Here is a 286594-nt window from a genome sequence, read left to right as displayed (position 1 = left end):
AATGCATCACGTACGACGAGTTTTCATTTTTACCTAATATATACCAACTAATATATACATATACGAATATCACGTGATACAGTATTTTTTGAAAAATCTTTAATTCAATCTTATCCCTTTTCTCACATTCATTGACATGATCTGACCTTTCGATTCTCGTTCGATTTTTCGACTGCTTGCGTTTCTCAAGTGAAAGAAAGAGGAAACGAATTGATCACTTTCTGAAACTAAATGGAATAATTTTCACCTTTGCTTTCGTTATATTAACGATCCTGATTCGTCGAATAAAATCAGTCGCGTGTGTGAAAGTTAACATCGTCTACGATCGTTTGTGTATAATCTTGCGGTTACAATTATATTTCTTGCCTGTGTAAAATATCGAAAGTGAAAATTTGAATGGCATAGATTTTCCCATGACCTAGATTATAATTTTTCTACAGTATAAAATAATGCAATTTCAAATTTTTTTTCTTTTTTTTCTCGTATTAAATCGTACGAAATGTTATTTCAACTTACCGTGTGCTTGATAAAAGTGTACGAGGGGGGAAAAAAAAAAATTCGCAACAATTTTAATCGCGTTTTCGTACGAATAACTTGTCACAGTGACACTTGCAATAAATAATTACTCTGTAACGAGATCATCGGAATACCGCGAACATTGATAGAAAAAACAGAGTTACAAATGCGGTTTAATCGGTAAATTATTATCATCGAACGATCGGTCGTATCAATATTTAGTAATACGTTGAAATTTTCGAATGATACACAACAAATCACAACTTTATGTGTAATTTATTTAATACAAAACTTGATGTATTTATTTTTACGCAAAATATCGTCGGATCGCATTATATGTATATATATATATATGTGTATATATGTATTTATTGTTATATACTCGAGTTATCGCTACGCGTTGTTACGACACGTGTCTATAAGAGTAATTCCCGCGTTTTTCAAGACAAGTTTTAATACGCCGTTCAAGATCACGATTGAAACTTGTAGAAAATAAAAAATAAAAAATAAAAACGAATTTTTGAGAAGTTTGATTTGCAAATACAGTAACCGAACTTCACGGAATCCTGTAATATTTTGAAACAACTGTTTCGCGCGGTGAATTTTATTTTTCTTAACAGCTCGTCATTGAATTCCTTTGCGAATTTGAACGGTGAAAAAAATTACAGCACGTTATTCAGTTTAGTGCGATTAAATAGAAGCTTGCTTTTCGTAGGCAGTTTATCGATAGCCATATGACCGAAATTATCGTATTTTCGTGGGATAAGGTTCCTCGAACAGGATGGCGTTGATAACAGGTGTTTTTCATACGCTGGATTTGTTTGGCAATTTTTCAGCTGGAGGAGCAGTTGGGCACGGACAGGATCAGGAAGAGAGGTCGTCCCTGCTTGAGGGTGGCTGCAGTGACAGGGGTGGTGGCGAGAGTCAGGGCGGGGGTGGGCCCAGGGGTGGCGTCATGGACTCTAATCAACAACAATTTTGTCTGAAGTGGAACAGCTTTGGCAGCAATTTGGCCACGGCATTTTCGAACCTCTTCAAAAGCGAGAGTCTCACCGATGTCACCCTCTTCTGCGAGGGTGAGTGAAACCCCGTAATATTACACACGTCCTAAACTGAGAGAAATTCTTAATTCCGGTTACCGCTCGGTACTTGACTATTTTCATTTTTACCACGATCGACGAAATATAGTTATAGGTAGAAAATTAAAATTAGTTTTCCGGCTGTTACCGGAAAGTCTAGTATCCGTTGCTATTCTCTCTGATTACGATCACTGTTGCTAGACTTTCTTGCAACTGTTGCGAAAATTTAATGCTCGTGCAAGAATAAATTGACGTTAAAGCCTTGTTTAACTAAAAAAGTAGAGTAAACCTCGGAAACTGATTTTGCGTGTCAATTACCAAAAAATGATCGACGATAGTGAAAAATGTTTAGGCGTACCTCTCTTTTCGTAATTCCAACAATATTCAAACAGTTTTTTTTAACGATACCTGTTTTACTCAATTTTTCTAGTTACTGTAACGAATGAAATTTTTCTCGATGTATAAAAACTCGATACAATCTTAAAACGTGATTCATTAATTAACAAATAAATTTTCCGCGTAAAGTCGATGAACTTAAATTTGTATTCAATGATATCTTTTTAACAAGGTGAAAGAATCAATATCGAACAATTTCTCCTTGATTGGTCAGTGAATTGCTGGTTTTATTGCGGGTGATAATTTTTTTTTTTCTTGTTATTTTCGAACAGCAAAACCATCACATCGTAATAACAAATCGTTTGAGATAAAATTATTGTTTTTTTTTTTTAATAAGTTTCGAACGAAACGAAATGATTTATTGTTGTTTAGAACTAAGGATGTTACGCAAAATATGTTTACAAAGTTTATAATCATTTGTTAGTAACAAATTCGTGAGTATAACCGAAAGTTCTGAATCGCAAACATTATACAAACAAGACGAATTTAGATATTGATGAAGAAAAAACGAATAAAATTTGTTTAAATTCGTGAAAAATCGAAATCTCGATTAGCACGTGAACTCAAAATTCTACATTTCTGTTTTTACCGTCTAGACAAAATCGCTTATACAATATTCAGTCCGATCGATTTGAGTATCGATATTCGAACCCTGTTTCTATGATCTCAATTTGTTTCTTCCGCAAAAATTATTGGAAGCCAAAAAATAAACGATGAAAATCGCAAAAACGGATATCAGAGGAGAGGATCCTTCCGATTCGCAAAAATTGGACAAGCATCGCGACTTTCAACATCAATACGGTGAAAAGAAGAAAACTTGTGGAAATTTTTTTGTTCTCATCCTCGAGAAAAGAAATCCTCAATTCAGTCCAATCTATTTGATTGTCGTTCCTCGAACGTTGTCCGTGATCTCAATTCGTTTGGTTCCGCGGATTCGCTCGCCTGATATGTCTCGAAAAAATATCCAAACCCCCCCCCCCCCCCCCCCTCGCCAAAAAGAAAAAAAAAAAATGCAGTCAACGCAGCAATACATCAAGGTAAAAAATGATTGTAAAAAAGTTTAAAAAATTTGGTCAGTCGCTTGACAAAATTTCAAATTACGGCGAAACTCGCAAACGTGTGAATTGGCAATTTTTTTCCAAAAACACGCTTCGATACGGCGACTTTATTCAACGCGATTCGCTGCCGATGTCCGACTTAAACGCGACTCGTTCTACTCGATCCTCCTCCGTTTCCACACACGCGAATCGTTTCCACTTTGCGAAACTACGAGGACGACGACGACGCATGCACCGATTCGCAGTTGCAGTCTGGCGAATCGTTGGCTTGACTTCCCCACTCCGAGAGCCGGGAGTGCAGTTGCAAATTGCATTTTGCACGGTTCGGTCTTCCGACGAACGAACGCGCTGCACAAACTCATCGCTGCCTTCGCAATACCGTTTTTGCTCTCGACGCGTGCGGGTCGCGATTTATAAAAATTTCACCCGAAACAGCGAGTCGTATTTCGAAAAATCACTCTTCGATATCGCCGTAATCCTTTTTTCAAAACAATTCTATTCGCGGTTATCGTGATAACGTATATCGAATAATTGTACGTTAATCGTTATCGGTAAAATTTGACGATTTGATCTTTTACACTGTATGATATTGACGCAATTGTATTTCAGATTGTTTCGTTTTTTATTAAGAAAATTTTTTGGAACCATTTATCGTTAGTTTCGCGGTTTATTCGGGATTTAAAAATTTTCGATAAACTAACAAACGAGTCGTGAATTATACGGAGATCGGTTTTTTTTCTATTATCGACGTTGGGTGAACGATCGAACAAAGCTTTTTCAACTTGCAAGGATATTCAAACGCTTCGATAACGAGGATTACTCAAGAAATATACCGTCAAGTGGTGCTGTTCAAGTTTTTTTGTTTTTTTTTATGGTGCTTTCCACTACGGGAATTCAGTGATTGGATTATAAATGCGATGTTTCGTGTATAAAACTGAAGAAGAATAGTTTTGCCGAAATCTGTGGTGCTAAATTATAACGTATATGTGATCCGGTACCCATAATTCCAAATCTTTGGGCCTTCAAATTTTTTCATTGAACTTTATCGCTCGGCCTTGTATTAAAACAAAAGTGAAATCAAAACCAAAAAATTATGTAAATCGAAAACAATCGAAATAGTGAAAATTCAAAATCTTATCAACGACAAAGTTAGCATTTCTAACTTTAGCGAATATCGGTAAACAAATGGAAATTAATGAAATAAAAATGAATATAAGATAGTCGGAATTTAAAGTCCAAAATTAAATCCGCGCGAACAGTTTTCTTTTCGTTGCACTTTCGTCTCACTTTCAATTTTGCGTGACCTAAATAATGCAACCGCGTATTCAAAGACACAATTATATGGAATACCCAAATTTTACTTATTCACAACGGAATAATAAATCACCATGTCATTCTTTATTTCACTTTCCTTTGCATTTACATTTTCGAATATAGACACGATATTATACTTGATAATTAACCGACAGTGATTTGTAAAATAGTTAAACACAATATCGTTTTGAATTATGTTGAAACTTTTTAAAAAAGTTCAAGATTCTCATCACAAAAATAAACAACCTCAAAGATAAATGACAAAACTGCGCCCGAGCGGATTGATTTTTTAAATAATTTTACCGTCAGTGAAAGTCTCGCAGTTTTTTGCGAGGACTTAGAATTGCCAAACGATACCAAAGTCGGAGCAAAATTTTTCCCACCGCATGTGAGAATTTTATTCTCGTTCTTTCCGTTCTCTTCACGTTTAAAAATTCTAACAAACCGTGAGATTTTTAACAATAAATCTATCTTACAATACGTCCGTCGACGAATATGAATAGAAAGAAAAAAAGAAACTCAAAACGTTCTTTTTCCTGACATATTCTTAAATCAAATTACGAGACTTTTGTAGTCGGTGAAATTTGAAATAAATTGTGATACTTGAGAACAATAAATATGATTTAGAATACGTCGATACGAATATCGATGAAAACCAAAAAAAAAAAAAATAAGTAACAAAACTTGAAAGCTTCCCTTTTTTTCCTGAAAATTCCCTGACAAACGACGACGATCGATAGAAAATAAAGCAAAACAATCGGTGCAACTATTTTTCAATCCATCGTAAAAATCCGTTCGAGGCTCTCTCTCTCTCTCTCTCGTTGATCTAGGAGCGTTATAGAAAGAAACTCGACTCGCCGCTGCGCAGCCTATGAATAATAATCGTTGGTGAAATAGCTGCGCTTAAGAGTCGGCGATTCCTAGCTGTGGGCTGGGTGGCCTGACTATCGGATTAAAGTAGGTCTGGGTTACAGTTAGATATCCAACGAGAAGCCGGAGAATGGTGAAGGCGACTATTTGCCACGGTATTGCGCTGCGTTGCGTTGCGTTGCGTTGCGTTGCGTCGCGCTGCGCTGCGCGATAGTTTGCGTCCTCCGTGATATCGGCTAAACACGCGTGCGCGTGTCTGTGTCTACGCAGCGTGAATGCACGCCCTCGAAAACTCGCGCGTATATGCGTGTATACATGTATATACATATATATACACACATATCCGCATAGGTTTGCGGTGTTAGAAAATTCGAAGGCTTCTCCGAGCCGAATCTCCTCGTCTCGCCTTGCCGCTTTCAATGTTGCGCCGAACTCGTCGATTCTATACACTGAGAAAAATTTCATTTGTTACGGTGCCTAGAAAAATTCGGTAAAACAGGTATCGTAAAAAAAAAAAAAGTGTTCGAATATCGTTGGAATTACGAAAAACGAGGCGCGCGTAAAAAACAAACAAACAGAGGGTCAAAACCGTTCTATTCGAAATCTGTAAAAATTTATGAAAAAATATGTCTATGAAAAACAAGGCAAAATTCTTTGAAAATAAGGGTGAAAAGAACGAAAAACCGTTTAAATAGGGGTGGAGGGTTTCTTTCAACTCGTTTGTATGTCGGGCTTATTTTTTCTTACATATTGATTTAGTGATAGTCGATTCAACTTTGTTTGAAAATAAATTTTCCATTCGCCTTTTTCTCTCTTACTTTCGAAGATACGAAGATGAACGTGGGATACTTTTTTTGACTTCATTTACTTATCAATTTTTTTCTATCTTGTACCCAACAACTTTTGACATTTTGACAATCATATCTTTCGACCAAGTTGTGGAGTTTCAAATGAAACGGTTCGACTCCATTTTTTTTTTTTTACACCGATTTCGGGGATTCGATTGGAAAATTATTCATCAGCATTCGATTCGGCGTAATTCAGCGAATTTATAACCCGAGAATCAAGGTTTCCGGATTAACACCTAAAAAGTACTTACGCGTATAGATTTTTTTTCTCGTTCTACCAACTTCTAGCATCTAGCTTCTAGCTTCTAGCGCCGCTGCGGTAAACTTCAGCGAATATACACACAGCGGTACGTTAGTACGAACAAGATATCGCGAACAGGCTTTCACACCGCGATATGGCAATGCTGCATTGGTCTCTGTGCGACCAGTTGCGAATAGGTCACGTGATATCTCAGGGCCAAAGTTTTCGCGTCGAACATTCGTTAGAACCTTACAGGCCGCCGCTTTTTAGAAGCTCCTCTTCTAATCGTTAATCGCAGTTTTTCCCCCACTCATTTCCGCTCTTTGTCTCTGCTTCAGCATCAATTTTCATACCCGAGTTTTATTTTATACGAACAAATTCACCGCGTGGCTAAGAAAAACAAAAGTACAAAAAAGTAATAACAATAACTCTGAGTTACCTACGTTTCATACGTTTAAACAATTTCATTTTCTTTGTCTTCTTATCTCTGCGTACGATAGTTTTCCTTTTTTTTTTTTCTTCTTGCGCACCGATTTGATATGTAAATAATAAATAATAGAAACTTTGTAGATTTTCTTCTATCTTATATCCGTAAGAATTTTTTACAGATCGGGGGAAGAGAAGAAAAAAAGATTGCTTCAACTTTCGTACATTTAAATATGCGAATTATAACGGAAATGACAAAGAGCAAATTATTAGATACATAAATCAATGCTTTGTTTCAACTTGTTTTATTTTTAATTGAAAATATCACGAATATTTTTTTAAACGATCTCGATGACTGAATTTCGAGAAACCTTATTTTTACAATCGTCCAGCTCGCTTGTCCAATCGTTAATTAAACAAGTCTTATCGAACGAACGAACTCAACTTATAATTTTCCAAACAACAAAAAAATGGTACACAAGATGCAAAATCCGAGTTGAGAAGCGTACGTGGACTGAGAAAAATTTTTATTTCTGGTTACCGCTCGGTACTTGACTATTTTTATTCTTTACCACAATCGAAAAATATAGTTCTAGGTAGAAAATGAAAATTAGTTTTCTATCTGTTAACGGAAAGTCTAGTATCCGTTACTATTCTTTGTCGTTACGATCACTGTTAACTATATTTTCTTGCAACTGTTGCGAAAATTCATTACTCGTGCAACGATAAATTGACGTTAAAGCCTTGTTTAACTAAAAAAAAGTAGAGTAAGCCTCACAAACTAATTTTGCGTTGCAATAACCAAAAAAGTATCGACGACAGCGCAAAATGTTTAGGCGTACCTCGTTTTTCGTAATTCCAACAATATTCAAACAGTTTTGTTAACGATACGTGTTTCACTCAATTTTTCTACTTACTACAACAAACGAAATATTTCTCAGTGTGCCAATTGAATACTGAGTTATTCAATCCAATGAGAGTAGGTAGTAACTGCACTGCGCGATTACGCAAGTACCTACCTACATATATAACCAACGATTCTACGCATCTATGCACGTTTAATATCCGGTACAACAAGCGTTGAAAAATATTATATACACACACATATCGTTCAACGCTGAGAGAATTTAATTTAAAGCCCTGCATGAATGTGCTTGGAAATTTTTTTTTTAATTCAAACGGTTCAATAGTTGCAACATTTTTAATGAGAAAAAAAAAAATTCACAATCCGCGTGTTATATTTAAATGGGAAATTTCAAATGGCCAGCGACACCATTTAAAATTGAGCTAAAAATTTTTCCACACGTCAGAATCTTTTTCTCAGTAAATAGGTCCTTTGAAGACCATAGATTCGATAGGTTAGTTCCTTTTGTTCAACCCAACATATATATATATATATATATATATACATATATATTAGGGTGTTTCAAAAAAAAAAGACGAATTTTTTTTTTTCTCATGGTGTCCAAAAATTGATAGTATACTTAAGAACAAAAATTTTGGCGCCAATATGAGCTCTTAATGTCAATAGTAAGGTTTGCCTCTATCCATTTCTTTATTTTATATTCAAATAACAAGGGAAAATTTTTTTTTTTTATTTTTGAATTTTTATTACTTTGGAACGGTTCATCGTAACGACAATCTGAAAAAAGAGATTTGTAGGAAATTTCACGCTCTACAAAAAACGTCTGAAGATCAAACTCAGATCAACCGTTTCAAAGACATCGGCGATCAAAAATAACACTGATCAAAAACTTGAAATATTTTCCAACAAAACTACAAAAAAATATCATACGCCATATTTATATTATTTTTTTTATGTAAAATTACTTTAATTCTGTTAACCTTAGACTGTAAACTTTTTTTGCCAATTAATTAAATTAAATACTCGACTCACAAAAAGCACAAACACATAAATCCAAAGGTTAAAAATATCACATAAATGATTTTTGGGTCTCTTTTATAACAAATTTGTTTTGTTTTTTTCTTCAACCAAATGCTAAGAAATTTTCTTGAACAATTAATTCTTCATAATAAAAAACAATATTAACAACTTGTTATAAAAATTTTTTAACTTTCAAAAATAAAAAAAAACTTACTCCCTTGTTACTTAAATGGAAAATAAAGAAATGGATAGAGGCAAACCTTGCTATCGACATTAAGAGCTCATATCGGCGCCAAAATTTTCATTTTTAGATATACTATCAATTTTTTGACACCGTAAGAAAAAAAAAAATCGTCTTTTTTATCGAAACACCCTAACATATACATATATTTCCGAGCGAAACGCAGTACGCTGCACACATTACACGTGCATCGCGTGCATGATCGGTGCAACGAGCAGCGGCAGAGGCAACAGACTCGGAAAGAGAGAGAGACAACCGACATGCTAGTTTTAAGAATATGGGTCACGTGCATAGACGTGGCTTCTGCCAGTGCGCGGTTTGCGCATGCGATGCGTATGTAAACTGGTAGGGCATCTAGGTCGTTGGATTTGTGTGCGGCACGGCATGGTGCGCTGTGTGACTGAAGAAAAAAAAAAAAAGTTAAAAAAGGGCCGATGCTCATCCCAGCTGCTGCTGCTGCTGCTGCTGCTTCTGCTGCTTCTGGTGCAACGAGCAGAGGAGCACCGATATAGCATTATCTAACTAGGTCAGAGCCACTCGCCTTGCCGTTTTTATTTCCAACGAACCAACGACGCGGCTTGTACAGCTTCATGGTGTGACGTTTAGACGCCATCGTGACTGAGAACCAACCTTTCGCACACACGCTTGACGCACCTGATTCTAAATTGAGTTCATCGTGTTTCCGACGAGGCTGCAACTGATTACATCGACTACGGAAGCTCGTTGGTTTATCGTTGGAATCATGCTTGTCCGGATTTTCTTCCCATCATATTCGTTTTTGCGACCTTTCGAATCAGGGCCGGCGACTTGTCATTTTTTTCAATCATGGAGTTCGTTATAAAATTGATAACGGAAGGGGTTTTCTTTATTTACTCTTATCACAGTCACATGGTATTTTCGTCAACGTTACATACATTTACACTTTCGAAACACTTTAACCTACTTAATTGCACAATATTTTTCAATAAAATCAAAATTAGCTTCAAGCTTCGACATTCCACTCATATTCGTGATATAGACTCGATTGATTTCTGGTCCATTGTTTCTATGTAAATCAATCTAGATACCATTATTGATCCAAGATACGAGTTTTCCACCTCTGTATTTCATCGGAACCTACATATATTCTTCGATAGTGCAGTTTGGCCGATAGTCGAAAATCGATCAGATCCCATTTTACGTGGTTCGTTGACTGTCTCGGGAAAGAACTTTTCAGTCCACGTTGATGAAATGGTCTCACACTCGAATCTGGGTCATCGGTTGAAGTGATCCTGCATTGTGGCTTTTCAACTTCCACATGGAAGATCCGATACGTGGCGGTAGAATTGCGTTGTTTTTTTTTTTTTTTTGGTTTTTTGATGCAAGTTCAATTCGGAATCGACGGATAAAACCGCAGAGCTTTTTGCTAGTCACGAGTCCCCCCCCCCCCCCCCCCGATGATGTTGAGGAACGCTAACGATGATGAAACCGAAAGTATACATGGTGCAGGACAAATAAAAATAAAAAAAAAAAATCCCCTTTTGTAGCAATTCCTGAATAGATCCGATCGAAATAATTCTCTTGCCATTCACGCTCTCGGTTGCAAAAGTTAAAGAGTCGTAGATTCCAGAGATTGGCCATATATAGCTACCAATGACGACGAACGAGCAGAGAGGCGTTTCTACATGGATCTGATTCACACATCTCCGTTTCTGTAAAACGACGTTGCAGTTTTAGATTCGAGTCACTTCTCTTTCCGGCTAACTCGATTCCAGTTATAATTTTGAATTGGCAATTTCTCAAGCACCGCCGTCCATTGGAATATTCGAAAAATCGTTCGTTCGACAAAGTTTCGTTTATAGTTCGTTGGTTTATAAAACGAGAGAATCGTACGACGCTTGTTGTTTCTACACACGTGTGACAAAGTGTCTGCATCGCGGTGTTGTAACGTAACGAGAATCGCGGGAAGGAATGAGAGAGGGACCGGGGAAAAAAAAAAACTGGCTATTTTGCAATCGACCATAATCGCTGTTTTGCATGTAATAAGCTGATTCATAACCGCGTGCATAAATATAGGCATGACGGACGCGGGAGAGAGAAAAATAGAGAGAGAGAGAGAGAGAGAGAGAGAGAGAGAGAGAGAGACGGCGAACTGTGAGCGACCGCAACGTTGCCAACACGCGTTGCGATATCGTGCAGCGGTTAAAACGCGTTTCAATGACCCCTGGCAATGGGTGGCCAACGGCCAATGTCTGCACGAGAAGTCTGGCGAAAAACAGCGAACCGAGAAACGATGTCGGGCAAATTTTTCCTCTCGGTTCTGTCTACCTCTCTCTCTCTCTATCTCTCCTTCTCTTTCTTTTTCCCAGGTTTCGGCTTAGTTCGATCTCGCTTCCTCGTCCTTTCTTTTTCTCGACGTCACAACGCCGCGTGCACATACTGCAGAACCATGATTTCGACGAACACTCGTCGAGAAGCATCGCCGCATATCGGCGTCATCGTGCATTGGATAATAATAGCTCGTGGAAAAAATAAACGAAAGAGGAAAAATCCCGCATAATTTATTTCAGGTTCGTATACCCTTATACACGTACAAAAGCGTTTGCCACAATGTATTTAGTCACGTTCGCCAATCTGACCGAACCGATCTCTTTGGGCTCGTTGGCTCGCCTTCGTCGTTACAACCATATCGCATCGTGCGGTTTTAGCTGCAGCTATTACCGAACGGACAGCTTTAATTCCCGTATGTTTAATCCCAATGTCCTTGATCCTCTTATTGCCATTTCAGGAATGCTGTACACATCTTTGATCGATAAGGTGATAGGTGTGCTTCTCGGTACTTTGCGAAAACTCGAAGTGGACAAGTGTCGTATGAACGGTCCGTTCTTGGTCCGGTGCAATTTTCACACGGGTCTTTTGACTCGACCTTGAAAACAACACGAGCCTTTGTCGACGGTATAAACCGTGAACGACACTGGTTCCATAGATATAAACCTCCTACACTCGAGTGGACGTCAAATCTTTGTTGATGTATGTATGAATTCGACCATGAACTCTTGGACACATGATGTGTGAAACAAGAGCGTCGGAGAGTCATCTCTGTGCAGCACATCGAACAAGGACAATCAGAGGAATAATCCACTGAATGTGCATCGTCGCGTTTTTTCGTGTCGTGGGTTAACCGCGGATAATGGTACAAGGTGCAGAAGAGAGAGAAAGAGAGAGAGAGAGAAAGAGGTAGGAAGGAACTACGGGCGCGAAGCGGAGATGATCGATGGAGAGTGCAGCGCACTCTGTGTGCCCCGTGCTTCTCTCTCTCTCTCTCTCTCTCTCTCTCTCTCTTTCTCTTTCTCCTTCTCGCACTCCCTCCTTCTCTCTCTCTCTCTCTCTCTCTCGGTCAGAGAGACCTTGGGCTTGGTTATGTGCCACGCAATAGTCGATCCGTTGAGCGAAGTGAACGCACTCGGCGGTTGGAGCAGGCAAAGTACACTTCCTGGAGTCAAGGCTTCCACTCCATCCACCGTGGGGCACGCGGTTCGTGCATTGCCAGTGCGGTTCGCCCCCCCCCCCCCCCCCCCCCCCCACCCCCCTTCGCCCCCTTCGCCATCACCCGACTTTGACCGTAAGTACGATTTCGATCGCCGCCATGGCCGACTCGCTTCGCTCTGCTCTCCGTGATGCAACAGGATGCCGGCCATTACCCCTTGCTCCAGAATCGCTGTGTGTGTCGAATCCATCCGCGCATCCATCCTCCAAACGTATACGACGAGTGGTGGTGGTGGGTCGTTCAACCTGCATCTTCCAGGCCCATTATGCGGACCCCCTATATATATATACGATAGGACACACCGCCATTTCTCATGGCTGCAACCTTGAATTCAACGCGGGCCGACTGTTCCTATGCCCGATTTTAAAATCCGTTCCCGTCATCGACCCTCTCGTTTAACCGGTTCTTGGATTCCGACGTAGGAAATCACCCTGAATTATATAACCGAGTTTTCGGTCTTGATTCCAGGAACGCGGAACGCGGTCAATCGTTCCAACATCGCTAAACTTTAATAAACTTTTTGGAACTATAAGATTCTTCGTTGAACACTGTTCGACTAATCGAGAACCGTACTCGTTGTCAACGTTGTCTGTTACGCATTCGTGAGATTCAGGGAAGAAAAGATGATTGTTCCGAAATTTCAGGTGGCGGTACAAATATGGCCGCGATTCGTTCACCTGGAGTTTTATTTCAGCCATAAGTTCACTTCCGTCGATCGAAAATCACCGGAAGTTTTTTCGTCTCGAAGTTGGCGATGGCAAGATACGGTAAAGTCGCGATTTTGCAAAAATCGAGATATCACTCGCCGAATGTCAACATCCGAACGATTTATCGAAGTACCGCAATTCCGTACAGCTGATCAGCACCATCGGTTTTCCTCAAAAAATCATGTAAAAATTAACATTCATGTAACACCTCGAAACTGATACTGCGAATTTCTCGCTAAAATATTAACAGTAAAAATAATATCAGCAACGTTTGAGGTTACAACCGCAAACATGTGCAATGAGTGACGAGTTGGAATTCCTGCCCAGTGATGTATAATTCGATTGTAACAGGGTTATATACGCTTTATCTGCGACGATAAGACTCAGCGGAGTGGCGAAGCGAGTAGCTCGGATATTGACACGAGCTGTAGTCAGCTCGCGAATATCTCTCGCGCGTTATATGTTTTCTTGCACAGTGTGCGAGTGAGACGGAATCGTACGATGCGGACTTTTTAGGCTCGTACAATTAAGGAATCAAAGGTCGATCGTCGACAACCATCGCATACAATGTATCGAGGCACACGTGCGGTGCTTGTCTGATATTCTCTTACCCCTCCTTTTCCCCCCTCATACATACGTGCTTACCTACCGCTTCAAGACTTTTTCCACACATCGAGCAAAAAGCTTCGGGGCCACGGAATTATGATGTATCATTCGCCACCGCGAGGACTTGTTTTGCTTTCCTAATCTCACAGAGCCTAATCATTCACTAATATTCGTCTATGAAATGGTCTTGTGGTTACATATAGCTATACTTGTTTGCCACATGCGGATATCTTCCTATTGTATACTAATGGCAGATGCACACGTCGATAAGATGCCGATTCGATGTAATACATTGTTGCCAGGGATATGCACGTCTATCGCAATTCCATGTGGCATTGACAATGTATAATTGGAACGCTACGTAACGTCTTGATTCTTTGTTATTTATTTTTTTCTTCCTCATTTGTTTCAGTCTTTTTATCGCTTAGCATCTCGAAGTCGACCAATTTTTAGAACAGTTTTTTTTTTTTTTTTTTTTATTTTTTTTATTTTTGATTTTTTAATTTGCATTGAAATTGTTTTTTCGTCCCGTACGTATCACATTGATCCTGTCGTATAATTCTGTTCCTGATAAATTATTCTACTTTCGTTTTTTTTTTTTTTTTTTTTTTTTATTGTTCCTAGAACATTATCCGTTATTTATTTTCAAATATTTGAAAAAATTATTTGGCCAACTTTCTCAAAGAAATCGAAAAAATGACGAATCATTTCTTCAATATTTCGTCCATACTTTTTCTTTCGTTCCTTCTTATTTCTTGCCTTCCTTTATGCCGTTTACGTTTCTTTCTGACAGGTACATTTATATAGACGTATATTACAGTTCGCGTATAACATATTATTATATCGGTCGTTCGTATCTGAAAATTGTAAATTAGCGGGAACAACATGTGTGTGTGTATGTGTGTGTGTGTGACACACTGGCCTTTTGTTAATCAAGTCTTCAACGAATAATTTAACGCGGTCGTTTATACGTAACGGATAAAGGATAGAAATTTTTTTTTTTTTTTTAATCGCGTCTGATCGAGAGAAAACAGAATACAAATATCAGCCTTTTGCATCGGAATCGCGTCGAGTCTGTGATAAAATGTATGTCATGTACAGGAAAACATTTAATGGGAACAGAAATAAAGACACGTTGTAAAAGAAGAGAAAAAAAAAAAAAAAAATAGTGAATGATCAGGGAACGGTATTGAAAATGTAAACATGAATCATTAGTCTGTCTGATAAGACGGAGTCGAGATCGTTGATAACGAGAGCTTGGGTATTAAATACCGTCGGTGAAAAATGTGATCGAAATCGACATACATACAATGTAGGCAGGTATGTAGATTAGGCTTGCACATTTTTAAACCACACGCGCCACCGAGGTGATAAAAGTCGTCCAAGACGCTTTACGAGTATTCCGTGTGTCGTTGCATTCACACATTTAGATATACATTTGAAGACACGTGTCACATACGCCGCATATATATAGAATAATTGTGCAAAAAGATAACGACTCTTTTATTATGCTGTAATGGCGTTGAGATTCTGGTTTTTTTCTTTTTCTTTTTTTTTTTAAATTTATTTTACCCAATTATTCATTTGGATTTTTTTTTCCTCCCCACTTTCTAATACATACCTCTGTATTACGTGTAACACGTTTATTTAAATACTTGGCAAGTTGAGATTATTTTTTATACAAGATATTTATGTATAAATAATAATGTTAAATTTTTTATTATCAACTAGGAATTTGAATATTAATTTTGGAATTTTGCACCGTTTTTGCCATCCTTACAACCGTCACAGAAATATAGAACCGGTTAATGCTCCGATGGCAAGGCCGCAGCAGCAGCTGCTGCTGTTTCTGTTGCGGAGAACTGATTGTGAGCGTAATTATTTGGTACGTCGTCCGGCGTTTCCGGTCTGCGGCTATCGCGAAAGGGAACGCTTTTATTCACTTGGAGGAAAATAGTAGAAAGTCGATGAAATACCGCGTGAAAATCTGCAACGAAATTGGGAATCGTAATTACATGATTAATAAATCAACGAAGGAATCAAGATGAAGGAGAAAAGAAAAGTCGCTATTCGACGCAAAAAAAATTACCTTTCATCGATCGAATCAATATTTTGACTTAAAATAAATAAATTAAATTTATCACAGCTGATCGAATACGGGAGCGTAATTAAATAACGAGTCGATGAAAAACATTCGATAGTGTAATTTTCTTTTTATCAAAGAATTAATAACTTTAGAATATTTGTATGTAGAACGTGACGGAAAAAAGTTAATCAAAGATTGTTCGAATTGAACTTCAATAAAAAATTGCGCGCAAAAATGTTAAACCTTTCCTCAATCTTAACCTGTCTAATTACTTTTTCCGTTATGTATTACAGTTGTATAATAAGTTTACAAAGTTTTTTCGATTCTCGTTCAAGAATTCAATCGAACAACCGCAGCGTGCGTCTGCAATCACGAATTTAACGTTCGCCGCGAATAATTGAAAAATAAACAAACAAATAAAAAGTTCAAGTATAGCAAGATAGCGATGAGCAAAGCGTGTAACGAATTATGCTTACAAAATGCGAAAAAAAAATAAATAAGAAAAATTTAAAACAATAAGAAACGGCTGCAGAAAGAAACGAATACGGGAAGATACGCAGCGGGATTCGCAAACATACCGTATATAGGCATAATATATAATAAATGTAAGCCATTCATAAACATTATTGTGTAACAGTTATATTTTTATGCATACCTACTCATATCACCTACACAGGTATAAGCATGTACAATATATGCGTACTATACACACATTCGACAAATTATGTATATGGATGTGCTTTACTCGTTGCGATTTTATTTTATCTCGCTATTTTTCTGCTCCACATATATATATATTTCTCTCTCTCTCTCTCTCTTCCTGTCTTCTCTTTGATGTTCTACTTCGGTTATTTCAATCGTTCACCTGATATAGTCGTGATTTTCCAACATTTGTACATTTCTTTTTTCTTTTTTTTTTTTTGAATACAGGGGAAAAGTATTCGTGTAAAAATAAAAATTGCAGTAGGAAAATAAGAATGAATTAGAAACTGTACAAGGCGAAGAGTATGAAAAAAAAAAAAAAAAAATTGCGAATTACACATTTATGCGCAATAATGACAAGAATAGAAATACGATGCCTGATAAAAATATCGAGATTAAAATTAAAGACAAACTGGCTTAAAAGTGTAGTATTTAATATTAAGTATGATAAATGTTTACAAATTTTCTATCACAATGTCGATGCACGACGCGTTTGAAAGAAAATAATCAGAGCTGTCGTTTAGTCTTCGGATTCTACCTTATGAATTATTTCTTCATTAACGATTCGGTGCATAAAGTTAGTAGGTACAATACATATGTAAGGTATACATGTAACCAGCTGCTGATCATTTTTGCAATGTACGTATTATACGTACAAAGTACGCAAAGTCTTCATTGTTTGCGAATAACGAACAATCGAGAAAGATGGATAGACGTACAGATAGATAGATATATAGATAGACAATAGATACAGCGAGACGTGGGAGGAGAAAAACCACGAATTACGGATACACTCGGATGGCAGAGGGGGCGGGTGCTGCTGCTGCTGCTGCTGTTTCTGCTGCTGCTGCTGCTGCCGCTCCACGTGCAGGAGCCGGCAAAGCGTCGTCGGTCGTTTACTGCTCTTTGCCTTGAAATTATGTAACGAGGCAACTGTAAGGATTCCAGCCTTCCCGCACACTCGCTTCGCGAAGTGTATAGGTGCGCATTACACGCATGCACGCACACCGTGCCTTTTCTACACGTCGCGCCGATCGCTAGTAGACGGTAGAACCGCCTGTACACACGCGCAGCGCACACAACGCACGTCGCGTTTGGCGGAGCGCGTTAGTAGCGCGCGAAACGCGCGGACCCCTCGCTCGCTCTATCGCTCTATCTCTCTCCTTATCTTGCGCGCACGCGCCTCCGCGCAGCCGCTCTACCTATCTCACTCTCGAACCCGAGGCGAATCCCCCGCGACACCGACCTACGTTAGCCTTGAAGATATGAATAGACGGTGGGGAGAGTGCACTGCACTCTTGCGTAAGCTGTTTTCTTTGAAATTTTTCGCACACATAAATTTATAAACCCTGCACGTGTGCCATTTTCATTGTGTGTGTATGTGTGTGTGTTACACTCGCAGAACGTCCCGCGGATATATTTTAACGCGAGTGCGACGAGTGAGAAACGCACGTTCACACAACTACGTGCAGATTGTACACGTGTATCTTTATACCTATGTCATGTACGTATCTATCTACACCATTTACCCAAAGGCGCTAGCTCCTGATCCATCGGTTCGATTATACATATATATATGTATGTAATGTATGTATGAATGTGGATGCGATATTATGGAGTTCCCGCGCTCTCGAAATGGCTCGATTTATAATGTATTAATGCTGACTGGAAAAAGAAACCAAATAAAAAAAAAAACACGAGGGAAATAAATTTGACGTAAAAATAAAATAAAACGTTACGATGGAAAAGCCTTGGCGGCATCTGTCAATCGGTTGCGGTGCCTCCGGTTAACCTCGAAATCCTATCGTTATATCGTGGCGTTGCGAAGATTGGCGGGAAGATTGAAACTCTCGTGGAATTTCTTGAAGAAATTTGGTAGTCGGTTTTGTAAATTCAAGGCAATCTTGAAATTACACGATACATTCGTATTGGAACGTGGTTATCTTTTCAATGTTGCTGTATGATTAAAGATATTTTATTCTCGGTGCGCAAGCGTGAATAATTTCAAATATACCGATATAAGAAGTATCGAAAATTTATCTGTAAGAACAAAAGCTTCAAGCTTGTGAAAAATGTGCGAAAACTCCTTGACAATCTTGCAAATTCGAAGAGTGCTAAGCTGCGTGATATTCGAAAAGCGTGTTGAGCTCCGAAAAAAACTAAGAATAGTTCAAAATGGCTGAAACGGGATATCAAAAATTTAGGCAATTGACCGGAAATCTAAGAAATCTCTAAAATATAACCATAAAAATCCTGACTGCATCGAATATATGAACATCGTCCGGAAGTGTGACGCATTTGGCGGGCAATTGTAGTTGAAAAAAATGAGTATCGCGAAATGGGCGGGTGAAGACTGTTGCAATATCAGATATTTTTCCGTACTGCTGCGATGCCGTTCGGTTTGAAGAGACAGTAGTCGAAATATACGTGCAAAAAAAAAAAAAAGAAAAAAACAAAAAAAAAAGAAAGAAAAAATCCCGAATTCGAAACAGATCCGGGCCGAGGAATTTGGCCGAGTTGCGAGCGGTTTCCTTGTTCTTAAATCTGTGCTATTGGCGCGCGGCGGGTTTAGATATCGAGGCGTGTGTGACGCAGGCAGGCAGGCTGCGTCGAGGCGGTAGAATAAGCAAAGTTTTGTCTTCAAGGGGCCGCGGAGTTTGGCGGGGCAAGGAGAGTTGCTTCTGAACACAAAGAAGGAGGAACGCAGAACTGGTATCGTATCTGCAGTGTGCGTAGCAGAAGCGGCACGCATGTAGAGGTGCACGACTGTGCGCCGCACGCGTGGAGCGGAAAACGCACACGGCGAACTAGGGCGTGCGCAAAAAGCGGCGGGGCGAGGGGCGGGGAGGGGTGCAGAAGAGCCAAGACGCCAGGAGCGCGCTGCGCTGCGCCTCCCGGTTCAGGCCAATGACCCAATGTGGGCGATTGGCGGTTTCGAGCTTCTAAGTTCGCATTGCAGGATTCGCTCGCTCGCTCGCTCGCTAATCTGCGCGCGCAACTTCGGCGCAGCGATCGCCAAATACCGCGCGCTCATGTCCGTGTGTTCGCTGGCATCGCGGTTTCGTATTTACAAACACACACACACACACGCGCGCACGCACGAATCACACCGTGTCAGGAATATTTAAAAATATATACCAATGCTAAATTACATTTAGGTACAGACTCGATGCACGCGCCGTATTGTCGCGATCGTTTTTTTTTTTTCTTTGCACATTTTCAAAAAAAAAACACGCCGTTCCGCCTTCTGTGGAATAATTTTTTGATATACATCTAACACGTATCCGACGTTCATGTTCTGAATTGACTACAAAAATTGTTCCATAGTAATCGAGACTGGCCACTTTTGGTCAATTTTTCGTTACAGTGTATAACGAAGTGTATTCAACTCGGTAACGATTTTTTTTTTTTTTTTTTTCTTTATTTCAAGTAGATAATACAATCTCCGACGAACTAAGAACAAGCGAACGTTTTAGAATAATAATTCTGTATGTATCGATATTGATTGAGAAAACTGAGAAAAAATAAAAAATAAAAATTGCGAATTCAAAACTGTTCGTTCCAGCACTACCGTTATTCGTTAAGAAAATTAATGAAAAATAAAAATGTCGTTGGAAAAATGCGTACGTGCGTTAGGTGTAACAAATTGATATTTCAGAAGACCGAGTGCGTTCGTTTCGTGAGTTTAATCGCGTCGTGCATTTACGAAAATAGCGAGCATTCGAGGTTTTGCGCGGGCGATGCGCGCGCGGTTTTATTCCCGCGTTGCGTCACGTCTTTTCGTCTCTTTTCATACCCCTCCCGGTGTTCGTATTCTCGGCTTCTTCTCCTTCTTCCACTTGTTACATGTTCTTTTTATCTTTCTCTTTCGTATTTTGTTTTTTTTTTTTTTTTCTCTCTCTTCTTCTTTCCCTGTTCTCTTCTTTTACAGAAATAACTCGCTTTGCAAAAATACACATGCGATCGGGGCCAAGATACTTCGCGTGCGCCGGGAGTGACGATATATGCATATACATATACATATATATATACATGTATATATACATACATTTATGTGTACATATGTACACAAGATAACTTCTATGTATAGCGTTACATATATATTCATATTTATAAGTGAACGATCGCTGAACTCGGAGCGGTTGTTACAAGCGTTTCAGAGGATTTCTTCCGCGATGCAATTTGAAATATTGTTTGAGGCCATTTTTTTTTTTTTTTTTATCCTTTGTTTTTCTTGAAATATTCAAATTGATCGTCATCGCATTCTCGTCACTTGAACCACTGAATACTATCCTCACTGGTTGACGTGTGAAATTTTTATTACGTCAAGTGTCGCTGAAACGTTGCGGCGAGAATGCGACGCTAGTCATTTCCGGTTTCTGTTGCCACGCGGATTGCACCGCGAATTATACAATAATATATATACGATGCGTTCTCCTATCTGCAACCAAGCTCATGCTTAAACATATGTAAAACACACACATATACATGCATATATACGTGCAGGATTTCGCACGAACAAGGTTCTCGACTCGACCAGCGCAGCGGTAAATTACCGGAATGATCGAGCTATATAGCGGAGCGGGTATATAACGACCAGCTAGGTTTTATTTTTAAACTACGGTTGAAAATTTTCTAGAATTTTAATATCGCGCTATATGTGTATGAACTGCTGCAGTTCTTTTCGATGTTACGGTTGTCTTTGTATGTTTGATAAGAATTTTGGAATTTCCACGATGTTTCGTCGGGTATACAATCACGACGATTTTATACCCCTTGCATCCTTATATTTTCTGAATAATATTTTTTTTTCTTCCCAGAAGAAATAATACGCTTTCAAAAGCAATTAATTCATTGATCGAAATTTGTAGGAAGAGAAAAATTATCGTCATTCGAAACTTTAGTTATCACTGTTTCAAAGTTTAATGCAATTCTTTTCTTCGATCGACGTTTCGAGAGTTATTCTCGAGTATAGCCGATTAATCGAAATTGTTGTATATAAACAATTGGATCGATAAATCGATCGATTGACGAATACATATTTTATCGGCAATGGATCAATCGTTACAGATTTAAAAGCTCGTTTAAAGCTCCGTGAGCTTTTAATAAATCCGTCGAACAACAGTACTTGGAGTAAATAAGTACACGTATTTCGATTAATTATCCCGTTACGAAACGAAGAAATAAAATAAGCGCCTTCGGTTCTTGCTTGTGAAGAAGAATTAATCTCGTTCCCTCGTTTCGACGTCGCAGCTCCGCGGAGTGAATTCAACCGGAAGCCGCAAGAATCCGACCGCGGTTCTTAGCCGCAAGCTCGTCGGGCGTTAGAAAAATGTAGGAAGTAAAGTCGAGCGGCGTGCGATGCGACGGCTTCAATTCTCGCTCTCGTTGCACACAACAGCCTGTCGCAACAACTTCCGCGCACATCTTTTCAACGGGCAGCTGCGTCCTGCATCGAGTTTTACAAGCCGACCAACCGAGATTAATTCTCACTCTTCGATGGATATCTGGGACACGATTCGGTGACTTACGCTCTCGACGCAACGCGAAGTAACGCGGCGCGACTTTCGATCTAGGTGGAGGGAGGATGAAAGGAAAAATCAACGTGAAAAATCACGCGGGACGATGTCGTGAGAAAGAGCTTTGTACGCACTGAGAGAAATTTTTAGTTCTATTTAAACAATTTTTTTTACCAACGATACATGTTTTCACTGAATTTTTTCTAGTTAACGTAACAAATGAAATAACGTTCGGTCGACTATGTTGTATAAAAAAGCTGTGAAACTATAACGAAAACCGTGAGAAAAAGTTATACATGACTCATGGTCAAAGCCCTCTTTATGCAACGTGTATACGTACACCTATCATTGTACAGACTTACAAGTTTGTCGGTTCGATGCGGCTCGTTGATATTATAAACTTTCGACCCGAGTTCTCTGAGGAAGACCCTAAAGAAAGTAGGTACGCGGTATTACGGATAAGTATGATGTATATTTACGCATCAGTCTATAGATGTGTGCGCGTGTGTGTGCAACATCTATACTCGTATATACGCGTGTAATGCCAGGTGCATGAATCGACAGGAAGTGAGCCTCGTTGCAGCAGGTGGAATTTCGGAGGGGGGCAAATTGTGTATTCCTTACCCGCATGGTAATTACGCGATGTGTGTGTAATTTACGGTATATACATAAATTCACACACACGCGCACACGTGTACATTTATATAGCCAACGCGGAAGTTTTGCGGATTGATTTCGGGCTCTGAGACTCCCATTTGCACCTCGTTTTCAACACTGAGAGAAGTTTTTATTTCCGGTTACCGATCCGTCCTTGACTATTTTCATTTTTTACGACGATCGAAAAATATAGTTCTAGGTAGAAAATGAAAATTAGTTTTCTAGCCGTTACCGGAAAGTCTGGTATCCGTTGCTGTTCTTTCTCATCGCGATCGCTGTTGCTAAATTTTCTTGTAACTATTGCCTTATTTAATTAAAAAAGTAGAGTAAACCTCAGAAACTGATTTTTCGTTGCAATTAGCAAAAAAGGATCGACGATAGGGCAAAATTGTTACGCGTTCGTCGTTTTTCGTAATGAACAACAATATTCAAACAGTATTTTTAACGACTCCTGTTTTACTGAATTTTTCTAGTTACTGTAACGAATGAAATTTTTTCTTCTCAGTGTTTCTGAATAGAAATGAAAATAAAAAGGTTAATAATAGTGGAGATAAAGCAACGAAAGATTATGTATCATCTCTGCGTAATGTTGATTCAAATTTATCATCGGTATGTTATTAATGACGATTAATTAACGATGTATTACCGAAACAGTTTTGTTGAAAGAAAAGAAAAGAAAACGGAATTGCCAATTATTATTTGCTAAACCTGTGCAGAAATATTGATGTGTAAAAGAACATGAAGCTTTGAAAATAATAAAAAAATAAGAAAAAAAGAAACAAACGACAGCGAAAGTGAATCGATAATTCGTTCGATACTCAGTTTCGACGCTGGCGTAAAAAGTCAAATCTTACTCGTGTAATTACTCTAATTCGTACTTGCGTGAATGCGTTGTATGAACAGCTTATTAGTGAAGCAACGGGTTTCCTACCGGCTTATGTAAGACATCGGCGGCATCATGCACGTGGCCTCCTGTAATCGAGTATCTATTACACCAACCGCAACGGATGTAATTTATAAAACTAGAATATACGGGTGGAGGACTGGAGTTGAAAAAAAAAAAATAAAATAAACAAATAAAAAATAAAACAAGGAAATGAGAAGGAAAAAGAAGAGAAGCAAAAATTCGAACCAACGATACCTGTGTATTAATAACAACAACAACAACAGCAACAACAATAATACATAAATTTACTTGCGTCGTGTTGCGCGTTGCGAGAAAACTAAAAACTGGCGGCGTAGCGATGAGAGAAAAAAAAGTAAAATAACGAAAGGGGAAAAGACAGGAGTGGACGTGAAAAAAAAAAAAAAAATAAAAAAAGGAGAGAAAAGGAAAAGAAAGAAACGATGGGATGGGGATTACCTAAAAATGTGGTAAATATGTTAATCGGATGACTGTACACTTCTAATTAGTCGTTGGGCAGCCAACCCTTTTGGTACTTTGAACTCGAGTGGCGCATTCTGTTATTTGTTGATGGTTAAAGGCTGGATACGTAAGGTTGGATACAATGTACGTTACACGGGAACGAGTCGAGTTTAGAGATTTTTATCGAAAGCAAAGTAATATTATACGTACATACACGGAACTCTTACGCGTCACGTATACGTGAATTACACGCGTGTGTGCGACTTACGCGTATTCAAAATTTCATGCACATCTGCTTCGCATATTGTTGTTATTATTGTACGATGTTATACGCGTAGGAACGAAGCCGTCCGTCCCGTTCACGTCGGAGAGGATATTTGTCTTGCCGTATCCATTCACCGGATCGCACGATCCTCGCGTGCAACGTCGTCATATTGCGGGGTATTTTGAGAAAACCGGTACGAAACGGAGGCGATGCGGTCTTGTTAAATTAATTGTCACTCTGCGTTGAGTTTTATCGCTCGTTTTCTTGTTCTTGGCTTCGAATATCGTTGCGCTCGTAGAAAGGTAATGTATACATGCCGGAAAAACAGTTTGAACAGGCGATAATTTTTCACTGAAATGTCGGAACTTGATAGTCGAATGAAAAGATATTGAATGAAAATTTGGGAAAAAAAAACAAACAAAAAAAAAAAATCTGAACATTGTGAAATTTGTAAAAGAAAATTTTCCTCACATCGATATGGGAAAACTGGAAAAAACCTAAGCGTTTGTTTAGAAAAATTAATAAGACGATCGGTCCAGATCGATTTATTACTGGGAGAACCGGAAGTTCAAAGGAATGTTATCATTGTAAAATATTGTAAGTTTCAATTTTTCTTTTTATCGCAAGAGTTTGTCGGACGGACCGATCGACCGAGATTTTTCAAAAAATCTATTTATCGGATTCCAGAGTTACGGAAACGCGAAGATTCGTTGAAATTAGAGAAAAGTGATTTTCCACCGAAACTAATACCTTTCTTACACAAACCAAACACGATGCCAAGTAAAAACGGAAACATCTCTTGTACAAGTATCTTGAAAAATCGATCTGTAACGATCCTACGATCATTTCGTTCGTTGGTAATTCTTTGAACAGTGACGAAGAAAGTTCCCGCAAAACTATTGAATACAAAATTTACCATCATTTCGCTACCGTATATTGTAAAAATTCGTATTCGGAGATGAAAAAAAAAAAAAACAAAATGAAATCATTCGGTGGTTCGATTAATTCTATAAAAATTAAAAATCCCAATGAATTTTCAAAGTTTATCTTCAGACCCAAGCACAGATCGATCGTAGATCGAATTTTCAGAATCGGGAAGTAAATCAACCCTCTCATTTTCCTTCCTCCTCTGTTTCCAGGTGTGACGTTCAAGGCGCACAGATTGATCCTGGCAGCATGTAGCAAGCATTTTCAAGAGTTGTTCGAGGGGATGCCACCCTCGCCTGCGGGCTTGATCGTCATCCTCGACGGTACCAGCGCCCACAACATGACTGCACTGCTCGAGTTCATGTACAGGGGCGAGGTACACGTCTCTCAGGAATCCCTCAGCTCCTTTCTCAAGGCTGCCGAGTGTCTCCAAGTACGTTACTTCCTAATTTCACATCGCCTTGCGCTCAACGTTTGCATCAAAATTTTCTCCCAAAGAAATCGAGCTTTCCAAAAAATGAAAAAAATTTAAATTAAAAAAAAAAAAAAAAACATTCATCGCAAGGAACGTATTATCATTTGCAAAATGTATTCTCTCTCACCCGCGCCATGCTTCAAAATCGAGGGAATAATTTCAACGATATCCGAAGACAGAGACAATATTTCACAAGGTTTTCTCTTTCGGTTGTGAAAATTTTACCGAAAAATGGCGGTGGGTATTAATTTGTAAACTCGTTCGTTAAGGTCGTGAAAACTTGAAACGACGTCGAGCTTCCAAAACATGAGTAATTTCTAATTTGTTGCGATTCATTGATTTTCAAACGTAATCCGATATTTCGTCGACGATGGCATTAAGCATTAAGGTAAAGAATTCGAATCTTTCGTGTCGAATTTCAAACTTTGTAACGAAAGCGGTAAATAATTTTCTTTCTCCGAGTGAGATTTATTTTTGACCACACCACCACACACATATATGTACACGAGGATGTTTATTTTAAAATTTTTCCCTTCTCTTTCTTCTTTCGTCATTCTCTCTCTCTCTCTCTCTCTCTCGTTTTTCGATTTCCCTCAAGCCCCATCCCGGCAGGTTTTCAAAGCGGTAAACACGTGTTACCCTCCGGTGGTTTGTCATCCCTCAGGTAAAGGGTCTCTCGATAGAGCACGAGAAATTGGCGGTGGCTCAAAGGCACGCGGCGGAAGGCAACGGCTCGTCGGACGGCAACGGCGGGATCGGGGGCGGCGGAAGTGGGGCGGGGGCCGGAAATACGGGAATCGGCGCTGCAGGCAGCGTCAGAAAGAAGTCCCCGACCCCCGTGCCTGCCCCCTCAAATGCAACAAACTACTCCGTGCCCACTTCACACGCCACGACCCAGCACTACTACGACAGTCCGAGGAAGAGGCTCATGAGGTTCGAATAAAAAATAAGTAAATAAATAAATAAATAAAAATCCAAGATTCAAAATCAGTGCTGTGCGATCGATCGATACGCGATTTCGATCGAGAGTTTTTCTCATTTGTCGATTCATCGATGGTCACGATTCGTGTACCGATTGAAATGAAGAATTGTTATTAGGTCAACTTCGATTGATCGATGAATCGTTGAAACGATGAAACGATCGATTGAAACCGTCGATTGGTGGATTTGTCGGAAAAACGATTACCCGAAATCGTCGATCGATCGATTAGTCGGAAAAACCAAATAATCGATTAATCGCAATGCGCTGTTCGAAACCTAAATTCAAACCTCAGGATTCGCTGTGATTTTTGTTCGAAAAATTTGTTCAGATTTTTGTGCCGATGAACAAATCTCTTTCAAATTCATTATAATCCACAAATTTGTATTCACGAGGGTTTCAGATGGTTTATATATATATATGTATATGTATATATATTTTTTTTTTTTTCTCATTTTTTGGTACAGCGAAATTTCCGAATTTAACGGTGTATCGTCTTTATTTTTCCCGTCGAAAATTTCAAGTTATCGATCGTTCGAAAATCATTCAATTATTTGAATTTAGATTTTGAAATATTGTAGAAGAAGCATTTTTTACCGAACAAAACAAGAGAAATACTTCAATAACGTCACTTCTTATTCTTCTTCTCTTGAAGTTCTCACGAAATGAATTCGAAAAAATATATCTCAGTGGCTTGCGATTAGCCGTGACTAAGGGTGTTAAAACTACACGGTCAAACGTATATACAACCCTGCGACGAAAATTCAAATTCAATTCGAAAACGCGTCGTGGGACCAAAAAATTGGAAGTAAAAAAAAAAAAAGATGTCAAAGCAACGGTAAAATTTGCAGCGAATACGAATCTCTCCTAAATCTATCGCCTTCGTAAAATTCACCACCCTCGGCCCCCTTTTTTAAAAAAAAAACCGACCCCCGTCAAGGTCTCCGAGCGACGCCGACGCTTTGGGAAGAGCGAGCGTGCTTCGTGACGGAGCGGCGTTTCGTCCGGCGTCGGCGCCTCACCCTCTACTCCTGGACAGCAACCTGCATTCGCATTTTCCCCACCCGACGGACCAGCCGTCGCATCCCCACACAGCGCCCCACACGCCGACGGAACTTGAACGAGAATTGGAACGCGACAGATCGGAGGAGAGAGGGAACGGTGAGCACAGAGACAACGGTGCCGAAGGTGCGTCTTCACACCCTCCAAACCCGCCACCGCCACCCCCTGAAACCCCGTAAATTCTCTTCAATTTCCGGCTAATTGAAAAAGAAATTCGAAATTTTTAACGGGCTGGTTTTTTTTTTTTTTTATTTTTTTTTTTTAATATTTTGTCCTGTTTCATTGTTTTTTTTTTTTTTTACCGATCTTTCGAATCTAGGAACGCGAGATGTTTACGAAGGGGTCGAAGTTCCGGATTATTTGGCGACGGTGAAACTTGGAAGTAACAAGTAAATCAAACTTTGATGAAACGACAGAGTTTCGACCGGTCGAAAAATCGAATTATTCGAAAGTTCAAGTTTCGATAGAGTGAAATTTTTCTCAAAATTTTGATTTCCTTGCCTCAAGTTTCGCCGCGAAACGAGAAAACAAACAAAAAAATTGTAAATTCGGCGTTTTCGGAACGTTTTAAATTTGAAATTTCAACCCCGCCCCTTATCAAGTTGTTCGAGAGGCTTGATCCTAGATTTAAACAGTCTACGTTGTATTAGCGCAATTTTCACGCAAATCGGTTAACTCGATCTTGATTTTATCGATAGCAAAAAATTCGAATATACATATTTCTACTTTGTTTCCTCGTTTCTCCGTCATTCGAAAATACGCCAAAAACTAACGCGATAAAAATACGCCCCAACAATTATCAAGTTTAATTTCTGCAGCCGCCTCGCCCCCAGAGTGTTTATTATTATTGTTATTCTTGTCGTTGTCGTTGTTGTTTCTTTTTTTTTTTTCTCTCTTCGTTTTGTTTTATTTAATTTTTTTTTTTTTACCTCAACTCACCACCCCCGCAACCCGCTAAAAAACATATTCTCGCGCAGACCTTCGGATAAAACAGGAACCAGGTCTATTAACGGACAGAGAAAGGGCCGAAAGGTTAGCCGAGCGTTCATCCGGCGAGTCTTACGGCGGCAGAGGCGGAGGCGGCGAATCAGCCGCGTATGGCACTCAGGGTGATCATCTAGGGCAGCATCAGGGCTGCGGAAATCTGGCACCCATACCTCCGCCACACCCTCCAACCCCCGACCTCAGCCCAGCGCCCGCAACGCCCGCCACGTGGAATTCAAAAATCAACAAGGCAGGAACCGTGACGACGCCGGATGGTGAGTCAATTTTACATTTGTTGTGAAAAAAACATTTTATTCCCAATTTTTCAACGACGGAAATATCGACTTCATTTATTTCCACCTATACGATTCGTATTGTTACCAATCGTTCATCTACAGCTCGAAAGTATGTTTCAGTGAAATTCGAGGTTCAAAAATCTGGCCTCGTTATCCGAATTTGGAAAAAAAAAACATTAAAAAAAAAAAAAAAATAGTTTTGCAGGTTTTTAACTGACGTCAAATTTTTTTTTTTCTTCACCTTGGTCGACGAATATGACCGTTTTGGGTAGAAAAAAAGAAAAAAAGCGAACGTTAGTTTCGCAACTGTAATCGAAAAATCAAGCGTATCGTCTGTTTCTTTTTCCTTTTTTTTTTTTTCTGTACGAACGTATACGATTAATATTCCGATTCGGATAAAAATTATGGCTATTCTTGAACAGCGGAAATTTCGACTACATTTATTTGCAGCTCCCCGATTCGTTTTATCACCAATTGTTCGTCTGAAGCTCGAAAGTATGTTTTAGTCAAATTCGAGGTTGAAGTCTAGCCTCATTATCCGAATTTAAAATAGAAATTGATCTTGCAGGTTTTTAACCGATTTCAATTTTTTTTTTTTTCTACCTTGATCAAAAAATATGATTGTTTTGGGTAAAAAAAAAAAATTAACGCTAGCTTAGCAACTGTCAGAAAATCAGAAAATCAAGTGTATCGTTTCGTCTTCCTTCTCTTCCGTATGAACGTCGGATTAATATTCCGATTTAGATAAAAATGCTTGAACACAATAATAATAATAATAATAAAAACTGTTGTGAAAATTAATTTTGAACAGATTTTAAAGAAAAAACAAAACGGTAAAAAGAAATTATCGTAAGTTTCGTACGTTATGATATAATAAATATATAACGCTGCTTGGATAATGAAATAATAAAAATGGTTCGATACCGAAATTGTGTATCACGTAGACCCGTATGACAAATTTTAGTGTGCGTACGACGAAGCGTACGTGCAGCGATAAGGAAAAATTCATCGCTTATCGTGTTTTGTTCGGATATTACACAAACCGCGGTAACGTAAACATTCTGCACACGTGCAAATACGCATCTTGTACATGTATATGTATATATACATATGTATGTGTATAATATTGTACATATAAGACGCTTGAATGTGCGAATATACGTGTAATAGATGCGTGCGACGTGTTTGCGGACGGATTAATTGTCACAGTCGTGCGTAAAAAATTGTATCGTAATTTAATAGATGTAATAATGAAAGTTTGTGACAAAAAGAAAAAGAAAAAAAAACGCATTTGTGAATATCAAGGTATCGATCTCGTTTTAAAATAACGATGCGCGATGGGGGGGGAAACGATTTTATTTATTCGAGAATGAAAAACACGTGTCGTATACTGAGAAAAATTTCATTTGTTACAGTAACTAGAAAAATTGAGTAAAACAGGTATCGTTAAAAAAGACTGTTTGAATATCGTTGGAAATACGAAAAACGAGGCACGCCTAAACATTTTGCGCTATCGTCGATCATTTTTTGGTTATTGCAACGCAAAATCAGATTCCGAAGTTTACTCTACGTTTTTAGTTCAACAAAGCTTTAACGTAAATTTATTCTTGCACAGGCATTAAATTTCCGTGACAATTGCGAGAAAATCTAGTAACAGCGATCGTAATGAGAAAGAATAAAAATTTCACTCAGGTATATACTATAACGTGCCGAATGCACTATTGGGTTTATAATCATATGTCACACGTCGCTGTCGTATCTGTATCATTCAATCATAGATAAATTGATGATGTATTCGTACATGAATATACAATACATGTATATACATACAGTTGTGTGAAATTTTCACTTATGACTTGCGCGCTCTAAAAATGTAAACACATACGTGTAATGATTACATGGAATGCGGCGAATTCCGTTATCGCCATTTTATAATCCTCGCGGAGAGCGGATAGTATTTATTTATACATACATATATACATATAAATATATATCACTCGTAGGAGTGAAAATATTAATAATTTAACGGAAAATGCATGTTGGTATTGTTCACGTGGTAGGTTTATTATTGAAAATATGAATACGGGACATTCCACGTGAAATTTGTAACCCGTGTACCGCGTCCCCTTAAATTTGGATAATTTTTTTTTCAGTACGATGCTTGCAACCGACCCCAAAAGGGTGTCGGAATTTTTTTCAAATATATCATATTATTGTGAAGTACATGGGTTATAAATTTGACGTGAATGCCCCATATGTTACAATATATGGTATCTTATTTCTTTGAAATTGTTGTATTATCGCCTCGTCGTTGAGTCTGTGGGGAAAAGAAAAAAAGAAAAAAAAATAAAAAATATGAAAAACCAGGATTTTTGGGAATTAGGAATAGAGTCGAAGGTAATTCTATAGATCGAGTGACGTATTTTCATGGCTATGACGTTGGTGTAATAAAACTAACTTTTACCCACGGCTTCGCTCCCGTGGTTCTAAGGAAAAACAAGAGGTTTTAAACTGGCCATTAGCCAGCCCTCGAACTTCCCGTTCTCACACCGCAGCGGTTTCCAAGTTTATAGTGAATAAAAAAAGAACGATACCGAATTCGAATTTTATTTCGAACCACTGTAACGGATCCACCATTGAAAATTTTGGACTCGTTATCGTTCGGTGACCCAAAAAACCTCCGCCTACCAATTTCTAGGAAAATCGGAATGTTTTTACATTTTTTGAATGCGCCAAATTTAAATTTTCCAAATCTGACCTTGGATTCGTGGTTGGTGATTTAAAAAACCTCCCGGTACTAATTTTCGTTATAATCCATTCATCCATTCTCGAGATATCATCGTTTATATTTGATGTTTTTTTTTTTTTTTTTTTGGGTGATTTCTTATTGCAATAATTGAAAAATTGTCGAATCGATCAAAGCAAAAATCTGATCAGTTTTAGGTTTGAAGAAGCCGCGTCGATTGAGACCAAAATCATTGAAATCCGATAAATCGTATTCTCGATATTCACACACACGCACGTGATTTTCAAAATTTCAAAATGCGGAGTTGTAGTAAAAACTGATCGTATCATTTTCGGTGCGATTACGATAACTTTCATTTTTCTCTTTGAAAAGCAGAAAAATGAGAAGTTAATACCGTATTCTTTGTCAATAAAACACCAATCCTGGTCACGGTACGGTGCAATAATAAATCAGTATGCTTTTACGTGCGACAAAAAGTATCCCACTTTTTTTCTTTTTTTTTCTCACACCAAGGCTCGAGATACTTTCTTATAAAATCTCATGAAAATCCGTCGCGCCGTTTTAGACACAGAATTACGCTCCAGATTCATCCCGCGGGGACCGCGAATTTTTTTTTCTACTGTAAAAAGTAGTTGGTAGATAAAAAAATTACGTCGATCGGTCGCTCCGTTGCTGCGTGAAGAAATGTACAGTGGAACAAACGCATTTTCGCATTTATAATATTACTTAGGAACGTCGAAATGTTGTTAATATCATGTATATATATATATGCATAATACAATATAAATATGTACAATATACATACATAGATTGTATAAAATTCTTGAATTCGTCACATGCCAACCACCGTCATCGCGCGTGCATAAACGTCCACCTAGACTTTGTAAAATACGGCGGGTACGTGTGTGGGAATCGGTTGAAAAAAAAACCAAAAAAAGAAAAAACCAAAAAAAAAAAATCTAATACAATCCAGAAGCGGTTAGAAGTAAGTAAAAAAGTTGACTTCAGGGACGCGAGTATTAGGAGTTCGTTGAACCTGATAAACGCACGTGCGATTGGGTTCAATGTCAAAAATGTGCATATGGTAGTGTTATATATAGTATAGTATAAACCCCACCCTCCACCACCACCACCACCACCACACACATCTTGACGTCTTCTCTTTGCTGTTCCGCGAGTTCAATAATCAAACGCACAACGAGAAAACCAGTCCCACACCCAACGCGCACACACACACACACACGTGGGAATAAAGTTTAATACAAACGAGGATCAAATCGCCTATCGCGTATCGTATTTGCACGCATGTGTAATAACTAAATATTCGCACAAACACGCGAATACAGTTAGGCAAAAATTAATACACGTGTGTATATATATATAAATATATATATATATGTATATATATTATATGTATTCGTCCGCGAGGTCGTGTGAACCGTAGTTTACAATATGCATGTGCCTTGTCTCTGTCTATGCTGTGTTCGCGCGCGTGCATATCTACACACACACACATGTAAGACACGATATTACATACTACCAACGCAAACGTCAAAGACTCACGTCGCAGCAAATTCTTGAACTCGTTCAGCGGTTCGCGACGACGTTGTACGATTTTTTAACATGTATATATATATATGTACACACAGACATTGTATTATGTACGTAAATTGATAAGGAGACACCTGTCGTTCGATATGTTTAATACATTTAATTATATATGTATATTTAGCGCGTCAAGCCTCATTTTCGACTTTTTTATCAAAGGGGGGAGGGATTTTTACAAGTACAGGGATGTATATGTATAAAAGGGTCAAGTGTTGAATACCTGACACCTGGATGGATGTATTATATACAGAAGGTGAAGGGTCAATTCTTCATAGGTTTAATGCGCTACATTATATGCAGGGTAAAGGGTTAAATCATCAATCCGGATAGATTCGGACAAGTTCGGATAACTTCGGCTAAGTTCGGTTATATTCGGGTATTTCCGAATAGATTCGGGCAAGTTCGGTTAACTTCGGCCAAATTCGGGTCAGGTTAGGTTAGGTTAGGTTAGGTTAGGTTCGGATATTTCCGGATAGATTCGATCAAGTTCCGCTAAATTCGGTTTAGGTTAGGTTAGGTTAGGTTAGGTTCGGGTATCTTCGGATAGATTCGGGTAAGTTCGGTAAGGTTCGGGATTCTTGACACGGCAGTGGCGGCGATATCCTTGTATAATATATGTATAACGATTATATTAGATCGTACAAACACATGTGTATCTGTATCATATTACGGTTGCGTGCGGAAAAAATTTTTTTTCCGACATATCTACCATATCTGCAGTAGTGTAGACGTGTGGTGAACGTATGTTTACGTGTATACGGTGTTGTTATACGTGTAGCTTATCATTCCGATGTGTCATTGCCGCCTCACGTTATATTTTACACGTGTATCTATCCGGGTGCATATATGTATGTATGTGTGTATGTATGTATGTATGCACGTATGTATGTATTCGTGCACGGACGTGTATAACGTTTATCGAAATTCTGATTTTCGCGCGCGTTTTATGAGCGGCAAAGAACGAAACGATTCTCATTACGATTTTAAGAATATTTCCTTGTTCCTTTTTCTTTTTTTCTTATTATTTTTTTTTTTTATCTCGTTTTTCTCCTCGTCGTCATCTCGCACGTTCGAATCAATTAGCTGTAATTCTTACCGGCGGGGGGAGGAAACCCGAATCGTCGAAGAAGGTTTAACCGAGTTCAAGCAACGTTATTTTTTTCATCGCTGTTATCATTACAGATCACGTAATATTTCATACCGAATTCCGGGTAATCGTGCGAATGTTTGCAATTACAGATGTTGATAGTGAGTCGGATTTCACGGGGGGAAAAAAAAAAAAAAAAAAAAAATTACGAAATCAACCGGCTACTTATTACAGATAATTAAACGATGTTTACGAGTTTCCCTGTCGAGAGAAAAAAGAACAGACGAAAATAAAAGAAAAGTAATAAAAATTCTACATCACCCATACGCGAACAATCGCGATACGCATACGTTTATATCTACCTATCTATTTACACGAAATACACGATGAGCGACGTAATCGCGGATACGCGTAAAATGTTTTATTCTTTTTCTTATTCATTCTCTTGTTTCCTTTTTTTACTCTCGCGCATTCTGTATCGCAACGTAGTATCGCTTACACGTTGTGTAAAACTCGTATGTGTGCGTAATATGTGTTTACATTAAACGCGCGCGTGTGTGCGTGCGTATATAAGGCGCGTTTGCAATACACGCGATTATGTAGCACGCTGTCAAAAGTCTGTTGATAAAATATTTCGCAGCGTACTCTTGACTTGCGTATATGCCGTGTTAAAGTTGCTCGATCGAATTTTTGCGACACACATATTTTAAAACATTGCACACACGTGTCAAACTGCGTTTCGTACTTTATACCTCTCTCTCTCTCTCTCACTCTCTCACTCTCGCTTTCCGTCTCATTATCACACGCGGGCGAATTTTCACTCGCCTATTATATATATATATTGAAATTACTTTTGAATACAATTTCAATGTCGAGTAACTCTTAAAGGAGTGAATTTCATGAAAAATGTTAAGAGACCTTTTTTGTAGAGCATCAAATTTCCCACAAAAATAATGGTTTGATCTATGAAAATGAAAATATTGATTTTTCCGGTAATTACAAAAATCAAAAATTCAAACAATAATTTGAAAGAACAAATCAACGTTTAAGGCACGATTACAAGGAAACGGCTCGATCTACGTCAATTTAGTAAGAGAGCTTTTTTGTAGGAAATTTAATTTCCTTCAAAAATATGGATTGATAAAATTTTTCAGATTCATAATTGACGGATTTTGGGTAAAAAAATGCGGTAACTGTTAAAAAATCAATAGCTGTAACGATACACCCCTTACTATTAATATTAAGGGCTCAAACTGTCAGGATAATTTTTATTTGTCGTCATGAACAAAGTTTTTACAGTACCATTAAAAGAAAAAAAATCTTGGTTTTTTTTTGCCCCAGTCTAATATATACGTTTGGAAATAAGAAATTTTTCTTTTTATCTGTTTTTCTTTTCCTTGGAAACGTGCTGAAAAGTTTCATTTAGGTAAGAGAATACGTCTTTTGAAAATTTGAGATATTAATATTGATATCAAGAGGCTGCAAATCGCACCTTTCTATTTTCCTCAAGTGAAAACACGTGAAAAATTCGATTTATTCAAAATTTGACGACCTGTGCCTGCTAAGGTGTCGTTGGTTCGGCATTTCGGACGGAAGATGTTATTTTGATGCGCAAAAATTAGTACGGAAAGTAATAATTTGCAAATTTTTTCACCACGGCAAGTTTGTCGATGGTGAAAGAAAAATATTCTGTGAAAAGATGAGCGTTTTACGTTATGTGGAAAATCGCGCCAAGTTGATTTTGATTTATATACATATAAGTAATATTTGCGCTGATAAGAACATTTGTGAATATATATATATATATATATATATATACATATCGTAGTCTTGAGTGTAATCTTTTACGTTGATAGTGGCATACATTGTATGTATCTTGAATTTAACTTGCAGCCTGCACGATACTCCGAATCGAGGCATCTTATCGGTTACCGTAATAATTATCATTGATAATTCTGGCGCCCTCAGTTAGTCGATTAAAACTTACCGGATTATGACTATTATATTCTAAAGCTTAGACGACCTTGCTTTGACGAAATTTTTTGTCGTTATAACGGGTGGATAAAATGTTCAGTTACTATTTTTCACTATTTTTAAGACAATTTTATAAAGTTTTTCGATTTTCGTGTTCTGAATATTCATCGTTGGTTGAAAATCTAGAAAACGAGGAGTTTTTCTTTTTGTTTTTTTTTTTTTTTAAACAGGTTGTGAGAGATCAAGATGAGGTGAGAATTAACGGAGATTTAGAATAATCTTCTTGTTTCTTTTTCTTCAATCCAGTTGAAATTTTCCGCTTTATTTGAAGTCTCGAAAATTGAGCGTTCTACAAACATGTTCATTTGAAATATTGAAAAAGCTCGTATTTGTGACGAATTTCACTTTTCAACGAGCTTTAATGTCAAAGCAGAAGGTCTTGAGGACTTTAACAAAAGAAAAAAAAAAAAAAAAAAAACTCCAGACGTGGCTCGATACTGAAGTTTGAAATTCCGAGCTTTCGTCGAAATCTTTAGTAAATTTCGTTTGTGAGTTCTGCGGCAAGTAAAAAAAAAAAAAAACGTTTTTGCCATCAATCCGTCATTATAACTCTTGAATATTCGGTGTTTGTAGGTCTGAAGAAAAGCTCGATATTTTCGTCTCAATTTCTGAGATCCGTTACGAATTTTTTTTTTTTTTTCTTCTTTTCCCACCAAGTCTCCGGACCATTTCGTACTCTAGTTATATAATATATAACCGATCGAAAAAAACGTTCGTAACGAATTTTTAGTAAAATTCATAATTTTTCAACGTCTTTCAATCGAAGAACCAAACTTGATGGAGTCTTTGAAAAAAAAAAAAAAAAACCTTGTTCAACCAGATAAAAGCTCAAGCAAGTCCTGACGCTTTGTTTGGAAACTTGGAAAAGTTTCATTTCGGTGTCACAGGTTTCGAAGAAAAAAAAAACAGTCCGAAAATGATTATCGCGATAACTTAATAATTCTCTCAGGAAAATTTTTTCCTCTCAATCCGTGATAACAGTCCAGGAAACCTACGTTCTGCGAGTGTAAATTTCCAAGCGTATCTGTTATTGTTTCACCAAACCGAACTTCCGGGAAACTATCGTATGATTTTGCGCATAAAGTACAAGTAAACAAAAAAAAAAAAAAAAACGGTGTGGCTGCGCTTAGTTATAAGTGTGGTAAACCAGTTTATCCCAGTTTTTCCTACCAAAGTGATAGTATTATCGTACCTGCAATACTTATACATTATACAGGGTGGGTCAAAAAACGGGACCGATTTGAAAACGTGAATAAAATCCGAACGCCTTGACCGATTTTCCAAAACGTAGACGAAACGAAATTTCAATCTCCCATCGACTTGTTAAAAACCTGCGCTTGTTCGAGAGCTTTTATCTCAACAACGATTAATAATTTTCTAGATTTTCAAACGTGAAATAAAAGATTCGTTCTTCCATTTTTGTGAAAAAAAAAAAAAAAATAATAGTAATAATAACAAATCGGCTGAAGCGTTTGGATTTTATTCGCGTTTCAAATCGGTCCCGGTTTTTTTTTTTTTTTTTTTCTTCTTCCCCCTCCCCCCGCGTATTTACGCCATCTTCGAAAATCCGAACATTACAGATATTATACGGAACACAGAATTTTGATTCTAATATCGTGTCGATAAAACAAAAAAAAAATAAACAAGCAAACGAAAAACGAAAGTCCGACTCGAAGAAAGAGGAAGAAGAAAAAAAAAAAGAAAATTCGCAAAATTCGTCAAGTGGAATTCGAAAGCGATAAATGTTCTACGCTCGGAAAATAAATATAAAAATATAATTCTTCTTGCGAGCTGTGAAGAAGAAAAAAAAAAAAAAAAAAGGAAACAACGTTTCATCGAACCAACCGGTAGGGGAATAAAAAAAAAAAAAAATCCGACGCATTTTCGGCACCGAAACGCGCCCGACTTGATACACACGAAACAGAGTCGAGGGCATCGGATCGCGGCGTTAGATTCCACATGTTCGTTGTTATGCCGACGTCTATAACTATATATAACTATATATATATATATATATATATGTATATATATGCCTCTGCGCGTGTGCGCGCGCGTAACTTTTTACAACTATACATGTACAGTTTTTTTTTTTTTTTCTTTTTTTCCCATCCGTTCGGTTACAAAATGCAACGCGAGTTGCATCACCGTCGGCAGTTGCACGTGGAGTCTGTCCGGTGTTGCAACTCCTGATCTGCTGCCACTTCTTCTTCTTCTTCTTCTTCTTCTTCTTCTTCTTCTCGTGCTTATTCTTATTATTCTTTCTTTATCTATCCACCCCCCCCCCCCCCCCCCCACCTCCCTCTGTCTCCGTCTTTATTTCTCTTCGGTTCTTTATATACCGGGATACGCGTACACTTGCACAAAAAACCATTCACGGAGAAGGAGTAGTTTCTCATGGAGACTGTTGGGAACGAGAAGAAGAGAAGGTGAAACAAAAAAAAAAAAAAACAAAAAACGATAAATAAAAAAAGACTCGTCGGGAATAAGCGTTGATCTTACGTCGCGAAAGTTTCGATTCGGCACGTAATTGATAAATAATAATTAAAGAGTAGAAGGAAAAAACGGCTCTACGTTACCTTGTTTTCCTTTTTTTTTTTTTTTGTTTTTTTTTCCATTCTTCAAAAAAAAGCAAAGAATCCAAAAATCTCCTCGCGAAACAATATTAGCCTTGGTACGCGAATACATCGCAAACCGTGAAAAATACTCGGTTGAGAGAAAACTTGTTCCCGTTACGAAAGTATTGTCCTGAATTTGATGAAAAATCTTTTCGCGCGAAGAGCAAAAATTCATGACGAACGAATCGATTAGCGGTAACTTGATTGTCGGTTGATTGTAGAAAACAAAATTTGACCATTCGTTTCGATCACGTGAAAACGTTTGAAGTAAAAGAAGGAGAAGAGGAAAAAAAAAAAAAAAACATCGACGCAAGAGCTACTCGATTATACAATTCCTGAATTTAAACTCTTTCTGCATCGGTGAAAATTTTTTATTTTTACTTCCTTGCAGAATTTCAACTCCTAATGAGATTAACCGTAACTGGGATAAAAGAAAACAAGAAAAAAAAAAAAAAAAATGAGAAAATTTCTGTGACCAAAGAAAATGAAACGAGAATATCGACGTTTTTCAAACAATCAATTTTCGCAAGCGTCGAAAATTAATCTTTGGCTAATTATCAAGGTCGTTCGTAAAATGCTTCTCGGTTTCGTCGTTAAATTTGTTAATTAATCTTGCTTTTCTACCGAGTATCGTAATTATATTTTCACAGGCAAGTACGTTGTTTTTTATTTATTTTTATTTTTTTTTTTTCTTTTCTTTGCGTTCGTGTTGTCAGCCATAGAATATATCGATGGTAATTTAGGCCAAGTTCGCGTTCAATCTGCTGCTGCTGCTGCTGCTTTCTAACGACGTCCCTGCATCACGGCACGAATTGACGCGGTTATTTCGTTACGTTTCCTTGCGTCTTGCGTTCTAACTATATAAAATAAAAGTGGGGGCGGCCATCGGGGCCGAACGCTGTTGCAACACGTAATATTGCCCTCGAGAGCCCGGCGTGTAACAAAAGGAAGAAAGAATGCGACGAAGACGAACAAAGAAGAATTTATTGTCGCTTTTTCCTTTTTTTTTTTCTCTCTTTTTTTCTTCCAGATATTTTACAAATCGGAGTAAAAATGTTTCATCTTCGAATCGGCACCGAGAGAAATTTTTAGTTCCGGTCACCGCTCGGTTCTTAAATATTTTCCTTTTTTACCATAATCGTATTTTCAAAAAAAAAAAAAAAAAAAAAAAAAAAAAAAAAAAAAAAAAAAAAAAAAAACAGAAAAACACTCGATTTCTGAAACACGTCCAAAACGTTTCAAAATCGCACAAAAAGTGTCTCTTTACTCGAATAAAGATACTTTGAATCCATACTATCATTTCGTGAAAACGCACGTGACAAAATCTATCCAATTTTCCTATCATCTCTGAAAACCACCACAGAAACGGGTAAGTTTGAAATAGTGAAAGAGTAAAATTGTGATTTCACGCACCTTCTGCATACCTCGCTGTAAATCGATACGCTATAATATACACGTAAATACACCGTTGCGCGTTAATAAGCGGAGTATATATATGTATATATATATATAAGGTATGTGCATATAATGCCAGGCACATAGCGTGCGTGCCTGCAGACTTTCTCTGAACTTTCGGGCCCCAGGTTCACACGATCTTGAATCTAAGAATCTCGCTCCCCCCGGGCCCTGTCTCTCCTCTCCTCTCCTCTCCTCTCGAGTCTTTCCTCCCACCTGCAGCACCCCCGCTCTGTACGAGATGTGTAACCCCGTTCCTTATACCGAGCTCTTCGTACCCGTGAAAAGGATCTCGCGCGTCATATGCAGCGTAGGTACGCGTATTATAATACACACACACATACATATATACATATATACCGTTCTCTGACAAGACAATCGCACGATGCTTTATATATCAATGCCTCATGCCTCCACATGCATATGAAATCAGATACGACTTGGATGCATTATATATATATATATGTATATATATATAATAATAATATATATAAAATAATGAAATGACATGTATATATATATAATTATATATATATACAGGCTTCTTTCCTAGCGAATTTTTACACTTTTCTGCCTTTTCCTTGTTCTTTCGGTAGTTTTTTACGGTAGATTTTTTTTTTTTTTTTTTCATCCGTCTTCCGACAGAAATGTGTTCCTTCCGCCCCCCCCCCCCCCGCCCCCCTTTTTTTTTTATCGTTTTTGTTTTCTTTTTTTCCGGGCAATTTCGCCACGATTTTCAAACGTCGGTGAAAATTTTGTTCTACGATTTTTCAAACCGAAGAATAATCATATGTATGTTTTTTTTTATTCTTCTTTCCCTATCTTTCTCTCTCTCTCTCTCTCTCTTCGACAAAGATATTTATTGTTTTTTATTTTTGTTTTTTTGTTTTTTTTTTCTACGCAATTCCTGTTTGCTCGTTTGTTTTTTGGAAAAAAAATTTGTCAAACCTTTCTTATACGAATTTAAACGTACAGCGAACGTTTGTTTTCACGTTTTTTCAAAACGGAGAAATTTTTTGTTCTCCTCTTTCTCTCTCTCTCTCTCTCTCTCTCTCTCTCTCTCTCTCTCTCTCTCTCTCTCTTTTATGGAAACGTTTGACGAAAGAGAAATAAAAGCAACGACAAACAAAAAGAGTGAAAAATAAGAAGATTCGCGATACGGCCGGTGAAATTCCTGGCTACAAAATGGTTGAGGAGAATCGAGAGAAATAAATTCGCGAACGGGGGATCAAACGATATTGCAAAATCTTTCTTCTCGGGGACCGCTGACTCGGTCATTCTCTTTCAGGCTACCATAACCGTGAAATTAGCCTCTCCGATTTCCTTATGCGTACTGTATACACCCGAGGAAGATGATCGATTCTCTTCGGCGATTATTCCGCCTCCGTTAACCCGCTGCATTTATATTACTAGGTATATTCGCACAGGGTGAGCGATATTAAACAAGACCGAATTCCCGAACGTGTGTTACATTCGTTTGCAAAACGATAAAATTAATTATCCGCTGTTACAGATTTTATTTATTTATTTTTTTTTTTTTTTGTATATATTTTATGTTCTTATTTATTTATTTATTTATTTTGCAAACGCTCGCCTCGTTTATCGTCATTGAATTTTTCGCGATCGAAATTCTTCGCGTTTCTGAAAAGAAAAAAACGGAGGAAAAAAAAAAAAATAAAATAAAAGAAAACCTCCCTACGGTTCTCCCTGCCTGCGTAGGTACAAGATAATTTAGAACTTTGCGACGTATGTTACAATAAACGGCGATCAGTCACATCAGCCAAATCCTCGTCTAACGCTCTAATATCGCGGTATGACCAACCGATATAACACACATTTTACTTACCCACAGTCGCTGCTAGGCAGAGATCCATTTGTCTTTTTGAGAAGTTTATAAAAAAATAAAGAAAGAATGAAAAAACAAAAAAAAAACAAAAACAAATTCGTTTGGAGAGACAGTGATTGACGCGGAACGAGTCGTCTAACGGTACGACGATACATGTGTATTACATATACGTACATGTATGTATACACGTATTGCAGGAGAGAATAGATATACGGATAATACACTGGGAAAAATTTCATTTTTTATAAGAATTGGAAAAATTCAGTAAAACAAGTATCGTTAAAAAAATTCTTCGAATATTGTTGGAATTCCGAAAAACGAGGCACGCCTAACAATTTTGCGCTATCGTCGATCCTTTTTTTGTTTATCGCAACGGAAAATCAGTTTCCGAGGTTTACTCTACGTTTTTAGCTAAACAAGGCTTTAACGTCAATTTATTCTTGCACAGGCGTTAAGTTTCCGCGACAATTGCAAGAAAATCTAGTAACAGCGATCGTGATGAGTAAGAATAGCAACGGATACCAGACTTTCCGGTAACGGATAGAAAACTAATTTTCATTTTCATACCTAGAATAATATTTTTCGATTGTGATGAAAAATGAAAATATTTAAAGGACCGAATGGTAACCGGAAATAAAAATTTCGCTCAGTGTAGGATAATTCTGTGAGGGAGGAATAAGGAAAGGAGGAGAGGTAGGGGGAAAAAACGAATTGAAATTGAGAAGAGAAGTGTAGAAAAAAAATTACCAATAAGAAATCAACTCCAGCTTTTGTATATACAATACATATATATACGATGACATTAAACTTATGCCTACACATAATAATAATAATTTATACTAATGCGCGACGTTTCTTCGTCAAAGGATTCGAAATGATCTCTCTTACGCTTCTCTCTGTCTCTCTCTCTCTCTCTCTCTCGATCTTTCTCTTTTCATTTCTTCATCCACCTTTATCCATCTCCGTTTTAAACGATGACAGCATTGCACGTTTTAATTTTTTGCCATCATGCTCGCGACGTTTACAAATCGACTAATTGTAATAACGACGACTAGGTTCGGTTTATACACGTCTGTAGATCGGGTAATTAGGGGCAATAGGTGAAGAGAAATTAGAGTCTGATAGAAATTCTTTAGCGCATGTATATCGTGTAATGTAAAGATCTAACCTGACGACGAATGGATTATATAATTAGTGAATAATTGAATAATTTATGTGAGAAGAGATAAAATGTACCTTGGTTTTTCACAATTTAAAAAAAAAAAAAATAAGACGCGTTGTGGCAGTTTCTTTTTTTTTTTTTTTCTACCGGAAATTCATCCGTCATCAATCTTTCATTGTTGTCCGAATTAGATTTTCGCGTCTTTTAAGATCTGAAATTTTGTTCCTTCCGTCAAACAGCCGTTCTAATTTTTTACCCCCCCCCACTCCCACACTAAACTTCTTATCAAATAGTCCGAGACTCGAACCGCACCTGGATCGTCGTATTAAAGGAGGGTACACGAGAACGAGGGGGGAGGACACCTGGTGCACAGCCTAGATCTCCGACTTTTTTCGGACTGCACCTGCAATAGCCGTCAACCCTTTATTCTCGGCCAAGTGCCCCAAAGAGGGACGCGGACGTAGTTTTGTCCGGATCTCTCGGCCGTCTCGTCGAGTACGAACGAGAAAATCCAGTTCTCACACCGAGAGAAATTTTTATTTCCGCCTACCGCTCGGTCCTTAAACTATTTTCATTTTTTTACCACGATCGACAAAATATACTTCTAGGTGGAAAATGAAAATTAGTTTCAGAGACTCAGACTCCGCTGAGTTTCTTGATATCGTTACTTTAATATTTTTTATTTTTTCTTGCCTCAACACGAATTCCAGAACGCGTGTAAGTTATTCAGTTTGTAGGAAAATTTTGTGGGGACTTGCGATTGGGCGTTTTTTTTCTTGTTTTTTCTTTTTTGTTTTTTTTTTTTTTTTTTTTTGGAAAAACGAAGTTACGCCTCGCTATCCAATCATTGAACGAATCTCGAAGCTGAAAAATGAACACGAACTTAAATTACACATAAAATAATTTTTTTTTCTCACAAAATGAATAAATTTTGATTCTATACATCGAATAATAACAAAAATCTTCGGTCGCTACTTATAACGAAAGAAAAAAATTTCTTTTCTCATCAGTTACGTGGAAGAAACGAAAATTTGACGTCTAGAATCCGTGTTCGAAATTCGTGTTGACCGGTGTTATTAGGATGAAAATCAGGCAATTTAGAAGAAGCAGATTTTTTTTTATTCAAAAATACATTCATGATAGAAAAAAAATCCATATAATCGGTTGATCCGTATAGAGAATATGATCTTCGCGAATGCAACGAGCTTTATTATTAGCGATTGAAATTGAACAAACCAAAGGATTTTAGCACGAAAAAAAGGTGCTTGAGCCGAATGTATAACTCGATAAAAAGTCGTCAAGCTAAGAAAAGAAATTATTTTCGATTTACTTGAGTGTGGAAAAGAAAAAATAAAAAATTTCCAACACGAACCATATTAAATAATCAACCTTGCGTGTAAAGTGTCAAAATTTCGATCTAAATTCGTTTCTGTACTTGGAAGAAAATAAAAAAAAAATAAATAAATAAATAAAAAAATAAAAAAAATTTCTCTCAAGGGAGTAAATCTTCCAACAAGTTAGTACCGAAATAAATTTTTTTTTCATCACCAAACGCAGAACTTATAATATCAATTTTCCGACTTCTCGACTCAAAAATTTCTTTCGATTTTTTTTTTTTTTTCTTTTTTTTCCACCCAAACTCCGCGCAACTATTTTTTTTTTTACATGCACGCAACGCACGTGTTTCCTAGCGGCTGATGGAAATGACGATAATCGTTTTTGCCGGGTAATATTTATACGTATACTTATAATATCGAAAGTCAGTCGTCTCACGCACAAGTTTGCCAAAGAATTTTGCGTCTTACGTTCGTGTTTCTCTCTCTCTCTCTCTCTCTCTCTCTCTCTCTCTCTCTCTCTCTCTCTGCGTGCGTTTGCGTATACACTGCATGTATACCTATTTATATCGTCAGGGTTTTATTTATTCGAATGATCCGATCGAAGGTTGCTGCTGCTGCTTGCCTATTTTACACCCCCTCCCCTCCTCTCCTCCTCCTCCTCCTCCTCCTCTCACCCCCCCTCGGCGAATTAGAGAGATACCTGAAAAATTTACGGCGATACAGGCAATATTAACTCAACTTTGGACGGTTTAAATTTGATTTTTTATTTTTTTTTCCATTCGTTTTATACATACGTGCATCTATATATATATATATATATATATATATATACATATATTATATATTGTTACAAAGGGTGAAATCACCCGTCTCACCCCCCTTTTACTGATCTAATAGTCATCATAGATAATAAGGTTGCTGCGTCAACCAACTTGTTTCAGACTTTAAACTAGAAACACGTTCTCTGCTATTAAAGCTTTTCGATAACATTTTATCTGCGCCTTTAATTTGACTCACTAAATAAGCCCACGAATCGATATTTATTTTGCAACGTCTCGAAACGTTACAATATATTAATGCGTGTATTTCTATCCGCCTAACAGGTAGGTCGATATTTACCCTTGACTTCTTTTCCAACTCGGTGATATGTGTTTTTTTCTTGTTTTTCTTTATTTATATATTATGCACATGCATATTGTAAATTAATGTCCCGACGTTACATTAAAATTCTATTTCTATAAATCGCGTGTTGTAAATAATTTGTCATTGATCTCATTTCGCGCGATGATTCGACTCTTGATTCTCAAATTTCAATCCTTACTTTTGATGTTTCCAGTATCATATAACGATTACTGTAATCAACTCAAACTATTTTGTCAGCACGAATTTGTCTCTACGCATCTTTACTCTATCCCATATTTTTTCTTTCATCTTATTCTCTCTCTCTCTCTCTCTCTCTCTCTCTCTTTCCTTCTCGCGTTTCTTCTCACACTTTTTTTTGTACGAAATATTTGATCGACGATAGAATTTGTCAAAGATGGAGGTTGAAAAAATAAAAAATTGACGCATTCGCCCAAATGAATTGTTACGTCGACAATCCTTTCTCCTTACAACTAAATTACCGATTTTCTCAATCTCTTCTCCAATTTCGTCTATATGAAATATCGAGGCTGCTGCGTAGGTGACGATCGACCGATCAAACTATCACCGTAATCGTGTATCCTTCGACGTTTCCTTTCTTCTCTGCTACTTTATCTCCGCTCATTCTCGTTCCAATATCCATCATACGCATGCCTCGACGAGTTTCGTACGCGTCATACATTTTATGCACGTACACATGTATACGAATATATCTTCATAAGCACGGGCGTTAGTTAAACGCAAGCTGACGACGACAGTGCGAGTTTTTGTAAAACTAGGTCATGGCTCTGGCGAGCCTTCTCTAGGCCTAACGGCCAAAACCATATGACGCGATGTGTGTATAAGTGTTATTTGTAGTTTAACAGCCTCGCATTTTTACACAGACACTAACAAATACCTTGAGCACGCTTATCCTCCCTGTCTATTCCTAAGATGCGCTCCGTTCCAAATTCCTCTTTTTTTTAGGGGGGGGGATAGGGACGCGGCAAACGTGCATAGAAACTTACACGCCTGTGCCTTAACTAGTTGAGATGAAAACCCGCGAATCAGCCTTCGACCGTTTAAAAAGATGAAATAGAAGATGTGAGAAAAAATATAAATAATATATGAACAAAAATCTAAGCCAATCGATATAGTTCAAGGCGATTAGATTCGTTCTCGTGATACTTTGTCATATTTTGTCTAATTTTATGACTATATTCGTTACCTGTGTTTTGTTTTCTCTCTCTCTCTCTTTGAATAATCAGCGATCTACGATTATTTCAAATTCGTTCGGTGACGTGGTTTGAATAAAAAAAAAAAAAAAAAAGATTTCCGTGCCAACAAATTGTTAAGCTCAATTATCTGAGGAACGAAGACAGCGAAATAATCGATTCGATTCAAACGTAAGCTTCGATATAATCCTCCTGGGAAATTTTCACAATCGAAGAGAGTATTTTTTTTTTTTTTTTTAATCAACAAAATTAGTCCGACTATTAATGAACAATATGGATATATATATATATATATATATATATATATATATATAAATAAGGGTGTGTTAGTTTGACTTTTTTTTTCATTTTTCTGCTCCTACTTTCCGAGTCACTAGGTGATGTCAAGAAAAAAGACATCCAGCGTAGTAAAAAAAATGTTCCCTCAAGTTTAAGTGGATACGGAACTTCTTTTTTCTTTGTTTTCAATTTATATAAGTCGCAAAAAGAAAAAATAAACTATTTTTCGGTCTCTAGTATATAATAGTATATAATATACCGGGACAATATCTTGAAACTTGAAAATGATCCGCGCATGCGCGAGTTTCTTTATCGGCTGTTCTCGCAGGCTGGCCAACCCGAGTTTTCAGCCGTCGAACTGTTTCTGCCGGCGATGTGTTCTATACGAATTTTCGAGGTTAGAATCTCGAATAATTTAGGCAGCGACTCGGAAAGGTTTGGAAAGCATTCGTCGTCGGGTCGGAAGGTTGATTCTTCGAAGAACGGTCGGAATTCTCAACGCTTGTGCTCTTTGAAAATTCAAACGTAGACATTTTGCGTAGGTTGGCCCGCCTGCGTCGCGGACAAGAATATCGCCGCGTGAAGATTTCGCCGACCAATGAGATTTAATTATTTGGCGCATGCGCGGTTCATTTTCAAGTTCCAAGATAGTGTCCCGGTATATATATACAGTATATATAATTTTATGTATGTATATATTATATTACATAAATATACGCGAGGTTGGTTTTAAGGAGGAGGAAAGCGGCGGTCGGTGTGAGACGTTTGCGATCACTTGTTGCGCGATTAGGAAGCGAGATGGCGAAGTTATCTCACATCTCGAATGTCTCAACTTTCCGCTTTGCCCAGGAAAACCGCTGCCGTTGCCGTTGCTGATGCCTGAGCCAAACAATCGTGGGATACATTTGCAACGTTTAAAAATATACCCAACCAGTAGTCTCTTCGGTTTATACGAAAATAACCTGCGCGTATACATATATTTTTAACAATTATATATACGCAACAAACTTTTGTACATGCAAATCTTCCGATCCATGTAAAACTAATAACTTATCTATACGCGAAGATTTTATACGTGCTTACTAAAATGTACGTGCGTAAGTAATTTCATAATTTAAAAAAAAATTTTTTTTTTTGCACATCATTATTCTAATTTTTATCAACATTTTCTCGCCAATCCGGTTTGTAATTTAGTAACATAAGAAAACTGATTTTTCGGTTTTATAATTTGAATATTTACTTTCTTGTCGAATTGTTGATGATTGCGAATTTAATGACTCACTGAAATTTTTTAATAATTAATTTTTTCGAATTCCACGTGTGATTTTTTCGTTCGATGTAAAGTTTATTCGTACAATCTTAGATTTTTAGAGCGAGTTGGAGAATAACATTTTTCCTGTTACGCGTGTATCTTGCAACTTATGGTGCAACTTTTGAAAACGCTTGTTATAATTGCGCTAATTTGTTTCGAAGATAAGTTTTCTGAAATTCTGAAAATGCTTTTCCCTAACTTGTCATTGCTTTTTCTTTTAATCCTCGAATAAGTCAGTATGAAAAGAGAAACAAAGTACAAACGATAAAACAACGCGAAACGAGAATTCGCACATCCGATCATTTCTTACGACTTTTTCGGACATCGCAGCTGCAATTTTACCACCAAATGTGCTACAGAAGCTTAAAACCTTTAAATCTCTATACTTCGATTTTACCCATTTTCCGATCAATCAATAGCTTCTTTAAAATTCACACCGAATTAATCAAATCCAGAAGCAACTGATTTTCTCCGCATGCTGATATCGTTAAATTTTCCGCCATCGTGCGTAATTTTCCGGGTAGGTAGTTTCAAAAATTTTCCAAAAATCGTCAAATCTTGCGAATATCTAACTATCCAACTCGTCGATATATCACACCTGCAATATTACATAAACAATCCGCAAATGGGTATTCATCGATTCTTTCGTCCTCGTGCAAAAACCATTTCAAAATTGTTCGAAAAAAAAAAAAAAAAAGAAAAAAACATTGAACAAAAATTCGCCACATCGAGTCATCCCTTCTAAAATTCAGGCAAAACGATCGAATTCCTTATTTCTAAAAAAACAAAACTACACGTTAAATTGTTCAAAAATTTCAAAAAAAACAAAAAGAAACAAAAAACTTCACCGCATCGCGTGATTTTCCTTCCAAAAGTTTTGAAAAAAAAAAAAAAAAAAAACCAAAATCAAGTCTCGCGTCCCTCAAAAATTAAAACCGCACCGCGCGACGCCGCTGTAAATTTTGAGAAAAACAAAAAAATAAATAAATTAACAAAATAAAAAATAAACAAGTTTCTCCGTCCTCTCCCTTCTCTGTAAAAAAAAAAAAAAAAAAGCGTGATGCGCTTTCAATCGGGGGTTGGCTGCAGGCTGGAAGGGGGAACTCTCTCCTCTCTCTCCTCTCTCTCCTCTCTTCCCTCTCTCGTTTCTCTCTCTCTCTCTCTCTCGTTCGCGATTTCTCCTCACGGCTAGGCGACTCGACTCGGGGGGCCGGGGGCGGATTGCCGCGGCACGAGGCACGAGGCACGAGGCAGGTATGAGGCGGCAGAAACGGTTGGCTGTGGCTGCCTGCCTGCCTGCCTGCCTGCCTGGCTGGGTCTAATTCTGGTGACTGCGTTCGCCCCGCGATCAATACGCGCCGCCCGCGTTCGCCTATGCACGTCACTGCCACTGCGCCACCCACCCCCAACCCCCCAACCCCCTCGCTCTAGGCCAGAGGCGATAATATTCGAAAGAAGCGAAGAAGGAGAGACAAAGAAAAAAACCATAAAAAGAAAAACAAAAAAAAAATTAGGAAATCTCCTCCTCCCTTCGACGGTTCGGAAGTGAAAGAAGAATTGCGAAACATGAGTACGATATGTTCGCGAACAATTTGCGAATAGAATGGAAATTGTTGTGCACTTTGATATTTTTATGTGCCAACTTCGGAAAATTATCGATGTCGCGAAATTTTCTTTTATCGGTGTTAATATTGATCATCGAATAATCGCGATCGTGACGGTTTGAAACAATATTTTTATCGCAGATCGCGGTAAATGTTTTGCAAAAGTTTTGGAAGTTGATTTCCGAATTTTAAAATGTTTCGTTTTTACGGTTCAGAGAATTAAAAGAAACAATTTCGAAACAGGAAACGACGTTTTGATCGCGAAGTTTTTTTAACGCGTCGTACGGTAATTATCGAATAATCGTGATGTCTTGTTATTGAAAGATATTTTTTACTGCAATCGATTTTTTAAAGTAACCTGCGTGTGAACATTTCTAAAATTTCAGTGAAAAATCTTTTTTAATTTACTTATATACACAACCCTTTCGAATATTTATATAAATCGAGGTTTGATCTTATAATTTGGAAGCTTCTGAAGAGAGCTTGTATTTTTTAAAAGCTTGTAGTTTATACTTGTTATATTTGAAAATAACGACGAAACATTTTCACTGGATTTTAACACCAAGCTTTTCGAACAAGGAAAACTTGCTGAATTACGTTGAATTCGCTGTTTCTTTGAATCGTGGATATGTCGATAGATCTTGATTATCGAACGGATTTGAAAGACTTGAAATTGAGAAGTGTGCGAACTGTACTTAGATTTCGCTGTAACAATTTTTAATTCGTGCGTTAAATTTCGTTGCCCCGAACCACGTTTATTCAAATAATCAGTTGTTTTTCAAATATTATGCGAGTTACGGAAAAATGGATGAAAATGTTTCAGTGCTATTTTTATATTTATTCTCGTTTTTGATTTTTTTTTTTTTTACCACGCGAATATTTATTCAAAATTAATTGAAATACAAATTCCGAAAATCATCAGTGAAATTTGCCCGTGTATAAGAAGAATACATTTTTTGTATCTCGATTTATTTTCTTGCCTTGATCAAGAAAAATACAATCCACGATTTTTGTACAAAATCATCGCCATTATCTGTACTTTGGCACACGTACCGTCAAATTTCCCGCGCATTAGCTTATCGAAACGAGTTCGAAAGAACGTACGTAATTATATAAAAAAAAAAACAAAAAAAAATGAAAATTTGACAGGTGGTGAGAAAGAAGTAATTAAAAAATAATTCACACGCCAACGGAGCAAGATTTTGGTAACAGTGAATTTTATTTTCCATTAGTATACATTGATCAACTCGACTCTCCGACTATTCGTCGTGAACGAAAAACGAATAGAGAAATAGAGTAAGGAGAGTTTCTCTGTTCGGTTTTGCGCGTTCGTTGAGCGATTAATTAACCATTCGCAAATGGTATAACAACGTGCACGTATACAAAACATCGAATCTAGACGCGTGCATAGGAAACGATAGCGACGGCCTGTCGATACAAGGTGAATTATTTAGTGACCCGAATTCGTGAGTATCGTTCGTTGGTCGATCGGCCGGGGAGTGAAAAACCGGGGGAATATCATCGGTTGCAACGATCCTCTTCGCAATCGGGTGAAGAGGCGAAGCACAAAGCTCGTTACACCGAATAACGCGCATGTGTCATGGCGACTTCCTCGCAAACCGGGCTATGCATAAATTTTGTATAACGGCACTTGTACGGTAATTTATTTTAATTCCAAATGAAAAAAATCGTTCCATTTTCAACAATGGGATAATGATATTCAATAGATTTTTGCCCGACTGTTAGGTACCGGAATTGGAAGAGAAAATTGTCCAATTTCTCACAATTCGTTTTTACACACTGAGAGACATTTTTAGTTCCGGTTACCGCTCGGTCCCTAACTATTTTCATTTTTTATCACAATCGGAAAATATACTTCTAGGTAGAAAATGAAAATTAGTTTTCTAGCCGTTACCGGAAAATCTGGTATCCGTTGCTATTCTCTCTCATTACGATCACTCTTGCTATATTTTCTTGCAACTGTTGCGAAAATTTAACGCTTGTGCAGCGATGAATTGACGTTAAAGCTTTGTTTAACTAATAAAGTAGAGTAATCCCCAGAAACTGATTTTGCGTTGCAATAACCAAAAAAGGATCGACGAATTCCAACAATATTCAAACAGTTTTTTTAACAATACCTGTTTTATTCAATTTTTCTAGCTACTGTAACAAATGAAATTTTCCCCACAAATGCAACTTTCTCATCCCCGAATTATTATTTTTTTTTTTATTTACATTCTTGTCAAAATGATGAAGAAAATTGCCAGTGTAGACAGATTAATTTTTCTTTCTTATGATCGGGAATCCAGTTTATTTGAAGTAAACATTATTTTTCTCCAATTTCAAACACACTTTACGTTCGTATAAATTTACAGAATTAATATAAAATCAACTACGAACGATTTTTTCCGCCCAGTTCGATAACGAGGTTGGAATTTGATGGAAATTTTCGAATATTCGGCGGAGATTACAAACCGCGTTTTGCTCTACTAGGGTGCAGGTTACGCAATGGAAGGAGAAGCGGATCGATTTCTGCGTGCGGTGCATCGTTGAAAGAGGAATGATTAACTCGCTGACAAGTATTCCGTACACTGAGAAAAATTTCATTTGTTAGGGTAACTATAAAAAGTTTAGTAAGACGGGTATCGTTAAAAAACAAACTGTTTGAATATCGTTGGAATTACGAAAAACGAGATACTCGTAACCATTTTGCGCTATCGTCGATCCTTTTTTAGTTATCGCAACGCAAAATCAGTTTCCGAGGTTAACTCTACTTTTTTTTAGTCAAACAAGGCTTTAACGTAAATTTATTCTTGCACGAGCGTTAAATTTTCGCAACAATTGCAAGAAAATACGGCAACAGTGATCGTAATGCGAAAGAATAGTAACGGATACTAGACTTTCCGGCTCACCAGCTCTCAAGATAGAAAACTAATTTTCACTTTCCACCTAGAACTATATTTTTCGCTTATTTTAAAAAATGAAAATATTTAAAGACCCGAGCGGTAACCGGCACTAAAAATTTCCCTCAGTCCAACCGAGATATTCGGCAGAAGGGACGAAAAAAAGAATAAACATGCGTAATTCGATAAAGCACGATTTTCTTTTTTTTTTTTTTTTTTGTTCTCGTAACGATAATTACCCGCAAATAAATGACATCTGTTTTTCCTTTCGTTCCCTCTTCTCTCTTCATCCGTTACCTGGATTTTTTTCAACGCCGTGTAATACGGCGATATATTCGCCCTTGTATGCTGCACCGTTCCATGCGTATAATACACGTATCGTATATTGCCATGCGCGTAATGCCTCCAGACACGCACGTCCGATGCGAATGTACGCACGTGCATGAATTTACGTACATGCATGCGTGTGTGTGTATTAAATACATGAGGGATACGCGTGTTTGTGAATTTGCGGGTGTCTGCGTGTCTATAAAGGGAGACAAAGGGTAAAGTGAACTTTCCGAACACGCGCTTTATCGATTTCTATATAGGTATATATATATATACATTATACATACATTATATATACATACATACATATATATATATATATAATGCATGTACACGGTTACGTCGCATTTCGAGTGTACGTTTTGTTGTTGTCATTATTATTATATACGTGCTTCGTTTCCGATCATTAGACTGCGGGTTAATAATCAAAACTTGTTGGTAACGAAATTGTACGAATCGATTTTCGTGAATTTTTAATCACCGGATATGAATCTGGCTCCAACATTTCTCCGAGCTTTTCGTTCTGGTTCCTTTGTGTTGAACGGGTTTCGAAATTGTTGCGGAAAAACGAAACTAGGCAGTATATTGAATGTCTGCAACTTTGGAATGCGAGGTGATGGGGATTTCTGAAAAAAGCTTGCAAGTACAGCTTGAAAATTTGGATGGAATGTGACATTTTTTTACGAATCTCGTAGCAATTTTTATTCTTGAATTTTTAGTCTCTAGTCCGATAGAGATGCAAAAAGAGTGTTTAATAATGAAAATAAAATATATGTACTAAAACCGTTTTTCTCACGTTTATCGAGAAGCTGTAACTTTGGGAAAAAATGTGCTCAAGACTTTAAAACCAATTGAACACGGTTTGTGAAAAAAAAAAATTCTCAGAACTGTTTTTATTTTTTATTTTACCAAGAAACTAGACGCGTCAGAGACTTTTTTCAGTCAGACTCGAATTCCGCCACAAAAGTTTTTTGAGTTTCATTTCTGGTGATTGAAAAACATAATATGAAAATCACGGTGTTTGTAAATATTTTCTGACAAAAAATAATTCGCATCTGATTTTACAGATCGTTTGCATTCACTGCGGGATACAATATTCTCAATTATAAAATCAATGAAACTTTGGCATTAAAATTCGAACATTTCTGTAAAAATCATCCAACTACCGATCCTTCAAATATCTTCATGACACACTCTGCGAGTATACAAGTTTTCGAGACAAATGTGCGTTTATTTGAAGTATTCGTCGAATTCGCCAAGTAAAAAATAACGATATAAACTATATTTTTTACTATAAATGTATCGGGTTCTCACTGATTCTACAGCGAATTCTGCATTTTTGCCAGGTATATTTTACCAAAAAAAACGAAAAAAAAAAAACCAGACGCGTGCTTCTTTTCTCTCCGGTGTTGAAAAGAAAAATTTTTAGTTCCGGTTACCGCTCGGTCCTTGACTATTTTCATTTTTTACCACGATCGAAAAATGTAATTCCAGGTAGAAAATGAAAATTAGTTTTTTGGGCTGTTACCGGAAAGTCTGGTATCCGTTACTGTTCTTTCTCATTGCGATCGCTGTTGCTATATTTTCTCGCGACTGTTGCGAAAATTGAACGCTAGTGCAAGAATAAATTAACGTTAAATCCTTGTTTGACTAAAAAAAGTATAGTAAACCTCGGAAACTGATTTTGCGTCGCAATAATCAAAAAAGGATCGACGATATCGCAAAATGGTTAGGCGTGCCTCGTTTATCGTAATTCCAGCGATATTCAGACAGTTTTTTTTTTTTCAACGATACCTGTTTTACTAAATTTTTCTAGCTGCTGTAGCGAATGGAAATTTTTTTCTCATCGAACAAGCGAGAGAGCAGCGAAATAGGTAAAGATTTTAGCGACCTTGTTGAAACCTGCGGCCCTGAGCAGAGCGTTAATTGTCGAGCCGAGGATGTACTTTTACCTCGAGAGAATGTGCGTGCGGGGTTCTCGACGCACAATGCGTAACTCTATATCGCCGAGTTGTCCCCCGATCTCTCGAGCCTCGCCTCTTCCTTACGCACATGCATCCATCCATCCACCATCCGCCATCCTCCATTCGCTGGAGAACAAAGCCGTTGGTTCCTTGGTTCGCAGCCAGCGATCCATCCATCCATCCATCCATCCATCCATCCATTCGTTCCTGCCTACCTGCCCATGCCGCAGGTTTGAAACACGCACGGTGCATTGTGGGTCTGAGTGTGCGTGCGTGCGTGCATCACGCACATACGAAAATTGTTTCCCTCTTCCTCCGCTAGAGGCACCACTTTCCGGAAGAAGAGGAACCCGCAATCGATATCCCCGGATATGCGTTTGCGGATTTTCCACGAGGTCTGCGTAATTCCTCCTCTTCCTCCTCCTCCTCCTCCTCCTCCTCCTCCTCTGCCTCCTCCTCATCCTCCCCTTCGCTCTCTTGGCTGCACCCCGACGCAAACCCTCCAAAAATCCCGAGGGCTCGTTTCATCGCAGAGCGCGATGTTACAGCAGCTGTCAGGGAAATATTCAGCTAAAGGATAACCCGGATACGTAGGAGAGGATTTAATGAGGATGGGACGGGAAATTTTCATCGAGGGTTTAATTCGAGGGACTTGCGTATCGTTCGAATTTTACATTCGCGATTAGTTTCAACAACGCGTTTCTAAACTCGAAGAAATTTCCAAATAGTCCGGAAGTACAGTTGAACGCGTTAATTCCTCGACGATTTTAATCGCGGTCGAACGCTCGGCGTCCATGCGCCTGAATCATTTTCATCTCTTAGTCCTATCACAGTTTATTTACAACTTAAAATCATCTTTCTCACTTCGTATAACCCCAAATACCCCCGAGTAACAAGTTTCGCCCAGAATCATGGAATTTTTATAGTTTTTTTTTTTTTTTTTGATCTTACAGCCGCCATCTTGGATTTAGAAATTATCAAATTCCTACTTCAGATTCGTGTTCAGCTGTGCAAAAAAAAAAAAAAAAAAAATTCCCGAGTAACAAAATTCACGCCAATATATTGAGCTTGAAAGGGTTGACTTGTTTTCGGTCTAAAAGAAAATTCGATTTCAATTCTACACGAATTATGCGACGATGCGATGCATTTTCTCACGTCAGCTGCGTCGCCATTAATTGTCACATAATTCGTATAGAATTGAATTCGAATATTCTTTCGGACCGAAAACAAGTTAGCCGGAAACTTGAGGTGTTTACATATTTTATTGTACATATGATTTCTTTTACGTAAATTTAATAGATTTTTTCTTTTTTTTTTTTTTACCAGCGACCACCTAATTTACGTAAAATTGATCGAAGGTTTGGAAAATTTCGCCAAGACAGAATTTGAACAACGACGCGTGTCGACAACAGCCGATAAATTATGGTTTTTGTTTGTTGTTTATTTTTTTTTTTATTTCTGACTTCCACTCGCAGGTTGTTTGACTTGACCTAGCTAGTATTTCAGGGTTATTACATCACGCATCGTCATATATTGTAGAAATAGACCCACTTGCTATAATGCAAGGCGGTATATGCGAATGCACGCTATCTGCGGACCTGACGGATTTCCGGTTTCCTCGAACGTTTAAGCAAGCGAGTAAAAAGATAAGAACAAATATTATGCGCGTGTGTTTGATCGCGTGCATGCGCGTAATATAAACACACGGCCGTGTATTTATTACATGGACGAAGTGAGATATGTGGGAAACACGGAATATATGATAAAATCAGAAGATACTTATTACGCTTATTGCCACGGAAAGATAGAAACGAAATAAAAACTATAAGTGGAACTTGAAACTCGGAGGTTGTACACAACTGAGACGCGGAGTTTTTTTTTTCTTTTTTTTTTTTTTCAATACCTCTGACGATGCAGTCGCCTGAGAAATATCCTTCTATACACTTGGACGTATGATTATGGAAGAGATGAAAATCAAGCACAGGCAAGTAATACTCGAAAAGCATTCGTTTCACGGTTTGTGTCGTAAAATTTTAGAATATCCTAAAGAAGAAGGAGAATAAAGAAAAAAAAAAAAAAGATGAAAGAACCCCGCGAAATCGGTTTAGAATGAAAATAAATCCACGTTATAATTGAACATGGGTCGAAAAATTTTCCGACACAACCGAAGGTGCTGAGAATTTTTAATCATCTTTCACCAAAAATCGAAACCTAGTTTCAAAAACGTGTCGTATATAAACAGAGTATCGTTAATTTCCACCGGTTGTAGTTTATTATTTATTTTTTTTTTTGTTTTCCTCTCTTCTTCATCGGGTCAAAAACATCTCGCGAACAAAATTTGCTTGGGGTAGGATGTGGTTCGAGGTGTTAAGGTCGTCTCGTGTGTACTTTCGTAAGAAAGAAAGACAGAAGGGAGAAGGGTGCAAACAGAGCGAGTGAGAAACATCCCGCAGGATCATTACTCTTGATCACTCCCGTCACTCTTTCTCTCTCTCTCTCTCTCTCTCTCTCTCTCTCTCTCTCTCTCTCTCTCTCTCTCTCTCTCTCACTCTTTCTCTGTTTCTTTCCCTCTCTGGAGCGGCGGTAGGACGGGGGCGGAGGTGGAGGATTTGTTTGGGAGTTTGACGTCTGCAGAATTCTGGGTTACTTGGACCAGCCGAAGGGACCCCGTTGCGCAGGTTATGGTCACCCCGGTCGTCGGGGTGCCGAGAAACCAGGTGGGGGTGGCTGGGCGATCCACCCCGTCTTCAGATCGGAGCAGCGCCCTTGATTTCCTTTTTTTTTTTTTTTTTCTTTACTTTTCTCCGTCAAATTTGCCCCTTTTCGTTACCTCAATGTTTTCATTATTTTCCTACCGCGAAGTTGTGCCAGTTTTTTTTTTTTTTTTTTTTGAAAATTTCGTCAAGGTTACTCGAGCCGTTCAACCCCCTGGAATTTTTTCCCAAACTTTCGGTGTGCCTGAGATTTTTCGTCGAGCTTTTCCCTCTCGGGAGGCTTAGAATTTTTATTCCGTCATTTAAGTCTCGGAGATACGAGGGTAATTCGTCGTGGTTCTTAGGCTTTTTGAACAGTTATTCTCGAAAGTTTGACTTTCGTCAATGTCATCCGTGAGCCTTACGACTTCCAATTTCTTCACTTTCATAAGTCGTATATATCACTTTCTCTTATCTCTTTCAGCCTTTGCGATTAGTTTCTTAATTCTCCTTTCAAACTTGTCAATTTTATTTCCTTCAAACTTTCGTGTTTTTTTCTTTTCCATCCTTTCACTTCCTCCCAAGTTTTGGATATCTTTAATACTTTCCCTGCAATTTTTCATACTTATTCATCCGTTTTATTCGTCCCTGTTTCGAATATTTCAACACTTTTTTTTCCATTCCCTTCTTACAATTATTATTTTGTTTTAATTATTCTCGTACTTGTTTCACCAACTCGGCCGGATTATCATCTCGTTGTTTGTCATCCCGTGTCGTACGACGCGACGAGAAAAATCCCTGAAAAAATCAGCGAGCTCCTTTTTGTCTCATCCTGTATTTTCTACGGTGTTACGCCGGTGCAGACGTTGTACATATACATATATATATATATATACACCGCGATGACTAGGCGCCATTGGATTAAATGGGTCAAGGGCCCCCTGCGACCGTTACACGCATCGCTTCCCTATTTCCTCCGGATATATTTTTCTCTTCCCCTTATACACTTTCTATTTCACCCGTTCTCGTTTCACCAGCGAAAAACAAAAAAAAAAAAAAAAAAAGTACAGAAAAAATAGCAAATCGTCGCGCCAAATTTTGACGCCTTTTCTTTTCATGTATAATATTATAACAACGTATGCATACGTTCGTCTCGAAACGTTGTTGTCAGTGTTACGTTTTTATTCCTTTTTTCCACGGAACTCCCCCTTCGCCAAACTGATTGAACAAAATTAAAACGAGATCCTTGTAATTTCGAAATATTCCAGAATTACGAAAAGTAATCGCAAGTTTCGTAAAATCTGTTGGAAGAAAAAAAAAGAAAAAAAAAAAAAACTCGAAGTCAAGTCGTAAAGTGTCACCAAATGAACACAACGTAATCACTTGACGAATATACCCATATTATATAGTGACATTACTCTGCGTGGAATTTGAAAATCGTGATGAAATAACGTAATCGCGTGCGAAAAGGAGCTAATGACCTGACGAGACAAGAAAAAGAAAAATTCACACACACGCATAGCCAAGATAAAAATAAGCAAAAAGAAGAGAGAAAACAAAAAAAAAAAGAAAGAAACAAATAAAAAAAACATATCCAAAGATAAATCTCGCAACGTAAAAAGGAACGATTTTCCGTTGTAACGTTTTCAACTTCCCTGCGATTTGCATCGTTCATTCGAAGGGCGAAAGGTTGGGATAGGGCGGGGAAAAGCGAGTGATAACGGTTCTTCCTCCTCTTTCTATTCTCAACAAACCCTGCACCTTCAATCCAACGAAACTCTAACTCTGTAACCTAACCTAACCTAACACCACCAATCTTATCCATTTGTTTGTTTGGCGCCGAGCGTTAAGTCGCGCCCGCGGGTATAATTTATATATCTACGGACGAGCCAGCGGCAAAGGGTCGCGGGGGCGTAGATGAGGGCCTCGGAGGGGGTGGTCAGGCGTCAGGCGGGGAGAAGAGAGAGAGGTAGAGAAAAAAAAAACAGAAAAAGAAAAAAGGAACAGAGCCGCGGAGGCGGAGGCGTCGCGGCGGCGAAGGGTGGAAGGGGCGTCAGGGGAAAGGGGCAGGGCGGGAGGCCGCAGACCTTGGTGGGCTCTTTCGTAAGTTGACCTTCTTCCGCGACGTCGGGGCTTTTCCCCTTCCATGTTACACACACACACGCACATATATATATACGTACATTAACCTACACCGCACGCTTGCGTCGTCGTTGCGCGCTATGTTCGCATTTTTACGTGTAACGTGGGTATGCGTATGCATGCGCTTGCGCGCGTGTGCGTGTATAGGTGACGGTGATATACTTCGAGGTTGAACTTCTATGCCGGTGCTGTTTGCGGCGGCCCTCAAAACGCCGACGCGACGCGACGCCACGCAGCGCGATGCGGCATCCGAACTTACACACGACGCTTGTCGTCTTTAAGGGACATGGACCACTGACGTAAGCTCGTAACTTCTCCGCTTCCACTCGATGACCTTCGCGCGAAACATCGTCCTACTACGCGGTGATATTGCATATGTCGGGTTGTTCTTTAGCGGAAATGTTACCGCCTCGGCTATCTAACGTTTGGTGAATTCGCCTGCATTTATGCAATTCGGATCACATTTGAACGGAATTCGTCTGAATTCGTGCAATTCAAAACTCATGCTGCAGATATCCGCCTATAGTTATGCTATTTAAGACAAATTTTATCGTATTACGCCTGCGGTTATGCAATTCAATACATATTTTATTGAAATACGCCTGCAGCTATGCAATTCAGACTGTATCTCGACTACAATCCGCCTGCAGCTATGCAATTTAAGATGCATATTACAGAAATGCACTCCCGGTTGTCAGCGTTGCGGCGGATTATTGTCATAAATCTAGGCAGACTTACCGATTTAATCTTGTTGAATAAAGTTAAATCGTCTATTTGATATTTCTACGAAATAATTCGCAATGCGTTGAGCTGTTAACAAAAAACTAAAATAGGACATGTTGGGGATTCTGGTAGGTCTGTTTGTTTTATGCATTTTCTTCCTTTTTCTCGATGGAATTTCGCGGAAATCGCTATTATACCTGCAGGGCTTCGTCTTTGGTTAGCGGACATGGTCATAGTCATGGTCATGGTCGGGATCGTAGTCACGTTCATGGTCAGAGATGGAAAACGAAACGCGAACAGCAAAGAAATTAGTTTATTATGGAAAAATATTGTAATAACGACGATGCTGCAGGTTCGTAAACCATGGAGCAGTTTCATATTTATTGCCTCAAGGATACCTTCATGGTTTTCTTATGCATATTACAGGTGTATTACACATGAAATATTTTCAACCGATGAAAGCCCTTGACTTTTCGAACGGTGTCCTCGATTCCATTTGGTATTAGGCCACGCATCGCGATTGATGAAACTGATTAACGCGTAGATTATTTCATCCATCCCTGTGTAAATTAAAACCGTTTGCCGCAGTTTTGTAATCAATGCCACAAACGTCTCTATAACCGCATATATTTATGGTCCCGTGAAAGATTTGCAACTTAAAAATTTGGCAAATATTTTTACCACGAAATTTCGCTACCGATTAAAAATCTTGCAATCACCTTACACGTATAATCAACGAATTTATTCAACGATTCGTTAAATCGCTGTGTCGATTTCCGAAAGCTTGACATCGGCGTTCAAGCATAACAAGAATCTTCCTTACTCGCTGCAGCGTTTTTCAACACGACGAGAACGTAGACTTTTTTAAATCGGCGAACATGACGCGGGTAAACCTGATCGTAGATAAATACTAATGTCCATTTTTTTTTTTTTTTTTTTTTTCCTTTTTTGCAAATAAAACGCAGCGTGTCGAGTAGCTGAAAACAGGTGCGTGAATAGGCATAAATTTCTGTCATATACTACAAGTCGTATAGAACTCTGCCCGCTCTTGGGCGTTTGAATCGTAACGTGACTCGGTATAAAATAAAACGATTCTGGATGGGGGGAATAAACGGGAGGAGAACGACGAGGGAGGGCGGGAAACGAGGGGGAGGAAGAAATCTGTCGTTTCTCTCTCTCTCTCTCTCTCTCTCTCTCTCTCTCTCTCTCTCTCTCTCTCTCTCTCTCTCTCTCTCTCTCTCTCTCTCTCTCTCTGTGCGTACGTGTGTGCGTCTGCACGGTTGTGCACGGGCCTTTATCGGCGGTGACCTAATCGAGTTAGAAGGAAGTGAATTAGTTAGCGTTGTATACGAGCCTGATGGCCTTGCACGCGCCGAGAAGCCATTGGCCTGCGCAACCGAGGCTGCAGCGGTAGAAGGAGGCCCCAGGCTAACCCAATGAAATTTTATTTATACGTACGTCTATACATTCACACGCACACACACGCACGCACACGCACTCGAATGCAATCGGCTCGATAACAACCGCGCAAACACTCGTCGACGTTTCATTAAACGTCCCCGCACGTGGATTATTAAATCATGCTGCAACTCTCGTTACAAATTTATTGCAAACTCCCGGACAGACGATATATTTCATTGATATTTGAACTCGAATGGGAAATCTGCCGCTGATTTGCGATATATTTTTTTTTTTTTTTTTTTTTTTTTTTACGCGATTGCATCGTTTTTCTGAAAAATTTAGCGACAGTCGTTTGGCAATTTGCGAATTGAACCGTGCCGCGTGTCGCTGCGAGGTAAAACTTTGGTAAAACTGTAAAGTAAAAAAGGCGATTTTCATTGAAAACAAAATTGCCAAATTTTTTAACGCAAGGTGAAAAATAACGAACAACAGCGTTACCTGGGTAAACTCATAAACCAATAAAATCAGTTTGATTTTTTCGATCTCCGATGACCCAGCGAAATTAATTACAAACGTCACAGCAAAGATAAACCGCGAACGGCATGGTTTTTAATATGTTTCATTGAAATTTTTAGAAAATGTTCTTGAAACGCTACTCCACAATACCGTAATCGGCTAATTTAAAATACATTGCCTGTATCTTGTGAATAAAATGTTTAAAAAAGCGTCTTTTTTTTTTTTCACCGAATCAACGATACTCCCCCCCCCCCCCCCCCCTTAAGTACGAACAAACGTCTGAACATTTTTCACGCGTTACACCATGGATTTTCGATAACGTAGAAAAACCACGGATCGAGGAATATCCCCGTAGGGGTGGGGGCGGGGAGGGGTAATTTTATCGTTCAAAAAATTGATCCATTTCGTACGGCGTTTTTCAGGAAAGAAGCTCAAGTGTCCATTCTGCGAGCGGCTCTACGGTTACGAGACGAATCTTAGGGCACACATACGGCAGCGTCATCAGGGTATAAGAGTGCCATGTCCATTCTGTTCGAGGACATTTACAAGGAACAACACGGTCCGACGTCACATCGCGAGGGAACACAAAACCGAGCTGAGTCTAAAGGCTTACCAACAATCGAACGCGGCTACGCAGTAGCCGATGCTCGCCGAGAAGAAGGCGGCTTTCTAAGGAGCCGAATTACGGGGAGGAGGACGGGGGATGGGGATGGGGTTGAGGATGAGGTACCGCAGACCGTTGTTGGAAATTAATTATATCACATTATGTTACGCCCGATTATTCACCCATACGTGCATCCATCCATCCATCCATCCATCCATCCACCGGCCGACGCACCCCCACCCTCCCAATCCAAAAAACCTGTGTAAACAACCCCAAACTGTTGGACCTGCCCAAAAAATTCACCCAACGAACGCAACGCGAAACTATGCGTCGAGAGGATTCGTTAATTCGCTTAGCGTTTTTACCCTGACAATTGATTGTATTCGACACGTGCGTGCACGTACGACGTGAGCGATTGTTCGAACGCATGCTGCTGACACGTCGCGTTACGTCGTCGAACTGTCCGAGCGAAAGAGGAGAACGGGGATGATACGCGAAGACGGAAGAAGACGGTGACGAGAGAAAATTGTTGATGAGAAAAAAAAAAAAAAAAAAAACAGCAAACAAACAAACGCAAAACAAAAAAAAAATAAATCAATAAAAAACACCAACACAGACAAAACGGAGACATCTGTGTATAAATATGTGTGTGTGTATAAATATATATACATATATATATACGCATTAATGTGTTGCATGTAGAATATAGATACATGTATACATACACATACTATTGCACATGTCACGCAGTATGCTAAACTGCCAACTTCGTACATCTACAATAACTACTACTACTATTATTATTATTATTATTATTATTATTATTATCGTTGTTGTTATTGTTTATTATTATTATTATTATTGCTATTATTATTATTATTGTTGTTGTTATTGTTTATTATTATTGTCATCTTTAAGTATAGCTGGTATATAAATATATATATATATATATATATATATATATTTAGATATATATATATAGATATATGTATACGTACATACTTATATACAGATATATCGTGTAGAACGGCAAAAGAAAATATCGAGAAAGTAAGGATAGCAAAGAAACAAAAACAAAAACAGAACAAAAAACAAACAAACAAACAAAGAAACAAGGGGCTGGTTTTCGCGGTTACCAAAGATAATAAAAACATGCATATTATATATATATATACATACATACATATATATATATATATATATATATACGTTTATATGTAAAGTATTCAGTCGTTACTGAATTTATAATTTTTCTAAATGGAAGACAAAGTAAAAAAAAATAAATAAAAAAAAAACGGGTATATAAATACGTGTGTGACTGTGTGTGTGTGTGTGTGTGTGTGTGCGTGTGTAAACTGAAACTCAAAACCTTGGGTGAGTTTACTACTGCATATTATTGTTATTATTCCTCCCGACAGGGAAAAACAAAAAATCACCGGACTAGACGCGTTGAGGGAAAAAAAAGGATGAGATGAGAAAAAAAATTTCGAAACCGTCGAAAATTAACGACGAACCAAAAATACCAAAAAAGAAAAAATGAAAAAATAAATACGTCAAATAAACAAAAATAAAATTTAACGAAATCAGCGAAAGAATTTTAAAAGCTGTATTGTTTTAGATCGAACGTAGGTTAAATTTAGTAATTGTTGAACGGCAGGCTTTGAGATATCGTACATAATGTATGAATAATGATAATTGTAATCATCCGAACGTTTTATTTTATTTTTTTAATATCCACATTATCCTTACTTTGATGTAGTTTTCTTCGTTTACTTTTCGAGATGATTTCGAAAGAGAAAAAAAAAAAATCCCGAGAGATTGGGTGGGATGCGAAAAGTATCAGCGAAATATGTTAGTAATAAGAAACGAAACTGTTCGAACCAGTTTCAAAATCGTGTTTACAAATAATCGTAACAACCATGAGACGATGCAGCGTCGATTTAAAAAAAATTTACTGGAACCAGAAAACGAGGGTGAAAATTGAGAAAACAAATGAATATATATATATATATATTATACACACATATGTATCCATATTATACATACGTACCACAAAACTAGTCAATGAAAGTGCAACGGCAAAAGCAAAAGATTATTACTATTATATTTCTCTTGGGTTAAAAAAAAAAAAAAAAAAAAAAAAAAACGTAATTACGGAAATTTAAACCGAAATAGAAAGTATACAATATACAAACGTACGTACGTACGTACACACAGACACACACAAACACACACAATATACATAGATATGTATTATAGCAGTAACATATACATATATATATATATATAAGAGAAGTAGAAATATTTAATAGAACAATATGCAAAGAAAATGCGCGCAGGAATATCATATAATATTTGATAACTTTGCAAGAAAACAAACTCAGGTAAACCGGCAGCCCCCCCCGATACCGGATCGCAAATTCCAAACGGAATGGGGAACCGCCAACAAATCCATTTTAATAATAGTAACATTAATAATACACAACAACAACAACAACAACAACCACAATAATAACAATAATAATATTGAATAACGATCGATGAAAATTAATACCATCAACAATGACGTTGATCATCAATAATAATAATAATAATGATAATAATAATAATAATATTGAATAACGATCGATGAAAATTAATACCATCAACAATGACGTTGATCATCAATAATAATAATAATAATAATAATGATAATAATAATAATAGTAATAGTAATAGTATAGTAATAGTAACAGTAGTAGTAACGGTAATAGTAATAGTAATAGTAATAATAACAACAATAATAATAGTAATAGTAATAATAGTAACAATAATAGTTATAGTAATAATAGTAATAATAGTAATAATAATAATAATACTAATAATAATAATAATATTTATTGATAAAAATTGATAACAATAATAATAGTAATAGTTATAGTAACGATAATACCAATGTGAATAATATGATAAATAATAGTGATAATGATAATGATAACAATAATAATAACAGTATACGTAACTGCGATACAATGCTGCAAACGTCATATTATGTTAATAACTGTAATAACTTGTCTTTGTCGTCGATCAGTAATATTACCGCTTACTGGGGAAACGAGATGGAGGAAGAGAGAATAACAAAAAATCAAAAAAACAAAAAAAAAAAAAAAAAAAAAACAAAAAGAAAGAAAAAGAACAAAAAAATTGGCGAAAATTAGCAGATTAATTATCAATGAGAGAGGAAAAAGAAATTCATCGCAGTTGTAAATACTGCGTTTTATATATACATATATATATATCTATATATATATAATAATGCGAGATGAATATATAATAGGTTTTCTAAGTTTAATTTACAATATAAAATACACACGTCACGTACAGTGCCAAAATGCTATTAAGGTGCAGTGAAAGCAATTACCTCCAATTAATCTGTAATCTATATATATATATATATATACGTATATATATATACACATATACATGTGTGTGTGAATTCAAATCGTGTACGACGATTTTATCCCGAACATCGATCTTACCTTGATTTTATTTTACTTTGGCTCTTTTCGAAGAAAGTGAGCAGTGGTGGTACAACATAGTTTTCGATCTTGTAAAAAAGTACGCGACGTTGCGTTTTACCGTTATTTTCCTACCATTTCCGAATTACTGCTGTTATTATCATTATTATTATTATTATAATTATTATCATTATTATCATTGACATTGTTATCATTATTATTGTTGTCATTAATTTTTTTTTTTTTTTAAATTTTTTTTTCTCACTCACCACGTTTCGTTAACTCCGTTACGCGCTGGCTTAACGTCGTTTCCGTATTTTCTACCGTACAACGTATGATATGCAATAGAATTTGATAAATTGTATACACACACACATAAATGGAAACTGACAGTAAGATAGAAATATATTACAATAGAAGTATATATAATATAATATTATTTATACGTTTATAATGCATACTAGGATGAAACCGAGTACCTTGATAAAAGTTCACAATAATATGATCCGTACGGTAAACACGGCAACGGTACAGAAATAGATGGTACGTGTTAAACTCTTTGTTTCTACGAATGTTTATTATTCTTTTCGATATTTCGATTATTATATATATATATATAAAATTTTTCTTTTTTTTTTTTTCTTTGACACGTTACTCTTCCGTGATGTTGTTATTATTACACGGATAATTGATAAACAATGATAACGATAACAACAACAATAACAAACGCAGGTAAAACAGTGCAAATGTATTAATAAAAATAGCGACAGGCATTCGTGTGAAAAGTTTATAAATTACGATAATCGTAAACAGGGTATAAATAGTTGTTGCTTTTGTTTTGGTTTTTTTATTTCTTTTCTACGATTTTTCTTTTCTTTTCTTTCGTTTTTTTTTTTTTTTTTTTTTTTCTGTCTCTACAGATCGATTAAAATTTCGCTGCCGCGATAGTTTTTAATTACCGCGAAATACGACGATTGTTATTGAAGTATATGGTTTATTTGTCAAATCGTTGATCCCTAGTCATTGCGGCACCCACGATATTAATGTAATAATAGTTTGTTTTCGTTTTCTGGGTTGGTTTTTTTTTTTTTTTTTCTCTACCGTCTCTCACAGTATTTTAAAATCATACGAATTACAAATAACCAATGATTATTCTTACTCCGTTTTTTTTTTCTTTTTTTCCTTTTTACTTCTTTCCCCATCCCGCAAACAACGGAGTTGCAGCGATGTTACAAGATATCGATACACGTGTTATATAATTAACATAACGCGCGTTGAACTCTCGAAGCTTATATATGATAAAACGCATCCATGCAATTCGTTTGATTAGTTGCTGTATCATAGGAGTTACCTCACAACGATATGCCTATTATATTATTATTATTATTATTATTATTATTATTCTTATTATTATTATTATATCATATACAAAAATACGATCTTTGAGTTATACATTATATACAAAGACAATAGTTTGATATAGCGAGTTATTTTATAGATACGTGAAGAAAATAATAGTCCTTTATCCGACGACTGTGTGTGTGTGTGTGTGTATGTATATATATGTATATATACACACAGTAATATGGACCTGAATGCCTGATGTGAAACAGTGGAACAGAGATAACCGAAAACTGCATATTCTTGATGCGAAATAGAATTTAAAGAGATGGAAAAAGAAAAAACCAACGTTTCAAAGAAAAAAAGGAAACGAGAAGGGAATGGAATGAAATTTCACAGACTACCTCATTAACTTGTAATAAATAACTACCGATAAGACGATAATACGCTATGTGAAAACACGTTACCATATATATATATATAAAAATACATATTCATACAGAGTCAGTACATCTACAAATAATATATTTATATCGTACAATACACAGAAAAGTAACGCAATGCAATAGAAATTGAAGTATACAAATTGTTTTCTACCATTTTAATACTACTCATTACCTCTATAATGTACCTATAATTAACCACGCGTAGGGTAATTCTCCATATAAAACAGTTGATAACGCGTATTAACGAAAGAACTAAGAACAGCTGTTCTTTGTTACTATTACTATTATTATTATTATTACTATTATTATTACTATTATCATTATCAGGTATTAACTATTATCAACTATTACTATCGATAATCCAATTATCACTATTATAACATATTATTGTCATTATTATTATTATTATATACTGTTACGTGTATACAGATGTCAAATGTACGTACCTACATATATATATATATATATATGCTGCGTATTGGAGAAAAACCAATTGGACCGAGGGACAAACAAACAAACAAACAAACAAAAACAAAACAGAATTAATAACCGTAACGAGGAAAACTTTTTAGGGGATGGGGATATATATATATATATATATATTTATATATACGTGTGTGTGTGTGGATGTATATAACGCACTCGCAAGATTGTTTATTTAACTTGGCTGAACGCGTAACATATATATATATATATATAATATATATGCAATGTATGCATGTATGCACACGTGTGTAGATATGGATATATAACATATGTAGAAACGTCGCGCCGAGTATATCTCTCTCTCTTAAGTGTGCGTATGTAATAAGTGACATTTTTTTTGTTTTCCTTCATCATCGTCTTTTTTGATCGTCTTTATCGTCTATAATTTTAATGTAAAAGGAAGAGAAGGGAGGAAAGAACAAATATTAAAATCGAGGACGAAAAAACAAGGAGGGTAAAAAAAAAAAAAAAAAAAAAAAAAAAACCACCCAAAACGTTACCGTGCTAGTTTTAACACCACCGTACACTGGTGATTGAATTATATAATAATAGTAATAATAATAATGTATGCGTATAAAGAAGATTTAGAAAAAAAAAAAAGAAGAAAAGATTATCGTTATTATTATTGTAATAAAAAAACAAAGAAGAAAAAATACTAATACCGTTATTGTTATGATTGCTATTATTTTTATTATTATTAATATTTTTTCCAGTTGTTCTTCTTCTTGTTTTTTTGTTGTTTTTTTTTTCTTTCTTTTTTTTTTTTTTTTTTTTTCACTTTCGTTACGGGGAAAAAAATGGCCGGGGAGGGGGGTTTGTGATTAAATTTATTTTTTTCTAACCTCTGCTGAGCGGAGAGGGAACGAGAATTCGAAGAAAAAAAAAAAAAAAAAAATTAATACCAATTTAACGAAATTTAAGATTTTGTCGTAAAGTGGAAATGGTTATACGTATGTAAATATATAGTGAATAAGATTCGTAATGATTATGTAAAAGGTTACGGTGCCGGCCTGTCAGCCATTCGATGGTTATTGGGGTAAAACAAGATTTCAGGAGTAAAAAAAAAAAAAAAAAAAAAAAAATAAAAAACGTACGCGAAAAACGAGGAAAAAACAAAAAAAAAAAAAGTTTTTGAAAATACCAAATTCATGCCGAAAAGCCGATTCGCTGTGTCGTGCGGTTGGGATTGAAAGAAAAAAAAAAAATAAAAAAAAAGAAAACCACGCGACAGTTTGGTGAAAAATTAAATTTTAACGATAATAATAGTGAAATAATTAAACTGAATAATGAAAAATGATTCAAATTATAGTTTCATTCGACGAAAAATTAAAAAAAAAAAAACAATGATTTTGTTTTCATACTCTTAAGCGTGAACATATACATATATATATATATGTATATGTATATATATATATATACATATATTTACTGTATATATTATATTCATATTATGTATTGTATAAGTGAAACAGGTACCTAGATAATAATTAATCAATGTAATATTATCGTTACTATTATTATTCTTATTATTATTATGATTATTACGATTATTATTCTCAGTGTAATTATTATCATTACTAACGTAATTATTGAAGTAAGGTGTAGTTACCATCGTCATCATTATTATTAATATTACGTCGCGATTAATGGGAAACAAAAAACAGCGAACGGAAAGAAAACGCGGCGGAAATCAAGAAAAAAAAAAAAAAAAAAAAACGGACGAATATGCTTTATAATTTCACAAATGTATCAACGCATACCACACATGCAATGTTAAATTTATAACAAGGGCCGCGCTGTCACGTGAATCGGAGTTACGAAGCAATTCTTTTCTTTTAAAATCGTTTCGAAAGTCAATTTTTTTTTTATTCTCATTTTCGAGTCACATCGGTAAAAAAAGTTCTTTTTCTTTTCGTCTCAGCTCCGTTTTTTCAAGAAAGGAAAATACAAATTGCAGGACTCGCAAGTTTTACTCGCTTCCCGGTTGATCGGTAACAATAATCCATCGGTTTCAAGTTTTTCTGTTGAAATTTTTTTCCTTTCTTACAGCCCAACGCAATCCTCGATAAATCTGTTCGTTTGAAGAGGAGGAATCGAATTCCGACTGCGGGCTTGAAAAAAAAAAAAAAAAAAAAAACAAACAAACATTTTTATTTTTTATTTCACCGTGGTTTTTCAAATTTATTTTTATTTTTTTTTTTTTTTTATCATCTTTCACGAGGAAACACGATTTTCTCTTCCGTTTCGCTGGCGCGTATCGCGTGTGAAAAGTTTTTCAAACAACTACCTCAAGTCACCGTCGACTCGTCGTATTTTCTTGTATTCATGCAACTAACGATACTGTAGGAGAAAAAAGAAAAAAAAAAAAAAAAAAACCATGCTTTATCACGGTTCATACCGTAATCATTATTATTATCATTATCATTATTACTTGCTACCATTGATTATCGTTACATGCGTGTATTGCATACAATGTATTTTACTTCTCGGCAAGCGTTACGAGCGGAATCATTGCGTGTAACGTTGTTGTTAATACGATTATCACTATTGTTGGTACGCTCCAGTATATAGGATAACAATTGTTTCGACGTTGTTTGACGTTATAAAAAGTAATAACAATTATTACCATTATTATTATCCAATATTTTAGTTGTTTAATTAATTTTTATTATAACTCTTGTTGTTATTACTAATATTATTGTTGTTGTCGTTGTTGTTGTTGTTGTTGTTGTTGTTGTTAATAATATTATTGTCATTGCGGCATGTCATCGATACAAATTGTTGGAATAACGGTAACGGTTGTAACCAATATCAACGTTTTCCGTATGCGAAAAAAAAATTCCCAGGTTGATGATGATAATAGCGATATGACAATTAGCATAATAATAATAATAATAATAATAATGACGTTATTAGCAATTGAACAATACGGATAATAATCGTAATCAATTACAGCAACACGCGACTCTGTAAGTTTCGTGACTCAAAAGCGGCTTCTGTCTAACAAATGCCGTGGTTAATAGTACAAAATAAAATAAATTTAATTATAACAATTGAGAAATTAATTATATTCAATAATAGGGGATAGTTGACGACGTTGACGATGATATTAATAATAACAATATCGATATATAACAATAAAAATAACAATAATAATGATAATAGTAATAACGATGATGATAATGATAATAATAGTAACGATACCGTCAAACGATCCGATTACTCTCGCACTCAGGTTTATAACACATCGATTGACATAATATTATCAAATATATATATATATGTATATGTATATATGTATGCATGTGTATGCGAAACTTTGAATGACATACACGTTCAGAATAGCGAAAAAAATACGAAATACGTTTAACAGGACGAAGAATTTCTCTACGCGAAAACAAACGCAAGAACGATAGCAACAACAATAATAACAACAGTAATAAAAATAACGATAGAAAATAATAGTAACAGCAAGAACGAGAATTGACGATGATGAGAAAAAAAAAAAATATCAATCTCGCAATCCCCGTGAATCAGATTGCTATTCCGCGTGCGACCGAACTTCGGATGTTAATTGTCGAGATATCGTTCGACGAAAATAGATGAGTTAGTGAGAGGAGGAGAGAAGATGAAGAGAGAAAAAAAAAAAAAATTAAAAAAAAAAAAAACAAAAAAAAACACACGAAAAATAAAAAAAAAAACAAATACATAGGTGTACGTTGTTATGTTTTATCGACGCGTTATGCAAAATGCCACAGTACAAATATGCTATACCTCATATGAATAAATAAATAAATAAATGAATGAACGAATGAACGAATGAATGAACGAACGAACGAACGAATGGATAAATAAATAAATAAATAAATAAATAAATAAATGTATATATACACACGTGTAATAACGGGTATGCATATGCAACGCGTATATATATACATACATGTATAACTGCGCATTTATACAGGGTGAACAGAAGTTTAAAAAAAAATTCTATGCGATGTCTTAATCTCCTACAACGTTTTACGTTACCATATATATATATGTATATATATTTACGTGTTACGTGGAATGTAAAAAATTATAACAACAACAACAAAAACAACAACAACAACAACAACAACAACAACAATAACAATAATGATAATAATAATAATAATAATAAAAAGTTATGTTCAACGCCGTGTTTATTGTATGAATACACGTTGTGTAACGACAATGATCGTCCATATATGCGTATATACATGTGTATATATATATATATATATATATGTAGAAGCACGTAAGCATACACGAATACTTATGCATACGTTATACGTGCCAATGTAATAAATTATTAGACACTATAATGGATTATTATTATTATTATTATTGTTATTATTGTTATTATTATTATTATTACTATTATTATTATGATCATCATCGTCATCATTATTGTCATTATTATCAATATTATTTACACATCACAATATTATACAGACAACGGAAAGTTGATACGTGAAAAAAAAAAAAAGTTCCGTCAGCGCAACCAAATAAAGAAATTGATCGACGAACGAATTACCTACTGATTAGACGTTTCATTTTTATTCTTCATGAAACCGGGTATGTTTTGTACACGGTTTTCAGGGTTGGGTTTTTACGTGGATCTTCTGTTGTCGCGCGAACACGAACGCGAACACACATGCACGCATACGCGTACAAATATTACACACACACACACACACACATATATATATATATATATATCTATATTCTTTTCTCAGGAAACCGGAAATGCAAGTACAAACTAAATAAAATAAACTAAAAGAATAAAAAAAAATAAAAAAAAAAAAGAAAGAATAACGACGTACATATACATGTATATGTATATATACGCATAATATAATATAATATAATATAATATAATATAATATATATTATAATATACGTAATGTAACATTAGATAATTAGATAAGCTACGGATAAGTACATTATTATACTGTAGTACATGTATACATTATACGTGCATAACATACATATATGTGTATACGTATATATATATATACACATGCACGACCTCATACGCAGATAAAATAACGATAACGACGACAAGTAAAGTATCAATAACAATAAATCCAGTAATATAATAACGGTAATAGTAATATTTGAAAAAAAAAATGCAGCTGTGCTGGTATATGTGAAATTGTTGTTATTATTATAACCCGCATCCACCCTCGTTACGAAAAGTTAACACCTAACCCGTCCGCAACAATTGTAATGGAAAATATTTTGCGCCAAACGGAGAATTGACAGTGTAATTAAAGAATCGGAGGGAAAATTAAATTCAATTGATAATATAAAGTGGGAATATCGACGGTAGTGTGTGATATGTTTTCATAAGATACATGAATAAATAATAGGTTCTGGATAAATTAATTTCTCGTAACTGCTATGGCTATTGTTGTTATTATCGTTGGGATTGAAAAAAAAAAAATTTTAAACCGTCAAATACTTACGCTTATACATATCGCAAGTGTCGGACTTACCGATTTTTTTCTTTACCCGTTCTTGTTCTTTTTATACGCGAAGTTGAACATAATTTTACGAAAATAGAACACCACTGCCAAATCAAACGAGAGTTCTCGACGAGCTTTGCAATTATTATTCTCACTGCCAATTATATTAAATCACACAACACCGTAAAATAACTATCTTTTTATTTATTTGCTTATTTCATTTTTTTTTTTTTTTTCTTTGTTTTTTATGTCATCTCTTGGATCGAAGATTCGTCGCGGTAAATTTTTTAATTTCAAACTTTGAATTTATTACTTACTAATCGTTGGATTAAATTTTTAAACCGTTCGTTGATACAAATTTCTCATCGAAGACAGTATTTGCGATTCACAGAAGAGACGACGACAAATTTCGTACAACCGTAATTGAAATTCGAAATGAATATTGAACCGCAAAAGGTGGCGCAACTTTTCTCGATAAATTTCATTACGCGTTACTATCGTCGATAAATGTATGTGTACGTATATGTATGAGTATGTATAATGTATTCGTGGATATTTACTGACCGAATCTATCTCATGGAAAGAAAAACGAAATGAAGAGAAAAGCAAAGAAAAACCAACGTTCGCAACTAACGCGTGAAACATTATTTTTGTTTGCAAATTTCGTGGCTAAACGCTGTAAAAAAATAAATAAATAAACAAATAAATACACTCTGCGAGAATCGCGAATTTGAATTTTCTTTACTTTTACGAGATGAAAGAGAGAGAGAGAAAGAGAGAGAGAGAGAGAGAGAGAGAAAAACAACAACAAAATAGAAATAACCGAGTAATCGAACAAATTGCGTTGAATTCGGGCGGTTTTGCGAAAGAATCGTTAGTTTCAAATCGAAAAATTCTCATTAACAAAGTTAAGTGGACGTAAAATTGAAATTTGATAAATCAACCCCGGCGAAGTAATCAAAGAACTGAGATAAGGAACCAATGAAAGAAAAAAAAAAAAACAAAAGAACCAAACCGAATTCAGGCAAGAAACAAACGGAAATAAAACAAACGATAATATTTGATCGCAAATACCGTTTACGATAACAATAACAATACAAATAACACTGATAATAAAAATACAAGTGCAGGATCAAAATGAGAGGAAGTAAAAAAATCAAAACCCGAGTATTTCACGGATGATCGTTCGAAAATCGATATGATAGAATAAATACTGGTAATAAAGAAGGTACAAAGAAACGAAAAACAAAGAAAAGAAATATTAAATAAAATAGAAAAACACATCATTCGTCTCTCGATTCGTCAGATAACGTTTAGCTCGGTGTTACGTACATATATATACACATGCATATATATATATATATATATATATATATATATATAGTCAATATACGTATAAACGTGTAATGTAATTATAAAAAACATAATGTACGAGTAACGTAATTAAATGATGAAATACCTACCTCAACGAAAATACACAAAATACCTCAGTAGGAGTAAAATAAAAATACACCCGAGTGTGTACGTAATACTTATATATACATACATATATATAATATATGATAACGTGTAACAAAAGTACTACTACTACTACTATTATTATTGTTGTTGTTATTATTATTACTATTATTATTATTATTATTATAATCATCATTACCGTCATCATCGTCATCCAATGTCTATCTAACAAACACTGACTTATATTACCTAAATAATATAATATTGCATGAAAAATCGCACACAACTGTCTACCTCACTATATACATATGTATGTACAATATATATATACATACATGCGCGTGTGTGTGTGTATGTATATATACATATGTATGTACGATACGTGTACATTGATATTGAATACGTAACACACATCATTGAACTCCACCTGCATAAAACGCAAGAATTATAAACAATATATAGATATATATATATATATATATATATATATATATATATATATATATATATATATATATATATATATATATATATATATATATATAATATATGTATACACATACATGTATTTGAAAACACGAGCGTATTTTAAATTATATTTTACGGTTGACCATAGCCAGTATTTTTTTTTTTTTTTTACATCTATCCTTCGCGCCTCAAGTTTCACAATACTTTCTTGCTTCGTTTAATCTTTCGTTTGTTCGCTAAAACGTGTGACGTACTTATTATATGTTAAAGGTGTTGAAAACATTATTAACAATAAGAAAAAAAAAAATAAAAAAATATACAAAAAAAAAAGAAATATGCTACAGCAACTGTAAATAGTATAAATAATACGATGAATTATGGTAATTGCGTAAAATATATATATATATATACACATATATATACATATATGTATATATACATTATAATCTAGATAATCGCCGATCACCGCAGCATCGCAGTGATGAAAATTACGATAACTTTTACCCTAAGTAATCGTGTTTTTGTCGTTTACCTGATATATACACGATCATTGATTGAACGGTATGAAAAAAAAAAAATAAATAACGATAAAAACAAATAACGAAGAGAAAATCTCAATACGTTCAACGTACTCGGTACAATTGTAACGTGATTCGAAGAAGCAAAACGAGACACGTACACGACAAGGGAGGATGAAAAAAAAAAAAAAAAACAACACAAAAACAAACAATGTGAAAATAAATAATTTAAAAAGAATTGTAATTTATTTTATTACATATAATACGGACTTTATATTTAACGATGTAGTATGAAATACTTACGACACCTACATTTGTAACACATATACACGTACGATTCGTCCGACGAATCGTCATTATACGTCGATTATTATTCGTGTCTGGTTTTTATTTGTGTTCTTTATTTTTTGTTTTTTTTTTTTTTGTTTTTTTTTTTTTCTATCGGATTTTCGTCGAACAACAAGAAACGAAAGTTTAACATTTCATTTGTTTGTCAACAAATTTAATATACGTTGTACGTATGTCAAAATTATGCGGAACGTTGATATATATGGGGTGATAAAACAAAATCGTAATACCGCTATTTCCATTTTACCATTTTTTTTTTTTTTTTTCACTCGTCTTACAGTCACTTCCGCAATCGATACGGCGATACGTTAATTATGCATTTGATTTCCGTTTTCCTTTTGTTTCATTTTATTGTTTTTTTTTTTCCCTTCTATTTTTCTCTCTTCGGCTGTATAGGGTGAATGTATAAAAAAGAAAGAAAGAAAAAAAAAAAAAAAAGAAATGGACAATTGCGATAGTTCGTTTTTGTTTTAGTTAAAATTAAGTTGTAGATTTAGAGTTGTCGAAGAACGCGTTGCAGGTTCAAAACGCACTTCTGTTTGTATAAATTAATTGAAGTTTGATTATTATTATCATCATCAAATTATTATTATCATAATTATTATTATTATTATTATTATTAATGTCATTATTACTAAAATAGTAATTGTTCAATTATTGATGTATGACGAAGAAAAACGCAAATCCTTACCATTATTATATATACATATATAATTATAAATTACTGAAAAAATTTCATCATACACGTTTTATTTATTTCATCCCAATATTTTCACACCGCGTCCGCGCGTTCAATTTTCACAAATTACCGTATCATATGAATTAAAAGCTGCACAGACCGAGAGCAGGGAAAAAGAAAACGAAAGACACGCACCCGAGTCGTTAAACGAATCTGGATTATACCGTAGGTATAAAGTTTTATTAATTTTTATTTTATCTTATTTTTTTTTTCACCCGTTAACATAGTTGTTATAAAAAACATATTATCACCATTATCGTCGTCATGCTTATCCCACATGATATTAATTAACCAACCACGGTACCACAATAGTACAACATCCGTGTACAAATTTACCCTAAATATTGTATTTAATTGTTAACTGTATAAACTAATCGGTATAATACTTATATATATATATATACATACATATATATACATATACATATATATGTATAAATAAACAATACATAATATATAATAATGTATTATGTACACGTGACGAGGTGACGAAAATTTGTACTCAGAGTACAAAAGTCACGCGTTTATATTTGTGTGTATGCGTGTCTCGAGGTGCGGAATAAGCGAAGCGATTTGTGAAAGGCGAGGAATAAGAATGAGAGGTGACAAAAATTCGGGAGAATCTTATTTTCACTCAAAAGTGAAATAGAAATCAGGTCGTGCAAGTCGAGTTGGTAAAGCGATTGCGTTTACATTTACCGGCGTTAAAATTTTCACCTAAAAGTATGCACGAATATCGCTGCAAAAGAGGACGGAGAGATGAGAGGGGTGAATGAGGAAAAGCAAAAAAAAAAAACAAAAAAAAAAAAAAAAATACAACGAAAGTAAAAAGTTGTTACAAAAATAATTAATGTACGTCAGTGGTAATTAGAAAAATTCTCTAGTAATAATGATAAACGTTGTCGTAAGAATGTGAACAAATAAAAGAAGAAAAAAAAGAAATTATAGTATTAATATATAATAATCGATCAATCATTAACGATCAGAGAGAGAGAGAGAGAGACGCGCATACACACGCAGATTTTAGGGAATCAAATTTACGCGTGCAGAGAGGAGTATTTATATTAATATTATGACCGTCCGTCTTGAAAGATTATTTATAAACAACGGGACATGCGTGTAACAATAATGAATTGTACGCAATGTCACTATGCGAAATATTATTATTCCAAAGTTGAATAATATGTTTATTAAATGATAATAGCGTATTAATGGTCGGTAAAATTTTTTATCATCATTGTGCGAAGGAAGGATGAGAGAAAAACAAAAAAATTCAAGCCAATGAATAAAAATGTGTACCTATAATTATATTAGGTATAATATGCAAATGGATGAAATAACGATATACATCCACGTACAAAGTATAATATAGATTACAAATTATCTCCGGATACGCGATATGAAAAGAGAGAGAGAGAAAAAAAAAACAAACAAAAAACAAAAATTACCACACTAAGTAAATATATGTATATTATTAACGTACAATCTAAACAATACGTACGAAGTGTCCATAATTTTAGTCATCCTCTGTGTATAAAAATTGCGCATAATAACATCTAACAATGTTAGCATTGGTATTGTTAAACAATCTTGTCCACATTGACTCGATCGATTCAATTGTCACTCGTATTCTTGAAACACGAATTTACCATCCGTAGATTTTTATAGACGTGACAATATTCTTTTCTTTTCGTTTTTTTTCCTTTTTTTTTTTTTTTTCATTCAAACTCTCCGTTTCAATTAGATCGATTTTGAAAATTTGTTCGTTTCGATAGTACAAATCAAAGAAGTGTAAAAAAAAAAAAAAAAAAAAAAAAAAAAAAACAGAACGCAAATCAAATAATCAATCCCTTTCACAATTTATGATCGATTGTCAGTGACGATTGAATTTCATTGCCGTGAAACGTTTTTCACTCGTGTCTAAAAAACGGCACGAAACATTGAAATTGGATAAAAAGTAAATTTAAAAAAAAAAAAAAAAAAATGAATAAATAAATTTTAAAAAAATACACGCAGCTGCGACTGCGAATCTTCTCAAAAATGGTACAACGAGACGTGCATTCGATTCGCACATTAAGTATATATATACGTACATGTATATAACGACGAGGATATAAGATTTGCATATTAAAAGTAATAATATTAATATTAATAATAATAATAATAATAACAACCGTATTGAATAATATGTGTGATAAAAACTCGACGTGTGCGTGTGCAGTAATTTCAAACGGTGTATTAAAAATGCGCGTGTGTGTATCTACAGGGTAAACAATTTTCAATTAAAACGTGCAGGATTGCCTGTCCTTCAGATTCTAAGGTTTCAAATTATGAAACTGTAATCAACAATTATTTCAGAACTCTCTTGCGTTCCGAGTTTTCATTCCGAATGTGGGGGGAAAAAACAAAGAATAATAATAATAATAATAATAATTGCATAGGAAAACAGTCGAGGAAAAATTTTAAGAAAAAAAAAAAAAGATGTTATTAATTCCATTCGATAATTGTGCGATGTGATGCTTGTTCAATGTGAAAACAAAATTTAAAAAAATTAAATACATATGGTAAAGTGTTTCGGGATAAAAATAAAATCACAGTCAACTATTTGCATGGCTTGTTAAATCAGATGAATTTTAATTTTCGATCAATTGTTGCTTCGACGTTTCCGCAGATCGCGAAACGTTCGGGAAATGAGAGTGAAACTTTTTTTTTTTTTTTTTTAATTTTTACCTCGTTTCTCTCAACTGAAACGTTTGAACAAATGAAACTACCGAAACTTTCTTACACGTTCCGCATTGCGTTTTAATTGATTTATTTCTTAACGGCGTTCGGTATAATTCGTACGAGTTCGTTGAAGAAAACGACGGAAGAAATAAAAAAAAAAAAAAAAAAAAAACAAACGTAACAACATTTGTACGACAAAATTCGATTTTATCTCTCCTCCACGAATGTACAAGCGCAAAAACAAAAGTCGGCAAGAATAATTAATCGTCTGATACTCGTCGTCCTTCGCGGGACTTTTCGGTGTAATAACTATACGTAACGATTAATCAATCAATCTCCTGACAATTTTGTTTCTAGAAATATATATAATAGGAATTTTAGATCGAATAAGAAAGAAACTCTACCTTCAATTATACTGTTAATGCTCAGTCATAAAATTTGTGTGCATGCATAAAAATTGGCATTTAGGTGTGTAATTGGTGAAAAACGGAATAAAAACCAAAAAAAAAAAAAAAAAAAAGAAAGAAAGAAAAGAAAACAAATAAACAAATAATAATGATAATAATAACAATGAATGGTAAAAAAAAAAAATCAATTCCATAGTGGCGATATAATGCGATATAATAATAATAATAATGATAATAATAATGATGATGATGATGATAGTAATAATAATAAATAATAAACAAAGACGTATATTTCACTGTAAAACATCTTATTGTGCACGTCATAAGTCACAATTATAGTGCAAACTGGTTTGTGTGCCGTGTTATTGTAAATGTAAAATACATAAAATGTACCTACCTTATATATATATATATTATATATATATATAATATGTGATCATCATCGATAATTCTATTGCGTGATCGCTTTAATTTCGATTTGGCAATGAAAAGTTGGGGTTTCGAAGAAGCGAACAACAAAAAAGAAGAACCAAGAAACGTAATTGAAAACTATGAGGATAACGAGAAGAAGAAGAAGAAGAAGAAGAAGAAGAAGAAGAAGGAGAAAGGAAACAAAGAGACGAACCCGCTTCAAGTGACGGGAGGGTTATAAAAAAGGGTTGCAACAGAAAAAAAAAAATAAATAAAAAATTGGAAATTTCAACGATACCGAGTCCAAGAAGAATAACAGAATTCCAAAAGCGTTGGTAACCGTGTTACGTTGGCACGCACAGATATTGGCAGGATTTGCAAACGTTTGGGGTGACGTGATATAGTGGTAAAATAAAATGGCCGAGCTGGTTAGCGGTGTGTAAAAAATAAAAATAGTGTAATGATCGAGTGAAATTGGTGAAGAGAATTGAGTTGAATGAATGAGAAAACGAATAAATAAAGAAATATTGAAGTAAGAAAATAAGAAAACAGAGAAGGAAAGGAGGGGCAGAATTTAGCTACTACTTGATTAGATGGCGTGATCCATGTAAAAAATATTCACTCATCGTGTTAATATTGATAATAATAATAATAAAAATATTCGTTTAAAACGTTGAACGGCGTTTCGACGCAGCGTAATTGAAAAGTTGTACGATGAAGGAGTAAAAATAATACAAAAAATGGCAAGGAACTGTTTGAAGAGAGACACAGAGAGAGAGAGAGAGAGAGAGAGAGAGAAGTAAAAAATATAATTAAAATTAAATTAAAAAAAAAAGAAAAAAAAAAACTTAAGAAATACCGTTTTCCAATTAGTGTGGTTTGTTTTTAACTGTAGAAATCGCGGTCACACGTGTACCACTAAAATTGTATCATAAGTGAAGCCTGGTGGATGAGGAGTGAGGAAAGAGAGGGGGGAAAAAAAAACAAAAAAAAAAAAAAAAAAAAAACTAAAGAATACGAAAGAAAACATTTGAAAAGAGAAAAAATAAAAATAAAAATATATTCATCCGTCACATTAGTTTATTTCTTGTTTTATTTCATTTCGTACGTTTATATAATTATCGTAGTACAATTTTTGCCAGAGAAAACTTACTGCGTGTAGCGGGTAATGATGAAATGAAATGGGGGGGTGAACGACGGGATCGGGAGATTTCGGAAGAAGTAAGGATAGAAAAAAAACAAAAAAAAAAAAAAAAATACCAAAAAAAAAAAATTTGTACAGTCGACGAGAATGTATCTTTAATACGGAATGAACAGACGTGCGTGTTTTACACCCGCTCCTTTATAATTATATATTATTATACGATGCGATTTGTACGAGCTGCGAAGGTTGTCGAGTGCGTGCGTGTTGCGGCTAGAATGGATTGCGGGGAAATTTGTGCGGAAGAGAATAGATATAAAGAAAAAAAAAAAAAAATAATACATATATATATAATAATAATAATAATAATGATAATAATATTACGTACGACTCGAAAAACGGTAAGATTTGTAAGAGATTGAGCGGAGAGAAACGTTTGCGAAGAGAAGAGAAGTTTGACTTGCGCTGCGTATGATGCAATATGAAACGGGTAGAATTATATTTAATATATATCTATCATGGATAACATGTGTATATACATGTGTGTATATGCATATGTGTCATGTGCGTACAAATTGTTTCCTTAAGAGCTGCACGATGCCGAACAATTAATTATTATTATATATATATATATATATATACATAAGACTATACATACATACATATATACATGTATATATATATGTGTGTGTGCATATATGTAATATAAAGTAATCTAACAAGGCGTAAAAACGATGTGTCTGTGATTTTTGCAAATTCATTCATGAATTAACAATTTAATTAAATATACATATATACATGTATAATGTATATGCATATATTGTAATTGATTCGTGATCAAGCATAGCTAATGTATTATAATAACGAACACATAATTATCGATAACGTTAGTAATAATAAGAACAAAAACAACAAAAACAACAACAACAAAGATATAATACGCTCTGAATAAATACTGTGTGAAGTTTCGTAAAAAGACAGAAATTAATTACCTATATATTGAGAACGCAAGAAAAAAAAAAATAAATAAATAAAATAAATAAATAAAATAAATAAATATTGTATACACATTCATATTGCATACGTATTATATGTATAATATGATTCTAATATTAGTTAACGACCGAATTGGCTTTGATATATATTTGGGGTAGTGTTTGTAACGAGGAAGTATAAGGACGGGTGTGTATTTAAGATTGTAAAACGGTTTTAAGAGGATCGATTAGGTAACGAGGAAATTTTTTCAGGCAAAACGTATAATCGGTAAATCTTTTGGTATAGATGATCGTAATTTTTAACGTTATGGTATTAAATTAGGCGATGGACGATAAGAAGTTTGTACATGGAAAAAAGCAGAGTCGAAGAACGAGTATTGTATATTCGAAATGCAGTTTTAAATATTTTAAGGAAACGGATGGATTGTTTTTACGGGGTGTGGATTGCGGGGGATGACGGGAGAGAGAATATTCATAAATACAATGAAGAGTAATACTGCTATATATACATATATACGTATAACGAGATAAAAACAATACAACCGTAGCAAAAAATGAAGAAGAAAGTACGAGTCAATTTTTCATACGGAATTCAGATTTGACGCAAACTTTTTGTACATTTCATCAATAATTGTGTAATTAAATGATCGCAACGATATTAATTTAATTAGAATGATTATAGAGATTGAACCGAAACATTGGTGGTGAGAAATAAATGGTGAATAATTTTTCCGAACGAAAACAATACGCCGAGTCACAAAATACTTTATTTTACAGAGTGAATTCCTAACAGCCGCACGTTTGGTCTTCTGTTAATATTGAATATCGACCGTTGTAAATGTGACATGAAAAATTTCAACAATTCTCGCTGGGAATTTTTTCATTCTTTTCACTCTGTATGTATCGTATATAATTCGTGATTATTATCAGTTGATCTTAAAAATGTCAAGCTTCGATTCACGACGAAAAAAACGACGGATCAAAAATTCCCTCCTGCAATCATACGCGATTCTGAAAACAATTTTCGATTCTGTAAAATTATTACAACAGTTATGAAAATTTCAGGTTTGAACGATTCGTCGTTTTTCCCGCATTATCAATAGGCTCGAGTACACAAGAATCGCGTAAGGAGTTCAGAAATATAGTAACAATTGTATAATAAACTGCCAACAAGTTCGACGCAATGTAACGATGATTTGGTTTTGGAAAAATGCTGTGCTAGCAACGTAGATTGTCGAAATGGACATAGGAAAGAAAGTTGAAGAATCAAACGACACGAATTACTTTCAAAAAATATGAAAAAAAAAAAAAAAAAATCGACAAACTCCCCCCCCCCCCCCCCCAAAGAACCCTACAAAAAATTAAATAATGAAATTATAATAAAATAAAAGAAATATTATTGTCGTGTTTAAATATTTGGGCAACGGTATGGTTATCGATTTAAAATAAAAGTGAAAAAAAAAAAAAAAAAAAAAATAAGCACAAACAATGTGAATGGTGTATAACTGCATTAACGTGTACGAAAAAAAAAAAAAAAAAAAAAAAAAAACAATCTATACAACTCTAATAAAATTGTTGCAAAATAAACGATGTGAAAAAGAATCCCTGACCCGAACGAATAATTTTCGTTTCTTTTTTTTTTCTTTTCTATATACATATAGATATATATATATATATATATATATATATATATATACATATATATTGATCGTCAAATCAAATAATTATTGGTTTTTCTGTTTTGTCATTCTTCAACGTTCCAGTAATATCTGTACTAATAAATGGAAAAAAAAGGCTAGATTCAAACGCATCAATTGCTCTTGTTTAGAATTACGAGTAAGAGAAGAAACGACGAAAGAAAATTTTTTTTTTTTTTTTAAATTCGCTTCTCGAACCAATATTACATTTCTTTCACGTGCGTGATGAATCGCGTCCTGAGAAACGGGAACGCTATTATTCTCTCCACGAGGAACAACAACTGCGCTTCAAATTTTTCATAAATGCAAATGATCAAGTAACGTAAAGAACAATTATTTTATTTTATCGAATACGGAAAATTGACGAAACTTGTATATTTTGTTCGGCGAAAAGAAATTACTGTTTTCTTTGATTAAACGATTTCCATTTTATTAGAAGACAGTTTCGACTCAAATTTTGAATACATTTTGTAAGTTTTTTTTTTTTTGCCTACGCCGTAATGTTTCATTGGTTTAGATGAACCGATCTATTGCTACGCGTACGAAAAGAATCGAAATTTCTGGTATGTTTATATTTATGCGTATACTGTGTCGTATCTTTTTTCTACTCAGCACTATGGCGACGATCCTAGAGATCCTACGGTGAGTATGCAATTAATATCTCAATTGAAAACAGCTTCAAGATACGAAAAATTTCATTCTTTACGGTAACTAGAAAAATTTAGTAAAACAGGTATCGCTAAAAAAAACTGCTTGAATATTGTTGGAGTTACGAAAAACGAGGTACGCCTAAACATTTTACGCTATCGTCGATCCTTTTTTGGTTATTGCAACGGAAAATCAGTTTCTGAGGTTTACTCTACTTTTTTTAGTTAAACGAAGCTTTAACGTCAATTTATTCTTGCACAAGCGTTGAATTTTCGCAACAGTTGCAAGAAAATCTAGCAACAGCGATCGTAATGAGAAAAAACAATAACGGACACCAGACTTTCCGGTAACGGCTAGAAAACTAATTTTCATTTTCTACCTAGAACTCTATTTTTCGATCGTGGTAAAAAGTGAAAATAGTTGAGGACTGAGCGGTAACCGAAACTAAAAATTTTTCTCAGTGTGACGAAACATCTTCAATTTCCCGATAAATTTCGCCAAGTATAATTTAAGATTCTTCTCGTTTCGTCAATAAATTCGCGAAGCAAAACCTCCGATATTTTCACAGTGAACAGAAGAAAGTACTCGATCGACGAAGAAAATCCCTTGTCTGATAAATTAATTAGAAAGCTTCGTTCCGTTTTGTCATATAAATGTATTCATACAACCTCTGACAGTCAAGGCATACTCACACACACACACATATATATGGGGAATTCCATGTCAATTCGCCGGGCCATCGGCCTGACCCCTTCCGATTTTGATGTCCAATTTATTTTGGGTTCTCTTTGGCCCAAAATAAGACCTCAAATTTTTGGGAAATTTTTATTTCATTTTCAAGGGGTTGCACGAGCTCAAAAATCATAAAATTGTGAGAAAACATGAAGAGGGATCGTTTTTAAATTGACGATTTTTTTTTTCACAGAAACTATGACCCAAAACATAATTTTTCGTCCTAGTCCGAAAGTGGGCCGAGAGCCAGCATTGTTGATTTTTTTTTTTCAAGAATAAATATTTTATTTTGCGGATATATATATATATATATATATACACATATATATACCCTTTATTGTCAAAGCACAGCACGGCTTGTTATAGCTGTTATACTCTAGTTTGTGCCTGGGTAATTAATTTTTATTGGAAATCAATACTCGCTTTACGCACCCGCCAATTAGAAGTATTAGTACTTACAGTACCGTAAAATGTACGAGCATACCTCTTCAGCCGACCGACTAACCGTGAATAATTCCTGCTCCGAACCCTGTATTTGTCCAAACTATTCGTATATAGGTCATTCCCTGCCAATTCCATTAGCTTATTGCGTCTCTTACACTTTTGGATTTAGATCCAAATTCTCCGTCATATTGCTAGGGATAAAATGGAAATATGGTACTTTTTGCAGACCTGTATAACATGTATCTCAGAATATTATCAACCGTTGAAACAGTGTTGAATGGTGAAAATTTGACAGCCTAAATTATATGAATTCAGATTTAGTCTTTGCGAGAAATTCCACTCAAAGGTTTAATTGTACCTTCGGAACAACGGAATCGAGCTTTTACTAAGTGGCAAAATATTTTCATAATGTTTTCACAGAATGTCCCGAATAACTTTTGTAAAACGAATAAGCAGCTTTGATAGATACCCAGAGTAGCCATCTCGTCGTTAATAATTTTCGACGTTTTCTCAACGTTTTGAATATCATGAATTCGTTAGATATAATTGCTCTACATTGAAGAAAAAATTTCAACAGCGCGTTTCGAGTGTAAATAAAATAGCCAATACGTTGGAAAAGATATGAAAAATATCGCTCTTTCCAGAAAACTCAATTTCTCTTCGGTGAAGTTGGTATTATCTATCGGTGATCGGAATTTGTAACCGATTTAAAATACCCCGAATAACATGAGTTTGTTTGCATTGAGAAAAACTCTTGAGTTAGAAAATGTTCGGAATAAAAATCGGAAGTGGTATCAAAAGTTCGTATCGTCGTATTTGAATTTATGAAAAATCCACGATGAAATCAAACGACGCCGGTAAGCTTGCACGGAACACCTCGTACAAAATGTATTAAAATTAAGCTCCCGCGGTAGGTGCGGATATAAAATTCCTGAAGGATCATCGCACGCAGGTAAGACGAAGGTCGGGCCGCAAAGTCGGGTTAATTTCTCTCATTTCTTCGATCTCGTTTTTTCATTCCCGCCGTACGAATTCTGCCCCTTTTTTTACTTTTCACCGTTTTTCCGCCGCTTCTACTCGTCGTAAATGAGCTAGGTACAGCGGGGCTTAACAGCCAACCCTTATACCGAGACGAGGAGCGACAAGACGTGCACAAGTAACCTCGTTTTATAAAACAGGCGCGCAGCACCGCTGCAGCCTTATTCACGGGTAATTAACATTGTCAGGTCAAGCACTGCTGCGACGCCGCGAGGGATGAAAAAGGAGAGAGAGAGAGAGAGAGAGAGAGAGAGAGGGAGAGAGCAGGAACTGATAAAAATAGGGCGTAAGCTCGGGGCCGTTGGTCCTTGCACTCTAGAAGGCGTTAAAATTTCACTCCGTTTTTGACAACGAGTGGTGAAAAAAAAAAAAACAAGAGAGAGGGACACCGCAAAACTGATCGTAATGTCAATTACGGGAACTTGGAGCCTCGAGAAAGTCGAAAATGCAATTTTCTTCAGGAATTAAGTTAAAAGAAAAGGATGACGGTAAAGAAATTTCTGTTTGCACAATGTTTATTAATGGTTTGAATAGTAGAAACCTAATGTTTTCGTTCGCGGAAAGTTAATGATATTGACCGGATGTTGGGTCAATGGTAGGGCCTATTTTTTTTTTTTTCTTTTTTACATATGCTGCGTTTTGGAAGGATATTTTGAATTCTACTTGACCGATTTTAGTCAAGTTTTACTGGAATGACTTGTAGTTTTCGGGTCGCGCTCGGGGAAAGAAAAGAAAGAACACAGAAAAAGGATTGATCGTGAATTCTAATATGTTTCGAAAATTCTTTTCGATAGAAATTGAGGAGAAAATCATTTTTGTTTACTGTTCAATACATGTATATCGGGTATTTCACGTCAAATCGAACTGTCGGTTTCCCTGATCCATTTCACTGTCCTCTCACACAATCAAAGTACGTATTGAAAGGATGAACCTTGAATTTTTTCAGATTTTTCCGACACATGATTTCTTCACGATCACTTATCCAATAAATTAATTTCAACAATGTTTTCATTTTTCGCGCCTACGTAGCTTAAAACCTGGCCGACATATGAAAAAATACCATTACAAAAATTTTAGGTTCTCTTGTGAAATTTTCTAGAGTATTTTTTTTCGGATTTTTCATACCCCGTTTCAGTGTAGTTTTGGTACAAAATGCGCGCAAATTGTTCGTAACCAAAAAACGCCCGGATCGAATGGGCTACAATTTATACACAGAATGCCTGCTTCAATGCTAAAGGTTGTTTAAAAACGTCGAAGTGGGCGGCGCGGTGGTTCGGAAGATGTATCAACAAATATTCACGCAGTGGCGAGAATTCGGTTCAAACTTCGCGGCGCGGCAAGCAATTTTCTCACCCTGCGCGTTGCGCTGCTGCGCACTCGAGCGCGATCGTCAATTGTTACGCGCCTTGTTTATAATCTCGATCGTCGACTTTTTCCATCATTCGTCACGATTCCTGACATGTTACGCGAGTTCCGTACCGCCGGGCAATATTTCTCAAGCAATATGCATCCGAGGTAAGAATTCAACGATGTTTCGCGTATCGTAATACCGACTGTATAACTTTTACCATTCGTAGTGTGGCGTTACGCTACGTATGGACGACTAATTTCAGACATCCATGTAAACTGTTACTTGTAACTTTTGAACTAGTTTCACACCAACTACGAAACTTACAGACGATCTTTGGTATTGACGTGCTGTGTAAAAAATTCAGCCAATTCGATGAGGATAGTATTTTGTTACGGCAGATTTTCGAAGATTTTTCGTCAAAATTATACTTTAACGGGGCACGAAAAATGCTACAAAATTATGTTTAGAAATTTCGTACAAAGATGCGAAACTTTTGCATGGGAACTTTTTCCATACGTCATCTGAATGTCAAGCTACGTCATCTTGAAAAAATGAGAAATCATCAAGAGCTGATTTTTCGATTAGCGGTGGTAAGAAAATGCTCGGTCAGGAAGATCAGATACAAACTTCAAGTGAGTAAAAAGGCAAAAACATCAAATGTGTTTCGTTCGATTTATCGTGAAATCCTCCATATACGTACACTTTTATAAGCTTGGGCAAAATCGACGGTTAATCGAACAAATGAGAGAAGGAAAACAGATCAGGAGATGAATAAAAAAATCGAGTAAATTTCACCACGTTGATCGTTGCGTGACGTACACACGTCGTATACCTGATCCTTTTCGATAATATAACAGGGATAAGGGCGCTGAGGAATGCCAGGATCGGTCGCTGGAAATATCGGTAGGGATTACTGAGAATAGAGGACGACGTCACGCCATAAGAATTATTCATTATTCAGCTCGATATTGAAGATTCCTTCTACATGTCGATTCCTCGAATTCCAAACGAATCGCGCTCCACCCTTCGCGATATAGTAAACTCCCACGGGGTAATAATAATAATAACAACGGTAACATAGATAATAATAATAATATGTGAACAACGGTGTCGAGAAATTGAACTTCTTCGGTACCTTCGTAATTTAGTATTTAATTACTCATTCGCTAATTTTCTCCATCTGTGTGTGATGTTTTTTTTCTCACCGTAAAATTTTTTCATTTATTTAGGGTGAAGTACATCAGTAAGGGCGATAAATCATAATAGAAATTTCACGATTGGTTAGTGCAACGGGGATGAAAGTATGGGGGAAAAATACGTTCCTGGATTCTGTTGATGAAAGAGTTTAATGAAATAAATGTGAAACGTGAGCATATCGATTGTGCGGATGTGAATTTTATTCTTTTCCCATTTACGTTGGTAATTGAAAAAAAAAAAAATGGGTGCGTGTACTTATGTACGCGCGTGAGAAGTTATACTTCTTTGGCGTCATTAAAAAATACACAACATGTCAAAATCTTCTGTCACACAATGATAAAGAAAAGAAGTATGTAATAAAAAGCAATAAAACAAATAACGGATGTCTTACATCATATTTAAATAATCTATTAAATTTTTGTCACGAACTTTTTATTAAATGTTCTGTTAAATTTATTTCTTTATTTTGTAAATATTAAAAAACCAATAATAAATATTTAACATTGATAATTTAAATAATATTTAGTATTAATCATATTAAATAATGATATTTTAATTTATATCAATAAATAATACATACGGATAACTAACCTCAATTATATTGGAGCACTTGAAAAAGTATTTTAGCACAATTTTTTCACTAATATTCACAAATAGTAAATAATATTAATCCAAATATTCAATTTAAATCACTACTGAATATATTTTATTGCCACATATATAATTCGCACTTGTATGAAAATAAAACACGTGTTGTGACTCGAGACTTAATGAATTCAGTTGAGTGGGCAACTTCATCCTGTTAATTTTGTGTTACAGTGATGCGCGCGCATCCTGAAATTTCACTCTCATCAGTTTTTCATGACGCGCTTAAAGAAGTATAACTTCAAAAAAAAAAAGAAATTTTCCGTAATTGTTTCTACGCTCATATTAAATTTCAAACTCATCACTAAATCAAATTTTCGACTATTTTTTGTAGATATCCTCTGAAATCTCGTAAAACGAAACCTGTCAAATTTGACGAGACAATGTATTTAACGCTTTTTTTCATGTCCGGATACCAGCTGAAACATCCTCGATAAAAGTAAATAATATATAAAGTATTCGTGTGTTTGAGAAAATTGTACGTAATATCGACAATAGCAACGATATTCGGATAAACCGTGGAGAAAATCTAAAGACAAAGCTTCGTAAAGCTTGTCCGTCAGTTTCGCGTGGAACGTAATTAAGACTCGACGATATCGCGATTGGCGTTACAGCTCGTCGAAGGGATCGTCGGGTAAGCCGGTCGTTTTTCCGATACCCGAATGTCCGCCAGGCTGCAGCCATAACCTGGGGTATAAAAAGTGTGTCACCGAATTAAGTATCGCAACTCGTTTTGCGGCTTCCCATCAGCTGGTTTCGCCTTCCAATTCGGTGGGCAAAAGCTCTCGCTCCGGTCGTTTTCGATGCGACGCAACCTCCGACGCGTAACGTATACAACGTATCACGCGTTGTTAAACCCGTCTGCGACGTACAGATAAAACCGAAACGCTTCCATCTATCGCCTACCTCTCGTCTACTTCTGCCGGATTTAAGCGAAAAATATAATCAATCCCCCGTACGAGGAAGAAAGGGAAATAAAAAAAAAAGAAATTCCTCCACTCGGAGAAATATTTCATTCGTTACAGTAACTAGAAGAATTCAGTGAAACAGGTGTCGTTAAAAAAACTGTTTGAACATTGTCGGAATTACGAGAAACGAGGGACGCGTAACGATTTCGCGGTATCGTCGATCCTTTTTTGGTTATTGCAACGCAAAATCAGTTTCCGAGGTTTACTCGACTTTTTTAGTCAAACAAGGATTTAACGTCAATTTATTTTTGCACGAGCGTTAAATTTTCGCAACAGTTGCAAGAAAATATAGCAACAGCGATGGTAATGAGAAAAAATAGTAACGGATACCAGACTTTCCGGTAACGGTTAGAAAACTAATTTTCATTTTCATACCTGGAATAATATTTTTCGATTGTGGTAAAAAAATAAAAATAGCTGAGGACTGAGCGGTAACCGCAACTAAAAATTTCTCTCAGTGTACAGTCGTATCGATTCGTTTTCCCATTTATTCCTTTGCAGCAGGCATTTATCATCGAGGATCGTTAATAAAATTTACGAGAACATCTCGTTTTGGGTTAAACCCGCGACGTCGATTCGAAACATTAAAATAAAGAAATGAGAAAAAATAAAAATTTAGCTTCAGAAGCGTGAAATATAGCGAGCACGTACAGTGATTGACGAGTTATCGTGTTGCGCGAATAGCTTGTCATAACCGTAGCCTGGCAATATAACGGGTTCAAACTAGCGGGATGAACGAAAAAAGCTTCTCGCTTCGTGTCTGATCGAGATCGCTGTGATTTTCACCGAAATAATCTACGATAGGTGCGGCGATTTCTTTTTTTTTTTTATCGAAAATCGTCAATAATCTTCAGATTCACTCGACATTAACCCCTGAAGGTGTGAGAAAAAATTCACCACGCCCCAAATTTAGAAAAACAAAGTATGCCTTTGGTTTTTTTAGTCGTTCATTTCGGATTTGAGATCAAAATTCAAAAACTCAAAATGGCGAATCAAAATTCGAAATTGATTCAATTCGAATGGGAATCGGCGTTCGGGGATTTTTGAGGTCACTGATCACGAATTTTCAACTTCACGAACGCACAAAGACGTTAAATACGAAATACTATAAAATGCGATACGTTATGAGAAGCAAAGTATTTATAAGCTACCATATTTCACTCACTATTTCGAGTTTCTTCATTTTGACCATGAGCTTGCAATCTGGGACGCATAAAACCTCTGAGAACCAGATCTCGTCTCAATTCACGTTTTGAATCTGCCTCCGCCATATTGGATCCGCCATTTTGAATTGCTGACTTTTTAACGCAGATTCGTGATCAGCGATCTTGAAAACTCTCAAGTATGAAATTTCGCGAAAATCGTGAGAGTGAAATGCCGTTCAAGGGGTGTTAATTTTAAGTCTGTGCTGTCAATTGTTTTACCAATTTTGATTTCATTCGCAAAACAGTAAAGAAGCGGAAACCCGTGTCCCCGAATCATATCGAAGTCCTATAATTTTCGCGTCTTGATTAGAGGAATAAGGTTCAGGACAAGTGAACCAAGCTTTTTCCTTGGTCTGTATACGCGAACACAAACTACCAGGGAGAATTTAATTAAAACGATAATTGAAACTGTTGTATGGCACGGAGGGAGTTTGAACCGAGCCAATTGAATGGATCGAAAATAGAGGATTAAGTTAGTTACTGCGCTCTGAAAGAAACTTGGCTGCATCTTCGGGAACTTTTGTATACAACATTTACCTGGATATTCAATTGGCTCCTTTAGTTGAAATAAGTCTTTACACAGTGAGAAAAATTTCATTTCTTACAGTAACTAGAATAATTGAGTGAAACAGGTATCGTTAAAAAAACTGTTCGAATATTGTTGGAATTACGAAAAACGAGGTACGCCTAAACATTTTGCGCTATCGTCGATCCTTTTTTGGTATGCGCAACGCAAAATCAGTTTCCGAGGCTTACTATACTCTTTTAGTTTAACAAGGCTTTAACGTCAATTTATTCTTGCACGAGCATTAAATTTTCGCAACAGTTGCAAGAAAATATAGCAACAGCGATCGTGATGAGAAAGAATAGTAACGGATTCTAGACTTTCCGGTAACGGCTAGAAAACTAATTTTCATTTTCTACCTAGAACTGTATTTCTCGAATGTGGCAAAAAATGAAAATAGTTGAGGACTGAGCGGTAACCGTAACTACAAATTTCTCTCAGTGCAGTACTCGAGTGTATTTCGAAACCTCGAAACTAATTTTATTTGATATTATCCATAATAGAATGAGTATAGAAGAAAAGCATAATGGAAAAACAAACAAGTCAAGTGAACTTGACTCAAATTTGAAATTACATAAGCGAGCTAAAGTCAGGCTTGAGAATTCCATGGCAAGCTGTCAGTTTCGTTTTCGGTTTTCTTCAAAGTAAATTTCAAGTGGATCAAATTTTCCGTTTTGTTACATTATTTCCAATTCGTTCTTGCATTTCTTATCTTTGTGTTATTACTGTATCGCCGTAGAATTTTTGTATCCCTGAATGTCCGGTGTTAATTTTCACGTGACAGGAATACATAGTGACGCGTTCTTTGGACCTTTGTTTAAATAATTAATCACGAAATATCAGAGAAGAGACAGGTGAGCGTGAAAAACGATGGAAACGTATGAAAAGAAACGAAAAGGAGAAAAAAATAATTTACGTACCAAATGAATAAATAATACAATTCGGGATGTATTAAGAAAGAAGACAAAGGAAAAAAGGGTGACGCAGGAACGAAGAGAGACACTCGAATTGAATTAGTTTGTGAAAAATTTCAATCAGTCGACGGGCTTCCTTCGAGCCTCGACGTTGCATCATTTCATTCCCACGAACTGCGGACGGACGGATGGCGAAAGCCTCGACGAAAGCAACTTTTAATCAAACTCCCCTGTGCGGAATGACTCTCGTTCGCTCTCTCCTTCCACCGTTTTTTTTTTGTTTTTTTTTTTCTTTTTCTTTCTTTATTTTTTTATGCCCTTCCTTTTTTAACTTCTATCTGCAGGGAAGGATTTGAGATAGCGAATCGAGAGAGAGAGAGAGAGAGAGAGAGAGATAGATAGATAGAGAGATTTCCACCATTCAACACGTCATTCGTATCGCGGCTAAACTCGCAGAAAAATCTTTTCCAAGATGTTCCAAAAGGAATCGCCTCGATTGAATACGAAACCTGAGGATCCGCTCGAATCTATTCACACCGAAATGTCTATTTCCTCGGGTTCAATCCATTAAAAATTCACCCAAAAGTTCCCGCAGCTCCGCCTCGTCGTATCGATTTAGACATTTCGTTTCCGGTCTTCCTGTCATTGACGGTATCCTTCGTTTCACTTCAAGGACTTGGGAATACTTGATCCGATAAATCGCTCGTCGATTTAGGCGTTCACCGGTTCTCATGATTTTTAATGTCACGATAGTTTCAAACTTTCTTTTTATTTTCACCTCGACAATATTTTACACGATTTAGAAGTACGTAGCCGAAATTACAAAAAAGAAAAAAAAAAAAATAACAAAATAAAATAATTTCTCAGATTCGGCACGATGTGTTAAAAAATATTAAAGAATTTTGAAACATTTTGCAAGGCCTGAAATGATTTCGTTGACGTTAAGGGCTCAACATTTCAATAAAAATCAGCGAGACATTGCGTTCCGGATGTTTTTACACTCCTAATGTTTAATATCGTCTACGAGTCTATCCGCTTTAGTCAGTCGTCACTTTTACCCTGCACCCTTGTATATTCCACCTGCACCGGTCTTACGCGTCGTTAACTGACAAAGCATCGAACCGCTCACCGCCGGTTAATATATTATAATTTATTGCACGCACATGTAGGTGAAAAACACGTCGACAATACGAAGAAGGATTGAAAAAGATCTCAAACCGACGCGACGTGTTTGAAACGAGAAAAAAAAAAAAAAAATTACGTCGGCAGAGACGATAAACTTTCGATAGAAATTTGATATAGAAACAAATTGCAGCAATATTAGCAATATTATTTTTTCTCATTGTGGTTTGAAGTAATTTAAACGATCGACAACGATCGTACTGGCTTTCCTATATCATTTGAAAGCAAATAAGTGTAATTGAAATGTGATTGAAACTCTACGATCATTTTCCTTTCAAAATTACAGCAAAATTCGGAAGAATATTTTCGAAAGTAATATTCTAGCTGGTATAATCCGTACAATCCCTGCAAATGTTTCGAAGAAATTACTCTCGCGGTCAGAGAGTGTAGAGAGAAAAAAAAAATCAAAACAAAAATAGTCACGTGACGGTGATGCGAGCCGCGTGTTTACGCAGAGTTTCAACGTCTGAGTAGGTACGCGATGTTTATACTAGCGCTGCGCTCTGCCGAAGAGGCGCCGCAGTGATCGAGACTCGTGGTAGGTCGGACAGTCTTGAAGCAACCACCAAACCGATCGGTCGGTTCGTTTCTCGAACTTGAAAGACAGTTCGCGAGCTTCGTGGGAAAATTGGCGAGTTCCGAAGTTGGTGTTTGAGAATTTTGTGCTTTTGTGAAACGGCAATCGAAGTGTTGGCCGAATGACAAACGATTTTATTACGTAATACAAATCGCGAACTGATTTTCGTTAAATATATTAGTAATACCCTGTGTTTCGTCAACGTTCTCCTTTTCTTTAAACTTTATTATCGTTCGAGTGTTATTCGCAAAATCGTGAGTATTGTTGTTGTACGATGTGCAATTATTCAAGGTTGAAAATTATATTTACACTCGTTAAAAGACGAAAGGATTCGGTTGATTACTCGAGTTAACCGAGGGCGAGACTTTGTCTTTGATGAATTAGTTTGCTTGAATCTTATTAAATTATTTCAATCAACTAAAGTGCAATGAAATTCGGTTTCGTATTATTTTACGAACGAATCGTTTACCGCTGAGCAAATTACGCTCTTGTCCCTCTACTCAAATATTTCTCTACTACTCGTTTTATGCGATGATTGTTTATCAATCGAGGAATTTAACTCTATTCAAAAAGAAAAAGAAACAAGATTATTTGATTACACCGTTTGGCGGTGATTTTGACTGGCTGTATAAAACATGAAATCGGATCAGTTTATTCAAGTGCATAGATTCGATTCATCACTTTCAATTTTAACTAAACGATATTAGAATCAAACGCGACGTGATTGAATTGGTTGAATTAGGCGAATAACGTTGTTATTTATTTGAAATATTTTTTGTTGATATGAACAATTCCAAAATAATCTCTGAATGATTTGCGTGCTTTTCCCGATCCTTTCTTTTATCTCTAAGTCCTCGATTGATTTAACACGAATGTCATCTTCTGTTGTAAAATTTCTACGAGAGTTACGTGATTTGCCAATCTTACGATAAAAAAAGGTGAATGTGATACTTTCCGTCACAATGAAGAGGGAAGAGTCGGAAACAGAAAAAGAAACTTCAGCGATGATTTAGAAAATTGCCGAGTGAAAAATTTGCAAATTATAGGACTTGGCAATCGAATGACAAAAAAAGTTTAAAAAAAAAAAAAAATCCGATACGCCGAAAATTCGAAACTTTCTCTAAGAATACATAAATAAACAGGAGAAAGACACAATCGTTTATTTATAAAAAGTACACACGTTTGTCGGTAAAACATTGAAAACAGATTCATTTCCGTTAAAATCAGAAATTCAAATTAAACGGTACATGATAATATTCATTCACCATCATTTGGCTGTTAAATCCTACAAAGGTGTTGAATATTTTCATCCAACCGAAAGTTTGTCGGACAGCGTACAAAAATTTTTCTAAAAACATACAATTCGAAATCTAGAGTTTCGAAAACTTCAAGATTCGTTAAAATTAGAAAAAGTGATTTTCAATCAAAACCAATCATCATCTTACATTACCAATGGTATTTTTAAAAGTCTTGAGCTTGAAAGAAACGAACTTGTAGTACGGAGAAAATTTTCTAAAATATCAACGACAATCGAAATTTGAGCGGTGCATCGGTCGGAATAAAATTAATATCGTATCTCTGGGAGTTCAGCGAAGGGTGGGGGTGGGGGTGGGGAGGATCGGAACGGCGCGCATGTCGGTTTCTGGAAATCGTGAGGCTCGTATGCCGCGTTCCCGCCGTTGTCAGTTCTTCGACGGATTTCCGAAGCGACGCTACGTCTCGTCTTTTAAAGGAAAAGAGAAAAAGAAGTCTGATAAATAATTTGAAAAAGGAAAACAACAAGAAAAAGAAAAAAAAAAAAGAAACCTAATCAGCAACCTTGTTCTTAATGTACATATTTAATATACGTATATTTAATTGCAGCTGATTTGTTAAGTTTGGCCGTTGTTATTTTAATTTATTAACTCCATTTCCGCGTTGCGAGAATTATGTAAGCGTATATATAATTTTCACGTTGTTTTCTCGTATGTACAAAATTTTGAGGAAATTTGTAAAAAGAAGAGAGAGAGAGAGAGAGAGAGAGAGAGGGAAAAAGAAACAACAACTTCGGTGTCGAATTGTACTTGTCACGTGGTGTTTTTGGTCAATTTTTTTTTTTTTTCTTACCATCGATTTTGTTACTTGTGCAGTTTTTTCCGGAGTAGGTATATAATCGATGATTTTGTCGTACGTTGCATGCGACGAAGCTTTTTGCATAGACGGTGCTGCAGGGTATTTTTTTTTTTTTTTTTCAATTTTTAATATTTGTTACGTCAACTTTCTCGTAGCGTTAAACACCAAGAAATAACACGCCTCGTCGGATACACGGTTTAAAACACATTAGCAACGATTATTGACCAGGGGTTGCCAAATTGGATGATCAATACAATCGGCGAAGATGAAATTTTACGACGCGTTACGCGTGAAAATAAAGAAAACACACACGCAGACAGGCAGAAACTAAAAAAAAATTACAGAAGGAGGATGATATACGTGTAAATAGGATTAATTTGTGCATCGAAGCGAATCATATTCTGGGTTCGGTTTATCTTAATTTGTTTCGGCGAAAAAAGGGAAAACAACGGGTATACGGGGGCGATAAGAAAAAAAAAAAAAAAAAAATTACGGGAAACTGAAGGGTGAAAAAAGAATGATAAAAAATGAAACAACCGTTCTAATTGCCACCGCCGCCGGCGTTCAACCCAACTTTATAACGAGCTTTGGCTTGCACTGTCAGCTTGCTGCGAACGAGTCCATTAACTAGCAGAAATAGCGTTTCTAACAAAAGAAACAAAAAAACAAAAAAAAAAGATCAAGAACGGAACAAAAAGGAATTTGATTATTTCGTACAAGGAAAAAATTCGCTTTTATTCCCGCTGTAAAATCGGATTTAAATTAACATTTTTACTATCGTCAGGTCAGCCTATTTCTTTTTCTTCTATTTTTTTTTTTGTTTTTTCTCTCTGTTCTCCCGCCTCTTGCAGGAAGTTTACAGTATCGATAGAATTGTCGATATTTTTCTATTATCCGTACAATACGTCAGTAAACATTTTATTGACACTATAAAACCGTGAACCTTCGCTTTTCTTTTTCTGTTCCTTTTCTTCTTCCGTTCAACCTTTTTCCTCCGCAGTTGTTATTTTATATATATATATATTTTATGTACATATATAAATGAATTTTTTTTTTTGAAATTTATTCTTCTAACGAGATCGTATATCGTTCGAAACTCGTTCGCGATTCTCTTCGCATCGAGGATTCGAAACGAAAAGGAAAAACAAGAAGAAAGGAAGAAGGGAGAAAAGAAAAGTTTTGTTTGGGGTTTTCATGGGGCAAGTAACGTGGACGAAAGAATATTTCCCGAATCGTCGAAGCCTTTGAGAATCGAGACTTTCTTGAATCGAAACTTTTTTTTTTCTACTCGTCACTTTGCCGTTTTCCTTTTTTGTTTTTTTCTCTTTTCACTTTTATTCAATCGAAATATGATCTGTACCGATTTTCAGAATCTGTGGTTGTTCGTGTTGTGAAAATTAATGGAGAATCGAGACAAAAAGTTTGTACGATGAATTTTTAAATTTGACTCGGAAGAAAATCACCGGCAAAGACATTTTTGAGTATTTTAATTCGTACCCTGAATTTTCTTATTCTCGCTGGAGGATAATTCAATGAATCTTGCAAATTTATCCCGAAAGTGACGAAAATCGTGGGTGTGAGAAATAAAAATTGTTAAATGTACAGTGATTGTGACGAAAGTGTTTGGTGAGGAAATGCAGCTTGAAAAGTGACCGACAAAAAGTATTCACGAGTCGGAAGGACAGAGAGAGAAAGAGAGAAACAAAACGGAAGAGGAAGGAACCGCAAATCAGGCCGCGAGAAAATTGCTGAGAATCTGCGATCGCGAGACGAAATCATGGAGGAACATCGGCGTGCCGAAGGTAAGAACTTGCATAAAAATATTTTACCAATTTCTGTGCCATCGCATCGAGAATGCATTCGCTGGAGAAAAGAATCTGACGTTAAGAAAAAACCAAGAGAAAAACAAAAAAAAAAAAAAAAAAACAACTAGAAAGCTGCGACTGAAAGTTTATTGAATCAAAATTGATTACGAACACGAAAGAAACTTCGAACCCTTGAATTTTAAGTAAGAAAGCCCGATCGTTATTAATCTGAGAGGATATAATATACATGCCCAATATTTTTAAATGCCAAAAACGTACAGTTTATCAGCTTTTATTGAATTATAGCTGATTTGGCTTGGATGTTTGATTTTTTTTTTTTTTTTTCTTTATTCGCAGATTTTTAATCACCTATAATTTAAATTATTAGTTCATAATTGATGAAATTACGTGTATTCAAAAACGTATCGAAGTTGTCGATAAATCCATTTCGCACTATTTGAAAAACAATGTATTCACGAATGAAATCCGATTTTGTTATTCGAAAAATTCAACGAAAATCTTATCTTTTTTTTTTTTTTTTTTATAGAAATATTAAAAATTCCAAGAATGCTTTTCTTTTTACCCGAGAGATTCTTCAAACAAAAATCCAACTAACTCAATCGACTTCGGTTTCACCATTGAAACTTTGATAATACAACTTTTTTATTCATTCTTTTGAGTTAACCCACGACTTTTATGCCTGTTACATTTTAATGAATTTCGTTAGGCTGCGAAAGAAGTTATTCGCGGTGTTTCCCCCTTCCATCGCAAATTGTACAATTTTTCACAACGTGATGAAAATAATAATAAAAAAAAAAAAAGAAACATTCGCACCCCGCAATCGCTGTTTTAATCTGTCGAAGGGGTGGGGGGTTGATTTGAAAATTGAAAAAAAAAAAAATCAGAGACGGAAGAATACGAATGTGGAATAAACACAACGCGTCGTTGACACGCCGATAATGGTGGAGAAGTGAAAAGGAGGGGGGAGGCGAGGTTTGCGCAGAGGGGGTGTAATTGGTCCCCCAAAGCGATTTGTCGGGGCGAAAAGGGTGTTTGAGCGAGCTCGCTAGGGTCTCTATAACCTGTGTATAACCGAAATTGCAGGCAAATTACCAACTTATCAAATTATCTCCGCCATTTCTGCGACGGGAAGTTGTTATATATGACGTTAAAGCTTCCTGGGCGTGAGGAGACGCGACGTAAACCGACGATTTCACCTCCTCGAGTCCTCTAGATCTATATACATATGTGGCATTCCACTCCAATTCGACCACGGTTTTACCCTTAATTTTTTCTATGATTGTTCTCACTCTGAACGGTACTCTGTTTTTTTTTTTTTTCTTTATGCCGAATCGATTTGAATTTTCTACAATTTTTAGAAACGATTTTATCGACCGACCAAATTTAGAAATTTTAACCAATTTTGAAAAATCCTCGGTCAAATATCAAAATTTTAAAGCTTGGACCCGGATTGGGCCGATTTTGCCTTCTTACTGTTTTCAAGCTTTTTCCGAAAAAAAAACGTTAAAAAACTTAGAAGCGAAAGTCATTTTACTACATGGGATTTTTGAAAAGTTATTCAGATTTTTCGGAATCATTTTACCGTTTGCAATTTTTTTTATCAGCAAAATAAAGAAGAGAAAACATCTCTTGCGAAAGATGTGAGTTCTTTTTTTTTTTTTTTAAGTCCGGTGTGATGTACGAAAAATGTTTCAGCAACCATTCATAGTAAAATAACTCTCGCTTCTAATTTTTTTCCGTCGGTAAAAATTTTTAAACAATAAGAAGGGAAAATCGGCTCACTCCGGGTTCAAGCTTGAAAATTTTTGTATCTGACGCAGGATTTTTCAGAATTTTTTCAAACTTTTAAATTCGGTCGGTCGATAAAATCCATACTAAAAATTGTAGAAAATTCAAATTAAGTCGGTAAAAAAAAAAAGAAAAAAACCGGGTACCTTTCAAAGTGAGACCAATCCTAGAAAAAATCGCGCGCCAAATCTAAGAGGTCAAAGGTGAAACCCAGGTGAAATTGGCGTGGAATGCCCCATATATACACACGACATAAATTCTCATGTGAACCCTGTTATTACGGCCTCCTTCAACGAACATTCCAAGCATATGCAGCGAACCACTGAACGAATGAATAAATGTAGACGGATAAGCAATTCACACGCTTGTGAATTGAAGAGAAACAAACTCGAAACTATTTTTATACAGCGATCAACGACGTGGAGAGAGAAAAAAAATTGAAAAAAAAAAAACAATCGGATCGTTGAAAACTTTTAACAGTATCTATCTCTATTTAAGCGTGTCACACTTTCTCAAGATTGTTAAACGTTTGTAATTATATCGATCATCCGACTGCATACTTTCAAATTTTCAACTATCAATTGCATATTTCAATAAAACTTGTCCTTTTTTGCGAATTGACTGATTCGATTGAAAATTTTTATCATTGGATATTACCAACAACAAGGTTCAAGCAATATTTATATTTTTCTTTATTAACGAAGTAGGTACAGAATAAAAAAATCGCGTCTACGATTGGACTCGTTTTTCCTCGAATGATTTTACGCGAAGAATGAATCGAATAAAATTCGTTATACCCACACATTGGAACAAGGAAAAAAGCTCGAAAACTGGCGGCGTAGGCGTAACAATTTATTTCCCGAAAGTAATCGTAAATTGTTTTCAATCGTCACGTTTGATAAGCGCTTAACGAACTCGCGTAATAACAATAATACGATACAACCGCTCACCCAACGTAATCCGAATTAGTGATTCGAGGAAAAGGCGTGCGTAATTCGTTCTCTCCTAAAATTCGAATCAGTATTAATTATTACATCTGCTGCGATAAATTCGCTAGCTCGCGAAATACGGTTACGCGACCCGAGGGTTGAAAAATGAAGAAAAATAAACAAACAAGCAAGGAAAAGAGAATGTAGAAAAAAAAATTAAAATTACATTTATAAAAAGAAGATGGAAAAAAATAAATAAAATAAATAACTGAAACGACGTCGCCCCTTTAAGCCGGCAAAGCGGCTTTGTATTTCAAAGCCATGAGAAGGCGACGAGCTGAAAACACCTGACCAGGTGTGAGTGTGTGTTCGACAGATACGCCATGCGCTAGTAGCCGGGATTAATAAAGCCCGGGATAAAAGTGTCGGGAGTTGGGGTTTAGAAGGGGGAGAAGGATAAATGTATGAAAAAATAAAACTTTGGTGTAAAAAAAGAGGGGGGAAGAAGAAACGAACAAGGAAAAAAAAAGAGAGAAAGAGAGAGAGAGAGAGACAAAGGAAACATGGGAAACAAAAGTTGCGAGCTTGCAAAACGAATCTGAAATTGCAACGTGAATATATTCATATTTGTATTAAAAATTCAACCTGTCCACCTTCTCGTTTGAACCCGACGTCGGGTAAATTTTATCCGACGAGGGGTTGGAAACAAAGTTTCTAATTTCGCTACCCTTTGAGCTCGTTTTCACTTCTTTCCCCCCCCCCCCCCCCTCCCTCTCTCTCTCTCTCTTTGTTCGTTATTATTTGCGGTTCAATGTTACACGCGTCCGTTCTCAACGAAACTTTGGAGAGTTTCGTTGAAAGTTTTCGACGATGCGTGTGTGGGTTTCGTATCGTCGAACGATAATCCGTAACAAACCGTCTCTTCTCCGCTTCTCTGCTCTTCGATTTCGCGACAGATTTGGCCGACGATACCCCCGAAGCTCGCCTTTCTGATATCGGGTTTTCCTCGCAAGCCCGCCCCTTCGTCTCCCTTCTTCTATTTTTCCTTGTTGCCTTATCCCTCGTCGCTTTATTTTCTCGTTCACCGACGTCGACGGCGCGAGTTGCTGATCGTCAAAGTGACCTGAAAACCGTGCCAAAGAGAACACGGCGACGATCTCCGTCTTTGTGTGCGAACGTATCAACGACAGACGTGATCTTGTACCGTATTTTACAGGGACACATACCTGTATCCGTATGATACATGTATTTACGTGCATGTACCTGCATGTACGTCGACGTGAATATGTAACATGATGCTGGCGAGGATGAGCGGAATCGTGTAAATCGACCCCTGCAGTCTGAATCCATACGCGGATGACCGAGTTTAATACAATTCGGGGCGAAAACGCAAATCCGAAACCACCGATATTCCAGGCTTTGATTTATCAGAGCGTTTTTCACGTCTGGTGCCAAGACGCGCGATTTTTATTTCCGAATTTGCATTGGAGAACTTGTTAACTGATATAATAATCGCACAGTGTTACGAGTTTTGTGATAACAAGGAACGGAGTTCGTTGTACAATTATACATGAAAAAAAAAAAAAAGGAAAAAAGTAATTTTACCCGGAGTAATTCAACTAATTATTTTGAATTTGGATTGAAGAACTAGTCAACTGATATTGTGATTGCGCAGTGTTATGAATTTGTGAGATAACCGCGGAACGGAATTAATGTACAATTATATTTAAGAAAAAAACACGAAAAGAAAAAAACAATTTTAACCCCTATAATTGAACTAATTGTTATTATTGGCGATTTTTTTGATCAAATCATTTTCCGCATTCATGCCATATTAGGCGAGTAATTACCTTCAAGCTTTTAAACAAGACTGAAAGCTGAAGTAACAAAAGTTGTTTGAGGAGACAGGAAAAATCATAAACTCGTTGTTTAACGCAACACGAATATAGTTACTGCGAAGTAAGAGTATCCGTTTCGGTTTTCTTCTGTAATCGAATGAAAATTTTATGCAAATTTGAGGTGTATTGTTATAAAATTTTTGTTTAAAAATTTACAAGAAACGAATGCCGTGATTTTCTAGCTAGTGACGAATTTTTATTGGAAGATATATCTGGCAAGGAAGATAAATGTCGCTGAATTTCTTCTACACGGAATTTCGGAAAAATGTACAAAAAAATTACGACTGACCCGAGTGAACGGATTTTCACATTCGCTCTGTTATCGTGACAGGAAATGATCGATTGTTTTATTCTCCCCTTCGTTTCACAATTTATACAGACAAGAAATTAACGGGAATGACAAATTTCCGTAATGCGAAACAAACTGAAGCGTCCAAATGGATCAATTAGTCGTTGTCGGCTCGTCTGTCTGATCATTTACCCTATTTTTCTACTTGAATAACTAACGCTCAACCAAATGTCTCGTTAAATATCTAATCCGACTCAGTTTTCGACATACGAGGAAACGATTCGATGTACAATTTTCCGCTCTACACGGTGGTCGAGTTGTTTTTCATCAACCGACAGCGGTTTTCGAGAGAAACCCAAAAAACGCCGAATTCTGCCGTTTTCCCGAAACTCCGGATGTGCAGTTGAAAAATTACTTCGTATTTGCGTACGCGCAACGAAGCAACTATTTCCCGAACGGTTTTAAATCGGACCTATTTTCACCACGTGACCGTTAGCTTTATTATTATACCGGGACAATCTCTTGAAACTTTAAAATGAACCGCGCACGCGCGAGTTTCTTTATCGGCTGTTCTCGCAGGCTGGCCAACCCGAGTTTTCAGCCGTCGAACTGTTTCTGCCGGCGATGTGTTCGATACGAATTTTCGAGGTTAGAATCTCGAATAATTTAGGCAGCGACTCGGAAAGGTTTGGAAAGCATTCGTCGTCGGGTCGGAAAGTTGGTTCTTCGAAGAACGGTCGGAATTCTCAACGCTTGTGCTCTTTGAAAATTCAAACGTAGACATTTTGCGTGGGTTGGCCCGCCTGCGTCGCGGACAAGAATATCGCCGCGTGAAGATTTCGCCGACCAATGAGATTTAATTATTTTGCGCGTTCGCGGTTTATTTTCAAGTTTCGAGAGTTTTTTTCATCGTCCCGGTATATAGCTGTACGTATAGCTTGCAGCGCTCTAGAGTCGCAACTGACAGATTGAATGATCCCTTGCAGCCTCACTTTGACGGTGGCTTTTTTATCTAGGATGAAGCTTTCCGGTGGCAGACGGAAGGGTGAAGAGCGAGGGAGGGGGGAGGAAACGGGGGACGGGGAAATCACTTAGCCGTTTCTCTCAAGATTTTCCAACCACGGACTTGAACCGTACTTTTATGTACCGGCGATAAAAATTCTCCTTGTAATTGGACGCGAGAGAAGAAATCGCATTATTGCGCGGATGTATTGATATTTATTATATTTATTTTATGACTAATTTTATATCGGTTCTATTGTCGAATTTTCGTACACTTTGTTGTTGAGAAATATCAGGTCAAATATTTATAAACTAATTTAACACCCTTCTCGAACTTTGTCGATTGAAATTGACGTAGTTTTTCGTTTCAATAAAGTGAGAGAAATGAGAGCTTGCGTTTCTCGTATTTTCGTAAATTTCTCTGCAAAACCATCGAAATTAAATAATGCAGACAAATTTCTGTACGACTCGTTGATTTGAATTTTAAACATTAAAAGTCCGGATTCGCAGATTTTCAAAAATGATTCCCAAAAATTCATCCCAGAATCCACTCAATCTCACTTTGTCAGAAAAATATCGTTTAGTTTTCATCCCGAAGCGTTTGGTTGGACTTCGTTTATTTTATAATCTCTGATATGCTTTGGAAATCGGGAAATCTTGTTTCGCTCTTCCATCATTCTTACAAAATTGCGCAGAGAAATTACAAGTTTACAGAAGGTCCGCGATTATTTCCATATTCTTTCAGCGAATTTAGAAGCAAAACTTGAACCGAAGATGATAATTACTCAAAAGCTTTTAATCGAGCTCAATTTTGCGTTAACAGACGTCGCAAAGATTTTGACGTGACAAAATAACATTTAAAACTCGGGTAAATCCGCTTTTCACTCAAACATTATTATACATGTATATACACACATATATTTTGTACGTTTTTAAGCAACGTTGCGTGTCAAGTGGAATTGAATTCGAACGTGCAAATATATTGACCGTAGAATCAAGAAATAGGAGGGAACAAATTTGAACCTTTTTGACGATTCGTACCATTCGTGTTAAGCGTTACGTATAAAGGGATGATTTATAATTGCAAAGACGAAAGCAAAAGCGGAAACGCTGTGAAACCCTTTTTAATTACTCCGTTATTGTTTATTCGGTATAATAGGACTCAAAAATACCGTATATTTCGCATGATAAGGGAAGATTTTTTTTTTACAAACAATTGAAATTCCCTCCTCTCGCAATATTTAGTGTGTTACTTTCGTTATATTTTTAATCAACAATCTTCATAAGCTCGGAGCGTAAGCGCTTCTTCTTCTTCTTCTTTTTTTTCTTCTCTCGACAAACAGTCACAAACGTAAAATATTGCGAACAAAGCTATAGAATTTCATTTGCACTTGAAATTCATTCTTGCGGATTCGTTGGTGTTTAATTTATTTATTTATTTATTTACTTTTGTTTTTTCCGCCAGACAAGTTCCGAAACCGACAAAGAGGAGGTATCGCATCTTTAATTGCGAATTCCACGTTTCGCGGGAATTCCGATCCCAAATTTAATCGATGTGAGATAACGTGCAAGCCGCATATACTTAGCTCGGTATGCTCGATTGGCGAATACCAGGCCGAACTCAAACTTCGATTTCCACCTCATCTTATCACCCTCCCTTCTCCCTCTCGCCTTTCACCGCCGTTATTAACGTCGTTTTCGAAATTCCATACCGTCAAAACCGCCCCAATTCACTTTCACTTTCCCTTTCTCTGTGCTTAGAGGCTGCCTCTCGAATTTCTACCGGCGAAGCTTCGCCAATAAATCGAGCGAATTGCCCGAAACTCATTCCCGTCTATTCGGCTTTTAAATTGAGGCGATAATTTTCACTCGGTTTCGTTTTGGGCCCTACTACTGCAAACCTTGGTCAAATCGTTTCTCTAACATTGCCCGTGAATACGCTTCTCGGAATCCCATTTTTAATCTGATTGGCCAATTACTGCCGGACAAGGAGAAAAAAAAAAAGAAAAACAAAATACAAAAAAGAAAAGTGATACCGCAAAGCTTATCGAGGTGATTTTTATGTGGAGAATATTCTTTTTTGGAGCTTTAAATATTAATTGACATCTACTGATCCGAGTTAGGAACGACGGGAAAATAAATCGCTTAATCTATGTGTCAGTGTGGGTTTGCGAATTGATTATTATAATTCACCTGAATCAATGCAAAATAACCGAATATACAATTGAAAATTAAATAATTTATCAAAAATTAACCGTGAATACAGAGAAATGACTAATTTTTGGAAAATTGATTCAAGTTGGACTCAATTAGTTTCGATTCGTGCTAGAATTATCTATTTGGAGAGAACGAAACTTGAATTGAAATGAAAAATAAAATTGAATCGAATTAGCAAAAAAAAATTAATTCAATTAACAGAAGATACGCAAGAACGATGCGAAAACACTGAAATTTATCTGAATTGAATAAAATTAACTCTAAAATAAAAAATAAAAACATCAGCTTATAATCACATGAATCAATTGAAATCAATTTGACTCAAAATATTATCGCGTCATTTAAATCTCGAGTTATTTCGCGCTAACGATCGGTGAAGAATAAATTTGTTCGTTGATAACTTTCGAAACATTCGGTTATCGCACCGTTCTTGCAGCTTCGATGTATCGTTAAATGATTCTGGAACAAATCAGGTTTCATTTTATAGTTTGCCAATGTAGATTCTCCGCAAATTGCCTGTAATAAAATAACAATAACAATATTAACAACAACAATAACAAGGTGTGAATATCACACAAAAATAGATCTTCAGTGATTTTGCGCACGGCGTATTTTTTCAAATTCCATTTTCTATGTTTGAGCATCTTCTTGTTATTTTTTCTTTTTCTTTTCTCATTCGAATCGATTTCCAGAAAATTCGAATTTCCACAAAATTCAGTATCAGAGAAGGGAGGAGTGAAATATTCTTTCAACTTGGGGTGAAAGAAAAAAAAATCAAAAAATGCGAAAGCAAACGAGAAGAAAAATCGAAAAAAGTGGGTTCACTTGGACGATTTGCGGTGTATCGGTTGGCGCAATTCGAGATGACTTTTTTGGTCACGTTTTGCAATAGGTCGGAGAGTCGGGAATTTGTCGTAGCCTCGAATTATATTTTCCATCAAGGATCAGATGATTGCAAGGATACACTGGGTAAGGTAATAAATTTTCTACGCTGTGTCACGCGGCGTGAGTTGAATGCAACTTGGAAATTAGTACGATAATCGGATGTTACGGCAAAACTGGTATCATGCACTATTATTGTTATTGTTATTGTTATTATCGTTATTATCATCACACTATACCGGTATTAATAGTATTTTAACTGCGACGCCACCGATCCTCGGTATTAATAATATTCGCGATGCCGTCAAATGACGTCGCGTTTCGGTGTAACTTGGCCATGTTCTATATAAACTTATACGTATATACGCATACAAACATTTATATATGTATATATATTGGGGTGCTTCGTTTGAGACGACTATTTTGTTTTTTTTTTTCACTCCATAGACGAAATATCACTTTAAAATTATAAAAAAAAAAAAAAAAATTCCCACCAAAGCCTAGCTCTTAATTTTAATTTTAAGCACTCGCTAAATGAATTTGAAATTTTCCCATTTAATTAACACGTGAAAATAATTTTTTTTTTTTTGTCAATTATCTATAGCATCGCGAGTTTTCATACTATTTAATTGACCATTGCCGGAAGTTTTAGAGGGATCCCTCCTCTTTAAAAGTTCCTACAGCTAATTTAGAATGTATGAAGTATCTCGCCAGTAAAAAATTGTAAAGTTGATTTTTGCTAAAAAAAATTATGGTTTTTTTTTTCATTTTTCTCTTAAACTGCTAACTTTACAGCAAAATTGTGAAGGACCTTTTTGTTTACAGAATTTAATTTTAATAAGAGAATTTAATAGGCTTTGGTGGAAATTTTTTTTTTCATGTTCAGAGTGATATTTCGTCTATGGAGTGAAAAAAAAAAAAAAAATAGTCATCTCAAACGAAGCTTTCTTCGACTTTCACGGCCCGTAAGTATACGAATTTGGAGACAAAAAAATCAACTCCGGGGTCTTTTTTTAGAGTATTTAATGCCCAGCAAGAATATGATTGAAAATGTTTTTAATTCAAACGGTTGAATTGTTGCAGCATTTTAATGAAAATTTTTTTTTTTTTCGAGTGTTATTTAAATGAGAAATTTCAAATGGCCAGCGACACCATTTAAAATTGAGGTAAAAATCTTTCCAAACGGGAGAATTTTTTGCTCAGTAAATAGCTCCTTTCAAGACCATAGATTCGATCGGTTAGTTTTTTTTTTATAGATATCGTCGAGGTGAACTGTGTGAAAGTTTAAGTGCGGGAAAACAGCTGCTCCATTTCTCAATGATTATACACACATGTATATATATATATATATATTTTTTTTATATAAGGCATTCCACCCCAAACCGACCTACGTCCGACCCTCGTCATCGGTGATTTTATTTGTTTTTGAGTATGGCACAGAGTGTCCAAAAAAACAAAACATCCTTCACCGAGTTTTAGATTTTTTGGACCACGGATTTGATTTTGACTGTTTTCCGAAAAAAAGTGAAACCCATTTTTCGTACGAATAGCCCGGATCGATCAAATTCAAATTTTTCTCACGAATTCTTTGTTGAAAAAGGACGATTTTAAGACCAGGATGTAAGCCGACAAGCTTTTGTTTTGTATAACCATAGTCGGAACCAGTAATTACAAAATTTGGATTACAAATCGAATTCAATACGAATTTAAAAAATACAAATTTACATTCAAGTCAGTTTTTTCTCACTCTTCAATTACTTGTTTCACCTGTAGCTTCTGAAACAAAAAAGCTTGCCCACTTTCATCTTGGTCTTGAAATGTTCGTTTTTTACCCCCCCCCCCCCCCAAAAAAAAAAAAAAAAAAAAATCGATAAAAAAATTTTTAGCCAATCGATCGAGGCTATTCATTAAAAAGAAAAAAGAACTGCGTCTTCGTGTAATTCGGAGCAGTAAAAATCAAACCCGTGGTCCTAAAAATGTAAAACACGGTCAAAAATGTGTTTCTTTTTTCTTTTTTTTTTGTACACATTGCACCGTAATTTGGACTAAAAAAAAAAAAAAAAAAAATCACCAATGGCGAGGGTCATGCGTAGGTTGGTTTGGTGTGGAATGTCTCATATACCACGAATCTATATATCAAACTGACGGTATAAAAGCTGTCGGAATAGGATCGTCGGTCTTATTTCTTTCCTCGTTTCTGTCTGTACGTGCCTGTATTTTTTTTTCTGTTTTTTCTGTTTTTCTTTTTTTTATTATTTTCCCTTCACCTTATCGCTCTTTTCGAGTATACTTATGTACCATATTGTACGTATATATGTATATATATAGGAATGTATATGTGTAATCATAGTTGAATTAGGGTAAAGGATATAGATCGATTGCTATTATACTTTACGCGGGTATCGCGCTTCACGGGTTGTATAAATGTTTTGACAATCTTGAGTAAAAACACGAAGAAGATCGAAAGGATAATAAATAGAGAAACTGTTCTCGTTGTTGCTGCTGTTGTTTTTTTTTTTTTTTTTTTGTTCTTCATTTTTTGGATCGAGGTATTTCGGATATTTGCGATAGATTCGGACGTGAAGGTAAAAAAAAAAAAAAAAAATAATTTGAAAGCCACTTCAACATTCGTTTAATAGGATTCAATTTTTATTACAATAAATTCGTTCGTTATCAAATCAGTCGAAGAGATCTGATACGAGTTGAAGTGAATTAAAACGATTTGAAATCGAGTTTAATTACTTTAAATTTATTTCAAGTGAATAATAGTAATTTTGAGTAACTAAAACTTGACTCGATTCAAGTAAATTCACCTAAATTCATACAAATCGAACAATACGAATCGATTTCTGTGATTTCAGATGAATGATCGATTAAAATTACATCGTAATGTTTCGTACGAATTCAATCAACGAATTCATACGATATAATTTAATTTCAAATCAGTTTCAATTAAGATAAATTTATATATAATAATTGAATCTCTCACACGGATTAAAATGAAATAAAATCATCGTCGACGCGTCAATGATACTAATTTCCTTCGCTGGCTCGGATACACGTTTTTCTTCGTAGCTACGCTACGTCTGCCGGATTTGTACTATTGACGTTTTGTCATTTTCCTTTCACTCGTACGGTGAGAGACGGAGAACGTGTAAAAGTACCCAAGTAACCAGAGTCGGATTCGAGGCGTCGAGGCGGCCAGAGACATACGAATATATGTACACTCGCACTTATACATTCGCACGTAAGTTGGTTCGCAAATGCCGCTAAGCCACTTACAGCCCGAGCTGGTCGGCTTCGGCTTCGCCGTCATATTGTTATTATTGGATTATCTACACCCCGTTTCTTTTCGGTCTGCGGAGTTCGCGGCTCCTCATCTCCATTCTGCGTTAGTTCTCCCACATTTCACCCCCAAACAGCTGGTTACAGTTATCACTTTTTTTTTTTTTTTTATCTCTCCGCTTCGTACGTATCTAAGTTATACGTATACGTATAACCCGGGACGATCTCTTGAAACTTGAAAATGAACCGCGCATGCGCGAGTTTCTTTATCGGCTGTTCTCGCAGGCTGGCCAACCCGAGTTTTCAGCCGTCGAACTGTTTCTGCCGGCGATGTGTTCGATACGAATTTTCGAGGTTAGAATCTCGAATAATTTAGGCAGCGACTCGGAAAGGTTTGGAAAGCATTTGTCGTCGAGTCGGAAAGTTGATTCTTCGAAGAACGGTCGGAATCCTCAACGCTTGTGCTCTTTGAAAATTCAAACGTAGACATTTTGCGTAGGTTGGCCCGCCTGCGTCGCGGACAAGAATATCGCCGCGTGAAGATTTCGCCGACCGATGAGATTTAATTATTTTGCGCGTTCGCGGTTCATTTTAAAGTTTCAAGAGATTGTCCCGGTATAATGCAAATATCCAGGAACAGAGAGATGAGAATGTCATTTTTTTGTCAATTCGAAAAATGGTCCCCAGCTCGATGAGTAGGTATTTGCGATTTCTCATTTGCAAGTGGAAATTTTGAATCGAACGAAAGGTAAAAAAAAGTACTCAACCACTTTCGAATCTCAGAATTTTTTTATCATTTCTCATCAATGAAACGATACGAGTAAAACAACAATAATATCGAGATTAAAAAGAAAATCCACAAGTTTGACAAAAATATATACTTTCTCCGTTCTTCTTCCTCCCTTTATTCCTAAACTTACAAACACAATTGCAATAAACAGAGTCTATTGTATTCACTTTATCCAGAGAAAAATCTCGTTTCTTAAGCTGAATTTTTTTTTCTACCTGAGAATTTTGGACGTGTCATAATTTGAGCGATTTGAACATTTTCTCAACCCTAAATTGCGAAATCATCCTATCAAACCCGTATAAACGCAGCTATTATTTCTGGACGGCAAAAAGCTTTTTTTTTTTGTTTTTTGTTTTTTTTTCTTTCCTTTCAAATTAGGTATCATCATCCGTCATTATTTTTGTAACAGGGCGATAGCAATTCAGCTTCACTTTGATTGCCGAATCCGAGATTCAATCGGCCTAATGCTCTCCGGAAGAACAAATACAATAAAGAGATAATGCCGCGGGAATGAAGTATAACTCTTAATGATATTATTTCGTGGTTATAGTTTTTTTTTCCGTCTTTTTTTTTTTTTTTTTTTTTTTTTTGTCGGCCCCTTTTCCCTGTTATCTCCGCAGCGACGTCCATATTTTTTTCCTCCTCCTTTTCGTCCTCATCTTCCTTTCATCTCGAGTATAGAATATATTTTCTCGCCTAAATGAATTATCGTTTGCGTTTTATTAAGGACGGAAGAAACTGACCTGAGAGACCGCGGAGAGTATGTAATATGCGTTAGCTTGTGTTAATTATACTTGCGGGGGAGGGGGGAGGGGGGGAGGGGGGGACCTTGCGAAAGTGAACCCGAGTTTCTTCCTGACACGCCTGCCTGCCTGTCGAAAATCCCGAGTCTTTGATCGAAGCTTTTTGCAAAGGTTTTCGGGGCTGCACGTCTCGTTGTAACAAAATCGATCGAACGAACTGATGGAAATTTTTTACACAAATTACTGGAAAAAAAAATATAACGCCACACGTTCGCGATAGGAAAAATTATTCAATTTTTCATACGAAGCGTCAGATCCCGTACGAATTATGAAAAAAAAAAACCGCTTGGAAAATTCTGAAAACCCATGGAATTGAAAATTTTTCATACAAAGAATCAGATCCCGTGTAAGTTACAGAAACCCCGTAACAAAAAAAAAAATAAATAGATAAGAAATAAAAAATCCTGAAACCCCCATGGAAATACCCCATAAAAAATTGGTAAACCCTTTAGAAATTCCTCAAACCCCATAAAATTCTCATAGAATTTTCGTCTCGTTTGAATTGAAATTCTTCAGTCTCGAACAAGTTCAATTTTCGATTTTTGAAAATTGTTTTCGAAATCAAATTTCCGAATAAAACTTCGACTCGACGGTGCTCGAAAAACTTGACCCAGAAGTGAAAAATAACTGAAGAGTGTGATGTAAAGTATTGAATATACCTCGAGGTTCTCAGGGCGTTGCAGGGATGAAAAAATGAGAAAAAAAAAAGAAAAAAAAAAACATACATCCGAAATCGATTTAGACTCGCTTACACTCGACTTCTCTGGACGCGGCTTAGGGATTGAACTTTACGGGGCTGAACCGAACAGCGAAACCGATGTCGTTTTAAGATTGGATTTTGTAGCTCAAGATTAGCGAGAGCGGTAAGGCGAAGCGAAGCGACGTCATTCGCTGACTCTGCTTTTTGCGTCAGCGTCTGCATTGCCGGTGATTTTCTTCTTGGTATCTTTCACCATATTCGCCGGCTATACGACGGCGTCCTATAAGCCGAAGATATTATGCTTGACGATACAGCGAAAATTCTTATCAGTTGTAAATGAAGAAGAAAAAGAAAAAAAAAAACGAAAAAAAACCGTACAGAAGGGAAAAAAGGGAGGAAAGAAATTTATACGGATGAATTTAAAATTCGTGCTAGCTTTTCTTTTTTTTTTTATTGCATTTATTATTTTTTTTTTTTATGAATCGAGAGGGATGGATGGATGGATACGAGTGTACGTATTTTAAAATTTTTCTCATTCTTTTTTATCTGCTACCGAACGACTCTGTAGATCTGTAGCCGATACCAGATGTATGCGAATATTACGTCAATATCGCGAATTCGGAATCGTGAACCCAGCCAGTCTGTTCGTTAAATCGAGTTGAAAATTAAAACCAGCAACGAGAGGCTCGATGCAATTCGTTAATTTGTTCGAAGTCACGTTTCCGGATGGTTTTTAACACATATTCGATTGATTCTAATCTAACGAGACAAATTAGTTAGCACGCGATAAGTTATTATCCGGTACGTGTAACGGAATCGTACTTTTCCGTGACACAAGCTTCAGTTTTGCGAAACAAATTTCCGAATGCATCGGATTTTTAATTTTCGGTTTAAAGTTTTGCATTTTTTTGGATAGAATTTTTTTTTTTTATTCGTAACTAAAATTTCTCACTTTACAATCGTACGTCAAGATTGAAATTCAAATTTAGAATCTTACGAAGCTTTTTTTGTTCGATTTTCGATTCGTAAGAACTGAAATTTTTTTTTAAACCTTGCCTCTGACATCGTAGAATGAAACATACAAATACGATGATACTTTATCCATATTTTTCGCATAAATTTACTCGAAGTTACTGCGAGCTCTGCGAACGAACCTAAAAAGAAAAAAAAAAAAGAAAAAAAGTAATAAAAAATTAAAAAAACCAAATCACTCGTTTCACTCTCGCAATAAATTTCAGACCGCAACGTGTGAAGCGTACAATTACTTTTCGGCGTAACGCAAAACGCGATGTTGTAATAAAAATGCAAAAAGTGTTCGCAGCCGATCGACATTAATTACGTACCCTCACCTAATAATCAGACACGTATATCAAGTCCAACCTCTAATCAAGGCGCTCACGCACGCGTGCATAAATGAATAGCTATCGCGTTTATTCTCTCAAACAGACTCGTAAAAGTCCGAGAGGTTATCTCTGCAGCTTTAAGCTCGCTGTTACGGCAGCTTACCGTTTCAAATTAGCTTATATAAGACCTCGATTAAGCCCGCATATCCTGCGGAGAACGCCTGCAGGAAGATCCTGCTCGGATTCTATTCCCGTTTAATGTCAAAAGTGAACCTTGACTGTACAACTAGAAGTTCGTGATTCACGATTGCGTATAATTATTACATTCGCAGAAACATTGACTTGGTTAATTATACGGCAATTTACAGTTACTGCACGCTGACAAAAATTTCATTTCATGCGGTAACTAGAAAAATTCGGTAAAACGGGTATCGTTAAAAAAAAAAAACTGTTCGAATTGTCGACCATTTTTTTGGCAATTGCAACGCAAAATCAAATCGTTAATAAAAACTGTTTAAATATTGTTGTTCATTACGAAAAACGAGGTACGCCTAAGCATTTTGCGCTATCGTCGATCCTTTTTTGGTTATTGCAACGCAAAATCAGTTTCTGAGGTTTACTCTACTTTTTTAGTTAAACAAGGCTTTAACGTCAATTTATTCTTGCACGAGCATTAAATTTTCGCAACGGTTACAAAAAAATCTAGCAACAGTGATCGTAATGAAAAAGAATAGTAACGGATATTAGACTTTCTGGCTTACCAGCTCTTAAGATAGAAAACTAATTTTCACTTTCTACCTAGAAGTATATTTTTCGTTTGTGGTGAAAAATGAAAACAGTTAAGGACTGAGCGGTAACCGGAAATTAAAATTTCTCTCCGTGTATTGTTGCAGAAAAAAAAATAATAATAATAAAATACATTTTTTGGATTGAGTGAATTGAAATTTGGAAATTGGATGAAAAATTTTGGACGTAACTATGAAAGTAATCTTTACCTTATCTCATCGCAAAATTTGCCCGTCACTTCTGTTGGAATATTTATGCTCGCAACTTTATTTTTTTTTTTTTATTCTTATATCGTTGAAAAATTCCGCAGAATCTGAAAAATATTTTATACGGTATTGAAAAATCGTATCAACCCTTATATCAAGAATGAAAATGTTGACCAAGTATCGTATTTTCAAGTTCGTATATAACGCGGTGATTTTTTTTTTCTTCCAACGACGAAACCGTAAACCACGAAAATGCTTTCGTAAATTCTACTCTTACGGATAACGTGATTGTTTGCAACTGACTTAAAAGTCGTTTGTTGAAAATATCGAGCAAAAAAATAAAAAATAAAAATTCCGTTAGAAATTTTTAACGGTGCATAAAAACTTCCTTCAAATTTTCAGCTATTTTCCAGTAAAACTGAACGATCTCTAAAATCATCTCGAGAATGTTCTCGCGTCGTGAAATCGTTGGATATGTTTCTTCGACGCGACCTCTCGCGCTTCTGTCAGGGTTGAAAAGAACCCGGAGTGGGGGTGAATCGCAATCGCGTAGCGTCTGAACGCGGCGTCGTCGTTTTCGTTGTCGTCCTCGTCACTTGAGCTGGTAAATTGTCACCGGATAAAATTAGTCAAGCCTGAGGAGGCGAGCAGGTTCCAGGGGTGAGGAACGAAGAAGAGAATTCTGTTATAACGCGTTGCCGGGGCCGCGGGGGGTTGATAAATGCTGTCGCTAAACGGGCCCCCTTCTTCACCCCCTCCCCCCACCTCCTAATAGCTCGGAAGCCGGTTAAAACGACTAATTACGCGAGTTTCGTGCGGCCTCCTAATACCAGCCTAACGTTGTATAATCAACACCCCAAAGCCGTTTGTGACGGCGATAAAACGGGGGGCGGGAGAGGGGGAGGGGGATTAGGATTTGGAAAAGCTTTGCCCCGAACTCACCTCCCCCCCCTCCCCCCCCGCAAGTTCGGAGCGGTGTTGAAATTTCGAATTTTTTGGCGCCGATAGTTGAGACAACGAAATCAAACTTTGAAGATGTGTGGAAAATTTCGAAAGGTCCGAAATTCGACGATCAAAGTTTCCGAAAGTGAGAGAATGAGAAAATTAAAAGCTCTGAAACATTGATTTTTCGAATGGACAAAGATTTTTCAGTTGTTTCGAATTCCGGTTAGGTGAAATTTCATCACGTTTGAGATTTCTTTGTTTTTGATTGACGATTTTTTTGCACCCACTCGTTGAGTTAAGCTACGCTGCACTGAGAAAGATTTCATTTTTTACGGTATTTAGAAAAATTGAGTAGAATGGGTATCGTTGAAAAACTGTTTGAATATTGTTGGAATTACGAAAAACGAGGTACGCCTAAGAAAATATAGCAACAGCGATCGTAATGAGAAAGAACAGTAACGGATACCAGACTTTCCGGTAACGGCTAGAAAACTAATTTTCATTTTCTACCTAGAACTATATTTTTCGATTGCAGTAAAAAATGAAAATAGTTAAGGACCGACGGGAACTGGAACTAAAAATTTCTCTCAGTTTGTGCGATTGTATTTCAATTTTCGCTATTTAACTCAATCGAAACTTTATTTTTCGAAATTTTTCTCTGTCGTAACTTGAATTTTCGGAAACTTGAATTTCGGAACTTTAAACCCTCGGGTTTCCGGCCGTTCGAAACTTTGATCTTTCTCCAAAAGTATGATTTCTTCACATCAAGTTTCGCCAGCAAATAATTTCGGAATTAGGCGCTTTCGAAACTTTTCAAATTCGTAACTTCAACCCCGCTCCGCAAGTTCGACGAAAAAAGCATCGACAGATGCCGGGGGATGAAATTCTCGGCAAACGATTGATATAGGAGAAGATGCGAGTTATTGGATCCTCTCTCTTATTGTTGCGCCACCGAAAACCGGAAGCCGCAAGCCGCAAGCCGCAAGCTCGCAACGAGACCTCGTCGCATTATACGGGGTGTGACGAGCTTGAGGTTGTTCCTTGAGATTTGAGAACTCTGTTGGTTGCGGTCTTATATATATGCGAAGGTCTGTTTGCCTTTCGTCTTTTCGGTCTCGGCTTTTAGCTATCCCTTTTATCACTCCTCGCCTCGTTCCAGCTCTTTGCAAGCTGTGATTCTACCGGCAAGCTTTACTTTTCAAATCTTGAGCAACGTTTGCGAGGATCAGGTTACGTTCTCTTTGTCATCGTGTTTTCCTTGTATATTTTTTGATTCATTCCTCATCCTTTATGTTTGTAAATATATATATATATATATATATATATATATATATATATATATATATATATATATATATTTCTTTTTACACGCCGTTTCCCGAATTCCATAAGATATTTGTTGTTCGAAGAATTTGGGGTGAAAGATAAATTGTGTATTTTTGAATGGATTGTCCGCTTTTGGCTTTGATGTTCTATTTATTTTAGACGTGCATTAAATTCGTAAAGATCCGCGGTTTCGGATATCGCGCCGATGTCGGAAGATAGATTTTGAAATTCGAGACGAATTTCGTTGGGAAATTTTATCTGAGAAACGCGTCGACGCGTTGAAAATGGATATGCGATCGTTTGATTCAGGTATTTGAAGATTGAAAAAAAATGATGCCAAGCAATTTGTACTAGTTTTTTTTTTTTCTCTCTCTCTTTCTCTTTTCTGACGCGACGAGATCAGAATTTCAGCGATAAAAGGAAAATATTAAAATGTACAATCGGAAATTTTTACGAAGCGAGTTTTACAAACTTTCACAATTCTATCTTTGTAGTTTTGTAAACTGAGTTTTACTTCGTCGACGATGTTGATACAGGCAAAACTTTATTCGAATTATGGATGATCATTAAATTTAGATTCCGTGAAAGAAGAGGCATCGTTATTTTATATTTTTCAACCTACGTTCTCTAAAGATTAATTTTTACTTCGTATTTTCCTTTTCCTCGATTCTTCATCTTGCAGCCCAATTTCCGTTGGGAAAATTGCAAATCGATTTAGAATCCCTCCGCTTCTCTCTCAATGCCTCGATTTATGGGAGTGATTAGAAAAATAATTTCCCACGCATCGATCCTTTACAAATTCAGATATGGATTCATTATTCACGCGTTACTTGTATTCAATTATTTGTATTCATTTACAGTCTGTTGTTTTATTTTCGTTTCTTTTTACCACCTCCCAATTGTATACCGAACTAAATTATATCACTTTACGATGATCGTAGAACTTTGAAACTAACATAAATCCGATTTTTCGTTTACGTGTTAGATATTCAAATTTTGTTCAACTTTCAAGATATTGACAGGAGTTAAAAAAAAAAAAAAAAAAAAATTGTACAGTAATTATAGTTGTATAATAATAATAATAATATTAACAATAACGATAATCTTGACGATAACAGCTTATATCGCACAAAACAATTACTAAAATTTTAAATTACCAAGTCTGAAAGAGTATAAACCGAGAATCTGTGAGGCTCTGATTTGCATTCAAAAGTTGGTTATATTTTCGCTTGAAATGTTTGTCACGTTTTACTTCCCCCGTTTTTCTCTTTCGTTCTCACTTTCTCTCTCCCTCTCTCTCTCCCTCTCTCTCTCGCTATCGTCATATCGCTCGGGGAATAACTTGGCTCGTGACGGGGAATGAGGTAAGGTGGGAAATGGGGAGGAGGCGAGCAATTTAAAGGTGTTCAATTTTTTCCGTTACCTAGGTCGAGGTCTGGAGGTGGACTGGCCAAGCGGTAACTCAAGTTTCATTACGTAATATGGTACTTGACAGGCGAGTTAGTGCGTCCGTGCGTGAAGTGGGCGTTAACTGAAGAAAAAAAGGAAAACGCGAGAATGGAACGAAAAAAAAAAAAAACCAAAAAAACAAAAAAAATGAGAAAAAGAAAACCAAGATAGGGAAAAGGAAGAAAAAAAAAAAACGAGAAAGGGAAAAGAATGGAACGGAGAGAAGAAATCTTTCCTTTTCTTCTTGCGGTTTATTTTTCCCCGGTTTTAAGATGCGGGATGACGATGCGGATTTTTTTGAGATTCGAACATCTATTCTCACGTCAGTCATCCATCCTCCGTTCATCTATCACTTCGGATTTCGTGAAAATTTTATTCACATTCGTATAATAAAATCCCTCGTCCTTCTCTAATTTTCTCCTCTAGTTTTCTCAACCTTGTGTTTTTTTTTTTTTTCTCCTTTCTCGTTCCGTTCTGTATGCAAAATACCGTGTATGTTATGGTTAAATTCCTTAGAAAATGAAAAAAAAAAGAAAAACGCCGCGAAGAAATATTGAAAGGAAGAACAAAATTTGAGGACCGAAACGAAACGCGTATACAAATGAGAGGAAGAAAAAAAAACAAAATATCGACGGGTTTTTTCCGCGAAAGATGATATTTTTCATTTAATTTAAAGAAAATGTCGGGTGATGAAACTCGTGGAAATTTTGAAACATTTTTCGAGGCGAGATGATTCTTTCCTTTCGGAATTTTTCCATTTTTTTATTTATTCATTTTAATTGGAATTTTGGAAGCACACGGGATTGGAAAAAAAAACCAAACTTTTGTCTTCGGTGAAATCAATAATTGTTCGAATTTATTCTTGGCTGAACTTTGTCGCGATTTTTCGAATCCACTGTCACAAGATGGCGTTGCGATGTTTCAGATAAGAAAGGGGCGTATCTTAGGGGTGTCGAAACACCGTCGGTAAGTTATCAGGTGCGGGAAAAGCTGGTCTGAGCTTTGTCGACGATTTTATACCCCTTGTAGTAACTAACTGCAAAATAAGCGGCAGTGGCAGCAGTGCCAATCAATGTTTCGAACGTTGGAATTTATTTTACTTGCATCGCTCGATTTGACGGGGTAAATTCACGCGGAGAATCGATTCACCGCAATTATTCGATGACACGGCATTATCGAAAACTGAAATTTGACCACCTTTATTGGATATGGTTGAAAATTTAACAAACGATTGCAAAACTTCGTTAAATTGTATGGAAAAATTCAAAGCGAGGGAGGAAAAAAGCTTGGCCATTTTTTGTTTGTTGCACCACAAAAATACTAACGTCAATTTTACACGGCGAGTAGAAAAATGTCATTTTCGTAAACTTTGTCGAATATGGCCAAAGAATATTCTGTACACGGTGATGTTTAGAAAAAAATTTCAAGCTTGTGTCAAAACTTTGGATATTATATTTCACGGAATGTTTGAATGTCGATTTGAAAAGATCTTTCAAAGTCTTATCCTTTCTCGGATGGTCATTAATTTTTTTTAAATAACGTAGCGTACGCGATTGTACGTTTATAAATTCTTTGAAGTATTTCGCTCTGAGAATATTCCACGAACCGGAAAGAAAATTCCTGTTCCAAGTTCGATAGAAAATTTTTCCTTTCCTTTGTACCAGAGTTTGACGAAGTTTTGTAGCGCTCGTTTTGTACGGCCAAACTTTGCCTTTGCTACTTGAAATTTCAAAACACTGTACGCGACTGGAAGATGAATAAGAATGAAAAGATGAAAGAGGGCGAAAAAGAAATACGAGTAGAAGAAAAATAAGAAGAAGAGAGAAACGGGAGAAAATTTATAAAACGAATTCAATCGATCAGCGGGCGAACTATGCAAGATTGTTGGAAACTCGAGGTCCGTCGAAAGCTTGAAGGATTCAGCAGCTATGCGATGAGAAAATTCTTGAAATTACTGCACAAACCGGCGCGCCTTTCGGCTTCTTCTGCCTATTCAACCATCGATTTAAATTTATATTAAGAATTTCCAAAATTCCAATCGCGTGCTTTACCGTTTAACGAAAATCATTCATTACTTTCGCTATTGTTAACTGATTAGAATTCGTTTGTCACAATATTAAACCGAAGCAGTAATGTTTTTTTTTTTCTTGCCATGCGCGAAATTACTTTGATCGTAAGAAACTTGAATTTCAATTTTTAATCTGTTATACTTTTATTGAAAGTCAACATCAATTGCTCAGTATTCAATTTTCCTTGTAGAATGTTTTTTGAATATTTTTTTTTTTTATGCCTTCTGTTTCGTTTTTCAGTGAAAATTACAGTTTTTTTTTCCATCCTCGGTAACGTTCACTGAAATTTCTGTTCCTTCGAGCAGAAGAGAAACAAAAGAAACAAATAAATAACTACAAATTTCATTAGCCATATCGCTGAGAGAAATTTTTAGCTTCGATTACCGCTCGGTTCTTAACTATTTTCATTTTTTACCACAATCAAAAAATATACTTCTAGGTAGAAAATGAAAATTAGTTTTCTAGTTGTTACAGGAAAGTCTAGTATCCGTTACTATTCTTTCTCGTTACGATCGCTGTTGCTAGATCTTCTTGCAACTGTTGCGAAAATTTAATGCTCGCGCGTGAATAAATTGAAGTTAAAGCCTCGTTTAACTAAAAAAGTAGAGTAAGCCTCGGAAACTGATTTTGCGTTGAAAGTACCAAAAAATGATCGACGATAGCGCAAAATGTTTAGGCGTACCTCGTTTTTCGTATTTCCGACAATATTCAAACAGTTTTTTTTTTTTAACGACACCTGTTTTACTGAATTTTTCTATTCACCATAACGAATGAAATTTTTCTCAGCGTAGAAAATTGTGTTCGAAAGATATCCTTGGGGGAAAAAAAATGTAAAAATGATTTATCTCTCTCTACTCTCTTGCGATAAAAAGTTGAAGGTTAAGTGGTACGTATTCCAGCTACGTAGTATGTAAAGTATTATATGTATACATGTATCGTAATTTTATATATAAATGTATATAAAGTGTGCTTTTACGCATGCATATATATATATATATATGTATGTATGTATGCATGTATGAAATTACTGCAGCACCGACGCGACGCTCGAGAAAATATATAGAACGCTTGCAGATGCACTTAAGCATCCACAGCCACACTGCTGCAGGCGGTAGATATATGCATGTATGCATGTATGCATGTATGCAGTGGATGTGCAGAACGTGCAGAGGCTGCTGCTGCATTCAGCCACCGAGGCTAGGACAAGCGGCAAGCCAACCGGGAGACGATAAATCGCGACACGTAAATACTATATATGCATATGGGGCATTCCATGTCAATTCACCGGGCCATCGGCCTGACCCCTTCCGATTTTGATGTCCAATTTATTTTGGATTTTGTTTGGCCGAAAAAAAACAACCTCAAATTTTTCGGAAATTTTTATTTCACTTTCAAGGGGTTGCACGAGCTCAAAAATCATAAAATTGTGAGAAAACATGAAGAGGGATCGTTTTTAAATTGACGATTTTTTTTTCTCACTGAAACTATGACCCAAAACATAATTTTTCGTCCTAGTCCGAAAGTGGGCCGAGAACTAGCTTTGTTGATTTTTTTTTTTTTTTTTTTTCTTAGATTAAAAGTAGATATAAAATAGTAACTTAGTAAAAAGTAGAGCTTCTTCGAAAATTTTCGGGCCTCTTTCCTTATTTTGTAAGCTATTTTTATTTATTTTTTTTTGTTTTTCGCAAGCAATACGTATACAGGGTGTCCTGATTTAAAAGACGCATTACGTTTTCAGTCGACCCGATGGTTCAATTAGAAAATGTGTACTATAAAAGTTTTATGATTCGGAGGGAGACACGTGAAGAATTTTATTCACCCGGTTGAACGTCGTGACTGTTGATGGCTGTGGAGAATGGACCAGTTTAACAAAAAAAAAAAAAACAAAAAGAAAAAAAATGGAATCGTACATTTTTGTTTCAACTCAAATATTCTTTATTTGAAAATGTACAATTTTGTCGGGAATTTTTTTTTTCTATTAAGTGAATAGGTCGCGAGGTACGACGAAAGAATCAAATCCTGTAATACACGGAGAGGTGGATTCAAATGGATTGCTTTTGGAATTTCTATCCACGCATTAGGAATTTTATTCATCGTGTCTTGCAGAATTTTTATTCTTTATCGTATCTCACGAACTATTCATTTTATAAAAAAAAAAAACAAAAAACAATTTACTCAGAAATCAGTTCAGTTTTGAATAAAGAATATTTGAGTTGAACGAAAAATGTACGATTCTATATTATTTTTAAAAGTGGTCCAGCATTAACAGTTGCGATGGTCAACCGCGTGAAAAAAATTCTTTACGTGTCCCCCTACGAATCGTACAACCTTTATAGGACACATTTTCCAATTGAACCATTAGGTCGACTGAAAACGTAACGCGTCTTTCAAATCGGGACACCCTGTATGTATGTGTACATACATGCAACACACAGATGCAAACGTGCACGCGAATTTCTGCAGGGAGTGCAAATATTTGATAAAAATAGCAAAAGAAGAAGAATGGAAAAGAACAAAATACATTTGTTGCTTTGTATTTTCTAGTTAAAAAAGTACTAAATAAATTTTTATTTGATATTTTTTATTTCACTATTTACTTATTTAGTTATTTATTCAGTATCAAGTACACAAGTATCGCACACTTAATAATTATCGAGTGTTTCAAGTAAAAATGTATTTTGAGGCTGTTCATCCCTGATATAAATAAGAATAGAAATCGTCGTGTTCAATCGATTGACAGAAAAAGGTCGAGCAATCTTGAAACGATCGCTAATTGTAAGTGAGAGCTTAAAAAAAAATAATGAGTTCATTAGAAGTCACTACTCCGAGTTGAAATATAATTGAATAAAAAGATGGGAAAATATAATTGGTCGAAATAAGGGATGAAAATATCGAATTTTTCTTAAAATGTATAAATTTTTACCAACGAAATTGGCAAATTTTTGGAAATAACAAAGAAACTCCGTTCTTCTTCTTCTTCTTCTTCTTCTTCTTCTCCTTCTTCTTCTTCTCCTTCTTCTTCTTCTTCTTCGTTGCAAAAAAAAACATGAAATTGCTTGAAGTTGTCGCGGAATTAGAAACAGAAACGTTTTTTTACAAATACGAATAATATTCTATGATTGCAAATGCACTGAATCAACTGTTCAAAAATATTGCAATCACAAATTATGGCGATGGTTAAATACTTTTAATTTGGTAAGCCGAAAGTTTTTATTTTCTTTTTTTTTTACATCATTCCTGTAACTTGTTATAGATTTCTTTTTTTCAATCATTCTTTACCAAAAATACGAGCAACGTTATTGCTGAAATTTTTATCATTGCGATAAATTTAACTTATCACAAAGTTTCGATAATTCTCGACTTTTAACGTAACAACGCGAAGCTTTTGGTCAATATTATAGAGTATTTGAAGTAGTACGTGTCCGATGATGAATTAAATTGCAAAAGCAGCGGATTTACTTTTTTTTTTTTTCAAGTGCGAAGAGAGGGGAATAAGATGAAGGATCTGCAAGGTAAAAGGAAAAATAAAGAAATCGTAAAAAAAAAAAAGAAAGAAAAAGAAAAACTTCATATACCTGCGGAAGGCGAAGAATGCGGTCGCGGTATTTCAATTCCGTAGATGGCAAAGCTCTGCGAGGGGTGAGAATTTACGTCCGAAGTATAAACGGGAGTTTCGGTATTCGTCTCGGCGATTGAATATATAGGCGTATTTTCACGAATGAATATGATATAAGCGTACGTTTTGTATAGAGATTTTCAAAGATGTGAAAATTTTACGGTCTTTCTTTTTTTTTCCTTATTCTTTCCCCCTTTTTTTACCTACTGTTGGCAAAACAGGCCATGAAAATGAGAATATCGGGAAAGGAAAGCAAGAAAAAAAAAGTCGACGACAATCGTCGTTGTTATCCGCTTTAGCGAAAATTTGCATCACGATATAACAAGAGTTTTGTGTCAAATATATCGTGTAACAATAGTCCTGGTTGTGAATCGTTTTACGCGTGTGATAAATCCAACGCGCCAATTTTACCAAATTTTGGATATTGTTTTTATCACGACGCGACAAGCGGTATGAAATCAAAACAGAATAAGAACAGGATAAAAAGTGTAAAACCAAAGTTGATGAAGGAAGGATGGTGGGGAAAAAAAAAGGAAACTATTATTAATGCCGTATATAAACGTAACCGTCGTCTCGAATACATACTTTGCAATGCAAATTGTATAATAATATTCTTCCTCGAGTAGAGTTTTTATCTGCGTTGTTTTTTTTTCTTTCCCCTATTTTTTTATTCCTCGCAACATATTCTACTTTTCTTCGCCTCGTTTTTTTTTTCCGGAGCTTGCGGGCGTGAAAATGAAGAGAAACAAAGAAGCAACATCAGAGGATGAAAGAAATCTGAAAATGGCCGAGAAGCTTTTCTATATTTATTTTATTTTCCTTGTCTTCTTTTTCACCGAAGATCTCAATAATCGTATAATGCGCAAAATTGCGGTAATTGAACCGTTTTGATACGAAATATATTTTCCAAAATTATGACTCAGAATTTCAGAGATAGATCGATGGTAAATGTACGGTAAAATTTAAATTTAAATTTAAATATTTCTCAGTGTTCAAATTGTTTCCACGATTTCCATTCGAAATTCTAAAAATTATCGGTATTCCGGCGGTTTTGGAATCCGCGTAAAATCAACCGAAGCTCGATGATAACGGGGGTTTGAAAATTTGCAAAAAGGAAATTGCACATTTCTAACAGACACTCGAGACTGCTGCACGCATGCAGATGAACCTTGGAGTGTAAGGGTGGTCGGGAGCGGCGCATCGGAGGCAATGAGAGGGTGATCGATACTAGACACGGACAAAACTCTGTTAAAATAGGAAGGCAGGTACGCTGACCCTGCAAACAGCGAATTTCCGTACCACTCGTGGCGCCGTCGGCAAAATTTCCCTGGCTTACCGGTCCCAGGAAAGGCTTCGGAGCCTGGAAAAACGGTCCGGAGTTCGCTTCCAGTTTTCGATACGGAACGAAGGTCCGGTCTGGCCTTCAGGGGTTTCCCGTCTGCCGAATCGTCGGGAGAAATCGTGGTCAAAATTTACAACGCTGAGCCGGGAGAATCGGAGGTTGCTGAGGTCAAAATTGGCGTGAAAAAAAAAAATAAATTTGCGCGTGAAATTATCGCGTGAATGATAAATTTTCGCAAGAATATCTTCAATTTATTAAGGGTGTAAATTTTGTACAATGTAACGTCTCTCTTCGACGCGGAAGTTTCGAAATAATCCAGTCTAACATTTCAAGACTGCAAATAAAATATTTTGCGATAATACGGAATGATAATTGCTTTCTTTATTTTTTACGGATAAAAATTAGCGAAGATTTTTATTTCGTGGTAGATTTAACGCGTATTTGCACTTCAGCGTAAACTACATTGCAATTTTTCTCCCGCTATTTTTACGTCGCTAAATATTTATAGCAGGTACCTAGGACTTACGATTGCATATGTATGCATGGCTTTTTTACATTTCAATTCATCCAACGGCTTGCTGGAGGTAATGATATACATATATTACACATGTATAGCCGCGAGCTTGCGACAGTTGTGCAGAAAATGTTTCGGGGTGAATATAATATTTTTGTCCCATTTTGAATACGTTTATATTTATTTCTCTTTTTATTCTTATTTTTATTTTATTATTTTTTTCTCCCAGGCAACAATTCAAAATGCGATTATCGAAATTTGAAAGCTTCACACGGTACGATTTCTTGTTTATTTATTTATTCATTCATTTTTTTTTTTTCTCACAGTTTATTATCCCCATGCATTCAGTAATTATGCTTATTTTTATGTTCTTCGGATTTTTTTTTTGTTTTTATTCCTTCGCTTATCGTATCCGCGGACGCTTCTCTTAGTGTCTTGAAAATCGATGTTTCTTTTGTCATTTGATCGCCATCGTTGGTGAAAATCGCCTCAATCATCCGACGATTCTACTTCCACATTCCTTTTGACGCTCAAATTCGACTCCAATTCGTGTTTCAGCTGATTAGCCTGAAACTTTACTACCAGTAATTTGAAATTGAAGATATTAGATTTTAACGATGCTGAACAAAGAAACACCTCCAAAAATATTTTGAACAATTCGAAGAAAGAATAAAATAATCGGTCCAACGTGTGAAACACTAACAGACAGAAATAACAGTAAATTAAATTCCTCTTTTCAGTTGATCCACATTCCAAACGAGTATCGATAATAATATTTTATGCATGCGCCGTGCACCGAATGATAAATATAAATAAACACGTATTGTGTATTTAATATATGTATTGTGTATACAAACATATTGCGTACGCGTTACAGGCATAAGCAAGCATATTGTATCATTAGAATTGTTATTATTGTTATTACTGTTATTATTATTACTATTATTATTATACTTGGGGTGTAGAGAAGAGCAGAGAAAGGGGTGCGAAGCCCAATAATGCGGAAAAGCTTGCCAAGGCATCGGAGCGTGCCTCTTTTACACCTGAGGGAGCATCGCGCGCCGGGGGGGATATGTCCCACTGTACCATACGTGTAGCATTGGTTGGAAAATTTGCAAGGCTAGGCGCGTATCCGTTTCTCATATTAAGAGAAAAGGGACCCGAGAGAAAGGATGGTGAAAAGAATGCGAAAGAATCGGGTGGCGCGTTGTACGTCGATGACGACAAATGTCAGTGATTTTATTCGATGGAATGTGGTTTACCGAACTATCGTTTTAATCAATGAATCACGTGCGAGAAAAAGTATTACACATTGAACAACAGAACTACAACTGCGACCGAAACTGCATTTACAACTGCAACTACATTCGCAAGCACAACTGTATTTGCATTTACGGCTACAACTGTATTTACATTTACAACTACAACTATAACTACAACTACATTGTCATTTACAACTACAACTAGATTTGCATTTGCAACTACAACTACTACTACATTTACAACTACAATTACAACTGCAACTGCAACTGCAACTAAAATTGAAACTACAAATACAACTACATTTACATTTACAACTAGAACTACAAACAGAACTACGACTACAACTACAATCACAAAATACAGCTACATTTAGATTTATAACCACAACTACATTTACATTTACAACTGGAACTACAACCAGAACTACTATTACGACTACAACTACAACTACAACTGCAACTGCAACTGCAACTGCAACTGCAGCTACAATTACAACTATATTCGCAATTACAACTACATTCACAACTACAACCACATTGACATTCACAACTACAGCTAGAATCGTATTTCCAACTAGAACTACATTTAGATTTATAACTGCAACTACATTTACATTAACAAATAGAACTACAACTACAACCACAACTATATTTATAACTACAACCACATTGGCATTCACAATTACAGCTAGATTCACATTTACAACTACAACTACATTTTGATTCACAACCACAACCACAACCACAACTACAACTACAACTACATTTACAACTACAACTACGACTGCAACTGGAACTACAACTATAACTACAATTTTTATATCATTTGCAATTTAAAAACTACGGATGTGTGAATGTAAAATCGAGTTAACGTTTATCACTGGTGTTATCAGAGAGCGATTTATCGCGCCCTTTGAGTCGATGTATAAATTCATCTAGCGTGCGGTTAGATATCAGCATGACGTCGCAGGTTTACGACTTTTATTTCTAATTCCTGACGTCCCGGGGGCTGCAGTTTGGATTGAAGGGACGATATTGTTACGCTTAGGAGATATTCGAGGCCACAGAATCAGGTCTGGGATCAAAGAAGGGGTTAACTGTGTGCCTGCAGCTTTAATACACGCGCACACACGAACAGGCGCACTCAAATATACCTGCCTGTGCGTATTGTACACTTATTGTGTGTATAAGGCAATGATTGACTTCCCGGTCACGTAGCTCTGAGCACGGTAGTAGCCGGGAAAGATAATGCGAGCGTTATCTAATCTAATCTAATCTAATCTTACTTAATAGCAATCAGAATGCTGGTGAAACGGTTTAATCTGGATAGCATTGTACGGAGCTTAATAGAACCGATTTCCGCCTCTTTCTCACCGCCTCGACGACTTTTCTTTCACCATTTCTTTGTTGCGTTGTCTTTTTGTTTTTTGTTTTTTTTGGTACGATTTAATGGAGCATGCTTGAAACAAATAGAAAAGAAACATATAAACTTTATGAAAAAAATCGAACATTTTTATTTTCAGAATTCAAGACGAATATGTTGTTTGAAATCACGGAAAAAGAATGATATCCAAATTCGAGCTCTTGATATCAATATTCCGAGGTGCGTTATCGCGATTTTTTATTTCCCATTTGAATAACAATGGAATTTTTTTTTTTTTTTCTTTCATTATATTTTGCAATTTTATAACTGTTCAACGCATAAGTGCAATGATAAGACCAGAAAGTATTTTTGTAGGGAATTCAACGCTCTACAAAAACGTTCTTTTATCATTTTATGATAAATTTACTCTTTCAAAAGTTATTCAGGGTCCTTAAACACCTGTTTACTTTAAATAAATTATTTTGAACTTGAATTTCGGAAAAAAAAAAGGAAAATAGTCGACTCTTTGACACAATCTAATATCCGTATATAAATACTGAAATTTGCAATTTTCGATATTTTTACCTTGTACGTTGACTTACTAGGAATATTAGCGAAACCAATTCTTGCGAAGGATTTTGTGAATCGAAGGTAATATTTGTAGGTGAAAAATTTCCGGTTAGATCGAGAGTCTTTTCCCTACGGAAAAGCCGGGAAACTTGTGAAACTTAATTTCAAACTTTCAAACCGTCGACATCCCTCCATATAACCTCCTGTGATTCTTTCGGAATTGCTGACATAGTTCTTGACTTCGAAATCAATATTTTACCCGTATCGCGTCGATATTTCGACGTGTACAATTTTTAAATTGCTTTTGAAACTCCGTTCTTCATTCCATTTTCATGCCACGTGATATTGACATTTCTTCTTTTCTAGATCATGTATAAAATTGACATTCGCAATTTTACAGGAATAATACTATACATAAGATTTTCATACGTAAACTGCACGGAGAATAAAAAGTTAAATAAAAAAAAAACCGACAAGTTCTTGGATACAAAATTTCGATGGTCAATTTAAAGTTCTATTTCAACAGGATGAAATTTTCGATCTCTCCGTGATTAGTCGAGTTTATTTATCGGCTGACTCCTTGCCTTGGATTAGTATTAATTTTCTTTGTACGTTTCAATTCGATGAGAGATATCGTAGAGCAACCTCCAGGTAATATTCGAGCCCTCGATTCGAACAACGGCTCAGACAAAGCTGCCTGATCAAAGTCTGCCAATTAGCGTTGGATCTTGGCTCGGATACGTACTTCATAATAAGTTTCCTCGTTATGTGAAACGTTGAATTCACAGCGAAAAAATTCGAAGCACATACTTGGCGCGCCGTTAATGCGAATACTTACCGTTACCGAATCGAAGAATCGTCGACGCTTCGCAAGAAACATGTATTATCAATTAATCGATCGATCAGTATTCCATTAAACACTATCAATTTCTTATCTAGCTGAACAATTACTCTTTATCGGTTTATCGACATCGTTGAAAATTATTAACAACCGTCTATCGTTGATTCAGATTTTTTCTTGTTTCGCATTTTGACGAGGAGAATTGAAAAGGCTGTGACTGCCATTTTCTTTTTTTTTTTTTTTTTTTTTTTCAAAATAAATTTTCCCATCTACGAAACATTGGATTTTTCACACAGATACTTTCAATTGTTCGATTGATCTGCTTTGCCGATGTTTAACTATAAATTCTGCACCCTCGTTAAAGTTGTCGGTAATATTACTTTGGACGAGTAATTTGGTGAACGCGTTGCAATTTGATTGAATCAAATAAAATCTCAAATTCTAAAATGGAAGACGATTCGCGATTGTAAAATACAGATTTCTTACAATCTCGATATTATCAAATTCTCGATGTATATTCGATGCCCGCCGGATGAACTACGATTAAACAAAAAGAAGAATCGCAACTATCTTAGCCAAACGAATATTTTTGTTTAACTATTTCTTTTTTTTGTATTCTTTTGGTTCGTTTTAACCTCTCGCAATTTTTTCATTCCCGTCCTCTCTCTTCGTCTCTGTCTGTATCGGTTTTTCGAATAGGTATCGCAAAACCGTCGAGTCGAAATTGGGAATTTTGTTAATTAGTCGCCGTCTGTAGCAGGGGGAGGGTCGCGATCGGTGTCCTGTCAATACGGACTAATACCAGCTGTCAATTGTTGGATATCTGTGACGAGTGGCGGCAATTATCGCCAAATTCCTGACCCAGGCACGGAGATAGAGATATAGATAGTGAAATGGAAAGAGAGAGAGAGAGAGAGAGAGAGAGAAAATAAAAAAGAAAAAACGATTCGTTTCTACTTTTTTTTTTCTTTTGCTTCTCTCTCTCTCTCTCTCTCTCGATAAAATTGACCGGCAATTTTTTTTTTTTTTTTTCGCAACCCCTTTCGCACCTTTGCCCCGTTTTCCACCCTCCCCTTCTGGTTCGCGGTTTTAGAGTCGGTCTGGAATCGACGGAGCGAGTCGCGCAGGCGTCAAATCGAGGCAGAATACGCGAAGAAACACCCCAGATAAACGCCACGGGGGTTGACAGACCACGTGGAGAGACTCGCTTCGAGAGGACGTGTGTGTCGGAGTTCTCGGGACTACGGTGATAAAGGAAATAGAAAAAAATAAAAAAAATATCGAAGGGAAAATCGCGCGTGGCTAGTTGCGAAGAGATTTTTTTTTTTTTGGCCTTTCCGTGTGTTTTTTTTTTTTTTTGTTTTTTTGTTTTTCCTTCTTTCACGCGAATTTCGAACGGTCGAAAAGGTGTAGGATAAAAAGAAGAAAAGGTCGTGTACGAAACTCGTCGCACGGAATCGAATAAGTGAAAATACCAAACCCAAAATTGAACCCAAAATTGAAAATATAAAAAAAAAAAACCGCATCAAATCGCGTGAAAATTATTTTGAAAGAATTACGAGTTACCGAAGATTTTTCAAAAACATTGTGCTAAAAAGATTGTGCAGAATTATGTGAAGACAAATTATACAGTGAAGTCAAATAAATTGTACGAATTGGTTTTTCAATTTTTCAAATTCTGAATATCATCTTCGAAGGGGATTTATTTATTTATTTTTTTTTTTTGTTTTCTTTTTTCCTGCACAACGAGACAAGAATTTTTTATAAAGCAAAACGAAGCAAAAAGTCAAGTGGTGTTTAACAGCGAGTGCGACGGAGTGAAAAAAAAAGGATAAAAAGTTATATGAAATTGATTAATTAAGGTTAGAGTGGTTAATTAAGTTATACGTAAGGAATTCATTAGACGGTTTTCCTGTACATAACGTGGAATGTATATACATACATATATACTTGGGTAGGATTCTAAGCGCGACTCGAATAGTAGGGAGAAAAAAAAAAAAAAATTAAAAAGGACGATAAACAAAAAAGTTTTGTCGAAATAAAAATGCACGCGGTTTGAAAGTGCAGCTCGCGTCGTTTGAAATTTTAATTAATAGACGTCGGCTTTTTTTTCTCCAACGCGTATTACGTTAATTCGGCATTTAATTTTCGATGTTCTTTTTTGTTTTTTTTTTTTTTCTTGTTTTATCACTATTTCGATTAATTTTGTCGATGTTGTTTTTTTTTTGCAGTTATCCGAGTCGTTACTCAAATTGTCAGCTTATCGCTCTTGGATAATATAATTTTTGATTTTGTTTACCGAATTTATGCCGTTCAGTTTTTATTTATTATTGATTAAACGCTATTTTTTCTAAACTAGGAATCATTCAAGCCTTTGACCTTTTTCATCCGTCTTCACTTTTGTCGTAGAATATAAAAAAGAAAGGGAAAGAGAAAGAAAGAAAGAGAGAGAGAGAGAGAGAGAGAGAGAGAGATTAAATTAAATTAAATTTACAGATTTAAAGTGAAAAAACCATCGCAAATATATATTACATTATATTATTTTGCAAACAACTAATAAAGAGTGTAAAGTTCATCGATGCATGGTTTTTTTTTTTTATTTTTTCTTTCGTTTGGGCTTTCTTTCCTTTCCTTTCAACTCTTTTCTCATAATTATCGAACCAGAAGCGCGGAGCTAAAATTATAAAATTGTAAAACGAATCTTGCGAAACACAAAAATACGGGGAAATAAATACGAAATAAAGAAAGATTCGAGATAAATTTTGACGGCAATACGATTATAAGAAAATTAATACTGCAAACAACGGTATATAACGGGATGAAACTTGATTACCTTTTCCCAATGTACACTACGCAGGCAATTAAAAATTGTACGTTCATTGCGAGAAAGACGAATGGACGGTTTTATTACAGGTACATAAGCAGAGAAACCGTGGGATCGTTTGATGTGACTTAACGCGTTTTCCAACGACTCGAATTATGAGCTTCGCGTTACATCTGACTTTTCTCATTCCGCGTTGTATTATTATTATCATTATCATTATTATTTTTATTTTTTTTTTTGTTCGTTTGTTCTTAGCTTTTTTACGCCTGCTTCGTTTTTTGTATTCTTCTCGTATAAATTGCAGGTTTGACGATATTAACCTTTTTTTTTTTTTTTTTTCTCTTAATTGATACCGGGGAAACAAAACAAACAAATGACTATCCGATTAAAAGGAAAATTTTAACTAACTAGACGATCGATAAAGATTAAAAAGATAATCTCTTTGGTCTTTTTTTTTTCGTTGATTTCTGTTACAATAATATCCATTGTTTTATCTGTTCAAATTCAAAAGATCAATTACGTTGTTAAAATCTCTTCAACGCGAATCTGTGAGTATCCGTAAGTGTTTGTTCTTTTTTTTTCATTCCTATTACTTTTTTAACGCATCATATATCGTTAAGCTAAAGTCGTTTTCGAAAATAGCAAGGTTAAATTATTCTATTTTCACCCCTAGGTTATTTATACATAAAACATTCACATCGCGTACCTCATTCATCTTATACCATATATCGTCTTCGGTAACAAATAATGCAAGAGGATGCGTGTCTGGACGAAGTTAGTACGTATAAACGGCAATCAATGGGGAACAGAAGTCGGAAAATTCGTCAGGTTTCATCCCTTGTCATTTTACTTACAGAGTGAACTAAATAAAACTAAAAAAAAAAATAAAAATCAAAATCAAAAAAATTTTTTACCACGACTAGGAAAATGACGAATCGAACGGAAGGAGAAAAAAAAAAAGAAATGACAAATTTAAGTTGAAAAGAAAAATTGAAGATATTAAAAATGTTTCTTTTTGCCGGTCTCTCTACATTTTTCAAGTCTGAAGAAAGAGAGGGGAAAAAAGAAAGAAAAAAAAAAAACAAAAATTGAAAAATAAACCAACATGTGAAAACATTTGAAATATTTCTTGTACTCGAAATTGCACTGATTAAACAATTTTTTTTTTTTTTTTTATTAATTTGCTCACTGTAACGGTTCATTTTGTGTTTCCTTTGTTTTCGAAAACGGGACACTCGGTATATCCTGATACCTGTGATATAGCGACGAGCTTGGATTAGACGGCTAAAAATAAAGAAACGCAAGGGAGAAACAAGGACACGCGTGACGGTATCAAAATGAAAAGAGAAGGTAGAGGAAAAAAAAGTGCGGACATAAAACACGGACAGGAGTGAGGACAAAAACGGGACGATAAAAACCGAAATTATCCCAACCGCACGATTACACTCGTTGAACAAAATTTGAAAATCTCTAAGTGTGACAAAGCGTGAAATCATCTTCAGCTTTTTATTCTGTCATCACGAGGGTCGAACAGATTTTTTTAATCCTGCGAAGACGACGAAAATTGCCCACATTGTGGGGAAAAGAGAGATGAATGAGATTTTTTCAGTCAACGCGTTGAAAAAAAAAAAAGAAACACGATTTTTTAAATCACAGATCGACTCGTTCAGTCGATTTAAAAAAGAAATGTCCGGTTAATCAATGGTTCTGTAAAGTGATTTTGATATTTGTTTGAATTTAAATTTTCACCACCTAACGAATGATTATATTATATAGTAAAATAAATTGGCGTGTCTATAAGAAAATATATTATACGCACATCGAAATACATATATTTTTGTTTTTTCAAATCGACGAATCTGATGATTGAATTCAATCGACTGGTAGAAAAGAAAGGAATGTAAATTGATTCGAGTAACCGAATTCTATTCAAGCAAATGTACAGATTTGCAAATAAATTTCGTCATTAAAATCCGCAAGTGATAATCACGATTTAATTGTAACAAAAGAAACCTGAATTTGACAGCAAACAAAAATTGCATAAAATGCGAGATTATTTTTCTTGACGTGTTATATTATATTTTTTATTTATTTATTTATTTTTTTTTTGTTTCGCATCGCGTATAAAGCCAGATACAAAATTTGAAGGGGTATAAAAGAAACGAATGTCACAGTTGTAAGCCAAAAACACGCGTGTTTTTTTTTTTTTTTTTTTTTTTTTCACACTTTGTAAAATTGCGAATTTAATTGTCACACAACGACGAGACTAAGAGGCTTGAAAATTTCCCCATCGAAATAGATATTTTCCGTCAAACTCGCCCCGGGTCCTCGTTTATTTCAATCCTCTCCCCTGAAATTTTCCCACATGCCACGTGTGATTCGCGATCGCGTGACATTATATAATCACCTATGTACGCGTGTTTTAGTCGTTGCCGCAATTGAACCAGCGTCCGCATAGGTACATACTTATGTATACATGCGTTTATGTACACATGTATATATATATACATACATACATATATATATATATATATATATATATATATACATACCTGTGCACATAGATTGCGAATTGAAATTGGATGTTGACCTCCGGTGTTTAACTCGATATATGGACGACGTGTAGGTAGATACCCGTGAATCTATGTACGTGTTCATGTTTATTACGTACCTGTACGCATATATAGGGGAAGGTGGTGGGGGGGGGGGGGGTGGGGGCAAAATGGGTCAACCCAAAAATTTCGTAAACGGTAAAAAATGACATCTAGCATCATTTTACACTAAGAAGCTAAAAGAGAAAGAAAACATTTGTATACTTTTTGCGAAAAAATACAAGTAAAAGAAATGGAAACAACAAGAAAAAAAACTTTTTAAACATTACGTTGAGAGTAAATTTTATTACTAACGTTAATTTGAAAGGTAATTATTACACATATTTTATTTGGTTGAAGAAGGAAAAAAAGAATTACTTTTTTTAGGGTTACCCCATTTTTCTAGCGAAAATAAATTTTTTTTCTTACTGGAAATAGTAAAAATTGACATTATTTGCGTTGATTGCAACTGAAAAAAAGAAAATTCAACATACTTACGTTCGCAAAGTTTTAGTATTTCCTTAAGTACCCCCGTTTTAAGTACCCACCTTTCCCTGTACACTGAGAAAAATTTCATTCGTTTCGGTAACTACAGAAATTCGGTAAGACAGGTATCGTTTAAAAAAAAACTGTTTGAATGTTGTTGGAATTACGAAAAACGAGGAACGCGTAAACATTTTGCGCTATTGTCGATCCTTTTTTTGGTAATTTCAAGGGAAAATCAGTTTCTGAGTGATTTGCTCTACTTTTTTTTCAGTTAAACAAGGCTTTAACGTCAATTTATCTTAGCACATTCATTTCCGCGTGAATTTTTTCATTTTCACGTAAACATTGCACGATTTTTCAAATCTCGTCTTCTTCCCGATCTTGGAATCTCAAGAATTTGCATTGAAACTTGATTTTTTAAATTCATTCTATTGTTACAACTCAGTGATAACGTACGTTGCATAATCACTTTTTCTTTTCAATTATAATATGGATGAATTTTCGACGAATGATAAGAAGAACAATCAATTTTCAAAATATACTCGTAAATAGAAAAGAGAATATGAAGATTTGTGTTGTAAGAAAAAAATTATTGCCGTTATTTGAAGAATATATTTTAAAACGCTGAAACGTTTCTTGACATTACAATTTTATATGTTCAGAGTTTCTTGATTGAAAAATAATCAAATTTATAAAAATAAAACAACTATCCATGTTATTTTATTTTGCGTCTGTCGAAAGAAATGAATTTCACTGTTGAATAGAATCGACTATTCTTCTATCCCGAGTCTCGAATCCCTTGAATTTCGATTTGAAACAAACGAATTTCTCCTCTTCTCTTCTTCTTATTTTCTAATTATTTCCCTAATTACTTCGCTAATTGAATTGGCGCAGAATTTTCAAGCACAAAGTAAAATGACCCGAAATCGACGTAATAGCACCAGAATTCTCTTTCTCTGTATCTTTCGTCGACGCCCTTTTATTAACCAAGCAAGAAATATTTTAATTCCAACCAAGAATATTAACTTCGTCATTCCGGCTCCATTCCGTGCCTGTGTGATTAATTACATTCTTAACTGCGATAGAAATGCGAACCGCAGTAGCCAAATTTCGTCCATCATTTTGACAAACAATTTCGTTGTACGATTCGAAATTTGTTGAAAAAAAAAAAAAAAACAACAAAAAAAGCATTCCGAAAAATTGCCAAATTTCACCGTCACAATTCGCAGATTGAACAAATATCCGCGTTTCAAGTTTGAATTATGTGAAGAGAAACAGTGAACGTTGTTTAAAAAAAAAATAAATAAGTAAATAAACAAAAAAAAAAAAAAAAAAACAAAAACCACCGCTCGGCGACAAAATGAGTGATCAAAATCCTAGACGATCCGTTTCTAAGACCGGATCTATTCGCGGACCGCCGCCACCGCCGCCTCAACATCCGGCTCATCCCAGGCTCTTCAAGAAGTGCAAAAGCGCAACCTTTCAAATCGACGGCGCCACCTACACCATAGGTATTGTTCCACGCCATCGTTACTCAAATTACGTGCTTAAATTCGCTTGAGTTTTTGCGAGAGTTGGTTTTTTTCTTCCTTCTTTGAATAAAAAAAAAAAAAAAAAAAAAAAACCCTACCTTTCACCAAGTTGATGAAAGAAATATTTTTATTTTTAGTATTTTTCAGCATGTGGTTTTTTTTTTTTTTTTTTTTGTACGCACGTTTCCTTAACTGTTCTACAATTTATTACATGTGAAACGATTGTTTCCGATTGGTTTAACTCTTTGAAATAAGTGAAAAATGATTCGAACGATTCGAAAAGAAATTTTTTTCGTATCGTTTAGATTTGAAAAAAAAATTTGCCACTCTTTCGATCGACCGAAAAAAATGTACACAGATTCGATATCGTTGGTAGTACGATTGTTGTAATTATAATCATCGTTGTCACGAGCGATGCGATTGTAATTTTTATTGATTTGCGAGATTTGATAATAATAATAAAAAGAAAAAAAAAAACAAACCTACTTTTCGCCAAGTCGATGAAACAAATATTTCTATTTCTAGTAATTTTCAGCACGTTTTTTTTTTTTTTTTTTTTGTACGCATTTCGTTGAATACTCAACGATTTATATTTTGTAGAATGAATATTGAGCAGTTGAATTGTCTGAAATATGTGAATAATGTTTCGACCGACCGGAAAACAAATCAAATTTCGCGAATTATTTGCATAAAAAAAAAAAAAAAAAAAATTTCATCCCACTATTCGATCTGAAAAAAATTTACACAGATTCGATACCGTTAGTACTTCGGTCGTTGAAATTATAATTTTATAATTATCGTCGCGATGAGCGATGAGATTTAATCTTTTTCACCTGACGGTTCAAAGTTCATTGAACTTCGCGCTAACTAAATCGGGCAATAATTTATTACAAAACACTTATGTAAGTAGTATTCAAGAGGATGACAGGCAAGTGTTTGCAGTTACCGTTTATAATTGACAGAACTGGATTACGGGTGATAATAAATTATTCGAAAGCTCTCCGGGCGATTTACGTTCGGTTTATTCGCGTACCGAATTTCCTAGATTAGTGCAATACCGAGCAAAAGCTCGGCTTTGAACGTAATTCATTCATCGATAGTTTATTTATCATTTCGTAAGCGCACGCCTCGTTTCTTATGTACACACATACATATATATATATATATATATATATATATATATATATATATATATATATATATATACATATACTAAGTTTGGCGGAAAGATCGTCAGTCGTCGTTACGTCGTTCGTACAATATAAACGAGATGCCTAACGAGAATTGATGATTGTGTACCAAAGTGGAATTCCTATATTCACTAAGCTCTTTTCCGATATCTCTGTTTCTCTCTTTATTTTCGTTAAGCTTCGTCGATCCCTCAAAACTTTCAAAACTCGCCCAGAGACGAGAGGCTATTTTTTTTTTTTTTTTATCCTTTTATTCACAACCACTTTTCGTTGAAGCTAATTTTTTTTATTTTATCATTTATTTATTTTTTTTTTCATGATTCTACGCGTTGTAAGATTTGCGAGAAAATTTGCTAAAGTTTGATTAAACTTTGAGTTGTAATTTTGCACTATTAGGCAGTATGGCAAAAATTTGCTGTTTGTTTTGTTTTTTCTTTCTTTCTTTCTTCTTCGTTTCGATCGATGCGTCACGTTTTATATGAAAACAAGTAATCCTAACGTCAAGGGATAAAATTTGACAGAAAAATTAAACCGTTTTTAATATCCGGTCAATTTGTGAATTGGAATAATTTTTACCGGTTGAGAATGATATGATTAAAAAAATGAAAAAAAAAAACGAATCTTCTCACCGCGCGTCACTCGCACATTAATTAAAATAACCATATTTATACAGTATCTGTATATTATACGCCTATATTCCGCTTGTATATAAATTATCAGTAATATTTATTCATCGCCGTGTTTTCTCGTTACGCGGGTATTTATGTGATATACAGTACATAATACGTATATTTATATTTATATACACAGATGTGTATCCGCCGCAATGATTTCTCAACATTCGTTTATATTTCGTTATTTACGCACGAATTGATTTAGCGGGTAAAACGAGAAATACGAGAAGTTGAATTGTTTCCTCGACGTCCGACGTCGTCGATGTCGTATTTATTGTTAGATTTAATTTAAAAGAAACGAAACGAGGAATACTTTCAAGCGAATTAACTGGTACGCCTGTGTATCCTGCTTATAGTGAATCTATCGTACCTAAGTACGTAACTTTGTATCAATGAGAGAAATTTTTAGTTCCGGTTACCGCTCGGTCCTTGACTATTTTCATTTTTTACCACAATCGAAAAATATAGTTACAGGTAGAAAATGAAAATTAAGTTTTTTTGGCCTTGTTTGACTAAAAAAAGTAGAGTTAACCTCGGAAACTGATTCAGCGTTGCAATAACTGAAAAAGGATCGACGATAGCGCAAAATTGTTAGGCGTACCTCGTTTTTCGTCATTCCAACAATATTCGAACAGTTTTTTTCAACGATACCTGTTTTACTGAATTTTTCTAGTTACTGTAACAAATGAAATTTTTCTCAGTGTGCAATCAAGCGACAGATGCCCGAAGCGATTCTCTTGTCGTTTTCTCTTTATCTCCGTAAAGTATCCGCCGTGTACCCGTATTATTATTGCCTATCAATATATACGTACATATGTACACTGTACATATATATATATTTTTTTTTCATAAAACAGCTTTTCCGTGTTCACGTGTCCTTGTGTGATTATGTCGATAATAATAAGCTCTCGCCGATCGCTAGATTATTGCAATCAGCACCGGATGAAAAAAAATAATATTGAAATTGTTAACAGAGGGATAAAAGGAGATCGTTCTCTTTCATTCATATTAATAATAACAACAACAACAGTAACAATGGTATTACAATAAGTAATTTGAAAAACCAAAGATCGATAAAATTTTCAATCTTTGTGAAAAATATGCAATCGGGTGGGTGTATTATTGTTTGAAATCGTCGAGGACGAAGAGAAAAACTTGTCAATCGCACCGTCAATCGACTTCATTCTTACTTCAAATCCTTTTTACCCGATGACGAATTTCAACAAAATAACAATAATAACGATACGTAATAATAATACCCAGCGATAATGATGATGATAATTTGATCGAGGTAGACGAAGCGTGTTAATTTTAGGTCATGGGGTGTCCCCGCTTCGGGATCCTTCCCTTCCCTCCCCTTTCCTTTCGCACAACCACCCGAGACAAGAAAAAAAAAAAAAAAAAAAAAAACTATATATCGGAATTCTGCAGCGCCATTTGCGCAGGAAGCTTGACGACGCGACCCTTGTTGGATGGATGGATGGATGGATGGATGGAAAATCGTGTAACGAAGGGGTTTCCGCTTTGAGAGGCATGGTCTCTGTCCCCTCTTCTCTCGCCCTTAATGTAGGTGGTGGTTACCTACGACCTACAGATTGCAAACTTGTAGATTGACGTGGGGGGGGGGTTGATTTTCCCTTGCGATCGCGTATCGAACAAACCTGAATCCTCGGCCACCTCAAAAGCTTGCAAGCTCGAAAACCCGGGCGTGTTTTTCATGGGAAATTAGGGGAAAAGGAAAATGTTATTTTTGGCATAAAATGGAAACAAGGCGAGACGCAACGAGGCATCCTTAAACGACGACGACGGCGATGCGATGGGATAAATTCGTATACAGCGAAGTCTTCTTCTCTTCTTCCTCGAAGCTTTTTCTCTCTGCTTCAATTTTTTTTTTCTTTTACTTTCCATCCGTTTTCTCTTCATCGTCTTTTTACAAAACGTTTTTCCTATGTTTTCACGTGTCTTATACTCACTTCTCGAACGTGGTAGCGGATCTCTTGCGTTTCTGTACTCTTTCTTTTTCTTTTTTTTTTTTTTTTCTCTCCCTTCTCGTTTCAGGCATTACTTCGCCTCGGTAAATATTCGTTCGTATTGTGTACAATGTACAGATATTTGTTCGTGAAGTTATGAAATTATTAGCTTGGAACGATAAAATAATGTAAAGCAAAAAATCAATCGAAAATAAATCAAATCTCTTCGTTACACAAAGGATAATAAATAAACACGATGCATATATATATATATATATATATATATATATATATATACGTATGAATTAATTTATAAACTTGTCTTTCGTCGGATTCACATTTTAAACATTGGATATGAATTTCCTATTATTTTCGTTCGAATGAGTTTCCCTTACTGTAGAGTGCTGGGAAGAAACCTCGAGAAAGAAAAGCTCGTTTCCATGATCCTGATGAAAAGTTGTGTTTTTTTAGTTTTATCAAAGAATTTTTATTTCCGTGAAAGTATCGACGGTATTTTCTCAATTCGATCAAAGTCGAGCGAAATTTGTTTGAACTGATTAAAATAAACCGACATGACGCGCGGACACCGAGGATGAAGAAATTGATGAGAATTATCATTCGGAATTGAAAAATAATCCCGAGACGACGCTAAAAGGACGAAAAAGAAGAAGAAGAAGATTATTAAAAGAAGTCCTCGGGCGTTTTGGCGGTTCGCGCTGATCGTAATCCTCTGCAGTTCAACAGCCTATATTTCTTGTGGCCCCCCAAAAAAAAAAAAAAAAAGAAGGCGGAGGGAAAAAGCTTTGATGCAATTCAATCTCGAGGATCATTTCCATCCCTTAGTTGCTGATTGTTCTTCTTCTTCTTCTTCTTCTTAATTTTTTTTTGTTTTTTTTTTTTTTCTCACACCTCCGCCGACGTTCTTCGAATTTAAAAATTGCGCCGAGGATGAATTGTAGCAACCTTTGTACGTACGTACAAAATTTCACGTTTCTCTTCTTATTTTCGTTTGCTAATCACGTTACGTTTACTCGTGTTTCTGTTTTTTTTTTTCTCCTTTTTTTCTTCTTTTAACGCTTCAGATTCTTGCAAAAGTAAAAACAATATTACAGCCGCGTTTTTTAAAAGCTCTCTCTATCTCTGTCTATCTCTTTCTATCTATCTCTCTCTCTCTCTCTCTCTCTCTCTCTCTCTTTTCTCCTAATCTCCGCAAGTCGCTAGAGAGTTGAAGCTGAATTTTGCGAAGGACGATCTTGATCTTCAGTTACATATGTATAACATATAAACTCGTGTTTACGCCGCGACAATTTCCACTTCAACGTTCGCCTATTCTGATTTTCCAAGTCCCTCGAGACCGAGTCGTTTGAAGGCATCTCGTGTACATTATGTATTATACGTATTCAAATACACAGGCATGACCGAAATATAACGTGTATATATGTGTGTGTGTGTGTGTGATTGTATACCTATGTATATATTCATGTATATACCCTGAGGGGATGATTTGTTTGTCACTGTATATTTTCAGCGCCCAAACAGGATGCAAAATATGCCGGTAGCGAATAGAATGGGATCTAGAATATAAATCTCGCGGCAAATGTGTAGGCGTGATCACGCTGATGATAACGACCGTGATGATCCTGATGGTCGGGCTTTAAAAGCTCTGGGCTTAAAAGCCAAGTATTCAAGGTACGCGAAAGAATTGGCGATAGAAGGTAAAAGTGACGCCCGATGGACTAGATTTTTCAAATCTGAATTCTCGTCGTTTAAAATCTTGTTTCCAAAGCCAGGCTGGCAACTTTGCTGAAAGGTGAAAATGGCAAAGAGAATATTTCGAAAGACGAGGCAAGTTGTTTTTGGAATTTTCAACGCACGAAACAGAAACAAAAATGATGTAACAATCAGTTATTTTTAAAAGTCTGCCGAAAATTCACGAATGATCTGATTGCTTTTTTTGCTTTTTTCATATTGAGGTAGCGTATAGAGGGAATTAGTTAAGCTCAGGTGAGTTTCGCAAGCTGCTTAAACTGCAGAGCTTTAACACACCCTGATTCTACAAGTTTAAGTAGGTCCGTTGGGAATAGAGGTGAGGAGAAGCGGTTTAAGCAAGCTTTCGAGAACACATGCTCTGATTCAACGCGATACGTTACGCGTACTTATAAAAGGATACATAAATAGCGAGAATAAAACGGGCGATGAACGGTCGGTTTTTCGATCGATAGATTTATCGCTGATCGAGGTCATAGAAAGGGAAAAAAAGAAAAACTTTTGGAAGAAATAAGGAAACGAATGAAAGAAGTAGAAACTTGTTGTGTGGCAATTGGAAATCTTTTTTTTTCTTTTTCTTTTTTTTTTTTTTGGGGTTTTTTCTCATTCTTTCTCCTTCGGCCTTCTCGTCAACTTTACTCTCGCCTTCTTTTTTTCCGACCCTAAGATCCCCAGCTGTTATAACTTATACCGCGAAAACTTTGGAGAAAAACGAACAGATCTAAGAAATGTAAAAAGGAGAAAAATAAGAAGAAAAAAATTTGAACGAAGAAAGAAGAAAATAAAATCAAATCAAACGGAACACAAAACTCCTGTTATTCTTTTTTGCATTATTACAAATGCCAAGACAAAAATGATACGTCAGAAAACATATTTTACCAATCTCAAAACCTTTGTTCGAAGAAATTGATTCTGTTTAATTGGTTCAGTGGGTTGATTGACTGGATAATTCATGAAAATTTTAAAAAACACAATTATCTTATTCAAATTTTACACTTCCTGTAGGTGGAAACGAAATGTCAAAACAGTTTTGAAAATTCCAACAAATTCGTGTACATCCGTGTACGTAAATACATAAACGCATTTGCATATTGAGTAAATTTTCGAAGTAGGCAAGTTTCGTCAAACTCCTGTACGTGTAGAGCTTCGGATTTGCGGAGTCGATTTTAAAATTCACCCGTCATCCATGCGGAGCGAAATTACGTATTTTCCGCTTGAATTTTTTTCCGGCTCTGGAATTCTCGCGTAAGTTAATCTGGCAACGGTATGAATAGATAAATTGGCAACACGTTTCGCTTTGCATTTTGTCTTTTCAGACGAGGTTGTAAATAATTTGTACGCGCATGTGTACAGGTTGTAAAAACGCCCTCGTGCGAAAATAAATAAGGTTACCGCAAAGGACTCTTTGGCCTGATTTTTCACCGCGAAGATATTTTTCTTCCTTAGGAAAAACGAGGGGAATTAGATTGAAGAGGACGAAAAAGTAGAAGCGAGGTTTACCGGAAGTGAGGTTCACCTCGTTTCGTTTCACCGAAGTAAACCTTCTTCACACCTTCTCCCTGTTTCGAGTCTCGACTTTCTCTGACGTTGTTCCCCGCACGCTTTTTAGATAGATACAAGCGACGTGACGGTTAGGGGTGAAAGACTTCTAGGTCATTTATATTCATTTATACCCCGCAAGGCTCGAGATTTTCATTACTTCTCAGACGATTCCGACTCTCCGAGTCTTCCGCGGATCCCCGAAAGTGCACCATTTTTTTTATCCATCTTCTCAAGTTCCCCCCGCCGACCTCGACGTAACTAATTGCAGTGCTCTGCACGTTGCTGCGGAAGGAGAAATTTTTCTGAACATTTATACTCGATGTTTTGCACTTTTTCATGTTTTCTTCCCTCTCAATCTTATCGGTGTTGTAGAATCATTAATTCTTCGCTGATCTCGAATGTGAGGCAAAATGGGATACCGACGATACGATGGAATAGTTTGGATCAGGTGGGATACTTGGAAAAAAATGTAACAATTGGGGCGAAATGGGATACGTGGGAAAAATGGAATACCGATTGCAGGATGGAATATTTTATATGATGTGGGATACTCGGAAGAAAATGAAATGTTTGGGGCGAATCGGGATACTTGAAAAAAACGGGATGCCTTGGAAAATAGGATACCGACAGCACGATGGAATAGCTTGGATAAGATGGGATACTTGGACAAAAATTTAATGATTGGGGCAGAATGGGATACTTGGGAAAAATGATATACCTTGGAAAATAGGGTATCAATGGCCCGATGGAATAGTTTGGATAAGATGGGATACTTGGAAAATAATGAAATACTTGGGGCGAAATGGGGTACTTGGGAAAAATGGGATACACGGGGGAGAATCAGGGAAAAATGGGGAGTAGGATGAATAATTTGATCAAAAATAAGACGTTTGGGGCATAATGGAACACTTGAAGTAAAACGAGTCATAGATTTCGCGTTTGCGGAAGGTTCAAAAAAAATTACAAAGTTACGCGTCGAGAGACATAATTAAAATGTGATGCGTAGTATCTAACATCGTTATAAAAAAAAAAAAAAAAACCAATGCCAATGTCATTTCGAAGTTCAAATCGTAACTGTTTCTCGTATAGTCATCGTAATTTTTTCTTGCAAATTTGTACCCGACACGAAACTAATCCATTTTACTCGACCCTACCCAGAGAATTTCAGTAACCGTACACCCCTACTGGTCGATAATAAAATTATTTCACGATGGCTTGCTAATGAAGCAGATATATGAAGGAATTCGAGAGTGTATTTTTCGGTGAGCCTCTTTTTTTTTTTTGGGAGTAGTACTTAATTCCAGACGGCTACGAAATCGTCCTTGAGATTGTCCAGGATTTTGGAGAAGAAATAATTTCGAAATTTTCGAAAAATTTCCGTTCACTTTAGAAATCCCAGTATTTTTGGCGGAGCGAAAACCTAGCCGTGACCAAAATTTTCAAAAACTCCACAATCTTCGACAAGCCGGAGATTTTCGGGTATACGACATTTTTTTGGTAATCCGAGATTCCCGCATACCCGACCCTAAAGTAATCCATTTTACCCGACCCGACCCGAGCCGAAGAATTTCACTACCTGCTTCTTGGTATTCCGGTGGACAGTAATCATTCGGTCCGTTTTGCCCTGTGGAATTGTGTTGGGATTTGAGTGAAAAAAATTTTTCCAGTCGTGTAGAACTAACAGCCACGACAAAGTCATCCGTACGAAAAGAAGAATGAACTAAAAATCTTACGTTGTATACTACGAGGGAAGAAAAAAAAGGGATCGTTGAGACGTGAATTACCTTATTTTTCACCCTACCTTTTTTAACGTTCCAAAAAAAAAAAAAAAAAAAAAACGGCGTTCAACTTCCGCCAGCGGTTGCCTAATCGCGGTATCAAAAATCGCGTGTAATCAACGGTAATGAGGAAAATTTTCTTCGAGTGTAACAGCTTGCCTGCTGTACGAAATATCAAATATCAAGAAAATAATGCAATCCTACGATGAAACGACCGGCTGGCTGCTATTCTACCCTTCCGGCATCATCAAGAATGAAAGACAATATCCGTTGACGTTGATTGCGCGATTTTCATGATGAAACGATGGAAATTACTACGCAACTTCGTCATGAAGTTATGAATCAACGTGCCGTGGGTTGTGTAGAACGTTATTACAGGTATTGTACCTCCAATTAGAGGGTCGATCGGCAAAATTGGGGTGAGGGGATGAAGGGCGAGTCTGCATTCCTATACGTGTACGTGTACCGTCTCTTTTTTCACCCGCTAATTAGCTGTTTTTATTTATTTACTCGCCATTTTTTTTTTTTTTTTTTTTTCACTTCGTTATATTCCTTCTCTTTTTATTTTAGGCAAATTTCATTATCTCCCGATCTCTTCTTTGTTTCAGGTTTATTTTATTATTTTAACCTTAACCGTTATTATTTTACAACCCTGTTTCCGTTATTTTAATTCACTTTAAGGTATAAGATTAAATTTCTAAATTCCGAATACAAGTATTACACGCTTTTATTCAATTTCTTGTTGATATTTTCTCAAATCGATCGTGCGTTGTTGCGAATTTTTTATAGATTCAAAAATTCACCAACAAATTCGGCGAAAATCGTATTTTCTTGTGTCATTTACCTTCTTGATTGAAAAGGGTAACAAAATTTGTCGAGAGCGTCGATTTTTTTTTTTTTTTTTACAGAACTTTAGTTCGACGCAAATCAATTAATCTTGTGCCTGATATTTGTCTCAGAAAAAAAAAAAAAAACACGTATATACACTGTTTCATGTTTGCGTTCGTATTTACGAAAATTTGTAGGCGATCGGCTGATTTTCATGAGAAATAAAGAAAAGAAAAGAAACGATTGTGTAAGAATTGTGACAACGATATAAGATAACATATCTGCGAAAATGATGGCCAAAAAAAAAAAAAAACAAAGGGACACGGATCAAAACCGAGATTGTCAGGGTCAAGCGGTTGGTCGAGTTGGCACGACGATATTTCTTTCACCCGTTTATATTCTCCAGAGATCTCAAGAACCTGGGTTATTTCCCGAGCGTGATTTTTTTTTTTTTTTTTATTTCTTGGTTTTTTCTCCTCTCACCTCCTTTTCTTTTTCTTTTTCCTATTTTTTACGAAGAACTGTTGCTCATTTTTTTTTCCCGTCTTGATACTTTTCTCAGTTTCCTCTCGTACTTTTTCACAGTCACGTTAGACACAGAGAGTGAGAGAGAGAGAGAGAGAGAGACAGAGCCGTATGTGCTCGAACTTTAATCTGCGGGACAATCTTGAGTCCGAGTCCCAAAGCATATAATCCCTCCCTCGGCATGCTTTTTCATTTTCTCCTCCTCTGTTAATCGCGATTTTTTTTTCTTTTTTCTATTTTTTTTCTATTTCGTTTTTTTTTTTCTTTTTTTTTAATTTTTTTTTTTTTACAAGGACGACTGAAAGCTGAAATATGGACATATCAAAACTGTTGTAATTACAACATTTTATTTACATTGAATCATGATAAATATGACAAGACGAATAATCAGTGACAGACTGGCGACGATTTGAAAAGAAGAAGAATAATAAATACGACAATAAAAACTATGCGAGTTGCGTGAAAGGGAAGAGGGGAAAAAAATTTAAACAGATTAGGAAGAGGAAGAAGAAGAAGGAGAAGAAGGCAGAGATACGCCTTTGAAAATCTCTCAAATATATCTGCAAATTAGCATATAAATGTAGCCTGATACGGTTAGCGAGGGGCTTGTGACAAACGACGTCGGAAAAATCATCCCTTGCTCTTACGTGCTGATCCAGTCTTTCCTTTCCCTCATCCCCCGTTCTTCGTTCTCCTTTTCATCATCCTCCTCCTCCTACTCCTCCCTCATCCTCTCATCCTTGCCATTTGCAGTCTGCGTCGCTTCTCTTTACTTCTCTTCTCTTCTCTTCGCTTCTCTTCTCTTCTCTTCTCTTCTCTTTGCTCCCGTTTGTCGCAGTTGTCGTTGATTTATCGCAGCTCAAGCCGGCGGTAATTATACCCGACTTGGCTGTATATGTACTGTACGTGGTAAATTTCTCGCCTGAATATTTTACCAGAGTATCTTAGCCGGGGGTTTAACTATTTTACATTTACTATAACGCTTCGCTAATGATGCAGGGAACTCGTGGAATTTAACGAAAATTAACGAAATTCAAAACGATGAACACCGAATTTGCGAACGTTGAAATTGTATTTTTGAATTCATAATCCGTCGTTTTAAAACTAATTTTTTTAACCAAATTGTAATTATTATTATTATTATTTTTTTTTCCCATGCTCAAAAGAATTTTTCGACTCTCTGATTCTCAAATTTTTACGAAACTGAAATCGTTCACAAAGAAAAATCTAACGACTTATTTCTTCTTACTATACCAGAAATTAGCCTGGTAAAACCGATTTTCCACCGAATACGAAAAGATTTAAAAGGTACGAAAAATTTGAAACGATCGCAAAAAGTAATTGTTTACGAAAGTTTTGTAGACGGATTTTTAACGTTTTCAACCAGTGTTTCAAAAAAAAATTACGTGAGATTTTGTAGAGTTGAACATTTGATTCGAAGATTCGTTGGTAAAAGAAGAAAAGAGTGTAAGAAAGAAATAAAATAAAAATTTACGCAACTTGACAAATGAGAATATTTTTTCCAACGCGAGTGTGAAAACTTTTTATCCAAAACTAGCGGATTTTTTTTTTTTTTTTTCACAAATCTAATATCCCCATTTATTGACTCAATTTTGCTGCCAAAAAATGGTCTCTTTCCTCACAAATCGAGCCAAATTTCGTTTTCATTTCCGTCGTTTCAGAGAGGTAGGTCCTGTGCTATAAAGCACGGGGACGAGGCCCGGAGGTCAGAGTTCGGGTTTCAGAGCGGTTCGAATTCTGAACTGTCCTCTGGAATCGGTCTAATGGCGGCCATCAGACTCACCCCATGTTTTATCCGCTCAAAGTATATATATATATATATATGTATATGTATATATAAGATATACCTGTACGACGATAACGTCGCCTTCTCCTCGCCGAGTTGTAACCTGGGGGTTGAAGAATAGCGAGTAAGGCTCCCGAGTCGCTGTCGTGCCGAATTTGAGATTGCGGGGTAATCGGATTTTGCATATGAGATCCCCCAAGTCTTTCAACAAAATTGACAGCATTGCCGTTCCCCTTTTTTACACCCCCCTCACCCTATTTCTCTCTCTCTCTCACTCTCTTCAACCCTTGAATGTAGTAAAGAAGTGCCAAACTTCGTTTCATACATCGAGATTTTCTTTTCCCCCTTCATTTTTTATCACTACGTTTGGTTTTTTTTTCGTCGTGTTCTTTTCGCAACGGGATCTGCAGGGATGAAAAAAGGGAATGAGGAACAGATTTTTTGGATTCAGACTCTTGGTAAAAAAATTTTTACGATCTTCCGCTTCTGTTTTCTTTGTCGATATTTTCAGTTTCTTTGATTTTTCGTTTCGACTTTGGATTATCTGACGATAGTTTTGCCAAAGTTTACGCTTTTGAAAAGGGATGAAGATACGTTTCGGACCTTTTTTTTGTTATACGTTGTGTTTTCAACGATCCGACACGTTCGGGGAACGCAAAACGGACTTGAACATGGGTAAGGCGTGGCTTTTACCATCCGTGAAACAAACGGTCAGGTAACGAAAAAAGGTGAAGGAGAAAACGGGGAGAATTTAGCGCGCGGGAAGATTATATTATTAATCTTGAAACCCGCGATTTTTTTACGTTTGAAAATCGTCGAGTGATCTTTCATTCCGTAAAAATTACTACCAACTATATCTGTTTCTCCTCAAACTGAGAATTTTCGTAGTTTCGAAGAAAGAAAAACGGACTTTCATCCTCTTGGAAATATTGAAATTGGAGGTAAAAAAAAGATTTATAGATATTGAGGATGAATGGAAGAATAAAAATTCAGAGATGGAGAGAGAGAGAGAGACAAAGAGAGGAAAAGAGAGCATAAAATAAAAGATATCGATGTTAACTGCGTGGGATTAGAATAAAGTCTCCAGAGGTTGTTGGATGAAAAAAATGTGGGAAGCAGTTAACGTCCCAGGTGGAAAGGATATCAGGAATGACGCATTGCGACCATGAATAAAAGTTTCTTTCGTCGATAAGATATTGCTCGTAGAAAGAAAGGAAAAAAAAAAAAATAATATCCAAGTCTTCGATCTTGCGAATTACGTGCTCGGACGAAAAATCTTCCCACAAATTTACATCGGTTTGTGCTATTCAATAATAATAATCGACCTGAAATTTTACATGCTTCTGAAATTTATGAGCTTCACATCAATTGACGAAGATAATTATTTTAGCTCGAAATTCGAAAATTATTCAGTTATTCATATTTTATGATCATCCGAATTACTCAAGTTTTCATGTTTATAGTTGAATTAACTGTTCATTAATTTATTTATTTTCTTTTCGTTGAAATAATAAACAGTCCAACTTTTTAGTTTAAATTTGTGACTCCTCACTTTTTTTTTTTTTTTTTTTTTTACCACACAGAGAAAGAATATTTTTAATTTAATCAAACTTGATCGATTTAAGTAAACAATTTTCGAACGTTTCGCTCATCGTTATAATTCGAATGGGTAGAACATTTTTATTTTTTCTCTTCTCTCTCGAACTCTGCCGCCGATATTTTTCAATTTATCGTTGAACTATAATTTAAATATTTTCCATCCACCTGTCCAGTTTCAAAGTCTTCCAAGTTTCCCTCGTTCGAAACAACTCGACGTATCAAGCATCGCGCGACTTCCAGTTTTCAGCCGTATTCATTCGGATCCGATAATATTTTGCTCGAAGCGAGCTTTTGCCTATCCCTGGAGCTTTCGAGCTTCAGCTCACACTTAAGTCCACGCCTCTCCCTTGCCATCCGAATTTAGTAAGACAAGGAGACTTTGTCGGGTTAACTCAATTTCTAGTCTTACTCGCTGGAATAATTGACTTACACGGTAGCATCCCTCTCGAAAAGAGGAAATAAAAGAGAAAAAGAAAGTAAAAGAAAAAAGAAAAGAAACTGCTCGGCATCAAACCCAGGGACGTAAAACTGCGGGGTAAGATGAGGGGGGGGGGGGGGGGCAAGAAACATAAGAAATAAATGCAAAAACGGATGTTCAAGGCATGCATAATTCAGTCATTCGTTTCCTCAAGCCTCGCTTATTCTTTCGCGAATTTCTTTTTCATCGTCACTATAATTTTACGTCCATTTTTTTTTTTACCGCTTTGTTTACTTTCTGTAACTTTTTTCATTAACCTTTTGCTGTTGACCTGATTTTATCGAAGAAATAACTTATTGCGATCGTGATGATGAAAATTAATGAAATAAGAAGATAGGAAATAAACAGAAATTGATTTTGATATAATTAATAATTTTAAAAGATTGAGAAGAACAGTTTTTTTTTTTTTTTTTTCTCTGTTGCTTACTTATTTATCGATTGAATTCATACGTGGAACTTTGTGTTGAAAAAAACCTGATGCAACCTTTTTCAATTTTCCCTTCGAATTTACGTCGCACGTATAATTTGAAGCGGCAAATTTTAACTACGAAGTACGATTCACGTGTACAGTTTCAAACTGACTGAGGGAAATTGAAACGAAATTAGCCAGAATTGGAGCAAAACGTTGAAGCTTCCCTAATTTAACCTCCCTCTAATGAAATAACGACCCACCTTCTCCTCAAAGGCAACAGAATCAGACGATACTCGGTCTGACCATATAGCCTGGCTTTACTACTGATGCATTTCACGAGCGAATATCTCGCGGCTACTAGATGCAATTCCAGAATCAATTTACCGTGCAATCTGATTTAACGGAAGTGAGAAAAAAAAAATGGTCAAAAATGTTAATCTGAGCGAAACGGAGGTTAAAAAAAATTGGGATCGCGTTTTAACCGAATTGCAATTTTTAGCCGTTCACTTCGTACAAAATTTTTGCGTTTCGATGGATTTCTTTGACAAGAAACTACAATTCTTACACAATTTATTAATCTTACAATTCGATGAAATAAAAAAAGTTTGTCGGCAAAAAATATGAATCTGACCGAAACAGGGTTTAAAAAAAAAAAAAAATGGTCACAGCGTTTCGATCGAAGTGCAAATTTTTTATTCTTCGTAAAATTCGACGAAATAAAAGTGTTCTAGTGAAAAAAAAAAAAAAAAAAAAAAAACGTTAAATTGAGATAGCGTTTCGACCGAAGTACAGTTTTTAGCCCTTCATTTCGTGAAAAGTTTTTGCACGTCACCGGATTTCCGCAGTGAGAGACAGCAGCGGGGAAATTGAAAATTTCGCGAACGGAATAACAAGATGGACGAAAAATTGATAACAAAGGAAATGAGAAAGTGGAGAATTTGCAGTGTCGCCAACTACGCGAATCTCTCTTCTTCCCCCGTTCCCACAATACGTGGGTACCGAGGAAATGGATCGTTCACCGGTACTAAACCGAATGAGAATAGGGAGTTATTCGTCATGTCCGTTCTCCGGGCAATATTCGCCACCCTTGAGTTCACGGCAATCCCGAGTTGTACCTGCTCCTCGTGTCTCCCAAAATGAATTATGGACACTCGTCGCAAATGTCGCGTGGAATCGGCAAATAAACCGTTTTCTACGAACAACCTTGCCAGGATTTATATTTCGTCGTGAGACTTGTCAGATTTGACGAACTGAAATTTTATCTGCGGGACGTAAGAAGGAGAAGAAATACCCGAGTGAAAAACCTGGCCAGTTGATAATTAATGTTTCTTCTAACACTTTGAATCACGCATTGTTGTGCCGAGTCAAATTTTATAACAAGATGGTATTCTGTGGTTTTTCCGGGTCGCTTATTACGAAACTGAAATAGGATTTAAAAATTTCACGATGGCGGATCCAATATGACGGACAAAAATTCCAACTTTGATCGAATACGGTCAAAATACTCTATGCAAGGTTTTTGAGGAGCGACTGATTGGATTCGCCGTAATGAATTTTCAAAATTTCATTTTAGATTTCTAATCTGTGATCCCAAAAATCCCTGGATAGACTTTTTTCCTCGGATTCGATCGAATTTGAAATTTTCATCCGCCATATTGGATCCGTTGTTTTCTATTTTTTAAACCCGACTTCAGATTTGTAATCAACGATTCCAAAAACTCATAATTTATGCGAAACATTTATATGTGTGGAAGGGTAACTCTCTCGAAAATGAATCATTCTTTCAATTTTGAAGTTTTTTGTCTACAAACTTGTTTCTAACGATAATAATAACGATAACAGCCAAAAACCACACTGAGAGAAATTTTTAGTTCCGATTACCACTCAGTCTTTAATTATTTCCATTTTTTACCACAATCGAAAAATATTGTTCTAGGTAGAAAATGAAAATTAGTTTTATAGCTGTTAGCAGAAAATCTAGTATCCGTTACTATTCTTTCTCATTACGATCACTGTTGCTATATTTTCTTAGGCGTAGCTCGTTTTTCGTAATTCCAACAATGTTGAAACAGTTTTTTCAACGATGCCTGTTTTACTCAATTTTTCTAGTTACTGTGACAAATGAAATTTTTCTCAGTGCAAAAAGAAGGATTGAAAAAAATTTATTAAAAATCAAATACGTGCATCTCAATACGAAAACGAAAATGTTACTTTTACCACTGCAAGTTTCATTTGAATGCACTTTTTTTTTTTTGATCATCGAGTTTCTAAAAATTTCTTTTGTTCGCCAATCTAGTGGACGAAACAATTTTCCTATTATTTCTTAACCCAATTAATATGAATCTTTCTCAATGCAGTTTTATAAAACGAAAGTTTTTTCGCGTCATTTTCGGCGCAAAAAGACAAAAAAAAAAAAAACAGAATGAAATAAATAAAAAAAAAACTGAGGTAATCGATGCCTTAAATTTTGCGTGTCATATTCAACACCTAAACAACTGCGAAAATTATCTGTCTAGCATTGTAACGAGAATTTTGTACGCTGTGCAAAGTGAAGGAAATAATAAATAAGATAAAAAAAAATTCTCTCTGATCGATTCGATCACCGGCCGTCGTCGTTTTAATAACATTTGCGGAAATATCACCGATGATATATTGTATATATACCCGTGTAATATACAACCCTGTTATCAGCAAGGCTGTACGCTGGCTACGTAAACAATGAATTGTTTGACGATTTTATCCGACTTTGTTTCCCGCAAGCTTGTCATTCGTACAATATTAAAAATATCTGTTTTTGGCGCTGTTTTGTTGAAACGAAGAGAAAATCAAGAGGGTAAGAGGAAAGAATTACGCGAAAGAGGAAAAAGAGATTAAACAAATTTAATCAGATGTATTCAAATTTTATTCAACGTTAAACGTGACGGTGCTTTTTAACTTGGCGATTCGTAACGAACGAAATTATTTTCAATGGTAGAAATTTCGTTTTTTTCAATTTCAGCTTAAATCAAATCAAGTTATTGATCGTTAAACGGTGTTCACATCAATCTTATATTACATTTTGGTGATAAATCAAACAATTTATTTATACTCATGCCTGTGATATTTTTATTGTTCATTAGTTTGATTAATCGCAGAATTTGCAGTTAAAACGACTTTTCTATCTTTCTCTGTTTGATTTTTTTTTTTTTTTAATCCAACTTGTCTTTGTCTTCCCCTCAGGCAATCCGAAATATAATATAAGCTTCGTTGCGTTCGAAGCTTCATCAGGAAGCTTGACCTTTATGTTTTATTCTTATTTTTTGGCACTTGAATTTCTCGTTTTCTTCGTTCGTTTATTTATTTATATTTTTTTCCTCCCCGCTTCCTTCGTTCCGCTGAAAACCGGAATATTGAATTTCCCAAAAAAGAGGCGTGCAGAAATAATATGTACGTACGTAAGAAACGACGAAAACAGGGATGGCATGAAAATAAAATTTGCATCATTTCCGGTGGTCTTCTTCTTTTTTTTCTTTTTTTTTTTGTTTCCCAAGTCTTTTCTCTTCCGTTGCTCCCGTTTTATTTATTTATTTTTTTTTCTTTTTTATTTTTCATTTTTCCACTCTCGATTTTGCTTCATTTTGTTTTCGTCATCTTATATATCCGAAATAACGTAAGCCTGAGCTGAATAAATAACCGTGCGTGCCTCGTTTATCAACGATTAGTTTATCTTGTTATACAGGGCGTTCAGTTGCGAAATAAAATAAAATTTGATTCAAAACCCACCGTGTGTGTAGCGAGTAGATTTTGCAAGCCGCGGAACATTGCACCTAATTAATTAATCCTTGCTTGGTCGGCGAATATCGTAAGGTTGGATTTTCGACGGAGAATAGAATTCGGAAGAGGCTCTCAAGCCTCTGCGATTCGCGTGCAGTTTATAATAAAAATGAATTTATAAAATTTTCAACTCAATACTAGCTCGTTCCAGGTTCAAGCAAACGTCGTTCCAATTTGCCAACCGAAACTCGAAGCGCCAATATTGCTCGAGCTGTTTGCATAGGCTTGTGTACGTATCCACGCCGCTTGCTTTTGCTTACTATACACGCATAGTCGCAGAGCTGTGTAGTGTATGGAAGTCTCGAGTAACAAGCCAATTTGCGCTGCCTGTCTGCGCGCCGACGCCATTCGATTCTCGAGGAGCATTCCTGGCCGAGCATCAAGAGTCGCGAAAGGGATGAAAGCGTTTAAAACACCACCGCCAATGTTATTCGAACCAATTACGGCCTATGCGAATTAAACAAATTTCGAATTCGAATAACGGAAACTAAGGCGTATGCAACTCGAAGAGAGGTTTTATTCTTAGAAACTTCGATATCCTTTACCCTTTTCAGTCGCAGTGAAATGTTCAGCGTCCCACCTCAAAAAAATTCCATTTTATAGTCTGAGTGCGAAATTCTGATTTCACATTCATGATCAGCAGCCTCAAAAACCCTCGAGCAACAAATGTCGGCCATAATCGTTGAATTTTTATAGTTTTAACGATTTCGTATCCGCCGTATTGAAGCCGCCATGTTGGATGTAAAAATCATCAAATTCCGAATTCAAATTCATGAACCGCGATCCCAAAAACCCCCGAGTTACAAGTTTCGGCCAGAATCATCGAATTTTGATAGTTTTTACGATTTTTCGTCCGCCATATTGGATACGCCATCTTGGATTTAGATGCTGCCAAATTCTGACTTCAGATTCGTGATCAGCGATCCCAAAAACCCATGATTGACAAAATTGCGGCCAAAATATGGAGTTGAAAAAATGTGTGACTGAAAGGGTTGAGCTCTGTTAATTGCCATATAATTTTTGAAATTCTTTTATTGCCAATCTTTGGAGATCTCACCGTCAAGTAAAATGATCCCGCAAAACAATACAATCGTATCGAGAAGTACCAGAGTCTACTAATTTTCAACGTTCGAATCACGTGAAGCTTATTTTCAAATCGTTGATATCTTAGCTTGTATTATTAGAATTTTCTCAGATTCATTTATCGGGCATTTTTGAAACGTTCCTCTTCTTTCTTACCAACTTTAATTCTCTGATATTCCAACTCAAATTTTCTGCTTCCATTGACTTCGAAGATTTCAGACACGCGAAGTTTCTTTGCGCTGTTTTAATACGACGGAATTAATTCCGAACCACTTTGACGTCCGACGTTCCGATCATCGATTAAATCGAATCTCGGTTTCACAATCTAGATGAAGATTGATTATTGAGAGGGTGATAAAATTTTTTTGCAAGGTTTGCAAATTCTGTGGGATTTATACCCTATTAGAATTTGATCGTCAGGGTTTTAAGACGAAAGTTTGACGAGAAAATATTCTCTCAACGTTCGCGGAACCAAAATAATAATAATAATAACGACAAAGTAAATGGTAATCCAATTAAATTGAACTTGATTGAGTTTTCAGTTGAAAACTGCGTCGAGTCTCTTCGGTGATAATTTATTTTTGTCTTTGGTTTTTTTTTAAATTTTGTTCTCCTAATTCTTTCTTCTAGTCTTCGGGACGAGCAACAGCAAGAAATGAAGATTCAAATTTTACGCAAACAGAGTGAATTCGCGAAATGATAACGAGCGGGACTTTGCATAAATGCGATCCGGACATCTCGACGCGCGTCTAACAATAAGCGCAGTTTAGACCGAGGCGCGATACAAACACAAACACACACACACACACACCTTGCTAACTTTCATTTGAATATGCAAATTCGCCTCGTGAATTTGCTTCAAAATTCCTAATTCGATGCTAACGCAAACTACTCTCAACCGCAACCGCTCTCTCATCTCATCATATCATTTTCTCTCTCTAGGCTTCGTCGTCGTCTCAACTATTTTTCCAACGTTCCGTGCGGAAAATTACAAGAGACATTTTATTGCAAAATTTTCTGCAACATATTCATTGATTGTTTTATTTTTTTTTTTTTTTTTTTCTTCTTCCCCTACTTCTCGACATAAAAATTCTTTGCGAATTTTTTGTTTTAGCATTTTTCGGGGCATATTTCTATGCATCTGATTTAGATACTGATTCACGGACAATTCCTGAATTTATTTCAAATCATTCCGATAAAGTTATGAGACAAAACTTTGCACACAAGAGAATTCTGGAATTTATTGCGTAAATACAAATCTTCCGTGCTTGTTTTACTTCCAAAAACGTACCATTTTCATTAATTTTAGATTGTCGCACTTGCAAATGAATGTAACTTAAAAATCGCCTACGGCGAATTCTTTTCATCATCAACTCGTGAGTTAATAAAAAAAATGTTTTTTTATTATTACAGCTAGTTATGATCAACGAATTTTAGTTTGATTAGAAAATACAGCGACGTTGAACCAAAAAACTTCGACTAGTTTCCAAAAGATGAATATCAGATTTCGAATCGAAATTTATTAACAACGAATGTTTTTCCTCCCAAATTTGCGATTCAAAATTATATTTCTCCGCATTGAGACTGAGATTCTTTGAATAAAATTCAACTCTGTCAAACACAAAATTCGATCTTTGTGCTCTGATTTTGGAATCGTACATGGCTTCAAAAAATTTTCACCCACTCATACGTAAATTCTTGTTTCTCGATTTAATTGCTTCCTGGTTCCTTAAAATTTCTTTAACAGTTAACAATAAATCTTATTCAAAAATCTTAACATTATCATTATCATAATCGTTATTATTGTCTCTTTGAATAATATTCAACTCTGTCAAACACAAAATTCGATCTTTGTGCTCTGATTTTGGAATCGTACATGGCTTCAAAAAATTTTTACCCACTCATACGTAAATTCTTGTTTCTCGATTTAATCGCTTCCTGATTCCTTGAAATTTCTTTAACAATGACCAATAAATCTTATTCGAGATTCGAATCGGACAGTTTATTATCGTCATCATGATCGTAATGATCGTTATTATTGCCTACGGACGTAAAGGTTGTCTGCATAGATAACTGATGTTTCCTGTTAGCATTATAAAACGTCAGTTGGTTAGTTCGCATTGGTTCTATCACGCTATCCTATATATTACGACGAGTCGACATTGGCTACTTGCCAACCAAACCCAAGGAGACGACTGCAACCCCATGTTCAATCGATACGAAACTAGTATCGATCCTCGCACAGAATTATGAACCCTTACAAATCTACGTTCGACTCGGAATCCCAGGTGTGCTAAATTTTCATTTGCAAAAACAGCTCGGATCGATTCAGTTTTTCTATTTTACAATGCCACGAGAAAATCGCTCTCAATGATTCGATCACAATTGTCATTTTTGATATCACTTGATACAACTTTGACCAGGTTCGATGCGAATGATTGTTTCATTTACCTGAAAATTTTTACTATTGGTAACTTTTTGAGAATAATTTTTTTTTCTTTTTTTTTTTTTCACAGAGGTGACTAATTATTGATACACTAAAATATAAAATAAAATATCTCGGCGAAAGGTTGTCTGAAAATAAAAAACAAAATCTTATCGATTTAAAAAAAAATTCTTATTTTTTTTTCGTTAGAAAAACTTGGATTGAGATTTACTCTTCTCATTTGGATACAATCTTGTCCCGCATCGAAATTTTCAATGGTTTCTTCGACGATTAAAGCGGCTTTATAACCATAGATTAAAAAAATTTCTGTCTAGTGTTAAATTATTATTTCTTTTTTTCTCCAGCTTTCGAAATTTTACGGGTTCATTTTATTGTGTTGTATCGAGTTTCAGATTCCACTTTCAAGTTTTTCGCAAACTTTATATTCATACATATATATATATATATATATATATATATATATATATATATATATATATATATATATATATATATATATATATATATATATATATATATACACGTGTGTTTACATGCTCGTGATTCTGAGATGAAAACTTTGTTCAAGTTGTATATTGAATTCGAAGAATTTGCATTCTAAGGGAAGTTTCCTCGAGAGTTCGGTTGTGATTTCACTTTAGTTTCCAATACGGTGTTGCGAAATCGAAGCGAGATTCTTTCGCCTGTATAATATGCGATGGATATTCGCAAATTGAAGTAGCAGAGGAAACTTCTTGGGGTCAAGTCTAAAAATGATGGAAAAAACATTGTCTCGTTTTGGTTTATTTTACACGTTTCTTTATCGATTTCAGTTCGAATCCGATGAATTCGAAAATTCTGAATTAACAAATCCCTGATTCGTTTTTGCCATTATTTCCGACCATCGCCGATTATAATCCTCGTGTTTTTATTCCCTGTTCAATCAATCACGGACAAGCGTCGTTAAATTGGTCGGAAATTACGATTTTCACGAACCGAGAACTTGTCGAACTTAATCGTAAGGCAGGTCTCTGTATTATTCCGTCAGAATCGACTGTTGGCAAGAGGAAATTCTGTTTTAAGCAACGGGAATACGGCCGGCGATCGAACGCCGTTGGTATTTTTCCCAGCGTGGATAAAGGCAGGAAACTACCCCTCGTTGATTTTCCAACCCCGAAACCTCGCGGGGAAATATCGGAGTTTTATCAACGGTGGGAAAAACCATTTTCCCAATTTTTAAAATTAAAATTTCGCATCATCCGCGGCTGATATTAAACTGGAAATCAATTGACAGAAAGTGAATTCCAAAAGCGGAATTTTTGAATTGCTTGAAAAATTCCAAAGTCAAAATCAAGCTTTCAATAAAATCAACAGATACTCGAATTCGAATTCAGCGAAATATGATGCATTCATTTTGTCGTATTTTTGTTTTCTCTCACACCGTTGCTAATTATTTAATTCCAAAATTTAGTGATTTATAAAAATAATAATAATAATAATAACAACGAGGTGCGTAAACGTCTCGAACGAAATTGAATCAATTTCCGTCACTCCAAGCGATTTTGTAACGAAAGATGAAATTTTTAAACATTTTTAACAACTTGTTTTCGTAAAATTTAAAGGTGAAATTTTTCGTCACTCGATAATCGAATATTCTTGTTTTGCCACGTGCTTGAAATATCAAAAATAATAAAAACATAACAGGCAAAGAGATGTGAAAAAATGTTATAAATTTCCAGTGTTGGAGAGTTGACGAATACGATCGATTATACGTGTTCAAAAGTACATATTTACATTTATGTATTCGTAATTGAGGGTTGAAGGGGAAAAGTCTAATTTGCTTTCGAGCGGTAAATAAACGGTTTGAAACGCTTTTAGGAAAGCCTTTCCATTATTATGGATCCGGTTACCTTTATGGGTATACAGTGTTGATAGCGGTGACGCCGCATTATCGAAATCGATGGCTCCAATAATTAGAAACGTCAATCTCTAGTCCAGTCTGTAAGCCAGTATTGCGAAAAGTGAGCTACTCGAGTCAGATTTCTGTTCAGGGGTAGAAAAGCAATTATTTAACTGACGTAGCTGTGCGCTCTTCGTTTTAATCACATCTCCGAATCAGGTTTATTAACTCTGTAATCGATTTTGAAAGAAAAAAAAAAGGATGATCTTCTTTACATTGAGTGAAATTTTTAGTTTAGGTTACGGCTCAGTCCCTAACTATTTTCATTTTTTATCACAATCGAAGAATACAGTTCTAGGTAGAAAATGAAAATTAGTTTTATAGCCGTTACCGGAAATTCTGGTATCCGTTACTATTCTTTCTCGTTACGATCACTGTTAACTATATTATTCCATTTCCGAAATGGAATTAACTGATTTGGGTTTCATTTTCAACAATGTCAAAATCTCCGGGTTATTTTCAAACAAGATGCAAAATTATTTGAAACGTAAAATCTCGCCGAACTTTTTGTAGAGAAAAAATTATATCGAAGCGAATCTGGCGTGCATGGAAAAATGTCCGACGAAACGGGCGAGGAGAAGAAAATAAAAAGATTGGAAATAATTGAATTTAAAATAAGTAGACGCCAACTTTTTTTCGCCCCAGGGAATCGCACATTGTGAAAGGAAAAGCAGCCGATATTATCATTGGGAAAAATTGCTCTTGAAGTAAATACAAATAACTTTTGCAGAATAAATAATTTGGGATGAAAAATGCCGAGGAATTTTTTCGAAAAATTTATTTATCGACGTAGATGATATCGATGCATCGAAACCGTTAATCGCAATTTGGCTGATCGTGAATAAAGTTTTTTTTTTAAACGGGTCAAATAAATCGAAAGACTTTGAATCGTGATAAAATTATGGATTTTTCAAAAGAGAATATCGTTGAAGAACATGAATCAAATTTCGTTTGCCATGAATTTCATTTATATTGATCGTACAACCGCGAGAGAGATAATCCTGATGGTTGATTAATTCGGAAGCATTTTTTCCCCTTCAATTGCAGCAGATCGTAAATACCTAATAATAAACGTTTGATTAAACGGAATTTTGGAATAATTTTACCAGCCCGCAGATAACTTCACGTCTGTGAAATGGAGTTTTCTTTAACTCTACGCAAACGTGTTGCAAGTAAAAAAAACTTGCAAGCTTTTGTCACCTCTGATTAAACAAAGCTGTAGAAACTTTTGTACATACATACATACATACATATATATATATATATACACACATATATATATATTCTGAAAAGTTTTACAGTTTGCGCGCAAAGTGCCGAGTTAATATTTGTCAAAAACTTCTATTTGCTACACTTTAAAGCCTCGGAGGAAATTTGAAAATAAATTGTGCGAGGTGATTTTTTCTCGTTCATCTTTTCTTTTCTACCGCTTGGAGAAAAAAAAAAAAAAAAGTGAAAAACGAGATCAAAAGACACGGAAGAAAGAAGAAAGCTTGTCAGCCGTACAATTATTCACTGGAATGATAATTTTTTTTTTTACGAACCTGAAAGAAAAATCATTTCAATTACAAGTTAAATAAATTTAGCGAGAGTATGTAACAATGTCGCGTGTTGGTTGTTAGACAGGGTAACGTGACACTTGAGGAAAAAAAGAAAAATTTTTTTTGTAATCCTCTCCTTATCAAACGATTTATGATTCAACAGATACATTCCGTGAGATAATTGTATGTCCCGAGTTTACGTTATTATATCAAGCGCGCATCTTTGACGAATTTTTCGTTCGCGCTTGATTGTTTAATAATTAATTTTAATTTCGGGCGTCCTTTCCTCTCATTTTTTAATTTCATTTTTATTTTCACATTCACGGATTTATTTTCTTTTTTTCTTTTCTCTTTATCTTCTCGTCTTTCTCCTTTCGTCCGGCTCTTTTACTCTTACACCCTGAATATTTTATCATCATACGTGGATCAACGTACTCGCCCTAACGAGATCCTCGTCTAGGCATACAAAATTTTGCAATCTAATCGTGACGCGAAGCATTATTGTTTTTTTTTTTTTTTTTTTTTTTTTAACGAGGTTATCGTCAGGTGAGGCTGTTTGGAAATTTATATTTTTTTTTCTCAAGTCATGTTTTCTACCCGTTGTTGCTTGCCTTCTTTTGTTGCGATTGTTGATAATTTTATTTTTTTATTTTTCTTCTCTCTCCTACTCTTGTCCGAATTAGGTGAAGATAAAAAGATCAGAAACAACCCGTCAGGTTTTTTTGTATCCAATTCAGTATGCACGCAACTTTTTTTCGCATAAAGTTTAGACGCGATAAATTAAGTCAACACGAATGTAACATTCGTACGTATCGGTGTAAAATGATGGCTAGAAAAGATTGGGAGTGAAAATAGTTAATAATCTACGTGTTCGGGGGATCAAAACCTTCAAAGAAATTACATTTCACTTCTTGAGCGTGTATTGAAATTAAAATTTTTTTTATACGGACCGATCGTTGGAACAAAAAAAAAAATATATATATAATAATAATAATAAAAAAACAGTACGAGATTTCTACAGTGTGAAATGAAAAACAGATTAGCCTGAAAAGATTTTTGTTTCGGTTCAATCTCCGTGAATGATACATGTAAAAGAAAAAACGTGTAGCCTTCATTTGCCTGTAAATTTCTTGTTTTTCGTTTTGTTTGTTTAAATCCGATTGTAATAATTTTGCGGAACGACTGGGTTTTTGTTGCGAACTTTAATCGAAGCATTTTCACCGGTTCTTGACAGTTGTTAATTTGAACAGAAATCGTTACAAGGAGTTTGAATGCAACACAAAATTTAACTCAACGCTCGAATTTCAGTTTGTACTTTGTCTCAAGTCGTTGTAAATTTTGTTTACCCTAGATTTTTTTTTTTTTTTAAATTCGTCGGAAAACACCGTAAGCTTAGTTCTTTCATATTGCCATTTTGCGAGAAGTTTAGAAAATTGCAAGACATGTGAGAATATTCTGCGAAACGTAAATAATTTTTATTTTCACCCGGAGATAGGAAAAAAAAAAAAAATTAATTTCAGGATAGCCAATAAAGTTAGAAAATGAGAACGAAAATCGCAACCGTCTACTTTTTTTTTCTGGACCACTCGAAGCTATACTTTTTCGTATAAAAAACGTTTACTCGAACAAAAGGGCAGTCTTAAATAACATACAGAGAGAAGAAAAGAGAGAGAGGGACAGAGAGAGAGAGAGAGAGAGAGAGAGAGAAACGACGAGTGAAACTTTATTTTACAAATCTTTCAAAGGGTTAATCGAACGCCTGATTCTTGGAATTAGTTCTCACGCTTCTTTTCGCTTTTTTGGTAGGTACGTGTGTAAAACAAAAAATAATAAAAAATAATTTTAAAAAATCCTAAAAATATAACAGACGACGAGCCGTGCCGTGATCGGGATTAGCTTGTAATTAATTTCTAACTCTCGCACGTGTTCAGCGACGTTCAAAGCGTGTAATCCCATCTCGCTATGCAGGGACCGAGGTGAACGGGACCTTTCCTGTCTTCCTACTGGAGAAAACACCCTGGCGTTTCCTGAATAATGACGGGAGACACTGCGGAGTGGAAACCGCTAATACATATTCTCCCCCGTATAATGTACACCTATTTTCTATGTGTTACATAAGCTTACGTATAATACATAACGGGGCATCGATCAACGTTGTCTCTTCAGCGGAACAAACTTCGTTAGTTTCTCTCGTTTTTTTTTTTTTTTTTTTTCTTTTCTTCATCTTACTTTTTTTTTTTTTTACTTGTCTCTTCTTGACTCTTGCTTTCCTTTCGCGGTTGTGTTTCTTTTTCTTATTTTCTTTTTCGCCGGTAATCATTTATCTTACAACGACGATGCCAAAAGTCATGTACGTAAATTAAACGTTACATCAATCGTGGTTTAAAAATTGAGGAATCAGTTGAGGGAAAAAATTTTGTCACATTGATTGTTAATTTTTCACGGTTAGGTATTTTTAAAAATGGTAATAAGGTAGTTTTCATTACTGTGAAATTTTTGGGATTCCTTTCTTTATTTGTTGGGAAAATTTGCGGAGGTATTTTTTTTTTTTTGTGCTTGCGAGCTTACTTAAAAATACCGAATTCTGTTGATAATTATAATGACGATATTGAAATCCTACGTCAGATGATTTTCGACTGTTTGAAAAATTGAGGGAAAAATAAAATATAAATTGACAATTTTCCTTACGGAATGATGAAAGTGTAAAAAATGAAATGATGTTAGAATATATATGTATACCTATGACAGATCGATACACCGAGTGAGAAAACAAAAATGAACGAAGGGAGCTTTGTGCCATGACAGAAGCACAGGCAGAGCTCTTAACAACGTTGATCGACATCAAAGCCTACCGCTATTTTAAATTCTGTGTAAATATTTGAACGTTTCACGCGTGGGGCGTGTTATGTATATCTACACATATACCCGAAGCCCTGTATCGTTGTGGAAAAGCCCGGGGGGCTCGTGAAAAGTGAGTGAAAAAGGTAGAAATCTACCTAGTTTGGTGAAAGGAGTTAAAAGGAATCTTTCAAAAGATCTCTCAATTTCCTTTTTTCAAATCAAACATTAATTTTCTTCCTCTTGACCGTTTGAAATTTGATCATTTTTTTCGATTTCGAAACCGCCGTATCGAAACCGCCATCTTGGATGTTGAAATGATCAAATTCCGACTCGAGATTCGCGATCAGCGAGCCCAAAAATCCTCGAGATACAAAATTCCTGCCAGAATATTGATTCGAAAAATATGCGAACGAAGGGTTTGAAATAAAGCGTCTGATTCTTCTCGTAGATATTCTTGTTTTACTTCCCCTTTTCCGCCAGCCGTATTTTTTCTTTCTTTCCTTTTTCTCTTCTTTACTTACGCTTCTTTTTCCAACGCCGGCTCCTTTCGATCATCCTTTCCGCACCCTTTAACCCTCCGTTGGTATAACGTTATACTCCGATAAAAGTTTCTCATTGTTTTCACGGTTCATTTACGACAGACACCCAAAACCAGAAAAGTCTCCGGTGTGTATATTTATCGTCCACAGAAGCGTTTATACATGCAAGGGTCATTCCGCGTCAAATTTGAGTGGTTTTTGTTTGTTTTTTTTTTGTATTTTATCTTCCTTTTTAACTATAACTTTGAATACCATTTTTGAGCAAAATATTTCAAGATTTTAAGATACAAATGAATCGTTATTTGCTTCGAAAACAGTTTTTCTTTCTTGGTAATAATAATTATAGTATATTTAAAAATTAAAAAAATAAAACTCCCGATTGGGATGAAAATTTGACTAAATTCGAAATTTTTACATGGCACGGAATGCCCTATGTATCGATTTGTTAAGTCACGCGCTTCCTTGTAATGTACAATCGGTGCTTCGAACGAGCTTTCCTCCATCTACTATTTTCACAATACAATAGGAAACGGCCGATAATTTGAATAATCATTTACCTCATGCTGTATCCGACTGAAATTCATTCGATCATTTAGAACTTTTGTTTGTAAGTAGAAATTGAAGAGAGAGAGAGAGAGAGAGCAAAAGATAGCATTGTAGGAGAAAACTAGTTTTAGAAAAGTTCCATTGTTCGTTTTAAACTTTTCATTTTGTCGGTAGAGAAGAAATTAATGAAATTGCCGACTTTTCGAATGTCCGATCATCAGCAAAATTTCGTTATTTAATCTTGCTAATATTGGATCGTCAATAATAATTCGTTATCGGAAACGAATTTTAAGTATTTTCGAAGTAAATTTCTACAGGTATGAGAAAAGTAATTAAATCGATAGAAAAATTATAGATTTTCTAATCAGAACTTCGATTTCTCAAAATATATGTCAATTGATTATTCACTCTGAAAATGGGAAGAAGTTTGACTATCGAATTAAGTGACGAGGAAAATTATAAGCTTTGATAATTTTTTATTTATTTGTTTTTTATTTTTGTAACATTTCAAACGTTTGAAAAATTCTTCAACGATTTTTCAATATTTCCCGCAATCTCGGAAGAATTATACTTTATTCTACTTTGACGTAGAAATTATTTATACACCGGGGAACCTGAAGCAGTCTTGAAGTACGCGGATATATTTTTCCGAAAACATCTTCCCGCAAAATTGAAGTTGACGGTAATAATTAGTCTTAAAAGTTTCTTGAAATTAGGCGAAGGGATTTTGACGGAGAAGGATAAGCGAGGGAAAATTCGAGATATAACGATAAGCGTAATGATTTTCTTGCGTAATTAACAAGATGGCCGAGATGTAGATGTAAAGGAGCAAAAGTTTACGATCGTTAAATTAACATTTCCGCTAACAGATCGTCGTTATTATTAACGTTATTCTCTTATTGGTATAATGTTAAAGTGAACAAGGTGTGTAAACGTTCAACTCAGTTTACCGGCAAAAAAATATCCGGCATTGGGAATCGGTGCAGCTGTTGCCACTTTACTGTAGAAAAGGAGGTGAAAGGTGGTGGAAGAAATAAAGAAAGGAAAGAGAAATAAAAAAAAAAAAAAATAAAAAAAACAACGATAACGGTGTTAGATAAATTTCGCGTCGACGGAACCGATGCCCTAGAATTTATGAAAACTAATTTTCAGTCTGAGTTCTAGATGTTAAATTTTGATTTCTTCGACGAAACTCGTAAAAGAAAAAAAAAAATAGTTTTAATAGATAAGGTTCAGACTTTAGGAAAAATTACGTATTTTTTTTTTTTTTTTTTTTATTTATTGTAAATTACGATTCAACAAACTTCACTTTTTCATTGAAATTTTTTAATCAAAGCGATTCAAGTACGAGGCGCAAAGTTTGTTTAATTTGTATTTACAATGAATGTTTGAGAAAATGGGTGATTTTTTTTTCTTTCTTTCTTTTTTTTTCTACTTAGCCAAAATATCGTTCCGGTTTCTACGAATACAAACTCGACCGGTGTTATTTATCAATTAACAACGTAAAAAAATAAAAGCAAACTCTGTGAGTAATAATTGAAGATTATTGGTTGTTATTCGATGTGTAAAATTGATTCATTTAAATGTAAACTCAATTAAACAATTTTTTCTTCTTTTCTGTTGACCTGCGTTATGAATACACAACATTTGTATTAAAGGTGTCGAAAAACTACTTACGTAATTCGAAAAAACCGTCGCAAACGGTATGAAAAATATTCTACAGCTTGGCGTAATTAAAAATTCAAGATGCGAGGTACTTTCACATTTAGTTTATTAGAATTTTTTACGTTTATATCTCTCTTTTCTTTCTTGTTCTCTTTTTTTTTTTTTTTTTTTTTTAACGGGACACTTGTAACACGCGAACGAACTTTCGTATCTCTACAATCCGCCCGACGTTTTATTATCCTCTCCCCTTTTCATCTTATTTCCAGTTTCGGGGGAAAGGCTTCGTTTATAATACGTATAATGGTTGATACTAATGAATTTACCTTGCGCCCCTTTTGTGAGTCGCGACAGTTTGAATATCTCACAATTCCCTAACGAGCCAAATTCTCGTTGACGCAACAAGTAGAATCGCGTGTTTTCCTTACACATACACTCATATAATAATAGTGTTAATAATTATTATTGTTATTATTATTTAATAAAATAATGTAAAACATATTTTTTTTTCTCTCTTCTCTCCTTCTTTCCAACAAATGTCACGGGAATAAAAACATTATACACTTGCAGTGAATTTGATATATTTGTGCAACAAGTTTTGTTTTTGTACTTGAAGGAAAAAAAAAAAAAAAAAAAAGCTTAACGAATAACGAGCTACGTAATAGATTGATGTTTTTTTTTTTTTTTTTTTGGTATTCAAACTTTCCTTGCAAATGATTGTTGAAATGAAACGATGTTCTTTCAAAACGTAAAGTTGCTGACTTTGAAATTGCGGTTCGAGTTAATCTTGAGTTACACACGTATTTCCAACTTTGTTTCAACTTTTTAAAAAAAACTTAGTGCTCGGGATGTATGGATCGTCGGGAAAACGCTTCGAGCACTTTTTCTATTTTTTTTTCCCCCTCGTGATATCTGACGGATACGTTCGCATATATTTATTTATCCAAAATTACGACGAATTTGAAATTCGCGAAGTAGGCAAATTTGCCAAATCTGTAAGATCGTAAATTTAATCCTCGTAGATTTTGGTATGAAAACGTGACGAGAGAAGAATTAAAAAAAAAAAAAAAAAAAACAAGAAATTCATTTCCGAGACCCGTGAAAAAAGTTTTCTACATAAAATTAAAATAACAATACTCATTGTAAGAGGTGTTCGATAACTCCGTACTAGAATCCAAGCAATTGGCGGTATCGTAGCGCATATATTCGCATACCTTGTTTTACAATTTCACTACAGCGAAGGCATCGACGAGCCTCGGGCTTTTACGCGTTTCGAATTTCGCGGCTGTGTTTCGTTACCTTTACAATGTGTACACACACACGCACACCCACATATGTATATATACGCCTATATAGAGTATAAACGTGGGCTCAGTTTCTACCTTGGCCAGCTGCGATGTGTAACCATCGCCTCTAGGAGAGCTGCTATTGGTCGAATTAGAGAGCGGCGAAATGAACCAGGTGAGACGGTGAGAGGAGAGGAGAGAGAGAGAGAGAGAGAGAGAGATTCGTCGGGTGAAAAGAAACCGAGCTAATTGCCTGCGCAGGCAGACGGTAAAACGATCGAATTTCTTTTATTTATTTGTTATTTTATTTTTAATTTTTTTTTTTTTTTTTTTTGTTTGTCACATCACGTATGTGTGCGGATATTTATTTACATCGATGCAATAATTGTGCACGCTTCGTGTTTGGAATATGTATTTAAAACATGTGATTTGTTCACTGAGAAGAATTTCATTCGTTTTAGTAATTAGAAAAATTGAGTAAAACATGTATCGTTAAGGACTGAGCCGTAACCTAAACTAAAAATTTCTCTTAATGTAGATACATATATATATATATATATATAATATGATATTACCTGTGTACACAGAACGATTTATTTTCTCATGTATCAAATCAATAATTATTTCACACGAGGTATATTATAGGTATGTATACATGTATGTATGTATGTAAATATTATGTATGCGCCCGTATTACTGCATCGCGGAACGTAATTATCGATCAGAAGCCTTTACGTCATGTATTTGACCATAAACGAGAATCTCGAAAACGGGACGCGGTTTATTATACAAGGTGATTATAATATAATACTTTATTACATGTGCATATATGTATATACACGTGCATACGTATTATAAACGTATCTCTCGAAATAAGGTACCAAGCGTATTAATATATACAGGTTTATTAAGCGTGGATTCGGGGCATTTTGCTCATTGCCAAATCGCGTATGTATGGCGTCGGACCTTTGATGATTTCATTACGTGGGCTGATTAATAAATATATATCACTGCACTTCGGGCGTAATTATACTTTCGAAATTTTTTTATTTCGATCTGTCGTACAATTTCTGTATCAATGAATTCTCTGCCTTTTAATTGATACGCTTGTTTCACTCGCGTTATAATTGACACCGATTTCGAAATGGTTTACTTTTATTTATTTATTTATTTTCGCCGAGCGAAACGTCATTGATTACAGCGATATCTTGTTTTTTTTTTTCATCTCTTCTTTTTTCTTTGTATTTTTTTTTTTTTTTTTAGATCGAAATTTTACGACAAAGGAAAGAAATTTATGCGACTAAAATTTGTCTCTTTGTTCGATATTTAATTTTTACTTTTTATCGACCCGTTGAGGAGGAAAAAAATAAAATTTCGAAAGGAAAAACGCAGATATTCGTTAAATCGTGACTGGGTTAAAAAACAATGTCAATTATCTTTGGATCCTTAAATTACAAGCATGTGGAATGATAATAGAATATACTCATTCATTCAACTCAATACCCTGAGTACAATTAAATTTCTCATTTGAATACCACGTGCAATGCGACGACACTACAATTACATTTTAGGACTTACGCAATGCGATCTATTCATTTATTTTTCCTCCCGGAATCTTTGTACGTTCGTCATCTACGTCAATGGATCTTCGCGATCTTTTATTATCGTTACTTTTTTTTTTTTTTTTTTCTTTCTTTCCAGTCCGCTTCGCAAAGAGGAAATGAAAACAGTCTGAACGAATCTTCTCGTAAGGAAAACTGATCGATTGTATGCTGGAAATAATTATTTTCAATATCGTCATCATTGTTTTCAACATTTCAATGTTTTAACAGAATGAAATTAATACCGTACAAATTCTTTACCTTTATTCGTATTACGCTGCTAAAAATTTTACATCGATCTCTCGTATCCTTTTATTGATTCGTCGGATTATTCGTTAATGGGTTGTAGAGAAAAACCTTTTTTTTTTTTTTTTTTTGTTATTTCTACACTTTACCAATCGAGAAAGAATAATAACAACGGTAATCGTAACGATATAACAATCTTCGTCGTATTAAAAATTTGCGACTTTAATACAATTGCTAATTGAATAAAGTATAAGATTATGCATTGATACGAGATGAAAAAAAAAAAATGAGAGATAAAATTTTTTACAAATGCCATCAACACGAAAAAGTTTACCCCGAAATATCGTAGATCAAATTTTGATTTATTACTCGCAATATATGTATATATATATATGTTCACTGTTTAACTTTCACGTGACATGAATTTGCAGAAACTATTATAATAGGCCTACCTTACATACACATATATATATATACATATATATACACACGCACACATAGATATAAATACATGCATATAATACAGACTCGGGAGGACAATCCACGCGATATGGGGACACAAAACAACGTCGGCAAGGCATCCTAACTCAACAAAACGTGTAACGAATGTGTACAGAGCATCTAAATTTCAGAAAATATCATCAACGCTGAACCAATAGTCCAACAAATGAACAACAAACAATGTACGAGCAGCTTGTTTTGCGGTGAATGTGAATTTTAAGTTTTCAATCGAGGCTCGGGACGGTCGGTTATTTGTTAAAATCAAAATTTTGCCACGACGTATAATCGAGGAATCGAGATTTTTGTATTTCGAGGTTAAAAATTTTGCGCGCGTACCGGGATAAAAAAAAAAAAAATTAAAAAAAGGATGAAACGCCGCCGAGAGAGGAAGGAGGAATAAAACCGCAGCAAGGAAGCTGGAAGGGTTGTAGTTTCTCTTCAGAGCGCGGTCGCGTTGCGGGATTCGAGGAGCCAAGCACCAAACACTCGGTCAGAGGCTCACCAGTCGTGCCGCATCCGTTGCACGGATAACAACACGAAACGCGTGCGTCGACGCCCAGTCGAAAGGGCTTAACGTGTTGCTTCTCAACCCTCGAGAATTCCGAACAATCCGTTTTTCGCCCCTTTTTTCGGAGAAAAAAGGGGGAAAAAAAAAACACCGTTTCGCGAAAATCGGGAAGTGGGGAGAAGAAGAATTGACTTTTTTTCGTTTCTTTTTTATTTTGTTTTTTTTTTATCCGCATCCTTCCCCTTAGATTTGGACTAATCGATGACGATAGATTACAACGACGATGCGTGGAAAGCTTCGGACCTGTGACGTAAAATAGAAGAGTCCTTTGTGCTTTTTTTTTTTTTTTTTTGCGACGAGTTAATCGTGCGTCGCGTGATATTCTAAGTGAGAGGTGAACGACACGTGATATGAGATTCCTGTGCTTGTTGCTGGCAACGCTTGTTCTCTAATTGTGCTGAAAACGTGAAGTTTGTCCTACGAATAAACCATCCCTTGATGTAAAATATCGTCGGGAGAAGAGATCACTCGAAATTTGGAGGGTTTCACCCTTTCCAATTGAGAGACATATATATTATATATATTTATATATATATACACACACACACACGCACACAATAAATAATTGAAATCGCTAGAAAATTGAGGAACGATACGAGATTTTGACAAGATCAATTGCAGATGTATCACGTGACGGTGGTAATAATATGCCTGTTTTTATCGATATGTTTATACTTCACTATAACGTCCCTCTACAATTTATTTATCCAGAGAAAGTGAAACGAAGTCTATCCTGATTCTCAGCCCGTTATACGAAAACCCCCCCCCCCCCACCCACCCTCCAGAGACCTGCAGGTCGTTATATCAACGAATTTTTTTTACAAAAAAAAAGCTCGCGAGCTTTTCAGTCGCCGGTATCCGTTTGCCTGCGACTGACGCATGTTCGATTTCTTTCATCCCTTACGATCAGTGTGACAATTATATGTGCCGGAAAAAGTGAAACTGTATTACGTATGCACGCGATGATCGAGCTTTTTATAACCAACGTCGAGTGATTTAAAAATCGGGCGTGAGGTGGGAGTCAAACTGCTGAATTATCATACACGTATCATTAGCTCGTTTAATTGAGATGAGGAAATCAATTAATCGCACTTTATTACGACAGATTTGGCGAGAATTTTCTATTTTACGATTTATAGTTCAGTTGAATTTTTTCTTTTTTTTTTTTCTTCTTATTTCTTATACACTTTTTTTCATTCGATTTACGTTAGAAAACGAGAAATTATATCGACGCGGGAATTTTATTTGATCCAGAATATGCTTGTTCGAAAAATCGTCAACTCGAGAATTTGAAATTACACAGAAACCGAATTAGATTTCAGTATCAGAAAGTGTGAAATACGCTACCGAATGTTTGGAAAGTTATAACGTAGAAGAAATGGTGTAAGAGTGAAAATGTAGAATCGTCGTGAATTAGAAGAAAAAAAAAAGAATGGTTGTATATCCGTATTGAAAATTCATCATCAATCGCGATTTTTGAATTTTCTGTATTCTGACGATTGTATGTTTTAAATTTTCCATCGAGTTTCAATCGTTTTTACAGAATTTTGAAAATGACGATTTCGATCCTTTCTAAAATTTGGAATTCCTCAATTTAAAACCGATTCAAGCTTGTAACCTTTCTTGGGTATAAAATTTTGCTTTTACTTTTTTTTTTATTTGAAAATTCTGAATTTTATAAATCTCAATATTTCGAACATCAATTCCGCCTCTTGCGCTTAATTTTCAACACCGCGGGAATTCTTCCGCGTATTCCAATAATTTTTCCAATCAACATCACCCTCTGCCGAATGAAAAATATTCAAGTGTCTGAAATGCGAAAAAAATTTAATCCCTTGACCCAAAATTGTTGTTTCAATAATTCTGCTTTTTGACTTACCGCCGTTAGAATAAAAAATTCGCGACAAATCTTGTTGAGCGCACAATGTCGAGTACGGAAAAATCGCACCACCATCCCGACCTGAGGATCCTGCCAAAGTTGGCGTCTGCTGCCCCGGAAATGGGTCGCTCATACGGGAGCGGAAGAAGTTGCAGATCCGGTTCCGAGGATCTGGAAAAAATTGTAAATCGGGAGTCGAGGGACGGGTTTTTAAACTTTGAGAAGTCGGTTATCGGTCACAGCTTTGCTCTCGAACTCCGTCGTGACGTCGTCGTCGTAGTCGGGATAATAATCAGCGTCGAATTGACGCTGTAATAACACCCCGGCAACCGCTCATCTCCGAGGAGAATTACACACACACGGAGTTACACGACCTCGTAACTATAAAAACGTGACGGTCGTCATGTCTCGACAGAGCAAAGATCCCGTGCAAAAGTGCCATTCCGATCCTGGCGGTGGTGCACCAGGATCTCCCGCACGTGCAGCTTCTGACGCTGCGATTGCAAAAGGGACCTCGAGGAGATGTCAAAAACATCCTAATTCAATCGGCGGATCGCCCCTCGCAACAGCAACTAGAAAATGCGTCCTCACTTTGGACGGTTACAGCTACGTTATCGGTGAGTTGGAGTTTCGGTGGCAGCGGTGGGATTTCTTTTGGTTTTTTCTGATTTTTTTTTTGTTTTTTTTTTTTTTTTTTTTTTTTCCATCGTTTTTGGGAAAGGGGGTCAAAATTTGGCAGGATTATTACTTCGAATAGCCGTTGTATCGAAATTTCCAATATGTAAAAATAAAACAACGAAAGATTAATTGTTCGAAATTTGGCTGATATTCGAAACTCTCAGTGATTGGAATGAATACGAATCGCTGACACTTTGAAATATCAAAATTTCGAACAATTCATCTTGGGTTACTTTATTTTCGCATTTTTGATAATTCGATGTACCGGCAATTCGAAATATCGTACCTTCCAAGTTTTGATTCCCACTCTCCCCAATTTATTTATTTATTTTTTTTGTTTGTTTTTTTTGTTAGCCAAGAATTGGCAATTTTTTAACTACGAATATCTGTGACTTTTAAATCTATAACGGTAACGATACTTTTTTTTGTTTTTTACCTGTTCCGGTATCGGGGGATAAAAAGATGCCTCGATCTTGTAAATATAATATCTCGGGTACATCATATCGTCAATGGTCCTATAGACTCTGAATTTCTTCGTTTTTTAACGGAGAATCACGAGGGTCAATAAACTTTTTGCGTAAGTATAAAAAAAGTGGTAAAAAAATCAGTGTTCTCTTGCGGCGGGAAATTTTAATTCGCTAATTATAATAATTTTTTTTTTTTTTTTTAACCGCTCCGCTACTGTTCTAGGATCATTAATATTCTTCGATGATCTTTTACCTCGTCGCAATTCGAGATTATTGTATTATGTCCTTCGTGGTGAAAATACTTGAACTGATTTTGCAACGAAAATGGTGTAACAAATCATATTTTACTCGTCTTCAAGGTAATTTATAACATACATGTGTGGCCGCGTGTTATAAATTGAATTGCAACTCGTGTTTGCAATTTTTCGTAAATACAAAAAAAAAAAAAAAACGAAAAAAAAATCCAACCTTTGGTCAATATTTGAGTATAATTTTTAATTTTTTTTTGCTCGTTTTCGGCAGTTTTTGTACGAAATTTGCTTATATAGTGTAAATTCCGTTTGATATTGTTTCTTGTCTTGTAAAATTGTGTAAAACTTATCTGACACGCGCAAACGTGTGAAAAAAATTGTCCGTCTTTCTGATAAATAATTCGTGCGACTCAATGATTTTCTTATTTCGAACGAAACATAGACAAATTTTGTTTCCTGCAGAGTAAATTTATGCAAATTTCTATTCCTTGGGGTAAAGTTTCGTGAAAATTTTCGTCGAACATATTTACAACCATTGGATTTTGCGATGTTTTCTTATTTTTCGTGCTCTAGTTGATTGACGTGAAATTCGTGTCGAATTTGAATGATTTTCGGGTAAAATTACGTGGCAAATAATTGCCTTAGGACTTGAGATCATCGATAAAAGCATTGGAAGTATGTTCGAACGATTCAAAGTTACCGTTAAAGAGTCGATACAGTTTTTTAATATAAGAGTATACTAACTTTAACCCGACGATTCTTTGCTGCACATGTTGTGCAAGGGTGAAAATATACTCGGCTCCCGCCTCCCCCCCCCCCCCCCCCCAGCTTTCCTTTGGTCAAATATTTTTCTGCCTGACTCTGAACAAATAAAATGAAATAAAATTTTAAAAAATTGAATGATGGAACAGCGAATGTAAAAAACAAACTGATGAAAACATTTTCCCTCGTGTACCACGAATCTACGGTGAATGTTGATACTCTGCATAGAGACAAAGAGAGAGAGAGAGAGAGAGAAATAGGTGGAAAAGAGAGAGAGGGAAAAGAAATAAAAATTGCTATCGGAACATTCAGACAGGAAAATACTCTGCAAAATTTTACCGGTTGCATATTTCTGTTTCAATATTATTTTACTTTGTTTTAAAAATATTCCTCGAACTACGTTACCTTTGCTTTTATAATCTAAAAGACTCGTTGAGAAATTTCTCTGTAATACGGGTACGAGGACAAAATTGAATTTTCATTTTCTTGGATATAAATTGTTCGTAAGTTAAAAATTCTTCATACATATATATATATATATATACGAGAAGTCGAAAAATATATCCAGACACCTGTTTGTCAGAAATTTATCGCTAAATACGATCCGTGTAGTTCGGACAGGTTTGCTTGAGTGTGAAAAAAGTTTTTCAAATAATTCAAATTTCAGGAAAAAGGGAAGTTTGATCGAAACAATAATAATATTAATAAACAAGTTTAAAAAAAAAAATCAACTTCACTTTTGTATAAATAAACTTTGGAATTCGAAATTCTTGTGTTTATTCATCGTTTAATTTGAATAATTTATCATCCATTCAAATTCAAATCAGCGTCAAACTTCTAACCTTACATGTTGTATATATCATGTATCATATATATACATACACTTGTTTACATGTCCATATATACCCGAGGGCTTATTTGTTCAACGGAAACAACTTGGCGCAATTCAGTTTTGCAGCATGGCTCGCATCCCTCTGCATTAAATATACAAATACATACATATTATACATATATATATATATGTATGTATATGTGTAAAATGATGCAACCACGCGTTGATAAAATGGGGGGGAGTAAGCTTGTATTTATTTTATTCCCTTCGGTAGCTATTATATATCATTCATATATATATATATATATATATATATATATATATATAATATAATATGTACACGTATGTGTGTACCTACGCATTTATCTCGTTCCGTTTTCACAATCTCTCATTCCGCATCTTCGATGTTTATAATGGACGATTTTTTTAATTTTTTTTTTTTTTTTTCGTCCACCAACGATACGAGGAGTAACAAAGTTTCGGTGCGTGGGAGAAAAATTGGGATGAGTGAAAAAAAAAATAAATAAATAAAAATAACAAATTCTACCATCGTTGTGTAACGTTGTTGTATACGCGCGCACACACACACACACACACACACACACACATACGTATGCATATTGCAATTGTATATTTGGAAATAATGCGCGGTAATTGAAGGCAGCATTTGAATGAGCCCGGGGACTCGTCGTGGCCTACTATTACTTTCGGTACTATGTATCCCACGCAGCACGCCCCCTACGTCCGTACACATATATATATATACGTGTATATATACAAATTATACATAGGTATATGCATGAAACATATATACATACATATATATAGACCAGAACACGATTACATTGTGATAATAAGTTACGGGTAAATTATTGTGTGTATATATACTATATATACATACATATATATATAGATACACGTATATATATACACATATATATTATACATATATGATATGTATACATGTGTATCTGCGAGACGTTCATATATATTTATATATACCGTATAATCATTATTATTATTATTATTGTTGTTGTTGTTTTTGTTATTATTATTGTTACTATCATGAACGTGGGACGTCGGAGATTGGAGAAAGCAATTAATTATCGGAGGAAAATTAATTGCGGTCAGACGACGAAAATAATAATTTAGAATAAAAATCAGGTCAAAAGATTGTTGCATTGATGTTATTGGTGCAAAAATGAAATCACCGACAATTTGGGGTTTGGTCGAATTTTGTTTTTTTTTGCCTGAAAATTTGTACGTCAATTATTCGTCTTTTTCTTCTTCTTGATTCGACTTATTATTTAATTGTTATTTAAGATCGTCACCTAATTGCGATTGAGTTACTAAAATCAGTGTGCAGAAATTGATTTTGATTTTATTGTATCAGTGGATTGTAATTGAGATGGAAATTCTGTCGTTGATCGTTTTTAAACGGTGCATCGCAATTGTTGAAGAAATTTAACAGCGGAAAATTTGAAGACGGAGAGAAAAAGACTTTCTTTCAACTTTTCGGGAATCGTTTTACAAACAATGTCAAATTCATCGAGGCTACGAAAGTTTTCAGCTACGGATAGTAAGGTTTGGTTTTGAAGCGATGGGGGGAATAATCGAGGAATGAAAATTAATCACCAACATGTGACAAATAATATCGAGATTACGAGGTTGGCTTAATTCGAAAGGTAATTAACGTAACTATGTTATAAACGTTGAAAGAAAATCATTATTACGGTAATTTGTGAGACAGTTAATCGACGTTTGGATTTTTGCTTGAGTTAGAAACTTTTAGCTTGATTCGCGTATTTTTTATTTTTCTCTAATCTCTTCGCTACACAAAAAAAAACTCAAAATCCTTCTGACGCATTTTCGCTTATAACTACAGAATTACCGAACCGATTTTGATTCTTTTTTTTCTGTAGACTACCACAAAGTCTAGCTAAAATTTGAGCTCTATTTTTTTTTTTTTTTTCTTAACTGAAGCAATAATTTCGGAGATAGGACGATATTTGTAAGCCATGTCGAAACGGGAACAAGAAACTTATGCGAACGCTAATTAAACTCTTACAGATAGATATCAGATTAGGTTGGGTTGGGTTGACGCAGGTTAAATTAAGTTAGGCCAGATTAAGGTTAAGATTAGGTTGAGAATCAGGTTATTTCAAGGTTAGGTTTGGTTAGGAATCTTCACGCAAATATTTCCAAGTACGAAGATGATTTTTTTTTTTTTCAATATCATTATCACATTATTACATTAAATTTGGACATAGATTAGGTTACGTTAGGTTAACTTAGGCTAGGTTGGGTCAGATATCACGAATCTTTGTGCAAATATTCTCAAGTATGAGCAAGATTGTTTCATTTCAAAAGAATCATCACGTTATCACATTAAATTCGAACGTAGGTTAGGTTACGTTGGGTTAACTTAGGTTAGGTCGAGTCAGGTTGACTTGGGTTAAGTTTACTCGGATATATGATCAATCTTTATGCAAATATTCTCAAGTGTGAGCAAGATTGTTTCATTTCAAAAGAATTATCAGGTTATTAAATTAAATTCGAACGCAGATCGGGTTACGTTGGGTAAACTTAGGTTAGGTTGAGTCAGGTTAACCAATCGTAAGATTGTGTTAGGTTCGGCTAGATCAGACACGACGAATATTGGTGACAAATGAAATCATGAAAAAATATACTCAAGTGTAAAAGAGCAAGATCGTTTTATTCCAATATAGAGTCGTGCTCTTATTATACGTGAAACTTGGATGCAGGTGGAGCTGCGATCGGTTTCAACCACAATAGTATAACACGAAATCGAAGAACATACACCCAAAGTATTCGCGTAAATAACCAGATCCACGGTCTGTTAGCTTTGGTGAAATGCCACACGTGCCGTCCGGAGATCCTGCAATTAGATTGTCCGGAAATTTGGAACGGCCACAGCCAGAGCAAACCAGAGACTATTCCTGGCATCGCGTATAATTCCCGCCTGATCAAGGATCGATCGATGGATCATCGGCTTACGTGTAGACACTACAGGGCCGGCTGCAGGCCTCCTCGAAGAGGGCGGGGAGGGAAAGCTTTCACCCTCACCCTCACCCTATCCATAACCACCGACTCTCTGATTCAGCGGCCGTCGTAAGAGGGATGTTCAGTAATACCTGCTCTCGGGATTCCTCTGTGCCGTATGCCGGGATCATGCGGGATGAGAGCATAAATTGCCCTGCGTCACCGCGTTCAGCTTTGATTAGACACGCGCCGTCGTTATCGACTATCCGCAAAATTCAACCCCGACGAAACGATTCTTGACGGGAACTTGAGGAAAGATTAAGGAAACTTGGTTTTTCTTTTTGGTCCCAAAAAAAAAATATTCATTCCCTGCATCGAGCTTCGATTCTTCTTCTTATTCTTTTTCTCCCTTTTTTTTTTTAGGTATTGATTTCTCTCTCCCCCGCAAGTTTTTGGATCGATATTATCAGATCGTTCTGTTTCTTTTTTTTTTTTTTGTTCTTATTACTGCGAAAACATCGGGGTTAAAACTAGCTTGGATACAAACATTTTTATACTTCGTATCTAGATGAATAAAGTGAGAGAGAGTATTATTTCAAATTTTTCGGACAAGACCGAATTATCTATTTTAAAAGCAGACTTGATAAATTCTCTCTCTCTCTCTCTCTCTCTCTTTGTATGCGTGAAAACATTGGTATATTTATGACGATTGCGTATTTGTTAATTTTCGAATAATTCGAATCCCTTCTTACCTTTAATTCCAAATGATTTTCGAGGCATCTTATACCCTGAGCGAGATATATATACATATATATATATATACCCATACCAAAAATGCGATAAAATTTCTATTGCCCGTACATTTGCCGTATCAACGCGTCTAAGTATTACAGCTGTAATAATTCCAAGTCGATACTACCCGCTGAACGATCTTTGATAGTATTACAGGTAAAACTGTATTACACCACGTGTATGTAACATGCATTATACGTAAATCGTAACCGTAAAGCGATCAAGAAATTTTTTATCTATTTATTTATTCTTCCATTCACAGTTTACGATGTTGCATATTACATACACGTATGTATATACATATTGTGTATATGTGTGAGTCGATCCTTGATAAAATAAAAAAAATTTACAATTCAGGTGACAACTCGCCCATTTTGCTATTCGTCGATCGTATTCCCCCCCCCCCCCCGCATCGTGCGATTCTAACAAGTTATACGTATGCACAGGCATATGCGTGGAAAACTGCGAAGCGAAATTTTTTTTTTTTTTTTTTTTTTCCACCCACTATTCCCAGTTTACCTTTTTCTCTCTCACCGGTTCGTCTCCGTTTCTCTGGCAGATCGTTCGTTTTATTTGTTTTTTTTTTTTTTTTATTTCTTCTCTACCGTCAATGCAAAATTTCTGTTCCGTGTACAAGTGTATTCAGGAATTTTCCATGTTCACCAGGACTTTTATAACGGCAAAAACATTTTACACGGCAATTTATTTCACAATTGATTTGTCGATCGTTTCCAAGTACCTACCTGGATTTGTAACGTAAATACGTTCATTATGTAATATATACAATATATACGTTTAACTAGATGATTGAATAAATTAATCAACGAAATCAACAAAATCACAGAACTATTGAGTAAAACCGATACAATTATATCGAATTGAAAGAATAAAGAAAATAAAAAATTAAAAATTAAACAAATCAAACGACTAGCTAACGGAATAATTATTCAAACATTTAACCAGTTGATTGACAAAGTCAGCATAAGCCGAGATAATTGAATGGAAAAATAACCGAATGTATACATAACGTAAATAGGTCAGTACTTGATCCTAAGTTGGAGAAACTGCGGAATTGTATGAAAGGAAATGAGCAGCGTCGGGTTTGCGTGATCCGCAAATGCTGTTTGATCTTGATATATGACAAGGGGTTGTTGGAGGGTTGGCGGCTTTTATACAACGTCGGTAATTACTTGACTCTTGAAATCGCGTACCTACCTCGGTTGATTCGAGGGTTTCGTTTTTCCTAATTTCAACAATATTCATACAGTTTGTTTAACGATACCGGTTTTCCAGAATTTTTCTAGTTACCGTAACAGATGAAATTTTTCTCAGTACAAATCGTATAATTCGATTGAAATTAAACGTTCGAAGATACGATTTTATTGTACTTATTGACGTAGGTTTTTATGTTTGAATTCGGTAGGAGAAAGTCGTATCTACCGATTAATTAAACTCTTAACTCAACCCCCAATCAATTTCCCCATTTCTGACCATATTTTTTTATCTTTGAAGCCTCTGGATAGGATTCAAAAATATATACGTCTTGTTTTGGTAGTTTGTTCAACAAAAAAAACACTTTGCGTGGGAAAAAAGAAATTCCGTCAAACTGATAAGAATTTCAAGTATGAGCGGATAAAATTTTTCGCTATTTCACATTTCTTCTTCGATTGTTGATGAATTGTGAAACAAAAAAAAAATTTCACTCATCGCTTACATCGATCAAAATATCAATTTACAACGTAAAGAAGACCCACGCTTGTAACATCGAGTCACCGTTTGTTTGATGTTTGATAAACGTTTCGGAAGACTCTTTTATTAATAATTCAATCTCATAAAATAGTTACAAGTTAATATGGAAAATTTAATTTATACAACTTGTTTATTCACGAAATCAAAAAATTGTTTAAACAAAAATGAAAAATCAAATAAGCCCGATCCTTCTCTCAATCTAAAATCACCATCTTTAGACAGAATTCTTTTTTTCTACCGAATTAACTGTTCCAGTTGCATCATGGTGGAAAATCGATCTTTCATTTTATTTTTTCTACCTTCAAACACCCTGATGTTTATATATTATATTATACACAATGCACATATAAATATACAGCGTCTATCCGACCCGATCGTCTCTATCAAATCAATTCCTCTGCAGCAACCGGGAGCGTAGCTAACGAATAGTAATAATAAATTTCCGGTCAAAATTAGACAGACGAATAACTGTGATCATTCGGTTTATCTCGTCACCAAACGCCGAGCACGAATAAACTAACTGTTATGCGGTACGAATAGAAATACCTTTTATACTTGTGATATAATACATGTATGTATGGGTGTTATATGGTACGTCCTTATATGGGGTTGAAAAAAAAAAAAAAAAAAAAAAAAAGGCCAAAGTTCTTTAAGATTTTTATTTCATTTCCCAAATTCTCCCCGTATTAAGCTGGAAGTTTCAAATTATTTCTCTTAGTTATTAATCTTTTTTTATTTACCATTTGGGACGGATTAATAAAATGAAAATATCCTTGTCAAATCGACATTAACTTGGACGAAACGTTTGAAATGAGGAAAGGTACGAAATATATCTTGACGAACGTGAAGAATGTGAAATTTTCGGGTTGTAAATATTTTTTTTATGGCTAACTTGCAGGTGTGATAAATTTTTTTTTTTTTTTTCTTTCCTTTCAACGATACGATATTCTAAGGATCATAAAACGAGGCATGAATTTTTTTTTCATTCTAGCTTATGAAACGGTTTGGAAAATAACATACAAGTCAAAAAGTACAATATTCGTAGAACGAGAAATCTTTCGATCGAATTATTATCGAAATCCTAACGTGACGGATAAATTCTATCACATTCAGGGGTGGGGCTAAAAATAATTCGGAAATACGATAACTCATTATTCGTCAAACAGTTTCTAGAAAAACAAAAAACTCTCCGTTGATCGTCTAATTTATAATACCTTCGTTGAATAATTCTGTCGAAATATTCATCGACTATCGTATATATTAAGAATCATTTGTTACGCGAATGGTTTTGTTTCTTTTCTTTTTTTTTTCAATCTTTTTACGACATTGTTTTACAGCTTTCGCATTCTTACGTCTTTCTTCAACCACCACGTGACTTTTCCTGCGTTACTCTAATATATATGTATATACACGATGACGAATCGATTCGAACGTGACGTGAATCCAATTTAACCCGTATTTCTTTCTAATATTCGCTGCGAACGAAGCTGAAGCCTCGCGTCTTCTAACTAGCCAGGTATTGTCACGCTAACCCGGTCACGATTTTTCTTTCTTTTTTTTTTTTTTCTTTTACTTATTTTCATCCCTCGTTTTTCTTTTTTTCGTTTTCTTCACCTTTTTCCTTCAATTTTCCGCCATATTATCGTATATCGAGCACGCGCTCAACTTCGTTGCACCGACGGGACATCTGCAAATTGTATTTTCGAAATTTGTTAATATCTTCCGCGAAGAGAAACTCTTCGAACATGAGAGAAAACAAAATAATTAAAAAAAAAAAAAAAAAAAAAAACAAACAAAATATTACAAAAACGTGCATCATCGGTCTGAATTTTTTCCTTTTTTTTTTTTTTTTTTCGTCGATGAAACCTCGTCGGCCATCTCATCATTCCATAAATATAAACTTGATTGTACACGTACCTATATTATACTTATATGTATATAATATAGACTTGAATTGTTTTTTAATGCATTGCAATTCTTGGGCAATTTGCATATGCATGTTGTAAACTTGGAGAAAAAAAAAATTTACGCTACTTCGTATGCGATACACTTTGATATGCGTATACATAGGTGTGAATACACATTTACACGTAAGTGATACTCATTCGGGCTCGTTATAAGAATTTATGTATCCTGATAGAATCAAAAGCCAGATTGTATATTGTATATACTATATATATATATATATATATATACGCTTTGCGTGCGGGTTATAAAAGTTTCGTATTACGCAATCCATGCGATCATTCAGTATCTCATGAAACGTGTGTGTGTGCGTGTGTGTGTGTATACCTAGTTATACAATGATTATCGTCCTGCAAAATATCGTTTGAATTAAAACTACTATATCTTTATGCCGGGCGATAAAATGTGAAGCAAAGAAATTGGAGAAATTTCGGAAACAAAAATTGTTGAATGACGGATGACGGCAGAAAGAAAAATTGAATAAAAATAAAAATAAATAACGGGGCGGGGTTGAAGTAACGAATTTGAAAAGTTTCGAATTATTTAGTTCAAATAACAATAATAATAATAATAACAATAATAGCAATAATAATAAATCATTGTTACTATTATTATCAGGTGGCAAAAAAAATTTACAAAAATGATAAATCATTGCCATTTAATTACAGAGGAACGATAACTTTGGTAAATTAATATCTGTCGCTAACGATAATGAAATCGAAAAATACAAAAGGCGAGTTTGAAAATATTTATGAAATTCATTCGAGCTTCCGACTATTTCCCACTTCCGGCGGCGTCCAACAAACGGATATCCGGATTCTCCTCGTATAATACGGGTCGCACAGATGGCATCGGTAAGCTCAACTTTCGACGTCGCGTCTCTTGCTCTTTCATCTCCAGCACGCGTTGTTTTACACGTATCTAGAGCAATTTTACAACTCCGATATAAAATTTTTTTTTATCGCTGATACTCACGCGTTTTCATAACTTTTTAATATCGTATACGTATATACACCGCATGTGTATCCGTGTACGTAAAAAGTTGCGTGAATTTTCAAGAGTGGGAAAATAAAAATTCAGAGGCTGAAGTATATGGTTTTTGGTGAAATAGCCATACGGTGATGTAAAACGACGTTTCACAGCACGTGAAAAAAAAACTTTGCAAATGTTTACTTTTTTCTTTTTTTTCTACATAGTAATCACGGAATAATGTTGAATAAAAGAATGAACGGATGTAATTTTCAGTTTACAAATCACACGCGATTTTCTATTAATGAAAGTACAAATTTTTATTTGCATAAAATTTTCAGAGATTAAGACAACCGTGGTGGTATCGATGAATGATAAATATATACTTTCGTTTTTCGAAAAGAATTCGATGCAGATGAATGAATGGAAGAAAAATTTTGATTGAAAAAAAAAAAGATAAAAAATTTCAATCGTCATTTTGAAATGTAATCTTTCAGCGAAATTTTATCGTTACTTCTCCTGCGCAAAAAAAAGCCCTCAATCTTTCAACCACGACAAGTTATTAAAAGTTTTTTCGATTGTTTCGTGTCTTTGCAAATGATTTTTTTTTTTTATTTTTGTATAGATTTACATTCCCGGTGTAATAAAATCTTTGAAAATCCCAAATGATTGTCCGTCGAATGATACACAGTTAAATGAACGTGTTGTTTCTTCGGAATTTCCGTGAAAAGAAATTGTTATTCCGGTGGTTTTTTTTATTTTTTTTCGTTTATTTATTTTTTTTCCAATTTCTCTTTCTTCTCCCGATAAACAAGCCACCGTACATAATTAACGTGTGCCAAACTTCCGTCCCAATTCAGTTTTCAATTAATTTGCGTCACATCGTGCTTGTTGACATAAGTAAATTATCGAGTTAACAATCTGTCAAGGGGTGAATGTATTTACCTCGTGCTTTTGCTGTTTTGAAAACAGCGAAGAAAACGGTATAAAATCGAAAACGTAAAGAATACGGAATGGCAAAAATTTGAATAGTCAACTTTTTCTCTCTCTCTCTCTCTCTCTTATTTTCGCGATTGATCGATACTTCGTAATCTAATCCGTTGTAGAAAAAAAAAAAAAAAAAAAAATCATTCCTTTCAAATTGTTTTTCACATCCTCGGGTTCGCAATTTTCATTTTTCACCGAGACATCTTTTGCGTGAAATTACGGATCTTTTCGACGTTTTCTCAACCGTGTCGGTAATTTGACGACTTTTTCCTCTTTCACATTTTTCCACCCCACCCGGATCATTGACTCGTGCGTGAAAAGAAAAAAACGTAGAAAAAAAAAACAAGAAGAAAAAAAAAAAAAACCCTCACAACGAAGAAAAAACGCCAGGCGGTTAGTTTACGTCGGTTTGTTGCCGGGGCTGCAGAAACGTGCTGAAAGTAATCTCGAGTCGAGGGATCGAGTCAGCTAAGCAAGCAATACGGTTGACTTAGCCGAGTCGTCGACGGTGCACTTGGATGGTGTGGTTCACCCTTTATTAGAGGAGTCTCTCCTCTCTCCTCTCTCCTCTCACCTCCTCTCTCTCTCTCTACTCATTCCACGCGATCACGAACCGAATGGATCTCTCGACGCTGAATTATAAATTATAGATCTTCGTGTCTCATTCTATTGTTTCGCATTCTTTATTTTTGTATTTTTTTTTTTTTTTTTTTGTTGTAAGTTACCCCGAAGTTGGACCAGCAACGAAATCCCCCCCGCCCCCCGCCCCTGTCGTATAGATAAATGATAAATTGGGAATGACGAACGATCTTGAAGAAAAAGTCTTTGAATTTATTCCATTACTTTTCAATTTTTTTTCTCATTTGTTTCTCTCTCTCTCTCTCTCTCTCTCTCTCTCTCTCTATCGCTCTCTTTGTCCGTTTCTTACCGTTGTTCGTTTACCTGATATCGAAGTAATTGCAACGACGAAGGGAAAACAATTTATGATCGTTTCGGTGAAATGGAAACGATCGGATAATTAGATAAACGAATGAATTTTACGAAGAAACGAACGGAAACTGATCCGTTTAGGGACGAGGCCGTTTATGGGGGAATTCCAGACGATTTAACGAAATACAAATCGAGGTTTATTATTTGCGAAGAAAAAGAAGAAGCAATTACACAACGTTGTTTATTAATTTTATCACGATATTGACGCGCATTTGGTATTTATCGAATTATCATAATCGCGAGCTACGATAATTTCTTTATTAATAGAAGAAGAAGAAAAAAAAAAAAACGATACGAAATATCGATTCTTCGTGTTTCAAATCGCTCTCTCTCTCTTTTTTTTTTTCTCACAGAGAATGGATTTCTTGACGAAACATTTAAAAAATTACCTATCTCAAAATGAAATCAAACACACAAACCTTATAGATTTTCAACTAATTCCAAGCTATTCGTATCGATATTCAAGCATTCGTTTATAATTCGAGTATTTTTTGTTATTAGATTTTTAAAGAGATTAAAAAACATCGAATAATCAATTAAACGGTTCGGTGTAATTTTCCACAACGCGCAAATAATAAACAAAAAAAAATTAAATAAATAAATAAATAAAAAGCCGACCGAATTGAGGAGTGACGAATAGCGTAAAAAAATGTCACCTTATCCTTGACACGTTTGCATAGTCGAGGGTCTCCGAATTCATCCCTCAAAATTAGGTTAAACCCTTTTCATATCCTTATAGTTCTACAAAGGATGAGTCTTGAGCAGCTTTGACTCGTGAAAATATACGTAAAACGTGCGTTAAGGGTGGAATGAAAACGTAAATATACTAGTTTGAACATATATTTGCCAGCCGGCTCGTTTATCGAATTTGCAAAGCGTATGTCCTGTATGTATGTATATATGTGTGTATGCACAGCCTTGATCCCGAGGCAATATACCAATCCAAAATACTTTCGCTTCGCAGCGGTTGTGTATTTACCGGGAAAATTATCTTCAACCCCTTTCACAGGTAATCTACGTGTATATATATACATATATGTGCATGTATATGCAGAAGTTTATTTACCCATCCCGAAAGCATGTCAATATTTATATACGGAGACGTAATTTTTTCGACAATTTTCAAAGTTGAAGTATAGAAAAAAAAAGAAGAAAAAAAACCAAAAAAAAAAAAAAATGCGAAACCTCTCACCCGCATGTCGTCGTTCAATCTGTGATTCTGCGAAGCCCGTCTTTGGCCTTCGATTTTCCACAGATTATAATTTGCGTTATATTTAATTTAACGAAACCTTATTTGATTGGAAGTGAAATCAAAAAAAAAAAAAAATCAAAAATACCGCGGATTAATTCCACGAAATGTATTACAGTCGATAATTTCAATTAATTAAAGATAGGTTTTTTCACATTTTCTACAATTATTCCGTGATAGAATATTTCAGAAAAAAAAACAAGAATACGCAGAAATCGTAAGCAGCGTTGTATCGAATAATTTGTACAATATTAATGAAAATATACAAAGGAGAGATATTTTCGGGTCAAATAATCACGGTCGACACAATTTTCCTTTTTCTTCTTTCTCGACTTGTAAATCAGGATGCAAAGTTTGTTTTAAAACATTTCATTGTGTTTCAAGATTTAACGAAGCTGCTGGAAAAGGGTTTGGAGATTTCGCTCAGTGAGGGAATAAATAAATAAGTAGAACGAAAGTTAATTTATTATTCTTCGCATCGGGTATCGAAATTTTTCGCGCTGATCGTGAGCGGAACTCGTGTTGTTATTCAAGTTTCTCAGAGCAGAAACGTGTCGTCTTGCCTCTCCGTACATACATATATATATATACATATAGGGTATTCTGTATAGGATATAAGGTATTCTGTTGTTATACAGAACCGCAAACTCCTGCGGGTTCTCCTGCTTGTTTCTGATCCTCACTTTGATCCTTCGGCGATTAGCTTCTGTGCGGGGAATGATAATTAGCAATTCTGCAACCCGCATCCGGCTGGTGCTTCTACCGCTGCTGCATTCGTAATTATAATTTGGCGAAAACACACGCCGCAGGGTCAAATTTGTTTGTTTTTTTGTTTTTTTTTTCTCACTCTCTTTCCTGTTAACTAAATTACAAGAGGAAATGGTTAGGTGAAATTTATTCATCACCGCGAGGTTTATTTTTTTTTACTCATTTTTTTTTTATTAAAGATATTCTTGGCTACGAAAATGTACTGAACGAAACTACCGGATGGTAATTGAGTAAGCAATTTAATTACGCAAGTATATAACTACCTAATTAACGGTTCGATAAATTAGACGAATAATCAATTTTGCGAGAAGATTACAAGACGATTCAATTGGTTGTTAAGTTATACTAGGTGGTTTATTAATTTTTCAACGATATGTAATTATTATAAAAAAACGAAATTTGAAAAATTGCCGGTCTGAAATTTGAAAGCGCAAATTGATCAAATAAAAGATGATTGTATGAGTAATGAAAATACCAATTTGACAAGTTTTACAATAAAAACATTTAAGGAAACATCGCAGTGAAACTCTAGACTTTTTTTAGATTTACTTGAAATTTGAACTTGTAATATTGCTCCATAAAACAAGTGCGTTTGACTTGGTTCTAATCAATTACGTTCCATATGTGTCCAGGTATTATTGAAAATAACTTCGAAACTTGGTGCTATTCGAAAAGCTCCTTGCGTTACAATTCTCATTGGAAAAATCTGAATAATTATCACAGCTATTGGAGAAGTGTACACTGAGAGAAATTTTTAGTTCCGGTTACCGCTCGGTCCTTAACTATTTTCATTTTTTACCAAAATCGAAAAATATACTTCTAGGTAGAAAATGAAAATTAGTTTTCTAGCTGTTACCGGAAAGTTTAGAATCCATTACCATTCTTTCTCATTACGATCACTGTTGCTAGATTTTCTCGCAACCGTTGCAAAAATTTAATGATTGTGCAAGAATAAATTGACATGAAAGCCTTGTTTAGCTAAAAAAGTAGAGTAAACCTCAGAAACTGATTTTGCGTTGCGATTACCAAAAAAGGATCGACGATAGCGCAAAATGGTTAGGCGTACATCGTTTTTTGTAATTCCAACAGTATTCAAACAGTTTTTTTTAACGATACCTGTTTTACTGAATTTTTCTAGTTACTGTAACAAATGAAATTTTTCTCAGTGTATAAAATCTAGTTCTATTATTTCTTTTATTCACCGTTCAGGCAAAATAAGGCATACGACGAATGACGGTGATTTTCCAGTTTCCGACTCTCGGTTTCCCGACGTTTTTCGCTATTGATATTGGGCAGAATCCTTGATCCTCCTCTTCTTTAAATTTTCCGGTACCGTGGCAACAGCGATACGAAAGGTTGCGAAACCCCCGACGAGGTGGGCGAACAGGTAGGTAATACCTATTACGAAGAGGGTCGCTATACCATTCGGGATTACGTAAGCTCCACAAAGGTTCTTCTTCGATGGGAGTGGAGGACGGGCTTATAAGCCTCTTACCTCTATACCCCTGCTTTCTGCGGAGGACCTCTAATTATTCGCCTACGTACCGATCGGCGCGTGCAGAAACGTTCTTGTAATAATTTTTCGCTCCCTTTCCTCCCTTTTCATAATAGCTACTTGTCAGTTTTTATTTCGTCTTATTCTTTCATCATTTTCACCCCCCTGTACGATGTATATATACATATATTGTATATATATATATATATATATATATATAATATTCGATAAGCTTATTGGACGATTTTTTATAAAATTATTTTACCACATGATATTAAGAAATTCCCGATACTTGAAAGAAAAGAAAAAAAATTTCCCAACTTTCAAATTGTTTTTATTTATTACGAAAACAGTTATTCGAATGCTGTATTCATTTATTTATTTGTTTTGTTTTTTTCGATTCACCGTATCAAAACTTTTCAAGTTATTCTTGGATATCTGATTGAAAAAAATTTGACAGAATTCAAACGAATAAAATAAAACTGTGTATCGGATATTATCCACTTTTTTTTTTTTTTATTCAACATCATACTGTCATTTTCATTTTCAATTCGAATGTAATTATTCGCAATAATTATTGACATATTCTCGTTTCTGTTAATTACTTCTGAAAGTTACTTTAAAGCTCAGTGATGTGTCTAAAGAAGCAGTTTAATCTCAGGTCCAAATTCGTACAGTATCGAGGAGATATAATATCACGATAATTGATGAGAATTAATGTTGATGCTGGATCTGTATTAATCTCACCCCCACCCCTCGTTTTTATCTATTTCCCCTTTCATTTATTTATTCAGTTTTGTTCGTGCCGGGGTAAGAAAAACACCGGCGGTAAAACGAACGTAGACATGCTTACGGGACAGAATCATATCCCAATGATCGTACGATCTAATAAAAGCTCACTTATTCTGCCTCTCTATCCCTCTCTCTCTCTCTATATACATATATCTCTTATAGTAGACGTCGTCACTTCGTCAGTATCCCGCTGGAAATATAATTCGATTGAGATGAGTTGCGGTACTATTAAATAAAAGATGAATTAAACGCGTTTCCGTGCCAATAATGGAATCAATTTACTTGTTTTTTATCTCTTGTTCTGCTGTCTCACGTTATTATACTTTTTTTTTTGTTTATCTCTTTCTGTCTCTCTCTCTCTCTCTCTCTCTCTCTTTCTCTTTCTTCCCTGAATTTTATCGCCGTAATCAATCAAAATAGCTAGTCAATTTCGATATCGACCATAAAAAACATGTCGTCTACTATTTCACCCGATAAACATTACCGTCCGTTGGTAAGGTAGATATCAAAAATTGACGTTTGATATGCAAATCTTTCTCAATCCTTCCAATATCGCGAGACCAAACTCCAGGATTCTGTGAAGCTTTAAGTCCCGTCTTCATACTTTCCATTTGGTGGTAAGAAGCGCAAGACGTATAAGGAAACCGTTGAATATACACACCTTACATACGCACGTATCTATATACATACATATCTAACTATGTGCAATGTACATACGGTTGGCGAATTCCCACAAGTTGTCGGAATCGTTTGCGGAAATTTATAAGGAACAGGCATGGGAGGGGAGGGGAGGAAACATATATACGTACATAGGTGAACACATAAGTATACCAACACACGTGCTTTACCGTGTACATACATACTTGTGGTGAAAATGTGTAAATTTACAGAGGCATGGCAACCTGAGGTTTTTTTTTTCTTCTTCTTCTCTTCCTCAGTTCAACTCTCCTGTCCGTTCCTGCGTACGCAATAAAGGAGACCTCCACCCCCTTGTACTTTGAGAAAAGATTTGCCAGGATAAATTCGTGCCTCGAATATAAGAGCCTGTGAATTTCTTTTTTCCTCCTCTTCTTCTTTTCTCCTATTCAATTTTTACCTTATTTTTCATTCCGTGATTCGAGGATGTACATTATTGTACGTATTATAATTGCTGTTTTTATTAATCATCTTTGATGCTATGAATTTGTCGCAACGCGTTTGATCACGCTTCGTTTTCAATTTCGATTGAAAGATGAAAGAAGTTGGAAAAAATCGGTACGAAAGAACAGAATAATAATTGAATGAATAAATTGAATGAAAATTTTTACATTATTATTGACTCAAATGAATTTTCGTCAGCAAATACATCCTGTGGTATGATTAGTGAGAGGGGGGGGAATTGTTAGCGAATGAAAGTCGTCTACATCAAAGCGTTGTCATGTATTATCGATACGCGATGATTTTTTTTTTTTTCTTATTAAATAATATTTCCTAAGACGCGTGTATGTACAAAATTTATATTACGACTTGTATGGTTACGCACTTTTAGTCTTCATCGGGATTCCCATTTGACGATGAATAGAGAAAAAATAATTGTCTCTCCTTGCGATTCACAATTTTCAATCGCTTTGTATCAGGAAGTGTTTAATGACGAGGGCGAAAATCATTAAGAAAATACTACCGGTTATGTGGGCAGCACCACTGCGAGAGAGCAGAACGATCGACGCCTTAGCCGGAAGTTGAATCTTCGTAGCGTCGATTTCAGCGCTGTGAGAAAAAAAAAAAACACAATTGCGAAAATAATCGTGATGAACGGGAAACTAGGTTTGTATGAAAAGAAGGACCGAAATAAGATATCCAGCTTACCCGACGGTGGTTCTGAACTGAACGTTTGAAGTGTAGACGCTCGTCTTTGCCGATTTATCGGCAATACTTGACGCCGTTAAATCGACGGTCTTCCCGACACTATTGTCGAAGTTTATCAAAAGTATCACTTTCTCAGTAACACCTCCTTCAACGTGCGTACGAATCACGGCGAGCACCTGATTGTTCACGATCTTCACCTCGTATTCACCCTCTCTAAGCACCGTTTCCTTTCTGAGCTTCGTCAGCGCTTGGTAAACCTTGTAATGAGAAATCAGGTCCTGTTTTTCCTGCTTCAAGTTCAACACCAGGTAATTGCTGTTGACCGGTATCCAAGTAGTTGCGCTGGTCGAAAAACCTGCATTAGGGTGAAAATCGGTAAGAAATCGGCTGGAGATCGGTCGGTGATCGGTTGAATAATCGATTGAAAAATCGTATGACGATTAATTGAGATATCAACTAACCCGCGTTCTTTGTAGCGTCCCACTGGAACGGTGATCGGTTTGGATCTCGGGAATGAACCTCGTAGCGATCGGGATCGGTATTACAGGCCTGGGGGTCTTGCGTGTTAGCCCAGGATATCCAAGTGTCGGTCATGCCGATTTCCTCGCCGTTGTAGGTGACCGCGACCCCTGGTAGTATCATCGCCAGCATCGTCATTTGATCGGCTCGATCCGGAAATCGAGAGGCTGTTCGACTGCGGTCGTGGTTACCCATCTGCAAGAGAGCGGAGGAAATTACATTCGGTTGAAGATCGATACGAAAATCGGTTCGGAAAAACATTCACTCACGACCCAATTAGCCACTCCCGTCTTCGGCATGTTGTCCAGCCAAGTTTCTATCGCGTTCTTGTAGTCCACGGCTGTCGAGTCGTTACTGATCTCCATTATGAACTTGAAGTTGAACGGGATTTGGACCCCGCAGTCGTAGTACCTCATGGTGTTGGGCAGGTCCGTGTACGCCTCGGTCATCAACACCTAGAACGGCGAAGCGGGTCGGTAATGAAGCTCAATTAGCGCCAATTCTTCCACCTACCTTCTCGTCGGTGTTCGTACTGTCCGCGTAATCGTCGAGCAGATCCTTCCACTCCTTGATTATCTGGTAGGTGAGCTCGTGATCCTTGGTGTAAATGTGGTCCAGGTACGGATAGTCGTTCGGATTCACTCCCGGCGTGTTGCTCAGTGGTTCGTCTGTGAGGTCCTCAACCTCGACCAGATGCGGCACGGCGTCCACTCGGAAACCATCGACTCCTAGGCTCAGCCAGAAGCTCAGCACATTCTGCAACAGCCGAAATCAATGGTAATCTCAAAGTCTGACCGAGCGTTTTGCCAGATTTTATATAACCTCAACGACCTTCATTTCCGACTGCACTAACGTGTTGAAATAGTTCAGATCGGGTTGCTGTTCGGCGAACTGGTGAAAGTACCACTGTCCCCTCTGCTCGTTGAACGTCCATGCCGGGCCGCTGAAGACGCTAATCCAGTTGTTGGGTGGCAATCGAGTACCGTCATCATCAACTGTGCCATCTCGCCATACGTAATACTTGTCATAGGGAGCAATACCTTGCACGCTCTTCTTGAACCATTCGTGCTCGTCCGACGTGTGGTTCGGAACAAAGTCGAGGATCACCTGCGGTCAAAAAACCTTCAGAGTAAAGTTGAGGACGAGAAAAGGTTCGTGCCCAGATGGCAGGCCTCGAGAAGACGTCTCCAGCTAAATGTGCATCTCGATTTTTGCGCTGGATACTTGTTCATGCTTGACGGAACTACGTCTCCTCGGATCTTATCGTCCGGCATAAAGCTGACCTTGATTCCCAGCTGCTTGGCCTTGGCAGTGAGTGCCTGGAAGTCGGCGAGGTTACCAAAGATCGGATCTATCTCCCGGAAATTTGCTATGTCATACCCGAAGTCCACCATGGGACTCGTGTATATCGGTGATATCCACACCGCTCCGATACCAGCGTCGACAAAGTGCTCGAGTTTCGACGTGATGCCTTTAACGTAGAATTATTGGAGGACTGTTAGTCGGGGATTATTTTCACTTTGGGACAAGGATTGAGTTTCATTCTTGCCTTTTAGGTCACCGACGCCGTCTCCGTTGTAGTCCATAAAACTTCGGGGGTAGATTTGATAGAAGACCGTGTCCTTCCACCATCCCTTGTTCGTTATTTCCCCGACAACTAGGGAACCGAGAGACAAGAAGAGAACGGCATGCAGGCACCCCATCGTTGACACACTGTGCACGCCCTTCTCGTTGCGTTCCATTTATACCTCGAAGCCTCTGGGTGCAGCTTGATTACCGGAGGCTTGGTAAAAATTCTCTACCAGTAATCCCTTTTTTAAAATTGTGAAACTGTGATTGCCATGCAGCAGCGATAATATCACCCAATGGCAAACATAGCCATTCAGTGGAAAATCGTTCACGAGATAACGATACTGCACTTTTAAAGAAAAATTCACAGCCATTTATTGCTCGCTCGGTGTATGCGATAGTGTTGAAATCGCGTAAAAACACTTATCAAACTGTACGAACGAACTTGACTGCGGGCTCGGTCGCGTTTATTAATCCGTTTTGCATTGCGAGGACCTCGGATATTGTACAAAACACGGTTGATGATATTTTTTATGCGAAAAGTGATGAACTATAACCATTCTAAAGTTGCGATCTTAGACAGTTGCGTTGAATTTCATCGAAACAGTACGTATTTTATTGGAATAGAACAAAATAAGAAGCCCATGAATATCGGTTGAAAAAACGGCGCTATGATCACTTCAGAGAAATTACGCTGCTCCAACATTTTTAGATAACTTTTTCACCAAAAATCCCTGTAAATCAATAATAATTGATTAAACAAAATTGGACGACCGGGTCGACTTTGGTATTAAAAAACTGAAACAAGAAACTAATTTTTCTAAAGTTATCGCTAACCGAAGTTACGATATTTAAATTTGCATTTTAATGCATATAACTCCTTGCCTCGTTGGGAAGAGATTTTTTTAACGAAATTCAACTCGACTTGCTTGAACTCTACTTTTATAATAAACCTTGATTTTACAATTTTACTACACGCGTGAGGCTTCTTCAATATGGTTAAACAAAACCGCCCGAGGCACCTCCGATCCTTAGCTGTCATCGAATTTGCCGTTTTCCGTTTATCTCTCTTATTTTCGATCCTTCGCCCGTTGAAGTCGACAAAGTTTCCCGACAACCCCTCGAGTTTCGGTAAACGAACCGACGCCTACGCGACGGTCAAACGTCGAGCGACGACAAGAATGCTGTTATTGAATTCCGGACATATTTTCATCTTTTCTTCTTTTCATTCGCTGGTAAATTTTATCCTTGACTGACCCCCTCCTCCTTCGTGTCCATCTTGTTACTAGGGCAAGAAAGAAATTTCATTTCAACACTTTATTCACGTTACGCATATATTTCACATACCTGTACGCACGTGATAAAATTTTCAACCGAATCGTACCGCAGATCCTGTCGTTTTTGAAGCCTATCTACTACAATCTAGCAGTGAACGTTTATTTTAACTCTCGTCTTCGAATCAAGATACGTAAAAAATTAAACTTTTGTAAATTACCGCAAAAGTCTGAACAATGTTTTCCATTGAAATGTTGAACACGTTTCTCTGAATAAGTTTGATACTTTTCCTCAATCATTTCGACTGAAATTAAAAACCCCGATTAACTTCTGTCTGAATTGGTGAAAGAAGTGTTTTAGATTTATTTTCTTACACGCACAATTTCAACACAAATTACATTTTCGATGTAGCTCGTGATAACTTCGAGTATTGTATTATCTTGTAGGGTAATATACCTTATGTAATGTTATTGCTATTATATGTACATGTTTACGTCGCATTCTGCAACGCTTGGGTGTTTCATTACATTCGCTGAGCGATCAACGATCTTTGGCTAATCTTATCAGACACACAATACTGAATTGAATTAAACGAAAAATAGTTTTTGATAAATTCAGATAATTTTTACAACTGAAAATACACGATTCCTCAGTATTTTTTTTTTAATTTTTTTTATTGTGTCCTCCAGATTCCGATTAGCCAATAACCGATTCATCGATTCGTTCCAATTAACGATAACCTGAACGGATAACAATCGCCTCAACATTCGACGACGACAACGACGATACTAATATTCTACAACCAAACCTCGTAAGTGAGGATGATGTGATCGCAACGGTTACGATACGATGAACTAAGCGAGGCGATTACATTCATCGAGGTGTTTGAATCAGCAGCGAATTGAGCGAGCAAGGACTGCCATTAGTAGAGTGAAGAATGCGCTCGATAGAATGGCGTTGGCACCGCTGTCTGTACCACTTCGCAAAACGATACCAGAAAGGGCTGAGATTTCAACACTGCTTCTCGAAACCGCGGTTCTGTCAAAGCATCAAAATATTACAGAGAATATCAAGTTTTGGAACGCGGGAACGCGCTCGATATCAAATTCCCTATCGTTACGATATAATCAATCACTCACCCTTCAGTCAGTTCCGAGTTTATACTGGCTATAGAAACCACCATATTATCGGACGCGTTCTCGAACACATCTAGACTGACCGTCTCCGTGTTGTTCGCGAAGTTCGTCACGACAATCACTGGATCGGATCCATCAAGCTCCCTGAGGAACGGAATTCGTTACAGTACAACAGAATAAATTGCCACCTGAGATTCATGGTGGCTTTGGTACCGTCATCAGAGACCGAACAACGGGATCATTCGATGGTCATTGGGGTAGATTCTAACCTTGAGAAAGCCATGACGTTATCGGTCAACAGTTGAACGTTTACCGATCCTTCTTGAATTACTGACTCTTGTCTCAGGCTAATCAACGCTTTGTAGACTTTGTAGTGGGAAACTTCGGCCTCCATTTGAGCGGCGAGATTCAGGGTAAGGTAGTTGCTGTGGACCGGTAACCACGTCGACTCGTTGGTGGAAAAACCTGCGAAGCGATGGACGAGTAATGAAATCAGCTCGGTGATCGGAAAGGTAAAGCAACTCGGGAGTATTTCTTACCGGCTGAAGTAGTAGCATCCCATTGCATCGGGGTTCTGTTAGGATCTCGCGAGTACAATTCGTAAGTGTCCTCATCCTGGTTACAAGCCCACGGATCCTGCGTATCTTCCCATGATATCCACAGGTTCTCCATACCGATTTCCTCGCCGTAATAGGTGACAGAGACTCCGGGAAGAAGGTGATTGATCATGTTCATCGCGTCGACTTGCTCCGAACTGTATCTGGTGGCTACGCGTTTTCTATCGTGATTTCCTATCTGCGACCAGGGATTATCGAATCAACGAATTTCACGCGGGACTCGTTATATTGGAAAATTTAAATCTACTAACCACCCAGTCCGACGTTACGTTATCGGGTAAATTGTCCAACCACTCGTCAATCGCCAATTCCTTGATTTCCGATGCGGTGTTGGAGCCGTTGACGTTCATGATAAGGAAAAAGTTGAATGGAAAATGCGCTCCAGCGTCGTAAAATTTCATTACTTGCGTTACGTTCTCGTAAGTTTCCATCATCATTATTCTCGTTACGTTGTCTGTCTTGAATGCGTAATCGTCCAGTAAAGTGCGCCACTGGGTCACCATCTCGTAGGTCTCGTCTTGAGCCATTGTGTAATAGTGGAGAGTGTAATCGTAATCCGTTGGATCGTCAGTCAGCCCGGAAAGAGGTTCGTCCGGATAGGTTTCATCCTCGAAAAGAGTGTCGACTGCATCGACTCGAAAACCGTCGACGCCTCTGTCCAACCAGAATTCTATTATATCCTGGAAAGTTGGAAGCGATTAATCGAATGATGATTTTTGGGTAATCGTCTCTTGATCGCTCACCTTCATCTCCTGGACAACTAATTCGTTTCTGTAATTCAGGTCCGGCTGTTCTTCGGTGAACTTGTGATAGTAGTAGGCTTGCCTTTCCGAACTCCAAGTCCAGGCGTAACCACCAAAGTAGCTGATCTAAAATGCAGTAAAGCGAAGGTATTCTCGTGTATTCGATTCACCGATTGGATCGTCGGAGGCAAATTTAATCAGCGGTAATAACCTACCCAGTTATTAGGACGAGTGATAGTTCCATTTTCCAATTCTGTACCATTGTGCCATATGTAGTAATCCGTGTAGGGATCGATGCCCGCCAAACTCTTGATAAACCATTCGTGTTCATCCGACGAATGATTCGGTACTAAATCCATGATCACTTTTAGTCCGAGGGACTTGGCCGTCGCTACCAGGTTGTCAAAGTCATCCATCGTCCCGAATATTGAATCGATAGACGTGAAGTTTGAAATATCGTATCCAAAATCTACCATGGGACTCTCGTAAACAGGAGACATCCAAAATGTGTCGATACCAGTATCGACGAGATACTCCAGTTTGCTCTCGATACCTGGAGAGACAGTCGATAATAATTAACGAATCATCAGGAATTTACCACCTCGTTATTTTTATCGGTCAATTTTGAAATTTGCATAAAAGCTTGGAAAATTGACTAGAGATTATTTTTTGTTCATAATATCTACCTGGTATATCTCCTATCCCGTCGCCGTCACTGTCCATCCAACTTCTCGGATAAACTTGATAAACTGACGCCGTTTGCCACCAGTCCAAATCTGCGTTAACCGAACTCCAGCTCGTCAGAGCCAGGAGTGAAAGAATTAGAAGACCTCTCATCTTTCCTGATTAAAACACAAGCGTTGAAACAATAAGAATAAGAGTACATACTTCAAATAAACTATTATTTCATATGTAAACTTATTAAAACGGCCGTCAAGTACCGTAAAAATTACTGTCTATAGTAGAGGATCAATGATCCCTTCCCCAAATGATTCAAAATCAATTCCGGTGCTTGAATATTCTCAATTCACACCACACACAATTAAATTTGTTCGGACACGGTTCAGATAATTTAGGAATAAAACCCCGTAGGTAGTATCTACTTGAAGTAATTATCGACACGTTATGTAGGCCGTTCAATATTTTCACGTACTCACTTCGGGGAATAAAAAAAAAAAAAAAAATCTCACCTGGTAACAAAAAATTGATTACAAAGCAATCGGTGTCGGACAGCTGACCCAGTCTGTCGAAGAGACTAGGCCTAACTTTTTCGTAACGTAATCACGGTGCCTCTATATATAAATATCGGCGAACAGAGAGATTTTTATCAAACTCCCAACACCGGATCTTGACCATAATTTCTTTTATCTTTGCACTCGGATAATACTCGATAGCGCGTTGAGACATAGCTGTAGTTAATCAAATTACATAATACAAAAAATCACAATCTAACATGATTTTCTGGATTGAAAAATAATTTTAGTTCCGAATAATGTGAACTTACCTTATTCCTTATTCGAAACAATATATAATCGTTTCTCTCGGTACCACAATAAAATTGTACGATAAAACAAGACAGTAAAATTGAATCAAGTCACATAAAGATAGATGAATACACACTTCTAAATACTACCAGTGAATTGATCATTGTTTACAATTATGTGTTTAATCAAATTTCCATGAGTTTTGGACTGCATTAGATTTTGATGGATTAGTTAAATTGAGACACTAGCCATTGATTCAAATTTTAAACGAAATGATTAATTATGGTGCCTTGTTGCGTACATGGATGATGAAAATATTGATAATGTTCAATGCGGTGTACGGAAATACTAAACTATCGTGTATTAAACTCATTTGTTAACTCTTCGGAATTCTAAAGCATCAAAATCAAAAGTATTCAGAAACCGCCGTAAGTAGCTTTTGCTGGTAGTGGCAATGTCGTCGCTTTTCACCAGTCTAAATACCCACTAACAGAGCTCAAGCACGTTAGACCAAGCAAAGCAGAGACCAGGATATCTTTAATCTCTCCTAATTAAGACCCACATGTCAACGATATCACTAATGCACAAAAGAAAAGAGAAAATTTCGACACAAGGCGGTCTCTTTTTAGTCGTTCGAAGCTTGAACAATCAATCTCGTCAGTGATACAACGACACAGATTCCAATCACTCGGTAAATAACCGTATAAAAAAAAAACGTTGTCGAACGTAAATTTTTTTCTTTCCCTTGGCCAAAAACGATTGAAAATTCTTCATACAACAAACCGTCAGAATATTGATGCCGATTTTACATAGTTCACGAGTATGCGACTAAAAATTATATCGAGTTCAAACAATAACCAATAGCTTCTGCAAGCTGGTTCGTATCATCTGGTCTTATCTTGCAGCTGATTGGTGGACTACAAAAGGAACTGTTATACTAAAAATTGAATTTTGATAAGAAAACGCTTCGCTAGACGGCCGATCAAGTACGATGAAGAGACTATATGTTTCACTATTTGGCAATAGCAAATCACCGTGTATTCTCTATCTGTGAATGTTGAAATAAGTAGGAATAGTGGTTGTCCCTTCGAGTTGGACTATGGTAAGATTTTAGAAATTTCGATGTCTTATAAATTGAAAATAAGTATCAGTGTGTCACTTCAAGTGACTAATATGTTCATTCTGATCAATTTATCACTTTGTGTAAATTTTTGAAAAATTATCTTGAAAACTCTTCAAAGTTTGATGGAAATTCAGTCAGAGTGGTGATAGGAATTTTACAATTTGACAAATCGATTTATTAAAATTTTCCTGTTCTGAGTACTGTGAGGAATAATAATTTAGTCTTAGAAGTTATAAATTCATCAAAACTGGAGAGATACCAGGAATGCCATGCAGAGCGTGAGTGTTGCAGTGGAGATGAGGACGTTGGCACTACTTTCAGTACTAGTACGAAGAACAAGCCCTGCATAGGCAGAGACTTCAACGCTGCTGCGGGAGACTGCAGTGCTACGGAAAAAAAAAACAAATAGTACAAACCAATAACTTAAGTTAGGAGATAGATAAGGTTTTCAAACGGAATAACGGTGAAGCTGCACAGCTTAATGATCAAAACCAGGGTTGAAAAGTATTCAACTGCTTACCCAGCAGTCAATGTTGAGTTAACACTGGCGATGTAAACGACTAGACTGTCAGGAGCATTCTCGAAAACATCTAAGCTAACCGTTTCCGTATTATTTGCGAAGTTGGTCAGGACAAAAACTGCATCTTCACTGGATGATTCCAGCTCCCTGAAATAATTCAGGGTTATGTGATTGTCAACATAACTATCAGATATTGATGATAATACTGAAAGAAACCACAATCTGGCAGACATTCTAAGTAATGCTAACCTGGAGAAACATATGACGTTGTCGCTCAACAACTGGACGTTGACAGTCCCTTCTTGTATGACTGTCTCTTTTCTCAGGGTTGTCAGGTCTTGGAACACCTTGTAATGGGAGACATCAGCGTCGATTTGAGCGGCGAGATTCAGAGTGAGGTAGTTGCTGTTTACTGGTAGCCACGTCGACTCATTGGTCGAGAATCCTGTGAAGGGAATCGTGTAAAATCATTGACATTGTACCGCCACGTATTTCTTACCAGCTGAAGTCGTCGTATCCCATTGCATCGGAGTTCTCGCAGGATCTCGCGAATTCGATTCGTACGAGTCCTCGTCCTGGTTACAAGCCTGTGGATCAACCGTGTCCTCCCAGGATATCGATTCATCCTCCATACCGATTTCCTCACCATAATAGGTTACCGATACTCCGGGAAGGAGGAGATTGATCATGTTCAACGCATCAACTTGTTCCGGAGTGTATCTGCTGGCGACTCGACTGTTGTCGTGATTTCCCAACTGCAAGCAAAGATGAACGAATCAATATTCATAGTACCGTGGACCAATAACGCCCACTATAGCTCGTTAACACAATTTTAAGACGCTATATTTTCCAATTGAAATGTACCAACCACCCAGTCCGCCGTTGCATTATCGGGTAGATTATCCAGCCATGCGTCAATGGCTAATTCTTTGACCTCCTGTGCTGTTGACGAGCTGTCAACACTTCGAATGAATCGGAAATTGAATGGAAAATGTGCTCCATAATCGTAGTAAAGCAGGGTCATTGTCAAATTTGAGTAAGCTTCCATCATCATGATCCGCGTGACATTGTCCGTCTTGAAAGCATAGTCATCCAAAAGCTCGCGCCACTCAGCAACCACCTCATAAGTTTCGATTTGATCTTCCGTATAATAGTGAAGTAAGTAATCGTGATCCGTGGAATCATCGGTTGTCCCGGAGAGAGGTTCGTCCGGGAATGATGCGTCCTCGACAAGAGTCATTATGGTGTCGACTCTGAAACCATCGATGCCCCTGTCCAGCCAGAATTCAATGATATCCTAAAAATTTCAACGGTTCGTGTCAAATCTCGGTTCATCAAATCCTGAATTTCTTATGTCTTGAACTCGCTCACCTTCATCTCCTGAACAACGTATTCGTTTCTGTAATTAAGGTCAGGCTGCTCTTCGGTGTACTGATGAAGGTAATAAGCCTGTCTTGCCGAACTCCATGTCCAAGCGGAACCACCAAAGAAACTGATCTAAAATCGAGTGAAGCAAATGCATTCTCTTGTCTTTGATTCAGTGACGGGATCATCGGAGACAAAATTAATTCACAACGATAACTTACCCAGTTATTGGGAACAGTAATAGTTCCATTTTCCAACTCGGTACCATTATGCCATATATAGTAATCCGAATAGGGTTCAGTGCCCGCCAAACTTTTGATAAACCATTCGTGTTCATCCGACGAATGATTCGGTACTAAATCCATGATCACTTTTAGTCCGAGGGACTTGGCCGTCGCTACCAGGTTGTCAAAGTCATCCATCGTCCCGAATATTGGATCGATCGACGTGAAGTTTGAAATATCGTATCCAAAATCCACCATGGGACTCTCGTAAATCGGGGAAAGCCAAAATGTGTCAATACCAGAGTCGACGAGATGCTGCAGTTTGCTCTCGATACCTGGACAGATGGTCGATAATAATTAGTGGATCGTCGAGTATTTACCACCTCGTTATATTTGTCGATCGATATCAAATTTTTCGTTAGAAAATCAGAGCAGCATTAATATCAATTTCTGCGCATGTATTCAGAAACATTTGATTCTACTTTTCGATCAAAATATTCACCTGGTAGATCGCCTATTCCATCACCATCGCTATCTTTCCAACTTCTCGGATAAATTTGATACACTGACGTCGTTTGCCACCATTCTAAATCTGCATTAACGGAGCTCCAGCTCGCGAGAGCCACGAGTAAAAGGATTCGAACACCTTTCATCTCCGCTAATCGAAACACACGCGTTAACGATATTATCAATTTCCAGGAAATAAAGAATACAAGAATAACAGTAATTCAACTGAGAATGAACTAATAATTAATCCTTGAACACATCAAATTGGACGTCAAGTACTGAGTAAATTGCTCGGGTAAACAATTCCCCGAACGATTTAAAATCATTTCCCGTGTTTAACCTCTTTATTTTATACCTTTCAATTTGGTCAGAAACGTTTCACATAATTTAAATATCAATTAGCACGTCATGTGGGTGTTTTAATACCATTAAGTACTTACTTCGAGAGGTGAAAAAAAAAAAAGAAAATTGACCCGTGTCGGACCGCTGACCCAGTCTGTCGAAGAGACTAGGCCGAAATTTTTGTGCGACAGAATCACGGTACCTCTATATATAGATGCCGTCGAGCAGGCATCAGATTTCCATCAAACTCTCAACACCGAATTTAAACCAAAGTTTTCCATATCTTTGCTCTTGGATAGAGATCGATAGCACGTTGAGACCTAGCTGTACTCAATCGAAATACGGTATAATCAAAGAATTAGGATCTAATATGGTTTTGTAGATCGAAAGATAATTCAAGTGCAGAATGTAGTGAACAAGAATGCTTCGATATTGATTTGATGATAATTACAGGCCATTCATGACGTTGATGCCTTATTCGGAATAATGCAGAACCGTTTTTTTGGTTTTTTTTTTGGTAATAATATTTTACCGTAAAACAAAACAACAGAATTGAGTCAAGTCACGTAAACATGAATAAATAGAGACTTTTGAATATTAACGGTCAACTAAATATTGCCTGCAACTACATGTTCAATAAAATTGGTGTGAGTTTTGGACTGAATTGAAATTAGTTAGATTTGTCGAATTAAGTCCCTTGCAATTGTTTGAGATTTTGAGTAACGTGATCAATTATGGGACATTGTTGCACATGAATGATGAAAATATTGAAAGTGAATAATGCGGTGTAGAAAAGAACTAAACCATGGGAAACCAAACTGATTCGCTGACTCATCGGAAGACAAAACCTTCAGAGCAGAAAGTAAGCCAAAACCACCATAATATAAACAACGCAATGACTCCACTGGGAACGATGTTGGTGGCATAACTCTCGATGGTGGTGCGTCAAACAATTACGGTATAGACAGAAAGTTCCAATCTGCTTTCTGAAATGTCAATCCTGTTAAATGATCACCATACAGATCGTTAGTGAAAAGAAAATCTTAGTTTTGGTAGTGAATCATTCTTAAAGTGAGGATATTTTTTTCGCAAAATCACACATGATATTAATATTGGTTTTTATACCGAGATAAATTCATAAAATGATTGATGAATCGTTTTTCCATTTTTATATTGACCTTCAAAATTTACCGTTCAACCGACGCCATTGTCCATCCTACTTCTCGGATAAATTTCATACAATGTCGTCGTTTTTCACCAGCCCAAATCCCCATTAACGGAGTTCCAGCTTGTTAGACTAAGTAACGCGAGGACCAGGTCACCTTTAATCTTTGCTCATTAAGACCCACGTGTTTACGATATCACTGATGAACAAAAGGAAGAAGAAAATTTTAACAAAAGACGTTTTTTTTTAGCCGTTTGAAGCTTGAACAATCAATATCGTCGGTAAAACATCGATACAGATGCCAGTTACTCGATGAATAATCGATAAATAAAACGTTATCGAATGTCCTTTTTTTTTGTTTTCCCGAAAATACTTCAAATTTCGCACCTTCATAATGCTCCTAAGCCTTGAGCTCCGTTCGGAAGCATTTTACAGATTTCACGAGGATACACCTCAAAATCTGACCTAGTTGTAATAGTGATCAATACCGTCTGTGAGATGTTCCGTAACATCTGGTGGTTTTTCGCAACTGATCGGCCAGCTACAACAAGAACTAGAATACTGAAAATAAAGTTTTTATAACATTGGAAGCTCTTTGGGGATTGCAGTGCATGTGTTGCAGTGGTAATAAAAATTTTTCAATTCAATAAGTCAGTTTATTCAAATTTTCCTGTCCTGAGGGCCAGATAAATGATAATTTGAATTGAAAAGTTTAAGAATCATCAAATCCAAAGGTAGACAAGGAATGCCATGAAAAGCGTGATTTTTGTACTGGAGATGAGGACGTTGGCATCACTCTCAGTACTAGCACGAAGAACAAGTCCTGCATAGGCAGGGACGTCAATGCTGTTGCGGGAAACTGCAGTGCTACGGAAGAAGGAAAAATAGTAATAACCAACGTCTTAAGATGGAAGATCTGCACAGGTTAGTGATAAAAAAAAGTGTTGAAATATATTCAACTGCTTACCCAGCAGTCAATGTTGAGTTAACACTAGCGATGGAAACGACTAGACTGTCAGGAGCATTCTCGAAAACATCTAAGCTAACCGTTTCCGTATTATTTGCGAAGTTGGTCAGGACAAAAACTGCATCTTCACTGGATGATTCCAGCTCCCTGAAATGATTCAGGGTGATGTGATTCTCAACATAACTATCAGATATTGATAATAATACTGAAAGAAACCACAATCTGGCAGACATTCTAAGTAATGCTAACCTGGAGAAACATATGACGTTGTCGCTCAACAACTGGACGTTGACAGTCCCTTCTTGTATGACTGTCTCTTTTCTCAGGGTTGTCAGGTCTTGGAACACCTTGTAATGGGAGACATCAGCGTCGATTTGAGCGGCGAGATTCAGAGTGACGTAGTTGCTGTTTACTGGTAGCCACGTCGACTCATTGGTCGAGAATCCTGTGAAGGGAATCGTGTAAAATCATTGACATTGTAACTCGAAGTGTTTTTTACCAGCTGAAGTCGTCGCATCCCACTGCATCGGAGTTCTCGCAGGGTCTCGCGAATACGACTCGTACGAGTCCTCGTCCTGGTTACAAGCCTGTGGATCCACCGTGTCCTCCCAGGATATCCATTGATCCTCCATACCGATTTCTTCACCGTAATAGGTTACCGAGGCTCCAGGAAGGAGGAGATTGATCATGTTCAACGCATCAACTTGCTCTGAAGTGTATCTGCTAGCGACTCGACTGTTGTCATGATTTCCCATCTAAAACCAGAGGTGAACAAATTTATTTATATCGTACCGCGGAATTATGACGCCTACTGTGGCCCGTTGACTCTATTCTACGACCTCTTATAATTGGCTTGAACCTGAACATTTCATAAGCCGTTGCTTGAGATTATATTTGTAAATTGAAATGCACCAACCACCCAGTCCGCCGTTGCATTATCGGGTAGATTATCCAGCCATGCGTCAATGGCTAATTCTTTGACCTCCTGTGCTGTTGACGAGCTGTCAACACTTCTAATGAATCGGAAATTGAACGGAAAGTGTGCTCCATAATCGTAGTAAAGCAGGGTCATCGACAAATTTGAGTAAACTTCTGTCATCATGATCCGCGTGACATTGTCCGTCTTGAAAGCATAGTCATCTAAAAGCTCACGCCACTGAGCAACCATCTCGTAAGTTTCGATTTGATCTAGTGTATAATAGTGAAGTAAGTAATCGTAATCCGTCGGGTCATCAGTTGTCCCGGAGAGAGGTTCGTCCGGGAATGTTCCGTCTTCGAAAAGAGTCATTATGGAGTCGACTCTGAAACCATCGATGCCCCTGTCCAGCCAGAATTCCATGATATCCTAAAAATTTCAACGATTCGTGTCAAATCCCGGTTCATCAAATCCTAATTTTCTTATGTCTAGAACGCGCTTACCTTCATCTCCTGAACAACGTATTCGTTTCTGTAATTTAGGTCAGGCTGCTCTTCAGTGTACTGGTGAAGGTAGTAGGCTTGCCTTTCGTCTCTCCACGTCCAGGCGTATCCACCAAAGCCACTCACCTGAACAATCAATTCATTTTCGTATTACGGAAGCACTGGTATATTCATTAGACCAATGAAATCATCTAAAGCAATCCACATCCTCGGGAACAACTTACCCAGTTGTTAGGAGGAGCAATGGTTCCGTTTTCTAGTTCAGTACCGTTCATCCAAATGTAGTAATCCGTGTAGGGATCAATGCTCGCCAAACTGTTAATGAACCATTCATGTTCATCCGACGAGTGATTCGGTACTAAGTCCATGATCACTTTCAGCCCGAGGGATTTAGCCATCGCTACCAGATTGTCGAAGTCATCCATCGTACCGAATATTGGATCAATAGCGGTGAAATTTGAAATATCGTATCCGAAATCTACCATGGGACTCTCGTAAAATGGTGATATCCAGACCGCGTCAATACCAGTATCAACGAGATGCTGCAATTTGTTCTCGATCCCTGAATAGATAGTGGTTAACAAGTGATCAGGAATTTTCTTTGAACTGAACCTTGCTTGGTCCAATTTTTAACGGCCAAGCTGTTGGATTATTTCAAAAATCTTAAACGTCGTTTTCGGAATAAAAGCTAATGAAAGAAACTTGATGGTGGAAAGTTCGCTCTTTCCGATTGTTACCTGCTAGATCTCCTATTCCATCACCGTCACTATCCTTGAAACTTCTCGGATAAATTTGGTACAATGCCATGGTCTGCCACCAGTCTAAGTCTGCATTAACGGAGCTCCAGCTCGTAAGAGCAAGCAGCGCAGAAACGAGGACACCGCGCATCTTTCCTAGTTCACACGAACGATTACACCCTATCGTAACGTTTGAAATTCGAAACGTCCTTTCTCATCGAATGGAAGTAAAGATAAAAACTCATTTTAGTACTGTAAAAAAGTCCGTATTGAATATTGATTTACCTTCTCTGCTGAAACGATTGAGACTGATTCAAATCGCAAACAATCACAGCCACGCTCACATTTTGAACTTTGGTCGCGCCATCTCAGAGATTCTACAGTTAGAAATCTCCTCAAATGAACCAATTAAAATAGTTTATAACGCCGTCTGTGATTCGATATCTTCAAGTGCCCTGCCCCGACAGATTAATGAAAAGTAAAAGAGTAAATAAGGTTCAAAAAAAAAAAAAGTCAAGAGGCAATCGATAACAGAGTTATCTGCGTTGGACTGTCGATCAAGACCGTCGAATTCCCGCTAAACTCCGATTGGTCCAAATCATTAGATTATTAATGGATACCTTGTGTCAGCTGGTCGATATCTCTAAGTGTTTTTCCACAACTGATAACAACATTGAATAAAAATTGAAGGTAGATTTGGTCAAAAAAATAAAACAAAATAAATAATAACGAAGTAATCGTGGTCAAGGCGTCGATAGAGATTGCCAAAGAGATCAGGGATCGTTTTTAGATGAAAGGATCATGTGGTTCTATATCGAGCTGTCAGTAAGCAGCTGAATTCGTATTTGATTTTTTATTTCTTCTTTCTATTATTTGATTTCCATTTTTTATTGCAAGATAATTTTCGATAATGAATATAAATCTTGTGCTCGAATTGAATTACTTATATTACAATTGTAGAACGTAATTTTTAAAGACAGGAAGCTTTTAGCCTTGAATATTTGAAATTTTGCATATTTTACTGGCATGAGCTTATTGTTGAAAATTACAGGGCAAATACCTGTATAATTTTATTTGGTGTTTGGTTAATAAGTATCCTGAAATAAGGCAAATAAATTTATTCAAATTAAAGCTAAAGAGCCACGCTCCGAAATAATAATCTTAATGTGTTGGTTGACATTATATGCATAACATGGTTTCATAAACATGGATTTATGTACACGTGTAAATAGAAGGAGTCAAGTCAACCGATGATCGCTTTCCAGAAAATATTTGATGAAATTTGACTTGAATTCTGGGTCCATAGACAACGCTATTCAATATTCACCCAAATGAAAGATCATACGATTCAAATCAGCAACTCCTTAAATTATTCAAGCAGCTCTTAGATCTGTTCATTGTGGCGCCAGGTAACTGACATATGTTGAAATAAACTCAATCACTGTTTATTCAGTACACAGAATACGAAAATTTCAGTAACGGAGGTTGGCTAAGACTGCCATGAAAAGTGTGATAACTCCACTGGAAACCACCGCACTGGCACCGCTCGCAGTACTGGCACGAAGAACAAGTCCAGCCAAGGCAGAAATTTCCAAGCTTGATTTGGAAACTGTGGTCCTGTGAACATTGCCCAGTACAAAAGTCATAAATGGGTTCAGGGAAACCGTGTTCAAAGAAATACATTTTCGTAGTGTACACCATAAACCTGAGTGGTTACAACAGGAATATCCAATTGCTCACCCTGCCGTCAAGTCTGAGTCAATGCTGGCGATTGATACAACAAGAGTGTCGGGCGCGTTTTCGAATGCTTCAAGGCTGATCATCTCCGTATGATTGGCGAAGTTGGTCACGACGATCATTATGCTATCAGAAGATGACTCCAGCTCCCTACAAATATTTAGAGCATCTAATACATCGGGCTTGATAAGTGAGAATTATTTATTATTTCCACCGATCTTTCCACCTTATGTACAAGCTTCGTTCGGGTCTATTCGCAGCGTGGTCGAATGATTTGTCAATAGTGACTTCGATACTTGGAAGCGAAGACAAAGGGAAATAACAATTCGAAAGACAATTGACGTAATACTAACCTTGAGAAAGCCATCACGTTATCGTTTAACAACTGGACGTTGACAGTCCCTTCTTGTATGACTGCCTCTTTTCTCAGGGTTGTCAGTTCTTGGAACACCTTGTAATGGGAGACATCAGCGTCGATTTGAGCGGCGAGATTCAGAGTCAGGTAGTTGCTGTTCACTGGTAACCAAGTTGAATTGCTGGTGGAGAATCCTGTGAAGGAGGTAACGTGAAATCATTGACAATGTCGTTTGGTGAGTTTAATAGGCGTCTTACGTTTAGCTATTCTCAGAACGATTCCTACCAGCCGAAGTCGTTGCGTCCCATTGCATCGGTGTTCTGTTAGGATCTCGCGTGTAGTCTTCATACGTGTCTTCATCAGCACCACAGCCTTGCGGATCCTGAGTATTTTCCCAAGATATCCATTGATCCTCCATACCGATTTCCTCGCCGTAATAAGTGACAGAGACCCCGGGAAGGAGAAGGTTGATCATGTTCATCGCGTCGACTTGCTCCGGACTGTATCTACTGGCCACTCGACTCTGGTCGTGATTTCCTATCTGTAATCAGAGGCGTATTAATCAACGCTTTGCTGTAGTTGTAAAACGCGGCCAATTAACATGGAAAAATATCCATTTGACTGAGATGAATCTTCAACGTTATATATGAGTAAATTGAAATTATATACTGACCACCCAGTTTGACGTTCCATTATCGGGCACATTGTCAAGCCATTCGTCGATGGCTAATTCTTTGATCTCCGTCGGGGTCGATGAGCCGTCGACATTGCTAATAAACCCGAAATTGAAAGGAAAGTTTGCTCCGTAATCGTAGAATTTCATGGTCTGCGACGTGTTCGTGTAAGCTTCCATCATTAGTACTCGCGTAATATTGTCGGTCTTGAAAGAATAGTCGTCCAATAATTGTCGCCACTGAGCAACCATCTCGTAAGTTTCCGCTTGATCTTGCGTATAATAATGGAGTGTGTAACTGTAGTTCGTCGGAGAGTCAGTTGTTCCAGAGAGAGGTTCATCCGGAAAACTTTCATCTTCGTAAAGATATGGAATAGCGTCTACTCGGAATCCATCGACACCCCTGTCCAACCAGAATTCGATGATATCCTAATAATTTACGTTACCGTTCATATCAAAGCCCGTTTCACCAGATCTTAATGCACCAGTCAATATGTTGTTTCCACTCACCTTCATTTCCTGAACAACATACTCGTTTCTGTAATTTAAGTCAGGCTGCTCCTCAGCGAACTGATGCAGATAGTAAGCCTGCCTTTCTGATCTCCAACTCCAGGCGTAACCACCAAATACACTCACCTGAACAGTAAACGAATGCATTTTTGTATAATTAAAGTACTCGCTTACTCGTTTCAATAACATAATAATGAAAGCAAATCGAATCCTCGAGGACCGCTTACCCAATTGTTGGGGGGAACGATGGTTCCGTTCTCCAATTCGGTACCATTTTTCCATATATAGTAATCCGTGTAGGGATCGATACTCGCTAAACTGTTAGTGAACCATTGATGTTCATCCGACGAATGATTCGGTACTAAATCCATGATCACTTTTAGTCCGAGAGATTTCGCCGTCGCTACCAAATCGTCAAAGTCTTCCAGGGTGCCAAATATCGAATCAATATTCGTGTAATTTGCAATATCGTAACCAAAATCTGCCATTGGACTCTCATAAATTGGTGATGTCCAAAACGCGTCGATACCAGAGTCGACGAGATGCTGAAGTTTACTCTCGATTCCTACACAGTGGGTAAAAAATATTTGATCGAAAATTTCGTTTGCACTCCTTACTTGTTGTGTTTGATTGGGAGAAAAATTCCTAGTACCAGTGCTTATTGTGCACCAAATTATGTCATGTTTTAATATCAATAGACGAAAGAGATTTTACGATCACGAAATCCAATCAACATTCCATTTTCATAGATGTCCAGAAACATTTTCCTCAAACGATCCGAATGCGGGAGAATCTTTTTAATATTCTTTATATTTACCTGGAAGATCCCCTATACCATCACCGTCACTGTCTTTCCAACTTCTTGGATAAATTTGATACACCGACATCGTTTGCCACCAGTCTAAATCCGCATTAACGGAGCTCAAGCCCGTTAGAGCTAGCAGTGCAAAAGCAAGCACACCCCTCATTTTTCCTAATTAGTGAAAAGGCATTAACGTCATTAATTGTCGAAAAGAATAGGAATTCAGGTAAATGCACTTCCCTTCACAATTGTTTACAATTTAAAGTCAAAGGTGATAATCACCTTACTACATGCCGTGTATAAGACTTTCCCTATAAATGTCGATTAATTTTCATTGCCAAAAATATCAAAGTCTGTTCAAATTCAGAACCCCCCTAAGGCATGTGTACCTCGATTTAACTTCATTTATGGGATGTAGAATTAAAACACCATCCCTAATTATCAGATGAAACTACGGTTGGTACCTTTTGTGAGTTTCTCAGTATCGCTGTGTATCCAAAAAACGAAAAAGGAAACCACGTTAAACCGTCGACCGAGTCCGTCGAAGGGACTAGGTCTTACACATTGTGCGGTAAGATCGTCGGATCACCTCTATATATGCATATCGGTTGGTACGTTTATCAGACTCGATACACCAAATGTACGTTGACCGTTTCAATTATCTTCCGGCTGGATAATCCCCGGTAGCATTTGCAAGCTATATGTATGTATGTGCAGGACTATTTAAGAGGCAGATAATTTTCAACGCGATTCCACTGATTGATACATGCTGTACCTGACCGTTATGTAATCCATGCAGGAAACGCCTGTCATTTTTCAAATTACCATAAAAATCATCATCAGTGTGTCACTGCAAGCGACGGGAATCGTCCGAATCATTATTTTGTATATGTAGTTGATTCGACAATGATTAATAACTGCAGGATAACAAGTAAATATGATTATGAATTATTGTGGAGAGGATAGAAGTGATTGTCAGCATGCAATTAACGGGCCCATCTACAAGAAAACTAGTGACTTTATTTAAATATGTTTAAAAAAAGAGAAACAAACAATAAGAAGATGAAGCGTTGTTCCTAATCTGACGACCATACCGGAAAATAACCCGGACGTGTTGCTAAAAATTACAACTTACATCGTAAACATGGTTTTATGTACACGTGTGAATTGATTGTTTATCAATAACTGTGTTACAGTCGAATTGACATGATTTTTTAAATCTTTAATACCGACTCAACTGACTGACGCGAGTTTGCTCCAGCATTCCAAATGATTGAATCATAGTGATTGAAAATAGACGATAGAAAATTAACGAACCTACCTCCATCGTTAAAAAATATTTTGGTAACGGCTAAAGATATTCTTGAATTGATATCAGTACATGTAACATGATAATCACTGTAACTCTTCAAACCACGCACAAGTGCCGGCTGAAATCCCTTTGATATGACGTGAACGCGATAGCTAAGATGTATGATAAAAACTGAACTAAGTCGAATCAACTCTCTAATCAGAGAACGAAATCATCAGTGATGGAAGTAAGCCAGGGCCGTCACGAACAGGATGATGATTCCACTGGAGATCAAAGCTTCGGCACCACTTCGCAAAACGAGCGCAGACAAGGCGGAGATTTCAAGGCTCGTTTTGGACACTTCACTCCTGTCAATGATACGTCGAGGAAGATAGTCACGTTAGGCAATTCAAACAATAAAATTTATGCTTACGATGATCATAACCAGTGTTCAGAAGCATTCAATCGCTTACCCTTCAGTTAGACTGGAGTCAACGCTGGCTATCGACACCAAAAGGGTGTCAGCTGCGTTGTCGAACACTTCTAGACTGACGGTCTCCGAGTTGTTCGCCATGTTTGCCACGACCATCACCGGAACAGATCCACTGTGCTCCCTAAAATAAAAATTCGAGTCGTTTTACACCGATCAAGAAGAATTAAAAATGACTAGATCGATCCTCAAGCTCTGTGACTCTGGTACTCTGGTACTCTGACCAGGCGATGAAAAAAAATTTTATTTTACGGTTCGTTCTAACCTCATGAAAGCAAAGACATTGTTGTTTATCAGCTGAACGTTGACGGATCCTTCTTGTATGACCGCCTCCTTCCTAAGGGCTGTAAGAGCTTGGTAGACCTTGTAGTGGGACGTGTCGGCTGCGACTTGAGCGGCGAGATTCAAGGTGAGGTAATTTGTGTTTACCGGTAGCCAGGTTGACTCGTTGGTAGAGAATCCTGTGAAGGAATGAAGGTGGAACAGTTTACCTTGGCGATAAGGAGGAACGATTTCCGTCGATATAGGCTGTCAAACAACTCCGATGTATTTCTTACCAGCTGAAGTCGTCGCATCCCATTGCATCGGGGTTCTCGCAGGATCTCGCGAGTACGATTCGTACGAGTCCTCGTCCTGGTTACATCCCTGTGGGTCCATCGTGTCTTCATACGATATCCACTGGTCTTCCATACCGATTTCTTCCCCATAATAGGTTACCGATACTCCGGGTAGAAGCAAATTTATAATGTTCAGCGTATCCACCTGCTCCGGAGAGTATCTGGTGGCAACACGGTTTTTGTCGTGATTTCCTATCTGAAAAAAAAATTATCGATACATGGATTAAACAAGAACCGCCAAACTGCTTGTTCTCAAATTTTTATCAATCGAATTCGGAAAATTCCACCATCTGCTTAGATTGAATTCTCATACTAACCACCCAGTTTGACGTTGCGTCATCGGGTACGTTATTCAGCCACTCGTCGAGGGCGGACTCTTTGATTTCCGCGGCGGTTGAGGAGCCGTCCACGTTGCTGATGAGGTTGAAGTTGAAAGGGAAATGTGCTCCGTAGTCGTAGTACTTCATTGTCATCGAGGTGTTGGCGTAGGCTTCGGCCATCATTATTCTCGGTACACCGTCCGAGTTCTCAGTGTAGTTATCCAAGACCTCGCGCCATTGCTGCACCATATCGTAAGTCTCTTGCAAATGCTTCGTGTAGTCATGTTCGACGTAGCCATAGTCAGTCGGGTCATCGGTGTCGCCGGTAAGCGGTTCGTCGGGGAATGTTGAATCCTCGAAGAGATGAGGAATGGCGTCGACTCGGAAACCATCGACACCCCTGTCCAACCAGAAGACCAGAACTTCCTACAAACCAAGAACCATAAACATCGAACCCAGCGGAGTTGGTCACTCGCTGAGCAAGGTTATCTCGGCTACCTTCATCGCCGCGACCACCTCTTCATTCCAGTAATTAAGGTCAGGCTGCTCTTCGGCGAACTGATGGAGATAGTAGGCCTGACGTTGGTTGTTCCAAGTCCATGCTGAACCACCGAACACACTGACCTGAACATAGAGTACGGTCATCGGGGGCACGGGAATGAGCATCACACAGCTTTATGGTGAACTTGACTTACCCAGTTGTTGGGGGGCGTGATGGTTCCATTCTCCAAAACTGTTCCATTCTTCCATATGTAGTAGTCGGTGTACGGATCTACGCTCGCCATACTGTTTATGAACCATTCGTGTTCGTCCGACGAATGATTTGGCACGAAATCCATAACGACCTTCAGTCCAAGCGACTTTGCCGTCGCTACGAGATTGTCGAAGTCATCCAAGGTTCCGAATATTGGATCTATGTCCATGAAGTCTGAAATGTCGTATCCAAAGTCCGCCATTGGACTCGGGTAAATTGGTGAAATCCAAAACGCGTCAACTCCTGCATCGACCAGGTGTTCTAGCTTGCTCTCAATTCCTTAAAAAAAAAAAAAAAAAAACAAGATCATCATCAGCACATTAAGTTTGTCCTAAGTTTCTACTCTTTCGCCGAATTGAGTCTATTACTATAAATTGTGAAAAAAATACTTCCTAGTAATAAAAACACTCATGTTTTGCGTTAAAAATTTTACACTCTTAATCGGGTACCTGGAGAACGTGAAAATCATTTTTTTCTGACTAGAAAAAAATAGCGAAGCGTCTAATTTCAAGTTTACTGTTTGAGAAAATTTTAAACTTCCCACGGCTGGTTTTGAGACTTGAAGCGACGCTTGCCTGATCCATAATTCAGGTATTCCCTCGATTTGAAATCTCGGCCGCGCAGGTGTAATCATTCTTCGTTGTAGACCGGGTGGGTACTTTATGCGAATTTTATTCGCAATTTGGCTGGTGGTATATAAGTTAAGTTTAAGCCAAGCAGAATACGGATGCAGTTTACTTGCGTACGTGTGTATGTGTATAACCATTCTAAGAAGTATATCGCGTGCATCGAGTCCGTGATCCGATCGGCGTAGGTGTGAAGAAGTAAATATGAGAGTGAATCTTTATTCAATATAACCTTTTCTTTACATCATCCGTAATAATATACATCCGAGCACCAGTCGTCAAGGTTATGTTCCGTAATTCAACTCCAAATTACGTACATCCGTTGTGCAGCGCCATAACGATGAATCGTGTTTGTCCATTGCTAAATTAATAAACGAGCGCGAAACGTTGATTGCACGACGAACATTGCGCAACAAGAACCAGAGTGACGGAGATAATTGAAAAGGGTAAGACGAAGAGACTAGACTAGGTGGTACGTTAACGCTGATGAATTTTTTTTTCACGTCAGCTTAAGGTGCCGCGAGAATATGAAACGGAAATTTCTTGGAAACGAAAATGTGAAGGCGGTAAGTTTCAATCTTGCTCATCCTCACCTTGGAGGTCTCCAATCCCATCGCCGTCACTGTCTTTCCAACTCCTCGGGTATATTTGATACAGAGACATAGTCTGCCACCATTCCGTATCACCATTCACCGAACTACAGCCAAGAAGGGCTATCAGCCCAAGAACGATTATTCCCATCCGCATTCTCCTTTTCTTTTTATTTTATCCAACTTACAGCTGTTGACGTGTAAACGATTCGCGCATTAGTTGATGGATACAGGATCGGAGATAAAAAATATTTGAACTATCCGGAATTTGTGAACCAAGATGCGACTGGAATCAGGCAAGTTCAATCTAAACAAATCCTTATCAAGAGGAATTTGAAATTAAGTTTCCAAAAAAAAAAGATAAATAAAATATAAAATTATTCAATCGCGTCATTTCGTCTGTTTTTCAATGCCAATAAACTTACAGCTTGTACACATTTTTCATAAATTACTGCTCATTCCGTCATTAAATAAATACTCTAGTAATAGCCCGAGATAAATATTGTTCTACACCTCTTCAATTGATCACAAAAGTTTTATATTATTCAACGAATTTATACTTGATTAGAAAACATGTCAACGTTGTCAAAGATCCATTCGCAGACAAAACGAGCACTGATTCATCAAAATCTTAGATTTATTAACGAGGGAACTCTTCCTAAGTATCATTTATTAGAAAATTTCGATTGGATAAATTTCAATTTCACTTTTTCAACCAGGTTTTAAAACTTTTGTAAGAATCTTGCTTTTAAGTTCACCACACGGTCGAAGGTACAGAGTTTGAAATAAAATTTATAGGAAATAGAACTGAAACAAGGTTTCTATTCGAGGGGGGTAGAAGGTAAGGAACAAGAAAAATGAACGTTGAAAGTAGGGAATAAAAAAAAAAAAAAAACTGCTCACGAGTTGCAAACCTTTCCCGTTTCAAGCAAGTAAAAGTAAATAAAGAAAGTGAAATAAGAAAAAAAAAACATTCGCTTCACTTTGAAAACCATGAAAATAAAAAAAAAAACGGAGAAATAATTAACTTTACATTTTTACTTCGTGCAAATTTCCCGACCGGCGAACCGCAGCCGAGAAGATTAAATATCGAACGGATCACAATCGTCGATTGGCTGCAGAGCGAATATCCATGGACGAATGGAATGCAGGTCTCTCACTATTGATGTGTCGCGGGATCGTCGCCGGCTCTCCTCTTTATATGCCATTTGCATTGTCACGCGTATCCGATTGCCTGGGTATTATGACGTTGTCAAATATTTGATCGAAATCTAAAAACGTCAAATCCTCAGGCTATCGTAACGCCTTGTTGAGCGGGTCTGGAAGGGTGGATGACGGCAATATGCTCTCGATACAAGATAGAGACATACATTCCCGTATGGGTACTTAAGAGCCGGCTGTTTGTCGCCGGTTTATTGCTCTTCTCGGCCTTCCCCTCGTGCCCCCGCTACTGTAAAACCAGAATTTTATTGCCCGATTGGATTTCCGATGTTAATACTCTCGATAAAATACTGAATATTTGACTTTCTCAAAGCATCGGGTCTTCATCGATCAATCTCGCGAGCCGGGTAGGCTTAGGGAAACAAAATCCAAATCTTTTGACGTGGAAACTCGGGTTTTTTTTTTGGTTTTTTTGGTTTTTTTTTCCATAAACATCAGAATTAAAAGTAAATTAATGTGTGATGTGAACTGATCAGGTTTCCGTTATTTTGTTTTTTCAAACTCTTTACGGTTCACTAACCATCGTCAATTGATCACGCATGTTTTAAAATACATCGAATGAACGACCTTTTCTTCATTAAAGTGCGAAAATGAAATTCAATTTGATACAGTGATAAATTTTATACAAAACTGTTGATGGCAGTGTTCTGAAAATTTTAGACACGTATTTTCAAAACTTATGTTTCGAAATTTTTTCATTACGGTTGACGTGCACAAAAAAGTACAGAGAAATACGAAAAGGACTTTTCTTTGTTTTCTTTTTTTTTTTTTGTTTGGATGAAATTCATGACCTTTTTTTCATACTGTTTCGAAATTGTAAAATTGACAGTTCGGTAAATCTTTCCATACAGAGTTTTAGAGAATATCAATGTTTTCTGGATTTCGTTTCAAAGGCGTACGCTGAAAATTCAGTAAATTTAGTCTTACTTGTAACGGTAAACCAGAAAAACTTTGTTACTCTCTTTCATGCAAAAAGTGTGAAACTTTTTTTTTGGTGAGAGAAATTGAAATTGTAAATCCTTTCTCTTTCTCATATAAAAAATCTGTACCTTTCAAGTTTCGTAACGATTTCATTGTTTCGCGAGTGCATTTGTAACTTGAAATTTCAACTATAATTCTACTCCAGTATCGTTTCAATCACTATCTCCACAATATTTCATCAACATCGTATTGAATTCAGACAGTCTAACCTCTAACTCGGGTTATACAAGAACCTCACACTTAATACCCCGCGAGACGCGAATATAACCGAGGAAAGTGTGTATGAAACGTGTTTACAGAGGATGGATTTACAGGCCGCAGCTCCTCTCCATAGGGAGAAACCCTCTCCTCACCCTGCTGTCTCTCTCTTTCTCTCTCTTTCTCTCTTACTCCTCTCGCAAAGGTAAAAGGATTGGCAACGAAATTGGCTGGAGGTTGCAAGGTGTTTCCTCCATGAAATAAATCTAGCAACGAAGCTATAAGATCCGTCGTTCGCTTCGCCAAATTTTCCTTCCTTGTCTCGGTGCGTACGTGTTTTTTCCTCCCCTCCCCCCTCTCCCCCCCTCTCCCTCCATTTTCATTTTTATCTCCTTCCTTATTCACCCTTAGAAATATTTGGTCTCGCGGAAAATTCTCGCGTATCGCTTAAATTTTCTATATACCCACCTTCGCGATTTTTCATCTCAACAACATAACGAGCGAAGAAATAGAACCTGATCCACGTATGGTGTATTATATAACGACTGAAAAAAAATTGCGAAATGGACGATGTTGCCAATTATTGTTTTTTTTTTTTTTTTTGTTTTACCCTCATCGAAGCGTAATTTTTTATTCGAACTTTTAACACGCACGAGATACTCAAAAGAAACGACAAAATCAAATAGGTACTCGAATTGTTGTTTTTTTGAAACCTTCTATTCGTGTTCATGATTTTTTTATTTCATATAAAATTGACACTGTTTTCACTGCAAGACAAAGATCCCACGTCGAATAAAGAGACGTGAGCCAGCCTCGCGATAATCTTCGACACCGCGTGTGATTCTTGACGTTATCGGAGGCAACGAACAACCGTTTCAAGAGTCTAATTACAAGATTTACTGATAGTCAATCAGGCCCTTGGACACGCGATCGGCTGCCCGCCGCCTCACATAACCGCGTAGCCTGACGATTTATATATCCAAGCATCGTAAAATATAAAATTACTCCCAACAGCGTCTCTGTCGCTCTTTTTTTTTTTTTTTTTACTACATTATCACAAAATTTGTTCAGTGATATTTCTATCGACGATATCGATTCCGCGACTGGAATATCGTTCCCATAATCTAGAACCGAGGAAAGTTAGATGTATAAAAAATTTCGTCGTATTTGACTCACGAGTGAGGGAATAAATAATTCAAACTTGGCCAAATTTTCAGGGTATTTGTTTAAACTTTTATTTTATTTTTTTTCTAAGCATTACAGAAAATCTACGAATCGAAAATGCTTGTAGTTTAAACAATAAATCGAGGGAGAGTCACGTTATATATCTTAACATTTGATCCAAACATATTATATCCTCAGGTACATGTTGTATACATGTGTAATACCGACTTGATTAATACGGATGATAATATTAATCAAAGAGAATCGATTGAGACGTTTGAGTGGTCATGAGGTGTACGGATCAAATGTTGAAATATAACGTGACTCTCTCTCAGCTCAAACTAGAAATAGAGAATAACTTTAAGGCCTGTATTGGTTCGTGTGTACGTATAAATATACACACACACACAAATATATATGTATGTATAGATGTATACATATGTATATATAAATGTGCTTATCGATACGAGTTTCTCGGAGATATCGGCGAGCGCTTGTTTACCGAATAATAATATCGGCAATTAATCCTACTGTCTTATTGTTGGATGTATAACTCGTATCGTTCACGTTCCCAATCAACGGCTGCAAAAATTATCACGATGTTTAACCAATCAATCTGTGTTGTACGTAACATTGACGTTCAACCCTTGATCAAATCGGTAGAGACAAAAGAAAATCCCATACTATATTTGTTTGTTTATTTTTTTTAATTTTTTTCTTTTTTATTCAAAACGATATTAAACGTGAAAAAAAAAACTCGACAAAATATCGCGCGATATCGACGAAGTGAAAAATCTTGTTTCAAAAATAAAGAAAGAAAGAAAGAAAGAAGGAAAACTGCAAAATATTCAGATAAGCCGAGAATCTCTCGTCCAATGTCTGAATAACTATACGGATCTTTGAGAAAAAAAAAAAAAAAAAGTAACTAAGTCATCGATGAAATAACTATACATTGAATGAAAAAAAAAATAAAAAAAACTCGTTAGGAAATATATTATTATAACTGGGGAGCAATAAAATTCACAAGTATAATCTTATCGCTTGTTGTATTATGCAACGCGTTGAGGAATGTCTCTCGTACATTTAGCTAAGCCTGTTACATATATGGGTAAATGTTTGCAATCTTCGATGGAAACGCATCGAGTCGGATATATCTGGCAATGTTGAAGCTTGCGATAGGCTCTCGAGTTGTACGTCGGTTTCATCGCAATCAGCCCGCATGCATTGAACGTTGTTAACGTGTTCCATGTACGCCGATTTACATGCATAGGTACGCGTACTCTGCACAATGGCCTCGAGGTATTCGGTTTATAGATTAGAGAACACACGGCGAAATTTGCGTTACTGACAATAAACACCGACGCACGTAGACAAATTAATTATACTCTATAATTATACGGATACAATTGAAAGTACGACGAACTGTGTTGGTTGAATTTTTGATCAACCGAGAAATTTTTTTTTATTATTCATACAAATATTAGATCGAAAAATATATCGATTATGGAATAAAATGATGAAAAATTTCCGGAGATTTTTTTTTTTTTTACTTCTATTATGCTTCGAAATTAATTTCAATAACGAAATAGAACGATTGGAAATATTTTTGTATATTCTGTGTATTCGAAGCAAGGTTGACGGGATAAAATTGAAATTCGTAAAAAGTTTCGGATATCTGTGGTTTTGAACATGGCTCATCGAAAAAATGTTAAATTAACGGGTGAAAAAAAAATCTAAACTCGATGAACATTTTTTGCTCGTTCTGCCTCAAGCGATATGAATTTTATTTCCTCGTCTCTTTTTTTCCCTCTATTTTAATTCGATGACACACCGGGAATACACATCGAAGTTGTTATACGTGAGATACAGTTTGATTTTAATTTCGACCGTTTCACCTCCATGTGTTATATGTATACCTATCCATAAATGTTGAGAGATGGAATATTTGCGATGTATAACATCGGTTTATATACCTGTGATATAGCTGCAGGTGATACGAGGATATCGCGATAAGGTATAAAAATTTTTAACAATATCTGCACTGCTGTATTTAGAGCATAGTTGACGCGAGTCGATATTATCATAAGACATAGATATACGTCATATATTTTTTTTCTCTCCCCCACATTTGTTTATTTTATTTGTGTATTCGATTTTTGATTTTTAAACCGGATATATATATATATATATTTTTTTTTTTAAGATCAAATGTTTGATGGTAAATATTTTATTCTTTGGAAAAGTTGACGATTTATGCAACAACGATAACGTTGGTGACGTTTTTTTTTTTTTTGAAAAAAAAAATTGTTCTTCAGCAGTCACACTGAGAAAAATTTCATTCGTTACAGTAACTAGAAAAATTCCATAAAATAGGTATTGTTAAAAAAAAACTGTTTAAATATTGTTGGAATTACGAAAAACGAGGTACGCCTAACCATTTTTCACTATCGTCGATCCCTTTTTAATTTCAACAGCGATCGCAATGAGAAAGAATAGCAACGGATACTAGACTTTCCGGTAACGGATAGAAAACTAATTTTTATTTTCATACCTAGCAGTATATTTTTTGATTGTGGTAAAAAATGAAAATAGTTAAGGACTGAGCGGTAACCGGAAATAAAAATTTCTGTCAGTGCAGAAGATTTTATGTGAATTTATGAAATACGTAATTGAGTTTGTCAAGTTATTCTCAATCTACAATCAATTAAAAATTTCTTTTAATATTTTGATAATAATAACAATGCATCGCATCGCATAATTGATGAAGTTTCGTATGTGACAAACGGTTTGTCCCCCTGAAAACAATCAATCAGGGATGTTTTGCCTAATGGAATGGCTGACGGGATCCTGCGGAGAGTTTAAATTCCGTCTGACCCGAAAACTGGGAAAGCCTGTTGGAGTGTAAACTTGTACAAGAAATCTATATATCTGACCTTAAATCGAGATGGCATTGTGCCAGAAACGAATAAAAGGTCGTAGGTTATTTCTGAAAGTAATTTACATTCTAATAATGTCGGGGAAAATTTATTTAGGGTAGCAGGTAGATCGCCAAATTTTATTTGCTACGGGGTGGCTCGCCAATCGATGATATACACAGAAGTACGTGCTTGTGCTTATTCAAACGCGATTTTGAAGTGAGAAGATGAATAATTTATTTCTTGAGTGATGGGGTAAAACTGTAGAGCAGAAAAATGGGAAATTGACGAGTTTGTCGGGTCGGAAGACTGAAAAATCAGCAGAGAAATAACCGGATTTGCAACGAGCTTGCAAATTTGTCCAAAACTTTACGACTTGCAGATTTGAAAATACGCGAAATCGCAGACTTGATGGAGTTGGTGTGAGATCTGAAGTATCAAAAGCATAAAATCATTTTAAAATCGCAATATCGTAAAATTGGAAACTTGCGAGGTTGACGATGTAAAAAACTGGCAAAGTTTCAAGGCTGCGAAGTTGCGTAGTCGGTGGATTAGAAACTCGTAAGTTCGAAACTTTGCAAACTGCCAAAATCAGAGTACACTTAAATTTCACATACTCACTTGTAAATATCACAAAACTGCGAACTCACGATACTAAAAACCGTAAAATTGTCGAATCATTGAATTCGAAGAGTCCATAAATCACAAGATCGCAAATTGCACGCGAAATTTTATTTCTTTAAAATCGAAAAGTCATAAAATCTTGAACACACACTGAGACAAATTTTTAGTTCCGGTTACCGCTCAGTCCTTAACTATTTTCAGTTTTTTATCACAATCGAAAAATATACTGCTAGGTAGAAAATGAAAATTAGTTTTACAGCCGTTACCGGAAAGTCTAGTATCCGTTACTATTCTTTCTCATCACGATCGCTGTTGCTATATTTTCTTGCAACTGTTGCGAAAATTTAATGCTCGTGCAAGAATAAATTGACGTTAAAGCCTTGTTCAACTAAAAAAAAGTAGAGTAAACCTCGGAAACTGATTTTGCGTTGCAATTACAATAAATTGCAATGCATTAAAAAAGAATCGACAATAGCGCAAAATGGTTAGGCGTACCTCGTTTTTCCTTAACTCCAACAATATTCAAACAGTCTTTTCAACGATACCTGTTTTACTCGATCTTTGTAGTTACTATGACAAATGAAATTTTTCTCAGTGCATGAATTCGTAAAACGACATTCAAGAGGTCAGAAAAAAGTTGTAAAATCGCTCGAAACGAACAAACAAAAAAACAAAATTTCGTCATCCCCATATTGCCACCAGAACTTTCCAACCAACAGAATCATTTTTTCCCTTCGCCAGTGAAGAAAAAAAATGTTAAAAAAAAAAAAAAAATGGCGGAGCCATGAAATCTGCGTTTTGTGATTTCCAGAGGTTGTTGTGTTTTTTATTTTTTTTTTCATGGTCTTGAGTAATTGCAGTTACGGACAGCTGTGGTCAGGCGTGTTTAGCGAAGGGGGCGTCGAACACAGTGGGTTGAAAGGATCGGAGCAAGGATTCCCTCCGGAGTATCCTGCGACAGTGATGACGCAATTTTCCGGGCAGTTACCCGTCGAATTGCCCCTCTGTTGAGGACGGCCCATTTGATCGGAATACCTTGTTGACCGCTAACGGTGCATCAAATCGGCGACTATCAACCGCGTCTTGTTCCATTCGGTTTTAGGTTACGGCACTGCCTAAGGGATGAACATTCGCCGACAGACTCCCAGGATCCTTGAAGATTCATTTCTCATCCTCCGGCATTCAATGATAAACGCGACGATTTATCCTCAAAAACGATCATCGTGCGCAAAAAATCACGCTGACTTTTCGTTCCACTTCTCTTCAGGCTTTTCTCACCTTTTACCCCTTTTCACCCTTTTCTTCTTTTCTCATTTTCTTCGAAGGTGTGTAGATTTCACTGGGTGAAGAAGATTTTTTGAACTCATTCTTTTGGATTTGATTTTTTTTTTATCTTCTTTCACGTACGTCTCAATTCAACTCCGGATGAAAAAACGTCAAAGATGGGTACTAAGACGGCGAAGGGTGGAATGTAAAAAAGAAAGTAACGACTGAAGTGAAACGAAACAAATCCACGGAAAAAATGGGTGAAAAGAGTGAGTGAAAAATAAGTAACGGACAACTCAACGGGTGGGAACGTGTGTTTGAATAATTATTTTTATAACCCGCAGGGGGTAAAATTAAGGAAATAAGACACCTAAACCGTACAAGAGAAAAATAAAAAAAGATAAACAAGCAGAGAGATCCTCCGGTGAAATTTAAAATATGAATGAAATATCCACTGAGTTAATTATAAAATTGTAAACAGCCCGGAGGAGTATTATCAGGTTAAGGGGGGGGGGGGGGGGGGGGGGGGAAGAGGAGGAGGAAGAGGAGGAGGAAGAGGGAGGATTTGCTCTTTCTTCTTTTTATTATTAATCTCCTTCTACCCCTCTTTTATGTGCTCAACGTTTTCATTTTGTTTCCTTTTTTATTTCCCATACGTGGATCCAACGAGTAAGGATTTTTTTCTTTCTTTCTCGTTTTCACCCTCATTCTTCTACGTTCAACCCCATTTTCTATTTACACGTTTCCTTAGCGAAAAAAGTTTCAATTTCAAGATATCAAGAAGGAAAAAAAAAAAAAAAAGACCATCGGAATCGAAGCAATGCGGAAAATTTTCAAAAAAATCTTATACATACTTCTGTGTAACTGTGCTTGAAAAATGACTTACGTATGAGAAACCTATTGCATAGTATTTTTACTTTTTCCCCATTCTTTTTGTTTCGGAAAATCCGAAATGGATGAAACTTTTTTCTTTTTTTTTTCATACGCAGTTTTCTATTGGACCACCAATAACAAAATCAAGATCAGACTTTCAAAATTCGTACCTAACAGTGGATCCATTTTTCTGGTTAAAAAAAAAATTTTAAATCGTTATATTTTCGTCTGACACGGTACCCAAATGCTTTAAAATCGTTAATTACGAATCTGAATCTGTAGGTCGAAATTCGAATTGAATATTATTCCTTTTTTTCTTTATGAACTTGCAACCTGCAGCGTGAGAACGCGAAGTTCAAGGGACGGCTCATGGCCGGTCTGAAGCCGCTTGTTTCATCGAGTTTTAGTTTTCTTTTATTCACCTGTTAGCGTGGAAATTATAGCTGCGGGTGCCCGGTAAAACACATGAATTTCCGCTTAACGATAAGCCGAAGCTTAAGAATAATAATTACGTTCACCTCGGCTGGCAAATCCTGCAACGCAGAGTCGAAAGGCGACGATTACTTCTCGGCTCCTACCAAGAAGGATCAGCCAAGATCCCTGGGGGAATTAGTCCGTGTTTTTGCATGCGCGTTAATTTACGGAGTTTTGTACGTTTCATCCCGATGCTTTTAAGCTCGACGCGAATCCGAGCTACGATCATTTTTTATTTACTCATTTATTTGCTCGCTGGTTTTTCAGTTTCAAAATTTTTGCATCTGTGCCTTGTGCCTTCTTTGAGTACTTGGAATTCAAACGGACTGCGACTGTGGACAAGACATTAAATCCACAAATCGAGATCAAAAATAAGAATTCTTGAATTTTGAACCGCTGGTTCTGTTCTGTTACTTAATCGATTTTGTAAGGGCTTGAAAATATTTCGTGTTAAATTGTGGGCAAAAATGAACGCCGAAATTTAGATTACAGAATCGTTGAAACGTTGAGAAATGCAAAATTTATAGGCTTCTGTTATTCAGAACTCTACATTTTTATTCATCTACGATTAGAACGAAATAATTGTTTGATTCTAGGGAATAATTCAATATCGTTTGACTCGAAATTTTTCTTTTTTTTTTCCTTTTCCACGCAACGTTCGTAAACATTTCCATAGTGTTGAAAAACAATAACTCATTTCAATGAGATCAGTATTATTCCATGATTAAAATTGTTCGTTCAAAAACTTTGAGCTCTTACAGCTTCTCCGGGTTATGTAAACTCGATATCAAGTAACGACTGAATTGTGAATACATCAAAGTTTGATTGTTCAATGTCTCTGCTTTCCGCGGATAGGAAAAATATACTTCTGATCGTGTATTCTTAAACGATATTAAAAAAAAAAAAGCTCGATATTTCTACCTTAAAAATTTTCCCCACGTATCAACATCTAAATCCGCGAATCTAGGCGGCTTATCTTTCGCTATTTCTCGAATATGTAGAAAACCTGGGACGATGTTTTAGCAGACACGTCGAGGCTTTGAGATCGGTGAGACTCGGCCATAACTTCAATCTCGGAACCTGGGATGAAATCGCTTTATGGCCTGTCCCGACTTTTCCCCCGCGAGTGACTGTCTGCAAGCTCTTTCTCCACCCTTTCCTCTCTCTCTCTCTCTCTCTCTCTCTCTTTCTTCGTCACATACACCTCCGGTATTTTAGTGCCATGGAGTGTCAGGATTACCAACGACGATACAACGAATCGAGGTCGGCAACGATACTCGTCGTATAACGACGACGACCTTCGTCGACGACCTTTTATCCCGGCTCTGCTCCAGGATCAAAGAATTCCACTCATTTTTATCGCGGTTTATTTTTCCCACCGACTTCGCTACGAAAATCGTTTCCCGATCTTCCAGAACAGCGGACTTGAACTTTTTTCGCTGAAAAATCCAACAAACCATAACGGATTTTAACGCCCCTAGGTTGATTTTATTTTCACCTCGTTAGCGGGACGCACTTGAGTCTTTTATCGTTTCGCAATGACGAGACTTGAATCTTGAGCTTTGGTAGAGAAAAGTATACTCAAACCTAGCGGCGAACTTTTTGCGAGAGAAAAAAAAAAAAATAAAATAAGCGGCGAAGCGAACGCGCGCGTGAATCAAATCTTCCGCGTTATTCACTTCGCGATTTATTGTCTGGTATTCCCTGATCTCGAATCGCTATTTCATCACTTTTTATTCATCCTCTTGCTCTTCTTTTTCGTACTTATAAAACAGCCATTACTTGACCGGTAAATCCAACGATTCTTCCTCGCAGTTTTCGCTGCGCAATTCGATTTTTCAACGACCAACGACTTTGATCAAAAATTTTTTTTAAGTTTAACAGATGTGAAAAAACCGAACCGAATTGCCTTTTTAAAAATATCATACGTTCATCTCGAGCGTATAAAAATTCCTTGAATCAATGACAAAAATTTATTCAACCTTAAACGGCTGGATTAATTGGAATTATTGTAGTATGAAAAATTAACGAGATAGTTGAGGTTTGAATTTTGTTTTTTTTTCCACCCGACGAATACAAAAATATCACCAGCCGCCGCAAGACTATAAAAAAAGAGACTGGAAAAAAATATCGTTACAATACCGCTCTCGTATTGTGTTCCCTGGTGAGTTTCCACCTGTTCTTTTTTCTTCCGTTTTACATTTTTTTTTTTTTTTTTGTATCCTCCGTCCAGAGTGCCGGGAAAAATCGAAGATCGTCGGGACTGGAATCGCGCAGGGATTGTACTAGGAGAAAATAAAACAAGAGTAAGAGGATGGCGATGAAGAAGTGAAAGTAGGAAGGGGGGGAAATTAAGCCCGTTGGAAGATAGCAAATTTTCCCTCTTTTCAATCCTTCTTTTTTTTTCTTCTTATTTCTGTTCAACCTTTTTCTCTCTCTCTCTCTCTCTCTCTCTCGCACACTTTTCTTTCGGGAATATCACTTGACCCCAAGGGATTCTCCGTTCCCGTTATATGTCTACCCACCTTGTAGCACGCTGTCTCCTGAAGGAGAAGCAACTGATTGCGAAATACGTTGGGGACAAGAAGCGCGAGGGGATGTTTCGGGCACGCGAAAATTTGCAAGGATGTACGTTATTTTATGCGGGTCAATTTAACTTCTGACGAAGAAAATTGTGAGATTCTGAAATGAATTTTTCGACTTCGAATCCTTTTTTTTTTAAATTTTTTTTCGGATGAAACTGATATTTTGAAAATTAACTGAAAATTAACAAAAAATAAAAAAACAGTGATCCTGAAAACTGTCAAATACGTGCATAAATCAGTGTTGAAAGATTCGTATAGACGAAAATTTAGGCAAACTTATAAATTACGAAGTTTTGACTAGAGTCGAAAATAGAAAGTTGAGACACTTTAAAACTGAATTAGTCGCAAGTTCTTATTTCGACAGTACCGAAAAATCTTGAACTCATTGCGAATTCGGTAAATCATCAACTAGGAAATTGACAAATTTGATCAAGTGTGAAATGCAATGAAATTACAAACTGCTAATTTTTGCCGTAGTGGAATGGCAAAATTGGAATCCGCATTAAATTTCAGAGTTCGATAATCTTATATTCGCATACATACAACACTATTCAATGAAAACGTTGAATTTCAAAAAAATTGAAACGTGCAGGATTAGAAAATTTTGAAAAATGAAAAATGGCGATATTGCTAAAATTGTCAAATCGATGAAATATTTTCAGCAAATAGAAATCAAACTTCTGCGAAATCATTTTGAAATTTGTATTCCAACTCATTTTACTTTTCACCACCTTTGGTGATATAAGAAAGGTATTGGATTCGATCGAAAATCCTCCTTACTATTTTTGGTAAATATACGATAACGTTTTTCCCAGATTATGTATTTATTTTTCAACTTATATTTAGAGTTTAAAAATTTTTTGTTTCGTAGAAATTCATTTCTCAAATTTTTCTTCCAAAAATTGTTCATTTGACTACCAAGTTCCATCAGCTGCAGATTTTTCACTCGACCGTTTTCGAGATCCACGCGTAAGTTTGTCGGACAGACCGACGGACTCTTCAATTTTCATGACGATGAAAATGATCGTTGAAAACACCGTTTTCCCGATTTGTTTTCGTTCGCTTTGGTCCTTCCGCACCGTTTTGACCTTCTAAAAAATCGTGTGCCAAGATCTGAATTCCGATCGCCGATACGTAGATGAGATTTTCAACATAGATGAAGCCGTATTCGGTATCGATAAAAAATAATCTGATGAGAAAAGTAATCAGGGGGTTGTTTCGTAACAACGGTGTCATAATAAACGCGATATATCGTATCGCGGAGGTTGGTGTAATGATAATTATAACACACTCGGTCGATATCTATTATAGAGTTTCGGTGTGCTTGCGCTGATTAGAGAGTCGAGTAACTGAAAATTGTTGAACTGTGATAAACGCCTTTCATGCTTGAATATTATCGCACAATATAACCGTAGATTATGTGTATACAAGTACATAAATACGACGTCATATCTGAAATTTTGCACATCACGGGTTTACTGGCAAACATGCGAAAACTGATATGGAAAATCATTAACCACGGATTGCGTAATCGTATTATTTGTGATTCCCGATGGAGTGTAAAAGTTTGCGGATTCACCAATATTACATCCTTTGATTCTATCCGCGTTTCCTGGTTCGCCTCTTTTACAAGTGATACTCGACGAATTGCGCGTCGTAAAAAATTCCAGGCTTACCGGATATCCCGACGATTCGTTTAACATGCCGAAGGCGTGCGGAGCTTTCAAACTTGGCTCTTGATTAAACCCCCTCCCGCCACCTCATCTTCAACTTCGACGACAAATATCACAGTTATATATTACACGTGTAAGATGTAATACTCAATCCTGTAGAACGAGGAAGAAATCTTTTTTTGTATTTTTTTTTTTTTTAATTTATCCTCGTACAACCCGCGTTGTAAATTCTTGCGGTATAATTACACGTAGCTTTACATCACATCTAATTTAATTTCGAAATCTTGTTTCTCTTTGTTAAATATATACGTACTTGCGTTTCTAAGAAACGTCAAAGAAACTGGGAAGATTATGAGAACACCGCAAAATCGCCCGCATAAACGAATCATTTCGAATTTCATTTCGCGGAGAGTGGAAGAAAAGAGAAACGAAAAAAAAAAGAAAAAGAAAAAAAACGAAATAAACTTGAAAAATCGCCGTTTTAACTCTATCGTTTTCTTTATATATTGTATTTCCTTTCGGCGAATTTCAGGGAGAGCGGAAAATCCTTCCGAACCGGAATCGAGTTCTCTCTACTTTTGATCCCTCTGAAAAGCTTCGGCCGCAAAGGGTCTCCAGGGGATTTGAAACGGCTCTGCAACGGTCCGCGTCAAAACCCAAAGACCGTTTGCATGTTGGATATATATAGTACATGCAGGCTATTACATGTACAATACATGTTTGTGTTATACATATATCGGCTGCAGACTCAGATTTGAACAGTAAAATACATCGAACCTTTGCCCACCGCTAAAGCAATCAGCTAATTACTGTTTCCACCCGTCTATGATCCCTAGGGAAAATTCTACGCGGTGCATAAGGTAGATATTATAGGGTCGTAAATTCATCAAGTTAATTGGAAAAAAATTAAACATGTTTTTTTCGTAAGATTATACGTAGATACCTGTGTTATTGATTCGTTCAATTTTCCGATATCGTCGTTGTTTGAAAATGAATCGTGAATGCTTACTGCGAATCTCGAAATGATTAGAGGAGAAAATGGTTTTCATCTTTGACTCGCTTCAAGTTTTAACAAGTGAGGAAAATTATTGTGAGCTTGGAAGGAAAAATAACTGGACAGCTGGTTTGATGCGGTGTTGCAATTTCTTGTAAAAACGAAAACCCTGAGAATCGCTGATGCGTTATAAATTTGTCCGATATTTTTGAAAATCGGGTTTAATCCGACGGAAAAAAAAATCTTCAATTCGAGAGTAATCATCTCTGTGAAAATTGACTGACATTAATAACCCGTGTAAAAGTAACCGGTAGAAAAATAACACGTGACAAAAATAACCGACTACAAAAAAATATCACAAAACATTAAATCAATCTCAATCAAATTTTGAATGTCATATTTTTGTCACGGGCTATTTTGTATATGTGTGTGTGTGTTATTTTTGCCTTGAGCAATTATTATTCAAGTTAACACTTGTCTTGGAATATTTTTGCTCACCGTATTTTTGTCTTGGGTTGTTCTTGCCTCGAGTTATTTTATTCTTGGATTATTTTTATCGTACTTTATTTGTTTTCGGGTTATTTTTGTGTGCGTTAATTTTGTCTTGGGTTATTTTATTCTTGGATTATTTTTATCATAGTTTATTTGTGTTCGGGTTATTTTTGTGTGCGTTAATTTTGTCTTGGGTTATTTTTGTCTCGGGCTATTTTTCTACGAATCACGTTTGCCCTGAAATGTTTTTACTCGGCTTATTTTTGACTTAGGTTATTTATTTATTTATTTATTTATTTATTTATTTATTTATTTATTTATTTATTTTTTTTTCTTTCGTCTCGGGTGAATTTTGTCCTGGGTTATTTCATTCTCGGATTATTTTCGTTCGGGTTACTCTTGCGTTGGATTATTTTTCTCTGGGGTTATTTTCGTCGGGGTTATTATTTTTGGGTCCCTTGGTCCCGGCATCGTGGAAATCGATTCGCAAACAGTGACCTGCATAAGGCGGACCAGGGTTTCGGAGCATATTAATTGGGTGAAGTCAAAGGCGCGACGCGGGACCCTTTGTCTTTCGGGGAGAGACAGAGAGACATATCGTCGGGGGGTAAATCCATTCGAATCATCCGAGGCAATGGTGCGCACCGTCGGAACCACCGTCTCTCCCCTCGCCCCCTTCGAGACTTCCTCACTTGTGAGACTCGGCTAGCAATAGCTGCCTGTCATTAGTTGCTAATTACTCTCGGAACGTGGTTCCCCTTCTCCCCGTATATTTCGCCCATTCGGCTTTCACCTGCGATCCGCTTTGTTTCCCACGCTTTGCCGGCGGATCGAAGGGATCCGGAACTGAGTTTAAATTTATTTTTCAGCCTGTTGTTCTAACCTGTCCCTTCGGAATGATAGAACAACATCAAAAAAAAAAAAAAAACTGTTCGAATTCGGAATATTTTGGAAATTGTAGCAACAATTTGTACCGAATTTTTATAGCGAACTATTATTTAACACTTCGCGACGATATTTCAGTTATAGTTTTTAACTACACTTTTGTTTTATTATGTGAGACATGTTTTTTTTTTGGAACAAGTTTGTTAACGAGTTTGATGGGTGGATGGCCAAGAGGTAGAATTTTTAAACAATAAAATGTTGAAAATATCGAAAAATTTATTTTGGCATGGAATTTTAGAACTTGAAAAGTCAAAATATACAGAGAACTAAAATTAATCAACAGTATAGGAATCAAAAAAACAGAATCTTCGAAACTCTCGATTGTATATCTTGACTTACAATATGTTTTGACTTTTCTATATTCTAAATTTTCGCGTATTAAAATTCTACCAATTAGATTCTAGCATGTTCGAAAGTTCTAAATTGTGACCTTTCAAATTCTAATCACACTCTTTAATTCATATTCATCTTATTTTGCAAGCGTTTCCAATTCTATTCTTCGTATAAAAATTGGCGCGAAACCTTTGAGACCTTCATTATATATTCGTTTAAAAAATAGCAACAGTTCTCGTTGATCAGCGTTATAATAAAAATGAAAGACTGACACGACTGGATACCAATTCTTCCCCTCCTCTTTTCGACATTCGACACGAATCGTCGTAGTCTGATGTTCACCGAGGGGGTGAAAACTGAACTTTTTATCCTCCCCTCGTCGCCTTGAAGCTAAGGACGCGGTGTTCGGTATGGGCGGATATTTCTCGCCCGACAAAAGCGATGAGAACTGAAATTGGATGAGCTTCTTCTTCTTCTTCTTCATCGTCACGAGCTTCAACCCCGACGAAACGTCGCAATTCTTGATCAACGGACAAGGAGTAGAAAATAAAACGAAACAAGATACGGGGAAGAAAATAAAAACGGAAGATCGAGGATTAGAAGCGTCCAAAGAGGCGACAAAATATGAAGTCCTAAAATAAACGCGACAGACGAAAAAGCGGAGCTTTTTTACATCTGACATTCATCGTTGATTTGTCGCCACATGTTTCAAGCGATGAAAATTCTATCCTACTCGATACTCGCATTGTGTTATTCGCATCGACGAACATCGGCGGAAAAATTTCTCGTTCGTTTCGAAGTCTGCGAATAAAAATTCAATAAAAACTAATATTAAATCGTGATAAGGATGAATAATTATTGACGAGGTAATTCAGATAGTAGTTTTGAAAAAAAAGGGACGAAATTTAAAACAGCAATCAGAAAAGGAGGGAAAATTTGTTATTTCTGGCAGGCCTTTTTACACTCGCGATGATAAATTTAACAGTCACTCAGTTTTGCGAACGCGTGCTGTAAAAGCTGTTTATTCACCTCCCGTGCTTTAGGCAGCTCGAATCGATTTCCGCTTTGGTCGCGTAAGAGGTTCTCATTCAATGTATCGGATATGATAACGCCGAGATGAAACAATGCAGCGGAAATCGTGAACAAAGAGATGAAAAATCGGAAGGAGATCGGCAAGCTTGGCCGTAAAACGACGTCGTCCTAGCGTTTATATGGAACGGGGATAAATCATTCGGGGCAGATCAACTGTGTACCTTGTGTTATTGGTCGTAAAAAATTTTAAGCACACCGTTAAAACGCTTTAGAGGCTTAAGCCGCGCGTTGAGCCTGTGGATTAAGTCGCGGATGGCTGATCACACAGCGATGAACAAAGCTTCTCCGTGTTTTCTCTCATGCACTTGTGTCCTCGACTCTGTTTTATGACATAATATCAGATAGGCTTGTGCGCTGGCTGGTCAAGCCACGGATCAATTTTTTCCATACAACCAAACTCATGTATGAATTCGATCTGAAAGGCTGAAAATCTAATTTTTCAGGGTGGTTCTTTATTCCACCAGTGCAACGAGTCAAAGTTCTAATAACATGGTTAATCAAATTGGTGAGTTTAAGATCAACGGTATTCTTTTTTTTTTTTTTTTATTTTTCCTATCGATTGTGAGGCATGTTTATCGTTTTTAACTGATTTTTACGTTACTAATTAATGTGTGATACGATGATCGTCTTGAAGACAAAAGGCGAGAAATAATATACCAAAATTATAAACAGGTCAGAGGTCAGATGTTGATGTTCTGAAAATTCAAAATATCTTTAGACTTGTGAAAAATATAGTAAATTCGTTTTGTTTTTTTTTTTTTTTTTTCAATCGATGGTGAATTATTTTTAGCAGAAGATTATTTTTCACTAATTTACAGAGACGGTTTTTTTACTTTCTGATTTTTTAGTCAAAATCAATATTCAGTGCAATATTCTAAAATTGATTAACTTTAATATACTTATCAATACCATCGTGATAAGAAACAGAAGTGTGTTGATAGAATTATATGAAATAATCTTTTGAACAACATGAGTCATCGAAGAGTGAAAACGAACGAATATGCCAGATTTTTTGTAATTTTGAAAGTATTTGAAATAGAACGTTCAAAGCTAAGCTCTTGTTTAAAGTATAAGTATTCATTTTTATTTCAAACTTCGTAGCTTACGAAAATACGACTTCAATGAATGGTCAAAGTGCGACTAGCTTAAAATAAAATGAACGCAGAAAGATTGATTTGTGACTAACCGACCTCTCAAATCTCGTAAGTCTAAAAATAAATTCGAAATTCAGAGCAGTTTGAATTGTCGAAAGTTTCGTTTTAACACCTGACGCGAATTTTTATTCAACTTTATTCGAAACGATAAAAAAATATTTTAGATTCTTCATAAATGTTCATCATTGAAATGGTCATCTTACGGAAGTAACGTGTCAAACAGAAAAGGTAACGGAACAATATTTCAAAACGCAATGTCGGCTAGCATATTTGAAGGCAAAAATAGTTACTTAACACCGTTATCGGAAATGAAAGCAACGAAGCTCATCGAGCCTCCAGATTACGTATCTCTACTGCACTCGAGGATCGCTATCTAATCAGGAGGTTTTTCGATAGAGTTAGAATAAACAACGGAAGATTTTTTTTATACTCAGTAAAATAAAGAGCAAGAGAAAAATACCGTAAAGCCAAGTTTTAATTGCTCTATCGGGTGTGTTTTTACTCTTCCAGTAATTTTTCCTTTCCTGAAAACAGTCGCTAAGCCGAGAGAAATTTTTAATTCCGGTTACCGCTCGGTTCTTAACTATTTTCATTTTTTACCACGGTCGAAAAATATAGTTCTGGGTACAAAGTGAGAATTATTGCGTGTTTCGTAATTCCAGTAATATTCAAACAGTTTTTTTTTTTAACGATACCTGTTTCACTCATTTCTTCTAGTTACTGTTGCGAATGAAATTTTTTCTCAGTATACGGTTTTATATTATAAAATTACCACTTTATGGTTTATTTTTTCACAAAAAAAAAAAAAAAAAAAAATCGCCTCGATACTTGGATATGTGTATAACCTTTCCCTCTCCTTTTTTCAATTGCAGTCGCATCGCCGCCGGACCGAAGAGTCACTAAAGACGATATCGGGCTGGCAGAGGCTTCCTCCTCGATTTCCGCAACATCCTCAACTTATGCCGCAGCCTCTTCTCACGCCAAATTCACAAGCAGAATATCCACCGACCTCGCAAACGTTGGTCCAGCTTTACGCACGGCTGCCGGCGGCTCTTCCTCATCTTCAACCAGCCTCCACTCTCCCAGCCAGAACGGTGAGCGAATCAGTAAGTCGTTTTTTTTTTTTTTTTCTTTTCCTGGCAGCGTTCTTAAAAGGATCTTTGAAGTCTACAGTTCGGTGAAAAAAAGCTTCTAGGTAGAGAAATTGAAAATTTAGTGAGGTTTGAATTCGGTAACTGAATTGAATTCTGATTCATTTAATCAAGAAATTATGAAAAAAAAGCACTTCTAATCCATTATTTTTTATTCAAAATAATTCGCCGATTGATAGTCCAAGAAACGTTTCGAAATCGTAAAGCATCTTTTCTTATTCAATGTCACATTTGTTGTGAATAGCTCGTTTATTTGATTTAATAATCCCCCTCAAATCCTCAGTTCATTACGTATCTACAAATTGTATTCGTTTCATGCGATTCGTTCTTCCGGTCCAATTGAAGAGTCAAATATAAATTCAATTTCACGAGATTCGTGGATAACTTCATTTACAAACAAACTGAGCTTTACGATTCATTGGAATTGAATACATGCTACAGTTATTTTCCTTTAGCAAAAAAATACAGGATAACATTACTTAAACTATTTTACGTTTTTCCGGGGCTCATTTTTCAAATTCAAAATATCAAATGTTGACGAATAGCATAAGCTTTTGAAGTGCGAGAATCGATGCAACAATCAGTCGACGGAATCAAGATTTGTATGAAAGTTCGTTGTGCAAAAATAAAACTGGCAAAAACTGTCATTGTTTAGGTATATCAGTGATTTTTCGAGAATGAACCTGATTACCCCTGAGATGAATAAAAAAACACAAAATCTGCAAGCATCTCAAATAGCATGATAAATTAAGCTCACGCATTTTCGAAAATCCACGTTAAAAGCCCCTTTAAATTAAAATGGAATGAGCGGAATCGGATGTCGGGTGGATGAATTCTCTGCATGCGTGTGTGTGTGTGTGTGTAACCCTGGGGTGAAACGGGAATAAGAAAGATGGAGCAAAGAGGAACTTGCGCCCTTAATGGTAGCAAAGACAATAGTAGGTACAAACTGGAGGAGTAAACGTGAAACAATAGAAACGTAAGCTGTAAGTCAAGAAGGAAAATTTGACCCGGGCATTGGCGTACATACAACACACACACACACACACACATATATATATATATATATATATATATATATATATATATATATATGTATATATGTATATACATAGGCGTAAAATATGGGGCATTCCACATCAAATTTGCAACCCATGTTCCTCACCCACTTAGATTTTGATAATCTTTTGGTATGATATCGCAACCGATCCGAAAGGGTCTCGGAATTTTCTTCAGATTTTTTTACCCACCAATGGAATGTAAAAAGAAAAATGATGAAGGAAATCTGATAACGCCATTTTTAAAAATCTGCAAAAATTCACACTGATTCTATGATTTGAAATATGATGTTTAAACATGATACCATGATGGGATCTCAATATTTACGACTTTATTCACAAGTTTTTAAGTTTTTTTCACTTCTGAATTGGAGTTTTTTTTTTTTTTCTATTCTTCGATCGAAATAGATCACAGAAGCATGAAAATAATGTGATTCTGCAATATACTTGAATCAGGGGACAGAGAGAGACAGAAAAAAAAATTTGCTCTTTCGACATGAAAAAACTAAAAAACTAGTGAAAAATTTAATAAATATTAACATTCAATCATCGTGTTATGCTTAAAAATCATATTTTAAATCATGAAATCAGTGTGAATTTTTTCAGATTTCTAAAAATTGTGTTTTCGGAATTGGATTTTAATTTTTTCTTTTAAATTTCATGGATGGCTACAAAAATTTGTTGACCCATTTGAGTAGATTTCAACATCCTACTAAAAACTTGTCAAAATCGGAGGGGGTGAGGTACATGGATTGGAAATTTGACGTGGAATGCCCCATATACGTACATATGCAGTTGTGTATGTGGATGTGGAGGGATGCCGTCTTCCATTGTTGGTGGAAAGCTTACCCCCGCGGCCCGTTATCCTCGAGACGACTAATAATGTGTGCTTTTTGTTTAACTACTTTCTCACTTGCAAATATAGAATGAGAAAATAGTGCACTGCACATTTGCCAAGTATACTGGGGAAAAAAAGTCTAAGTAAAAACTTGCCGAACGTTAATCTATAACGTCGTTAATCTTCGGTCTATAACTTATAACTCACATTTTACCGCCAGTCACCAGGCTGGGGCACTTGCTTTGTTCTTCTCCGATTTTTTTTTTTTTTTTTGTTTTTTTCATAGTCATTTTCCTTCATTAACTCCTCCTTTTGAATGTAAGTGCTGTCGATTTCGTCTCACTTCGAGTATTGAAGTTATTATTGTATTGACAGAATGGGAAATATGATTTTTCTGAAATTTTTAAAATATGCTCGAACTTTGAATCAAATTTAAAATCTTGTTTGAACACTATCATTCGTCCTTCTCGAGTTACAGTTCGTCAAAAATTTCAGAAGTGACGAAAAAAAAAAAAAAATTTCGGATACTCTACTTCGGAAATAGGATGTGACAGATGATTGAAACGGATTTCGTAATATAACTGAAATTTGAAGCTGCATTTTCATTTTTACCTAAAAGCTCTATAAATTTTTGTTTCTGAGTTACCGCAGTGAGTCCGAAACCATGAAAATCGCAATAATCATCTTTGCGTTTTTTTTTTTTTTTTCAACTGGTTATAACTCGAAAACAAGATTTTCGAGTGAGCTTGAATGAAACTCAAAGTGGAGGTTGAACTTTCATTTGAATTTATTTCAAACTTATAAAACTGTTATGGCTCGAGTAATATGCCATTAAAAAACATGAGAATCACAAAAACAAGTTTGTTTGAGCCGTCTGTGGCAAACTTTAAGTCGAAAACGAAAACGTGTTAGATACTTGAAACGAAGCTTTTATTGAAGTTCAAACGAGCTTTTCTTTCCAAATTTTTGATAAAAAAATTATAATCGCTAACTAAAATATGTACCATTCATGGGTTGATGAGAGTAAACTCCGTTTTTTTGCGTTTCCGAATAACATAAAATTGTTATTATATTAATATACTGTATCACGAATACAATCATCACCTCTATCGAATAGCTTGATACGGATAAAACGTGGAGACAAAACCAGAAATGGAAGTGCGATGGGATCACGTGGCATAAATGGATTGTCACACAATCCTCAAAATTGCGTTTCGTCGTCTCCTTGCTTCAGGGTGTATCTTCCACTTTATCCACTTCGTCTTATACTCGCATTTTTGTTGTACATCTCAACGAAAGAACAAACCCGAGTTCAGCGATATAACGAACGAGAATTGCGTATACAATGCAATATTTATGTACGACTGTGTCATTTCTTTTTCCACTATTTTAGGTACATAACATCTACGTATGTACACCCATACAACATCAGTACATAAGTACATAAGAGAGAAAGAAAGAAATTTCACCTGAATTTATCCGATCTTCTTTCCCCGCACTGCGGTTATTACATTCGTTACCCTTTTTTTCGCTAAACCTCGTTGCAATGCTATTTCTGTTGATGGAATCTGAGCCGGTGGTCGCAATTTTTGCCATTCTTGCGAGAAATTCCTATTTCACGATAAAGACAAAGTTTTATCGGGTTATAAAAATATCTGGAACGAAAAATAATCTTGTTTATACAACAAACGCCGACAATTACGATACGCAAAATATGTGAACGGGATGCGAGGTATCGGCTCGTTTGCAAACTTGTTCCAAATTTTTTTTCAAACGTTTAAAACCGCGTTTGAAAACTCATCGGATCTCGACAAACGCGAAATTCGAATTTGATCGAAAAATATATGAACAAACAAGATGGTCGTTAGATTTGATAACCGAATAAACGACATTCTTTCATCGTATTTCACTTCGTTGTTGTCTGTGAAATCGTCAACACACGCAATTCCAAGTATTCCTGCAATTTGACTGGTTTCGAGATCGCTGACCATGATATCACGCCTTAATAACAGATTCCTACTACCGACACTTACCGACACATCACCCGAGACTCAAACCCTTTTTCTCTATTGATCTTGCCGACCTGTTTCGAAGTGTCGGTAATACGAATCTCTATCGAAAACTCTCTTTGTTTACCTACTCTCCATCCTTTTTAACCATTTCTCGCAAGTTTTTCGCCCTTTTCAAACCCCCGAATACCCGGTTTCAGATCAAGGTGCGTTGACCATAGTCCGCCGTAGTTCGGGAAAGGGAAAAACGTCGCGAGGCGGAAGTGGCGGAAACTCAGAGACGGGATCATTATCGGGGGTTCCCGAACCCGGAGGCAGAGAAAACCTCCGTTTCATCGATCTCGAATTAACAGCGGATTCTCTTCCTGCCGTTGATACGCCGGATGCGTGTGACAAAGCGGCTCTAAGGTCGGTTCGAAAAGTATATCAAACCAAAAATAAAGCGGAATTCGAAAAACAAAAACTTGTAGGTATAATCCGAGAGATTGAGGAAACCCATTTTCATTCTCAATTTGCAGATTACGATGTCTTCTGAAGCAGCTTCAACACGGCGAAATATCGGCCGAACTTTTGCAACAAAATCTCAATTATGCAGCCAGAGTTCTTGAAGCAGTTTTCATCGATGAGACAAGGTACGTTTTGGCAAATTTTTTCTTGCCGTTTCCTCTTTTCCTCTGATTCTTAATATTATTATTATTATTATTATTATTATCGTATATCGATTCGTCGCGAAATTTATCCTATCCGTATTAGGTGTCGTTTTTTCACCCTCTCCCTCGATAAATCATCCGAAAGACGTGCAGACTGATCTTCCAGATATTATGATTCCCTTATACATGTATGTCGTTTACTACATAATATTGGTATATTACTATATCTTTAGGTATTTATGTAACCTTATACCGCAGATATTAATAACAAGATATTTATCCACTTTGCCAACATTTTCGGAATCCATATCCGTTTCCGGTCATTTATATATCATTGCGACAGTGGTAGAAACAAAAACGCCGAAGAAGAAATATGCGCAAACAATTTACACGTTTTTTTTTTTTACAACGTGAAGTATTTTTTACTTAGATGACAGATCGTCTACAAGAAGAGTAATAAATATGCCCTGCGTTTATTAACGATCTCTTGATGAGAAAATAAATTGTTCATCGTTATTCTTTATTCTTACCACATAATTATGGTACACGATAACCACGAATAATAAATTGAGAAAAAATTGTATAAATTAACGAAGGAAGATAAAGTGCCAAAATTTACCGACAACTTGTTACATCTGTATAATTCATCATTGTGGTTCAAGTATCGGTGCTCTGTTGTTTTTTATCCTCTCATCTTTCCGAATTGCTTTTATCAGTTCTCCTCATCTCTGGTAAACTTATAAAAAATAAATATGAATAAGCTCGAGGTATTGAGCTAAGGTAAAATAATAATAATAATAACAACAATAATAATGATAAATAAATAAATAAATAACGACACATTTCAATGAACACGAGGAAAGTCTAAAGTATTGTAAGGTTCAATAAACCGACAAGGGAAGAAGAAGAAGAAAACTTTGATAATTACCGTAAGCGAGTGAAGAAGAAACATTTATACATGTATACATTCAAATTGGAAAAAGGAGATCAGAAAAAGAGGAGAAGAATACTGGCTGGTTGGATCTAATAAACGGCGGTCATAGAAAGCTTGCTTGTTATGTCTCGTACGAGAGAAGTGTATAAAAAAAGATAAATGAGAACGAAAGATTCATTTCACTTTTTATCCATTAAATTTTCAAATTGTTTTTACGTACAAATGTACATCGTTTTTTGTTCCTGCCTCTTAACTGTAACGTCAAACGCAAAGGTCAAAGTTGAACGAATCGCTCTCGTTCTCTTGCTACTCGTAACAAGCATTTCACTTTTTTGTTTCACTTCTTTGTATATATACATATATATATATATATATATTTCTGTGTCTAAGCATCTGTGTATACATGTATATAACATGTCAAATTCACGGCCTTTGTGACTCAGTGTAGAACTCAAAGCTCATAGAAAGAGAGTTTTGAGCTTTCTCAACGTTACTCTAAAAAATATATCCACTTGCAAAGTTCATCCTATTATATCCTTGGATTAAATTAACCATAAATTATTATCGTAGGTAAGTTAAGCATGCGTGCGTATTATTATGCAGTTTTATGGAAAATTACTTCTTGCATACTCATCTCAATAATATTGTCGCAAAACGATTATTTGATCAAAAATTTTTTGATACAGAATATCGGAATCTGATCTGAAAAAGGACCATTTTTTTTCAAATCTGTTGGGGGTTTTTAACAAAACTTGAAATTCAAATCAAGAGTTTAGCTGAATATGCAAAATTCGACACTCCAACAAAAAAAAGAAAAAAAAAAAAATATTCTCGATCACTTGACTCTGAATTCGCGTTCCAGAAGTGCTTCGAGTTGTGTCGCGAAGAATTATCATCGTTATAATAGCATCAATATAATTGACCGGGATAAACCGCGATTTGAAATAATCAGAAAGAAATCAACGACCGCGATTAAACACAATTTTCGCACCATGATCGAGACGTAATCGTGAAAGCCATTCGGCACGATACATCGCGTGGGTATAAAATATTTGAAATTCAGACGGTTGTCGAGGGTTCGTGAAAGTGGCAAAAGATGAACGGTATAGCTTGACACTTGTACGCTTTCCAGAGAAGGAGTTGTTCTGCTCCACTGCCACGTCGTATTTCTTCATCTTCCTCAGCTTTCATAGGGTTATGATGTATGGGGTGGCAGGCCTCTTTAGCTCAGTGGTAGAGCACTGGTCTCGTAAACCAGGGGTCGTGAGTTCAATCCTCACAGGAGGCAAGGAGGCGTGTATTTTTTGTGTACCGTGCAATTATCATCCTTAATTCATTTCCGCCTTGATTATAATATGCGGCCCCACCCCCACCCACCACTCCTCCCACCAATTTATGATCATCAAATTGTTCGACAGGTTTTAGAACGGTGATGGAAAATGAAGAAACTAACAATACTTGGCGAGAATTTTACCACAGGAAAGCACCGTCAATTTTAACCCTTCGCCAATCATCGTAACCCGCTTTTTCCATTTTATCATTTCTATTATTATTATTATTATTATTATCATCATCATTAAAGCTTCGTTAAATTTATTTTTTTCTTTAATTCTTTCTCACCAAACAGTATTTTTATTATTTTTTTTTTTACTTTACTTCTATACGACGATTTTCGCACAAGACTCGACACACTCCTGCAATCATTTTTCACGATTAGTCCTATTAAAACATCGTTCAGTTGGCTCATTTGTTACGTGTTAATTATTATTATCATACATGTACAAAATTGATGTTGTAACGTGTTACGCTAATTGCGAATTCTATCTAATTACTTTTTTCTACTGCCTTTTCATCGATCGTTCTATTTTTTTTTTTTGGATCATTATATTTACTTTTTGTTTCTTTCTCCTGTACTCATTGTACTTTGCCACAATGTATCACTCTCATCATACACCCGTTTTATATTTTTCTACATTAAATGTATATATACATTCTTATACATCGAACCGTCCACTACTATATCCCCCCCCCCCCCCCCCCACAGATTATTACGCGATGTACTCATATTATACTTATGGAATATAAGCCCTCGGTGACCACGAACAAATTATAGCACTGGATTGATTCCCCATTGCGTGGCTTTTGCGGAATTACTACAGAGGATGGATGAAAAAAAAAAATACCGTGCAAATATCTGTCCGCAGTTTCCTGTTACACAATAACGTATACGTCACACGATCCCAGAGCCATCGCAGCATCGATGGGATATTTGTTTTTTTTTTATTTTCTTTTTCTCTTGGTTGTTTATTTTATATTAACCCCTTTTTTTTCAAATCTCTTTCAATTTGAAAGAAATTTACATATAATCTGGAGAATGAGAGACAACGAGTATTGAATTTTTATGAAGAATTTGTCACACTTTTCAGTAATCTGACGGAAATAATCATTGGATGGAAATTAGAAAGGAAAGAAAGAAAGAAAAAAAAAAAAAATTAAGAAAGAAAGACAGTCGATAAATGGTAGGAAATATTTACTAACGAGTTGAATATCTGTGCTTCTCTATTCTATGACTAACAACTGCACTACGACAGGGCGGCGACCGAGTCCTCCAGGTCACCGCGTAGGGAGGGCCAAACATCAAATCCTGGTGGAACGGATGCGGAGGGACCGGGTGGTCACGTGGTCACGCAGAAACGGAAGCTTCGCACCCCCATTTGGGCAAGGTTGCGAAACATTAACATTTGAACAAAAAACGGCATATATATTACCCACACACACACACACACACACACACATACGCATATATAAAACACGTGACATACCAATGCACAATGCATTCGGTATTATACATGCATCACCCCATTGTTTCATAGCACAGGTTGTTGTATTATTGTTATATTTAGTACGTGCCATGTTCACCCCTTTTATCCTGAAAATTGATAGAAAAAAAACCAAATATGTGACACTCTGTGACAAGCTCGTATCACATACGTGAGTAGATAGATAATGAAACGCGTGTAAAATATTCTCGTCAGTTTATAGGCGTGTGAAAATTATAAATGATGATTGAACGAATTTCTAACGACTGCATGATCCGTCGTCTCCTAAAATGTAATGCGCACGCGCTACAATCCGAGAACGGCTGTTTACCAGGATGACCAACTCTCTCTAACCTCAAAAATTTTAACGGTCGTCGGTTTCGGTTGTTCTCAATACGTAACCGTCCAGTGTTTTTTCAGGTTGTTAGAGACGGTTGGATAACATGGGAAAAAGTCGTTTCCGGACTGCAGAACATGCGCAATAAATTTTAGCGGAAGACTGATCATACGGTCGTTAAGAATTCACTACGGATAGAGACGAACGGTAGCGATGGTAGAATGAAAATAGAGTTTGATAACTTAGATTAGAGTCTTGCAATATTTTTGAATTCTCACGTATCGATGATTATAATAGAATGTTGTGTTTTATACGTATTGTAATAACCAACATAGTCGCAGAGACTCGTGACCCGGTACGCCAATCGATATTCACATGAAACATCGGTCGGGTATTTATCTTTTATAAATATCGGTGAAAAAAGTGGCTACTAATGAGACGTGAAAAAAAAATGTAACCGGTGAGCCTGCAAGAATGCAACCTGATTCTCACCTGTATTCTTTAGGAACTATGAAATCACGGTTGCATACTTGCAGGCTGAACGAGTGCAGTGTTGCGTGTAATTAGGCGGTAAACAAGTAGTAACAGACTTTTTTGCTGGCATAGCGATCGAAGGAAAAGGAAAAACTATAAAAGAATGTTTCGCAGTAAATTTGACGAGCCTAATGACCGTTGTTCGAAAATGATAATGAATATGTGAATCTGTTCAGCGTTTGAAAACTGACAAAACTCAATATCTCAATTTCGACCTCTGTAACTCTGCTTTCAATCGCCTTCAGAACACTATCGAAGTCGCCATAAGTAAAATTATAGCGTATCTAAATATCGTGTGTACACCCGTTAGAGAACCCAAATCAATATTCGTAATTTATAGAGGTTAAAGGTAGAATTAAAAAAAAAAACTGACAGCACAAAAAAAAAAAAGAACAATAGATTAGCCGCCTCCTAAGTATACTTATATATAAATAATAATTGATTTTACGTAGCTGTCACTCCTGAACTTTCAGTATTGTTATTATCATTATTATTATTATTATACACATGTATATGTCTACCGTCCATTTAATTGGTTTCATCACATCATATCGTTTTCGGTTTTTCTTTCATCCAGCATCTATTTCTATTGATGTTACCATCATTATTATTGTTATTGTTATTATACATACATACATTTATAGTCTGTATAATTACTCACGTATCGCCCGTCTCTCCGCTCCTCCCCATGTGCAATTTCATCATCGCCTGTGTTACCTATATAAATGAACCTACTTTTCACGTTATTGTGCAATGACAACTAATTTCTCAAATATCGTTTCTCGTTTCCTCTATAGCTGAATCTTTTCTTTTAATTTCCTTCTATACCTGAATCTTGTTGCATAAATATTAGAATTTTATCTGTGTCGTATTATTTATGTCTTGTGTAAGTAATTATCATACGTATATACATATATATGTAATTGTTCCCCTGTGTACAGCCTGTTCTTGGATTTCCTTGGATATGTCTGCCTTGTCGATCGTTGTGCCGAACGTTGTTCTGCGTATTTATACCTATCTTACACTTATACTGTACCACATATATACTATATAATGCAAATGTTTCATCCACACGAATTTCTCAGCTAGAACGCATGGAGAACATCTTGTGCAAATTATTGATCGTCTCGCCCACGAATCCTGATTTCGATATTGGATTAAGAAAAAAAAAAAAAAAAACACACACACGGTGTACAAAAAATACTGATACTCGGATTGACGATGTTAAAAAATTCTCTTTCATCTTTTTCTATTCTAATACATGCGATACTTATAACCATATTGACAAGGATTCGAAGGTGACGCGTGAGGGAGAAATTTTTTGGCCATATATATTGCACTTCATATTCGTGCGTAATATATGTGTTCGATTTGCCTCTACCTGCGTCGGATGTGGTAAAGTGTTTCTATTATTGTTGTTATTTTTTTTTTTTCTTTCTTTTATTATCTTCATTATTTTCTCTCCTCGATACAAAAGTGTGCTTTTATTATACCCATATATTATTCGTTGGATGTTTAACGGTTTGGTGTTTTCCAATTGAAGGGATCAGGCGGAGCCGCGCCAGGAGAAGACAGCGTCGCGACGCCAACCTGGCGCGCCTTATTGTAGGTTTGTTCCCATTTTCCAGTTTCTCCAATTACCAAGAAAGCCAAAGCCAAAGCCAAGGCCAAAGCCAAAGCCAAATTCAGAGCTTGCTCGCTGTTGAATTGTTTCCCCGTAATTCGACACTCTAAACACAATATAATGTCATATTAGTTTGCGATGCCGACGCTCCTCTTATCTGCACGAAACCCCTTTGGAAACCCTTTTTTGTACCATGTAATCGTTTAAATGGCGTACACCCTAATTTTTAATGCTGATTGCGCAAGTGTGTTTTATAATTATGTATTTTTGATGGGTTTTCTATTTCTTAGTTTGATATAACTGTGCACATTTTTTGACAGATTTTCGTGTGTGAAAGAATTTCACAAGAAATATTTGAATGGAATGTGAATGTCAAGTTTAAATATTAAGAAACCTTTTCTTTTATTTTTCAGAAAGATCACTGCTTTTAATCGTAGCGCTATCGATGAATATTTAACAATGTATTTTTCTTTTCTTTTTTTTTTTTTTTTTTAATCATTAAACATAATCTGAGCATTCTCTTTTTTTTTCGTTTGCATTTCTGTCAAGCTTTGAAATTATAATTAAGTAAATCGAACGGTAGTTTAAGAAAATAACGAAAGTAGGATTATAACAACGTCAATAATTAAGCTCGTGTAATTAATTTGCACAAGTATGTGTAAACTCTGGTGAAAATTAATGGTTATTATGGGGAAAAAATTTGTTCGATACTAATCTGGTAATCAATTAAGCAATGTCAATCACGTGCGCCAGCCGGATTAAATCCACAGTGATTTTGACAACTCGTATTCGATGATGGATATTATCATAATTAAAATATTTGTGATATTGATTATTGTGATAAATTTTGTCGTAATTAACGTGTGAATTTCAAACAGGCTATTTTGTTAATTAACCGGGATAATTAATGGAGAAGCAAATCGTTTCCTACCGCAAATTTAACCTCTTAGTAAACAATACTGCTTTTGTTCGTGTAATTGTACACTGGTATAACGCATGCGACGAATTATTGCCAACTGTGCAGATTCGCGCGATATTACAGTGAAATCCTTGTATGGACACAACGAGCTTTATATACACGGAGCGAAATTATAATTTCATTACTCGTTGAATATGAAAAAAGCTCCAGGTGTAATATTATACGAAGTGAGCGTACAGAGTTTTAACTATACGAGTCGAAACTAATTTCGCGCAAATTGTACATTCATGAAAGTTTCGTATTCCATTCGCTAGTTGATTTCACGGACCAACTTTGCCCATTTTATATTCTTTTTAATTTTTTTTTTTTTCTTTTTTCTTCATCATCAAACTTTTTTTCATTGCTCGATCTCTTTTATCATTATTGGCATTGTTAGGTTTTAATTCGTTTTTACTTACCCTGTTTCTCTCCCTCTTTTATAGTTCAGTGAATGCCTGTACATATATTTAGCGCGTTTCGTTTTACACTCTCGTTCAGATGACGTTGAGCTTTATTGTTCGACGGATTTATCAGTCCCAACCACGTGCTCATTCAAATATATGTATATACGATGAATAGAATACAGATCGTCGCCTCTTTACGTCAGTTATTATCGGTTGTGATTTACTTTTTGCCGTATAGAAACGCGTTTAGTATCGAATAACGCCGTATTGTCAGAATAATATAACAATGCATGTTATGTACGAAAATGATTCGAAATCACTTATCCCCTCCCCTCCCCCCCCCCCCGCCCCTTTGATTCGTTAGTAATAAAAAAATTTTCCTCTGAGAAATCCCCGCGGTGAGTTTTTCCTGGAATTTGATAAAGAATCTCAGATTAACAAATTCTCTTATATTTCTGTCCGCTCTTTTCGCAAATACTTGTTTTTCTCACTAAGTTTAATCCGTTTCCATTGTAACGCGAGAGTGAATAAAATATCCACTCCAATACGAGCATTAATTCCCATTTCCTCTTCCTCGTTTTATCAGACTCAAGTATTCTTCCATATTTTTATAATTTTTTTTTTTTTTTTTCTTATCCCATTTAATTCTCATTTACCAGCATTCCGCATGCGTACCGCGTTTTATAAACTCGTTGGAAAATCAATCGCGTAATTTCCGTTACCCTAAAACCTTACGCCAAATGACCCGTTACGGTTCTCGGATTAAAATGTTCGCATAAATTTATCTCCTTTCTTCTATTTTTCACCCAATTAATTCGATGCAGGATTAAAACCCGATTTGCAAGCTCGGGACAAAAAGAAAAAAAAAAATATAAAAATTGTCGCGATGTCGTTTGTTCCGCGTAATAAATCCTTTCGTACTTAATTTTTTCTTCTTTTTTTTTTTTTTTGTTTCGTTTAAATATTTTCCACAACAGTATCACAATCGATTCTGTATGTAAACATTTTTCTCCGATTCGTACTTTATAATGTACAAAAAAAAAAAAAAAATAAATAAAAATTGTTTTACTGATAAAAATTTATTGATTTCATACGCCACGGACGAAACGAAGCATCGAAGAAAACTATCACACGTTTATTAAGTTTGAGACTTTAGACTTTGGCATTTTTCCCGTAATTAAACAAAACGAATTAACAGGCGTATAATACAACGGCTCGAATTTGGAAAATGACGTAAAGCCAATGAAACGTTGATCGTGAATTCACCGTATTTGATTTCGGAACTAACGCACGTCAATCCACTTTGCACACAAACCGCGTAAGTAGAAATTGTGCCAGACCCATTTCCTATTATATACATAGGGGCGTAGTTTTGATTGAAAATATTAGATTTCATCTCCGGCAATACAATAGAAGCCGACATGTAATTCCGCGGTGCGGAATTATTATATAAAATAACTTGGAATAAAAAGCCCATTTAAACCATAGAGGAGAACGTACATCGAATGTTGGTCAGTAGGTTGATTTAGGTACGGTAGATTGGAAATATTTTTCTTTTACCATTGTCTCTTGGTTTGACATTGTTTTTATTATTCCTTGTTATTTTTTTTCTTCTCTTTAGCACTACAGCCAGTTAAATCTATCACTAATCACATTAAAGGTTGAAAATTAATTAATCGATGGTGTTAATTTGGCAGACGATTAGCGGACGAGGACGATGAGTTGTCAGAGGTTCAGCCGGACGCGGTGCCTCCGGAAGTTCGTGAATGGTTGGCATCTACCTTCACAAGGCAGCTGGCAACCACTCGACGTAAAGCTGATGAAAAGCCAAAATTTCGATCTGTGGCACACGCTATCCGGGCTGGAATCTTTGTCGACAGAATTTACAGGAAGGTTACCAATACCGCTCTCATGCAATTCCCCGAGGAGGTTGTCGGCGTTCTCAAGGTTGTTCCCAATACCGAATTTTTCCAATAATTACACCGCTCGACGCAAGAAAACAAAAAAAGAAGAAAATTATTTTTGTGCCTGGGTTGATTTATTCATTTTTCTTATTCGTCGTGCATTAAAACAATGGAAGAATATATACGACACTCTCAAAGTTTGCTTTCCTAGTCTTGGATAGAAATGACAACGATTTAATAATTTCGAGTTTTTGTGCATGGGATTTATCTACGTGATTATTATATGTCGAGTGACATTGAACAAATGATAATTACTGCTTTTCGAACAAGTTTGACTCCGCAGACAGGAGAGTGCTGTTTCAAAATTGAAGTAAATCTATGATTTTAATTATTCAGCTAATGAAAAACCGAGAGAATATTATGTTTGATTAAAAATTAGTGAAATGCGACACTGAAGTTTGTTTCATTGTTATTTACGATAAATGTTGGAAATAATAGGTATTTTTATTTTCTAATCCGAAATGTCGTTCTGGTTTCTATAAAAGCAAACTTTATCTAAGAAAACTGTATTTTCTTCTATTAGTTACGTGGAAGAAATCAAAATTCGACATCTAGAACCCAGACTCAAAATTTGTGCTGACCGGTGTAATATGTGTGTATTTGTTATATCTCTGTGCGTGTATGTTGTTTCTCTTTTTTTTCTTCTTTTGATCCTCGTTCGATCTTAAAAACAGTTTACCGAGGGTTTAACCGATCATCGATTTTTTTTTTAACGCTAATTTTCGATATTTCATTACGTGATTTTAAAAGATTTCACGTCATGGGGTTTTGGATCAAGTGGCGAAATGTTTGATGGATTTACAACAATTATAAATTATTCCGTGGAATTATGTTCTACGGGAAACTTCGAAGACGGTTAAGCCTTGGGAAAATAGGGTTTGAGGTAAAAAATCAGAATTGCTGATTAATAGAAGGACCGGATTATCGCATTTTCATAGACGTGAAAATTTTATTCTTATCATTCGCATGCCTAAAACAAAGCCGTAACGTCTGAAAAAAAGTTTTCTCATGAATTTGTGTTCACATTAGAGTATAAATGGTACTACATGAATTTTTATGGCTGTTTGGAAGTAACGAGATTTTTTGAGCTGTTATAGTTTGATTTTTGGGCGTGCGAATTATCCAAATATGGGAAGTCCAAGGATGGAAAATTGAAAATATGAAAAGTCGAAATGTAGAACGGCAAAATTGGGAACGATTCTACATTATCGATACGAATCCTGACGATTCTACAGTTCCGCTTTCTATCTTCAGACTTTTCTATTTTTTTACTTCCCCACGATTCGACTATCCGTATTTTAAAATTTTGTCGATTAAGTTTTTACTTCTTTAAAAATTCGATATCGTGGGCCCTTCGATTTTTTCATCTTTCGATATTTTTACCCCCAGCCCTTACTATCAGGTAAAACAATTAATGTAAAGCGCCCAAAAGTCGTGATGATTTGCAAGTTTCATTTTCTGCGTGGAAAAATTTGAAGCCAATAAAAAACCATATGTTTGCGAATAACGAAAACTGGTTTTCGATACAGAAATTAGTTAAAGCAAATCGTACAGTTTCAGTTTCAGAATTGCATTTTCTAAATTTTCACTCGTTTTAAAAACTGTAATGAACGTTACTTCAACACTGTTCAACGAATTTCAATGAATTATAGATTTCCATTTCGGTTCAGTAACTCGATGCATTTACTTAGAGTGAAAATAATAACGTGGATTAATACCGGATGCTTGCGGTTGAGTAAATAAGAAACTCGTAAAAGCGTAAAACCTGAGATCGTTGATCGCTGAAAAGATTGTTACTAATACGCGGGTACACGTGTATAATAATAAGTGGAAAGAAAATAACGAAGTAAATCGGAATGAGAAGAGGCTGCAGGCAGACGTACTACAAGGCAGGTACAATCGAACAAAAGAATATAAAGCAAGGGAAGTGAGGGTGCGTTGGTGAGTTTGAATTGAGAACAAAAAAAAAAAAAAAATTTCCAGAGCAAACGAGTCGAGGTTTGTAAAAAAAAATCGAACGAAAAAAAAGATAATACGCAGTGTTCCGGTAATAGCTTCCTTTTACTTATTTATATTCGTTTCGTTTCATTATTTTGTACGTGTATTTTAATGCGAAACTTACGTAAAAAATAAAAGAGAAAAAGCGAGAAAGAGAGAGAGAGAGAGAGAGTGAGAGACAGCGATCCTCGACAAACAAGCAAACAATGTATTGCTTTGCAGAGAAATCCGCAATTCCTAACGATAATAAATTCGCCTTGTTCAACATTCGAATTGGAGCGGGTTTTCTTCTCTTGACATTCGCGATTTCACCTTTGACAGATCAGGCAATTACCGGTGGTGTCGTTTGTTATATTGGAACGTCATGTCAGCGTAAAGGAAACCTCAGCTTTTACCAATATCCTCCAATTGTACGTACATCTGTCTGTCTGTCTGTCTATCTGTCTGAAGGGCAGCTCGTTTCGCCTCTAGAGGAAATGTAAATCTACGTTGGAAAGCTCGTACGAAAGTCTGCAGCTGCCACTTGACCCGGAAAGGGAGAAAGCTCAGGACCACTTGCATCCGGTTATTTCGCGCGCCTTGTCTGCCCGCGTTATTGCATATTCACTGTCATTCGCCAATTACCGTGAATCTCGGCTTCCGAGAAGCATTGCGATCAGCATCTTTGAAACGCTTCGTTTCGGTTCCTGAAGTTGAACTTACCATTTTTCGATGTCACACGATTTATCGGTCAATATTATAATACATTACCCTGGTCCTTCATATTTTTTTTTTGTTTTTTTTATCCTGAATGACAAAACAGACGCTGGATGATTGGTCATTCGACGTCTTCTCACTCAGCGACGCAGCTTCCGGAGCGCCGATACGGTACCTTGGTTACGATCTACTGAATCGTTACGGAATGATCCATAAATTCAAGGTCCCGCCGTCTGTTCTTGAAAGTTTTTTAGTCAGGATTGAGGAGGGTTACTGCAGGCATAGAAATCCCTATCACAACAATCTTCACGCCGCCGATGTCGCCCAAACCATGCACTACGTTTTATGCCAAACTGGACTTATGGTGAGTAAACATTCAACTACTGCCGAAACATTGATCCTTCTTCAAGCTCTCGTACATTTTTTGTACAATGAGCCAGGCAATACCATCTCACAGCGAATGGGGAAACTCAAACTAGAAATAATCAAACGGCCAGTATCAATTTCAAGATGGCCGCTGTTGCCTCACCTGCAGTTTTATTTCGGTTTTGAAATTGTTTCCGAAACTCGGTTGTTATCACTCACTGTTTCAAGTGAAACAGAACGATGGCAAGACTAAGTAAACGTAAGTTCGGTCTTATACCAAGTCCGAAAACTTGAGAATTAAGTCAACGAAATTCATTGGTACGCGTGACGCCATTCGTTCGCGTTATTGTCCTCTCTCTATTGCAGACTACATCCATCCATGATTCTACCTACAGAGAATGACAAGAAAGATATTTCGTATGGATAAATTGCTGGGGGTAAATTTTCGTTAAATTTTTGCAGAACTGGTTGACGGATCTGGAGATATTTGCGACCCTTGTCGCAGCTATAATTCATGACTTCGAGCACACAGGAACGACGAACAATTTTCACGTCATGTCTGGCAGCGACACGGCGCTTTTGTACAACGACAGAGCGGTCTTGGAAAATCATCACATATCGGCGAGTTTTCGGTGAGTTGATCAAAGTTTTGGGTTGTTTCTTGTTTCCGATGAGTTTGGAACAATATAGTTGGCTTTCGTTAAAATTTTAGGATTCTCCGCGAGGACGACTGCAACATACTACAGAATTTCTCCCGGGAGGAGTTTCGGGAGTTTAGATCGCTGGTGATCGATATGGTGCTCGCAACCGACATGAGCTTCCACTTTCAACAGTTGAAGAACATGAAAAATCTTCTCAGTCTGACCGAACCGACAGTAGACAAGAGCAAGGCCGTCAGTCTCGTTCTTCACTGCTGCGATATTTCCCACCCGGCAAAGAGATGGGATCTTCACCACAAGTAAACACTGATCTATCATGTATCTACTATACGTACTAGCACACTGTGCGTCTCTGTTGCTGAACGTTACGTGCCCATGCTACCAGCACACCTTTATATATTATTATCTTTCAAAGATTGATAGTTTTCCTTTCTTCGACCCCTTTTACATTTCAATGAGCCTTTCCTCGCACCTCTGACCTGCTCGCAACTCATCTCACGTATATATGCATACATATACATATTGCTGTATCCGAAACATTGATCCTTTTTCACGCTCTCGTACATTCTTTGAATAATGAGCTAGCTGATACCATCTCACCGTGAATGGGAAAACTCTCAATCTTCTTTCAACGCAGCACCTCACCTTGAGCGATATTCTAATTACCTGAAATGCATCTTCGTGAGATGGAGTTTTTATTCAAATCACATTGACTGACCTCAGCGATTTGCAAATTCAATTTACGACCCTCCGGTCTCGTTCGAGAATTCGGAATCATGCTTGTTACATTGATACTGTATTATTTTATCTGGCGATAAATAATGTTCGGCAACTAGGCGAGTGCTAGAAATAATCGGAACAGCAAGTATCAATTTCAGGATGGCTCCTGTTGTCTCACTTGCAGTTTTATTTAGGCTTTCAAATTGTTTTCTGCACTCGCCGGTTATCATTTACTATTTCATGTGAAACAGAACGATGGCAAGACTAAGTAAACGTAAGTTTGGTCTTGCACCAAGTCCGAAACCTTCAGAAACAAGTCTACGAAATTTATTAATAAACACGTGACCATTCGTTCGCTTAAAGTTTTCTCTCTAAGGAATACTTTTATGTTTTCTTTCTTCCAAAAATATTCTTCTCTAGCGAAGAACAAACTAAGATATTACTCAAAATAATTCTGATAACGTGATTTAAATGCTTATCCCAGAACTGATAACTCTTCATTTATGTTTCTTCGATATCGCAGATGGACCATGCAGCTTCTCGAGGAATTCTTCAGACAGGGAGATAAGGAGAGAGCACTGGGTCTACCGTTCTCACCGCTATGTGACAGGAACAACACTCTAGTGGCCGAGTCGCAGATCGGTTTCATCGAATTTATCGTTGAACCTAGTATGCAGGTCTGCAGTGACATGCTAGAGTCGGTTCTTGCGCCGTTGAATCCCAAGACGGACGTTCCTCAAGAATCGGACCCTGGTAAGCAATTTCATCTCAATTTTTCTCAACATCATTGACGCGATGTTCTTTTTATTTTTTTATTTTTTTTTTCATTTTCTCCCACCACCCGAAATTTCATAACACATAACCTCAATTCCATAGTTCTTATTTTACACCACAATATCGTGTTGATTTTTTGGTTTTTGCATGTAAGTCTCCGCCGTAACAAGCGCCTTCCTTACTTCTCGTGAATTTCGTCTTATCATTGTTCAATTCGCCAATAATTAGAATCCAGAGTACGAGTGTGATTGGAGCAATATGGCGTCACACTGGCTTATCAGCTGATCGTTTTGTTTGGTTTTAATTTTCAGCAGCCGGTGAGAATATGTTTAGAATTAAAAAACCATGGACCCATTGTCTTGCGGAGAATAAGAAGATTTGGAAAGAACAGGCGGCTAAAGGTAAGAAATTTTCAACCTCTTAATTAAATCTCTGTGTTCGCTGATCGTGCAAACTTGCAATGATCGATTGTTTTTATAATTGTGTTTTTTTTTCCTCCACAGACGCAGAAATCAGACTACAGAAAGAACAGGAACAGAAGGAAAGGGAAGAACTCGAGCGAGATAAGGGAAAAAATTCACTGACTACAGCCGAAGAGTAGCGGTTATGTACTGTATTATAAATGTCAGCGAATATAAATAAATAAATAAATATATATATATATATATATATATATATATATATAATACATGAATATGAGCGAATGAACGGGCGAATGAAAAATGATAAGTGCAATTGATTGATCGATGCTTTTTATGATAAATAAGCTTATAATATTGAACAAGGCGTTGATATAGCGTATAAATATGAATGTATATTATACGACGGAAAGTATATGTGTATATATGTATAATTTAACTACTCTGACAGACTGAGATCGCATATACTATAACATATTATACAATATAGGTATATATATATTATATTCGATCGTAGTTTCAGGAAATACTTATGACGCTATGTATGCAAAATACATATATAATGTGGTATATTATGTCTAGGTATATCTGTGTAAAGTTTGCACAACAGGTTGCACGTGAATTAGGTTATTTATAATTTTTGGGCATAAACGTTTGATATAACGATTCAAGTGTGGAATTACATCGGAATTACAGTTTGGTTGCACATATTCTGCGAAATATACTTTAAATAAGTTTCACGCAGTGATAAACTGATCATTTATAATCGCCAATTAATTATGCTAACTATGCAAACATTGAAACTGATGTCAGGAAAATCAATTCAACGAATTGAATATACCGAAAAATTTTGCTAAAATTTAACATGCCAAGTTTTCGCTAAAATGACTCTAAGGAGAAACAAAAAATTTTGTTAAATTGCGAATCTTTGCGCATAAATGAATCTCAGATCTTGTTCAAACTAAAATTTTCACTTTTTTAATCTTCTCTTTTTTTTTCAAATTGCTGGTTACTAAACTTTGCGTCAAATGAATTTACAAGCATTCCGCCACGTCCATTTTCCCCAAACTATTTTATCACTTTGAGAATTATTTATTATTGTATGTTGTTAAAAATCGTGCGGATATCATTATATGTACCTTGTTAAAAAAAAATGCAACCATGATGATGCATAGTTTAACAAAAAAAAAAAAAAAAAGAAAAAAAAAGAGTGACGTAGAATAAAAATGAGAAAACGAAGTGAAATTCGAACAAATAATATATTATACCTAACCGTACCAATACATAAATCTTACAAACATATAACTAATACAAATATGCGTAACTTAATTGTAATAATATTCTGATAAGAAAATAAACATTAACCCAGCTGGCCTGGCGCTGATTAAATTATATAATTGTACTGTGAAATTGCAGAAACAAAATGTGTCTAAAAAGAAAAAAAAAAAAAATTGATAATCTGTACATAATAAATGTATAACGGTGAAAAAAAAATCTTGCGACAAAGCTTTAAAAGATAGAAAGAATTATATAACGTACCTACACAACTATCTGTAGTATTTATTCTGTATGATTATGCAAATAAACGTATATATATATATACATATATATATATATATATATATATAGGTATATACTTATGCGTATATATGTATAAAAATATAATATGATTATGTAAATAAGAAACGGTAACAAAGTGAACATAGAAAAGAATAAAAAAAAAAAAAGAGAAAAAAAAGAAACAAAAGCAAAAACTCGTTACTCAAATAATTATTATTATTTATACTATGTACCTCTTGTGCTATATACCATACCTATGTAGGAGTGTCAAATGATTTATGGAATTTGCGGGTGAAAAATATTGTACATGTAAATTAGCCATACATATTATCCGGAGAATACACAATATGATAGATAATTGAAAGTAATAAGAAACCGTCTACAGAACGCATTATTATCTTTATTTACGTACATACCGATGTAATAATATATAACGTGACGTTATTACTGTATTTTATTAATTCGAGCGTACACCGCAATACTTCACTTATCCATGCATATTGTTGGAATCATTTTTTACTTACCTTTCTTGATGTTCTTCTTTTTCTTCTTATTATAAAAATAAGAATAACAAGAATAATAATAATAATGATAATAATAATAGTAATAATAGTAATAATAGCAGAATAATAATAACAACAACAATGATGATAGTAATCGTAATATGAATATGAATAACATTTCTTTCAATCACCTACGTAGAAAGAGCTACGACAATTTATTATGATAATAGGTATATTGCATAATGTGCATTGATCTTGAACTGCTATCGAAATCTGCAGCTTGCGCTCGTATATCTTATATATATGTATAAAATACAGTTTAGTATAAATATAACGTCGATTAATTAATATTAATACATGTAGTCCGTATATACATATGTATGGTAGATACGTATACGTGAATAAGTGATGTAGTACAAAGAAAGAATGATAATAGTAACGATGAAGGAAGAAAAACAAAAAAAAAAAAAAAAATACGCGCATATCCTACATATGCTTGGAAACTATTTAATTACAATATGGATCTTGAATTGTACACATATGTAATATATTTGTCACACGATCCGATTTTTCAAAAGACGGTCAAGTTTTACGTCTGTTCAGAAATGCAAAGAAGACCATCAGTTTTAAAAACAATTTAGCGGATATTAAATTCCGTACTTATAAATATTTTTTGAATTGAAAATAAAATTTCAGATTTCTTTGCACACACAGTTTATTTGCGGAATTTATTTGAATCCTTTTTTTTACTCTTTTTTTCCTTCGCTCTCTCTCTCTCTCTCTCTCTCTCTCTCTCTCTCTCTCTCTCTCTCTCTCTCTCTCTCTCTCTCTCTGTAAACGCACACAAGTTTTCTTGACCTGAATTTCGAAGGAACGAGAAGCGACTAGTTTATCAATAAAATAAAAATTCTAGTTTTTTCGTACGTAATTTTTCACTCAAAAACTGTATTTTAACCATTAAAACGCACAATACATATGTTTGATTTTTTTTAATTTAACATAACGTTTGCGTCGCTTGGAGTGTAGAAGATGTCGATGCACAATTTGTAAATTTGAACAAAGATTTGTCAAACATTGTATGGTAAAAAAGAATTGATACATTTTTTATTCACTAAAAATTATGTGCAAGATTCTAAAAAATTTCCAAATCTAAGACCAGCAAGAATATATATATACATAATATCTAATAAATTAAAATCCATATCCTAGCTCAGCTGCCTGCGTTTGCGCATGTTACACTGTTTCGCTCCGGTGCTCGATATGAGTCGCGTTAGAATTGAATTATATGATTGATTCGATGATTCGAGTATAAAAGAAAATAAGGATAAAAATTTTTAATAACGGGAGCTATTTCTCAGCTCCCGATCAATGACCGGGATTATAGCTTTATTACTTAGGTACACGCCAAAGGTTTTCATCGTCACGCCGTGGGTTGAATTCAGTCACGTGAACAGATGAATTTTTATTCACAAAAATGTATTTGTTCTTTACTTTACTGAATTCGAAACAATCAAAATATATTTTGTATTTTTTAATTGTATAGAACCCGCTTGAATAAAATAAACCTATCGTATTTGACATTAAAAGACAATTCGTCACAGTCGCTTCAGTAAATTTGAATTTCACGTGAATTGCAATTGAATTTTCAAGTTCGTTATTGAAAATTTTCGACAATTTCATCCCACGACGGACGATAGATACTGAGTCGCGAATTAGTACTTAGAAACCTTTAGCTGCAGATAAATAATCAATGTACGGTGTATATAACGATAAAATAGAAGTAATAATAATAATAATGATTCGCATGCCGTAATATAAAGTGTACCCTTTGGACTACATTCAGCTTTAGATTATTAAATTATAATATCTATAGGCGAATTATATACTATAAAGTATGATATGATGGCGTGATAGATTGTGACCACGATACCCATTACAAATCATAAAAAAAATAAAAAAAATGAAAAACATGGAATAAAACCATTCTCTATATTCTCTGTATGAATATATAATATAATATGAAACAATAATATTAAGACTATAGGGATTATATACCACAATTATTACATTTATTATACATGAAACAAAGTCTATTCTCGATACGTTTGAAATTATAATTGATTGATTAACAACATCATTGTAACTCAAATTCTCTTAATATCACGAATAGAATTTGTATGTTTCAATACTCGACCAATAATAATATTGACAAACGTAATGCTAATGAAAACAGTAATAATAATATAGGTATAATTTTCGCATAAGCTATGTAGGATTCAGAATCAAATAATAAATGTTTGTTATATAACTATTATACGTTGTGTATCATGCAGCTTATAATGAACTGTGACATACCATTCTTTGCCTGCTATTATGAATTTTCCCAAATATCGTATGATTGTGACTAACAATACGTAAAGCACATTCACAAAAACGGAACAACACGTAGATATAAAATATGGTGTATAGCAGAAAAGGGTAATACAAATTCAGTCTGAGATCGGAAATCTTCGGTCCGAAAATGAAAAAAAAGTAAGGTTAGCCCCTTTGTATTTTTAGCGAAAATTTACGCGATTGTGAAAAGTGCTTGAATTGATTCTTTAAGGCACTATTCCGACGTAATTTTGCGAGAGAAATCGATTGGGCGCAGTCCCAATACGCTGCGATCACCGCATCGAAAGTTACAGCCATAGAACGAAAACCTGAATTTTCGACATTTTTCAGCAGGTGCTTTTTTCGATGTAACTTCTTTCCTGTTAATCCCACGCTCTTTTCGCTGCGTTTTCTGAGTTCCTTGGGGTCCAATTGGTCGGAAAAGCGTCATACGAATCAATTCTGAGACGCAAAATTTTTTGGTCAAAAAAAAAGGAAGGTTAACCCCTTTGTATTTTTGGCGAAAATTTACGCGATTTTGAAAAGTGCTTGGATCGATTCTTTCAGGCACTATTCCGACGTAATTTTGCGAGAGAAATCGATTGGGCGCAGTCCCAATACGCTGCGATCACCGCATCGAAAGTTACAGCCATAAAACAAAAACCTGAATTTTCGACATTTTTCAGCAGGTGCTTTTTTCGATGTAACTTCTTTCCTGTTAATCCCACGCTCTTTTCGCTGCGTTTTCTGAGTTCCTTGGGGTCCAATTGCTCGGAAAAGCGTCATACGAATCAATTCTGAGACGCAAAATTTTTTGGTCAAAAAAAAAGGAAGGTTAACCCCTTTGTATTTTTGGCGAAAATTGACGCGATTTCGAAAAGTGCTTGGATCGATTTTTTTAGGCACTATTCCGACGTAATTTTGCGAGAGAGATCGATTGGGCGCAGTCCCAATACGCTGCGATCACCGCATCGAAAGTTACAGCCATAAAACGAAAACCTGAATTTTCGACATTTTTCAGCAGGTGCTTTTTTCGATGTAACTTCTTTCCTGTTGATCCCACGCTCTTTTCGCTGCGTTTTCTGAGTTCCTTGGGGTCCAATTGGTCGGAAAAGCGTCATACGAATCAATTCTGAGACGCAAAATTTTTTGGTCAAAAAAAAAGGAAGGTTAACCCCTTTGTATTTTTGGCGAAAATTTACGCGATTTTGAAAAGTGCTTGGATCGATTCTTTCAGGCACTATTCCGACGTAATTTTGCGAGAGAAATCGATTGGGCGCAGTCCCAATACGCTGCGATCACCGCATCGAAAGTTACAGCCATAAAACAAAAACCTGAATTTTCGACATTTTTCAGCAGGTGCTTTTTTCGATGTAACTTCTTTCCTGTTGATCCCACGCTCTTTTCGCTGCGTTTTCTGAGTTCCTTGGGGTCCAATTGGTCGGAAAAGCGTCATACGAATCAATTCTGAGACGCAAAATTTTTTGCTCAAAAAAAAAGGAAGGTTAACCCCTTTGTATTTTTGGCGAAAATTTACGCGATTTTGAAAAGTGCTTGGACCGATTTTTTCAGGCACTATTCCGACGTAATTTTGCGAGAGAAATCGATTGGGCGCAGTCCCAATACGCTGCGATCACCGCATCGAAAGTTACAGCCATAGAACGAAAACCTGAATTTTCGACATTTTTCAGCAGGTGCTTTTTTCGATGTAACTTCTTTCCTGTTAATCCCACGCTCTTTTCGCTGCGTTTTCTGAGTTCCTTGGGGTCCAATTGGTCGGAAAAGCGTCATACGAATCAATTCTGAGACGCAAAATTTTTTGGTCAAAAAAAAAGGAAGGTTAACCCCTTTGTATTTTTGGCGAAAATTTACGCGATTTTGAAAAGTGCTTGGATCGATTCTTTCAGGCACTATTCCGACGTAATTTTGCGAGAGAAATCGATTGGGCGCAGTCCCAATACGCTGCGATCACCGCATCGAAAGTTACAGCCATAAAACAAAAACCTGAATTTTCGACATTTTTCAGCAGGTGCTTTTTTCGATGTAACTTCTTTCCTGTTAATCCCACGCTCTTTTCGCTGCGTTTTCTGAGTTCCTTGGGGTCCAATTGGTCGGAAAAGCGTCATACGAATCAATTCTGAGACGCAAAATTTTTTGGTCAAAAAAAAAGGAAGGTTAACCCCTTTGTATTTTTGGCGAAAATTGACGCGATTTCGAAAAGTGCTTGGATCGATTTTTTTAGGCACTATTCCGACGTAATTTTGCGAGAGAAATCGATTGGGCGCAGTCCCAATACGCTGCGATCACCGCATCGAAAGTTACAGCCATAAAACGAAAACCTGAATTTTCGACATTTTTCAGCAGGTGCTTTTTTCGATGTAACTTCTTTCCTGTTGATCCCACGCTCTTTTCGCTGCGTTTTCTGAGTTCCTTGGGGTCCAATTGGTCGGAAAAGCGTCATACGAATCAATTCTGAGACGCAAAATTTTTTGCTCAAAAAAAAAGGAAGGTTAACCCCTTTGTATTTTTGGCGAAAATTTACGCGATTTTGAAAAGTGCTTGGATCGATTTTTTCAGGCACTATTCCGACGTAATTTTGCGAGAGAAATCGATTGGGCGCAGTCCCAATACGCTGCGATCACCGCATCGAAAGTTACAGCCATAAAACGAAAACCTGAATTTTCGACATTTTTCAGCAGGTGCTTTTTTCGATGTAACTTCTTTCCTGTTGATCCCACGCTCTTTTCGCTGCGTTTTCTGAGTTCCTTGGGGTCCAATTGGTCGGAAAAGCGTCATACGAATCAATTATGAGACGCAAAATTTTTTGGTCAAAAAAAAAGGAAGGTTAACCCCTTTGTATTTTTGGCAAAAATTTACGCGATTGTGAAAAGTGCTTGGATTGATTCTTTGAGGCACTATTCCGACGTAATTTTGCGAGAGAAATCGATTGGGCGCAGTCCCAATACGCTGCGATCACCGCATCGAAAGTTACAGCCATAAAACGAAAACCTGAATTTTCGACATTTTTCAGCAGGTGCTTTTTTCGATGTAACTTCTTTCCTGTTGATCCCACGCTCTTTTCGCTGCGTTTTCTGAGTTCCTTGGGGTCCAATTGGTCGGAAAAGCGTCATACGAATCAATTCTGAGACGCAAAATTTTTTGGTCAAAAAAAAAGGAAGGTTAACCCCTTTGTATTTTTGGCGAAAATTTACGCGATTTTGAAAAGTGCTTGGATCGATTCTTTCAGGCACTATTCCGACGTAATTTTGCGAGAGAAATCGATTGGGCGCAGTCCCAATACGCTGCGATCACCGCATCGAAAGTTACAGCCATAAAACAAAAACCTGAATTTTCGACATTTTTCAGCAGGTGCTTTTTTCGATGTAACTTCTTTCCTGTTGATCCCACGCTCTTTTCGCTGCGTTTTCTAAGTTCCTTGGGGTCCAATTGGTCGGAAAAGCGTCATACGAATCAATTCTGAGACGCAAAATTTTTTGCTCAAAAAAAAAGGAAGGTTAACCCCTTTGTATTTTTGGCGAAAATTTACGCGATTTTGAAAAGTGCTTGGATCGATTTTTTCAGGCACTATTCCGACGTAATTTTGCGAGAGAAATCGATTGGGCGCAGTCCCAATACGCTGCGATCACCGCATCGAAAGTTACAGCCATAGAACGAAAACCTGAATTTTCGACATTTTTCAGCAGGTGCTTTTTTCGATGTAACTTCTTTCCTGTTAATCCCACGCTCTTTTCGCTGCGTTTTCTGAGTTCCTTGGGGTCCAATTGGTCGGAAAAGCGTCATACGAATCAATTCTGAGACGCAAAATTTTTTGGTCAAAAAAAAAGGAAGGTTAACCCCTTTGTATTTTTGGCGAAAATTTACGCGATTTTGAAAAGTGCTTGGATCGATTCTTTCAGGCACTATTCCGACGTAATTTTGCGAGAGAAATCGATTGGGCGCAGTCCCAATACGCTGCGATCACCGCATCGAAAGTTACAGCCATAAAACAAAAACCTGAATTTTCGACATTTTTCAGCAGGTGCTTTTTTCGATGTAACTTCTTTCCTGTTAATCCCACGCTCTTTTCGCTGCGTTTTCTGAGTTCCTTGGGGTCCAATTGGTCGGAAAAGCGTCATACGAATCAATTCTGAGACGCAAAATTTTTTGGTCAAAAAAAAAGGAAGGTTAACCCCTTTGTATTTTTGGCGAAAATTGACGCGATTTCGAAAAGTGCTTGGATCGATTTTTTTAGGCACTATTCCGACGTAATTTTGCGAGAGAAATCGATTGGGCGCAGTCCCAATACGCTGCGATCACCGCATCGAAAGTTACAGCCATAAAACGAAAACCTGAATTTTCGACATTTTTCAGCAGGTGCTTTTTTCGATGTAACTTCTTTCCTGTTGATCCCACGCTCTTTTCGCTGCGTTTTCTGAGTTCCTTGGGGTCCAATTGGTCGGAAAAGCGTCATACGAATCAATTCTGAGACGCAAAATTTTTTGCTCAAAAAAAAAGGAAGGTTAACCCCTTTGTATTTTTGGCGAAAATTTACGCGATTTTGAAAAGTGCTTGGATCGATTTTTTCAGGCACTATTCCGACGTAATTTTGCGAGAGAAATCGATTGGGCGCAGTCCCAATACGCTGCGATCACCGCATCGAAAGTTACAGCCATAAAACGAAAACCTGAATTTTCGACATTTTTCAGCAGGTGCTTTTTTCGATGTAACTTCTTTCCTGTTGATCCCACGCTCTTTTCGCTGCGTTTTCTGAGTTCCTTGGGGTCCAATTGGTCGGAAAAGCGTCATACGAATCAATTATGAGACGCAAAATTTTTTGGTCAAAAAAAAAGGAAGGTTAACCCCTTTGTATTTTTGGCGAAAATTTACGCGATTGTGAAAAGTGCTTGGATTGATTCTTTGAGGCACTATTCCGACGTAATTTTGCGAGAGAAATCGATTGGGCGCAGTCCCAATACGCTGCGATCACCGCATCGAAAGTTACAGCCATAAAACGAAAACCTGAATTTTCGACATTTTTCAGCAGGTGCTTTTTTCGATGTAACTTCTTTCCTGTTGATCCCACGCTCTTTTCGCTGCGTTTTCTGAGTTCCTTGGGGTCCAATTGGTCGGAAAAGCGTCATACGAATCAATTCTGAGACGCAAAATTTTTTGCTCAAAAAAAAAGGAAGGTTAACCCCTTTGTATTTTTGGCGAAAATTTACGCGATTTTGAAAAGTGCTTGGATCGATTTTTTCAGGCACTATTCCGACGTAATTTTGCGAGAGAAATCGATTGGGCGCAGTCCCAATACGCTGCGATCACCGCATCGAAAGTTACAGCCATAAAACGAAAACCTGAATTTTCGACATTTTTCAGCAGGTGCTTTTTTCGATGTAACTTCTTTCCTGTCGATCCCACGCTCTTTTCGCTGCGTTTTCTGAGTTCCTTGGGGTCCAATTGGTCGAAAAAGCGTCATACGAATCAATTCTGAGACGCAAAATTTTTTGGTCAAAAAAAAAGGAAGGTTAACCCCTTTGTATTTTTGGCGAAAATTTACGCGAGTTTGAAAAGTGCTTGAATCGATTTTTTCAGGCACTATTCCGACGTGATTTTGCGAGAGAAATCGATTGGGCGCAGTCCCAATACGCTGCGATCACCGCATCGAAAGTTACAGCCATAAAACGAAAACCTGAATTTTCGACATTTTTCAGCAGGTGCTTTTTTCGATGTAACTTCTTTCCTGTTGATCCCACGCTCTTTCCGCTGCGTTTTCTGAGTGACTTGGGGTCCAATCGGTCGGAAAAGCGTCATACGAATCAATTCTGAGACGCAAAATTTTTTGGTCAAAAAAAAAGGAAGGTTAACCCCTTTGTATTTTTGGCGAAAATTGACGCGATTTCGAAAAGTGCTTGGATCGATTTTTTTAGGCACTATTCCGACGTAATTTTGCGAGAGAAATCGATTGGGCGCAGTCCCAATACGCTGCGATCACCGCATCGAAAGTTACAGCCATAAAACGAAAACCTGAATTTTCGACATTTTTCAGCAGGTGCTTTTTTCGATGTAACTTCTTTCCTGTTGATCCCACGCTCTTTTCGCTGCGTTTTCTGAGTGACTTGAGGTCCAATCGGTCGGAAAAGCGTCATACGAATCAATTCTGAGACGCAAAATTTTTTGGTCCAAAAAAAAGGAAGGTTAACCCCTTTGTATTTTTGGCGAAAATTTACGCGATTGTGAAAAGTGCTTGAATTGATTCTTTGAGGCACTATTCCGACGTAATTTTGCGAGAGAAATCGATTGGGCGCAGTCCCAATACGCTGCGATCACCGCATCGAAAGTTACAGCCATAAAACGAAAACCTGAATTTTCGACATTTTTCAGCAGGTGCTTTTTTCGATGTAACTTCTTTCCTGTTGATCCCACGCTCTTTCCGCTGCGTTTTCTGAGTGACTTGGGGTCCAATCGGTCGGAAAAGCGTCATACGAATCAATTCTGAGACGCAAAATTTTTTGGTCAAAAAAAAAGGAAGGTTAACCCCTTTGTATTTTTGGCGAAAATTGACGCGATTTCGAAAAGTGCTTGGATCGATTTTTTTAGGCACTATTCCGACGTAATTTTGCGAGAGAAATCGATTGGGCGCAGTCCCAATACGCTGCGATCACCGCATCGAAAGTTACAGCCATAAAACGAAAACCTGAATTTTCGACATTTTTCAGCAGGTGCTTTTTTCGATGTAACTTCTTTCCTGTTGATCCCACGCTCTTTTCGCTGCGTTTTCTGAGTTCCTTGGGGTCCAATTGGTCGGAAAAGCGTCATACGAATCAATTCTGAGACGCAAAATTTTTTGCTCAAAAAAAAAAGAAGGTTAACCCCTTTGTATTTTTGGCGAAAATTTACGCGATTTTGAAAAGTGCTTGGATCGATTTTTTCAGGCACTATTCCGACGTAATTTTGCGAGAGAAATCGATTGGGCGCAGTCCCAATACGCTGCGATCACCGCATCGAAAGTTACAGCCATAAAACGAAAACCTGAATTTTCGACATTTTTCAGCAGGTGCTTTTTTCGATGTAACTTCTTTCCTGTTGATCCCACGCTCTTTTCGCTGCGTTTTCTGAGTTCCTTGGGGTCCAATTGGTCGGAAAAGCGTCATACGAATCAATTATGAGACGCAAAACTTTTTGGTCAAAAAAAAAGGAAGGTTAACCCCTTTGTATTTTTGGCGAAAATTTACGCGATTGTGAAAAGTGCTTGGATTGATTCTTTGAGGCACTATACCGACGTAATTTTGCGGGAGAAATCGATTGGGCGCAGTCCCAATACGCTGCGATCACCGCATCGAAAGTTACAGCCATAAAACGAAAACCTGAATTTTCGACATTTTTCAGCAGGTGCTTTTTTCGATGTAACTTCTTTCCTGTTGATCCCACGCTCTTTTCGCTGCGTTTTCTGAGTTCCTTGGGGTCCAATTGGTCGGAAAAGCGTCATACGAATCAATTCTGAGACGCAAAATTTTTTGCTCAAAAAAAAAGGAAGGTTAACCCCTTTGTATTTTTGGCGAAAATTTACGCGATTTTGAAAAGTGCTTGGATCGATTTTTTCAGGCACTATTCCGACGTAATTTTGCGAGAGAAATCGATTGGGCGCAGTCCCAATACGCTGCGATCACCGCATCGAAAGTTACAGCCATAAAACGAAAACCTGAATTTTCGACATTTTTCAGCAGGTGCTTTTTTCGATGTAACTTCTTTCCTGTCGATCCCACGCTCTTTTCGCTGCGTTTTCTGAGTTCCTTGGGGTCCAATTGGTCGAAAAAGCGTCATACGAATCAATTCTGAGACGCAAAATTTTTTGGTCAAAAAAAAAGGAAGGTTAACCCCTTTGTATTTTTGGCGAAAATTTACGCGAGTTTGAAAAGTGCTTGAATCGATTTTTTCAGGCACTATTCCGACGTGATTTTGCGAGAGAAATCGATTGGGCGCAGTCCCAATACGCTGCGATCACCGCATCGAAAGTTACAGCCATAAAACGAAAACCTGAATTTTCGACATTTTTCAGCAGGTGCTTTTTTCGATGTAACTTCTTTCCTGTTGATCCCACGCTCTTTCCGCTGCGTTTTCTGAGTGACTTGGGGTCCAATCGGTCGGAAAAGCGTCATACGAATCAATTCTGAGACGCAAAATTTTTTGGTCAAAAAAAAAGGAAGGTTAACCCCTTTGTATTTTTGGCGAAAATTGACGCGATTTCGAAAAGTGCTTGGATCGATTTTTTTAGGCACTATTCCGACGTAATTTTGCGAGAGAAATCGATTGGGCGCAGTCCCAATACGCTGCGATCACCGCATCGAAAGTTACAGCCATAAAACGAAAACCTGAATTTTCGACATTTTTCAGCAGGTGCTTTTTTCGATGTAACTTCTTTCCTGTTGATCCCACGCTCTTTTCGCTGCGTTTTCTGAGTTCCTTGGGGTCCAATTGGTCGGAAAAGCGTCATACGAATCAATTCTGAGACGCAAAATTTTTTGCTCAAAAAAAAAGGAAGGTTAACCCCTTTGTATTTTTGGCGAAAATTTACGCGATTTTGAAAAGTGCTTGGATCGATTTTTTCAGGCACTATTCCGACGTAATTTTGCGAGAGAAATCGATTGGGCGCAGTCCCAATACGCTGCGATCACCGCATCGAAAGTTACAGCCATAAAACGAAAACCTGAATTTTCGACATTTTTCAGCAGGTGCTTTTTTCGATGTAACTTCTTTCCTGTTGATCCCACGCTCTTTTCGCTGCGTTTTCTGAGTTCCTTGGAGTCCAATTGGTCGAAAAAGCGTCATACGAATCAATTATGAGACGCAAAATTTTTTGGTCAAAAAAAAAGGAAGGTTAACCCCTTTGTATTTTTGGCGAAAATTTACGCGATTGTGAAAAGTGCTTGAATTGATTCTTTGAGGCACTATTCCGACGTAATTTTGCGAGAGAAATCGATTGGGCGCAGTCCCAATACGCTGCGATCACCGCATCGAAAGTTACAGCCATAAAACGAAAACCTGAATTTTCGACATTTTTCAGCAGGTGCTTTTTTCGATGTAACTTCTTTCCTGTTGATCCCACGCTCTTTTCGCTGCGTTTTCTGAGTTCCTTGGGGTCCAATTGGTCGGAAAAGCGTCATACGAATCAATTCTGAGACGCAAAATTTTTTGCTCAAAAAAAAAGGAAGGTTAACCCCTTTGTATTTTTGGCGAAAATTTACGCGATTTTGAAAAGTGCTTGGATCGATTTTTTCAGGCACTATTCCGACGTAATTTTGCGAGAGAAATCGATTGGGCGCAGTCCCAATACGCTGCGATCACCGCATCGAAAGTTACAGCCATAAAACGAAAACCTGAATTTTCGACATTTTTCAGCAGGTGCTTTTTTCGATGTAACTTTTTTCCTGTCGATCCCACGCTCTTTTCGCTGCGTTTTCTGAGTTCCTTGGGGTCCAATTGGTCGAAAAAGCGTCATACGAATCAATTCTGAGACGCAAAATTTTTTGGTCAAAAAAAAAGGAAGGTTAACCCCTTTGTATTTTTGGCGAAAATTTACGCGATTGTGAAAAGTGCTTGAATTGATTCTTTGAGGCACTATTCCGACGTAATTTTGCGAGAGAAATCGATTGGGCGCAGTCCCAATACGCTGCGATCACCGCATCGAAAGTTACAGCCATAAAACGAAAACCTGAATTTTCGACATTTTTCAGCAGGTGCTTTTTTCGATGTAACTTCTTTCCTGTTGATCCCACGCTCTTTTCGCTGCGTTTTCTGAGTTCCTTGGGGTCCAATTGGTCGGAAAAGCGTCATACGAATCAATTCTGAGACGCAAAATTTTTTGCTCAAAAAAAAAGGAAGGTTAACCCCTTTGTATTTTTGGCGAAAATTTACGCGATTTTGAAAAGTGCTTGGATCGATTTTTTCAGGCACTATTCCGACGTAATTTTGCGAGAGAAATCGATTGGGCGCAGTCCCAATACGCTGCGATCACCGCATCGAAAGTTACAGCCATAAAACGAAAACCTGAATTTTCGACATTTTTCAGCAGGTGCTTTTTTCGATGTAACTTTTTTCCTGTCGATCCCACGCTCTTTTCGCTGCGTTTTCTGAGTTCCTTGGGGTCCAATTGGTCGAAAAAGCGTCATACGAATCAATTCTGAGACGCAAAATTTTTTGGTCAAAAAAAAAGGAAGGTTAACCCCTTTGTATTTTTGGCGAAAATTTACGCGATTGTGAAAAGTGCTTGAATTGATTCTTTGAGGCACTATTCCGACGTAATTTTGCGAGAGAAATCGATTGGGCGCAGTCCCAATACGCTGCGATCACCGCATCGAAAGTTACAGCCATAAAACGAAAACCTGAATTTTCGACATTTTTCAGCAGGTGCTTTTTTCGATGTAACTTCTTTCCTGTTGATCCCACGCTCTTTTCGCTGCGTTTTCTGAGTTCCTTGGGGTCCAATTGGTCGAAAAAGCGTCATACGAATCAATTCTGAGACGCAAAATTTTTTGGTCAAAAAAAAAGGAAGGTTAACCCCTTTGTATTTTTGGCGAAAATTTACGCGATTGTGAAAAGTGCTTGAATTGATTCTTTGAGGCACTATTCCGACGTAATTTTGCGAGAGAAATCGATTGGGCGCAGTCCCAATACGCTGCGATCACCGCATCGAAAGTTACAGCCATAAAACGAAAACCTGAATTTTCGACATTTTTCAGCAGGTGCTTTTTTCGATGTAACTTCTTTCCTGTTGATCCCACGCTCTTTTCGCTGCGTTTTCTGAGTTCCTTGGGGTCCAATCGGTCGGAAAAGCGTCATACGAATCAATTCTGAGACGCAAAATTTTTGGTCCAAAAAAAAGGAAGGTTAACCCCTTTGTATTTTTGGCGAGAATTTACGCGATTGTGAAAAGTGCTTGAATTGATTCTTTGAGGCACTATTCCGACGTAATTTTGCGAGAGCAATCGATTGGGCGCAGTCCCAATACGCTGCGATCACCGCATCGAAAGTTACAGCCATAAAACGAAAACCTGAATTTTCGACATTTTTCAGCAGGTGCTTTTTTCGATGTAACTTCCTTCCTGTTGATCCCACGCTCTTTTCGCTGCGTTTTCTGAGTTCCTTGGGGTCCAATTGGTCGAAAAAGCGTCATACGAATCAATTCTGAGACGCAAAATTTTTTGGTCAAAAAAAAAGGAAGGTTAACCCCGTTGTATTTTTGGCGAAAATTTACGCGATTGTGAAAAGTGCTTGAATTGATTCTTTGAGGCACTATTCCGACGTAATTTTGCGAGAGAAATCGATTGGGCGCAGTCCCAATACGCTGCGATCACCGCATCGAAAGTTACAGCCATAAAACGAAAACCTGAATTTTCGACATTTTTCAGCAGGTGCTTTTTTCGATGTAACTTCTTTCCTGTTGATCCCACGCTCTTTTCGCTGCGTTTTCTGAGTTCCTTGGGGTCCAATCGGTCGGAAAAGCGTCATACGAATCAATTCTGAGACGCAAAATTTTTTGGTCCAAAAAAAAGGAAGGTTAACCCCTTTGTATTTTTGGCGAGAATTTACGCGATTGTGGAAAGTGCTTGAATTGATTCTTTGAGGCACTATACCGACGTAATTTTGCGAGATAAAACGATTGGGCGCAGTCCCAATACGCTGCGATCACCGCATCGAAAGTTACAGCCATAAAACGAAAACCTGAATTTTCGACATTTTTCAGCAGGTGCTTTTTTCGATGTAACTTCTTTCCTGTTGATCCCACGCTCTTTTCGCTGCGTGTTCTGAGTTCCTTGGGGTCCAATTGGTCGGAAAAGCGTCATACGAATCAATTCTGAGACGCAAAATTTTTTGCTCAAAAAAAAAGGAAGGTTAACCCCTTTGTATTTTTGGCGAAAATTTACGCGATTTTGAAAAGTGCTTGGATCGATTTTTTCAGGCACTATTCCGACGTAATTTTGCGAGAGAAATCGATTGGGCGCAGTCCCAATACGCTGCGATCACCGCATCGAAAGTTACAGCCATAAAACGAAAACCTGAATTTTCGACATTTTTCAGCAGGTGCTTTTTTCGATGTAACTTCTTTCCTGTCGATCCCACGCTCTTTTCGCTGCGTTTTCTGAGTTCCTTGGGGTCCAATCGGTCGGAAGAGCGTCATACGAATCAATTCTGAGACGCAAAATTTTTTGGTCCAAAAAAAAGGAAGGTTAACCCCTTTGTATTTTTGGCGAGAATTTACGCGATTGTGAAAAGTGCTTGAATTGATTCTTTGAGGCACTATTCCGACGTAATTTTGCGAGAGAAATCGATTGGGCGCAGTCCCAATACGCTGCGATCACCGCATCGAAAGTTACAGCCATAAAACGAAAACCTGAATTTTCGACATTTTTCAGCAGGTGCTTTTTTCGATGTAACTTCTTTCCTGTTGATCCCACGCTCTTTTCGCTGCGTTTTCTGAGTTCCTTGGGGTCCAATTGGTCGGAAAAGCGTCATACGAATCAATTCTGAGACGCAAAATTTTTTGCTCAAAAAAAGAGGAAGGTTAACCCCTTTGTATTTTTGGCGAAAATTCACGCGATTTTGAAAAGTGCTTGGATCGATTTTTTCAGGCACTATTCCGACGTAATTTTGCGAGAGAAATCGATTGGGCGCAGTCCCAATACGCTGCGATCACCGCATCGAAAGTTACAGCCATAAAACGAAAACCTGAATTTTCGACATTTTTCAGCAGGTGCTTTTTTCGATGTAACTTCTTTCCTGTTGATCCCACGCTCTTTTCGCTGCGTTTTCTGAGTTCCTTGGGGTCCAATTGGTCGGAAAAGCGTCATACGAATCAATTCTGAGACGCAAAATTTTTTGCTCAAAAAAAAAGGAAGGTTAACCCCTTTGTATTTTTGGCGAAAATTTACGCGATTTTGAAAAGTGCTTGGATCGATTTTTTCAGGCACTATTCCGACGTAATTTTGCGAGAGAAATCGATTGGGCGCAGTCCCAATACGCTGCGATCACCGCATCGAAAGTTACAGCCATAAAACGAAAACCTGAATTTTCGACATTTTTCAGCAGGTGCTTTTTTCGATGTAACTTCTTTCCTGTCGATCCCACGCTCTTTTCGCTGCGTTTTCTGAGTTCCTTGGGGTCCAATTGGTCGGAAAAGCGTCATACGAATCAATTCTGAGACGCAAAATTTTTTGCTCAAAAAAAAAGGAAGGTTAACCCCTTTGTATTTTTGGCGAAAATTTACGCGATTTTGATAAGTGCTTGGATCGATTTTTTCAGGCACTATTCCGACGTAATTTTGCGAGAGAAATCGATTGGGCGCAGTCCCAATACGCTGCGATCACCGCATCGAAAGTTACAGCCATAAAACGAAAACCTGAATTTTCGACATTTTTCAGCAGGTGCTTTTTTCGATGTAACTTCTTTCCTGTCGATCCCACGCTCTTTTCGCTGCGTTTTCTGAGTTCCTTGGGGTCCAATTGGTCGAAAAAGCGTCATACGAATCAATTCTGAGACGCAAAATTTTTTGGTCAAAAAAAAAGGAAGGTTAACCCCTTTGTATTTTTGGCGAAAATTTACGCGATTGTGAAAAGTGCTTGAATTGATTCTTTGAGGCACTATTCCGACGTAATTTTGCGAGAGAAATCGATTGGGCGCAGTCCCAATACGCTGCGATCACCGCATCGAAAGTTACAGCCATAAAACGAAAACCTGAATTTTCGACATTTTTCAGCAGGTGCTTTTTCGATGTAACTTCTTTCCTGTTGATCCCACGCTCTTTTCGCTGCGTTTTCTGAGTTCCTTGGGGTCCAATCGGTCGGAAAAGCGTCATACGAATCAATTCTGAGACGCAAAATTTTTTGGTCCAAAAAAAAGGAAGGTTAACCCCTTTGTATTTTTGGCGAGAATTTACGCGATTGTGAAAAGTGCTTGAATTGATTCTTTGAGGCACTATTCCGACGTAATTTTGCGAGAGAAATCGATTGGGCGCAGTCCCAATACGCTGCGATCACCGCATCGAAAGTTACAGCCATAAAACGAAAACCTGAATTTTCGACATTTTTCAGCAGGTGCTTTTTTCGATGTAACTTCTTTCCTGTTGATCCCACGCTCTTTTCGCTGCGTTTTCTGAGTTCCTTGGGGTCCAATTGGTCGGAAAAGCGTCATACGAATCAATTCTGAGACGCAAAATTTTTTGCTCAAAAAAAGAGGAAGGTTAACCCCTTTGTATTTTTGGCGAAAATTTACGCGATTTTGAAAAGTGCTTGGATCGATTTTTTCAGGCACTATTCCGACGTAATTTTGCGAGAGAAATCGATTGGGCGCAGTCCCAATACGCTGCGATCACCGCATCGAAAGTTACAGCCATAAAACGAAAACCTGAATTTTCGACATTTTTCAGCAGGTGCTTTTTTCGATGTAACTTCTTTCCTGTCGATCCCACGCTCTTTTCGCTGCGTTTTCTGAGTTCCTTGGGGTCCAATTGGTCGGAAAAGCGTCATACGAATCAATTCTGAGACGCAAAATTTTTTGCTCAAAAAAAAAGGAAGGTTAACCCCTTTGTATTTTTGGCGAAAATTTACGCGATTTTGATAAGTGCTTGGATCGATTTTTTCAGGCACTATTCCGACGTAATTTTGCGAGAGAAATCGATTGGGCGCAGTCCCAATACGCTGCGATCACCGCATCGAAAGTTACAGCCATAAAACGAAAACCTGAATTTTCGACATTTTTCAGCAGGTGCTTTTTTCGATGTAACTTCTTTCCTGTCGATCCCACGCTCTTTTCGCTGCGTTTTCTGAGTTCCTTGGGGTCCAATTGGTCGAAAAAGCGTCATACGAATCAATTCTGAGACGCAAAATTTTCAGGTCAAAAAAAAAGGAAGGTTAACCCCTTTGTATTTTTGGCGAAAATTTACGCGATTGTGAAAAGTGCTTGAATTGATTCTTTGAGGCACTATTCCGACGTAATTTTGCGAGAGAAATCGATTGGGCGCAGTCCCAATACGCTGCGATCACCGCATCGAAAGTTACAGCCATAAAACGAAAACCTGAATTTTCGACATTTTTCAGCAGGTGCTTTTTTCGATGTAACTTCTTTCCTGTCGATCCCACGCTCTTTTCGCTGCGTTTTCTGAGTTCCTTGGGGTCCAATCGGTCGGAAAAGCGTCATACGAATCAATTCTGAGACGCAAAATTTTTTGGTCCAAAAAAAAGGAAGGTTAACCCCTTTGTATTTTTGGCGAGAATTTACGCGATTGTGAAAAGTGCTTGAATTGATTCTTTGAGGCACTATTCCGACGTAATTTTGCGAGAGAAATCGATTGGGCGCAGTCCCAATACGCTGCGATCACCGCATCGAAAGTTACAGCCATAAAACGAAAACCTGAATTTTCGACATTTTTCAGCAGGTGCTTTTTTCGATGTAACTTCTTTCCTGTTGATCCCACGCTCTTTTCGCTGCGTTTTCTGAGTTCCTTGGGGTCCAATTGGTCGGAAAAGCGTCATACGAATCAATTCTGAGACGCAAAATTTTTTGCTCAAAAAAAAAGGAAGGTTAACCCCTTTGTATTTTTGGCGAAAATTTACGCGATTTTGAAAAGTGCTTGGATCGATTTTTTCAGGCACTATTCCGACGTAATTTTGCGAGAGAAATCGATTGGGCGCAGTCCCAATACGCTGCGATCACCGCATCGAAAGTTACAGCCATAAAACGAAAACCTGAATTTTCGACATTTTTCAGCAGGTGCTTTTTTCGATGTAACTTCTTTCCTGTTGATCCCACGCTATTTTCGCTGCGTTTTCTGAGTTCCGTGGGGTCCAATCGGTCGGAAAAGCGTCATACGAATCAATTCTGAGACGCAAAATTTTTGGTCCAAAAAAAAGGAAGGTTAACCCCTTTGTATTTTTGGCGAGAATTTACGCGATTGTGAAAAGTGCTTGAATTGATTCTTTGAGGCACTATTCCGACGTAATTTTGCGAGAGTAATCGATTGGGCGCAGTCCCAATACGCTGCGATCACCGCATCGAAAGTTACAGCCATAAAACGAAAACCTGAATTTTCGACATTTTTCAGCAGGTGCTTTTTTCGATGTAACTTCTTTCCTGTTGATCCCACGCTCTTTTCGCTGCGTTTTCTGAGTTCCTTGGGGTCCAATTGGTCGGAAAAGCGTCATACGAATCAATTCTGAGACGCAAAATTTTTTGCTCAAAAAAAAAGGAAGGTTAACCCCTTTGTATTTTTGGCGAAAATTTACGCGATTTTGATAAGTGCTTGGATCGATTTTTTCAGGCACTATTCCGACGTAATTTTGCGAGAGAAATCGATTGGGCGCAGTCCCAATACGCTGCGATCACCGCATCGAAAGTTACAGCCATAAAACGAAAACCTGAATTTTCGACATTTTTCAGCAGGTGCTTTTTTCGATGTAACTTCTTTCCTGTCGATCCCACGCTCTTTTCGCTGCGTTTTCCGAGTTCCTTGGGGTCCAATTGGTCGAAAAAGCGTCATACGAATCAATTCTGAGACGCAAAATTTTTTGGTCAAAAAAAAAGGAAGGTTAACCCCTTTGTATTTTTGGCGAAAATTTACGCGATTGTGAAAAGTGCTTGAATTGATTCTTTGAGGCACTATTCCGACGTAATTTTGCGGGAGAAATCGATTGGGCGCAGTCCCAATACGCTGCGATCACCGCATCGAAAGTTACAGCCATAAAACGAAAACCTGAATTTTCGACATTTTTCAGCAGGTGCTTTTTTCGATGTAACTTCTTTCCTGTTGATCCCACGCTCTTTTCGCTGCGTTTTCTGAGTTCCTTGGGGTCCAATCGGTCGGAAAAGCGTCATACGAATCAATTCTGAGACGCAAAATTTTTTGGTCCAAAAAAAAGGAAGGTTAACCCCTTTGTATTTTTGGCGAGAATTTACGCGATTGTGAAAAGTGCTTGAATTGATTCTTTGAGGCACTATTCCGACGTAATTTTGCGAGAGAAATCGATTGGGCGCAGTCCCAATACGCTGCGATCACCGCATCGAAAGTTACAGCCATAAAACGAAAACCTGAATTTTCGACATTTTTCAGCAGGTGCTTTTTTCGATGTAACTTCTTTCCTGTCGATCCCACGCTCTTTTCGCTGCGTTTTCTGAGTTCCTTGGGGTCCAATTGGTCGAAAAAGCGTCATACGAATCAATTCTGAGACGCAAAATTTTTTGGTCAAAAAAAAAGGAAGGTTAACCCCTTTGTATTTTTGGCGAAAATTTACGCGATTGTGAAAAGTGCTTGAATTGATTCTTTGAGGCACTATTCCGACGTAATTTTGCGAGAGAAATCGATTGGGCGCAGTCCCAATACGCTGCGATCACCGCATCGAAAGTTACAGCCATAAAACGAAAACCTGAATTTTCGACATTTTTCAGCAGGTGCTTTTTTCGATGTAACTTCTTTCCTGTTGATCCCACGCTCTTTTCGCTGCGTTTTCTGAGTTCCTTGGGGTCCAATCGGTCGGAAAAGCGTCATACGAATCAATTCTGAGACGCAAAATTTTTTGGTCCAAAAAAAAGGAAGGTTAACCCCTTTGTATTTTTGGCGAGAATTTACGCGATTGTGAAAAGTGCTTGAATTGATTCTTTGAGGCACTATTCCGACGTAATTTTGCGAGAGAAATCGATTGGGCGCAGTCCCAATACGCTGCGATCACCGCATCGAAAGTTACAGCCATAAAACGAAAACCTGAATTTTCGACATTTTTCAGCAGGTGCTTTTTTCGATGTAACTTCTTTCCTGTTGATCCCACGCTCTTTTCGCTGCGTTTTCTGAGTTCCTTGGGGTCCAATTGGTCGGAAAAGCGTCATACGAATCAATTCTGAGACGCAAAATTTTTTGCTCAAAAAAAAAGGAAGGTTAACCCCTTTGTATTTTTGGCGAAAATTTACGCGATTTTGAAAAGTGCTTGGATCGATTTTTTCAGGCACTATTCCGACGTAATTTTGCGAGAGAAATCGATTGGGCGCAGTCCCAATACGCTGCGATCACCGCATCGAAAGTTACAGCCATAAAACGAAAACCTGAATTTTCGACATTTTTCAGCAGGTGCTTTTTTCGATGTAACTTCTTTCCTGTCGATCCCACGCTCTTTTCGCTGCGTTTTCTGAGTTCCTTGGGGTCCAATTGGTCGAAAAAGCGTCATACGAATCAATTCTGAGACGCAAAATTTTTTGGTCAAAAAAAAAGGAAGGTTAACCCCTTTGTATTTTTGGCGAAAATTTACGCGATTGTGAAAAGTGCTTGAATTGATTCTTTGAGGCACTATTCCGACGTAATTTTGCGAGAGGAATCGATTGGACGCAGTCCCAATACGCTGCGATCACCGCATCGAAAGTTACAGCCATAAAACGAAAACCTGAATTTTCGACATTTTTCAGCAGGTGCTTTTTTCGATGTAACTTCTTTCCTGTTGATCCCACGCTCTTTTCGCTGCGTTTTCTGAGTTCCTTGGGGTCCAATTGGTCGGAAAAGCGTCATACGAATCAATTCTGAGACGCAAAATTTTTTGGCCAAAAAAAAAGGAGGGTTAACCCCTTTGTATTTTTGGCGAAAATTTACGCGAGCGTGAAAAGTGCTTGAATTGATTCTTTGAGGCACTATTCCGACGTAATTTTGCGAGAGAAATCGATTGGGCGCAGTCCCAATACGCTGCGATCACCGCATCGAAAGTTACAGCCATAAAACGAAAACCTGAATTTTCGACATTTTTCAGAAGGTGCTTTTTTCGATGTAACTTCTTTCCTGTTGATCCCACGCTCTTTTCGCTGCGTTTTCTGAGTTCCTTGGGGTCCGATTGGTCGGAAAAGCGTCATACGAATCAATTCTGAGACGCAAAATTTTTTGCTCAAAAAAAAAGGAAGGTTAACCCCTTTGTATTTTTGGCGAAAAAGTACGCGATTTTGAAAAGTGCTTGGATCGATTTTTTCAGGCACTATTCCGACGTAATTTTGCGAGAGAAATCGATTGGGCGCAGTCCCAATACGCTGCGATCACCGCATCGAAAGTTACAGCCATAAAACGAAAACCTGAATTTTCGACATTTTTCAGCAGGTGCTTTTTTCGATGTAACTTCTTTCCTGTTGATCCCACGCTCTTTTCGCTGCGTTTTCTGAGTTCCTTGGGGTCCAATTGGTCGAAAAAGCGTCATACGAATCAATTCTGAGACGCAAAATTTTTTGGCCAAAAAAAAAGGAAGGTTAACCCCTTTGTATTTTTGGCGAAAATTTACGCGATTGTGAAAAGTGCTTGAATTGATTCTTTGAGGCACCATTCCGACGTAATTTTGCGAGAGAAATCGATTGGGCGCAGTCCCAATACGCTGCGATCACCGCATCGAAAGTTACAGCCATAAAACGAAAACCTGAATTTTCGACATTTTTCAGCAGGTGCTTTTTTCGATGTAACTTCTTTCCTGTTGATCCCACGCTCTTTTCGCTGCGTTTTCTGAGTTCCTTGGGGTCCAATTGGTCGGAAAAGCGTCATACGAATCAATTCTGAGACGCAAAATTTTTTGGTCAAAAGAAAAGGAAGGTTAACCCCTTTGTATTTTTGGCAAAAATTTACGCGATTTTGAAAAGTGCTTGGATCGATTCTTTCAGGCACTATTCCGACGTAATTTTGCGAGAGAAATCGATTGGGCGCAGTCCCAATACGCTGCGATCACCGCATCGAAAGTTACAGCCATAAAACGAAAACCTGAATTTTCGACATTTTTCAGCAGGTGCTTCTTTCGATGTTACTTCTTTCCTGTTGATCCCACGCTCTTTTCGCTGCGTTTTCTGAGTTCCTTGGGGTCCAATTGGTCGAAAAAGCGTCATACGAATCAATTCTGAGACGCAAAATTTTTTGGTCAAAAAAAAAGGAAGGTTAACCCCTTTGTATTTTTGGCGAAAATTTACGCGATCGTGAAAAGTGCTTGAATTGATTCTTTGAGGCACTATTCCGACGTAATTTTGCGAGAGAAATCGATTGGGCGCAGTCCCAATACGCTGCGATCACCGCATCGAAAGTTACAGCCATAAAACAAAAACCTGAATTTTCGACATTTTTCAGCAGGTGCTTTTTTCGATGTAACTTCTTTCCTGTTGATCCCACGCTCTTTTC

At 36.5% G+C, this 286594-nt stretch overlaps 7 protein-coding genes and 1 non-coding gene across 21 annotated transcripts in view; 3 read left to right on the top strand and 5 right to left on the bottom strand.

The window, feature by feature from the left end:
- The window catches only part of LOC124178406 (zinc finger protein chinmo), an 88819-nt gene extending 24539 nt beyond the window's left edge, over positions 1–64280 (top strand). Inside the window, exons 2-7 of the mRNA XM_046561695.1 lie at positions 1353–1592; positions 25448–25668; positions 26375–26643; positions 27630–27877; positions 28729–29010; positions 63565–64280. Of these exons, the coding sequence (XP_046417651.1) occupies positions 1353–1592; positions 25448–25668; positions 26375–26643; positions 27630–27877; positions 28729–29010; positions 63565–63782 (1478 nt within the window). The 3' untranslated portion in view covers positions 63783–64280. The remainder of the gene's footprint in view (positions 1–1352; positions 1593–25447; positions 25669–26374; positions 26644–27629; positions 27878–28728; positions 29011–63564) is intronic.
- Positions 64281–97373: 33093 nt separating this feature from the next.
- Positions 97374–264587, top strand: LOC124177258 (calcium/calmodulin-dependent 3',5'-cyclic nucleotide phosphodiesterase 1-like). Of its 7 annotated transcripts, none has more exons than XM_046559426.1 (14): positions 97374–97634; positions 101098–101294; positions 241955–242188; positions 246339–246546; positions 246657–246770; positions 250314–250445; positions 252956–253021; positions 256096–256345; positions 259163–259420; positions 259885–260054; positions 260135–260380; positions 261325–261554; positions 261887–261976; positions 262079–264587. In XM_046559426.1, exons 2-14 carry the CDS (start codon positions 101270–101272, stop codon positions 262174–262176), a joined length of 2121 nt encoding a protein of 706 aa, XP_046415382.1. In that variant the 5' UTR covers positions 97374–97634; positions 101098–101269; the 3' UTR covers positions 262177–264587. The 7 variants fall into 7 exon arrangements, with proteins under 7 accessions (XP_046415382.1, XP_046415379.1, XP_046415383.1 ...); XM_046559423.1 differs by having other exon boundaries at positions 100863–101294; XM_046559427.1 differs by lacking the exon at positions 97374–97634 and adding an exon at positions 99094–99210.
- Positions 197283–199865, bottom strand: LOC124177259 (alpha-glucosidase-like). The gene is made up of 8 exons (XM_046559428.1): positions 199690–199865; positions 199424–199611; positions 198972–199247; positions 198654–198896; positions 198410–198595; positions 198083–198335; positions 197622–197976; positions 197283–197522 (listed from the first exon to the last, which is right to left on the bottom strand). The coding sequence occupies exons 1-8, from the start codon at positions 199841–199843 to the stop codon at positions 197375–197377; spliced, it is 1803 nt and encodes a 600-aa protein (XP_046415384.1). The 5' UTR covers positions 199844–199865; the 3' UTR covers positions 197283–197374.
- Positions 201322–205459, bottom strand: LOC124177264 (alpha-glucosidase-like). Of its 2 annotated transcripts, none has more exons than XM_046559440.1 (9): positions 204985–205459; positions 204167–204322; positions 203696–204033; positions 203481–203606; positions 202989–203417; positions 202660–202915; positions 202390–202585; positions 202124–202264; positions 201322–202022 (listed from the first exon to the last, which is right to left on the bottom strand). In XM_046559440.1, the coding sequence occupies exons 2-9, from the start codon at positions 204315–204317 to the stop codon at positions 201875–201877; spliced, it is 1785 nt and encodes a 594-aa protein (XP_046415396.1). In that variant the 5' UTR covers positions 204318–204322; positions 204985–205459; the 3' UTR covers positions 201322–201874. The 2 variants fall into 2 exon arrangements, with proteins under 2 accessions (XP_046415396.1, XP_046415395.1); XM_046559439.1 differs by lacking the exon at positions 204985–205459 and adding an exon at positions 204671–204790.
- LOC124177261 (alpha-glucosidase-like) lies at positions 206240–209232 on the bottom strand. Of its 2 annotated transcripts, none has more exons than XM_046559433.1 (9): positions 209144–209232; positions 208699–208854; positions 208194–208531; positions 207979–208104; positions 207476–207904; positions 207107–207362; positions 206857–207052; positions 206608–206754; positions 206240–206473 (listed from the first exon to the last, which is right to left on the bottom strand). In XM_046559433.1, exons 2-9 carry the CDS (start codon positions 208847–208849, stop codon positions 206329–206331), a joined length of 1788 nt encoding a protein of 595 aa, XP_046415389.1. In that variant the 5' UTR covers positions 208850–208854; positions 209144–209232; the 3' UTR covers positions 206240–206328. The 2 variants fall into 2 exon arrangements, with proteins under 2 accessions (XP_046415389.1, XP_046415390.1); XM_046559434.1 differs by having other exon boundaries at positions 208699–208851; positions 209144–209221.
- Positions 210866–213780, bottom strand: LOC124177263 (alpha-glucosidase-like). Of its 3 annotated transcripts, none has more exons than XM_046559436.1 (9): positions 213619–213780; positions 213334–213513; positions 212821–213158; positions 212597–212722; positions 212094–212522; positions 211677–211932; positions 211427–211622; positions 211178–211324; positions 210866–211077 (listed from the first exon to the last, which is right to left on the bottom strand). In XM_046559436.1, the coding sequence occupies exons 2-9, from the start codon at positions 213482–213484 to the stop codon at positions 210933–210935; spliced, it is 1788 nt and encodes a 595-aa protein (XP_046415392.1). In that variant the 5' UTR covers positions 213485–213513; positions 213619–213780; the 3' UTR covers positions 210866–210932. The 3 variants fall into 3 exon arrangements, with proteins under 3 accessions (XP_046415392.1, XP_046415393.1, XP_046415391.1); XM_046559437.1 differs by having other exon boundaries at positions 213334–213489; XM_046559435.1 differs by having other exon boundaries at positions 213334–213780.
- Positions 214437–223284, bottom strand: LOC124177260 (alpha-glucosidase-like). 4 transcript variants are annotated; one of them, XM_046559430.1, is made up of 9 exons: positions 223140–223284; positions 222102–222288; positions 220824–221161; positions 220627–220752; positions 220126–220554; positions 215711–215966; positions 215424–215619; positions 215074–215220; positions 214437–214950 (listed from the first exon to the last, which is right to left on the bottom strand). In XM_046559430.1, the coding sequence occupies exons 2-9, from the start codon at positions 222253–222255 to the stop codon at positions 214806–214808; spliced, it is 1791 nt and encodes a 596-aa protein (XP_046415386.1). In that variant the 5' UTR covers positions 222256–222288; positions 223140–223284; the 3' UTR covers positions 214437–214805. The 4 variants fall into 4 exon arrangements, with proteins under 4 accessions (XP_046415386.1, XP_046415385.1, XP_046415387.1 ...); XM_046559429.1 differs by having other exon boundaries at positions 223132–223281; XM_046559431.1 differs by lacking the exons at positions 220126–220554; positions 220627–220752; positions 220824–221161; positions 222102–222288; positions 223140–223284 and adding exons at positions 216099–216527; positions 216609–216734; positions 216836–217173; positions 217426–217581; positions 217875–218028.
- Positions 248939–249010, top strand: Trnat-cgu. Its single transcript has one exon. It is a non-coding gene; the product is annotated as a tRNA-Thr (tRNA).
- Positions 264588–286594: the final 22007 nt, after the last annotated feature.

This window comes from Neodiprion fabricii, chromosome 3 (assembly GCF_021155785.1).
Source record: "Neodiprion fabricii isolate iyNeoFabr1 chromosome 3, iyNeoFabr1.1, whole genome shotgun sequence".
In the NCBI taxonomy this organism is placed as follows: domain Eukaryota; kingdom Metazoa; phylum Arthropoda; class Insecta; order Hymenoptera; family Diprionidae; genus Neodiprion; species Neodiprion fabricii.
Note: the sequence above shows the minus strand (reverse complement) of the source record. Positions and strands in the feature narration are given on the sequence as shown.

Coding starts and splice junctions, on each gene's coding strand:
- LOC124177258 (XM_046559421.1), top strand. CDS start 178,431: ATGTCTCGACAGAGCAAAGATCCCGTGCAAAAGTGCCATTCCGATCCT. Junction 246,547..246,656: donor TGTGACAAAGCGGCTCTAAG/GTCGGTTCGAAA, acceptor CTCAATTTGCAG/ATTACGATGTCTTCTGAAGC. Junction 260,055..260,134: donor CACATATCGGCGAGTTTTCG/GTGAGTTGATCA, acceptor TTAAAATTTTAG/GATTCTCCGCGAGGACGACT.
- LOC124177259 (XM_046559428.1), bottom strand. CDS start 199,843: ATGGGGTGCCTGCATGCCGTTCTCTTCTTGTCTCTCGGTTCCCTAGTT. Junction 197,977..198,082: donor GGACGCTACAAAGAACGCGG/GTTAGTTGATAT, acceptor ACCCTAATGCAG/GTTTTTCGACCAGCGCAACT. Junction 197,523..197,621: donor CAGTTCAGAACCACCGTCGG/GTAAGCTGGATA, acceptor TTTTTCTCACAG/CGCTGAAATCGACGCTACGA.
- LOC124177264 (XM_046559440.1), bottom strand. CDS start 204,317: ATGAGAGGTCTTCTAATTCTTTCACTCCTGGCTCTGACGAGCTGGAGT. Junction 204,034..204,166: donor CGGGATAGGAGATATACCAG/GTAGATATTATG, acceptor CTGTCTCTCCAG/GTATCGAGAGCAAACTGGAG. Junction 202,586..202,659: donor GGATGCTACTACTTCAGCCG/GTAAGAAATACT, acceptor ATCGCTTCGCAG/GTTTTTCCACCAACGAGTCG.
- LOC124177261 (XM_046559433.1), bottom strand. CDS start 208,849: ATGAAAGGTGTTCGAATCCTTTTACTCGTGGCTCTCGCGAGCTGGAGC. Junction 206,755..206,856: donor AACGTCATATGTTTCTCCAG/GTTAGCATTACT, acceptor GAATTATTTCAG/GGAGCTGGAATCATCCAGTG. Junction 206,474..206,607: donor AACTCAACATTGACTGCTGG/GTAAGCAGTTGA, acceptor TTTTTTCCGTAG/CACTGCAGTCTCCCGCAGCA.
- LOC124177263 (XM_046559435.1), bottom strand. CDS start 213,484: ATGCGCGGTGTCCTCGTTTCTGCGCTGCTTGCTCTTACGAGCTGGAGC. Junction 213,159..213,333: donor TGGAATAGGAGATCTAGCAG/GTAACAATCGGA, acceptor CTATCTATTCAG/GGATCGAGAACAAATTGCAG. Junction 212,723..212,820: donor TTGCTCCTCCTAACAACTGG/GTAAGTTGTTCC, acceptor TTGATTGTTCAG/GTGAGTGGCTTTGGTGGATA.
- LOC124177260 (XM_046559430.1), bottom strand. CDS start 222,255: ATGCGGATGGGAATAATCGTTCTTGGGCTGATAGCCCTTCTTGGCTGT. Junction 215,221..215,423: donor AACGTGATGGCTTTCTCAAG/GTTAGTATTACG, acceptor AAATATTTGTAG/GGAGCTGGAGTCATCTTCTG. Junction 214,951..215,073: donor GACTCAGACTTGACGGCAGG/GTGAGCAATTGG, acceptor CAATGTTCACAG/GACCACAGTTTCCAAATCAA.